Raw genomic sequence first — 268,407 nt, 5'->3', positions numbered from 1 at the left:
CGCAGAAGTGTGCAGGCACATGAAAGCTCATACCAATAACAAACAAACTTAGTCGGTCTCTAAGGTGCTACTGGAAGGATTTTTTAAATTTTGTTTCGATAGGCTAGGAATGTAATTTTCTTCTAGATTTATGGAAACGAGAAGTTAAAAAAGATTCCCATACGTACTGTATAAGATTCTTTATACTATACATGGGTGTAGCTAGGAACCTCAGTTTGCTATTTATTTTTATTGATTTGGCTACACCTACGGTATGTCTTTAGATCAGTGCTTTCATTTAAACTTACTCTCTATTAAGCCTCTTTCCTTTTTCTTTCTCTACTCACCATGGACCAAACATTAACTCCTCATCTCTATTTTTCTCTGCACTTCCATTTCTTAAGCTATGCCCTCTTTTGGAGACAGGTTTCCTTGCACTCCTCCTGAGCAGAAGCTTTGCAGGATGAGACCAAAGGTGGTAGACACACAATTTCTTCCAGAGCCTTGTGAGAACTGTAGTTTCCCACTCAGAGATCTACAATTCTCACCTCCCCATAACAAGCTACATTTCCTGGAAATCTTCAGGGGTGGGGGTGGGAATAATTTGCTTTAAAAGTATGGGGGTTGGTAGCCAACTGACTTTGCAATAATTCTCTCTCCGGTGATTATGCAGTGGCATAATACTGGCTTGGAATAAAATACTTTTTTTAATACCGGTAGATCTGACAGTTAACCTGGTAGGTTCTGCTAAGCTGCTTAACAGATCTATCCTCCATGGATTTGTCTACCCCACTTTGTAAACTAACTAGAGGTGGGCAACAAATTCAATTTAGTGCACATTTAAAGGTGAATCTAATAAATTTGCACTTTCCAGAACAGTATGCAAACTGAAACACAGCCATCCTTGGAAAGTTGCACTTATGAATTTTGCGGTGCAGGTTTCTAAGCAATGCTTGCAAAAATACACACAAGGGGAATGTGTGCATAAAAAGAAATGTATTTGTGAAAATAACAAATAAAGTGCGTTACATTAGAGAAATCTGCTTGCGTGAATGTGTGCATTGTTCAAAACTGTGTTAAGCTGTGTTTCATGAGGATCGTTTTTTTAAAGTGCACATGGCTGCAGAAATGTGGAAAACTGAATTTAAGACTGGGAACATAAGAAACGGAGAGAACCAAAAGTGACAGTTCCTTCCATTTCTAGCAGTGACCATCCCCACATCATGTGACAGTAAAGTCCTTTCATTAATTATGTGTTGTGTGCAAAGTAGTACTTCCTTTTGTCTGTCCTAAATCCTGATTATACTGCCAGTCAGGTGCAGTGTGGGACTGTGATTTCTAGTATTCTCTCTATCCACTTTTCCCACACCCATGGATCGTTTTATAAACTTCTATACGTCATCTTCATTATCATCATACCCCTCACAGCCCCTGTCACCCTTTTACCCTAAATAAAATGCTTTTGCCTTTTGTTATAAACCAAGGGTGCTCCCAAACCCTTCTTATTCTGCTTGCAGCTTTTCAGCAGCTTTTCTAATGCTGCCATATCCTTTTTGAGATTTAACAGCTAAAACCTACACCATCTTGCTGCATCACAATATTTGCAGTTTTAGTTGCAGTCCTTTCCCTAATAATTTCTAACATGGAATTTGCCTTATTCACTGCCCCAGCATAGCAAGCCAATGCTTTCAGTAAGTAAATTATGCAGTATCTACTTTAATTTCCATAGCCCAATCAGGTCCCATCTGTGAATGTGAAAACACTTTCCCATGAATCTCATTACTGTATGTCATTTTGTTATCCATTCACTCAGTTTGGGGAGTTACTTTTGGAGCTCTTCACCCTGATTGGAGTCTTTGTTCACCTTGATTCTTCCAGAGAAGGAAGGAATAAGTCCTTTGCCATCTCTTCCTCTGTGCATTTCCTCTTTTCTCTACACAGCAGGCCACAGTTACCCACTATTTTTCTTTCTGTCATTCTCTTTAGTGTTCTATTTGCTCCACCACCACACCTTACTTTATTTATCCTCCTATAGCAACTCACACTAAGGGAGTCAGAATTGTGGGAGGGGAACTTGTGCAATACAGCTGGTTGCAACAAGCTGGATAAATTGGCACCAACTTTATAGTATGCCTCTGACTACAGAGAGGAGGAGCAAGAGAGAACATACTGTTTGTGTGTTTGTTTTATTGTTATTGTTATTAACTTTTTTAAAGCATTCTTACCCCAGTTTTCAGTCAAAAAGGATTCCCAGAGTGCCTTACAGGTTTCCCAGGTTTACAATCTATAAGAGGGAAGAGGCACATGTTTTAAAATTCAAAGTTATTTATATAGCATCAGCAGTGTGCCAGGTGTTTTGTACAAGAGGACAGGTTCCTGTACAGAAAGTTTTCCAAGTTGCAACTTAACTCGCTTCCGTGTATTTCCCAGTCATCTCGATAGTGCTTCTTTACACCATTGATATATATACCAATGAATGCCTTATTTAGACCATTCTTACTATGGGCTTTGGTGACTAGAAATGTTCCAGTGCAGCCACCATCTTTTCCTTCAGGGCTTCGTTACATTGCTTCCATATTAGGTTGCGTCAAGGATAGCCAACATGATTTCCTTCAGAAGTGTTTGGCATCCAACTTAAGAGAAATGTCTCCAAATTAGTAGTAACTCCCACCATTTATTTCTATAGAAGAATATTGCTGAAACATTGAAGCAAGTGGAACACGGAAAATGCACGTGCGGAGCAGGGAGAACGAACCAAGAAGCACAGCAATGTCACTTTTAGGGGTGATTTTGCAATGTGTTTGGGGGACATGTGACATTCTTGTGAAACTGAAGAGATGGCTGTCTCTCTAGGCTTTTGCATAGGTTGATCAAGAAAAGAGATTGCTTAATGGGCACTGTTGGTCAAGTAAAGTTCCTGGAACAACATGGCACGCAAGTCGCACGCCTCCTGTTACGGTGACAGTTGAGACCTGCTTGCAAGTTGGGAAAAATCAAAGAGAGCTTCCTGGTCGTCTAGAGCAGGGCAGTTCAACATGCAGCCCTCAGGGCCCTTTTTGGCAACCCTCAGCAGCATTTGACGCCCCCACCTGCAGCCCTCACACTGCCTTCCCAAACCAAGGAAACCAAGGAGCTGGGCTTCTGGAAGTACCGTAGGTGGGAGGGCTGTGGCAGGGTCCTGGAATCCTCTCTAACCTCTTCCCAAAGCCTAGTTAGCACTTCCTCAGCTTTGGGGGAAAGGACCCTGACAGAACCCTGTGCCTCCATCCCAAAGCCCAACACCTCATTTCAGGGCCGTCTTAACCATATCTGGCGCCCTGGTGCCAAGATCCCTCCGGCGCCCCCCATGAGTGAGGCGGGCAGGAGGGGCATGCAGGGAGCTGAGAAGCGCAGAGGAGGCAGCCCCAGGCTCGCGCTCCCTGTGTGCCTCCAGAGAGCTGCCTGAAGCCGCTCAACAGCAGAGGCACGCGGAGGCAGACACCAGCGTTCGGCGCCCCTGATGGCCGGGCACCCTGGTGCCTTGCACCACCCAGCCCGGCCTAGGGACGGCCCTGCCTCATTTACCTGGCTTTGGGAAGGCAGCACGAGGGCCGGAGTGGGTGTGTCAAATTTTGGCCTGCTTCCATCTTCTTCAAACTCCCCCCCCCCAACATACACACAAGGCGGCAATGGGAAGCCTCGGGCTTCTGTGTCAAAGTATTTTTGCGGCCCACTTGGTAAGAAAAGTTGGACCGCCCTGGCCTAGAGCAATATGGGGAAACCACAAGGCTGCGGTGCTACTGTGTGGGAGGGAGCAGGTCGCACCGGTATTTTAAAAGCTACCAACCCCAACCTCATTTGTTCTATACCCCCCCATCCCCATTTTAAATAAATCAAGACTTTCCTACAGAAGCAGGGAGCATTTTTCAGCATCAGCACTGGACCGAAGGCCACCAGTGTGCAGGTCTGGAGTAAAAAATGGGCAGAGCAATTGATATGGCTAAATTCTAACCCCACAAGAGGTTTCTTGTCAAGAGGTTTTTACATACATACATACATACATACATACATACATACATACATACATACATCGCTCCCTCCGCCATCCAAACAAGAAAGACAATGTATAGCTAGGTGTTCAAGAACACATTCCAGAAATACAAAAGCACTTGAGGAAAACATGGAGCACAGACTGTGAGACCAGACAGAGAGGCCATGAGGGCTTAATGTACATCGCCTCGCAGCAGGGAAACATCCTTTGGAGGAGTGGAGAACATGAAACACTGATGTCCATGGTGGGATCTTGTTTCCTTGGACACAACTGTTAGTTTGCTTGAGCTAAGGTAAAGAAATAAGCAGCGCTCCTAGTAGAAATTGGACCCTTACCCCCAGCCCCTAAAAGATGAAAGAAAGCCTGCACAACATTGGACCATCATCCACAAATACACAACTGCAAGCAATCCATTTAGCATCCCATGGAGCTTGGTGTGAAGTGGAAGAGCATCTTGGAAAATAGGGGGTGGCTTTTAATTTAGAATGGGGAAGTAGGTTGAGTATTGTAAAGAGACTTTGGAACTTGATATGTGGCAACTCTACAAACTCGATCAGTACACCCATATGCAAGGGTTTCATTTACTCGGGTTTGAAGAAGTCAATTTCAGTTGATTCCTCATCTTATCCAGAAACAGCCATTGTGGCTGATTCTCCTGAATGGGAAACCAACTCTGCGGAGATCACATCTGGCATGCGCTCTTTGCCTCAGAACAAAATGAAAGCCATGTGCATAAAATGTTTCCATGTGGGTGTATAAATTTGTAGGGAAAACACTGTCACCAATACCATGGATGGTATTTAGTAGTACCTATCTTAATTGCAGTTTGCCATGATCCATTCTAGACCCCAGGTTTTATGTCTATATGTTCCATTTACACTTCGGCTCTGGGATAGCTCAGTCAGTAGAGCATGAGGCTCTTCTTCATCTCAGAATCATGGATTCAAGCCCCACGTTGGGGAAAAGATTCATGCATTGCAGGGGATTAGGCTAGATGACCCTCATGGTCCCTTCCAACAGGGGCGTGGCAATGGGGGGCGGGGTGCCTCCGGTTCCACTCTGGGGAGGGTGACACTCGCGCCCCCCCCATGAGCGAGCATCCAGTCACTGCCCGGTAAAACACCTCACTTGGCGGCTGGCTGCTCACTCACTTGCTCGGCCAGCGCGTGCTTTGCTTCTTCCTGCGAAGGGCAGAGGCGAAGGGCAGGCCAGGGCCTCCGCGGCTCCGCCCAGCAGGAAGCTTCGGCATATCTGCCAGGGGGGGGGGAAGCGCTGTGTGCTCATGCGGGTGCTGGAGCGGTTTGCCGGTGGAAGCCGCTCCAGCGCCATGCGGGGATGGTGCTGAAGTCCTGTGCTCACGGCTGCCACCGTGACCAGAGAGTCCCGCCATCATCCCCACGTGGCATTGGAGCGGTTTGCCGCTGCTGCTGCTGCGCAGTGCGCATGTGTGTAGCACACATGCGTGCGTGGTGACATCACTCGTGCATGCTGCGTGGCAACGCTCCGCCCCCGGGTGCACGCCCCGGGTGCCGCAGCAGCTTCCTCCGCCCCTGTCTTCCAATTCTATGATTCTATTCTATGAAAAGCAGCCACAGCTCTAAAGTGCTCTTTTACAATCAACAAATACCAGAGCTATTTCTTCTGTTTCAGTGTACAGTATCTGAAGAAGTGTGCATGCACATGAAAGCTCATACCTATGACAAACTTAGTTGGTCTCTAAGGTGCTACTGGAAGGATTTTTTATTTTTATTTTGACTGCGTCAGACCAACACGCCTACCTACCTGTAACTAGAGCTATTTCTACCGGTAACACTTTTGAAAGTAACTTAGAGGAAAGCATTTGCGTTGCAGCAATGAATAAGCAGATGTTTTGAAGTGATTACAGTGGTGACATAAGCAGGCTAAGTTGAGTAAGAAGTGTGGATAATTAGATATGAATTGCATTTTTCACGCCGGGTCTCTAGCCAGAAGAAGGAAGTAGAGAGGCCTGCTCCCTCTGCCCTCCCGATCTGTTGACTTTTACCGTCTTCGTTTAAAAAACTGGCAAAGGGCAACCCCAGTTTATGGCTAAGAAGGGTGAAAACAAAACACAGAATGAGTCACTTTGGGAACTGCTTCCAAAAAAATGCACACTCAAAAAAAGGTGGGGCTTTCTGCACTCCTCTGCCAAGGCACCCAGAGGAGCCTGTGTCTGATCTCATCATTTTCAGGCCCCAATTCAAGGTGCACATATTGCCACCTTCCCTACAGACCCTCGCTGGTGCTAAGGTCATCAGAGGTGGCCCTCTGGGTAGCTTCAGAACCCTCAGGGGACTTTTATTGTGATTGTCATTTGTTTTGGACTGCCACCCTGGAACCCTAAGGTGTTATCTGAACCTTGACTCATCCCCCTTTCTGCCTTGACACCATTTCCTTCCTCTTCATCCTATTGCTTTATTATTTCATAGCTGCCAAGTATCCCGTTTCCGCCGGGAAAACCCCTTTTTTCCTACCGTTTCCCGGCGGTCTCCTGTTTAGTTTTTTATCCCGATATTCTCCCTTAAAACTGCTTCTGCCGGCGGCCATTTTTCTGGTGCCGCTTTGCCCTTCTATGGGCACCAGAAAATGGCGCCGGTGGCGCCGGAAGTCGCTTCCACGCATGACCGGAAACGCGTAAAAGCGACTTCCGGTGGCGCTTTGCCCTTCTATGGGCATCAGAAAATGGCGGCGCCGGAAGTCACTTTTACGTGTTTCCGGTCATGCGTGGAAGCGACTTCCGGCGCTGGCGCCGCCATTTTCTGGTGCCCATAGAAGGGCAAAGCGCCACCGGAAGTTGCGTCTACACAACTTCCGGTGTCGCGGGCTGCCGATCCCGGATCTTTCCATCCAGGACTTGGCAGGTATGTATTATTTGTGTTGGTGCAAAGAGAGACAGAAAGGGGAGAATTCTTGGATGCCAAGAGCCAAGTTTTGGGGCTTTTAAACTCAAACGTATTTTGATCTGCATGAGAGAACCCCAGCAAAGATTTAAAATCACAAAACATGCAGCAAAGCATGGTAATATAGGCTAGTAGACCTTTAAAACATGTCTCTCCAAGTGAATTCCAAAATGTCCCCTTAAAAGCTTCCTTCCAAAGTTTCCCTCTTTCCCCAGCATAGGAAAAGACCACACATTTGGTAAATTAAAAACTAGTTTACTTACAAATTCTCCAAAGATCAGATTCATGAGCTTTTCCATACATCAGGCAGAAAAATTGCACAGGCAGTAAAACTTAGCTGAATTACAAAGTTGTGCAAGTTCCTGAATTTTTGACGTAGGAACCCAAGAATGGCTACTGAGAGCCATGTAGCTGAGCTCAAACCCTTTTCATGCTGAGCTTCATAGGTAGACTGGGGCGGGGATAATACAGTAACAGGCTTGATTACCTATTTCCTCCCAAGGTAAAGGAAGTGATATAGCTAAGCCTGGCAGGACAGCTTACTCTATAGTATTAACCCCTTCATGCATTAGTCTTAAGCATGTTGGTTATATGAGGCTGGTTATCCCTTACCTTGTACATTCATTATAACTGCAAATTAGATATGATGTGGAAAATTCATTGTCATAACTCCTGATATTATTAGCATTGAATAAGGGTTGGAGTTTTTTTCACCCATTCCCCATATTTTTTTCTTCAGTTTAAATCCGGCTCTGAAGCAAATGCTTCAGAATAAAAGTAAGATCGGGGAAATGACCCTCCTTCACTCCAAATCACCCCTTCTTTTGCTTTACTTTGTTTTTAAGAAAAAAAGGGGGCGATCTCTCTCTCTCCCCCCTCCCCTTTATGTCTTGTTTGTCCCTTTTCTCTAACAGGGATCTCAGAACAAATACAACATGCTGTTCCTTTCTTATTTAAAGTAAAACAAGATGGATGGAGTTACATCTGGAAACACACCAAGCCCAGTATTTCCTAATAAAAGAGCAGAGAGAAACATTTGGTTAATTTAATAAAAGAGCTCCAATTAGTATTCACTGAAAAAGTTTGTAAGTGGATGAACTACTTATTGCACTTTGTCTGTAATCCATATAGTTCTATGCCAGGGCACAGCAAGGCTGCATGAGAAATAAATTAATTGAATTAAAGTCTCCCGTGAGCCCAAAGTACTCACTTAACACATGACTGTTGAAGTGGACTGTACTGTACTCTACAGAAGCTTATGTCGTAATAAAACAGCGAGTCTTTGATGTGCCACAAGACTCTGAGAGGTTTTGTTGAAGGAGACTAACACAGCTGCCCCTCTGGAAAATGGAAACAAATTGCTTTGACCTTGCCCTTTGCAATAAGCCTCTAAAGAGAATGGATCCTTTGTTTGTCCCCGACTCAGAGATGTAGCGGAATTACTTGTGTTCAGCGAAGACTGCATATTACATCTCTGCAGAAGTTAGGAGCTTCCTGCAGCCAATCAGAAGCCGCAATTTGGTTTTCGAACGTTTTGGAAGTCGAACGGACTTCTGGAACAGATTCCGTTCGACTTCCAAGGTATGACTGTACACCTCTTTGTCTTGTCCAGGCTTCATCCCACTATGTGGTGGGTAGGCATTGTGATTGAGATGGCTATCTGTCTGACACTCTTGGGGCAGGATATCACCGGTCATGACTCCTTGCGAAGTCCCTGTGGATGTGATTGTACATCTCAGGGATTTTGGTGGGCTCACTCACCCCAACCCTTACACCTCATTTCCCTGGGTCCTAAACGCCATTGGAACTGAGAAGATCGATGTGATTTCTTATGAATTTCCTCAGGCTTAGAGAGGTGCCATCCAGGAACAAAGACCAGAGATAGCAGCATCAGTACCCTGGCAAAAGGTGAAACATTCAGCATCAGGCATGGAGGAGGAGGAGGAGGAGGAGGAGGAGGAGGAGGAGGAGGAGGAGGAGGAGGAGAAGAAGAAGAAGAAGAAGAAGAAGAAGAAGAAGAAGAAGAAGAAGAAGAAGAAGAAGAAGAAGAAGAAGAAGAAGAAGAGTAGTTTGGATTTGATACCCCACTTTATCACTACCCTAAGGAGTTTCAAAGCGGCTAACAATCTCCTTTCCCCTCCTCCCCCACAACAAACACTTTGTGAGGTGAGTGAAGCTGAGAGATTTCAGAGAAGTGTGCCTAGCCCAAGGTCACCCAGCAGCTGCATGTGGAGGAGCGGGGAATCAAACCTGGTTCACCAGATTACAAGTCCACTGCTCTTAACCACTACACCACACTGGCTCTCAATCAAAGGTGTGCTAAAGGAGAAAAGTCTATTGTTCATTGGAGAAGCTGAATTAACTCTCTACATCTGTCTTCATATCAGAAGATATAGTGCAGATGCTTGTGCCCGAAGTAAGGTGAGGCTATTCCATGAAGCTGAATGTTAGAAGATTCAAGGGAGACAAAAGAAAGGACTTCTTCACACAGTGTTAAACTGTTAGTTAGTTAGCAAAAGACAACCGAAGAATTGAGAGGGGAAGGTTGCCAGGGTCACAGGGGGTGTGATGTCACCACAGGAAGAAAAGTGTCCTTTTAAAAACTGAGGTTTGAGGGAACGCCATGTGACGCTGGCTGGAGGAAGCTGCACTGAGAGACTTGGGACCACGGCTGCCCACTGCTTTGGACCCAAGCTGGCTGAAGCTTTGAGAGGAACAATGAGAGACACTCTTGGGGGTGCAATACTCTGCACTCCCTCCATCAAAGCTCAGGTGTCAATCTGTGTAAAATAAACCATGTTTCTTAACTTGTCTCTGCTGTGCTTCATTCCCAAGCAACATAAACCCTGGTTAAAGTGCCAAGACCCCTTGAATCTTTTGCCACCACTCAGCAGAGATTGGTGTGTGTGTGTGTAACACTATAAAGTGAGGGAAGGGGGTCCGCTATTAATAACAAAGGCATGTACAGTACAGCTCAACGTCCCCTCACGTTGCCTCCTTGTTCTTACTCACACACTTTTGTCTCAGCTTAAGTTTGACACCAAAAGTAGATCAAAATGGGAAGAAAGGCAGAAGAACGAGGGGAGGCAAGTTTGGGAAGGTTCCCCTTCCCTTCACATTTTGGTGTGAAAATTGTGGGGCAGTCTCGCAAATAACAACCTCACAAACAGTCTCACAAATAACAACAACGGCAACCTTACTTTGGCCCTACACTGCCTCACACATTGATAATAGTGTAAAGCCTCTTTTTTGAGCCCTGTGGTTCCTGTCACTTTAATAGTTTTGCAGACACACCAATTTTGGCGAGGACAGCTTGTGATATCAAACCTGAATTTTTAAAAAGTAGCCATGGGGACGGGGAACCCTGCAGCTATTGGAAGTACAATGATCTTTATTGCATTTGCTAAACCTGTGTGCTCCTGTGTCACAAGACCACGAGATAACAATGTTTTCTTTACTTCTTTCCTTGCCAGGTTGGTTGCAAAAACAGACCTTAGGCTAATTTCCACGAAGCTGCTTTCACAAACACTGGGCATGATTTCTTTATATAGTTATAATTTTAAAGGGTATAGCAATTTATTAATTAAAATGCAATCAGATTTATATTGCAGTCCTTGATTTGGTAGAAAGGTGGGGTGCAAATTTAAATAAATATGTAATATATCAAATCCAATTTTAAAAGCAGAAAATTAAAAATGTACAGTAATGAGTGCATCCTGTTCCATTCGTTGTTTTGGCTATGGATGTGGAGGCCATAGTCATAATTAGAAAGCATGTTGCTGAACTACAACTCCTATCAGCCCCGGAAAGCATGGCCAGGGATGATGGGAATTGCAGTTCAGTGGCATCTGTAAGGCCAAAGATTAAACACAATTCATTGACTGTAGGGTTACTATTTTTAGAACTTCATTAACTTTTTTACATATCTGTTTATTGAAAAGTGGCATGTAAACTTGATAGTTAAGCATCAAGAAACACATTTGCTTTTTTAAATGTTCTGAAGCAACAAACAGAATACTGTACATGGATTTATATGGAATATTGGTTGGCATCCATCAGTCTAGGGAGACAGCGGAGAAGTGTGCCTTCGCGGTTGAAGACAAACCATTGGAGAGTTGCAGTGCCTGCTGGGGCTGTAGAGACTGATATGGGAGAGACATGTTTCGTTGCAGCTGAGTTAGATGAAGGTGTTTGGTTGTGCTGCTGCAGATGCACCATGGCATTTCTTCTCTCTGCACTCTTCCCAGCGGTCTTTCCTTCCTTTGCTCGCTGCTATGGTTGCCCAACCTGACTGATTGTCTCCCAGTTCTGCAGTTGTCTTCCAGGGATTCCCACACAGTGGGGCAGGGGCGTCACAATGGGGGGGGGCGATGGGGGCAGCCTGTCCCGGGTTCCATTCTGGGGGGGGTGCCACTTGGCGCCCCCACCTCCGCGATTCCCAAGCCGAGCCTCCTGGTAAAATGTCTGCTCGAGCGGACTTTTACCAGGAGGCTTGAGGCTCGGCTTGGGAGTCGCGGGGGTGGGGGCGCCAAGTGGCAACCCCCCCGACCGCCGCGCTGAGTGGGCTTTCTACCTGGAGTTTGTAGCTGGAGGCGTGCGGCTTGGGAGGCGCGGGGGCGGCGGCGATACCCCGCCATGTAACGGCGCATGCATCGTTACATAATAATAATAATATCTTTATTACAGTCATAGACCAGCAAAAAAGAAAAAGAAAACCAATAATACATAAAATAGATAGTTCTTGAGTATCATCTTTGAACAATACTGTTTCATAATCCTATTTTAAATTAAAATTGGGTTAAAATTTAATGAGGGATAGTTCCCTTTAACTATTATCCGCTGAGAATTAATAGGCGGCTTTATCATTGTTATTGACTGATGTCACGGCGTGTCTTAGTCTTGACGCGTAGTAACAGAATTTAGCTACATTCTTAGTGCACTCTGGATTACAATCCGCTAGTAGGTATCTAGTAAGCGTTTCTGTTGAGCGGCCTGGTAAGTTTTTTAACAAGGGATCAATTATCTCCTTCCTCATGTCTCGTGCATCGTTACATAACACGCATGCATCATTACGTAGCGATGCTGCACCCCCCCCCGGGTGCATGGCAATTTGCCGCCCCGGGTGTCGCGGCGGCTCGCTACGCCCCTGCAGTGGGGTTGATGTTGTCAGCCTTTGTGTCTCATTTGCCGACGTCTTTGTAACACAGAGTTGGTGTGCCAGCCAGTGACAAAATTTGGGCTCTCAATTTTGAGCGGCGCCCTGTTTGACGCTAACATTTGGTGCGCCCCACGCCTCTCATGCTGCGCAGTATTGCTGTGGCACCCCCTGTAGTGCGGTGCCCAATACACGCTACCCTAAAACCACCTCTGTGCCAACAGGCCTGGTGCCTGAAGCCAGTTCCCCGTAGAGCACATCCTTGGGAATACGTAAACACTAAGCCAAATGATGGCTAAGCAAAATATCGGAAGGGTAAAGCTGGAATACATGTTTCTCAATCTCTATAAAATGTTTTGTTTTGTTTGCTGTAAACTTCTGAGGAAGGGATTTCAGAAGGCAGAGCTGGATTAAAATATATTTATTTTACGAAATAAAGAATAAATCAAAATATGCGGCCAACACACATTTTATCGCTTCATCTTAGATTTGTACTTTAATATGGCCAGCTTTATTCTGCCAATTTTATTCTGTACATTAGCAGAAATTTAGGGACATTTCTGCTGATGAGCTCTGATGTAGTAGAATGTATCTGCAGCTGTTCTGTCAGCTGGCAGGCCATGCAAGAAGCACTTAGGCTGAGTGTTTGGTATTTGTAAGCAGTAACTCTTGTTGCCCTACCTTTGTGTCAAATATGATGGCAAGGCCTTTAAAGCTTCCCAGTTCCATTTTCAAATTGCCAAACGTTGTCACAACGGTCATTTCCATCATCTACAATCAATTACGCAACCCCCAAATCGGATTAAAAATAAGGAAAATATACAAAGAGCATTCAATTTTTAATCCAAATCGGATTAAAAATAAGGAAAATATACAAAGAGCATTCAATTCAGCGAGAAGGTGATCTGTATTGGCTTCTCATTGAGCCTGGGTACCACAAGAAGTATATTTAAGGAAATGGTATTTATTTAATGAGAATGGAAAAACTTGGCCATAGCCACAGAACCTGGGATTCAATCGTGATAGAAAGGTCTTGGGGCTCAGACACAACAATGGAGTTTAGCTAAAAACTTAGCTAAAAGCAGCAACACCAAGAGTTTTGAAAGCGGGTGCTGTAGTTGGTTCTTACAATGACAGGGCTATGCTTGGCTGGGCGTTGAACCATCTGTGGGGTGTAAGGGCATAAAACCTCAAAAATGAACAAAGAAAGTGTAGGGAATACTGGAAGCAGAGCGGCCAGGATGGACAGAATGAAGTGAAAGCGATCAATTAAGGAGAAATGGGTTGTGAATTCTGCAAACCCCTTTCTCTTACTTAGCCACATCTGGGCATTCCCTAGAGCAGGCATCCCCAACCTTTGGGCCCTCCAGATGTTTTGGACTACAATTCCCACCATCCCTGACCACTGGGTCCTGTTAGCTAGGGATCATGGGAGTTGTAGGCCAAAACATCTGGAGGGCTGCAGGTTGGGGATGCCTGCCCTAGAGTCTTTTTTAAAAAATCATGGCTAAGAAGGTCAATCACAAAAGGTAGAAGTTCTGTCCCACTGCCACCCTACAATGACAGGTCATATACCAAATGACAGGTCGTATTAACGTTACCAGATTTTTTTTTAATGAATCTGGGGACACTTTTCAACTACAGTGGTACCTCGTGTTACGTACCGTCCCCCTTACGAACGCTGCAGGTCACAAGCTCTGCTAACCCAAAAGTAGATGCCCCTTGTTGCGACCTTTGTGCCGGGATGCAAGCGGAAGTCGCGTTCCGGCGTTCCGGCAGCAGCGGGAGGCACCATTAGAGAAAGAGCAGTTTCCTGTTACGAATGGACCTCCAGAACGGATTAAGTACGTAACACGAGGTACCACTGTAAATAGATGGATTTTGTCAGGGGACAGATTTGTAAATCTGGGGACTGTCCCCGGGAAACGGGGACATCTGGTAACCTTAAGTCATATGCCAAATGATGCCCTTGTAGGTCCAAACACCACCCTAGACAACGCTTTCTATGTTCTGGAAGTGCCCCACCCGACCCTGTGAAATGTATACCTTCCATCATTTCACAGGTTAAGTTGAGATACCTTGCTTGTCATGCCAAGAACCACCACTGGAACTAAATTGCATGCCAACAAACTTACCTCTAAAAATAATAATGTATGTTAAATACAATGCTAAGGATAAAGGCAGGTGAATAATCTGTAGTGGAAACTGTCAGAACACATATTTGCCGCATTCAGAGTAGGGACGAGGAAGAGATTCAATTCAGTTCACAACTGAAACCGAATCTATAACAAATTTTCACTTTCTGAAAACACTGGAATTCTCACTTGCTTATTTGAATTTTGTGATTGGTATACTAGCGAAGATAACATACAAAATGCATTATGTTAGGAGAGATTGCAAAAATGTGTATGTCAGACAAAATGACATACAAAAAGATGTTTATTAGGAGAAATTATCATATTGTATCACAGTGTGGTACATTGGCTTGATAGCCATGGACAGAAAGTCTTTACAGAGGGTGGTGAACACAGCACATGATATCATGGGCTGTCCACTCAGCCTGCTAGATGACATCGCAAGGGATCGTTGCCTTAGGAGAGTGAGAAAAATTCTCAGGGACGATTCACACCCCAGCCAGCACCTCTTTAATCTTCTACCCTCGGGCCGGAAATATAGAAGTATAATCAGTTGTACCAACAGGCTAAAAAAAACCAGTTTCTACCCGTGGGCTGTTAGGCTGCTGAACGGAAAATAATATAGTGCAACTGACTTACGGGGTTGGTGTGTTGTGCGACAAGCACACAGAGTGCAATGAGATTGAATATTTTTTGGGGAGGCGGCTCGGTTAATTTCATTGTATACAGGTTGTACATTGACAATAAATGTATTATTATTATTATTATTATTATTAATTATTATTATTATTATCTCACAACGGGAACACAGCATCAATTCCTTCAAAAAACCATATTCCTATTTATCTGTTTCAGAAGCCACAATCCCTCACAAAATCAAGCATGCTTAGGGCCACTGAAATCAATGAACTTAAGTAAATTTACTTCTCTGTTATAGATTACAGCCAATCTCTTTAGGGCTCTGTCACCATCCATTGGGATTTGTACAAGATTCCTGGGAAGTTTAAAAATACAATTGTTGTTGTTGTTGTTGTTTTTAAAAAAATACTGTGCCAAACGATTGTTGACCGGATAAACTTACAAGGTGCTTAGGAGAAACTTGTTGAGTAGCATGAAAAGGGGCAGAGAGGAAGAGGAAGCCAGATTTGGATACAGAGGCAGGTATGTTTGTAAAAAGCAAAGGGGGGGGAGAGTGTGGAACAGAGCTTATTGTACAGAAGGGAGGGGGGGGAACCACTCTGCATCCTTTATATTATTTACAAGATCTCAACCAAACTGTTCCCTTTTAGAAGCCTTCAACATTGCTCACAACACTAAGAGAGAAGTTTTTTCTCCTCTTTCACGAGAGCCAGGGAGACTGAAGGTTGAAAGATTCAGGACAAAGGGAAGCAACTTCTTCAACACAGCACATTGTTTAAATTATGGAATTCGCACCAGAAGATGTAGTGATGGAGGATACCAATTTGTGGGCTCTGTCCACTGCTGGCATGCAGTCCCCAGAAGACTACCCCTGAGAGAATCCAGTCTTTGGCAGAATCATAGAATCGATGAGTTGGAAGGGACCGTGCGAGTCATCTACCTCAAATCCTTGCAATTCAGGAATCTTCTGTCCACCATGGGGCTCGAAGCCACGGCTCTGAGATCCCCCCCCTCACCAAACTTGGTATAAACCAACACAAAATGTGTAGATTTCATACCTTAAGATATCTTTCTCTGAATCTTACTAACTTCATGCCTTTTCTGCGAAAAATGGATTGTCAGAGCTCATACCATCCAAAACTACAGAGGCAAATTGCAGTGAGGAATGCTAGAGACTATCCTATGAAGAACTGATCAAAAGACCACCATGAAATAAATGGTGCAACAGGGTATCAGGAGATATTGCTCAAGTAATCATTCAGATATATACATATATAAAACCCTGTCAGAATCTCAAGAAGTATTGGAAGCAGTAGACTACTCATTTAAAAGAGTAGTTTTAAATCATTTTCTTCTGGCACAACCTTTTCTCCTATTTGTGCTACGATTTCTTAAACCAAGGCCAATTGGCCAGGGGTCTTTCTTGGCCAGGAAGTATGGAATAAATTGAAACTCTAAATTGAAGCAATGAGTAATAATCTGCAGATGGGGTGATCACATCATCAATTTGTATGCTGATGTTGTACCAGTGGTTTTTGAGCCATGCTCTGTTGAACCCTGGCGGCTCCTTGAGAGCTTCTGAGCAGCGCTGCAGTGAGACAAGCTTCATGGAAACAGAATTCAGCCACCAAGCTTGCCATGCAATGTGTTTGGGGGCACATTTTGTTCACGTGGGCAAATGCCAAGGTTAATCACCTGTGAGCTCAACATGTCTCGTGTGAATGGAGTGTGCTCATTCCTGAGTCCTCCTAGGGCTTAGTAGTATATATGTGAAATTCCTCAGCAAAGGAGTCCAAAGGTGGGAAGAAATGTGAAAATTGCTTGTTTACACTGAGCACTTTTGGTGCAATATTGTTCTTTCCATGGCTGCTGTTCACATTGGGAAACATTAAACACCTGCCATAACTAGGAGTCATTGGGAGAACGAGGAAGAGGACACCATCAAGTGCTCAGAAGCTGATAAAGACCACTTTGATGAAAAGCAAAGGAAGGATTGGAGATTAAAGCGCACAAAAATGAGGAGATGAGGTTGCCAAGCTGAAGGACACAAGAAGCTACCTTATATTGCACCAGAATCTCGAGTCCTGTGTTGACCATTCTGAGTGGCCCCTCTTCCTTTTTCACCTGTCTAAAACAAAACAAACAAAAACTGAAGTGTAGGTGGTTTCCCATTAGGCAAGACTACATACTGGGAAACAGAAGCAAAGAAACTGCTTATATACATTCCCGAAAGCCTGGGCCACTCCCACTCCCAACGTGATTGGCTGTCTAAACTTCCAAGCTGCGGATCACAACTCAGAGTTCAAGGGCCAATGGCAGAGGCCCGAATCCCAATACAGTGGAACCTCAGTTTATGAACACCCCGGTTTATGAATTTTCGGTTTACGAACGCCGCAGACCCATCTGGAACAGATTAATTCACTTTCCATTACTTTCAATGGGAAAGTTCGCTTCAGTTTATGAACGCTTCAGTTTATGAACAGACTTCCGGAACCAATTGTGTTCATAAACCAAGGTACCACTGTATGTTCTGTGGTTGGACATCATATATTGAATCAGAACACAGGAGCTCAGAATCCTTAGTCCAGACTCAAGCTCAGGCAAACACAGGTCACTGAATACATAACAAAAACCCCTGTGATTAAACCATTATACCACCTGAGACTGCAGAAAACCGTTTCAGAGCAAGAGAGCGAGAAAAGTAAGGTGAGGAAGCTAGCCTTCTCCTCAATATGCTAGCCTTCAGTCTGTGAAGGGTTTAAAAATAGAAATGGGGGGGGGGGGCTGGGGATGGGTAAGGGATATCTAGTTCTACATAAGTCCTGGAAGAAAAGCTGTGAGCCCAAACAAGTACTCAGAGTCCCAGAAACTTCTGTAGGAAAAAGTTTGTTTGCAAGCTTTCCTGCTATCATGCAGGAGACTTGTACAGTAGTTCTCAATATGGCTGCTCCAAGCTTGGCCAGTACTGTACTGTAATTGTGAGATGCCTGCCTCCCATCTCTCCTTAGCATGGTTGGGATGCTGCTTCTCCCACCTCCCGTTCTGCATTCCACCACCCTGCAGCCTCAATGGCTTTACTTTAGCCTTGTCTTTACTTTAGTGAATTACTTTAGCCTTGTCTAGCTCCCCATGTCCCCTTCTACTGGAATCTAATCTATGTGGTACAATTACTGCCTGGCTGACTATTTATGTGGGCCTTAAAGAGGTCAATTATTGCGTTACACAAAAGCAAAGCAGACTCTCAAGTAATTCTTCTGTTCACATTTCCTAGGCGACACCAAAAAGAGGAACTTGTGCATCTATCTCTCTTCCAGTGCTACATTTGCTTATTTCATACAATTCATATACTGTACTGCTTAATACTAAAGAAAAAACCCTCAGAGTGGTTTACAAAAAGAATGATACAATAAAATTGGCAGTGAAAACAGTTAAGAACAACTACTAAAATAATTTTAAAAAAGAAATTAAAATAAGTGATAAGCTAAAAACAAATTAAAACACAAGTCAACATATCTGAGCGGGATTGTCTAAACAAGAAAGTTTTTAGCAGGTGCTGAAAAAAGTAGTGAAGACATCTGCCTGGTGTCAATAGGCAGGGAGTTCCAAAGTCAAGATGCTGCCAAAAAAAAAAAGTTTCATATCTTACAAAGCCAGGACAAATATTATGTGGCCCCTGGAACAGTGCCAGTTTCACAGATCAAAGTGGCTGAGTGGGCATGTGTGGGTTAAGGTGATCTCGCAGGTAAACTGGTCCCCATGTTGTGTTGGGGCAACAAGAAAACATATTAGAAGGAAGCAGGCCTCTGAAACACAACACTCCTTTATAACTACACAACAACAAGAATAAACACACTCTGGAGCTCTGCAGCATGTAAACTACAGTACAGGAGATCAAGCGTTCCAAAAGGAATACACTAATAGCAGCATCTCAAACCTGGCCTGGTAGCAAATCAGGAATCAGTTCAGATCTCAGAGCACAGACGTTCTATGCGGGCAAATTCTCATTCTCGTTAGCAATCATGCTGCAGCATTTTGCACTAACTACAGCAGGGGTCCCCAAACTAAGGCCTGAGCCAATTGTGCGGCCCCAACAACCCCTGCCACCCACTCTTATCGGCACGCCACGGTGCGGTTGTCCATCTCCAGGTCGGCACGGTGCTAGAAATAGCTTGTGCGCACGCGTGGGCCGGAGGGTGGGGTAATGCGCTCCCATACACACATGCACAAGCTATGTCTGGTGCTGTGCCGACCCAGAAGTGCACCGGAAATGACGTCTGCACATGCACAGAAGCCATTTCCGGTGCCGCGCCGCGCCAGAAAAAGCAAGTGCATGCGTGTATGGGAGCGCGTTTCCCCGCCTTCCGGCCCGCTGCACAATCAGCGCTGGAGGAACCGTTTGGGGACCCCTGAACTACAGTTTCTGAATCAAGTGCAAGGAGCTGCTCATGCACTGTCTTGCTAAGATTTAAGTTCAGCTTCCTTTTCCTCATCCATCTCACCACTCCATCCAAGCACAGCTTTTCCCGAGTCTAATTTTATGGATAACTCCTAATGGCTGCTCTCAGCATAGATATTAATTAGCATTGGGGACAGGTAGCTGCCAGGGGGTCAAAAGGCATTCCCCCAATGCTACTCTCAGTCCCAAAGGTAAGATTGGAACCACTGTAATTCAGTACACACACACACCCCATTTCCATTTCCATTTCCCCAGCTGGTCCAGGAAGATACCATCGTCAATGACATCAAAAGCCGATGAAAGATCAAGAAGCGGAGGCCAGGCCACACTCCCCTTATCTTGCTTGAGGCAACAATGAGTGGCTCCGTCTCATGGCCAAGCCTGAACTAAGTTGGAATGGATCTAAATAATCTTGCAGCACAGCTAGCTTCTTCTGGAAACTAGGAGAGTAGACCTCCTAAACTCAGGTCCTGCAGGTTAGTTTTTATGTCTGCCCAAACTGGGTGAGTCCAGTTCCACGTATCTTTCTGTACACATCCTGTGTTACCTCCACCTCAGGGGTAGGAATGCGGGTGGCGCTGTGGTCTAAACCACTGAGCCTCTTGGGCTTGCCGATCAGAAGGTCGGCAGTTCAAATCTGTGCGATGGGGTGAGCTCCCGTTGCCAACCTAGTAGTTCAAAAGCACGCCAGTGCAAGTAGATAAATAGGTATCGCTGCAGCGGGAAGGTAAACGGCATTTCCGTGTGCTCTGGTTTCCATCCTGTTGCGCCAGAAGCACTCTAGTCCTGCTGGCCACATGACCCGGAAAGCTGTCTGTGGACAAATGCTGGCTCCCTTGGCCTGAAAGCAAGATGAGCGTCGCAACCCCATAGTCGCCTTTGACTGGACTTAACTGTCCAGGGGCCCTTTACCTTTTTACCTACCTCAGGAGTACAACACAGTGGCGAGGCTGCACAGCAAAGTTCTGTCCTGGCACTGGGGTCCCCTATTTTGGCTCCAGCTCAGAGCCGTGATATGCTATGGGGTCACCATGAATGATTGCCTGCATTGGGATGGCCACCGATCCTCTTCAGAAAAGGACAGTGGTGCGGCAGATACATCTCAAGCCTAAAAGTGAAGTTCCAGTTAAATGCCTAGATGATTGGCAGGGCTCCCTGTGAGCCAGAGATAGCAATTCATTTTAATTTGTGTAAATTACCTGGATGCATAATATCCAATTACGCTAAAAGCAACAAGTCAGCTGATATGGTGAAGTAATTAGCTAGATGAGGAAATGGTATTAAATAGAGCAAATGACTGGATTCGTTGTCTGCCAATCTGCGATTTATTGAATGCTGAGTAGTGCCGGACATGGGGGGGGGGGAGATACTTTGTTTTTAGCAAGCAGCCATCTCAGCAAGTCGAACAGGACGCCACTGCTCACAAGATGGGCCGGACGTGATACCAGGCCCAGCAAGGAATTATTGGCTCCGTTGTTAAAACACAGGGAACAAGGAAAGCTGGCTTCTCTTCCTGGAGGGAGAACTCCACGTTAGTCTTTTTGTCCTTCAGTTTCTGTGTCTGTACAATGGGTACAAGTGCTAACCACCCCCTTTCCACTCAAGGATTGCAGGGCTGAGTTTGTTAAGACCCGTAAAGAACAGGGAAACCTTCAAATGAAATAAAAAGTGCTGCAACATTTTGTAAAATAAGAGGAATATTAAATGTATTGTACACAAAATATCACAATATAACATGTACTAATACTCCAGTTGGTATGATCTTAAACAGTATATACATACCGAATATATAGTGTACAATCCTACAAATCACTATTCAATGTCTCCATTGAATAGTACAACTATATTGTACTGAAGTCCAGAGTGTAGATTCTCTGTGTTAAATCTTCTGGTTGAAAAACGTGGAAAATTCCGACATATGGGTAAAATCTCTGTTTCATCAGGTCGGTCCAAGTACATTGCTAAATGATACATGTCATGCTGTTAATGACTAATATAATACAATCCAATATGCAAAAAGCCACATATTCAAGTATTACACTTACATATACAGTCAAACCTTGGTTCCCAAACGATTCAGTTGCCGAACAAATCGGCTCCCATACACTGCAAACCCAGAAGTAAATGTTCCGGTTTGATAAAGTTTTCCGGAAGCCAAACGTCCGACGTGACTTCCTCTCGAGTACAGGAAGCTCCTCTAGCCAATCAGAAGCAGCCCCTTGGTTTTCGAATGGTTTCCCGCAACAGATTAAGTTCGAGAACCAAAGTTCCACTTTATAGGCAACTAAATGCTCAACAATTAGGTCAGCTCCTGCCTTGCGAGGGCACTCAGCTGCTGGTGAAATGCTGGCTCAGATACTAAATCTGTGCTGTAGGGGTGCCATCTTTCCCTCAGGATTGTGGGTGCCTGCTGCCACAATGCGGACATGCGATGTCACATGTACACACCTCCAGGCAGGTTTTCGTTGTGGCTCCTCCTCCTCCTCTCCGCAGCCAGAGAGGCACCCTTTTCTGTGGGGAGCGGCACGGACTCTCTGCCTCCACAACCAAGGTGCCCCTTCCCAGAAAAGGGTGCCTCGCTTGCTGCCTGAGAAGGGTGGGTTGGACTGCTCTCTCTTAGAGCAGCGCTGCTGCTGCCTGCTGGCTTTTCTCATTGACTTTGTGGGTGCCCAGCCCCCACGATTATATACAGTCGTACCTTGGAAGTCAAACGAAATCCGTTCCAGAAGTCTGTTCGACTTCCAAAACTTTCGGGGGGGGGGAGGAGCTCAGAAGCTCCTGCAGCCAATCAGAAGCTGTGTAAGCCGCATCAGACATTTGGGTTCCAAAGAACGTTCACAAATCAGAACGGTCACTTCCGGGTTTGCGGTGTTCAGGAGCCAAAACTTTCAGCTTGCAAGGCCTTCAGGATCCAATGTATGACTGTCCTCTTATTTTTCATATACAGAATTGTTTTTTATGAGGTTTTTCTCTCTGCATTCCTTTGTTGTTTGGTACACTTTGTAAAATGGCAGCTTTCTACAATATGTTGACTAGCCTTCTTGAACGCTAGAAAAGAGCACCTCAGTATACATTATGCCTTCCTTTAAAACTATCCTAAAGGTAAAGGTAAAGGTACCCCTGACCATTAGGTCCAGTCGTGACCGACTCTGGGGTTGTGGCGCTCATCTCACGTTATTGGCCGAGGGAGCCGGCGTACACCTTCCAGGTCATGTGGCCAGCATGACAAAGCAACTTCTGGCGAACCAGAACAGCACACGGAAACGCCGTTTACCTTCCCGCTGTAGCGGTTCCTATTTATCTACTTGCACTTTGACGTGCTTTCGAACTGCTAGGTTGGCAGGAGCTGGGACCGAGCAACGGGAGCTCACCCCGTCGCAGGGATTCGAACCGCTGACCTTCTGATCGGCAAGCCCTAGACTCTGTGGTTTAGACCACAGCGCCACCCGCATCCCTAAAACTATCCTACACACACACACACACAAAAAAAAACCCCAAACAAACACCAAAGTAAAAATTTCTTCTCCCAGATGGAGGAAAACAGGTCTACCATGATCCTATATAGTCACATGCCGTTTTAGATACAAGTAATGAAAAATGGAGGATCAGTGCCCTGGGAATATATATTATCTATATTAGACATTCTGTAATAAATCTTTAGAGCAAAGCTATTTTATGCCTGATTTGCTCTGAACGTGTTGTTCCCATTTAGCATCAGCTCTTCAAAGCAGATGCCAAAATGGGGGCACTGGCTGGAACAGGAGCTGTATTGAAAGAGTCCTTGCTTCTTCAACTACAGATTCACTCATGAGCCTGCTGATCAAGCAGTATATTGAGTCTTATATAAATGGGGGGGAAACTCTACTTCAGTAGATGGCAACTGGCACAGGATGCCATTCAAAGAAGTAACCCATTAAAAGGCAGGGCTGTCAAAACTTTCGATCTTCACTTCTGCAAGAGGCACAAAACTGCAGCAGGTGGAGCAATTGTACTTGACCCACCATGGCTGCTCTTAAGTTTGTGTGCAACTTGAGAGGCAAAAGCGTAAGTTAATGCTAAAGGACCGTTACAAGCAAGATAAAACATGGTAGCTCTGCATCTAAAGAAAGCGCATAGATTTTAGTACGTAACCAATGCACTAACAGAGGGCCCTTTGCCAATAAGAAGTTGCTGTTCTGCAATTGAAAGATAGGTTGAGCGATTGGTTTCAGTATGTGCAGATAAATGAAGCATTCAAGTTAGATAAAAAAATAGGATTCCAATCAGAAAAGTCGAAATTAGAAATAGAATTATTAGAGACAGATAGCAAGAATTTGTCCAGAATGTATAATTTGTTGCTAGAATGGCATTTGAAAGATGAACAAACAAAATCGGTTATGATTGAATGGGCCAAGGATTTGGGTCGTAATGTGATGATGTCGGATTGGGAAAAATTGTGGAAGAAGGGTATGAAGTTTACGGCATGTACTGTGTTAAAAGAGAATCTGATGAAAATGATGTACAGATGGTATTTGACGCCGGTTAAGTTAGCGAAAATGTACCACAAAAGTGACAACAAATGTTGGAAATGTAAAGAGGATGTTGGCTCATTCTACCATATGTGGTGGACATGCCCTAAAGTAAAAGGCTTCTGGGAAATGATTTATAATGAAATGAAAAAGATTTATAAAAATACATTTTTGAAGAAACCGGAAGCCTTTCTACTTGGAATAGTAGGGGAAGAAATTCCCAAAGACGATGTTACTTTGTTCATGTACGCCACCACAGCTGCTAGGATTTTAATAGCAAAATATTGGAAAAAAGAGGAATTGCCCTCGTTACAGGAATGGCAAATGAAAATGCTGGACTATATGGAACTGGCAGAATTGACAGGAAGACTCCGGGACCAAACGAGTGACAAAGTTGAAAAAGAATGGAGGAGGTTTAATATATATATAGGGAAAGTATTTGATAATTAGGATTCTGAATACCCAGGGAAATAAAGAAGTTAAGGCAATAGGGAGAAAATATGAGGTCAAAAGTAGTAAATTTTGGTGGATGGTAGAAAGTTGAAAATAAGAAGAGTTAAAGGGATTATACGATGGGTAAGAAAGATGAAATAGAAACTGCTACAGATGTATATAAAAAAAGGAAAATCAGTTAGTGGGGAATTGGGGAAGCCAAAAGACAATGAATATAAAAATGGATTGAAGATGATATGTTTTTGTTTTGTTCTGTTTGATGTATTTTGGTATTTTGGTATTTTTGTATTTCTATGTTTTTGTATTCTTATGTTTTTGAAAATTTGTGTTTTATAAAGCAATTAATAAAAATATATTTAAAAAAAAAGAAGAAGTTGCTGTTCTGAAAGAAAAGGAGTGGAGACAACCAATAAGGTAGAGACTCTAGTGGAGGAGAAAACACAGAAGAAACAAACAACTGGGGGAGTGGTTTTATAGGTACGGTACTCTGGGCCAATGTTTCCATTTCCCCCAGGAAAACCTGCTGTTTACCGCTGAATCAGAACAAATAGCAATGTCTGAAACAGTACAGGACAAAAGTCCTGAAACCATGTTGTCTTTTCCAAATTGACCTCAAATGTTTCTCTGCGGGGAAGAAGCGACAGAAGAAGAATGGAAAGATTTTAAGTTATATTAAAAAAAAAATGTAAAAGTAACATATTAAGATCAGAATTAGGTTAAAAAGAAACTGTGGAATGTATGAATATGTTAAGTGGAAAGGAGTAAAATAAGTATAGAAAAGGTGAATAAAATGGTTTAGAAATTGCTAAAAATTTAATTTTGCCAAAGAACCGCAGTGGACCCCCCCCAGGGGGTCCCCATATATAATGTGAAGGAAAAAGGAATAAGTAATTTGAATTTGTGTGTTTATTTTCTTTTTTATTGTTGTTATTGTAGTGTTTTCTTTTTGTGTCATTTTTTATTCTGAAAAAATTCTAATAAAATTTCTAATAAAAAAACCACAAATGTTTCTCTGCAAGGAGGGAGGAAATGGGGGAAAACCTCCCCATTGTCTCTTTGCTCACAAATCCTGCCTTAAGGGCACATTTAAGGTATGAATAGGGTGAGCCTGTGACCTGGGCGCAGGAATTAAGTATTTATCATCACAAAAGAATGGCCAGGCTTTCCAGGTAAACCCATTAACAGCTTTCCTGCCAGACAGGATTCTGCTGTAGACCGCTCCTTCTGTGATGTATGTATGATGTTTTGGGGATTGGTCTTGGGCTACAGGGTGGGCAATTTCAAAAGTCTATATAAGGCCATGCGCACTATTGTTCTGGGTTCCTCCTCCCTCCTGCGTGTGGTGAGTGAGGACCCTGTTGCAACAGCTTTAATAAAGATCAGGCTTACTAGCTGCTTTGCTTCTCAATATTCTCTGGTTGGCCTCTGTTATTTTCTCCTACCAATAGAGAACCTACATAAGGACTCTATACGGGTTCTTGGGTACCCCATAAGGGGAAAGGAGCAGTTTTTTTTTCTTATAACAAATACATAGCCTAGGTTCCACCCCTCCTGCATATATTGAGAGCCAATGCAGTAAGAACAAATTTTATGATTACCAGATCTTGGTCCTCCTCTGTTACAGCAATATGGTGTATTTTATGGTCCCATGATGTAACATTTGGCAGAAGCTGATACAAGTGCCCCTTATTAACATTCAGCTTCTTAAGCAAGCATGACTTGCCCTCCTTGAGTTAGAGTTCACTCTGTCCTATAGTGCTATTGTCCAATCATGCCTGTCAGAAATGATTTATCTATGTTACTTACACTTCTTTTTAAATTTGGAAAGAATTATAGTCACAGGGCTGGAACAGATACAAAGGTCAATTTCCGTAGATGATCCTTGACAAAAAATAATATTTTTTTTAAAGGGCCTATCAATAAAATTTATTTATGACATTTACGCGTAGCGTTTTTGACTTACCTGAAGTGCCTCTATGAGAAAGGGTGTTGGTTTTTTTTTAAAGCAGTAAACAACCCACACAAATAAAAACAGCTGAACAGTGCAGCCCAATATAAGTCACCAGCCCCCAGCAAAAAACATATTGGAGACCAAATATATTTTCAGCTGGAAATTATACAAGACCTATCAGACCTTCCTTGGCAGGAAGTTGCAAAGTGGGGGACATATAGCTGAAAATAATAATAATAATAATAATAATAATAATAATAATAATAATAATAATTTATTATTTATACCCCGCCCACCTGGCTGGGCTTCCCCAGCCACTCTGGGCAGCTTCCAACAGAAAAATAAAACACAGTAATCTATTAAACATTAAAAGCCTCCCTAAACAGGGCTGCCTTCAGATGTCTTCTAAAAGTCTGGTAGTTGTTTTTCTCTTTGACATCTGATGGGAGGGCGTTCCACAGGGCGGGTGCCACCACCGAGAAGGCCCTCTGCCTAGTTCCCTGTAACTTGCCTTCTCGTAATGAGGGAACCGCCAGAAGGCCCTCGGAGCTGGACCTCAGTGTCCGGGCAGAACGATGGGGGTGGAGACGCTCCTTCAGGTATACTGGACCGAGGCCGTTTAGGGCTTTAAAGGTCAGCACCAACACTTTGAATTGTGCTCGGAAACGTACTGGGAGCCAATGTAGGTCTTTCAGGACCGGTGTTATGTGGTCTCGGCGGCCGCTCCCAGTCACCAGTCTAGCTGCCGCATTCTGGATTAGTTGTAGTTTCCGGCCTAATTCTACCCCATTTGAATTCTTATCACCATTAAATAATAATAATATAGGTCACAGAACAAGGTCAATAACTTGGTGTCAATAACACAGAACTTGGTGTCAATAACACAGAACAAGGTCAATAACTTGGTGTCAATAACTTGTCAATAATTGAATGTAATCAGTCTCTCTCATTTAAGCTAGGAGGGAAAACCAGCTTCTGACAGTGTAAAACAAACAAGGACAACACATAATGGAGAATTGTGCTGATAAAATTATTGCAGGTAGCAGCAGGAATACGGCTCTCTTAGCCATTTAACATTAGTTCTTTCGAATAACCGGAGTGAAACAGAATTTCTGTGCTTCTGTAAAGGTTTCCAATGCTTTCTGCAAGCCAATGCCCAGTTATTATTTTGCTTTAGCACTTTGCTTGGGAATTAATATTTTCCCTATTATTAGTCAGGATGTAAATATTTTAAATCAAATAAAACAAATATGCAGATTAAAATTAGTGGATATCATTTAGGTGTCATTCACTATATGTTCGATTAGCCTGAAATCTGCTGCCATCTTGTGTATACAAATGTGTACTGCAGTTCTGTGGACGGTTTCTTATCTACCTACCTACCTACCTACATACCTACCTACTTATCACAAATTTTCATAAAAAACTACATTGAGAATCTCTCTTAATTGATTACTCAAGTAATCTATTTATACTAGAAATAGAAAGGACATTTTATTTTTCTTTGGCATTTTTAAAAAAGGAAGAAACGTTGCTGGTTTAATATCAGAGCTAAAGCTATTGGCTCAAGCTCTACAAACCTGGGAAATGTCTTGTGCCAACCCTTGCACTGCCTGCTGCTCTCAATAAAGATCTGACCTCATTTTATCCCATCACCATTATACAGTCTGCTTATTTTCCAGTTCTCCAGATCCTCCAAGTGTCCCTATTTTCCACGGACGTCCCTGATTTAGAGAAGCCGTCCCAGTTTCTGATTTGACCCAGGAATGTCCTGCTTTTCCTTAGGATGTCCCTATTTTCATTAGAAAAATGTTAGAGGGTATGGAGTTATCCAACTACCGAATCATCTGAAGGAAATCCTGTATAGGGAAGAGGTTTTTCTTTTAAAAAAATCTTTAATGTTTTATTATGTATTTGTATATGTTGGAAACCTCCCAGAGTGGCTGGAGCAACCAAGTAAGATGTGTGGGGTATAAATAGAAAATAGAATATTTATCAAATATTAGCACAGGGGTCACCAACTTCGTGACCACATTTGGAAATACAGTCATACCTCGGTTTAAGTACGCTTCGGTTTGAGTACTTTCAGTTTAAGTACTCCGCGGACCCGTCTGGAACGGATTAATCCACTTCCCATTACTTTCAATGGGAAAGTTTGCTTCACGTTAAGTACGGACTTCCAGAACCAATTACACCCATACATCGGGTTAAGTACGCTTCAGTTTAAGTACTCTGTGGACCGTCTGGAATGGATTAATCCACTTTCCATTACTTTCAATGGGAAAGTTCGCTTTGGGTTAAGTGCGCTTCAGGTTAAGTACAGATTTCCGGAACCAATTGTGTACTTAAACTGAGGTACCACTGTATGATAAACTTGTGGGTGCCACCACAAAACAGGTGAGTACAAGGCTGGGGCCATCTTTGAGGCCCTAATACCAAATCATAGCAACAGAACTAAAAAAACCTTGGGGAAAACTGGAAAGGAATTTGCATATATAACCAATACTTAAGGGTACAACTAAAAACCAACAATCTAACTAAAACATGCAGTTTACAATAAGCTTAGTTGCAAATGAAACACCTTTAAATTAAAATATCTTAGGATTTCTTATTTATGTGAAAACTTGGCAGACTTTAAGCACTTAGGCACACTGTTTACCACTTAATAAATGGTAGAGGTCACACAACCTGCATTGTGTGTGTTCTGTACATGATATAAAATTTTAAATTATTTCATGGTTTTTTTAAGAGCAAAGCCATTGATGATGTCAAATGATAAACTACAAAAATTATAAATTTTGATGTACATAAGGCTAGGCTGGGACACGGCTGGCGATGTGGTCTAATCCATTGAGCCACTTGGGCTTGCCGATCAGAAGGTTGGTGGTTCAAATCCCCACGACGGGGTGAGCTCCCGTTGCTCAGTCCCCACTCCTGCCCACCTAGCAGTTCGAAAGCACGTCAAAGTGCAATGAGGTAAATGGGAAGGTAAACGGCGTTTCCGTGTGCTGCTCTGGTTTCAGTCTTCCGTTGCGCCAGAAGTGGCTTAGTCATGCTGGTCACGTGACCCAGAAAAACTGTCTGTGGACAAACGTTGGCTCCCTCAGCCAGTAAAGTGAGATGAGCGCCGCAACCCCCGAGTCGTCTGCAACTGGACTTACGTAACTTTCAGGGGTCCCTTACCTTTACCTTTTAAAGGCTAGGCACAGACCTCTTCTTGCAACATTGTGGTCTGTAGTTCATTCTTGATCTTTTTAGCCATGAAAATGACTTTTCTCCTGAGCAGTTTGTTGCTATTAGATGCAAAAGGAGCTGCAATTTTGCTTCCACGTTAGGAAAAGCCAACTGAATCTTATCTTTGATGCAGTCTTGTTAACGTTCCTGGTGGCATAAATGTTTTTGATCTGACTAATTTTGTTTGATGTAAGCACAGAAATGCTGTATTTCCCCAATGAGGTTAACACCAACACTGTCAGGAAAGCCTTTCATCAGAAGCTTTAAACCTTCACACAACAATTTTTATAAGTAATCTGAATCAAGTAGAACGGGGAAAAATTGTGCAACATTTTCATATACTGTACGAGTGCTCTTTTTTCAAGTTGGTTTCAAGCACACCCACAATAGGAATAAAGGATTTCACTCAAAACGTGTCTCTTAGAGAAAGTCTTTCATTATTAGCTTTGGTGATCACTCGTAACCGAGTAAGATTGTCTTCCATAAACACGGTTTTAACAATGAGCCCGTAAGTGACTGTGGAGGCCAATTCTGGATCCACACGTCCTTCCACAGTGGGGACATTGGTTTCCACGTGGGAGTTGATCACGGTGTGGATTTGCCAAGCGTGCCTTCCTCTTAGCACATTTTCCCCTTGCGTCCTGAGTTCGAGTGTCTTCAAAGCCCATGACACCTTTGGACATCTGGTGCATCGCTATAATTTTTTCTTATTCATTTTCTTTTATCCACACACCTGTAGTCTACGTCAGGGCAGGTATTTTTTTGCACTGAGATAAAGGTTTTTCTGGTTTTTTCTCTTAAGAAGTGAGAGAGTGATGGGCAAAGCTCTACACATGTACCAAGGGCTTTCTGTGGATCATGTAGGCCTTTGCTGGTTTGGGGTAACTAAACTAACTAATTATATAGGAACATAGGGAAAACATGCTGGGTTAAGCCCATGGCACATCTATTCTTACATCCTGTTTTCATAGTGGCCAATCAGATGACCAGAGGAAACCTGCAAGGGGGATCCAGACATAAGAGCACTCTCCCCTCCTGAGGTTTCTGATCTAAGTACCGGTACAGTGGTACCTTGATTCTCAAACGCCTTGGTACTCAAACAACTTGGAACCCAAACACTGCAAACCTGGAAAGTAAGTGTTCCGGTTTGCAAACTTTTTTCGGAAGTTGGATTTGGATGTGCTCTGATTTGCATGCCACACTTTCGGTTTGAGTGTTTTACTTCTGATCTGAGTGCCACACTTCCGTTTTGAGTGTTAAGCTGAGGTCTGTCTGTTTTTGCTATTTATTTTGTGTTTTTGTTTTTGCGGCTCTTTTTTGTTTTGTTTTTGTGACTGTGTGGAACCCAGTTCAGCTACTGATTGATTGATTGTGTGACTGCAGTACATTGTTTACTGCTTTCATTTTACGGGTCAATGGTCTCGTTAGAGAGTAAAATTCATCTTAAATTGCTGTGTCAGGGGTTGTTTTTAAAAGTCTGGAATGGATTGATCCATTTTGCATTACCTTCAATGGGAAAGCGCACCTTGATTTTGGAGCACTTTGGTTTTGGAATGGACTAAGCTTGAGAACCAAAGTACCACTGTACTGCCAAGCAGTACTTTGTAGAGGCACAAAAGAACACACACACACACACACACACACACACACAAAACCCCTGCTTCTAGAGAGCCAGTGTGGTGTAGTGGTTAAGAGCGGTAGACTCGTAATCTGCGGAACCGGGTTCGCGTCTCCGCTCCTCCACATGCAGCTGCTGGGTGACCTTGGGCTAGTCACACTTCTCTGAAGTCTCTCAGCCTCACTCACCTCACAGAGTGTTTGTTGTGGGGGAGGAAGGGAAAGGAGATTGTTAGCTGCTTTGAGACTCCATCGGGTAGTGATAAAGCGGGATATCAAATCCAAACTCTTCTTAGGTAGCAGTCAACTGCAATGCAGCTCAGTGGTGTAGGGACAGTTGCCCTGGGCGCAAAATCCTTAGGTGCGCAAAATTTCAAAAAAGATAAAGAAAAGAAAGTAGTACTAATAAATAAATAAATTGCACACCCTCCCTCTCAAATATGGATTTGAATATCAAATCCAAACTCTTCTTCTTCTTCTTCTTGCACAGAAAACACAGTGTTCGTGTGGGAGGACTGGGGAGTGAATTTGGGCGAATCCCCCATCTCGTTTGTCTACTCAGAGGCAGATCTAGTGTAGCATGACTGGTCATGCTGGAAGTGGAGTCTTGGGGGTGCCACACCTATGAAATAAAATGGAAGGCGAGAGGTGGTGAAGGTGCCAAATTTTGGTGTCACTCAGGGTGCCAAAGCTTTCCATGGGAGTACAGTTGCCACCAACTGGTATTCAGTAGCACCCTGCCTTCAACAGTGGAGGTTGAACACAGCCAGCATGGCTAGTAGCCACTAGCCTGGTCATCCTTTATACTATTTGCCCCTTAAAAAGCAAGATAAAGGTAAAGGTACCCCTGACCATTAGGTCCAGTTGCGGACGACTCTGGGGTTGTGGCGCTCATCTCGCTCTATAAGTCGGGGGAGCCGGCGTTTGTCCGCAGACAGCTTCCGGGTCATGTGGCCAGCATGACAAAGCTGCTTCTGATATACCTGAAGGAGCGTCTCCACCCCCATCCTTCTGCCCGGACACTGAGGTCCAGTACCGAGGACCTTCTGGCGGTTCCCTCGTTGCGAGAAGCCAAGTTGCAGGGAACCAGGCAGAGGGCCTTCTCAGTGGTGGCACCCGCCTTGTGGAACGCCCTCCCATCAGATGTCAAAGAGAAAAACAGCTACCAGATCTTTAGAAGACATCTGAAGGCAGCTCTGTTTCGGGAGGCTTTTAAGGTTTAATAGATTATTTTATTTCATTTTTCTGTTGGAAGCCGCCCAGAGTGGCTGGGGAAACCCAGCCAGATGGGCGGGGTATAAATAATAAATTATTATTATTATTATTATTATTATTATTATTATTATTATTATTATATAACCAGAGCAGCGCATAGAAATGCCGTTCACTTGATGTGCTTTCAAACTGCTAGGTTGGCAGGAGCTGGGACCGACAACGGGAGCTCACCCCGTCACGGGGATTCGATCGGCAAGCCCTAGGCTCAGTGGTTTAGACCACAGCGCCACCTGCGTCCCAATAAAAAGCAAGATAAAATGCCCAAATAAGGGGGTCATCTAGTCCAACCTCCTGCAACGGAGGAAAATTTGGCCAACATGGGGCTCGAACCTGAGATCCAAAGTCTCATGCTCTGTTGACCGAGCTATCCCAGTTGTACGTTCTGCCTTTTTTGTTTTATTTACAAAAATAAAACAAAAGCAGCTTACATAAGCAACAAGCATTAAACACGCCAGTGAAAGCAGCAGAAAGCCAGCAGACGATTCTGCAAGCCTCATCCACAAAGGCTTCTGATTTATTTGACTATGCTCATGTCCTAAATGGCCTTGAGACCAAACCGGAAGCCAAGGGAGCCTTCCAAAGAAGGGAGTCACGGCTTGGGCAGCTATGCATCTTCATACCCCTGGCGAGGCCTGGCCTTATTATTTTCTGTATCTCTCCTATCCACCCAGCAAAGGTGTCTCACTGAACAGGAACTGCAGCCGTCAAGGCACAGCAAAGGCAAGCAAATGAAACTTGCACACCAGTCTCCCACAAGGTGGCACTGTGGGCCCAGGTCCTCAGAAAGGCTGCTTGGATACAGCAGAATATATTGTGCCAGGCAGGCAGAGGTGGGCGGGCGGGCAGTTTCGTGTTCATTCGCTCATTCACTTTTTTTTTTTTAAAAAAATATCCTTGTCTAATACAAAGCAGCTTTATCTTGTATAAAATTTATGGCACACAGAGCTCATGTTCGAAACGTCGCCATTCATTTTATTGATTTAGATGTGTTTTAATTATTGTTGTTGAAATATTATGGTGATCAAGTGCGGTCCATGAGAAAACAGCCATTTGGTTTCCATTTGGAATACAGAATGTTGCCCAAACCTTGGACGTGAGCTCTTGTTTACAGAGACTACGGGTATTTATTGCTGGCATTTATGGCTCCTGTGAGAGTTAGAAAGAGGCTGAGAGGGGCGAGAGAGAGAGAGAGAAGGCAAAGCCATAATTTTGATCACTATCACCAACTAAAAGCATATGTTGGAGTCGGGTTGCATTCAGACGTAGCCATGTGCACAGTAGACCCACTGGAATCACCATTTATTTCACCGAGTCTGCTTTGTGCAGTAAAATATCCAGCCTATAAACAAATAATCTACTGGCTGGAGAACAGGTGTTGATGCACACGGCATTATAAGTTATGTCATTATCCTGGAGATTTAAAGAGTACAACACTATAACACTACAACACTACAACACTAGAATAATAGAATCATAGAGTTGGAAGAGACCACAAGGGCCATCCAGTCCAACCCCCTGCCAAGCAGGAAACACCATCAAAGCATTCCTGACAGATGGCTGTCAAGCCTCTGCTTAAAGACCTCCAAAGAAGGAGACTCCACCACACTTCTTGGCAGCAAATTCCACTGTCGAACAGCTCTTACTGTCAGGAAGTTCTTCCTAATGTTTAGGTGGAATCTTCTTTCTTGTAGTTTGAATCCATTGCTCCGTGTCCGCTTCACTGGAGCAGCAGAAAACAACCTTTCACCCTCCTCTATGTGACATCCTTTTATATATTTGAACATGGCTATCATATCACCCCTTAACCTTCTCTTCTCCAGGCTAAACATACCCAGTTCCCTAAGCCATAAGGCATCGTTTCCAGGCCTTTGACCATTTTGGTTGCCCTCTTCTGGACACGTTCCAGCTTGTCAGTATCCTTCTTGAACAGTGGTGCCCAGAACTGGACACAGTACTCCAGGTGAGGTCTGACCAGAGCAGAATACAGTGGTACAATACAGTGTTGAGGCACTTCCTATTAAAAAATATACTATTGGAAGCTGAAAGTACACGATAGCATTCAGGGCTAAGGCTCGATGATGCCGTCTATCAGATCAGGAACAATTCCAGCAAGAGATTGTCTCTTTTTTCTGTAAAAAAAGAGAGAAAGTCTCAAACATCAATGAGAAAAGCCAAAGATTTGACTGGCCCAGGCCTCAAATTTCACACCTCCCATTCATCAAAATGCTTCTCAAAAGCAGGAATTAGGTGGCCATCGGCTTTCATCAGCTTGTATTTCCAGATGTAAGAAAGTTCCAGACTCCCTTAGCAGTGTTTAAGAAGCTTTCTATTTTTAAAAATTGCAGTAGCTTAATCTACATAACAAAGAAGCTCATGGCACCTTACTGCCATTTCAGATGCAATAGCTGAAGAAACAATGCACTATCTGGAGTCTGCAAAATAAAAAAAATTCCTTCAGTAGCACCTTAAAGACCAACTAAGTTTATATTTTGGTATGAGCTTTCGTGTGCATGCACACTTCTTCAGATACACTAGAAACAGAAGTGTCAGACCCTATATATATACAGAGGGTGGTGGGGGTGGGTGGGAATGGGTGATGGGCTGATGGGAGTGGTAAACCTGTAGATGGCTGTTAACGGCTGCTGATGTCTGCAATTAGTCCTGGGGGGGAAAAGCAACTTCTCTTTCCAGTCTGTTCAGCAACTTCTCTTTCCAGTCTGTTTCTGAAATTCAGGAACAGACTGGAAAGAGAAGTTGCTGAATTGGAACTCATTACCAAGCTTAAAACCATGGAGCCACCTGGGATGAATAGAGACATCGGATTCTTATCTCATTATGCATGATCAAGTTTTCTTTAGCACCTCAGCCCTTGCTTCCCCCCCCCCGGACTAATTGCAGAGCACAACATTATAACACCTTTTTGTATCTTATTTCCCCTAATACACACATTCCTGCACACACTTTACCCTGGCATATGCATTATTATTATTATTATTATTATTATTATTATTATTATTATTATTATTATTATACAGATTACACGGCTGGAGAAATGCACTGCAACATTCAGAGAAGTGCGTATTTTGAAGGATGGCTGTGTTTTGGTTCATGAATTGCTTCAGAAAGCGTGAATTAGAGAGGCTGGACTGTGAGCTGAATCAAGTCTCTTCCCCCTCCCTGCCTGGCAGGCAGGTAAATAAGTCACACCGTGTGAGTCAGTGTGCAATATTTACTGCTGCAAATTTTACAAACAACACAGACAATACACTAGTGTGTGAGATAAAGGAGCCTTAAAAGGTAAAGGGACCCCTGACCATTAGGTCCAGTCGTGACCGACTCTGGGGTTGCAGCGCTCATCTCGCATTATTGGCCGAGGGAGCCGACGTATAGCTTCCAGGTCATGTGGCCAGCATGACAAAGCCGCTTCTGGCAAACCAGAGCAGCACATGGAAACGCCGTTTACCTTCCCACTGTAGTGGTTCCTATTTATCTACTTGCATTTTGACGTGCTTTCGAACTCCTAGGTTGGCAGGAGCTGGGACTGAGTAACGGGAGCTCACCCCGTCACAGGGATTCGAACCACCGACCTTCTGATCAGCAAGCCCTAGGCTCAGTGGTTTAACCCACAGCGCCACCTGGGTCCCCAGTGTGTGAGATAAAGGAGCCTTAAAAGGTAAAGGGACCCCTGACCATTAGGTCCAGTCGTGACCGACTCTGAGGTTGCGGCGCTCATCTCACATTATGGCTGAGGGAGCCGGCGTACAGCTTCAAGGTCATAATAATAATAAGTAATAATAATAATTTTTTATTTGTACCCCGCCCATCTGGCTGAGTCTCCCCAGCCACTCTGGGCGGCTTCCAATCGAATATCAAAACAATACAGCAATAACACAATTACAAAAGTCACAAACAACACATAAACCACATCAAAAATACACAACCGAATGGAAAACAGTTTTGACATGAATCAAAATCTAAAACTAAGAATACATCCTTAATACAGTTTAAAATAACATAGGTAAAAATAACAGGAATTTAAAACAAAACAAAATGGAGCCCTCTCTGCCCAGCAGCAGCGGCGGCAACAGTCCTTTATAAAGCCCATCAGGCCCCACCCTGGGCCAGGTGGTGAGTGGCAGGACTGGGGCCTTCAGGCGCTGAGCAGGGGAGTCCTCCTCCCTGTCATGTGGCCAGCATGACTAAGCTGCTTCTGGCAAACCAGAGCAGCACACGGAAATGCCGTTTACCTTCCCGCTGGAGCAGTACCTATTTATCTACTTGCACTTTGATGTGCTTTCGAACTCCTAGGTTGGCAGGAGCTGGGACCAAGCAACGGGAGCTCACCCCATCACAGGGATTGAACCGCCGACCTTCTGATCAGCAAGCCCTAGGCTCTGTGGTTTAACCCACAGCGCCACTTACGGAGCCGTAAAACTGTGCCAGCAACATTATTAAATGGCTGCTGCTCTAAATTTCTACTCCTTACTTGGTGTTTTCACACAAATTCTCCCCTCTGTGCAGTCACTCGCAGAACACCTTGGCTCCTATTCTGAGCTGCCATCATTACACAATGTGTTACATCATTTCTGGAAGAGACACCTGGAATCAACGCCCACCACCACACTTAAAATGCAGAGACAGCTGCAGCACAGTTTTCGCCCTCTTCTACATGACATTCCCATGTGAATCAAGCAATAAAGGAAGAAGCCACACTCCAACAGTTCCCACAATACCAACATAATATACAGTAGTATAAGAAAGATGCCAGGGGCTGGCTAGGCCATACAATTCTGAATACAGTCATACCTCGGGTTATAGATGCTTCAGGTTGCGTCTTTTCAGTTTGCGTCCCACGCTGAACCCGGAAGTACCCAAACGGGTTACTTCTGGGTTTCGGCGCTTGCACATGCGCAGAAGCACTAAATGCGCTTTGCGCATGTGCAGAAGTGCTGAATTGCTACCCGCGCGTGCGCAGACGGGTTGCGAACGTGCCTCCCGCACGGATCACGTTCGCAACCCGAGTGTCCACTGTAATACTACAAGACATAACTTGGGCCCTTGGTATCTTCCTGTGACTGCTGTAGGATTGTATATTAAAATGCTGTTTAAATCAGTTTACTATTAGTATGTGTCGTTTGAACATATTAGTACTGACACAGCCCAAGCCTAACCATATTTTCTGGAAGGAAGAACCATTCTCCCAGTCTACTAGTTCCATCTGGTACGCAGGCTAAGACCCTACCTTCCCGCAATCTGTCTCGCCAGAGTGGTGCATGCTCTGGTTATCTCCCGCTTGGATTACTGCAATGCGCTCTACGTGGGGCTACCTTTGAGGGTGACCCGGAAACTGCAATAAATCCAGAACGCGGCAGCTAGACTGGTGACTGGGAGTGGCCACCAGGACCACATAACACCGGTCCTGAGAGATCTACATTGGCTTCCAGTATGTTTCCGAGCACAATTCAAAGTGTTGGTGTTGACCTTTCAAGCCCTAAACGGTCTCGGTCCTGTATACCTGAAGGAGCGTCTCCACCCCCATCGTTCAGCCCTGACACTGAGATCCAGCGCCAAGGGCCTTCTGGCGGTTCCCTCAATGCGAGAAGCCAAGTTGCAGCGAACCAGACAGAGGGCCTTCTCGGTAGTGGCACCTGCCCTGTGGAACTCCCTTCCAACAGATGTCAAGGAAATAAGCAGCTATCCTATTTTTAAAAGACATCTGAAGGCAGCCCTGTTTAGGGAAGTTTTTATATTTAATGCTGTACTGTTTTAATATTTGATTGGGAGCCGCCCAGAGTGGTTGGGGAGACTCAGCCAGATTTTTTTTGGGTGCAAATAATACATTATTATTATTATTATTATTCCTTTATTACAATAGGATTTATTTCCAATAAGTCTGCTGTCTCGTACAATCCCCCCTCCCCTCTCCTGTGCTAGTTTCCTCTGCCACGCTCTGTGGACTCAGCTACATTAGTAAAGAAACAGAGTTTTGAATGCGTTATAAACATGCAACACCAGATGGCGCTGGAGAGTAAAATAAATTTCAATGCGATTTTCCATAGCGTTTTGTTTTGTTATAATGATTTAATTTCTTGGTTATTTATAGTGGGGTTTCCCCCTCTATGTGTAGATCCACCCTGTATTTCTCTAACCACAGTTTTCTGTGACATCCAAAGTGGCAAACTGTGGTTGGCACCTTGCCGCCAAATGACAATTTCAGCCTGCAGTTTGAAATGGGTCTGCAAACTAGGGTTTGTTGACAAGGCACTAACCATTGTTTGCTAATTTGGACATTGTGGCAAACTATGGCTGGTGAAAAATAGGAGGAGGAAGCTCAAATTGTGTTTGACATTACATCTCAATTGTGCCAATAGGTACCAGGGATTCTTTTACCCACTGTGGATGATGACAATGGTGATAATCTGACGCATCAAGCTTTTCAAAGTGAAGAAAACTTTATATTCTACTTATCCCACCCACCCTCTCTGTTGGATTCGTAATTCTAGAAGAGCCGTCGTACTGCTATTACATTTACAATGTAAACATTTTCTTTCAAGGTCAACATTTCAAAGCACTCGACAGCCAGTGAAACTGCAGGAACCTAAGCAATTCCTCTGCTTTTCTTCCAAAAAGGAGAGGAAAAAACGAGTTTTCTCTGAAAACTGCAGGATACATTTGGAAAGAAAATATCTCCACATCCCCCCCCCCTTTTCATTGCCACTTGAATCCTCTTCTGGACAAAGGTGCCACTATTGCAAAACGGAAGGAGCAAAAGAAATCTGCTTAGAATCAACACTCTTGGATTCTTGCAATTTTGTTCAGTTTAACAGTGCTGGTGGTGAGCCATTCTTTTCATGAGTTGATTCTCAAGTACATTAGCATGCAGTCTGAAAAACCCAAAGGGACAGAATGCTAAAAATAAACCCACAGTATTGAGAACGCCAACTTGGTTCAATTCCGCCATGCTTCAGTGCTACTATCTCAATGTCATAGCTGAAAGCTGAATTGCTATAATTTCTATTCATGTATAGTATGAACGCAGTGCAAACATGGGACTCAGCTATACAGCTGCAAATATAATGTTTTAAGTGCGTTTTAAGTGCACTATACAAATGTTTCACTAGATGGCAATGGTGAGCTAATGGCAAATTCAATATATATTTCAAAACATTTTTAAAGCATTTTTAAATATATGTCTAGATTCAGCCATGTTCTTCCATCATTTATTATAACTTGGGGAGAAGACAAGTATGTCTGAATCTGTTTCAGGAGGGGTTTTTTTAGTATGGGGAAAGGTCATCCATTGAACCTGCTTTTCCATTTTATTGTCCACCATTTCATTTATTTATGCAGATCATTTATTAGTGTTAAAAGTACTTGTACTTGTATAGAACCCCACTTCTCTACATTATGAGAACTGCCTTCCTATTCCTATTCCCTATTTCTTGTTCTTTACACATTTATTAATACATAAAATGAAAAATTTCTAACTGCAGCTATGCTGTACAGATTATAATCCCATAAATGACTATACAAATTATAGCCCCATAACATTTAGACTCTAGTATGGATGGATGCCTGATCCCCATATCAGCAGTTCCAAATCACATTTTGAAAAAAATATATTAAGTAACATTTCATATTTGGAACTGCTTTTAGATTCAGGTTTTGAATTCGTGTAATAAAATTTGTAAGGGTGCTGTGAGTTATAGGGATTTTTTTTAAAAAATTAATGCAAATTTAAAAGGCTCTAGGTCTAAAAAATCTCAAATGTTACAATAAAATGGCGAAGAAAATGCCAAAGAATATATTAGGTGACAGGACTGTCTTATAGGAAGTCCAGATGAATTGCAAATCAAGACTATAATTCTCTGCAATTCAAGATTATGGAAGATTATTGTTGTACACCCACCATCTTGAAAATGAATCAAAAGCATTTTCTGTGATCCACCCCCGCCCGCCAGTGGGGCTTTTGTATGTATATACAGTGGACCCTCGGGTTACGCTACCTTTGGGTAACATAACTTTCAGGTTGCGAATGCGGCAAACCCGGAAGTGTCTATTTCTGGGTTTCTCCGCGCACGCATGCGCAGAAGTGCTCTATCATGCTGTGCACGTGCGCAGAAGCGGTGCCTAGAGAGGCAGACTTTTCGGGGTACGTACGGACCCCCAGAACAAATTAAGTCCACTATATTAGAAAGTTCTACTAGATTTCACACACACACACACACACGTTCCCAGTGGTGTCATGTGATTTTAGTAATATATCGATGCCTGTGAAATCTTGAGGCTCATAAAAAGGAACGGTAAAAATAAGGCATGCTGGAGCATTTTGCGGTATTCATGCTCAGTAGGCCATGGAAAACCCAGATGATTCCTCAAAGCGTACATGGCAATAAGAGTCCCCGGGGCATCTCTGAGAACTCTGTCCATGTGAACGCTTTAAGGATTGCAGTGAAACCTATTAAACTCAATAATGCCCCCAGAACGTGAAAGAAAAGAGTTCCTACAGGAAGGTAAAGGTAAAGGGACCCCTGACCATTAGGTCCAGTCGTGACCGACTCTGGGGTTGCACGCTCATCTCGCATTATTGGCCGAGGGAGCTGGCGTATAGTTTCCAGGTCATGTGGCCAGCATGACAAAGCCACTTATAGCGAACCAGAGCAGCACACCGAAACGCCGTTTGCCTTCCCACTGTAGCGGTTCCTATTTATTGATTGCATTTTGATGTGCTTTCGAACTGCTAGGTTGGCAGGAGCTGGGACCGAGCAACGGGAGCTCACCCCGTCGCAGGGATTTGAACCGCTGACCTTCTGATCAGTAAGCCCTAGGCTCAGTGGTTTAACCCACAGAGCCACCTGGGTCCCTGGAAGCTAGTACAGGAAGCTAGTGCGTAGTAAATCTTTCAACTTAATGGACCAGGTTTCTTAAGCGCTGTAAGGAAACTTTATTAAGTACTATATACAGGGGTGTACCCAGGATCAAAATTAGGGGGGGCAAGGGGTGGGGCCAAGGCACGGGAGGGGGAGGGGCACAGTGGGAATGTGGGTGGGGCTACATGGCCTGCGCCTTTCAGCTGTTCCGAGGAGGCGGCCCCAGGCTCTCGCTCCCCGTGCGAAGCTCCGGAGGCGCGCGGGGAGCGTAAGCCTGGGGCCGCCAACACTGCGCCCCTCAGCCTTTTGCTTCTGGGGGGGGGCAACTGCCCCCCTGCCTACGCCCATGACTATATAAACAGAAGAGATCTTTAGATATCATAAGCAGTGGTGCAAACGGATGAAGCACATCAAGTTTAGGGTGTTATCCATAGCTGCCAAGTTTTCCCTTTTCTCGCGAGGAAGCCTATTCAGCATAATGGAATATCCCTTTAAAAAAGGGATAACTTGGCAGCTATGGTGTTATCAGAAACGCAGGATTGTCCGGGAAAAGCCTGTCTTTACTTTCAGTTCTCTCCTCCATAATGTGCAATTCCATTTGCTGCCTATTTGCACAGAGTGTTTCTCTGTCTCTGCCCTGCTACATTGGCTATCCCTGAAATGGTGTGGTCAATTGAACTGTACAAAATGAATCGAAGTTGGGGAGGGCAAATTGTATGAAAGGCTACTATATGTGGTTGGCAATGTAAAGTTATCAAAAGGGCCTGGGAAATGACATATAAAGACTTGAAGATAATGTTGAAAATGATTTTTGTTAACAAAGCGGAAGCCATGATATTGGAAGGTACAGGATCTAATGGACTTACGGAGTGAAAGACTTTTTTCCTGCATCTGAGTATGGATCCCTACAGAAGGAAGAAGCTACCCTCAAAGAAGAGAAAGAAGATTGGAAAAACAAATTCATGAACTATGCAGGACATATTAGATCATTTGAAACCCAAGAAAGAAAGAAAGAAAGAAAGAAAGAAAGAAAGAAAGAAAGAAAGAAAGAAAGAAAGAAAGAGGACAATGATTTTTAAAAAGGGAAATGTTTAATGCATAATTTTTAAACTGTTGTGTATAGACTTCTACATTAGTAGAATTTTTAAAAGTCACTTGTATTAAGATGAACAAGGTTTTAAAATTGGATTGTTAGGAATATAAGGCTTTAATGGACATGCATGCATAAGCATAAAACAATGGGACCAAGAGGGGGAGTGGAGGGAAGACAATTGAGTTGAGATTTATGATTTGAATTTTTGTTTGTGATGGATTGTTTTTTGTCATTGTGTTGTTGTTGTTGTTTGTTGTTTAGTCGTTTAGTCATGTCCGACTCTTCGTGACCCCATGGACCATAGCACGCCAGGCACTCCTGTCTTGCACTGCCTCCCGCAGTTTGGTCAAACTCATGTTCGTAGCTTCGAGAACACTGTCCAACCATCTCGTCCTCTGTCGTCCCCTTCTCCCTTCTTTTGTCATTGTAAAATCAATAAATTAATAAATTGCATTGGAAAAAAAGAGGTAAGTTGGACTACACGTTACAGAAAGGGTGGAAGAACTCTACTTTTTTGATCGCAGCTCCATACTTACAATTAATTGACAGGAACCAATTTTCATGAGTAGCAGAAAATTTTGTCAGTGGGGCTGAGAGTAACAGTGAATGTGCTTATATTTTCCAACTCTGCTTTGTATACTTGACCGAGGATGACAAATAAAAATATTTAAAATTGTATTTTCTGTCAATAATGCATGGTGCTACTTTATGCCTGGTTCAGCTCTGCCTTAAAAGGATATCTACATTGAGTTCAGACAACTTTTTCTCCCCAAATTCAGTGATTCATCAACAAAACCCACAATCCTGTAACCAATTACCTGGGAATAAACCCCATTGAACTCAATGAGATTTACTTCTGAGTAGGCATGATTAGGATAGCACTGTGAGTTTGCAATCCTTATCCTAATTACTCCAAATGATCATAAATGCTGAGGAAACATGCTTGGGTTTCTACTGGAAAAACAAATAATTATCTGATTGTTATTGAAATATACATAAGGAACCCAGTAGCTTTCCATGACCAGAGGTAATCCTATTGAATACGTCCTATGTGATTTCTCTTGGCCTGGTTGCTACAGCCCCTTGAGAACCGAGCCTTGGCCCTGGCATTCCTTTCTTCTTCATCCTTTTATTTTCTTGTTATTTTTTCTTATTTTGTTACTGCAAGCTAACAAAATGAATTTCAATAAGGACAACTGTAAGGTTCTGCACTTAGGCAGGAAGAACCAGATGCACCCTTGGCTTACTAGCAGTGCATGTGAACAGAATCTACGGGTCTTGGTGGACCACAAGCTTAACATGAGTCAACAGTGTAATGCAGCAGCTAAAAAAACTAACACTGTTCTAGGCTGCATCAATAGAAGTATAGGGTCCAGATCAGGGGAAGTACAGTAATAGCACCACTCTAGTTCGCCTTAGTCAGACCACACCTGGAATAATGTGTCCAATTCTGGGCACCTCAATTTAAGAAGGATGTTGACAAGCTGGAACGTGTGTAGAGGTCGGCAACCAAGATGATCAAGGGTCTGGAAACCAAGCCTTATGAGGAATGGTTGAAGGAGCTGGGTATGTTTAGCCTGGAAAAGTGGAGACTGAGAGGAGATATGTGAGCCACCTTCAAATATCTGAAGGGCTGTCACGTGGAAGAGGGAGCATGCTTGTTTTCTCCTGCTCTGGAGGGTAGGACTCAAACCAATGGTTTCAAGTTACAAGAAAAGAGACTCCAACAAAACATTCGAAAAAACTTTCTGACAGCAAGAGCTGCATAGCTGCCAAGTACCCCGTTTTCCCCGGGAAACCCCCCGTTTTTACTTACCTTTCCCCGGTGGTCCCCTGTATCACTTCGTCTCCCGTTTTTCTCCATTATTTTTTTCTGCCGGCGGCCTTTTTTCCCCTTTCCGATTTGCCCTTCTATGGGCACCAAAAATGGCTGCCGCCAGCTTAAAAAGTCGCATCTACGCATGTCTGGAAGTGCATAGACGCGGCTTCCGGTGTTGGCGGCGGCCATTTTTGGTGCCCATAGATGGGCGGAGCGACACCGGATGTTGCGTCGGTGCACTTCCTGACATGCGTACAAGCGACATTCGAAGCCGGCTGCGGCCATTTTTGGTGCCCATAGAAGGGCAAAGCGACACCGGGAAGTTATGTCGATGCAACTTCCAGTGTCAAATGGCTGCCGGTCCCGGATTCTGCAGTCCGGAACTTGGAAGGTAAGAAGAGCTGTTTGGGAGTGGAACAGACTCCCACAAGAGGTGGTGGTCTGTCCTTAAGCAGAGGTTGAGTGGCCATCTTGTCACAGATGCTTTAGCTGAGATTCCGGGATTACAGGGCTAGATCAGTGTTTCTCAACCTTTTTTGGGCCACGGCACACTTGTTCCATGAAAAAAATCACGAGGCACACCAACTCTGTGCCGCCCTCCCCTATTCGGTGAGAAAACTGGGCCTGGAGTTCAATAGTACTGTAATCAATAATGATTGTGGTGGTGGCGATGCAATCGGATCGTCCCTGTGACGGGTAGGGGGCTGAAGGCTCTTACGCCCCCCTCCTTTTGAAGCGAATAATATTGGGGAGGGGGTCAACACCCCCAGCACCTCACACCGCCTGCCCCCCCTCGTCGATTACTATTATTCCTATTACCATGAATTTATTCGTCACCCGCCCCTCACCCTAAGGACCCAGGGCAGGGGTGGGAGGGGGCACTTACCGCCCGCAGGAGGAGGCGGTTGAGGAGGAGGAGGAGGAGGAGGCCTGCCGGGCCCCTCCGGTGGTCTCGAATAGAAGCGCGTCGCTGTCGCTGTGCCTCACAGGCGCTCCCCCCGTGGCGGTGCCGGGCCTCGCCGCTTGCTGCTGCTGCTGCCGCCGCCTCCCCTTCCTCCTCAGAGGGGGCTTCTCAGCCAGAGGGCCTCTCTCCATGCCGGGCGAGACCAGACTAGCCTCCGGTTAAGCCCGGGACGAGAATGGTTAATGGCGGTGGCTGAGGGAGGAGGGACGCCCGGCCGCCTCGGCAAAAAAAAAAAAAAACCATTTGAAAATGGCGGTGGGAGCCACGCCGGCCAATCAGCGCCGCCGCCGACCAGTTGCTAGGAGACGGCGCGGGGTGCGAGTGGGGAAGAGGCCTAGCTGCCAGGCCTGAGGTCTTCTTCGCTTTGGGGATTGCCCTTCTCCCCAAATCGCCCTTCTCGTCGCCGCACTCGCGGCACACCAGCCAGCGTCTCGCGGCACACTAGTGTGCCACGGAACGGCGGTTGAGAAACGCTGGACTAGATGACCCTTGGGGTCCCTTCCAACTCTATGATTCTTCATTTACTTGCACAGTGGTCCAGCAGGGCTGCCATCTTCGTTGCTCCAGAATGTCTCAGAGGCCGAGAGCACTGGGCTGGATGTCCCCAGTTCAGTATCCAAGTAATAATAAAAAATGTTCTGAAAAAGAAGGAAGAAAAATGAGTGCTACTCTGCAGCTGTCCACCGCCACCATTTGAAGCTGGAGAAAGCCCAGAGGGTGCCCTGAAAGCTGGCATACCTACGCTGATTCCCTTATGCTTTATCCTTCCCAAACTCCTGCAAGTGAGTGCAGGTTTAAGATTATTACCAACCTAGAATCTCATCCAGTTCCTTTTCTAAGCAATCCATTTTCTCAGCTTCTTTGAGTTTGACGCTACACGATAATCTCTACCTGGGTTTGCGCAAAGTGAGGAGTGGGCAGAGAGGGAGGGGTGGGGTCAACAGTGAAACTCTGAGTGACATTTTTTAGTGCTAAAACATCTTTTATTTACCTCTCTATGAATCAAGAAAACCTCTTATTCTTATCACTTTTGAAAAATTGCCAAGCTGTCGCTAAATTGTACACTGCCTGTTGCTGACAGTTCGTTCTCACCTTTGTGTCAGCCAAGGTAGAATTCATTGCTGTAATCAATGTAAATGCCTTGTTTGCTTACATTTCCTTCTGAGGATTTTTCAACCCTTCACATCAAGGTTCCTGTCCTCTGAGATGAAAAGAAAAATAGATAAGGAAGATCAGCTCTTTTCTTCAGTGTTTCAAAAACAGATTGTGGAAGGTGCGTGTAATCATCCGAGTGTTATACATGAAGAAAACATCCTCTTGGTTATTTAATTTATTTACAGCTAGACATGGTGTACTTCACCAAGGAGCTATGTAAGAACAGCTCTACAGAGAAATAATAATAATTTCAGGCCAGACAGAGAACATCTGAGTAGCGATCCTTTCATACATTAGCCTATGGGATGCTCTCCAGGCATTGCACATCTTCAAATCTTGCCTTATGACTGTTTCATCAGGGGATCAGGGCACACGAGAAATCGCCTGAAAGGGCAGGCATGGAAATCCCACTCCACTTGCATCTCCAAAGTAGACTGCTGTAATCCTCATTGGCACAGGCACCAGCGCGGTATTTGGGATGGTGCAGGGCGCTGAGCCAAAGGGATGCAAAATTGAGAAGATCCATAACTGAGAGGATCCATTTGGGCTCGCACAGGGCACCATATTACTAAAATCTGCCCCTGACTTGCTACACACTTGCCTCTGTGCTGATCTGATGGGGTGGATGGTAGTCCTCAGACATGGACCACTTATAAACACCGCCTCCAACCCCTTGAAAGATTCCATCAACGGCGTCTCTGAAAATTTTTCCACACCACTTGGGAAGAGAGGCGAATTAATGACAATGTACTGGAAGAAGCAAAGCTCACCAGTGTATGATTCTTCAACATCAACTTGCTTGGACTGGTCATGTTGTTTGGATGCCTGATGGTCGTCTTCCAAAGCAACTACTCTATTCTGAATTTAAAAATGGAAAGCATAATGCTGGTGGTCAACAACTGATGTTCAAAGACTCTCAAGGCAAATCTAAAAAATGTAGTATAAACACCGACAACTGGGAAACACTGGCCTGTGAGCCCTCCAGTTGGAGAACAGCCTTTACCAAAGGTGTCATGGGCTTTGAAGACGCTCAAACCCAGGACAAAAGGGAGAAGCGTGCTAAGAGGAAGGCACGCTTGGCAAACCCTCATCATGATGAACTCCTGTCCAGAAACCTATGTCCCCACTGTGGAAGGACGTGTGGATCCAGAATTGGTCTCCACAGTCAGTTACGGACTCATTGTTAAAACCGTGTTTATGGAGGACAATCTTACTCGGCTACGAGTGATCACCAAAGAAGAGAAGAAGACTCCTCAGATTGGGCTCTACGATAGCTATGATCTATGCTAATGCTTTCTTGTAATAAATCAGGCCTACTATTATCTGAGGGTTGTATGGGGAGGTCCCTCTGGTGGAGACACGTTGTGCTTCTTCAGGGGTAGTTTGTCCACCTTTGGTCCCCCATCCTAACTCAGCTCTCACCTGTGCCTCCTAGAAGGTGCTCCATCACATCTAGTTTGACTCTCAGAGTCTCCTCAGAATGAGGAATGAAACCCAACAATCCTATTTATTACAGGCCCAGGTCCATAGAATCCACCTGTACCTTAAAAAGCAGTCATTTTGCCATTGCTTGTACGTATGCATGTATTATTTACTTCATTGTGCTTTAAAAAGGGAACTTATTTCAATTAGCCTTCATGTGGACCACAAAAGCACATAGCTAAATATTTTATGTTCTATTCTAGATTAATCACTAAAGCAGAGTGTACAATTTCAGTGAATAATTTATTTGAGGAATATTATTGTCCTCCATTTTCCTGGAAGCATTTCTGAAGTTTCTTCAGTCCCTTTATTTGAAATTATACTCTAATTGATGCTTGTTCTCTAGACGTTTAACACTCCCATGACCTAATACTGTGTGCCTACATATGACCAGATTTAGAGAGACAGAGATTTGTCTGCAGGTTGAGTCTTATTTCCAAACGGCAAGCTAATAGAATATTTGTTTTATCTATCTCATCCTATTTGAGAGGCTCGGGGAAGCTTGCGGCCTGAAAACAAAAGCCAGGAGACTGAGGAAAAGATACAACACTAGTTCCAGAGGTTTACATTTGTATCAAGGCCAAAATTCCTCACAGAACTGTGCAGCACTAACTGTCACCTTTCCAAAATAAATGTTATTTATCTCAGTTTGATGGCAAGAGGCAACACAGAGCTCACCCCCACACCCAACCGCCTGATGCCCCAGCTTGTCCAACCTTCCTAGCTTCAGTTAAGCCTTTCCACGCCAACCTTACTTTGGAGGGACCTTGCTTGTTTTAGAGCATCCTGAGATGACGGGTTCTCCATTACAGAGAGCACGATTTGCGGTGGGGGCTGGCAAACCACGCATGGTGCAAAGGTGGGGGCATGAGTGGCCACTGTTGATTGGATAGGGGCTGTTGTTGGGCATATTTGTATGTAACGTTTTGTAAATCAAACCTAGGGGGTATATAAGTTGGAACGTTGGATTTTTTCTTACCCTGCTCTTTGGCTGCGTTTCTGATCCCCACCCTCCCTCCCTGTTTTTAGGCCTCTGTGTTGACATTGCTATGACTTTTCTTGGTCGCCTGTATTCAGGGGCCGGTAGGAATTTTTCCCATCTGGCTGATTGGCTGGTGCCATTTGGGTTTTCGCCTACTGCATAGCAAATAGTCACAACTTGTAAGGTTCGCGGTTAGGCATTGGTTATGTTGTTTGTATTAAGGGTCTTAAAGATTAGTTGGCCCCAAGTTTATGCCTGAGTGGTGGGGAAATCCTGGTCAGGAATACAGTGGCTCTATGCTGTGTCCGTAACCCCTAGGCAGGGGCCAGGACGGCATATTGAAGCCTCTGGGAACCTGAAGGGAGAGGGGAGAGTTCTGTACACCCGGTCCCCGTCTCTCCCTATGGGGATTTCCCCGTGTTGACAAGGCAAGTTTTTTATTCTATTATTAGTTCTGTCCTTAGGTGACAGTTGGGAACCAATGCCTACGCAACCACTCACATTGTTTTGGATTTAATAAAGTTGTGGCCAAATTCATGCCAAAAACCATTAAAACTTAATTCTGTGTTTGTTGTGATTTATTTAAGGGTGGTTTGGGGGACCTCCACACGCAAATGATGCAGGACACTCTTTTTGTCACACAGGGTGCTGGCTAAGCCTGCTGTGGCTCACCAGTGTGCCGTGGGAACCGAAAGTGCCAGAGGAACACACAAAACAATTATTATTATTATTATTATTATTATTATTATTGCTCTTAATCTCAGGGTTGTGTGTTTGAGGCCCATGTTGGGCAAAAGGATTCCTGCATTGGGCCCTCGTGGTTTCTTCCAACTCAACAGGTCTGTGATTCTATTATTCTATTTATTAAATGTGAACTTCATCCGTAGATCCCAGGGCAATTGTGCATGGGGGGGGGAGATATTGGTCGAGGTGAGCCAGAACAAGGAGCCCCAGCATCTGTTCAGGGCTGCCCCAAGGCGCCCAGTGCAACAAATTCATGTTGTAACACCTCTGTAACACCTCATTCTGCTCACAGCCCTTCTCAATAGGGGCCTGACTTCAGATTTGTACGACCTGAATGCAGCTCCTTAGCTCTCATTGGAGGCAGACTATAAATTGAAATGAAATGAGCTCCAATGAAACAGTTAGCCGAGACTGGATTTCTGAGATTCTTTGCAGAGGAACCATACAGAGGGCCTTCTTGGTAGTTCACAGCTGCCTACAATTTTGCCGATTTGAGAACTGCTGACTTGTTTAATATGTTTGAGTTTGTTATGAGCTGTATTGGATTTAGTCATAAAGAAAAGTAGGATAAAATGCTAAAATAAATATATTATTGCACACCACCCCAGTTTCCAAGGGGTTCAAGATTTCGAGGATTCCAGGTGCTTACCCAGGGCTAGGCTTTCCTCAGAATGAGTGACAGCGGAGACTGTGGTGTCTTTTGGATATATAGTTGATTTGCACATATATACAACCGGAGCCCTTGGTGGAGGGCTTCACAGGGTTAATACCTTTCTTCTCCCATAGCCACAGCTTTTGATCCCAGCACAAATGGGCCATCCCATTTGTAGTCTGGCACAGAGCCACTTCCTTTGTTACCTTAACATTGCCAAGAAACTTGCCTGGCTTTTTCAACAATTTGAATCCTTGTCTATATTTTAGCATTTGCTGGATCTAGGAACTAGAGGAGTCTCGGGCAGACAGCCTACAACCCCCCCCCCCCACTGTCCTGAAACCTATAGTAATATCTATCTGTCTGGCTCTCTGCCTCCTTCTGCTCCAAATAAACTCAAGTATAAAAAAATAAAGTTCTGTTTTGCATCAATGGGACTAAATTAATGAAAGCTTCACACACACACACACACACACACACACACAAGTCATAAGTTGATTTAATTTTTTTGATTACTATATTTCACTTTCACATTGCTGGTGTGGTTCAATAAATTTTCTTATTGACAGAAAAGCTATGTTCTAATCAGGCATGCTTCTCACATAGAAAGGACAGGAGAGTTAACATGCATATGGTGTTTGCAGAAGATGAGGTCAAGCATTTTTGAATCCTCAGTAATAAAACTTTCTGACTCGTGAGCCTACTATAAAATGTACAGTTTTTCTCCGGAGGTCCCAGTCAAATGCATCAAATCATTTGGAAAATATATCTTTGACATTTAGAGGAAGGTAATATGGAAATATTGTCTTCACTGCAGGAAAGGATTTCGGTTGGTATAATAAAGGAACACCCCTTTATGCAAGAGTTTGGCTCCAGGATCCATGCCAGGGTCGTCAAAATTAGGCTTTCTGTCACCCAGGGCAAGTCTCTCTCTCTCTCTCTCTCTCTCTCTCTCTCTCTCTCTCACACACACACACACACACACAGAGAGAGAGAGAGAGAGAGAGAGAGAGAGAGAGAGAGAGAGAGAGAGAGACTTGTTCATAAGGGGCATAAAAAATAGTTTGAAAGAGGCTGGAGAAGAGGTTGTCTTTCCAAATAGTAAAATTGATAGTGTATGTATCTGGCTTACATTCAGCTTTAAGTAGTTCTCCTCAGAGAGTAATAGATCATTTGAGGAATTCTAAGAAGTGTTATGATGGTATAATAATAATAATAATAATAATAATAATAATAATAATAATAGAAACTGTGATAATGATGAGGCACATACTAGAGAGTAAGTAAGCTGGAAGTCACATCTGCGCAGATGCAGATGCTGGACATTGCGAGTGTGTGCGCGCACTCACACACACGCCATACAACCCATGGATGAATCTCCGCTGGAGTGAGCTGGCCCAGGCAAGCTAAATCTTGCCAACCTCTGCTAAGCTACTGAAGGTAACGGGGCCCTTTATATGTCCAGCTGTCCTTTGTCAACAACAAATTGTCGCTGTTTTTTGTGTTGGATATATGCTATATGGTAATTTATGGACCTAATAGGTCCATTTGCACATAACAAAATATGTATTTTATCAAAGAAATTGATGAACTTATATTTTGGAAATGTGCATCCAGTTTTTTCCTTTAATTTTTTTTTGGGGGGGCCCCTAAGAGAGTGGGGCCATAAGCTATAGCTTGTTTAGCTTATACGTAAATCCGGCCCTGGCCCCGGTCCATGCACAAGGCAACATCTCACAAAAGCAGGGGTCATGAGTCGTAGGACTGCTTATCAGAGTCTGGGAAGACCTTCCAGAGGCCAGTAAGGAAGGGCAGCCATGCTCAATGGGCTTTGGGCAGTGCTCTGGCAACATCTCAGAGCCCTCACACTTCCTTCCAAAAGCCTGGCACCTCAGTTACCCGGCTTAGGGAAAGCAGTGTGAGGAAACCTCCTAGAATCCTTGCACCTCCTTCTCGAAGCCTGCTAAGTGGGGAGAACCTGCTGTGTGTGTGGATGGCGGCAGCTAGACTGGTGACTGGGAGCGGCTGCCGAGACCACATAACACCGGTCTTGAAAGACCTACATTGGCTCCCAGTATGTTTCCGGGCACAATTCAAACTGTAGGTGCTGACCTTTAAAGCCCTAAACTGCCTTGGTCCAGCATACCTGAAGGAGCGTCTCCACCCGCATCGTTCTGCCTGGACACTGAGGTCCAGCGCCGAGGGCCTTCTGGCAGTTCCCTCACTGTGAGAATCCAAGTTACAAGGAATCAGGCAGAGGGCCTTCTTGGTAGTGGCACCTGCCCTGTGGAACGCCCTCCCACCAGATGTCAAAGAGAAAAACAACTACCAGACTTTTAGAGGACATATGAAGGCAGCCCTGTTTAGGGAAGCTTTTAATGTTTGACGGACTATTGTATTTTAATATTTTGTTGGAAGCTGCCCAGAGTGGCTGGGGAAACCCAGCCAGATGGGCAGGGTATAAATAAATTATGATGATGATGATGATAGCAGGCAGGCCAACTATAGGGAGAAACCTACCCACGTGATACTGGGCACTTCGCACATACATTGTGTAAAAGGATTAAAGCTTCTTCCTCCATCTCGCCTTCTCCACTCTCTCCCCCAGTCCCACATCAAATATAACTGGTCTGTAGAAAGGACTTTATGATCTGAAAATAGTACAGTAATGATGTGCGTACTTTTGTAAGTCAAAAGTACTTTTGTACTTTCAACATCATCATCATCAATACTTGTCTAGATCAGGCTTCCTCAAACTCAGCCCTCCAGATGTTTTGGGACTACAATTCCCAGCATCCCTGACCACTGGTCCTGCTAGCTAGGAATCATGGGAGTTGTAGGCCAAAAACATCTGGAGGGCCGAGGTTGAGGAAGCCTGGTCTAGATGGACCAATGGTCTGATTCAATATGTCTGTGTACTGCTCCTCTGTTCTTCTCTCTTTTTGCATTAGCTGTGTAAGGGGAAGACAGTATAGAGAACCTCCCCCTTGCATCAGGAGTAGCTCCTCCCCAAGCAGCGATGGAAGTGCGGGCTCTGAAGAGGCTAGTCAGGAAGCGGAGGGAGAGTGCCCGGGCTCTGGCAGCATGGGAGAGCTCTGGCTACGCAGGAGGGAAGAGAGAGAGAGGTGGAAGGGGGGGGAGGGAAAGCACGGAGCGTAGACCCTTTCCCCCGGTTCTGGAATTACGGAGGAGGAAAAAGGGGAGGAGATTCACTGTCCCAAGACTCTTATGTTGGGGGAAGTCACGCAGGGGGGCAGTGCCGGATTCTGGATCGGAATGAGCAGACATGTTTCCAACACCCCGTTTCACTGTAAATAGAGTGCACCAATAAAGACCGTTAAAAGACAAGCCTGCGGAGAGTCGTTACTCTGGAGTAGTCGCAACAACCTCTGACAAGCTGTCACAACCAGGCCAGTTGAATAGTGTGAGAGAGACTTGGGATTGAGAGAGTGTGCTCTCCAGCTGAGGCTACCCAACATCAGTGGCAGGAGCTGGAAACGCCAGCCAGAAACGCATTCAGAATATAGGACCTGGCCTGGCCAATCCAGGGAATCCACACTGCCTGCCAATGGCAAGGTTCAGTGTTGCATACCCCAGCCTGCTTCCATTTCTGGGGGTGCTCCAAATCTTGAGCCCACCAATATCTTTTGCCAGGCTAGGTTCCAGCCTGAGACTGCCAGTTCCAGATCTGAGGACTGCACAAGCATTAATATGAATGGCAGTGGACTGTGATTTTTCTGAGAAAGGTGCCTGGCATTTACACGATGACTGTAGTTTATTGTTTTGCATGTTCCACGGCCGAGACCAAATATTGAAAACAGGTTTGGGGGCTCCCAAGTTAAATCAAGGGCTCACTAAAGGTAACTTCTGATTTATGTTGGTATAAATAAGTAAAGTGCTGTGTGAGGGTCTTCACAATCAATTGCAGATGGTGAACAGCTTTCCTTAAGTAGATCCCCTTCCCATTGATTAAATTCAGAGTTATATATGTTGAAGGGGGACAGGATCATAATAATTTAAAATGATACTTTGTTAGCCAGCACAGGGGAGAGAGGAACAGAACAGGAGGAGGTCAGTCCATTTCAACACACCCTGTGAGTGATGTCTATGGAAGTTCGGGGCTAACACAACTTCCAGCATTAAAGCCTAAATCTTTTCTTTTGGAGCCTAGGAAAGCTGGCACCCTGCCTAGTAACAGGATCATTATATCTTGTAGTGCAGATTCATGCATCTCAGCGAAAACATTCCCAAGAAGCTCCCTTGATCAGTTAAAGATGTGTTTCCTGAAGCTCCTTCGATTCAAAGCGAGGCTCCAGCGTTTTCTGTCTTTTACTGCCCGGTGCTTTCCAAACAATCAATGACAAATATGTGATTATTATTTTTATTTGGTCTGTGACATATATATATATATAATTCCTCCTGATGAAAATAAATGAGAAATCGATGCCATTTATTCACTTTTCACGAGTTTCAATACAACCCCGTCTGGAAAGTTGTGCATAGGCAAAATTGCCAGGAGAACTAGGACTAGAATCAGGGTGCCCCACAATGCTTTGCTGCCCTTTAAGGTTGCTCAATAAGGCTGAAACGCATCTTCCAGAATAGCTCCAGCTGTGATTCCCTGCTTTGCCTTGGACTGACCTGGCTAGAAGAGCTTCTGCAGAAGATCTGGATTTGTCAGTGTGACTAACCATGCAATGTGTTTTGCAGGCTGTGTTGCAGATATTAGTACAGTGGTGCCTCGCTAGACGAATTTAATTCCTTCCACGGGTCTTTTCTTATGATTTTTTTTTTGCCCATAGGAACGCATTAATTGAATTTCAATGCATTCCTATGGGAAACCGCGATCCGCAAGACAAATTTTTCATAAAACGAATTCGTCTAGCGAGGCAACCTCCGCTCGAAAAATCCTTTCGTTAAGCAGAAATTTCGTTAAGCAGGGCATTCGTTAAGCGAGGCACCACTGTATTGTGCAGTTTGAAGCGACTAGATGCATGCAAACTGACTCCTTTTAGAAATGAAGCATTGTCCAGACCCATGTAAATATTGTTCAAATTTTACTAGCAGAACTCTTCAAAATAAAACAGAATGCACCAAACGATACATCCAGAATATCCACACAATGTCTTGTGCCCCTCTCTCCTATTCTAGACTGCTTTAGCCTGCCCCAGGCAACTGCAGCCCTTGAGAGCCATTTCCGTACATTCTTCTCCTTGTGGTTCAGAGAGACTGAAATGGCCAACTCCCTTCAAAACGGAGATTTGCAACTCAGTACCTTCCTCACATGATCTAAGGTTACAACACTCACCAGAGAAACATCAATCAGTTAATCATTAATAATAATAATAATAATAATAATAATAATAATAATAATAATATTTTCCCAGCCACTCTGGGCGGCTTCCAACAGAAAAATAAAATACAATAATCTACTAAACATTAAAAACTTCCCTAAACATATACAGTATAGACCTATCAACACAACACTCTGTTTGTCATAACAATGGACATTTGGCTAACACAATATTTGTGATTACCAGTGCCGCTCCTCCCTTTTCTTTAGAAAAAAAGGTGCCAGTATTCACCATGGAGTTGTTACAGTAAGTGCCATACTTTTAACATTTGGGGGCGGGGGAAGGTGCCAGTACTGCGTACACTTGAGTATCCCCCAGAAAAACAGCACTGGTGAATACCTTCTTGTTATTACCTGTGGCCTTGCAGGACATCTTTGGGAGGAGAAAAGGCTAAGGAGTAAACCCTACACAAATCCTGAGTGGAGTCCCTAAGATGGTTGGAGAGTGTCTTGTAAGCCTCCTTCTGGCAACTCCTGCAGCCAAGCTGGTGCCAAATGTATTGCTCTGCTTTCCTTTGGACCACATCAGCAAGGCCTTGTCTGGGCAGTCTAGGACCTCCAGACACACTGCCTAGCCTTGAGCCCTAGAGAGGTCACTTTGGTGGTGGCTGCTGACACAACAAAAACAATGTGGGTGGCAGCAGCTACAAGTTACTGGTCTCTGCAGCCCATAGCTGCCAAGTTTTCCCTTTTCTTGTGAGGAAGCCTATTCAGCATAAGGGAAAATCCCTTTAAAAAAGGGATAACTTGGCAGCTATGCTGCAGCCGCTTTGGTTCTCCAGCAGTTTGACTTCACCCCTAGAGGTGCACTCCATTGTTTCTCCGGGCGACAACAACAATCTTGTTGCATTTCTCTAGCGAAGTTCAACTTGTATCAAGGAAAGGGCAAATAGATAATATGCCTTTTCTAGGGGGTTCCCATAGACCAAGGCTTAGCTGCATATGGAATCATTTCACACATTGCCATGATACAGCCTGGAAATTGCTATGCTGAAATCTAGTTACTGGCAACAGAGAGGCAGCCACTTTGCAGTACCAGGCAGTATTTTAAAGAGGAAAATGTAAAGTATGTGAGCCAAACAAAGTGCCCAGGGGAGGTGTAAACAGTCAGAATTTAATTATCCATCTTGGAATTTAGCCTGGACAGCAGAGCAGGGCTCACACACTTTCTCACATGGCATCAGAGCTTTAGTATTAAAAGAGGACATGGATTCTGTATCTGTACCAAAACAACAAAACTCTACCTGCTGATATGGGTCGGCAAACTAAGGCCCGCAGGCAGGATCAGGCCCAATTGCCTTCTAGATCCAGCCCACGGACGGTTCGGGAATCGCCGTGTGGATCGCCAGCGCACGTGCTTTCCCTCTCCCTCCTTCTCCCTCACACAGCGGCACCTCCTCCCTCCTCCTGGCTTCTGCCCACCCTGCCTAGAGGAGGAAGAGGGCTGGGCTTTTTGCTGCCAGCCCCTCTCCAGAGCCCTTTCACATGCCGCTCAACGTCCCGTCGCCAGCCCCTGCTGCTCACAAGACACAGGAGCTGCAGTTGGCTGAGCATCCCTCTCGAGCGACCGCCATTTAAAGCAGTTCCTCTCCGGAGCCCTTTCACGCACCGCTCATCTTCCCTCCGCTGCTGTTCATTCCCCCCCTTCAAAATATAGTCCGGCCCTCCACAAGGTCTGAGGGACAGTGGACCAGCCCCCTGCTGAAAAAGTTTGAGGACCCCTGGTATAGTCTGTAGAACTGGCAAAAATGGAAATTATTTCATTGGAGCAAATGGTTGGCTGGCAAAGAGTCTTGACTCCAGCAGGGGAAGATATCAAAACATTCCTAGAAACAAGGGATTCTTCAGATGTTCTATGTATGTCCCGGACACTGTAGAGCATATTCTCTTTCATTGTCCATTGTACAGCACGCTCCGTCAGTGTGTGTTGTCCCGTCTTTTGGGTGGTCTGGAACCCCAGCAAGGTGAAAGTGTGGGATTCTGCCTATCTGACGTTGACCAAAGGGGGGAGCCGAGTTTTTGGTAGCAGTCCTCCAAGGAGCAGGTTAACAGAGAAAATCCCAGATTCTACATATACATATATACAATCAGTCTATGTAGCCAACTGCTGCCTATATATATATATATATATATATATATATATATATATATATATATATTTCAAGGCTCTAATAATAATAATAATAATAATAATAATATTATTATTATTATTTATACCCCGCCCATCTCTGGGCGGCTTACAACAGAAAAATGAAATAAAACAATTAAACATTAAAAGCCTCCCTAAACAGGGCTGCCTTCAGATGTCTTCTAAAAATCTGGTAGCTGTTTTTCTCATTGACATCTAATGGGAGGGCGTTTCAGTAGGGCAGGCGCCGCCACCGAGAAGGCCCTCTGCCTGGTTCCCTGCAACTTGGCTTCTCGCAATGAGGGAACCGTCAGAAGGCCCTCGGTACTGGACCTCAGTGTCCGGGCAAAACGATGGGGGTGGAGGCGCTCCTTCAGGTATACTGGACCGAGGCCATTTAGGGCTTTAAAGGTCAGCACCAACACTTAGAACTGTGCTCGGAAACGTACTGGGAGCCAATGTGATTTTCTCTTTTATGGTTTTATTTGTAAAATGCCTAATAAAGGTTTGATAAGTAGTAGACTCCAGCAGCAAAGGGACAAGGCAACTAGCAACTTAGGTACCAGTGTGAGTTATGGAGAAAGGTGAGAAAATGGACAATAGACTTTTCTCCTTTAGCTTTTCTCTTTTAGAGAAACTGGAAACTGGCCAAGGAAGTGTTTGAATTTTTGGCTGACAAAGGAAGAAGAAGAAGAAGAGTTTGGATTTGATATCCCGCTTTATCACTACCCGAAGGAGTCTCAAAGCGGCTAACATTCTCCTTTCCCTTCCTCCCCCACAACAAACACTCTGTGAGGTGGGTGGGGCTGAGAGACTTCAGAGAAGTGTGACTAGCCCAAGGTCACCCAGCAGCTGCATGTGGAGGAGCGGAGACACGAACCTGGTTCACCAGATTATGAGTCTACCACTCTTAACCACTACACCACACTGGCTCTCAATCAAAGGTGTGCTAAAGGAGAAAAGTCTATTGTCCATCGGAGAAGCTGAATTAACTCTCTGCATCTGTCTTCATATCAGAAGATATAGTGCAGATGCTTGTGCCCGAAGTAAGTTGAGGCTATTCCGTGAAGCTGAATGTTAGAAGATTCAAGGCAGACCAAAGACTTCTTCACACAGTGTTAAACTACGGGCTAGAAAATGTACTAATGCCCATCAGCTTGAAGGGCTTTAAAGGGGCTTTAGAAAATTTCGTGGAGAATGGAGCTCTCAATGGCTAACAGCCATGAGGCTTGTGTTCTACCGCTAGCATTCACCCCTTCCAAAAGCACAGGGCAACCTGGACGTAAAAGTTGGCAGAGTAGTTACCTTCCCCTACGAGTGGTAGGCAGGTGTGCCAACTCTAGGGGGCTGAGGTGTTTTTGGCCCCCTTGAAATCTCTGGGAAAGGAGCTGGGCCCCCTCAAAGTTGAGAGGGCAGAGGAGGCTCCTGATGGTAGGCCTTTGTGACTGCTGACTCCTCCAGTTGTTCGTGTGACATGCATCCTGATGCTCTGCCAAAGGTCCAGCACTCTGGCGTGACCCTCAGACAACCCCAGAGAGCCGGTGCCCTGTGTGCATGATGGCACGTGTGTGCAACATCACGCACGTGCAACTGCCCCCCTCCAATGTTGGGCGCAACTCGGTGGCAGGCTAGTTTCTTTCCACACCATTATCTGTGTTCCATCCAGACACATACCTGCCACGTTGCTGTCAGAGAAATTTCAGCTAGGAACAGCTGGGAAAACATTGATTTCCCGGGGAAAATGGGAGACTTGGCAGCTATGTCCAGACAAGCCAGAGGCATGGTCAGAGTTCAAAGTCACATTCCATCCAGGCCAAAATACTCTGGCTCCAAAGAAGGGCCACTGGGTGGGTGTTGCCTTGGGAGATTTCCAAGGGGCGGCTAGAGAGGCTGAAGTTTCCACCCCAGGCCTACAGCCTCTGCTTTTCTGCTTTCAAAAAACGAAAGAACACCCTAAAGTTGCTATTTTGCAAGGACAGAACATTGGCGACCAAAGCAAAATTGTGGCTTGGATGCACGCTACTAGCAATTTATTAGGCGATGTTCCAGGCTGGTGAAATATAAGCTAACCGAGGAATGTGGGTGCATGATTGCTCGTTGATGGTGATTACTACTTGATGCATAATCAAGATATTTAATATGGCGATGAGGAGAAATTCAGTACCACCGAGGTGAAGAGAACATCAGAAGGAAATCCCCCACCTATTTGTAATCAAAATGTTTAATGCTAAACTATTATTTAATTATGCATGTCTTGGAAGGGCTTGGTAGATTCTTCTGCTCACTGCTGTCAGCCGGACAGTCTTTGATCGCCAGAGTTGGTTAAATGGCTGCCTTTGATCACCTAGAGAACAGCTCATAAAAAAAACCGTGCTTTTGTTCGGCTTTCCCCTAACTTCATGGGTAAATAAGAAGGTGGTTCTGAGCAGAGAAGGGAGTGGGCGGTTTTTAATAAACACTTTCTCTCTTTGAAGTAGACAGAGTCAAATTAGCATAGAGATGAGGGAAGTTGCTGTGTCAAGGCTTGGAGACAGGGACGAAGGAGGAGAATTCGCCAAAGAACTTAGTTAAGAGTAAATACAATATTTTGGCCATTTCCGAAAAGGGACCAGGCAAGCAAGCAGGCTTGTTTCAAAAGCATTGGTTGGCATTGGCATTTGTATATTTTGCCGATTACTCTCTCACTGTGCTTGTTGCTGTGACCCCTTAGAATTAGTATTTGAAAGCTACAATACACTGAAGCATATCAGGCTTTTGATTTAGAAAAAAACAACTAAGTAGGAACATGGAAGAGGTTTGCACAATTCAGAATAGTAGGGAGAGTTGATAGCAGGCAGAAATGCCCCCTTAACTCTCCCCTAAGTCAGAACACTAGAATTCAGAGGTACCCTATGAAAGAGATGGGCAGCAAAGACAGGTTGAAAGTATTCCTTCACACAACACTTGGGATTCACTGCCACATAATGTGGAATCACAGAATTGTAGAGTTGTAATGCAGGAAACTCAACTACATCATGCCTGACAGAGGCCACCCAACCTCTGCTGCATGGAGAGAGAGAGTCTGGTCCGCCCCCTCTTGTGGGTGTCTGTCCCTAAACATATTACAAAAAAATACCAGAGTTCGCCAGTACTTGGAAATTAAAGAAACTGAACCTTCAGTTCAGGCCAAAGTCTCTCCTCGGCACCCAAAATGAGATTCTGTACTGCAGTCTCTAACCCCCCACCCGAAACACATTCAGAGTCGCCACCACCTAGAACAGGCGTCCCCAAACTGCGACCCTCCAGATGTTTTGGCCTACAACTCCCATGATCCCTAGCTAAAAGGACCAGTGGTCAGGGATGATGGGAATTGTAGTCCAAAACATCTGGAGGGCCAAAGTTTGGGGGTGCCTGACCTAGAATGATGAAATGGGCTGGGAATTATAGCTTTCCTTGTCAAATTTTCAAAGCAGCCAAGGGATTGCAAAACAAAGGGGCGTTTTACAACTTGGCCCAGAGAATTTATGTTTGTGCTCACTCACCCATTCTGGAGTACTATCTTTCTTTGGGTCAAATGTAGCAGGTGCAATCATACACTTAAATTGCAAGCAGGAATTGTCCATTTGTAACCAAACCTGAAGCCACCATATTCCTGGAAATAACAACCAAATGGCTTGAAACTTGGGCAAGCGTTTATATGGAGTAATCTTGCCATAAAAATGAAGACTACAGTAAAGGACTTTGCCCAATGACTAATACTTGAGCTCCCTCGTGGGACATTTATATATTTTCTTCTACTTCAGTCAGAGTGCATGTTGGATAAGCCACAGCTGTGGCAATATGTATGATGGTGCAATGTGATATTGCAAACAAATGGTTCTGAGTTGGCACATCGCCACCAATGAGTTGATATAGCTGAAAAATATTGCCACCAGAGGTCCATAAAATGCAAGCGTGACCAAAATGTTACATGATTGTGTATACTCAAATGCTAGCCTAGACAAAGATAATGAAGCTCTGCTTGCAAGAAAAATGCTCTCGTGGTCAAAATATGAACTCTTTGCTTGAAATCCCTCAGTTATCCTTTGTATGTTGGCATGTGGGGGCAAAAGGGAAAGAAACCTTGCGTTAAAGAAGAGAAGTGCCATCAGGCAGCACAAAAGTATCACTGCAGGAAATATACAAAATAAACTCAGTAGGCTGTGTTCTTCTGCCTCTACGCTAGGAGGCAGCTTGCCTTGGAATTACCAAAAGTAAGGCCAACTTCCTTGCTGCACAAGGTTGCTCCCCACGTGTTTTAGACCCATATTTCCCCATGGTGCTAAGGAGCCTCTATGAGTACAGGAGCCCCCCCCCTTCACAACTTTGGAGGGGGTTACATGAATGGGATGTGGAGACAGCACGTTCACCCACACAACTCTGATACTCTGTGCCTGAGGAGGGCCTCCTACCTCCCTCCTTCCTAAATGCACAGCCCTCAACTGTTGGGACATCCCATTTTTTGTCCTCAAAGCACGGCACCAAAACATGTGTTTAGGGGTGCCACAATCTCACCCTGAAAGAGTGCTGGGGGCCCCCCCTGAAATCTTGCACGGCATCCCAAAGCATGGGTTCTAGGGCACCACTAGAGCATGCCCCCCAAATGTGTGTATTTGGGGCCACAATCTCGTGCACGTCATGTGACTCCTGTGAGCAGGGTATGCTAAAATGAGGGCTTGTACCAGCAGCTCCCTCTTCAGAATGCGGTTCATGCCATTCAGCTCTGCTTCTGATTGGTTCCACAGCAAGCCTCACGTGATCTGGACAACACCATTGATTCAGTCAAGCACTATTTACAATTTAACCTCAATTTCCCCCCTTCACAATAGAGGGTTTGAAGCTCAGGGTGGGCTCCCTAGACCAGAATGAGGCATTTCCTTTACCCCATCCATGAATAATATTGGAGAAAACTGGGTATTGAAACTTGTTTAACCTAAATCATATATCCCAGTTTTCAGCGGCCCTTTAAAGTACGCTTCACGCAGAGTATACACAGTCAGAAGTCGACCTGGCCAAGAAAGCACCACCAAGAGCGTAGGGAATTATCTCCCTTATATGAAACCCCTTACTAGCTGTACGCTTGTAAAAGTATACAGAAGAAAATACAAATGGTTGGGTTTCTTTAACTGAAAAGCAAACTGACTCAAAAGAGACTTTAAACTAAAGATAAATGCTTTCTCTCTTAGCAACTTTATCTACCCACATTCCAACCCTTCAATCCAATTCAAAACTCCCACAATACTCCCATTAAACTACCCAAGAATCAAACAGTAAACTAGCATTATAACTAAGCAACTCTCATACTAAGATTCAACTGGGAATCTCTTAAACTGAGAGTTAAATCACACTGAGAGATCGTTCTCCTAAGAGTGAGATCTACTGAGAGATCTAACCAAAAGATAAATCAAACTGAGAGATCTATCTAAGAGATGAATCAAACGGAAAGATACAGAAGGCTTTCTGGCAGAGCCTTATATACAAGAAGCAGAGCCCATGCCTGTGAGCAATTAACAGAAATCACCGGCACCTGTTTCTCTTAAACAGACAGTATTTACATTAGACCGGCCCTAAAGTAACTTGACTATTCAAAAAACCCAACAGCTCCCTCCTACTGCAGCAGTTCTGCAGGGTCTTTCTGAGTGTTAGCTGGGATCTTGTTAGCTGGAGATATTAAGAACTGAAACTGGAATCTTTTGCTCCCAATGCAGGTATTCTACGACTGGGCTATGCCACTCTGCTCCTGCATATTCCTCAGTCTGGTTCTTGACCTGCTGTGTCTGCGCAGAAGTTTAGAACAATGATTCGCAAGGGTGAGGTTGCTAATTCAGTTTCTACCCCCAAAGGGGGTTTGTCTCGGGCACCTAAATTTAAGTCGACATCTAAAGATGTCAGCCCCTAATCACTGATATATTAAGGAAGGATGGCAGAGTCTTTTTACAGGTTGATTAAAAGAGCACATTTCGAAAAGTTGTTATGTTTCCACCTTTTCAGCCTCACTGAAATGTAAGTGCAGTGGCAACATTGCATTTTAAATCTTTTTTAAAATTCAAAAGGTGTCGTCATTCATCATGATGCATAATAAAATACGGCTTCCTAAATGTGTGCACATGCAGATTATTAGCCTTTGAAAAGATTATAATAATTGTAACATTTTCATGGCTGCCCTCTTAATGGTGAGCCATTAATGGGCTTGGGCTGGGATTTAATAATTTATTGGGGTGGGGGTGGAGGTTAGAATAGCTGATAAAGTCATTTTCACTCTCCTCCCCCACCTATTACTGCCATTTAGCTCCATTCTTGTGAATGGGTTCAAATATATTTGTTTTATAAAAAAATGCTACACTGCACTTAATGTGGCCTACCGGACTTGAAGAAAATGCTTATTATTTATGGATTCAATTACAACAATTTCTACAACAAAAGTACTGAGTACAAAGTTCTTCTAGATTTCTACATGCAGATTTGTTTGTGATGGTGCTGTTTTTATTGTTGGGAAGAATTAAAAACAAAACAAAAAACACTTTCCACCTGAACTTTCAAGTGATGCAAATCCAGAATTCTCACATCTTTTCGACCCACTGCAATCTACTTAATGTGCAGCTTGTCTCTTAGAAATTAGATGAAAGCAAAGGGTGAGTTCACCTCTGGAACACTCAGAACAGAAATACATTGCAATTTGGTTTTGTTTAGAATCAAGACCTACCAAAATCTTGTCTCTGTCTCTAGAAAACACGTGGAATGTGGCAAACTCAACTTCCTGTGAATCTTAACTTGTCTTGATTGTTTTAAATCAATATTGTCACCGGCGATGGGTTGTGACTACTCTAGAGTAACGACTCTCCAGACCGTTGCCTTTTCATGCTTTTATTGTGTGCAGACTATTTACAGTGCTAGAGCTGTACAGGATACATGTTCTCAGTCTGACCCAGAACCCTGGAATGGCGCTTCCCACGTTTTCTTCCAACATAAGAGTCTGGGCACCCCAAATCTCCTCCCGCGTTTCCTCCTGCGTAATTCCGGAACCGGAGGGGAAAAGGGTCTCCTTTCCATGTTTTCCTTCTCCCCCTTTCCCCCCGTTCTCTCTTCCTCTCCCACGTGCAGCAGAGGCTCTGCTATCCTGCCAGAGCCCTGTCTCCTACTTCCTCCTTCCCCACTGGACTCTTCCCCCTCCCCGCTGGCTCCGCTGCTGGTGGAGGAACTACTCCTCAGGATGGGGGGGGGCTCTCTGTACTCTTTCCCCCTCACAAATATGCTATCTTTTGTGTTTGCAAAGAAGTTTGGAAATGTAGGGGCAACGTCTGATGAAAACTTAGAAGCCAGGTAAGAATCCCAGTAGGGCACAGCTTCAGAGCCTGCATAGTGCTTTAGACCCCTCAATGAGCAGGGCAAGTTTTACAAATGTAAGAGAGGATAAATATATAGATTTGCTTAACTTGCATTATTCATACTGTTCTCAGAAGATCTTTTTGTGCTACAAGACATGGAATTACTTTTGCGGAATTTTAACGTTTTGTTTTTTAAGCTCAGAGGATGCAAAGAAGTCATGGGGGCATGGCCAATGAGGTCACAGGGACCTGAACAGTTCTGGTTTTCTCCCTTGCAAAGATACCGTAGACACTTAAGCATTGCAGTTGCACAAAAATGTAGCACGTAACTAAACTGAAAAGTGAATTATAAGATTGCTTCAGCAGAAGTGTCTGCCGTCACACTTGCTTCTCTGCTGGGAGCAAAGTTTTGTGGTCTCCACCTGTTCTCATTGTCACGCTGTCTCCCCCCTTTGCAAAGAAACATTGGACACTTAAACATTCCATTTAACACCTAACTAAGCATCTTACCTTGGCTCAGAATTGCTGCCACAATTTCTAGTGTGGGTTCATGCCCCCAAAGCTACACATTACTCAGATGAAAGGCTCACTGGAGTCCACAGATATTGCTTCCAGGTAAGAATGTACAGAATTGCAGCCAGAAATGGTTAATCTTAAAGGTGACACACAGGATTCATAACAAGGGCCTCCATAAATGCCCAAACGTATATAGGAAAATATTATTCTCCTCCTGCAGCTTATTTACTTGTGCATCTTCTTTCCAGAACAGGGAATAAGGTGGAAGGTTGCTAAGTCAACTAGGACCTGTGATACCAGGGTTAAAGTCACCAGCCAGCCATGGAACCTCGAGAGACTCACCGTCTCTCAGCCCAGCCAACCTCACAAAGTTGTTGTGCAGATAACAAATGGAAAATGAGAATGGATGCAAACTCAATACTGCCACATTATGGATAGCCATTAATGCCTCTTTCCAGTCCCTGCTTTTGACCAGGGTGTGTGTGAGATTGCCCAAGCTTGGAATCAACCTAAAAGGTAAGCTAAAAATCGAAGGAAAAATAATCTGGGCTACAACCAGGATATACTGAGACCTATAAACATTGGACTTTACATGTAAGTCATTTGCAAATCCATTGTGTGGCTTCAATTCATGATCCTGTACAGTATTATATAAGCAAGGCCAGAAGGAGCCTGAGTTTCACTTTCTCTATCTCTTTTCCTTCGGGTGTGGTGTTCTGTACGTAGTATGCTTAGTGTTAAGGTTTAGACTTATTATAAGCTATTGTAAATTAAGTCTGCTGCAAATGGATTTCTTATGGATAGTGCCATTCTTGAACATATTGGATTTGTGACCATTACGCTCGTTTGCCTTCAGTAGCAGTAAAGCTTAGCTGGATTAAATACAATTGCATCTGGTCTGTTCTTTGGGAATCCTGCAACGTGTTTTAAGTTTTTACTCTGCTAACTATACATTGGAATCTGCTCTGGATCAATATTGAGAGTAGAATTCAAATGACAAATGCACGAGTTCTCATCTGAACTTGTGGCATCGGGCCAAATCTGACTACCCCTGACCTCTTAATCAAAGGCTAATAAAACTCCATCTTAATTGTAAAACTCCATTTTAGTGCAAAACTCCATTTGTCTGAGGCACATCTCAGGTCTTGTCTGTAAATGCAAATTTCCCGTTGCACACAAGCCAAACACCTGTTGTTTTTAACGGTTGGGAATTCCCCTTGACCAAACTGGCCGACCCGAAACTAGACGAGCTAAACTGAATGTCTAATTTAAGGGGTATATGCAAAGCGATGTCCCAGGTGCGTTTGAGTAGGTAACAGGTGCAATAATAGTTATACAGCACCACCTAGTGGAGTAGGCAAAGGGCTTTGCAGCTTGAAACTAAGAAGGCAGCTGATTGGTTAAAGAAATACTGCAAAGGGGCTGAGTTTTGCTGTTTGGGAAAATGTATTTATACTCTGCACATGCACATGTGGGCATGCAGATAGAGAAGCATTATTCTCCTGCATCATCATATTGCTCCTGTCTGACAGAAACAATAAAATTGTTCTTAGAACTTTGCAATTTTGGCTGCCTGAAGTTTTTCATCTGGTCTTAAACACAGTGCAACAAACTCTCCTCTCATTCTCTGCACCACCCTACTTTTTGTAATACTGTTATAAATTCACATTTTAATGGTTGATTCTCTTCCGTAAGTTCATAAAAGTCATTAGAAGAAACATGTGCTATTCAAAAACGAAAATGGGTGGCTCAAATATTTCACCCTGGTGAAATAACGTGTGTGTATTCTGTTGATAAGGAAGCACACAAAGCCCTTCTGTTAACACAGTTTATTGGCACACGTATTGGCAAAGCATACATAAAATACAGTTGTATCGTATAACACACTGACTCGCTGTATTTTTTCTTTTTACATGATGAATTGAACATATTAATATGTAAATGAAAATTTTTTAGTTTATTTTATAAAGTTTCACATAAATATACTGGAATCAAAAATTAGTTTGGAGGGCTTTACAAAAGTATTATACAAGAAATATCGCCTGAAAGAACAACAAAATAAACTTAAGATATAATAAAAACACAAAAAATAGTCTTTGTTTAAACAGCTCACAAAATTAATGGATTACATGGCTTTCAAAATTCAGTTCCACAGCAATTTTACAAAGCATAAACTCTCATAAAGAATGGGTGTCTTTCTCCACACAATTCCCACCCCCCTGCCCATCTTGGATGAAACAAAACTACATTTTTAGCTGTCTTGGTGCTTTTGTAATCAGTTGCAAATGTAAAGCGGTGGGCTTTAAAGATTGCTAGAATAAAAAACGGAGGGCAGCACCAACGAGGGGAAGAAACAAGGGCAGAGAGAGCCTCAATTTGTGCCAGGAAACAATTAAGAAGTTAATTCTTCAGGGACCACTAAAGTAGCACAGGCCCCAATCTGGGTAAGAGCAATACTCCGTTATATCCCTAGCTGCCTCCTCTTCACCATCCAGCAGCCAGATTTTCATGCACGTAGCCCATGACAGAAACCTAAAATCTCACCCATTATCTTTGTCTAAAGGATGCTGTTTGCCGAACAGCTCCTCCGTGGGATTTCAATTTTTGGGGGGTCAGAACCAATTCTGGATCAGCTTTCCATTTTCTTCTCATCAGTCAATATTGCTGGCCTTAAAAATTTTAATTTCACGAATTGTACTTTGTAACAAGCAATGTGTGGGCGATTGAATTTGTAACACCTGATACTCCAGGAAGCTCCTACAGTATTTGTACATTTTATGGGACGTATTTTTAAGAGGCAGAATCACTGTTCTCATGTATGTTATTGCAGCTTCCCCTGACAAAAGTCTTAGAACACAAAACCTATTAGGGTGCAGCTTTTCTTCATAATGAAATTTCCTCCCTTTAAAATGGCTAACCTGGGAAGGAAACTCCATGTGTTTGTGTACACACACACACACACACACACACACAGAGTCGTACCTTGGTTCTCGAACAGAATGTGTTCTGGGAATACGTTCGACTCCCGGAACCGTTCTATAACCAAGGTGCAGCTTCTGGTTGGCTGTGGGAGCATCCTTCAGCCAATCGGAAGCCGTGGCTTCTAAAAATTGTTTGAAAACCGGAACACTCACTTTTGGGTTTCGATCGTTTGGGACATAGCTGCCAAGTCTCCCATTTTCCCCGGGAAACCCCCATTTTTCCAGCTGTCCCCAGCTGAAAAAACGGATTTTTTTGGTTTTCCCCGGTTTATTCTGGCACAGCGGCCATTTTGGAACTGGGCAGAGCATGCTCAGAAGCGACTTTTGATGCTGATCTGCCCAGTTCCAAAATGGCTGCAGCGCGACTTCTGGTGCGGCAGCCATTTTGGAACTGGGCACAGCAGCATCAAAAGTCACCTCTGAGCATGCTCCGCCCAGTTCCAAAATGGCTGCCGCGCTACTTCTGGTATGCTAATTTCGGTCCGGTCCCTTATTTTTCAGAGAGGAACTTGGCAGGTATGGTTTGGGAGCCAATTTGTTTGAGAGCCAAGGCATTTGAGATCCAAGGTACGACTGTGTGTGTGTACACACACACCCCTCCTCAGGCACAAGTTGGAAAAGAGGATGTATTTTGTTCACCATGTTTTTAAAACGGCCAATAGATCCTGAGCACTAATGGTCTTCTGTTAGATAGGGCCTTTAAGGGATAAAGGGGGGTCGTCGTAGGGAAGAATCTTCCACTGAAATGTGAGTGTTAATCAATGTTCATGAGGTGCTACTTACATATTCAGTTCTTTTCATGGAGGTCAGTGTCAGTATCATGTCATGTGCAAGAGCTTATAAATTATTTTCCTAACTTAAAAAAGAGAGAGAGAGCTGTACACATTTAGAAAGAGGTTCTATATCTGTTGAAAACTGGGAGTTATTGTCGTCATAAAGGATGCTGCGATATAGTGATTGTGACTTGCTTCAGGCAACTTATTGGGAAGCCTGAGGTGTTGGGTTTTCAGGCTTGGTCTCTTGGTTTGCAGGAGGTTTACTGCTCCACGGGCTGTTGTTCCCCAGCGCAGGTGAATTGTTGAAGTCTTCATCATCGTCCATGCCATTTGCTGCATCATACTGCGTGTTCTCTAGCCTTGTGATGAGTCGCTCGTCTTCGTCGCCAAATTCTCCCCCCATTAGCGTTGGCTCCCCGACTACCATCACATCCTGTGAAAAGCACCCAACACTTGTTATATAAAAATGCCTGAAAAGAATCCCACACTATCAGTGACCCATTTCGTAGGAGAAGTATCCCTGAATGCAAGCCCCATTGATATTGTGCACTGATATAATAGCCAAGCTCAAAAACGGAACAAAGTGAAATAAAGGATTAAGATCAGAACTGTTGGAATTGGGTTAATCTAGATTATGGAAGCAGAAAGAAGTAAGAACTTTGTACCCTGAAAAGCACACGGAAAGCCACCCAAAATTATTTAATTTGATTGGAATAATTGGCTCTTTTGATTGTATTTTGATTTGGTATTGTGTTAATGTGGCTACTATTGGATTATTGCAATTAAAATGAATTAAAATTATTATACAAAAAAAATTGGAACAAAGTGTTCTTCCTATGCATGTAGAAACTTGTGGTAGGATTCTATTCTGTTGTTAACGCTCAGATCTCGTCTGTTGTTAACTCTCAGGTTCAAAATACAGACAATAACAGGTAACAGGTAGGGGAAATGTGCATTAAAAAAATCTTTCACTGAAAGGATTTAAACAGTTGCTTAAAATGATTTCAGTGACCCTTTTCAAATTCAGTAAATTATTTCTATTTCAGGTTTTGTGGTTTTCAAGCAACAAAGGAGTGAAGTGTCAACACTTATACGTTCAAATTAAAGGCACACTTTATCTGTAAGTTTCCCATACACAAAACACCCTCGAATGAAGAGGAGCCATTGCTGTCCTCATGTATACTTCCATTCATTTCAAGGGGGCTTGTGGAGGAGAACTTCCAGACAGATTATGCGAGAGGTTCTCTGCTTTATTTCTCTAGTCATTGACTACAGCAGTTAAAACGAAGCTCACAAATGCTACTTTGAATGCACCAGCCATTGGAACACAGAACTCAGCACCTCTTATCCCTAACCAACTCACTTGACACCTCACCACTTAATTATGGCAATTAATTTAGGTAGAGCTTTTTTTAAAAAAAATAAAAATAAAAACAATGTTCACACTAATTTGACAATTTGCATTACTAATTAAGTAATTAGCAAAAAGAAAAAAAGAAACCCTGATTGCCAACAAGCCCTGGATCTGCCATCTGCTATTTTGTGGTGCTTGTCACCTCTCTGTGTGTAGGCAATGCTGCTGCCAATCTGTGCGATAAGAGGACCAATCTGCCCAGCTGGTACCATGAAAAGGAAGACAGAACACAAATTATTATTACACCAATGAAGCTACCAGTTGTCAAAAGCCGGAAGGGGCAAGAAGAAAAGGATCTGTCCCATTGCTGCTGTGAGCGCAAACAGTCCTTTCACGGAGACATGCAAAGCACCACAAGTACAACTGCACAGCACATGGCTGGTTTTCTGCTGATCCTTAGCTAGCATGGGGTACTAAGAAAGAGTGCCGGACAGGAACCAGAGGGATTTCTGGAGCTCAATGCTTAAAGGAGATCCCCTAACCACAGCATTCGGTGGAAAGAGCTTATCTATGGGGCACATCTTTTGGCCCAGTGTCGCTGGCAAGGCTCCTTGTGATTCAGCCCGAAGTTCAGATTTGTACGCAGACATTTTAACAAGCCCTGCAAAGGACTGAATGGTGAAAATAATTCAGTTGTAAATGGCCTGTTAAAATCAAGGAAAAGTTTAATAGTGTTTGGACCTCCCTCCAATTCTGTCAGTCCCAACTGCCTCAGAACATCCTAGTACAACTCTACCTATTGTCCCCGCTTGCCCTTTTGTGTCCTGAACTCCCTCTCAGTCAGTACATCTTTGAGGTGCCCCCTCTATGCCTAAAACCCCACAGATATCTCCAGCTGAAAACCAGTCTAAGAAAGTTTCTCTCCGCTTGGAGATATTCCTTCTGCTTCCCTTGGCCAACCCTCCTGTTGGGCATTGTACATATTATTAAGATTTCATGTATCGAAAGGTGTCGAGATGTCGTACATTTGTTAATGAATTTTTGTAAACCACATACAGAGTCGTTCAGTCTGTGATTTATCTCTCTATTTTCCTTGGGCATGGTATTAATCCCCATTTGAAGGCACCTAGGCCCTTGAGCATCACCACCAGTTTAGTCCATGCAGAATACCCTGTGGAGGGAAGGACACCCAACTGCTCACTTATCAAGCAGAAATTGTTGCCACTCAGGTCTCATTTTGTGGGTTTCTGGGGGGTTGTGGGTACTGAGGCTGGAGAGCAGCTACAGCTATGCCCACTGAGGCAGCCCCTTTCAAGAACTTGTATCCACAGTGATACATGAAGACAGTGGTTTTCAAACTTTTGAACTTCCAGGAATCCTTTCTGCCTTGACTAGACGGCCCAGGAAGTTCTGAAGCACACACAGTTCATGTGCAGCCCTGGCAGTCTAACTAGGCCCCTCGCAAGCGACTGTGAGTGTGCCAGAGAGGTCATACCAACACTCTCCTGTGGTAACACATTGCAGGGGAAGATGGATGTGCAAGCTCTTTCAGAGACGCACTTCTGTCATCACTGCTTTTCTGGAGAAAACAGCTCAAAAACCACAGCATTTATGCACTGCCAAGGTCCATAATCGAAACAAAGGGAGCGGGTGGCGCTGTGGTCTAAACACGGAGCCTCATGGGCTTGCTGATCAGAAGGTTGGCAGTTCAAGTCCACGTGACGGGATGAGCTCCTGTTGCTCTGTCCCAGCTTCTGCCAACCTAGCAGTCCGAAAGAATGCCAGTGCAAGTAGATAAATAGGTACCGCTGTGGTGGGAAGGTAAACAGTGTTTCTGTGCACCCTGGAACTCGTCACGGTCCTCTCTGCACCAGTGGCGGTTAAGTCATGCTGGCCCCATGACCCAGAAAAGCTGTCTGTGGACAAACACCAGATCCCTTGACTTGAAAGCAGATATGAGAGCCACACGCCACAGTCAAATTAGACTGGACTTAACCATCCAGGGGTCCTTTACCTTTTTACCTTACAATCAAAAGTTTTGAGGGATGCTTGAATGGTAAAGGTAAAGGGACCCCTGACCGCTAGATCAAGTTGCGGACGACTCTGGGGTTGCGGCGCTCATCTCGCTTTACTGGCCAAGGGAGCCGGCGTACAGCTTCCGGGTCATGTGGCCAGCATGATAAGAAACCAGAGCAGCGCACGGAAACACTGTTTACCTTCCCACAGGAGAGGTACCTATTTATCTACTTGCACTTTGATGTGCTTTTGAACTGCTAGGTTGTCAGGAGCTGGGACCGAGCAACGGGAGCTCACCCTGTCACGAACCACCGACCTTCTGATCGTCAAGTCCTAGGCTCTGTGGTTTAACCCACAGCGCCACCCACTGATGTTCCAGTTGATTTCAGTGAAGCTTCGTCCATTTCTTTGGATTAGCCTCATTGCTTCTGCCCCACAGTGGGACCCTCTGCTCCTTGGAAAGCAACGCCAGAGACACCCGCCAATTAATTCCACACCAAGTCATCTCAACTCCCTAGTGCAATAGCCACCAACCTCTGAAGAGGACTGGAAGTGACTCCTTTTACAGCCCCTCAATGCTTCTCCTTAAATTGGCCAGTAGGGGTTACTGTTGTCGAATGACACAAGGTTCCATCCCTCCCAGGGTTGAGGCTGCAGCTCTGGAGTGCTCCTAGCTCCTGCTCATGGATTGAGAAGCAGAATCCAAGAATTAAACCCCAGGGCTTTCTTTTGCAGGGGACACACACACACACAGCGAAGGGCTAGTCACAGCAGCTTGCAAGTCAGCTACCTCCGCTCATTTCATGGTTACAAATAGCAATAGTCAGTGTACGAACAGGTGGGTCTATGCTTGCAAAATATGGAGTACAGCAAGGCCCCGACAGCCCATAATAGTTGACTTGAAGGCTGTGCTTGGGTTACTGTGACCAAAGGCAGCTGTACTGCTGGAGCTCTCGACGTTACCACACCTGTGGGGAAAAAATCTTTCTTTTTACCCTTAACCCCATGACAGCTTGTTGAGTTATTAAAAAAGCAGAATGTGCAGATCCATTGTAAATACGGCAGACAACCTCCTAGTAAGGTGAATGGATTCTTCATGAATATTATCAATATTATTATGTTTCCATTCTGTTCTACTTTTAAAATTGCTATCTGTGTACGGATGGTGAACTTGAAAATGTCCTGTTCCAAGTAATGTTGAGTGTTATCCCCCACCCAAAACAAACTGATTCAAAGAGCAGGCCCATCATCCCTGGAGCATGAAAAATAGACATATGGAAAAAAAATAGTTGCCAGCTTTTGATTACAAAGCAGTTGAGGATGTGGAGTTGATCAAGACTGGGGCAGCTGCTCAGACCAGTAATGGGGAATGCCAAAGCGCTTACACCAGGGCATCAAGGAACAAATGAAGGACAAACCAACCAAATGGGACAACAGGCAACAGTTCAAAATACCATCAGTTTCTATATGCGCTGTAATTTTAAAAAAGCTTTTTCATAAAGAGCAACACATTTCATGGAGTTGATCAACCACTGTGTGATGCGAACCTGACTTAAGAGTTTCCACAATATAATACCATAGAAGGTAAAACAAACAAAATCTTGGGAGAATCTTGGGAGAGGCTTAGATCATTTCAAAAGAACTAAAGCTTCATTCCCTGAAGCTCCTAGACGGGGGTTGGGAAGCCATTTTCGTCCATGATCAGATTATTTCCTAGATGTCTGAAATGTCCTCTTAGTCCAACAGGCTCCTCATGGGGATACCTGAAGGAGCGTCTCCATCCAAAACCGTTTAGCCCTGACCCTGGGAACTAGCTCTGAGGGCCTTCTGGCGGTTCCCTCACTACAAGAAGTGAGGTTACAGGGAACCAGGCAGAAGGCCTTCTCAGGAGTGGTGCCCACCCTGTGAAACGCCCTCCCATCAGATGTCAAGGAAACAAACAACTATCCGACTTTTAGACGACATCTGAAGGCAGCCCTGCTTTGGGAAGTTTTAAATGTTTGATGTTTTATCACATTATTATTATTATTATTATTATTATTATTATTATTATTACTATTATTATTATTATTAGAGCCACCCAGAGTGACTGGGGAAACCCAGCCAGATAGGCAGGGTATAAATAATAATAATAATAATAATAATAATAATAATAATAATAATAATAATAATTGCATACCTTTGCAGCTATCATTGGCAAGAAGGAGACTCTCTTCTCATAATTTGTCATGGGGGGGGTGTCATTGACTAATTGGAAAGAGAATGAGGGCTGATCAGTAATGCCAGGAGTCCAGATGTGTCTCAGTTCCAGGCAAGCGCAGGACATAGCTCTAGGCGCAGAAAATTACTTTCCTGGTAATCTTGACCTTCTTGTTTGCAAGTAAATTTTTAGTGATTATGGTTCCAAAGCTATGCTTAAAAGTACTTTTGGGTAATGCCTGGGGAAATTTCACAGACACCAGAGGCTGTTGCTGAATGTTCACAGGAACGCCTGTATATGGCGCATGCAAAAAACAGATTTCTCACAATACTCAGCCCTGGCTAGGATCAGGAGCTGACTTAGCCACTTTTCTAGCAAAGAGTGGTCATCTGGAGTCCATGGATTGCCTTTTCATTTATCAGCTTCACTTTCCTCATTTACAGAGAAGTGAATGGAAGCATTTCTGGGCTGAATAAATGCTGTTTAGAGAGGGGGACTAAAAAGTGCAGAAACACATGCAGAAACCACTTTATGGTTGCCTGGCTCTTGGCCTATGTGAAGTGTGTGTGTGTGTGTGTGTGTGTGCGTTATTTGTGGTTGTCATCTTATACGGAGGCCTAACAGGAAGGCGAGACTTACAGGTACCTGACTTGAAAGACTCAGGTTTGCAGCCGCCGCCGCCGCCGCCTTTTTCTTGCTGTTGGTGCTGTTGGCATTGTTCCCGGCACTGCTATTGGAAGTGCTGCTGGTTGAGTTTTTCCTTTTCCTCCGTTTGGTTGCTGGCTGCCTTGTAGGCTCTGCTACAGTAGACACACAAGAGAGAAAATGAGTGACAGGTCTCAGTGCGTGCAGGGAAATGAGAGTGACAAGCAACGGCATTCTCCTCCCCCCTGGTTTAAAATTCCTGCATGCTTACTGACATACCTGCCAAGTCTCCCGCAGAAAAACACGGGATCAGCACTAGCAGTGGCACCGGAAGTTGCACCGGAAGTTGTCCAGTGGCCATCTTGGGGGTGGCCGCATGACGGCGGCCATCTTAGGGGTGGCCATGCGGCCACCTCCAAGATGGCCGCCGGGCATGCGTAGAAGCTATTTCCGGCACCAGTGGCAGCCATTTTCTGGTGCCCATAGATGGGCAAACTGGCACCAGAAAAATGGCTGCCGGCAGGAGCGGATTTACGGGAGAGGAGCTCAAACAGGAGACCGCCAGGAAATGGTAAGGAAAAACGGGGGTTTCCTGGGGAATACGGGGTACTTGGCAGCTATGCTTACTGAGCTGAATGAATCTGCTAAACATTGGACACGTTAGCCTAGAATTGAAAGCAAATTTAAATTAAGGGGCATGATACCTATATACAATTCTAACCATTCATAGATCTCAAACCCAAATAGCTCCCTGAGGTGGTGTGGAGTTGTTCACCTCATAGCTCTTCTTCAGAGCAGATTCTCATCACAGACACCCATCAGTCACCCTCCATCTTCCACTGGGACAATGGCTGCTGCTGATTCTGCTGCCAAGGGGCACCTGATCCTGACACCATAAGCCAATTAATGACTACATCTGGCAATGCATAGTGTTAGCTGACCAAGTGATGGGTCGACATGGATCTGGCCAGAGCTGACATTTCTGTGGCGAGAACTCTCTCAAAGGTCTGTGGGAAATGTACAGCTGATGGCTCAGTCAGGTCCTGAGGAAAGGCTACCTTAGCACCCTTTGAAACGGGACTCTCCCCTTCTGAAGCTTCATACCTGGAGGTGCGACCATCCGCTGCCATTTCTGAAACAAGCATGTTTTCAGGCAGTCTCGAGGACTTAAATTATAGGTTTTATGCCTTGACATCAATTCTTGCATTGGCTCCAATATTACACACAACTGCAAAAAAAGAAAGGAGGCAGGAAAGCAAATTTAAAATGAATTGCATTTGCTGAAAAACATACATCTAGTCTGAATTGAAACTCAGCTTATCGCCCTAGTCTGTGGCTCCTATGCTTTCTGCTAAACAGAGGGTTATGTGATAAGCATTTCAAGCAGCGACGCTGTGGAATCTCACATTTCTGGGCTCAGGAATCTAGAATGCAGGTTTGCCGCAAATATGAGGTGAGCAGGACAACTCCATTTCTTCTCTGGCTTGAGTTGTATTCTGAGCAGATGAGGTTGGGGTAACAGCCAGCGCTTGTGCTTCCAAAAACAGGCAGTAGCCATTGCTTCTTTGTCCCAGAATTCTAGCTGTGTAAGCTGACACATGCAGCACATGGAGACTTCTCTAGTCTTCAGTTTTCATCTTGGAACTGAGGTCTAAAAACTGACACTATGGCCATAACTTTGTCCGCCCCGCCCCCCGCCTTCAAGCTTTGTGCAACATCTTAACAGATTAAGAGTTGTTGGAAACTCAAATGTTTGCTCCCTATTTTGTGACATTTTGGTTGGTTCTAATAAATTCATTGCCCAACTGTGGATTTGGGAGGTGTTTTTTCCCCCTGATGGACATGCATGGCAACCTTTCCTTTTTGTATCTCCTGGAGAATACTGTAACCTGTGTTAATTTGTTGTACAGGTGTATAAAGAATGGAAGGAAACATACAGAATACAACATTTTCATATCTCAAGGCTAACTTATTTCTCTTCGCCTACAATTTTCATTTTACTTTTTGTTACACACAGGCTTATGCATCTCTTTCTGTTTGCAACCTGTGCTTTCAGAAACCCTGCACTCCTCAATCTGTCGCCTTAGTCCTCTGTAATCTGCCCATTCATTCTGCTATGCGACTCCTTTCTCTGACCCTGAAGGACTCTTCTTTTTCCTATCCCTATTTCTATAACTTGTTTCCACCATCTTTTTACTCCTTGCCTCCGTCTTCCCAGTTCTCTTTCTTTCCATTTCTCTGATTGTCCCCTATTTACCGTCCTTCCCACTCTAACTTCACAGATGTAAAAAGGGTGAGCACACCAGAAGTGGGGTGAAGCGAGGAGCTGCTTGGCCTGCTCAGGGCTCACAGATACAAAGAGCATGGAGGTTCTAGGGAGTGAAGAGGGCTTCGTTTTTTCAACTAGCCATTCCAGCTATTCCTCACCAGCCTCAGATTTTAACTCACCCATTATGAGGAGGATTTCAGTCTAACAGAGCATCCCTGGGCGTACATGGGGGGGGGGGGTGTTCTGCTTTGAACCTTTCTGAAACATCTAGAAATCTACTTAATAACAAAAGGCAATTGTGTTTCTTTGCCCTGCCTGTTGCCAAATAAATATATATATATTAATGCTACATTTATGATTAGCAAACATATCACACGAGCAAAACTCAGATAAGGTTGTCCTAAAATAACCCAGATCTCCAAGTTCATATACTAACTGTTATTTACAGATATAAAGAAACATTTTGCCGCTATAATAAAAATGTCCTGCTCTGGAGTTATAATTAATACACAGATCAATCTTGCAATGTATTTTGTCTGCTAGTTTTTCTGTAGTCAGTTGGGATTTCATATAAGAATAGGTCACTTTTTGGAGTACACAACTAATATTTACACTCTCTGTTGGTTATATTCATTCATATTTTGGTTGTCTTCAATCATTCCTATATTTCCACCAGACACATTCTTTCCATGTCTTTACAAGCAAGACTTCCAAAGAAAGAGCTACTGTAATTCTACCAGTTCTAGGCACCAGGTGGCAGAACTAACTCAGCTAAGGAACCTAAAACCTCACTAGGGTTGTTATGGTGGAAGAGAAATGCAAATTACTTTCAAGTGAGCTAATTCATTTTGGTTGGCCTTTGCATTTTAAGCAAAGAATACAGTGTTTTTTGAAATAATATGGATGCCATATGGCAAGTATATTCATCGTATTTCTTGAAAGATTCCCCCCCCTTTAAAATCCTGAAAGTTGTTAAATTGAAAACCTAGAATGGAAACAGCCCTTAAATCCTAAAAAAGCATCAAAAAAAGAAAGACATAATTCTGTATATTGCTTAAACTAGATGCAGTCTACTGGCAGTGCATGAGCAGGATCATACCAATAGAGTGTATGGATTTTGTATCTATGAAGTTTTTGCTAATAAGGGATACAAACTACATTACATCAAGATTGCCCCAAGAAGGACTATTTTTCAGGCAGATACTGTATCTTCTTTATTGTCTTTGCAGAATCTGGAACAAAGATGGAGACCTTCATTCCAGTTGGTATCTGTGGACTTGAATTGCTTCAATGTTGTGCTGTTTACAATTGGTTATAGAAACCAATATGGTTGTTACATTGTTTTTATATGTGCAACTGTTTTAACTGTTTTTTTTTACTATATATATGTAACTGTTTTATAAATGTTTCTTGTTATATTGTAAATCACTATGGGATGTTTCATGGGAAAATTCATGAATAAAATACTGTAAAAGAAATACATGCGACATCAGATGGTTGAAGCCTCTAAACCAGAGTTCAGAGAAATATGTAAGATCACCGTCTCAGACAAAACCACTCTTTTTCATCATATGACTGGGAGACAGCCACTGCCATGAATCATTTGCTCTGGCAAGGTTTGCAGGACTCAAGTCATCAAATTAGTTGAACACATATTATGTTTGTTTTTGGAAAATTTGGAAAATTGTTCAGATAGGACAGAATGCAGCAGTGAGAATTCTGACTGAATCGGTTTTCTGCGTTTTTGTTGCAACAATGCTGGTTTCCAATTCCAGGCCCAATTCAAAGTGTTTGGCTACTATCTTTTAATTTGTGTGAGGTTGAGCTCTGAATACTTAAGTGTCGATCCACCCATATATTTCATCAGCAGAGGCCCTTTCTTTGCATTTCGCTGCCTTTTAAGGCTCAGTTTTAATGATAGCACACGAGCACTGGCGGAAGAAGAGTAAACTGGTAAAGGTAAAGGGACCCCTGACCATTAGGTCCAGTTGTGACCAACTCTGGGGTTGCGCGCTCATCTCGCTTTATTGGCCGAGGGAGCCGGCGTACAGCTTCCGGGTCAAGTGGCCAGCATGACTAAGCCGCTTCTGGCGAAACCAGAGCAGCGCACGGAAACTCCATTTACCTTCCCTCTGGAGCGGTACCTATTTATCTACTTGCACTTTGACATGCTTTTCGAACTGCGGGGGGAGCGCACCGCCCCAGCACCCGGTGGGGTGCCATCGTGGCTGCCCCCCCATGCTGGGTGCCATGCTCCCGCAGGTGGCGCACCATGCCACTAGGACATGCACCACACCCCTGCTGGCGCGCGTCCCGGGAGAGTGGGGTGAGGCGCCAGCCGTGCCCCTGCCTGCTCTCCGCCCCTGGTGCCAGAGTATGAAGCTTCAGCACTGCACACGAGGAGGTATTCTCCTTAGAAGAAGAAGAAGAGTTTGGATTTGATATCCCGCTTTAACACTACCCGAAGGAGTCTCAAAGCGGCTAACATTCTCCTTTCCCTTCCTCCCCCACAACAAACACTCTGTGAGGTGAGTGGGGCTGAGAGACTTCAGAGAAGTGTGACTAGCCCAAGGTCACCCAACAGCTGCATGTGGAGGAGCAGAGACGCGAACCCGGTTCCCCAGATTACGAGTCTACCGCTCTTAACCACTAAACCACACTGGCTCTCGAGTCTATAGAGCCTATAGTTTGAAACTCCTCATCCAGGAGGTTCTTTGGTTCTCATGCTGACCATCTTTAAACACCACTTGAAAGCTTTCCAATTTGACAAGCCCCAAGGCCTGGTTGCTGCCTGATTTGTTTTTATCCTTTCCTTTTTCTCTCTCCTTCTCTGTGCTGAAATGCTTGTTTAGCTATTGGAAAATCAAATGTGTATGGTTATATTTTAGTATTGTAGTTGTAAGCTGCACTGGACAACTTGTGGGAGTTGGAAAAGTGAGGTAAGAAAGTCTAAAATATACAAAATATAAAGAAACAAGACCATAACCAGCTACCCACTCTTTCATCCCTGTTCTGCATTTGCAGTTTCGGTATATAAATACTGACCTACCTTACACAGTAGTTAATATCATAACCAGATTAGATATGTATAATTGTATTACATGATATTATGGAGTTCTGGATTTTGCTTCATGGGATTGATGGTTGGAAATGATCTCTCTCTCTCTCTCTCTCTCTCTCTCTCTCTCTCTCTCTCTCTCTCTCACACACACACACACACACACACACACACACACACCTGCCTTGTGTGCTATATGTAGAAAGATGGGGTATAAATTGAAATAGATTGGGAGACAGATTAGACAGAGGGAAAGATTAGACAGACAGACAGACAGACAGACAGACAGACAGACAGAAAGTGTTTTGGGACATGGGAGTAACATATCATAAAGGCCTCTTCACATTATGTACTTTGATGTTGTACACGTAAGATTTGTAAGTGTACATGATCTGGAAATTTAAAGTTTGAACACGACACACAAGTGTTCTTCTGGCTGTGCATCACCTACAGTCCAATAGGCCCATGTCTTAGCTCTACCGCCTGACTTCCTTTTAACTACAGATATCTGGAGCTGAACCTCAGATCACTTGCATAGACAATAGGACTCTTTTGTGGAACTAAGCCCTAAATCTGAAACCTACTGTTGACTTGGCTGATATAAGCAATGTAAGTCTGACCAGAATGCAAAATTCAGAAGCTTATTTATTATAAATGGTCCCCAGATAAAAAATTATTTAAACTTGCCTTTGGTCCTGTAAATTTGCTACTTCGTGGACAACCAGTGCTTTCCGTTCTTATATAAAGCTGGTTTAAAGTAGCAGCATTCAGAAATGGCATCCTGATTACCTTTACAGATTAAAAAAGCTTTCTTCTACTCCCTTTCGGAAATGTTTTGTGACCTATCGGAGATTCCCGTGCAAACGGTATCTAAAGGAAACAGCACGGGAAAAAGGCTGGTTTCCCTGTGTGCTGTTTCCTGTCACATGGTGTCTGTGCATGACACTTCCTTCCTCTCAACTTCTCCAAAAGGCAAACAATCCGCTATTCAGCAGTTCTGACTCAAATCCCAACACCTGATGTTTCTGATATGCAAACTGCCAGCTTTTCCTATTTGTGCAACAATTAGACCTTTATCTGTTTGCAGCGTTCCACTTTGACTGTAAAAAACACTCCCAATGTCACTTTTGACGTGTGTCCTTGGCAGCCTGCTGAAGTGCGGAAGGACTGCAGAAAGGGGCTCGCCTTAGTCAGGTCATCACCAATCCAAAGCAAATGACAGTCATAAAAAATATATATAATAATAATTCAAGCACACTTCAAAGTGTCCAGGCAAAGTGAAATTTGGTAAATTTAAAACGTTTCAATGAAATGTGCTCGCTCTACAGGCACATGGGAGACAGGGGGTGCAACAGGTGTGCCCCAATTGCAACCTCTCCCTCAAGCCAACTGCAGCCCACAAAGCTATGGGTTTGATCTGAAGGATTATAGGAGGTCCAAATTACTCTCTTCAGATGAGCATCTGTAGCATGGAGGCAGGACCTGCATACACGCAGGGCTGGTGGGTCCATTTAGGCGAACTAGGCAGATGCCTAGAGCACGTAAATGGAGGGGGTGCAAAACCCCCGCGCCACCACCGCCCTCCCACGACGCACGCTTGCGCTCCTCCCACCTATGGAGGTCCTATGGAGCGCGACCCAAAAGGAGAGCTCAGCGCTCTCCCGCCTATGGAGGGGACGCTGTGAGCTCCTCAGTGGCTGCAACGCTGGGGGCGCTGCTGCTGCCGCCGTCGCTGAAGAGCTCACAGCATGCTCTCCATAGGCGGGAGGGCACTGAGCTCTCCTTTTGGCTTGCTCTCCTCCCGCCTATGGAGGTGACGCAGGGGCGCCAGGAGGTGATTTTGCCTAGGGTGCAAAAAGCCCTAGCACCAGCCCTGCATACACGACTGTACTTTAAAGGTGGAATGCACCCATTCGGCACCCACGTGGCATAAAAGATGCTTTACTGTTATTTCAGGTACTTGGTGATCTTTTTCATATGAATTCCCCAAATACCACGACAAAAAGCAAAAGCAATTAAGGGTACAATTAAGCCTCCCGAATCATCACATAAAACTTTCAGTCAATCTGCCTTTTAACTGTTTTATTCATCAAATAATGAATTACAAGATTTTGCCCCTGTTTCCTTCTCACCTTGGCTACTGCAGTCCAATGCGCTCTATGTGGGGAGAACAGAGCTTTCATTGGGTGCAGACTGCAGCTCTGTCCACGACCACGTTAACAGTAATGCACCAAAACAAAACAGTCTTTAACATTTATCATGAATGTGTCCTTAAATGATAGCCCTCTGGTGAAATTATGTGCTCAGCGGTTGAAACTGGGCCTTGTCAATTAATCAACTGAAGTTTAGTTGATTCATCCATCAGTTAAACTGATTAAAGCTTGCAACTTAAAGTATAATCTACATGCCTGCAATCATGTAAAAAAAGAAGAACTAACAATGTAAGGTGAAGCTCAACAATCTGCTTCTGTAACAAATCTTATTTTAGGTCCATACGAAATAATCTCATTTCTTCACTTCAGCTCAGGCACAAATGTCATGTAATTCACATAACCGGTTCTATTTTTAGACTGAATTGTAGGAAACTTGCTGCATTAAGAAATGGCAGAAAAGCACAGGACTACACTGGCTAGTAATGTGGTAGTGAAATGTAGCCCTGGCCTTTAACCAATAAAGTGCTGTTTGCCATCAAAGCCCTGCAGGTAAAAACAGATATTTGGAGAAAAAAATAAACATATTCCTATGCCCCACAAATAACACAGAGAAGCATTTTCAATAAAAGCACACATTCTACTCATGTAAAAACACGCTGATTCCCGGACCGTCCGTGGGCCGGATTTAGAAGGCGATTGGGCCGGATCCGGCCCCTGGGCCTTAGTTTGCCTACCCATGGTTTACATCAAAGAAGTCCTCACTCAGATAGAAAACAACATGAGAATGACATACGTCTCATAAAACAAAATGTGTTTTTTAATAGAAAGAAAGAAAGAGAAAGAAAGAAAGAAAGACACAAATGTTTAAAACCATGAATACACTAACACATAGAGTAACAAAATGGCTAACACAAGGTGTTCCAAGGACAGGGCTGAGCTTGCCTGGGATCCACTGGATTCCAAGTCAGACCCACTGCAATCACCCAAAGGCATCAGGTCTGGATGACATGGGTTCAAATCTTATCTCTGCCATGAGCTTTTTCTCTCTCACTCCTCCTAGAATTTGGCTTGGCTCTATAGTTAGAAGCAAACACAAACGCTCTTTGGTTTTTGTTTGGAAAAAAGGACGCAAGTTCAGAGTTTCTTAATCTCCTCTGCTTCATTACAAACCTCTAGATTCATGCCCTGTGGCCAGATGGATGTTTACATAAACACAGTTACACTGCCACAGAAGTCCATTTCGAGGTTACATAAAATAAAAGAGCAATTACTGGAAAATGGAACTTTTTAATTAAATGTATTCGAAAGAAGTAGGGATTAATGATTTTAAAGCAGGAGAGTATTTAATTCTTACAGCCATGAATCATCCCCACCAAAGCTGCAATCCTACTGTTTGTCAGTAGTGCTTTCCGGTACTGATATTCCTTGTACTGAATGACGCCTTAAACTCCAGGTCATAGTGAGAAACTCCTTTCATTGGATGGTGACTTCATGGTGGGCAGCAGGTGTGGGATCCACCTCAACTACCCCCCCATGGCCTGTTGGCCCATCCCGTGGCTCAGATGCTTCTCCTATGCAAGGACCATCTTTGCAAACTGGCAGTCAAGAGCACCCTTCTGGTGGTAACACCATTTGCTGATCCCTATCCTATATTATCTCCTTCATGGATCACTGCCTTGTTGTGGCGAAGGGGCTTGAATAACTATGAGTTATGCCGTGCAGCACCACCCAAGATGGACAGGTCACAGTGGAGAGTTTAGACTAAACGTGATCCACCCGGAGCAGGAACCGGCAAGCCACTCTCCAGTATCCCTGCCAAGAAAACTCCATGCACAAAATCCTATATTATGCTTACAACAATATTATCATTAACACAGTTCTTCAATCCAAAACTAAAAACCTCGTGGAATATTATTATTTGCATGCACATGACAATGAATGCAGTATGTGGCTTTCCCCAAGCATCAGATTGTTTATTTTACATTTCAGACTACTTGAAAGAAATTAACGTGTGATTTGTAGGTGCACATATCTCTGCAAAAAAACCCCTGCCCTATGAAAACTGAGAGCTGTGCATCTTAACGACCTGCTGTGACCTCATAACAAAGCCAGGGGGTATTTCATTTTTGCTTGTCTTGCACAATGTCAGTCTAAGAGGCCGGGTTCTGCATGCTTCTAAAAGACACCCCAATCTAGAAGAAAAAAATATTGGTTAATAGCCTGGAAGAGGATATTTCAACATGCAGGCCTTTCCTCAGCTACAGACATCCAAACAGAATGGGCATTTATTTTTCTGTTTAGAATTTCAGGCAGAGACTGAAGCTGCTATTGAATACTTTATTGGTCCACATATTCCTGTACAGCAGTCTAGGTGAACTCTGCACCCTCCCATCATTGCTAAATCCAGGGGGAACTGGCAGGCAAAAGAATTAGCTGAGAGAAAGGGGAGGATTCTAAGTGACCGTGGCACTCTCTCTCTCCCTCTCTCTCCTAATACCTTTCTCTTTCATTGAATCATATCAGATATATGGATACAGACTGCAGCTTGCCCCAATACAATACCTGCATATCTCCATGCCTAGCCAAAACTTTCTCAAGAAAAAGAAGAAGAACGATTTAGTGCAGGGGATCGGGTGGGAAGCCCAAGTAAAAATGTAGTACGAGGGTTGTTTATTAAAGATTCCCCCTGACCCACTTCCGGTTATCGTAGGAGGATGAAATTGCACATGTATAATGCTACCTCTCTCCACAGGTAACATGGTAATTTGTAGCTCTGAGCTCCTAACAGTTTCTCTGTTACTGGTGCTAACGTGGAGTAACGTCTGATAATGGAACCAGTTGAAGCAGAGCGGCCATCAGGTTCCTTTACTTGAAAGGGCGCACACCATGGGAGACGTTCAATGAGATGAAAGGGACTTATGGGGAAGACGCCCCATCGTATGACGTAGTCAAGCACTGGCTCCATCAGTTCAAATGTAGTCGGACTTCGGTGGAACGGCTCCCGTTCCTGGGCGACCACAGTCCGCCAATGATGAAGACACCATCCAGCAAGTGGAGGATCACTGCATAACCGTTCGCCAACTAGCTGCAGATGTCAAGATCAGTGTGGGCTCTGTAGAAAAAACCATCCATGACCATTTGCAGACAAGAAAGGTGTCTGCACCGTGGGTTCCCAGGCTTTTGACGCCTTTCCAGAAGCAGGAACGAGTCACATGCTCACGGGTTCTTTTGGCCATGTGTCATGAAAACCATGATGACTTCTTCGCCAGACTATTTACTCAGGAGGAAACATGGGTCCATCATTATGACCCAGAGACTAAATCCCGGTCCAAACAATGGAAGCACTCTGCCTCACCACCTCCAAAGAAGGCACGTGTCCAACCATCAGTGGGCAAGGTCATGTGCTCAGACGGAAGCACAGTGGCTATGAAATCCTTCCTCACCCCCCTTATTCTCCCAACTTCACAACATCAGACTTCTACCTCTTTCCGACCATGAAGTTATTTTTGAAGGGCAAGCGTTTCCAGACGATGAAATGCTGATTTCTGAGGTCAAGTCGTGGCTTCTGACACAACCTGTCAACTTCTGCAGATGAGGTCTCCACACAGGACCGGCTCTATGGCAAGCCTGGGTGGCGCAGGGCACCAGGGCGCTGGGCCGCCGGGGGGGGGGACGCCGCATGGGCACGCCTGCTGCAGCGGTGCTGCGCCCGCCCGCCATGGTGAGAAACGGGGCGGGGGCGCCGGAGCGACCATCGCACCACGGCGCCAGGGCGCCTGACATGCTTAAGACGGTCCTGTCTCCACAGCTGCATAAAGCGATGGGAGAAGTGTTTGACTCTTGCTGGTAGCTATGTAGAGAAGGACTAATAACTGTGCCCAGTTTCGTTTGTCTCAGTCCACGGGAAGTACGTCAGGGGAAATCTTTAATGAACGCCCCTTGTAGTGATGGGTTTGTGCTGTTAGGGAGAGCAAAGCCTGCTGTTCAATCTGGAATACAGCCTTGAGGTACTCCTAAACCCACTACAGCATCAGAGGCCCAGGAGCAGGTGTGACTATGGGTCCTTCTCATCCGATTCAGAGGTTCTGGTTTTTAACTCGGTACAGTGGAGTTTAATCACTCCCTCTGCTTCTGTTGTCTCTGCCTGGCAGCTGTGGCTGCTTAAGTAGGGGCGCTGTACTTTCCAGAGTGCTTTGGTCTAGCATCAGATCTTGCCAATGTATCCACCATTACAGCCCCTTCGTTCAATTCCAGAGGATGAATCTGGGTGGCGGTTAGGCATTGGAGTATTCGGTTGGAGGTGAGGTGAGGTGGTGGCCATCACCTACACCTCCTATTTCAAGGGTATTCTGTTAAAGGAATCTGGGGGGCGTGTCCTCTGTCTGAAGCCCAGACAGGGGACAGGGCCATAGCACAACCCCTATCGGTGACCCTGGGGGAATTCCTAGTTGATGTGCACCAACAGGGCTCCCTGTATCGGTGGTTAACCCTTACTAGACTCCCAGGAGGCGGGCAGGAGTCAGATATAGTCATTGGTTCCAATTCCTAAGCATTCTGTAATCAATAAAGTTGTGGCCTTTTTCAGTCCATTAACCTAAATTCTGGTGTCATGTGTCTTTATTTTACAATGGGGGAGGGTTCAGGACCTTGCCGCGCATACCACACCCATGCACATCAAATCACTATTATCACTCACCAGGAAGGCACACGTACAGTGGTGCCTCGCTTAACGAATGCCCTACTTAACGAAATTTCCGCCTAAAGAAAGGATTTTTCGAGCGGAGGTTGCCTCACTAGACGAATTCGTTTTATGAAAAATTCGCCTAGCGAATTGCAGTTTCCCATAGGAATGCATTGAAATTCAATTAATGCGTTCCTATGGGCAAAAAAATAAAAATAAAAATAAATCCAATGCATTCCTATGGGATTCGCTAGACGAATTTTTCGTTATAAGAAAAGACCCGTGGAACGAATTAAATTTGTCTAGCTAGCGAGGCACCACTGTAGTTAACTTCCTTCTCTTGTATGAATAAAAACACGAATGCATGGTTACATGATGTAGAGGATCAGGTTTGGTTCTTGCAGCATGGAAAAACAAGACCGTTTCCCCTTAAGTTAGCAGACTGCTCCCCCCCCCCCGTCCAGATATGTTAGTTTGATGAATGCTATGTTCTGACCCTGGGCAGAGAGCTAGCAAAGAGGATGGACAAATTCCCCGAAGTACTTGAAGATTGGTTGTTGAACCAGAAGAACATGCAAAGTCCAAGTCTGCAGGTGTAACTCGATTTATCTTCTCTGATATCCCCTTATAGGCTGGGGGGGGGGGGAGAACTTATCAGTGAAATACAGTGTGTGACAGAAGGAGGGGGGAGAATTCAGCAATAACTGATAGTCAGAAAGTGACAGAAGAGATTCATTTGTAAGTATGTACAAAGTGATGGCCACTGAAACAAAATGTGCATTTCACACATACACTACGATGAGAATCTGATCAGGAGGTAAATAAACAGGAAAGAGATCTTTAATATCAGGGATATTTAAAAACAAAAGAATGTTATAAATTGTGTGTCTTTGCTTCTCAATTTGCATTTTGTTATATTATTCCCTTTTTATTTTTATTTCTATTCTTTGTATATTGTATTGTTGTTTTATTGCTATGGCCGATGGCTGACACAAATATTCATTCATTCCCTGTAACTTGCTGTTATTTTTATTCATTACAGACTAGAAATTATTTATTGTAATCATTTGCTGATATTTAACCTTATCGTGTACTATTATATTCTAATGGGTTATTGAATATTGCCTTATTTGAAATTATTTGAAATAAGCTGTTTATTTAAAAGTTACGGATTTATTGTGACATTTTTGCAATGGAACAGGTTGTTATAATGTGTGTGATCTTTGCTGCTTCTTCAGCTTGTGAACCGCCATGTGTAAAGTAATATTGAAACGCGGTATATAAATTAAGGACAATGGTGACTTAAAATGACTGATGAGGGACCATGTGTCTTGCTTTTCTCAAAGCCAGATTCATACAAGTTGGTGGGCCAAACTATGGTTTACCAGGACTACAGCTCACAGCTGCTATGTGGTCCTTTTTACTCTTGTGGCATACTGAGCTAAGCTAAGTTTGGGCTTAGTGTGTTGTCCAAACGCAGAATTTGGGTTACGCTCTCTCCTCACTAACCATGAGCTGGAGCTGTTTCCCATAGGGAGTATGCTATATGTCTACGGGGGGGGGGGTGGTGTTGGTGGTGTTGGAGAACCACGAGGAGATGGAATGGTATGGAGGATCATGGAATAGTCCAAGGAGCACTCCGTGCTGCAACATTTTGATGCAGGTCACCCTTGCATAGCCCAAATAAATTAATGCATACATAAATAAACTAAAATGATGCCTAGGGTGATTGAAATGATAAGAAGAAGCTGGCTTGACATTTGTGGCTTCTTGGCTTCGAAAAGAGCTGAATTATGTGGAATGCAGTAGTGGGTCGTCATGTTAGACATCAGAAATGACACAAGAGCCTTACGTCAGCTTAGGTTGCCAATCTCTGAGATTTATGGGAGATGGAAAATGGAGAGAGGGGGTGTCTCCCCTAGCATACTGGGTGGAAACTAGAGACACTCGGTGGATACAGGGAATGGTAACTGATGGATCAGCAGCAGCGTAGCCTGGCTATAACTGGAAGCTGAAGAATGGATGCAGCAGGCACGGGAGAAGAGCTAACAGCAAAAACTCTCGCCAATTCTGGAGAACTTGCAAAGGCTAAAACCTGGACACATCAGGAGAAACTCCCAGACCTGGAAGACTTAGGTTTTACATGTCTGCTTGAGTGCTTTATTAAAGGATTTTGCAGACAACTACTGATCAGGACTAATCATCCCTTGTTTATAAGATACAATAAAATCAAAGTCTAAGATGGGATGACTTCAGGAGTTACTTAATGTCCCTCATACATATTTTATGTGAAACAGTCTGATTTGCAACAGAAAAAGAGGCTGTGGACCGTTAATTAAAGCAGCCTCCTATGCTCTCGTTCTGCTCTTAAATCTGTTTTCTTGGTCTAGATGAGTTACCCCCCCCCCCTGCCATAACAATTCTGTTTTCTTCTTCTCGGATCCTGAAAGCTCCTATTCATTGCTTTGGGCTCACCATTGAGCCAGAACCTATGACTAAATTGAAATAATGTTTACCTTGCTACAAAAAAATAAAGTAAAATGCATAATAAAAACAACTTTTCTTTTGCGTGCATGCGGTATGGCATTTCCACAGTGAGAAAATAGCTCAAGGGGGTGGTGAAATTAATTTCAAGAAATTGGATTTTTGTGGGTACAAAAGACTTCAGAGTGAATGACTAACTGTGGGGACATTGGGATAAGAGGAAATATTCTCCTTGACTTCAGCAGAAGCAGGGCTGAACTCTATTAATGAAATTTAACTTCAAATATTGCAATACAGAAACAGTCATAGCCCCAGAAAAAGAGGGAAATTGAAGAATTTCAGAGGGCCAGTTTCAAATATATAGTGGTACCTTGGTTCTCAAACACCTTGGTACTCAAACAACCTGGAACCCAAACACTGCAAACCAGGAAGCGAGTGTTCCAGTTTGCAAACTTTTTTCAGAAGCCAAACATGCTCTCTTTTGAGTGCCACGTTTCCGTTTTGAGTCTTACACTGATGTCTGTCTGTTTTTGCTATTTATTTTGTGTTTTTGTTTTTGCAGCTTTTTTGTTTTGTTTTTGTGATTGTGTGGAACCCAGTTCAGCCACTGATTGATTGATTGATTGTGTGACTGCAGTACATTGTTTATTGCTTTCATTTTATGGATCAATTGTCTCACTGGATAGTAAAATTCATGTTAAATTGCTGTTTTAGGGGTTGTCGTTTTTCAAAGTCTGGAACAGATGAATCCATTTTGCATTACTTTCTATGGGAAAGCGCACCTTGGTTTTGGAACACTTTGGTTTTGGAACGGACTTCTGGAACGGATTAAGTCTGAGAACCAAGGTATGGCTGTATTTCCAGTGCTTTGCGCCTAATGCTATTTGGACAACATTCTAGGTTGACCTACTCCACATGTGAGAGCCTGGTTCACATGTCTGCAGAACTGAGGATGCAATGAGTTGCTAAGAGCCCTGAGCTGCTAGAACAGAGTGTCCACGTTAGACTGTTGGTGAGTGATCATGGGATCTATAAGTAGAAAACCCGCACATCAGGGAGTATGGCGTGGGTGCAAGCACTCTTATTCATATGACAGATTTATTTATTTTCGTCAATGAGGGTTACCCCCCCAAAATGTAGTACAGTGGTACCTCTAGTTGTGGACATGATCCGTTCCAGGGTGCCGTTTGCACCCCCAAAAGACTGCAACTAGAGTGGCGCTTCTGCGCAAGCTCGGAGCGCAATAGAGTGCTTCTGCTCATGCGTGAAGCACGCAGGACGCTTCTGCGCAAACAGCGAAACCCGGAAGTATACACTTCTGGGTTTGCTGCATTCGCAAGCCGAAAAGAGCCACCATGAACCTAACGCAACACGAGGTATGACTGTAAAGAATTCAAAAGCTGCACCCCAACCAGCTGCTTGAAGAGTTGATGCCACTACTTTAGGATTCTACAATAGGATTCAGTCCCATGTTTTTGTCTAGCTTTAGTTTTTCAATTAATATGCTACTCTAGTTCGCACACCAGAAAAAACAACAACACCCAAATTCTTTGGTAAAATATATTTAAATCTTGATTGTTTCCATATTAAGTTTTGGATGCAACATTTAGCTATTCAGCACTTTTTACAAATTTTACATTGCAAGTGGAAATTTAAGCATGCAGTGCTCTTTGCCGCCTCCTCAGGATTCTGTGTGCCTCCTCATTTGGCGATACATCCTGCAGACAGAGTCTAGGCCCCTGCCAGTTGGGACGCTGGGGCAGGTAAATGTTTCACTGCTGCAGACGGTGGAAGCACGGCCTTGAATACCAAACTCCAAAATCAATTCAATTTGCATAAACCGCTAGCGATGTTCGCGTGGGAATTTCTCCAGCTGAGAGTGAAAGCAATCCCTTACATACGGCACAAGGGGACAAAACTGTTCTGGTTGTCTCTTGTGTGCTGACCCTCTCCCTATCTGTACTGGGGGGAAGGGGTTAATTCCCCCTTCTACTCCACTATAGTCCTAGCTCAGATAGCCCTCCCACCCCCCTTATTTTTTAAAGAAAAGAGACATGACCAGTTCTAATTATAATCTAATTACAGTAAATGAAAACACATTTAAAGTAATGTACAGTCATACCTCTAGTTGCGTTAGGTTCATGTTGCGGATTTTTGGGTTTAAAACGTGGCAGACCCAGAAGTATATACTTCCGGGTTTCGCCGTGCGTGCGCAGAAGTGCTCTGCGTGCTTCGCGCATGCACAGGTGCGCTCTATTGTGGCACGCGCAGAGGCAGCACACTTCTTACGGACTTTTCGGGGTGTGAACAGCACCCCGGAACGGATCGCGTCCATAAGTAGAGGTACCACTGTATAGAGGCAGAACTAGCGGGACTCAGACACCCATGATTTCAAAGTAATTTATCAAGATGCTTAAAAGGGGGTCTAATTCTCCAGTGGAATGCAAACTTGTGCCTGAAATGTACCTCTATAGGCTAAAGGTGGATGGATCATGGAGTGAGTGTGTTTGCTTGCTTGTGGAGGATGCTGTGCACAGCAATCATCATCTGTGGGGTATGGCTGATAGGGCTTAAAAAAAATAGTACCATAATTATACATAGATACATTCAGTCATGTTCATCTGTCCACTGCAGAACTGATTGAACTCCTCATTGAGAATAAGACACGGCATAACACAGGGGTTGCCAACACCAAGGTGGCAGCTTGAAAAAAAGTCTCAGTAAACATCCCATCAAAGCACACAATGCATTGCTGGTTCTTCCTGCTCAATTCCTGTTTGCACTGGAACAGTCTCTGCTACATAGACCCTAGATTTGAAACATGGGCTACCTAAAGGTAGCTAATGAGTTTGAGGCTGAAGTAAGATTTGAAGTAGGGGACTTCCTGGCTCAAACTTCACCACCCGAACCTTCCGGCTGGACTAAAACAGGCAGAAAAATCCACCAGAAAGTCCAAACTTCACCCGATTACCATAAACATGAAAATAAAATGAGGAATTATTTCAATCATACTGCCCCGAACCTAGAGAAATATATGGGATTTGTGCAAGTCCTAGAGAAACTGAGCCCTACACAAAATATTCTAACAGTACAATCCTATGAAGAAAGTTCCACCGAGGATTGAAACCTAAGTTTGTTGATTTATGCCCTTCTCTAAAATAAATTTGGTGCTATCTTAAACATGGATCCATGGTAACAGTAAAACAGACCTTTCTCACAATTTTGTTGCCTTTGATTTTTTTTTTTAAATGGTGGTGGTGGTGGAGAAATTGCACCTTCTTATTCTCTTGGTTGCTTCTACTGAATGCTTCAGAGATTCTTTTCATCTGTAGTTTCAGTGTCATCCTCTTTAATTTTGACCTCCAGAGTTCACCTATAATCAGCTTGGGTTCTCCTACACAATATACCTTGCCTTGGGGGCTAACTTAAACCAAGACCTCTGCACCCTTCACAATATCCTGCCTATCAAAGCCTGCCTCAGAAATGGCAATAGATTTCATTTCTGCTTGTGTTGTGTATCCTTAATGCTCTTAACAAACAGCTTTATTTCTGCGGTAGCAATTCTACCTCTCAGAATTTTATTACTTGCCAGCATAGCTTCCCAACTACACTGGTGTCAAAAAAGCAGGAAAGATCATTCGTGTAGTCATCATTGTAAAAAAAACCAAACTCAAATCCTATCAGTTTCCAAGCCCTTTCCATTGATTTGTTCCAAGCTATCTCATTCTCCCTCTAGCTCAGGTTCTCCATTAGAAATATATGTGGATCAACTTTCTTAAGATTTGGGCTCTGCATTTTTTGGGGGGTACCACCTACGACCTAGATAACCCATCTCAAATGGATCTGTTCAGTCACACCCAACCTAAGCAACAGACTGTCACAAGCTCCGACTGCACCTAACTAGATCAGACACTGGATGTAAACACAGCTGGGCTGCAAAAGCAGCCTGAGGAGGACAACTCAGCCCCCACCTGCAAGAAGGCAAGGGGTGGGGTGCTGGAGTAGAAACAATAAGCAGCAGCTGCAAACTCTAGAACAACGAAGAAGGGAGCTTTAGGAATAACATCAACATAACTTTAGAGGCGGGACCCAGGTGGCACTGTGGGTTAAACCACAGAGCCTAGGGCTTGCTGATCAGAAGGTCGGTGGTTCGAATCCCTGCAATGGGGTGAGCTCCTGTTGCTCGGTCCCAGCTCCTGCCCACCTAGCAGTTCGAAAGCACGTCAAAGTGCAAGTAGATAAATAGGAACCGCTACAGTGGGAAGGTAAATGGCGTTTCCGTGCGCTGCTCTGGTTAGCCAGAAGCAGCTTTGTCATGCTGGCCACATGACCCAGAAGCTGTCTGCGGACAAACACCGGCTCCCTCGGCCTATAGAGCGAGATGGGCGCCGCAACCCCAGAGTCGGACATGACTGGACCTGATGGTCAGGGGCCCCTTTACCTTTACCTTTAACTTCAGAGGCAGCAAAGAACACCAAGAGGCAGATTTAAAGTGGGGGCGGTTATAATATAGGACTGGGAGTAGAATAACCACATAGTTCTGGACATTGAAGAAACCCTGAGGAGATGGAACCTTCTCCAGAACACTTCGGATAGAGACAAAATCTGTATAACTAAGCTTCTCAGGAACCTTACAATGACAAGAACCTCAGACCTCCTTAACAAAGAAGAAACTTGAGAAGGCCATGGGGCTCTGAAGGAATGTTGCCAAAACCTTTAGGGGCTACAGACTAGGACCACTGCTTTCCCCATGTTCAAAGTGGTTGTAGGAGTGGGCTCAAACAGCCACCCCCAATTCACCCCCACTCATTGTGCAAATGGGAAAACGGGGTGGCTGGGGTTTTTTTTGTTAATGGGGGGGGGCTGGTGGTTCTGTTGACACCTGAAATGACTTTCAAAATGGTTTGAGGGGCTTAAAAATTTGCCCCCCCTTTCTGTAAATAATGCTTCTTCATTTATTTCTGCAGCCTATGATTAGGTGAATGGGGCTCCCAGTTAAAGGAATATGATGTCCATGGAGACCTCATATTTTAGAAATTATGCACAACTCCAAATAAAAATTTAAATGCTCCCAAATATAATTGTCTCAAATACAGTGTACACAACTGTATTGTAGATACAGAATGAAGGCTATAGTCTACACTTGCTTAACAGTTCCCTATGGCAACCAAAGTTTATCTCCTATTGCTTTTGCGGTTGGCTGCTTCTGCTCCTGCATAGTTAACTACTTTAGGCTTGGAGAATAAAAATGATTTGTTCTGGCCATCAGTGGAATTTTTCTTAAGGATTATGACCAACATTTGCAATATGCAGTGAAAGAAAATTTGATGCCTTTTATTTGCATAAATTTAAAAACCTATTTAAAAGCATATTAAACAATGTTAACAAGTCAAAAATATTTGACTAAAATAATGTGAAGTGCTGACTTTAAAAATTGCTTCTGTGCAGTATATAGCTTTGTGTATGTCAATTGAGGAGAATGTTTGCTTCCAAGTGCATAAAATGAAATAGCTGGCTTCCCTGCCCCAATATATATACAATCACCTTAAACCCAGTTCTCCAAATTCACTATCTGAATTCCCCTCCATGTTTATGTAACCCTGTATCAGGGAACCAGAGGCTCTCCAGCTGTTGCTGAACTAAGACTCCCATCATCCCTGATCAATGACCATGTTGGGTAGGTCTGATGGAAGTTGCTGGAAGCCCAGAAGTTGCCCACCCCTGCTGTTATATAAACAGTATTGCATTTATCTAAGTTTCTGATTACCCAGCATGTGAGGTCCTTGTGTGACACGGAGACTACTTCAACACTGAGGTCCATCATCTGCTTCTCTCCTAGATAGGTCATCCCCTAGATCAGGCATAGGCAAACTCAGCCCTCCAGAAGTTTTGGGATTAGGGTTGCCAGACTCAATAGAGGACAGGACTTCTGTGCCTTTAATTGTCCTCCTCTCTTTTGAGTCTGGAAACCTTAAAGAGAAACCCTTTGTTTAATTTCCAAGCCCCACAGCTTTCCTCACAAAAACATCTTTTAAATATTTCTGCATCGCAAGGGGTTGGATAATAATAATAATAATAATAATAATAATAATAATAATAATAATAATAATATATTATTTATACCCCGCCCATCTGGCTGGGTTTCCCCAGCCACTCTGGGCGGCTTCCAACAGAAAAATAAAACGCAATAATCTATTAAACATTAAAAGCCTCCCTGAACAGGGCTGCCTTCAGATGTCTTCTAAAAGTCTGGTAATTGTTTTCCTCTTTGACATCTGTTGGGAGGGCGTTCCACAGGGCAGGCGCCAGCACTGAGAAGGCCCTCTGCCTAGTTCCCTGCAACTTGGCTTCTCACAACGAGGGAACCGCCAGAAGGCCCTCGGTCCTGGACCTCAGTGTCCGGGCAGAATGATGGAGGTGGAGATGCTCCTTCAGGACTAGAGGACCCTCAGAGTCCCTTCCAATTCTATGACATCTATGGTGGCCATTTGTTGCTTATATGATAGGCCAGTCACAAGGAAGGCAAGTCCTGGTGAAACGCTCTCTACAATCCATGGAAAACGTTCCAGATCGACATTAAAGAGTGGGGAAAGCAGTGGGGCAAAGAAACATTACTCAGCTATGAACTGTGAAAGTGTGGACCCGTGTCTAGAAAGCATGGGGCAAAGCATGGATGAAGCCCCTCCCTTCTGAGATATAACTGGCATGGTCTCATGAATTTTCCACCATCTGAAGATTCAGGTCTTAGTGCCTGAGGCTGTTCACAATTGCTCTAACTATTGGTGGTGTGTTTTAATATTTCCTGCCTTGTTTTTAAGCCCTGTTGTTGCTAATTTGTGCAGAATTGCTTTGGGAAGCAAGGGCTGGCTTAAGATACCTTAATTTTTTATAACAAAAAAAAATCAGATGCACACAGTGCCGTTACTCACTGTTGTGGACAGGGGCTGTGGTTGACAAATGGCTTGCTGCACCTTGCGGATAGCATTGAGGGTAGCTAGCTTGCTAGCCAGCAGCAGCAGCAGCACACTGTCACAATGCTAACTGAAGCATCCCCTACCTCCACTGCTGTTTCCTGATGGATTTCAAGACCCAAGAAATTCTTGATGAATTTTCCTCCATCCACAACTGCACTGCCCTGCTGGCTGACAGTACTCATAGCAAACCGCTTCCCATACGTGGCTGATAAAATAATAGAGGGGCAGGAGGTCAAGGGCTGGTGTGTGGGTGGATGTGCTAAATATTGATCTGAAATCATCAGCCAGATGTTTAGCTGCAGGTCTCTCTAGACTTATGGTTTTGAAATACTGTTGTGTTCGCCAAACCTTCAAGGGACTGCCTTCTTTCTAGTTGCAGGTAGGTAGCCGTGTTGGTCTGAGTCGAAACAAAATATAAAAAAACAAAATAAAAAACAAAAAACAAAATAAAAACAAAAAAACAAAATAAAAAAATTCCTTCAGTAGCACCTTAAAGACCAACTAAGTTTTTATTTTGGTATCAGCTTTCGTGTGCATGCACACTTCGTGTATGCACACGAAAGCTCATACCAAAATAAAAACTTAGTTGGTCTTTAAGGTGCTACTGAAGGAATTTTTTTATTTTGCCTTCTTTCTGTTCACTTCTGTTCCATATTTACCTGGCTAGACATGACCCAAGAAGAGGAGCTGAGCAGAACAGATCCCGGGTTCCCCAGAAAACTGGTTTGAAAATGAAGGGGAATTATGGGGCAGGCCGCGACAAAACACACATGGTCTTTAGGCTACAGAAGAGCTTCTGAGGGCTGTGACAGTAACCTTTTCAAAAATGACTCATGGTGAGCTTACCCTGAGGTAGTTGAGGGTGAAGTTAGTGAGACCCATGCGGGTGATGTTTTTGGACAGCTGCTCCAGCACCTGAGGGTCTTGTGCCTGTAACGGAAAACAAAGAGACAGTCTCATATGCTCATGTGAGAAAGAAACACAACAGTAAAATTATAAGTCGAGGACATGCTTAAAAATTTGGCAATCCTATCTGAAAGCAAGCTGCCAATTTAGGAAAAGCATCCAAGATTTTATGCCGAACATGAGACACTAATTCACTGAGGGAAGGAGAGCGCAGTGCCCATTTCATTCCAAACACTGGGTTATTAGCAATGGTACTGCTCAGCTTTTTGAAAACCATACTTTAGACTAGTCGTTATATCAGGAAACCTTACTACAAGGTAAGGAAGACTAGCATTGTCGTTTCCACACTGAAGTAAAGGAGCTAAAAATGAGAGCAGTGTCTTGTTTTGAGGTCATCTAGTTATTTTATGGTATGGGCAAGGTTTGAACTAGGACTTTCTTGGATCACAGCTTACTCTGCTGCATGAGAGCAAGACTTTGAATTCCACTGGCGGAATAATTCCCATTCTCCTCAAGGGTTTCTTACACACATTACCTCACAGCAGCAAAGCAACTAAGTGTTAGTGAAACGAATCGGGAGGGGGGACCCTACCATAAAAGTAGTTTCAGCCTTACAAATTACCAATGGAAAAAAGAAGCTCCCTAATTAATACGCTCGAGAGCAAAAGCAAACATGCAGACGACATCCGGATGCTAGCTTGAATCTACCGGTGTAGTTTGGTATCACCAACAGAAAGCACGTGAAATCGGGTCCTCCCTTAAAGAGGCAACATGTTGCGGTGAGACCTGGCAACCAAACCCTTGTGTTGTGGGTGGGTACGATTGGTCAGCCACAACACCCTATTGGTAGGTCCCTTGATGCTGGGTTCATTCTAACCAATGGGGACGCTAGCCAAAATGGATCAAGGGACCTATATATGCCAATGCATGTGACCCTGAGCTTTCTCTCTTGGTCAGTGTATTGGAACACCCACCCACCTCTCCCTATATTTAGGGCTTGCGTGCTTGACCTTGCTATGCCGTCGTGTGTTGTCTGTTGTTGGGACAGGGGCATGGCAGGAATTTTCCCCACTTGGCTGATTGACTGGTGCCATTTGGGTTTCACCTGCCGTGTAGCAAATTGTCACAACTTGTAAGGTTGCAGATAGGCTCTGGTTCAGGTGATGGGGATGGCGGAAACGCTCTCGCCATCCCTATGCGAAGAGGTGTTCCGTTAAAGAAACCCAGGGACTCAATGGTTTGGTCAACCCTGAGAGGGGTTGTGCCCGTGTGTGCCTTAGTCCAGGGGGACATCTGGGTGGTGGACATAGCATGTCCCCGGCTTTCTGCCATTCCAGGTGTTCACCCTAGGCTGACCTATGATGGAGCTCTGGGTCAGCACTACCTGCAAGGGTGCAGGGAGCTAGTCGAACCAGAGCCTATGCAACCACTCACTTGCTGTAATCAATAAAGTTGTGGCCTAAATTCTGCCAAAAAATCAAACCAAAAATTGAGTCTCGTCTGAATTTATTTAAGGGGGAGGTTTAAAGGTCTTCACACGCAAATGCGCCGGAAGAGAAAGCAGGAACCATTCCCCTCACTTAGAAAGCAGGAGGCATACAAAGACTGATCCCATTTTTGTACAGAGGAGCAACCTGGGCCTGGATCAACAGTTGGGACAATGCTGGCGATACCCTATATGGGTGCTGCAGAGCTCAGAAGGATCCAATTAACCAACCCACTTCAAAACTGTTTCTGACATGTGCTCTTGTACCATTGGAGCGCAGCTGGGCAAAAGGTAACTCATGCAGAGATTGCCAACATCTGTGTGACAAGCAAGCAAGGTCCCATCTGCACAACACATTTATATCGTACCACTTTAAATAGCCGTGGCTTCCCCGAAGAATTCTGGGGGCTGTAGTCTGTTAACTATTCTCACAATGCTCAGAGTGGTTTGACAATCAATCCCCCTTTCCCAGGGAAATATGGGGGTTGTGGCTCTCTGGGGCAAATAGGGGTTGCCCTAAGAGTCTCAGCACCCTTAACAAACTACAGTACCCACGACTCTTTGAGGGAACTGTTTAAAGTGGTATACTTTAAAGGTAGGGTGCAGATGGAGCCCCAAAGAATGTAAAAAATAAAAAATAAAATAAAAATCCAAGGTGGCGTATTCTTACTCTTTAAAAATAACTTTTATGGATATAAGAATGAAATGTGCCTCTGAATTTAATTCAGAATGAAAGTGTGCATCAGCTTAAGTTGGGGAGACACTAGTCTGTCTACTTATTTGCATCCACAAATGCTTGTGACACACCAACATAACATCCTTGTTTGCAATGCGCATAACTCTAAGATAACTGGCTGTGACAGCAAATGGTGGGTGTCGATTGTTAGTCAAAATTTAATGGATTTTTTTAAAAAAGCAATTCTGGCCAATTACTTACATGCATGGCTAAAATACTGCGAGGGACTAACTCTCTGTATTGTCTAATTGTAAAGTGCCAGGTTTTTATTCTCATAAGGTCATCAAATGTAAATTCCAAGATAAGACGTCCTTCTGTGCACACCTAGGAGAAATAAAGAAAAAGGAAGGAAAATAAACAAACACACACGCACACACTTCTTTGGGAAGCCTCCATAAAACTAAAAGAAATCAAACAAAATACAGTTCTAAGCAGGCTAAATAAATTCCAATATACTTTGTTATTCAGCTTTATTGGGGGAAATTGTATCCCCTCTGGAAAAAAAAGAGGAATTAAGAACAAACAATTAAATAAGCAGTGGTTGATCAGGTTGTGGATTTTATAGCTCTGTGCCATCTAAATCCTATGTTTTGTTTCCCTCCCAAATGGCTGGTGCTGATTAATGGCGTAAAGGGCACAATTCTAACCCCCTGAGGTTGATGGTGGGTGGTTGTATAGCATGATGTGCAGGTTCCTCTCTTTTGGCGGAGAGGAGCATCATGGGGTATGGGGAAGGGGGGACTTCACCATGGCGGGTGGGAAGCCACTGGTGGTGGCGGCTAGCAGAAAGCCCCCAAATAGGCTGTTTCAGAGAATGGATTGCCCCATGGAGTTGGATTCTTCGGCCAATTGGCCGCAGCAAACCCATGTATGAAAAAGCCCCCCACCCCACCTTCTGCCTTGGCTGACCTGAGTGGCAAGGCTTCAGATGTGGCGGTAGATCTGCCCTCCACTGCTCCCAACCAGGGATCTCAGTTGCTCTGTTCACCTTTCACTCTGGATAACAGCTGCAATTGTGCAAATATAATATCTAGCTGCTGAACCAGAGGATCCTGTATTCTTTATGTAATATACATTAAGCAATCTTGTGCAATAGGCTGAGCTATAAAAGTTCTACATGTTCCAACTGGTTGTTAGGTTTACTCTGGCATGTGTCACATTTGGTAGTCATTCTTCAGAAAGTTATTTTCATCCTTTCCGTTATCTATTTTTTGCTTTCTGTTTTTATCTTTCAATCCCTTTTGTCATTTTGGGGTTCCTCCTCGTCTCCTCCTGGTGCCCCATGGCTTGTATCATGGATTGCACACCAATTGCTTCTCAATTTTGAAAAAGTTTTAGTCCCAATTTCCTTCACTGATACTTTTTGTTTAAACATTTCTGTCTGCCTGATTTGTATTCGCAGTTGCATTCAGAGCATCAGGAAACCACAATGCTTAATTCACATAAAAAGGAGTACTGTGGAGTCCCTGAATTCTTCTCCCACATAACAATCGGAGCCAGAGGAGAATTTATAGCATACCCAACAGATAATCCTTTTATAGGTCAGATGCCACATAGCGAGGGATATTGTAAGATGGGCAAACCGTGGAACTAATGAGGGGCGAAAGAAGAGTCTGGAGGGACTTGTGGATATAGGAAAGTAATGATGGCACATTTTCTCTCTGTGTCCTGTGCTGGCTTTTCAAAATGGCTCTAGGACAGAACCAGCGACTGATCAGGAACAGGAAGTGGGGAATTTCAGAGGAGGACATAACCAAAGGGAACATCTATTTACTTTGGAGCCCTGACAAATTCTGGAACCTGCTTTGGTAATTTAAGAATGGCATATCTTACAGAAGCACCCCTGTTGTTTATGGCAATATTTAAAAACATGTTCTTAATTAGTGTAAACCAGGGGTGTCCAACTTCCAAGAGACTGCAATCTACTCCCACTATAAATAAACTGGGAGTGATCTACCCATTGGATTGCCCAGTTGTTGAGCTTTTTTTAGCGGGAGAGAAAAGAGTTGTTGAGCTTTTATTGGGGGGAGAGACCAGGATTGACCAGGGACAGACCACAATCGACTGGTAGATCGCGATCGACCGCTTGGACAGGCCTGGTGTAAACTGGGGGGGGGGAGTTTTTGGGTTTTTTAAATAAAAAAACTGCATTAAAAGCTGTAGTAGTAATGATGTTGGTGAAGTTTCTGGGAGCGACTTCCCTAAAATCACAAAGCAGTAGGGCAGGCAGAAGGGTTTTTGGTTACTGTTGGCTGAGCTCCACAGCTACTCCCAAGGGTTATGCTGGTCAGCCTAAGGAAGGGGAGAAAAGCACCCTAGCCCTAGGTTAGGAGCCTGGGAAGACAACCAGGCAAGGGAAACTGCTTGACATAAGAAAGGAGTGAGCTAGGGATTGGAAGAGGCTGTGGTCCAGAGGGATACAGTATGTGTGAGACTAGTGAGAGCAGCATGAGAGGAGGAAACAAGTGGGCACAGAGAGAGCTACACAGGCCCAAGAGCTGCAGAGATGAGGTGAGATGAAATTTCACATACTTATTTGGGGAAAAACAAAGCCAGCCCCCCCCCCCCCAAGTCTTTGACTGCAGGCTTCTAGAACTAGGGCTGACGTCTGCTATGGCCTAGGCCAGGGGTCTCCAAACTAAGGCCGGGGGCTGGATGTGGCCCAATCACCTTCTCAATCCAGCCCCCAGATGGTCCAGGAATCAGCATGTTTTTACATGAGTAGAATGTGTCCTTTTATTTAAAATGCATCTCTGGGTTATTTGTGGGGCCTGCCTGGTGTTTTTACATGAATAGAATGTGTCTTTTTATTTAAAATGCATCTCTGGGTTATTTGTGGGGCCTGCCTGGTGTTTTTACATGAGTAGAATGTGTCCTTTTATTTAAAATGCAGCTCTGGGTTATTTGTGGGGCATAGGAATTCGATCATATTTTTTTCCATAATATAGTCCGGCCCCCCACAAGGTCTGAGGGACAGTGGACCGGCCCCCTGCTGAAAATGTTTGCTGACCCCTGGCCTAGGTCTTCCTTCTTGAAGTTACATGCCCTCTTTGAGAAAGAGAAGCAAGAGAACCACAAGAATAACAGTGTGAATGAGCTGCAACCCCAAGAAATTTGAACTGCTTTGTTTCATTTTGGTTCTTGTTTTTATGTTTTTATTGTGTATTTTAAAATAAAAACAGACGTGACTTTTATGCATGTTATAACAGGAAGGAATCTGTAGCTGCTGCTCATACAGCAAGTAGCTCTCTGTGCTGTACCCAAAAGCACAGGTCTGCTTATTATGGCTACCTTGGAAGAATAAAAGCGTTCTCTTTGGACAGGAGGCAGCGTTCTCCCACTGACAGATCCTGACAGCAAAACCAGGGCTCGCTTGGCTTCAAGTATTTCCGAGAGCTTTGATTTTTCCTGTTCCCAAAAGCAATTCTCCTCTACTGTTGTATACTAGTGCTGTTTTTATTTTAATTATTTAACAAATAAAACAATCCATCTGCAGAAGAGTCAGAATGCATACGACACCCCAAATTAAGATATGATTAAATACCAGCTTAAGCAGAATTATCTTAAATCCCATGTTCACTCTGTCTCCTGACCACCAGGATCCACTTTCTGACCCTTTAGTTTCCTGCCCCTTGAGTGTCCAGGGGAACTAGCAACTCTATATGTTGGCTAGCAGGAGCAGATGCTAAGGAGCACAGGGCTCTCATATATTTAAGAGTTGTCAAAGCAAGGAGATTTTGCTACCAAAGTTTTCCTAACAGGGCCCAGGGTGGGGAAACGTGCCACAATTGTTTGCAATTGTTTCTTGTGTATGTGTGTCTGTTTTTGTTCCCTTCCAATTCAGACCTCTCAGGATGAGGCCTGGGTAGGTTGCAGAGTGTGGGTGAAAGTTTGATGTTTCTCAAAAGCCACAGGGGGGAGAGTCTGTTGGCTCAGAGTGCGAGGGACAGAGGGGCAGGGGGAAGGCTACCATACATGAAACATGGAGAGGGAACTGTTGCCAAGACCATAGGTTGTTTAATCTGTTTGTTCATTTTGTGTTTGTTTGTTTTTACCTAGGTATTTGCTTTAATTGAAAAATTGATTCTTGTCATCATAGGTTTGCTTGCTTACCCTGTGACAGAATTGCCAATTTGTTATTTATTGGACCTGTTTATATGAGCTGGTAATTGTTGTATATTGTTATTTTTCTCCGTTTATTTATTTTTATTACTTTTCCCCCTGCCCCTGGGACTGGAAATATTCTATCAAGAGCAAGCTATGAATACTGTAAGTGAATACAGTAATAAAATGCATAAGAGCAGAGGGTATTTATAAATGAGTGGTGCACACTGGGCAAAAGATCTGAGCTTTTATAAACCTTCGCAGCTCAGGAACACACTACGGAACTGATTGGCAGTAGATTCAATAGACAAACTACTTCTTCATATTGTGCATAATTAACTTACAGAATTCACTGCCACAAGATCTGGTGGCTTTATATCGGAGGATAGGTCTATCAGCAGCTATATGGCATGGCAGCTGCACAGGATTTCCAGGTTTAGAGGCATAGCCTTTGAGTATACATTTCCTGGTGGGGAACCGAGTGGGATAGGGCTGTAGCCTTCATGAACATCATTCATGGGCTTACTGGCTGCCCACTGGGTGATATTGGACTAGATAAGTCAGCAGACCAAATGTACCTTACATAGTTTCACATCAAATATTTAGATGGAGAATTTACTCCCATCGTTTTTGCTCGTAATTCTGATAGATGTTAGTTGCTTAACAGTGACAATCATTGGACTTGATGTGAATTTTATTTATATCTACAAATATTATACAGGGCATGGCAGGAAATTCATTTCCCCGCCCCCTTCCCTGACCCCGGTGCCCCCCGACAGTTGAGGAGCCTCTGGAATTGTATAGGTCAGATTTTGCACAGAGAGCTGCAATAGGTAAGGAGAAATTGGCTTTGGCCCTGTGTAAGAAGCTGCACTTGCCTTTTGCACAAAGCCACTGTTAGACATGATCCGCAATTTCTCCATGGTATTTTTTTTTAATGGTGCATTTGTTTAGTGTCTAAAGTTTCAGTGCAATTGCTGATCTCTCTGTAGTTTGAATACCATTAACATACTCTTTAAAACCCAGAGCTCATGTGTTCAGGGACTTTCATTTAACGAGACATTATCTAGGAAAGTATAAAATGCAATTTTCTGAAAACGTTCTAAGCTTTTCCCTCTGTAGTTGTCACCTCGTATACCCTACAAGCCCGTTCAATGGGTTTCTCTTGCTGTATTGAGTAAGAAAATAAAATTCCAGGCTCATATAGTCACATGTCATTAACCTGCCAGAATTTGTTAAATGTGGTGGTGCCTGCTAGTTTAGGATGGTTTTCGAAAGGACCAGAAATTCATTAAAGATCGGTTCTGGTAAAGGCTGTTAGTCACAACAGTGAATGTGGATATTGGTTTTCTGGTTCTTCCTTTGTACCCACCCGGTGATGAGACCTAGTCCTGTCTCCTGTCCCAGCAGTTAAACTCACATATTTAAAAGAAATGCAAGTTCTGGGTTGTGGCAAACCTACATTAAAAATCAATGGATCATGCCCACATGTAGGATTTCAAGTATGACCATTTTTAAAGAGATCACATACACTCACAGATCGTATCATCGAACAAACATACTATGTGACGATATTTAACTTTCTAATTTTCTAATTCCATACCAAACTATTTCTCTCTCTAATCAATTAAGCCAAAATCTCAAGTGAAGCTGCCTTCCTTCCCTGCCCCCCCAAAGCTGCCTTTCCTATAAAACCCAAAATGAAAAGGTCTCCAATTAAGAAAACATTTTCTGTTGTGCTGCATTCATGTTACCGTGCTGTGAGCTCTGACATTTTGTTTCTGTGGTAACCAAAATCAGCTGATTAGTTGGCATGGCAACAGAAAAGATGTAATCCCGGCAGACACACTCTAATCAATGCCCCCAGCACAGATGGTCTCTGGAGGATCAACAAGAAAGAGGCTGGCAGGCATTCAGGAGATCACGTGGCAACTCCAGACTAGGCCAGGGGGGGAAAAGAAAGAAAACTAAAAAAGAACATTTCTCAAAACTAACCAGTAGCTTTTTAACCCCTTCTTTGTCTTGCTTAATTGTCAAAGATTCTGCAACTTGCACCACCAGGAGGGAGAATAGCATCACTTTAGCTTTATTATTATTATTATTATTATTATTATTATTATTATTATTATTATTATTATTATTATTATTGCACAAAATGTAAATTTTACAAAGTAATAAATTCTTCCTTGACCTTCAGTTTTTATTGCTTAGAGCTTCTTATATCTGCCCCAAATCCTTATTTGATATATGGTTTGTATAAATTCATAAAAGTAACGTGCTCCTTTCCTTTTTTATAAGGTAAAGGAACATAAATTGATCCTTGGTGTTATGTCCAAGGCTGAGACACAGACTGTTGATTCGAATGCGCAGAAGGGAAAAGTGTATTTCAGCTATGCACATGGGCTGTTATTACAATTTTAACAATGCTGATCATTTCCGCATTTATGTGGTGCTATAAGGAAGCACAAGCAATGCTAGCCTTAAATAAAAACCATTTCTACCACGCCATCAAAGTCAGATAGGGCTGGAAAGAGACAGTTGTTTTAAACATGAAGGCAGGCGTCACACTTCATGCTGTGGAAACTCGTCTTACCATTGATTCTAGTAAAAAGGCTACGCAGGGTTAAAAAAAAATCAGAAGCCTGTGAACCCTTTTGACCAAAAATGACAGCAAAACCAAAGAAGTGTCATATACATGGTGGAAAGCAATTAGAGGTGAATGGGAATGAGGGAATTCATTTTGAAAAAATGTATTTGCATAGGGTTGCCATATTTCAAGAAGTGAAAATCTGGACATGAAGTTGACGAGCTTCTTTTGGGGGGGGGGATGAAGCTATTTCCCCATAAATTCACCAAAAAAATCAATACAGTGGTACCTCTACTTACGAATAACTCTACTTACGAATATTTCTACTTACGAATGGAGCTCCGTCCGCCATCTTGGATGCGGTTTAGATAGGATTTTTCTACTTATGAATTTTTAGATAGGGTTGCTTCGACTTACGAATTTTTTCTCCCAATGCATTCCTATGGGATTCGACTTACAATTTTTTTCGACTTACGAATGTGTGTTCGGAACGCATTAAATTCGTAAGTAGAGGTACCACTGTACTTCCAATATGGGCTGCCATACGCCCAGGGTTTCCCTGGACATTTTAACTGGTTTCTGAAAATTCTGCCCCAGACACAGTTTTCGAAGGACGAATCCTGGCTATGTGTGGAAAATTCCGGACATATGGCAGCCCTATATTTGCAACCTTGGACTTACTCTTTATTTGGTAGATTCCACCCCCCCCCTGCCAGGGGCCTTGGCATGTAGTGCCATGACGCCATCACTAAACCGAAGACCTGCCACCAGTTTCTGGATATTTCTCCAGAAGGTGAGAATGGCTCCTATCCTTGCACAACTGTCGGTGTTTATGGACTCTTTCCAACTTTTAGTCAATTTGTAGTGGTTGGGGGCAGGGGCAGAGAAAGGAATCCTGCAGCCCGCCATATATTGAGAGGAGCATGGCAATAAGGTTTACATTATCTATTAGCTGGAATTACATAGCTAAGAAAAAAGGCATTAAAAAGACACCAAAGCAGCATTATTTGGGGGTTGCAAATCTTACACTCACTCAAAACTGAGAACTTAGGGGCAGGTTGGCTCAGTTAGTAGAGCAGGAGACTCTTATTCTTAGGGTCATGGGTTTGAGACCCATACAGTATTGGGCAAAAGATTCCTGCATTGCAAGGGGCTGGATGAAATGAACCTCCAACTCTACACTTCTATAATTCTATAATTAGTTTTGTTGCTGTTTGTGCAAACGGAAGGCAGTTTTCACCTTGAAAATGCTGGAACATGAAAATTCAGCACAGTTGCAGAAGTAATGCTTCTTCTCCAACCCACTTTCGTTTGGTTTGGTTTTTTTATACCCATTGCCTGTCTCCAGTGTAACTGCTAAGAATGTTGGACTTGGTGGTCCCTATTCATTCCAATGCTGCTGGAACAGGAGAACTTTCCCATAAATTTCACCTCCGTCTTTCATTACTGGGGCTGCTATAGGCTAAAGGGGAAATGCCAATAAATATGCAATTTTTCAGGTTGAAACGATATCGCTTCTATGAATGCTATGAAATCTAACATGATGCCCTTTTCTATGGGGAAAATTTTGCTACATTTTAGGTGCTGAGATAAACCAATGCAATTTTCTAAACACTTTGTTTCGGAAAGATTCTTTCCCCACCCAAGCAAAGTCCAATATAGTTTTGCTTCAATCTGCTGGGTAGTTATTTACTAAAGAGAAGACAACATGCTGACCTATGCAGCAGAAATTAATTATTATTGTTTTATCTTATTTTATTTTATTTGGTTCTTTTTCACTCCCACAGGGAACACGGAAATTAACATGCAAAACAAGAATGCTAAAAACTGCTGTCTGTATAGAAGCTTCATAGGTGCGTATAAACAAGAAAATAATCTAAGAAATTTTGGGTGGCACCATATCAGAAACAAAGAGGAATGTTTAAGAATGTGATGATGGTGAGTCTTTTCAGCTGGCAGAACATGGCTTGATAGGTCCGTCTCCCTGGAAAAAATGCTCTAAAGCAGAGGCCCTGCCAAAACTGGTCTCACATTGGTAAAAGGCGGCCCATAAAACAGGGTGTTATCTTCTGATCTCCTGGGACAGGGAAATCTATATGCTCCCCAAGAAGCATCAGAGCCTGGCCATTGAAGGATAATATCTATTCAACTATTCTATTAATCGAGGGTTAAACATTCCAGAGAACCAATTTCCTACGAAATATTGCATTAAGTCAACTGGGCCATAATCTTGAGGCTAGTGCTACTCAGTCTGGAGGCTAAACATGGAAGTAACAAGGATGATTCAAGAACCATGCCATAGGTGAGAGCTACATGGAGTGATTCAAAGGTATTCCACTGCTTAATCCTAAAACTCGATGGTTGCAATGGGAAGACTCTATGGCCAGAGGGCAATGTCCAACTGCTAACAGTGAATTACCAGCACTCAAACCAAATTCCAGAGTCCTGAGAAAAGACAACTACAGGTAACGTGCAACATGTGCATTTAACTTGTGCATTCAGCTTTATGCGCGTGACCAAAAATTTAAACATGTAAAAAGGGGCAGAAAGGGGGAGGGTGTCCAGAAAACAACACTTTGGCAATCCCACCTGCCACTGAACCCAATGTGTTTGGATTATACATCATTTTGGCTTTGGAACGTAAGATTGTATTGACTGCAACACCTGGAGCTATAGTACATCCTTACTTTGGAAGGAGGTGCAAGGGACATGCAGTGGATAATGCTGGTGGTATATGATGAGAGATGTTATAGCTTCCCCTCTCACACTGCCTGGGGGCAAAAACCTACCTGCGTTACTTTGCTGCTGTAGCAAAGGCCCTCCAAACTTTAAGCCACCATCCCTGACCAGTGGTCATGCTGGCTGGTGCTGATGGGAACTGAAATCCAGCATAAGAACAGCATGGCTGGATAAGGCCAAAGGCCCATTTAGTCCAGCATCCTGTTCTCACACTGGCAAACAACATGTCGGTGAAAAGTCTGCAAGGCAGTAATATGAACACATGCTATGTGTGGTGGCCCTATTAATGTGACTCGTCATGAAGTAGATCATGAAAATCTGGTGCCTGCATAAACAGGTCTCTGCTCACCTTTTGTATGTGAGTATTGGCTGTTCTTTCATACACAATTGGAGCACTGGCTTTCTTGCTATATATGAGTGAATTATGCCTAAATTTCAGTGTTGTGTTTCTTTTGCAATATAAAAAGTACTTGTGATTTCTCCCAGTTTGTGATTCATGACCAAGGATCTAGTCATGCAATAATAATAAAAAAATTGTTCAAAGATTGAATTCTACCTGAACTTAAGGACTCAGTACTATTTATTTATAACTGTCTGGATGGATATAAATATGAATTATATAACTGTATTAGATAATTGGTTGAGTTGGACTTTGCGATTTCATTCATTGGCTCGACAGCCAGGTTTTGGTTTTTACTGATTTGCACTTAATTAATTTTGTTTTATTTCTTATCTTAATAGCTATATAATTACAGGTAGGTAGCCGTGTTGGTCTGCCATAGTCAAAACAAAATAAAAAATTCCTTCCAGTAGCACCTTAGAGACCAACTAAGTTTGTCATTGGTATGAGCTTTCGTGTGCATGCACATGAAAGCTCATACCAATGACAAACTTAGTTAGTCTCTAAGGTGCTACTGGAAGGAATTTTTAAAATTTTGTTTTAACTATATAACGCCCATCTTTTCTTTATATGCCAATGACCTATGGCTATAAAGCAATAAATCAGAAATGAACTGAAGATTGAAGTTTGTGTACAATATTGTAAATTTTCACATAAGTTCTTTTTCTGGTATTATTTAACAGAACTTCTACTTCAATGGTGTTTTAGTTTTAGCAAATTAAAATTCAAGATATCGGGAATCACTTCTGCCATCCACAGGTAAAAAACCCCCACCAAACCACCAGTTATTAATCTCTAATGTAATCTGAAAAGGGATGCGGAAAACCCAATAACAATTGCATGTTTCATATTAATCTTTCCTATTACCTTTGTAAACATTGGCTTTCCATGTTGAGTGACCATGGTGCATTGATCACAGTCCACTGTGATGGAGGAGTTGTGGTATGATTCTTTTGAATGCTTTAGGATGTAATACAGGTCTGTCACACCTCCTTCAAAGACAGTGCTAAAATAACGAGGAATGAGGGTCCTTCCAATTGCTGTTGGGAAAATACAAAGCAAATGAGCAAAGGGCACTAGACAGAACACGTTTAAGTTGTTTTACTGCTGTTCATTTACTAGAACAATGGTAAAATCTGAACAAAACTTAATGCAGATTCCAATTAAACCAGTAAGAAATAGACTACACTGTTCCTTGTGGAGAGCAAGACCTGCAACAACAAAAAACTGGAGACCTTCACATATTGACATGTGGTCCAAAAAGGGTATTATGATGGAGGTCCAGAAGAGGTCCAGAAAAATGAGTAGGGTTGTCTCTGCCCATCCTTTCCCCAGCAGCATGGTGACCAAATCCAGAAGGGAAGCCAGGCTCCACCCCAGAATCTGCTTAGAGGTGATCAGCTTCAGCCCTAGATGCACCCCTAATCAGGGCCGGCTCTAGGTAGAGTCCTGGTGGCGTGGGGTGCCGGGCCGGTAGGCAGGGCGCCGCACAGCAAAGCCGCGCGGAAGCCATGCTGCGCCCTGCGAGGGCGGGGGCGCCGGAGCGATCCCCGCCCCTCAGCGCCAGGGCACGCGACCTGCTCGAGACTGCCCTGCCCCTAATTGCTGGATTTTGGCTCTGGCTCTGCTAAAAATTGTTCCTACACCTTCACCTTCCTTCCTTCCTTCCTAAATAAATGAATAAATAAATCCGTTTCAAGAATAGAAACAAGTAAAAACATTCCAAATGGAATAGAACAGTCTAGACTTTCACTGGCCCCCGAACAGGTATATCAGATTTTCAATTTTTCAAATATTGGCATGCCTAAAAGGCAGTCAAATACCTAGTAACAGCAGTAGCAATAGGTGAAGAAATAAATATAAGCTGTAGAAGGAGGGTTTGTGGGTCAGGCATCTATGTAGGGATCTATCCGGGTTTCCCAAAAATATGTCTTATTATTAAAATTAAGTGAGAAACATTACTAGTAAATGTAGTATTCTATAGATTGTCTACTTAATAGACAATCTATAGAATTTTAGAATTGAATAGTTTTTAGAATAATTAAGATTTTACTTATTGATATTAAGTATTTTGTTTAAAATACTCCTTTGGTCCTTATATATCTTTGAGAGTGAAATTGCAATTGACAATGCATTTTAGCATGAAAACAAATAATGTGGCTAAATAATTTAGGTAAAATTATAAAATTGCAGAGCTGGATTTTCTGGCCCTCATCGTTCAGTCTATATAGCAAAGCAGCATTAACCATTCCAGATGTGGTGACTGGTATGCATTGCCTGTCAGAGAAGTTTTTCCCCCAGGGCCACAAATGGGTTTATTCCGTCTGTTAGAGAATCACTTTATTTAGGCAAAAAACCACCATAGTTCGATACTACCTCAATGAGATTAATATTGGTGGAGGTTTTGCTATTGAATTAATTTTCCACCCACATTCTGCAATCCCTTATTGTCCCGTGTAAAATTACTGTCCTTATTGCCATCTGTGGACAGGCCCGTCCTAGCCATAGAGGCTAGTGGCGCGGAGTACCACGGCGCCGGGCGCTGGAAGGGCGCCAAGTGAGCGCAGGGTTCCAGCAATCTGGCCAGGACTGCGCTCCTTCTCCGAGGACTCCGCGCTGCGCCTCCTTCTCGTTTCCCCAGCGCTGGGTTCCGCTCAGTCGAGCTTTGTCACCAGCGCGCGCACAGCGCTCAAGCAGCTCTTGCTGGTCCCGCGGTGCGCACGCTGGTGGCGAAGCTTGACTGAGCGGAATCCAGCGCTGGGGAAACGAGAAGGAGGCGCAGTGCGGAGTCCTCGGAGGTGGCCTCCCGCTGCTGCCGCAGTCCGCTTGGTACTCCCGGGCCCTTGGAGAGGCTCTGGAGGGGGGTGCTGGAGAGACATAGCGCCAGGGCGCTGGACGGGCTTAAGACGGCCCTGTCTGTGGACACTTTTGTGATGAGTTGAGGACCTTCTGGAGCAGGTGGTGGTGGTGGGAGATGAGGAACCAGATGTCCTGCTCTGGAAGCAGATTTCCACTGCACAAGCAGGTGGACATAATCTAACATCATTGCATGCAGGGCTTGATGTAATATTTCACCTGACTTTCATCTATAGTAGAGACCTAAGTTATTTTTAAGTCCTACTACTGCTAGAGAGAGTGCACTTCTGTGCATGCCCAATAAGGTTCATGTCTGATGAAATGGCAAGAGCAGCAGCCCAGGTGAGGAAATCCACCTTTGAGGTATTCTAACACCTGGTATTCTAACGTCTGCCTCAGTCAGGGTTAAGACATGGAGTGCTGAGGAGATTCAGCAGCAGAACGGCAGCTGGAAAACGTGAGAATGGAGACGGGGGGGGGGAGAGGTTTGAATACACCAGGGATGGCCAAACTTGGCCCGCCAGCTGTTTTGGGACTACAACTCCCATCATCCCTAGCTAACAGGATCGGTGGTCAGGGATGATGGGAATTGTAGTCCCAAAACAGCTGGAGGGCCGAGTTTGGCCATCACTGGTATACACCTTTGCCCCAGCCCCAGTAAACCTTGTATGTGCTGCTGGAAGGCAGGACTTGCCGCAGTCTGTGTAAGGAAGCTTCGCTCAGTGAGAAACCCTGATTGTCCTTTTTTATAGTATTTTAAATATATTGTGATACACCTTGAGAACTTCAGTTAGTAAGAGGGGTGTAAATATTTCAAAGAAGCAAAAGCAGAAATAAATGTTTGCATACTACGCAGGCAAACTGAAGAACTTTGATACGGTTCGTTAAGCATTGTACATTTCAAACAAATACAGTTCCTTGCAATCCTCATTAAGACTTCTGTGTGTGCCCTCTATAGTGTATAATTTAATGAGGGGAAAGAAACTAGAAGTCCAGTGTACACGCATTTGTTTTTCAAAAGTGTTAAAAGATTCATACATTGCTTTTTTGTGATATACAACAAACATGAAATTAACCCATCAAGTTAATTCCTTCCTCCCCTAAGGCTAATCAGCACAAATTAAATTTCATGCTAATCATCTTGTACAGTTAACATGTGACAGAAAACCTTGAATTTGTTTTGATAGAATTAAATACATTTGCGTGGCTTATAAAAAAAGTATACCATTTATGATAGTTGATCTCAGGAGGTAAAAGAATACTGTCCCTCTTTCTCCTTACATCTATTAGAAACAATGCAGCATAAGAAATAATACTAGTTCTGTATTGGTGTTATTTTTTATTATTACCCTTGTTCTCCGAAAATAAGACGTAGCCATAAAATAAGCCATGGCAGGATTTTTAAGCATTCAAGGAATATAAGCCATACCCTGAAAATAAGCCATAGTGATAGGCAGTTTAACCGTGTAGGTTAAACTGTATCATACTTAATAAAAAAAAATTAGACATCCCCTGAAAATAAGCCATAGTGTGTTTTTTTGAGGAAAAATAAATATAAGACAGTGTCTTATTTTCGGAGAAACACAGTATTATAAAAGGCCCTGAAATATTGGCATCCCATTGCTATGGAGTACATTTTGCCTGCAAAGGTATAGAAAAAGAATCAGGTGCCATTTCCCTGAATTCACCTATAACCTGTAGGTAAAGGTAAAGGTAAAGGGACCCCTGACCATTAGGTCCAGCCGTGACCGACTCTGGGGTTGCGCGCTCATCTCGCATTATTGGCCGAGGGAGCCGGCGTATAGCTTCCAGGTCATGTGGCCAGCATGACAAAGCCACTTCTGGCAAAGCAGAGCAGCACACGGAAACGTCGTTTACCTTCCCGCTGTAGCGGTTCCTATTTATCTACTTGCATTTTACCCCCCCCCCCCCCCCAAGACTGAAAGAGATCATGGAGATGTTGCAATATAACGTACAGTGGTACCTTGGTTTGCAACCGTTTTGGATTACAACCACGTCAAACCCTGAAGTATGTGTCCGTTTTGGATTACAACCCATTTTGTTTGGATTACAACCAATTTTTTTATTTTTTTTGAGGCCCCATTGGCGAAAGTGTGCCTTGGGTTACAACCTGTTTTGGTTAACAACCAGACCTCCGGAAAGGATTATGGTTGTAAACCAAGGTATCAATGTATTTTCTAAAAGATATCACTGTATTTTCTAAAAAATAAAAATGCTACGGTAGCGGCGAAAGGAAAGGGGCGGAAGGGCTTTTTGGATGTTGGATGAGGAATGGCATCGCCTTTCCCCTCCCTTCTCAGCCGGAGGAAGAAATAGCGAATCTCTGGAACTTGTTGACTCGGTGCCAGTGGACGGAAGGGATCTGCTGTTGTCGATTTGGAATGGCTTGAGTATTATGAGAAGGAGCTGAGCCTGAGAAAGAAGAGGGTTTAACCTTGAAGTTGCAGCTCCGCCCCAACTAGGCTGGAATAAGGAGACAGCCCCAAATGCTGCAGGAAAAAGGAAAACATCAGAGAGACATACAAGGCCAAGAGACTAACAACTGACTTTTGGATGTGGCGCATGCAGGATGAAAAGGGAAAAGCTATTGTTCCTCGCTTGGAGCCTTTTTTTGGAAGTTAAATAGTATAATAACACAAATAGAAATCATTAAGAATAAGAGTGCAGCTGCTAATTATGTGACCATTTTGAAAAATGGAATGTAACAGAAATAAATAAGAATAAAGACCCATTAAGAACGGTGCGCGGGAAGCCTCTTTAACGAAATTGCATTAATTTGGAATTAATTTGGGTAATTGGGTTTATATTAGAAAATAATAAAAAAACAATTGGCAGATTTTATTTAGAAAAATGCATAAACTACTTTGTAAAAAACTCTAGGTGCTATACACGAAACGATATAAAATAATTATATCAATAACAGACGTAAAGGTAACCGTTAGGTCCAGTCGCAGACGACTCTGGGGTTGTGCGCTCATCTTGCTCTATTGGCTGAGGGAGCCAGCATTTGTCCGCAGACAGCTTCCAGGCCATGCGGCCAGCATGACTAAGCCGCTTCTGGCGAACCAGAGCAGCACATGGAAAGGCTGTTTACCTTTCCGCCGGAGAGGTACCTATTTATCTATTTGCACTTTGACGTGCTTTTGAACTGCTAGGTTGGCAGGAGCTGGGACCAAGCAACGGGAGCTCACCCCGTCACCGGGATTCGAACCGCCGACCTTCTGATCAGCAAGCCCTAGGCTCAGTGGTTTAACCACAGCGCCACCTGGGTCCCTAGAGACATCATCAAATTGCCTTGCATATCTCCCTACATTGGCAGTGAGAGATTTCACTTTCTTGGGCTCCTTGATCACTGCAGATAGTGACAGCAGTCACGAAATTAAAAGACGCCTGAAAAGCAATGACAAACCTAGACAGCATCTTAAAAAGCAGAGACACCACCTTGCCTACAAAGGTCCGTATAGTTAACGCTATGGTTTTCCCAGTAGTGATGTATGGAAGTGAGAGCTGGACCATAAAGAAGGCTGATCGCCGAAGAATTGATGCTTTTGAATTATGGTGCTGGAGGAGACTCTTGAGAGTCCCATGGACTGCAAGAAGATCAAACCTATCCATTATTAAGGAAATCAGCCCTGAGTGCTCACTGGGAGGACAGATCGTGAAGCTGAGGCTCCAATACTTTGGCCACCTCATGAGAAGAGAAGACTCCCTGGAAAAGACCCTGATGTTGGGAAAGATGGAGGGCACAAGGAGAAGGGGACGACAGAGGACGAGATGGTTGGACAGTGTTCTCGAAGCTACCAACATGAGTTTGACCAAACTGCGGGAGGCAGTGGAAGACAGGAGTGCCTGGCGTGCTATGGTCCATGGGGTCACGAAGAGTCAGAAAATTATTTTCCGCCCTGTCATTTGGTATCATTTGCTGACAACATCATAACACAGGGTACCAGATTTCTCAAGATGGGAGTCGCTGATAAGGTAGTGGAGGAAAACAGGAACACAAGTGGATTCTTCCCTGGATCGACCAGGTACTATATTTTGCCGTCACTAGGCTCCCTAATCTACCAAACTCCGCCCCCTGATCCACCGACTATCACTTTTTAGCTCATAGGCTCTGCCCCTGAGTGCCAGGAGAAAGCAACTCAAAATCTCACCTCCGTAAGTAAAGACCGGGCAAGTTTTGCCATCGCCACAACAGTGTCTGCAGGGAATGATTGATGACTCTTCACTTATAGGCTCTAAAGAACCAAAGCGGTAAAGTGGATAAGGATGATATGAATGTATAATATTAAATGGAAAATAAAGTGTGTGTGTGTGTGTGTGTGTGTGTGTGTGTGTGTGTGAAATCTTCACCTATAGAGGTGAAAGTTTAGGAATGTTATGAGAGGCTAAACCTGATCCCAGCCCAGAAGACAAAAACAGGATGGGAGGGCTGTACTGTTAGATCACAAGAATCTTTATTTGTATCAGCCACTAGCTATAGCAATAAAATAAAATGTACTGAAGATAGAGGTAAAAACTTAACTATACAAAACACATTTTGGAGGTTTACATCAATAATAAAACAATAGATTTTATTCTAATTACCCCCACTAAAAACCTTGCAGTTTTTGCTGTCATTTGATCATCTTGATCTGCTAGAAGAAAGGACCATAGCTGCCAAGTCTCTCGTATTCCCCGGGAAATCCCCGTTTTCCAGCTGTTCCTAGTTGAAAAAATGGATTTTTTTGTTTTTCCCCGGTTTATTCTGGCGCAGCGGCCATTTTGGAACTGGGCGGAGCATGCTCAGAAGCGACATTTTATGTTGCTCTGCCCAGTTCCAAAATGGCTGCAGTGCAACTTCTAGCGCGACGGCCATTTTGGAACTGGGCAAAGCAGCATCAAAAGTCACTTCTGAGCATACTCCGCCCAGTTCCAAAATGGCGGCAGCGCTACTTCCGGTCTGCTACTCCCGGCCCAGTCCCTTATTTCTCCGACAGCAACTTGGCAGGTATGGAAAGGACACAGTAGCAAAGGTTGAGCGACCTGGCATGGACAAGAGTAGAGGGGTAAGAACCTCAAATCTTTATAAAGAGTGCAAGCCAGAAGCACATAAGCCACATGGACATACAGTAACCGTTTTTCCAGCAGAATTATTTGAAACCATCCCCTATAAACCTCTCTGGGTATGGGAGGTGCTGGCGACCTGCAGCCGCCTCAATAGCTTGCCCCCACATGGATCAGCGAGGGGACAGGCAGAGGCACTGGGCGCTACGCAATTCACCTGATGTGAAACCCCCAAATCGCCATTGGATGCAGATGTTCTCCTAATAATGGGGTTCTAATTGCTATTAAGAATAGGCGTGCACCAGAGGAGATGAACATTAAAACATCAGAACATCAGCTGCATGGAACTGAGATTTGAAATTGGGAGAAGATTCTATTTTGTGTTGGAGGTGGATGGAGGGGGGGAATCTCTGCTATATTTTATGGAAGTTTTTACATTTATGATTCAGCAACCAGCAACCCTCTCCTAATACTGAATTTTAAGATCTACAAGGGAGGTTGGTTTGATGTACGATGTAACATTGAGATGTAAAAGAAGTTGTTAAGTTGTGTGTGGCTTGAAAGGAGTAAAGGGGGAGGAGAGCCTGGTTGCTTTGTTTGGAAATGTGTCACTGGAAAGTTAGAGTCTAACCACCACCCCCCCCCAAGACTGAAAGAGATCATGGAGATGTTGCAATATAACGTACAGTGGTACCTTGGTTTGCAACCGTTTTGGATTACAACCACGTCAAACCCTGAAGTATGTGTCCGTTTTGGATTACAACCCATTTTGTTTGGATTACAACCAATTTTTTTATTTTTTTTGAGGCCCCATTGGCGAAAGTGTGCCTTGGGTTACAACCTGTTTTGGTTAACAACCAGACCTCCGGAAAGGATTATGGTTGTAAACCAAGGTATCAATGTATTTTCTAAAAGATATCACTGTATTTTCTAAAAAATAAAAATGCTACGGTAGCGGCGAAAGGAAAGGGGCGGAAGGGCTTTTTGGATGTTGGATGAGGAATGGCATCGCCTTTCCCCTCCCTTCTCAGCCGGAGGAAGAAATAGCGAATCTCTGGAACTTGTTGACTCGGTGCCAGTGGACGGAAGGGATCTGCTGTTGTCGATTTGGAATGGCTTGAGTATTATGAGAAGGAGCTGAGCCTGAGAAAGAAGAGGGTTTAACCTTGAAGTTGCAGCTCCGCCCCAACTAGGCTGGAATAAGGAGACAGCCCCAAATGCTGCAGGAAAAAGGAAAACATCAGAGAGACATACAAGGCCAAGAGACTAACAACTGACTTTTGGATGTGGCGCATGCAGGATGAAAAGGGAAAAGCTATTGTTCCTCGCTTGGAGCCTTTTTTTGGAAGTTAAATAGTATAATAACACAAATAGAAATCATTAAGAATAAGAGTGCAGCTGCTAATTATGTGACCATTTTGAAAAATGGAATGTAACAGAAATAAATAAGAATAAAGACCCATTAAGAACGGTGCGCGGGAAGCCTCTTTAACGAAATTGCATTAATTTGGAATTAATTTGGGTAATTGGGTTTATATTAGAAAATAATAAAAAAACAATTGGCAGATTTTATTTAGAAAAATGCATAAACTACTTTGTAAAAAACTCTAGGTGCTATACACGAAACGATATAAAATAATTATATCAATAACAGACGTAAAGGTAACCGTTAGGTCCAGTCGCAGACGACTCTGGGGTTGTGCGCTCATCTTGCTCTATTGGCTGAGGGAGCCAGCATTTGTCCGCAGACAGCTTCCAGGCCATGCGGCCAGCATGACTAAGCCGCTTCTGGCGAACCAGAGCAGCACATGGAAAGGCTGTTTACCTTTCCGCCGGAGAGGTACCTATTTATCTATTTGCACTTTGACGTGCTTTTGAACTGCTAGGTTGGCAGGAGCTGGGACCAAGCAACGGGACCTCACCCCGTCGTGGGGATTCGAACCTCCGGCCTTCTGATCGGCAAGCCCTAGGCTCTGTGGTTTAACCCACAGCATCACCCGCGTCCCGCAACAGACGTAAAAGCATATACTAAATTAAATGTGGTATTCACCCACAAATCAAATCAGATCTGATTTGATTTGATTCAACTAAGTTTTACTCAGAGTAGATCTATTGACATTAATTGACCTAACATTCATTTCAATGGACTTAGTCTGGGTAAAACTTAGTTTAATACCACCACATATCTGGATAGCTTTGATTTAATTTTTTTTAAAAATTTTTTTAACAGGTGTCTAAAACTGCAACAGGAGTGCCTGCCTAAATGTTAATTGACTCCTAACAGAAATGGAGCAAACTTGATGTGGCACTTGTAAAAGATTGAAGAGCTTGAGTAGGCGCACATGGGACAAGGCAATCCTTCAAATAAACTAGTACAAAGCTGTTTTTATATGCTAATTGTAAAAGCATGAACTTGACCAGTAACAAACCAATGCAGTTCTTTAACCAAAGGTGTAACACCCTGGCAGGATTCCACTTCTATCAGCAATCGAACAGTAGCATTCCTGACTAACTGCTCTTTCCAGACAAGCCATGCTGTTGCACTCCCATCCCAAAGCGTAACAACAGTGGCTGTTACTTGGAGAGTAAGGAAGAGGTCATTATTCAGGCTAGTAATGGTACAGGCTCTGCATCAAACGCAGGGTCCGGAACTCATGCCTTCGAGGTGCGTGAACAAAGTGAGACATGCAGAACTGAAGAGAAGCAAGGCAGCTGTCCCAACAGGTGTCACGCCCCTCCCGCTCAGCTTTCAAAGTTGAAGCAGGGAGAGCTCATCCACGAGACTCTCCTGCCTGAAGAGATCGATGCACATGCAAACACAAGCTTTATTTGGGCTGCTGCAGGATAACCACTTGGTTTGTGGCAGCAACACTGTGTCCTGTCCCTCTGACTCCAGCCCCGCCGCCACCTCCTCCTGCTCAAACCCTCTCAGTAGCTGGTTGAAGCATCCCCTCCTATGAGGTGATCTGCCTTCTCTCAAACATCTAGTGTTGCAACAGGAGAACTGCCACCCTCCATTCCTGACTACCACCACCCCCTTCAAGCTGCCCCCTCCTGCTTCTGCTTCTTCTCTCTCCTGGCCACCAAACCGTGCCTGATTCTGACTGAATCAAGCAGCCCACGGCAGACATAGCATGCATTAGCAGTAATCCAGCAGTAATCCAGTCAAATCCCCCAGACAAGCGGGGCAGGGATCAAGAGGGCATTTGGTCAGGTATAGACCTACAAACACCTTGTCCACATCATCAGTTTGAATAAACTGAATAAAAGTGTGCAACAACACATCACAAACTGTAATGCTGGGCACTTCAACAGGAACTGCTGCAACTGTAAAATCAAGGTTTCTCGGAAGTTGAGCAAGTTTATCCTCAAAATGTACAGCTAGCTGGTTACAGCAAGTCCTTCCCCTCAGAAGTACCTGAAAGAACTCTGCTGGACAGCATTTTACCCATATAATTCTGGGTTACCTTACAGTATTTTTAAATAATATAATGAATGCAACCTGTTTTGATCATTCAAAAGTGCTACATGAATGCTAAGCGGTAGCAGCGTTATTGTGGTTAATTACTATAATAATTATTTTATGCAACTTCTGAGCATACAAAGCACTGCAGTTCTTATCTAATTTATTGTGGATGGGATTTTAAATAATGAAAAGGAAAATAGGATGAACATATTTCAATATGAATAAAAGGTATATCATTGGACCATATCATTGTGTCAATGTTTCATTTCACTGATAAGCCAGATTCTAAAATGAAATAGCAAGGTTTTGATAGTCCCTGAAGTGTTACTACATTTGTCATCATCTTCCTTTGAGAAATGTGAGAATGAATTTCAAAGTGCTGATGATGTTTCCTATAATGTCCTGTGGTGTGAAGCAAAATGGGTGCAATAATTCATCAGTCGGCAGTTAATTGTTTTCACTGATGTTGCAGAGATGGTTTTGCCTATGATGTGGAAAATCGAAACAGAAGGATTACAAACACACACACACACACACACACACACACACACACACACACACTGTTCCCACAGCCAAACACTGCAGTTTGCAAAGATTACTCAACTTTGATTTCAGCAAACAGTTTCTTACCCCCAGATAATATGCATTTGATTTTAATATGTCCGAATATATCCTTTGTGAACTTTATCCTGAACTGAGAATTGCTTGTTTCAATAAAGCTTTTAGAATATAAATATAGATGGTTAGAAACTGTTACCAAACTACAGAAACAAAACTGTAAACAAAAAAGGGCAAGTAATTGATGGGTAATTTTTCCCAGATCAGTTCTCATTCTCCGTTTCCTTTTCATACATCCTACTCTGCCAGTCTTTAAATTTATTCGAAATAATTTATCCAATTAATTTCAAAGCTGGCATGTGAGCAATTGGCCACAATTTTCTTGTTTTTCTGCTTCTTAACGTGTGCCAGAGCATGAGCACAGTGATTAAATCACAAAATAAAACTTTATTCAAACATATCAAAATTCACTTTTGCATTGCTATTTAATCAATGTTCATTTGCGCTGGTATGCATCAGTAACAAGTAAGAGAGAAAGAACACTTACTCTCAGGTAATGGCTTAAGGATCATAGCCTCAAGTGCAATCAGTCTGGTTTCGGTTTGTAATTGGTTTGGAATATCTTCTGATATTCTGGAGGAATAGTTTAATTTCCTGAGTCTATTTATGAATTAAAATGTGGGGGGGTCAGGCTTGCCCATCACTGGCTGAAGGTGATACCCAGAGTACATAGGGCATAAAATAAATGCAGCAGACACATGATTTGCATGTGGAAAATGAGAAAAGAAAACAAAAGAAAAGTATGCCATGTTAATACGAGGTGCAGTATAAATATCTCAGAAGTTTTTCCAAGAGCGAAAAGTAGTTGAACTGTAATGGAAAGAAAAATCAATAAAGTGCACTTAGCGTGGTTTAAATGTCATATTCAAACACTTCCAAGCTTCAGATTATTTCTATTTGAATACTGTTACATATTTAAAGGCTTGACATCTGAATAGCATATATCTTTCTTATAGTTTTGATTTTGGAGGAGGGGGGATGAAGGCACTGAAACCTGAAAAGGTGCACGCAATCAAAAACGCCACTTCCTGGGGATAGTCACCTTAAAAAAAAGAGTTAATTACAAGTTTGATTTTAGATCTGCTTAGAATTTTATCCATTCCAAAGGCTCAGTTTAACTTGTATTGTGTTTATTCATTGTGTTACTTATTAATTTTTACCAAAAAATTTAATGTCTTTCTAAAAGCGGAAAAATTCCCGCAGCATAATATAGTACGGTGCTGGAAAGTTTTCTATTCCATGTCATTATTTTGGACTGGTTTTCAACTGATTTGGATTATACATTTGGAACAGATTAACTTCTCCAACAGCTGGCAGAAAGCTGCTGGGTGTGTAACTTGTAGCTAGGTGGGGGATAGGGGCCAGAGTGTCTACATCAGGCATCCCCAAACTGAGGCCCTCCAGATGTTTTGGCCTACAACTCCCATGATCCCTAGCTAGCAGGACCAGTGGTCGGGGAAGATGGAAATTGTAGTCCAAAACATCTGGAGGGCTGAAGTTTGGGGGTGCCTGGTCTACATGCTCCAGCCACTGTGTTGGTGTAGGTTGGTCTTTACGCCTGTGCCTACTCCATCTCCTATCCCTTTTCAGTTATAATAATAATATAAAAATTATTATTTACACCCTGCCCATCTGGTTGGGTTTCCTCAGCAACTCTGGGCAGCTTACAGCACATAGAAATGGTAAAACATTAGACATTAAAAATTTCCTGAGTCAGAGTTGCCTTCAGATGACTTCTAAAAGTCAGATAGTGAACCTAGCTAGGTTCCCTTAAGGAGGGGCAGGATAAATTACAAGAGACACAAGATAAACATACAGAGGAATTTAAGGAATTAAAAGAGAAGATTGGCACTTTGAAACAAGACGTTCAACAGGTGAAGACTGAAGTGGCAGGAGTGGAAACTAGAGTGGCACATTTGGAAAACATAAGAGTGCAAGATTTGGAAAGTCAGCAATACCAAACGCAGGTGCAAATTGCGTTTTTACAGTTAAGGGAGAGGCAGATGAACTTGAGGATAAGGAATTTTCCGGAGATAGAAAAAGAGGATTTAAAAGCTACTCTAATTCAGGAATTTACGACGGCCTGGAATTTGACAAGAGAAGAATTAGAACCAACAATTGTAAAGGCATATAGATTTGGAGCAAAATCAAAGAAGAAAGATTCCCAATTCACTAGCGATTGTATGGTGGTGTTCCAGACAAAGGAGCAGAGAGACAAAATTTTGGGTCTACATTACCAGAGAAAGTTAAAGGTGAAAGGAAAACAGGTCATCTTTTTTAAGGATATTCCGAAATTCTTCCTGTCGCTCAGGGAGAAATATACTGATTTAACGAACCTTTTGACAAAGAAAGGCATTCTCTTTCGCTGGGAATTTCCGGAGGGAATTTTCTTTAAATTTCAACAGAAGAAAGTGTGGATTAAATCACTGGAAGACAAGTTAAGATTTTTAGAGCAAAACGCAAAAGACTTTGAGAGAGAAAAAGGGTTAGATACAGATCCACAGGTGAAACCACCACCCCTCTTCGATCCGAATCTGCTGGGAGGAGCTGGACCAGGAGCAGCGCCATTTTTACTACTTGCAAACTAAGCAGTCATGATGGCGTTGAGAATACTTACATGGAATGTTCACGGTTTTAATTCTAAGGTGAAAAGAAATCAAATCTGCCACGTGTTAAGAAAACAGAATTTAGATGTGATAAGAAGGGAAGAAGAGATTAGAGGAGTAGTGGTGGGGTCAAAGCAATACAAATTAAAAGCCTTTGCGGATGATTTAGTGCTTACTTTAGAGGACCCAGAAACCAGCGTAGTTAAAGCGCTGGAAATAATTCAGGAGTTTGGACGTGTTGCGGGGTTTAAATTGAACAAGACTAAAACGAAGGTTTTAGAGAAAAATTTGACGTTAGAGGAAAGAAATAAGATACAAGAGGCCACTGGCTTGAATTTTGTAAAAAAAGGTGAAGTACCTGGGGGTAAACATGAAAGCAAAGAATTTGACTTTGTATAAAGATAATTATGAGAAGATGTGGAATGAGATAAAAAGGGATCTTGAAACATGGTCTAGCTTAAAATTGTCACTGTTAGGTAGAATCTCAGTCATTAAGATGAATGTACTGCCAAGGATGTTGTTTTTATTCCAAGTCTTACCTATAATTGATAATGTGAAATGCTTCAAGGAATGGCAAAAGATGTTATCGAAATTTATCTGGCAAGGGAAAAAACCCAGAATTAAGTTTAAGATTTTAACAGACACTAAAGAAAGGGGGGGCTTCTCTTTGCCAGACTTGAAATTATATTTTGAAGCGGCGGCTTTATGCTGGATGAAGGAATGGTTCTTGCTAGAAAATACGGATGTATTAGACTTGGAAGGATTTGATAATGTTTACGGATGGCATGCATATTTATGGTATGACAAAGCAAAGGTGTATAAAGGTTTCAAGACCCATATAATCAGGAAATCATTGTTAAATGTCTGGTTGAGGTATAAGGATTTGTTAGAGAGTAAAACACCCAGGTGGGTCTCACCATTGGAGGCTAAAGCCTTTAAAAGGCGTAATATGGAAGCCAGATGGCCAAAATATAAGGATATTTTAGTACAGGAAGGTGAACAATACAAACTTAAACCATATGACCAGTTGAAAGATGTACTATCTGATTGGTTACAGTATCATCAAATCAATGAAGTGTTTAAAATGGACCAAAAGGTAGGTTTTCAAAAAGAAGAATCCAAGTTGGAAACATTGTTGTTAAATTCGAAAATTAAAAACTTATCTAAGATGTATAATTTATTGCTGGAGTGGCAAACGAAGGATGAACAAACAAAGTCAGTAATGATAGAGTGGGCCAAAGATGTTGGGCATAATATAATGATACAGGACTGGGAAAAAATGTGGAAAAAATCTATAAAATTCACAGCATGCAATGCTTTGAAAGAAAATATGTTGAAGATGATGTACAGATGGTATCTGACCCCAGTTAAGTTAGCAAAGATGTACCACACACATGATAATAAGTGTTGGAAATGCAAAGAAAGAGAAGGGACGTTTTATCATATGTGGTGGACTTGCCCCAAGGTAAAAGACTTCTGGGATAAGATTTATAACGAATTAAAGAAAATGTTTAAAAACACGTTCATTAAGAAACCAGAGGCCTTTTTGTTGGGGATTTTGGGGGGTGAGATACCAAAGAAAGAGGTTACTGTTTTCTTGTATGCCACAACAGCAGCGAGAATGCTGATAGCACAGAAGTGGAAGACGCAGGAGATACCTTCAGTGGAAGAATGGCAAATGAAAATGTTGGACTATATGGAACTGGCTGATCTGACCGGAAGACTCCGTGACCAGGGGGAGAAAGCGACAGAAGAAGAATGGTCAAGTTTTAAAAGTTATTTGAAGAAATATAGTATTGTAATTGATTAAGAAGATAGGGATTTTGAATGTTACTAGGAATTGTAGTGTAGTATGAAAGTAAAGTGAAGAAAGATAGAGGATGAATATAATTATAGAATATTAGAAAAGAGGAGTGAGATATAGTAATTTTAGAAATGGATAATGAGTTAGAATTGCTATTTGTGATTAATAGTGAATCGCAGTGAGTAGGGAGCAGAGGAAGTCGAAGTAAGAAGATTAGAATAAAGATTTAGAATTGTGATATTTTTTTTCTTTCTGTTTTGTATTTGTGTGTATATGTATTCTTTTATTTGTTTTTGTTATTGCACTGTTATTCTGTTAATGCTAAAAAGAATAAAAATTTTTGAAAAAAAAAGTCAGAGTTATTTATTTCCTTGACATCTGATAGGAGGGTGTTCCACAGGGCTGGTGCCACTACCGAGAAGGCCCTGTAACCTCACTTCTCGCAGTGAGGGAGACATGTACCGGTATGTCAGGGAATCTTTTTAAAACAAAACGAAACACTCTCTCCCCTCATTGCAGCCTGAAGTGGTCCTGTACAGAAGCAACTAGTGTTGGCAAGCTGGAGACAAGTCAGTGAACATGTAGCAGCCTGGATAGTTCAGCATGGTGCTGATAATGCCAAGGTTGCAGGTTCGATCCCCATATAGGACAGCTGCATTTTCCTGCATCTCAGGGGGTTGGACTAGATGATCCTCAGGGTCCCTTCCAACTCTATACTTCTATGATTCTAAGTGATCTGGTGTCAGCTAAAAAGGACCTCATCCCAGTTCCAATAACTTGCAAAAGAAGGCATGGGATTTTCACAGACTAAATAAGCTGCAAATAATTAAAATATATTAGAAACTAACGCCATGCAAACTGTACACACATTCTGTTAAACACCCCACTGTTAAGCCTGTAGACTTCCAACGGAGATGTTATTAAATATGGTAGATAGATTCTTTCCAGCTGTTCTGTTTACATCTAGGAGAGCCATTAAAAACAGCACCTCTGAGATTTCTTCCAAGCACTTTGGAAACTTGTATTTTGAAATAGCTGCTTGTGAGATAGAACACAGCCCGGTAGTGCATCTTTAAGTAATGGCAATGGATTATGAGGTTTTTCAGATTGCATTCAATGTATTATTCCCGCCCGCCCCCCATCTCCCACAATGGAAAAGTAGCAATGTTGAAATCAGACCACAAAATAATATGTAATGTAGCATGGAAGGGGAAACTCATACCAAAAATGTTCAAGGAGGCCTGAACAGTTTTGCTAAAGCTAATTGAGTTTTTCAAAGAGATTTTACATCACTCAGTTTCTGGTCAGATTTCACCTAAAGTGGAATTAATGAGAATTCTCAGAGTGGCTTAGTGATTAATCCTTCTTCCTAGGAAAATATGGGAATTGTGAGGCAAATATGAGGCCCCCACGCTCTTAACAAACTACCTGAGTGTTAAAGAGGGATGATACTTTTTTAAATGCATAATGCAGATGGGGACCTATGATGAAAACTCAATAAACAAATTGTCTGAAAGCACCCAAAGTCTGTAAATCCTCAATATTTTCCTATGGCAGCTGCCCCTGGAAAACCCTTTCACTTGAGTAAGTAGGGAACACAAAACCATGTACTGGCCAGAGAGATCTACTCATACTGGAAGTTGCGGCCATGCAATATCCAATACTGTAAAGATGACAGTTACAGGTAGGGAGCCGTGTTGGTCTGACGTCGTATCTGGAAAAGTTGGTATCTGAAGAAGTGTGCATGCACACGAAAGCTCATACCAATTGCAAACTTAGTTGGTCTCTAAGGTGCTACTGGAAGGATTTTTTTTATTATTTTGTAAAGATTGCAGTTACCTCTAAATGATAACTTTCTAGTTGCACCTTTCATTATGTACCACAGTTCATTATGTACCCCCACCACCCCCGGGGTCCCATTTTAGTTTTCAAAAAAAGCCTCTGTTTGCTTGGTGTGTTGAAAAGAACGCTCAGGAGACGCGATTAGCAGTCGCTTGTTTCAGTAAACATTGAACACAACATATGCCTCTCAAGTAATGTGTATCCAAACATACAATTTACAAATAATTAACATCATGTTAATTAGTCACATTAATTTATGCCACTTTGTGGAATTATTTCCTCGGAGTCTTTAGGAAGGCTGCCAGCAGTTCGAGCCAAGGAACTGTGAAAATTTGCTGTTGCGATTGGCTGCGACACACTGTTTGAGCAGCAGCTCCCAGGGGCCGCAATGACTGATTGAAGATGGCTGAGTCTTGGAGGCGGACTATTAGGGATGCTGCACATTGTGCACAAATAGCCCAACCTCCTTCCGCACCTGGACATACTGGGACAACTGTTTATTACGTTGCCTTATTACGTTGGCTGGCTTGCTAACAGAATGGAAAGCAGCAAGAAGGCATCACAATACAGTGGTACCTCTACTTACGAATAACTCTACTTACGAATGTTTCTACTTATGAATGGAGCTCTGTCCGCCATCTTGGATGTGGTTTAGATAGGATTTTTTCTACTTACGAATTTTTAGATAGGGTTGCTTCTACTTACGAATTTTTTCTCCCAATGCATTCCTATGGGATTCGACTTGCAATTTTTTTTGACTTACAAATGTGCGTTCGGAACGCATTAAATTTGTAAGTAGAGGTACCACTGTATATCAAGAAAAGAAAACCATGAACTTTATCTAACAAGAAGTCACTACTTGGATACATCTTTTACTCCTGTTGACGGTGATATTTGATTTAAGTAGGGTTTAAGAAAGCACCACAACCTGGGCTAAAGAAATCAAAGGGTGATGAAAGGTGACCATTTTAACCAGCCCCTGTATTAAAATTGTCCTTACCATTTGGAAGACAATGGACTACAGACAAAACAAACTGACCTCAATCCTGCAAGTGTTTCATTTGTATGGACAACTGGTGCTTTCAGTTAAGCAATATTTCAGAATCAGTGCTTTTCATGTGGTTATTAGATCTACCTACCTATATCTGTCATGTTTTTAATTCCACCCATGGTCCAAGCTGCTCAAGAGTAAATTGAGTTTTTCTTATTTTAGCTTCAGAAAAGTTCTGTAGAATAAGTTACGAGTTGAGACACAGCGGCTGCACCCCAACAATGTGCTAAGCCAAACCTTGGTTTAGTGAGATGTTGCAAATGTAAGGGCACCCTGTCCCTTTGGCTATTGTACTGCACTAAACTAAGTCAAGGTTTGCTTTAGTGTTTAGATTTAGTACAGCAGAAAAAAAGGACCAACTTCTCTTCTGGCTTAACATGCCAGTGACTGACTGAAGATCACCAATTAATTGAGCAGTTAGTGGAGATTGAAGAGATTCGACTGATTCAGGTATAACACTACACAGTTCATGACTTTTCATCCTAGAGAACTGGAGGTATATTTTGTCTGGATTTTCTGCAACCAGATAATTATGCTAACTATTCTTAAGCATAATTAGAATTATGGGCTTCTTTTCCACTAAGACCTTGTTAGAAGCTGCCAGAAGCTTGTGCATCTGCTACAGCCCCCAGAAGCCTAATACTTCCATATACCCACAGTTGCAACCTCCATAACATTGCACCCAAAACAGTATTATATCAAGCAGTATACTTTACCATGCCCACACATTTTATCTTCCTTTCCTTCCTAAGCTATCTTTGACAAATGTATAATTGTAGATCATTTTACACATACAAAAGTTGATGCATGCCTATCAAATTCTTGCAAACTGCCCTCTGTAGAAGGAAGAAGTGAAAGGAATAATGAAAGAGTATGACTTGGATTCAGATTAAGACAGTTGAACTTAATCTGCAAGGTATTGCAGCACTTGGTATTGGGCCTGGAAACAGGCAGGCAGCCAACAAGATTTCAGCAAGCCTTTGACAAGGTGCCCCATGATATTCTTGTAAAGAAGCTGGTAAAATGCAGGCTAGACAATGCTACCATTCAGTGGATTTGTAACTGGCTGACTGACCGAACCCAAAGGCTGCTCATCAATGGCTCCTCTTCATCCTGGAGAGAAGTGACTAGTGGGGTGCCACAGGGTTCTGTCTTGGGCCCAGTCTTGTTCAACATCTTTATCAATGACTTGGATGATGGGCTTGAGGGAATCCTGAGCAAGTTTGCAGATGACACCAAATTGGGAGGGGTGGCTAATACCCCAGAGGACAGGATCACACTTCAAAATGACCTTAACAGATTAGAGAACTGGGCCAAAGCAAACAAGATGAATTTTAACAAGGAGAAATGCAAAGTACTACACTTGGGCAAAAAAAAGAAAGGCAAAAATACAGGATGGGTGACACCTGGCTTGAGAGCAGTACATGTGAAAAGGATCTAGGAATCCCAGTAGACCACAAACTTGACATAAGTCAACAGTGTGATGCAGCAGCTAAAAAAGCCAATGCAATTCTGGGCTGCATCAATAGGAGTATAGCGTCTAGATCAAGGGAAGTAATAGTACCACTGTATTCTGCTCTGGTCAGACCTCACCTGGAGTACTGTGTCCAGTTCTGGGCACCACAGTTCAAGAAGGATACTGACAAGCTGGAACGTGTCCAGAAGAGGGCAACCAAAATGGTCAAAGGCCTGGAAATGATGCCTTATGAGGAACGGCTTAGGGAGCTGGGTATGTTTAGCCTGGAGAAGAGAAGGTTAAGGGGTGATATGATAGCCATGTTCAAATATATAAAAGGATGTCATATAGAGGAGGGTGAAAGGTTGTTTTCTGCTGCTCCAGAGAAGCGGACACGGAGCAATGGATTCAAACTACAAGAAAGAAGCTTCCACCTAAACATTGGAGAAACTTCCTGGCAGTAAGAGTTGTTCGACAGTGGAATTTGCTGCCAAGAAGTGTGGTGGAGTCTCCTTCTTTGGAGGTCTTTAAGCAGAGGCTTGACAGCCATATGTCAAGAAGGCTTTGATGGTGTTTCCTGCTTGGCAGGGGGTTGGACTGGATGGCCCTTGTGGTCTCTTCCAACTCTATGATTCTATGAAATCATGACTCGCCTTAAACCCAATTGATTTCTGTGGGAACTATGGGCAACAAGCTTAGCCTAAATCCAAAAGTATGTCTGCAGTCACTTATATGATGGAATCAATATTCCAACAAAGCTCTGGTAAGAATATGAAGTGAAAACATACCATATTTAGATTGCTTTAAGAGCCAAATAAGGTAAACCCTGTTTTCTTCCTCTCATCCATATCGTGGAGGGGTTGACTACCGCGTGTTATTGTATCTTCCTCCTATTCCGCATTACAAATTCTTCCACACATGCCATCTGCAGCTAAGGATGTGGCAAAGGGGTGGTACAGAAACAATGCAATGTTGCTATAATATAAGGTATACATTATTCTTTATATTACACAGGCGAGGAGGCAATTTGAACAAGGGATGCCAGATTCATCAGCAGCCCAGTATCCCGTGAAATATGGATGACCATGGACAAAATGATGTGATCTTAAAAGCACTCTTTAAATGTGATCTTAAAAGCACGCTTTAATGTGATCTTAAAAGCACAGCTTTCGACAACACTTGATAATCCCAATCAAATAATAAATAATAGATTTATTTACTCGTTCTAAAATATGCTGTTTGTAATCTCTATTCAGAAAAATTCTACAGGAAAATTAAGTACCCATGCTTTAAAAGTAGTAGATACAAACATTATATGTAATTTAGAAGGGAAACATTCCTCAGCTGAAAAAATGGGGTGACGATGATGATTTTTTAAAAAAAATAAAATAAAATTATTTGGACCATTTGTATACTGCTTGTAGTTAAGCAAAACTCTTAAGCCATTTACAACATAGGTTAAAACAACTTAAATAAACCGCAAATGCCAAAACAAAAAGGAGAGAATTTCTACGTTCTATATAACATAACTTATCAGCATCAAAACAAACATTGCCACATAAAAATTAGCTGCAAAAAATGCAAGGAAAATCCACAGGAAAGGACCAAATCCAAGCAGCAAAATAATTAAAAATGAAATTGAGGGGGTTGAGGGAGGTCGCAGCTCAGAGGCAGATGAGGGGGGAAGTTGGGAAATCATGGGAGAGAAAGAAGATACAGAGCAGGAACAGCTGGCTGACATGTTATCACTACAAAGCATTCCAGACCATCTCCCAGAACCCGGCAAGCCTTAAAAGCAGGAGAGCAAAGGGCTCAGAGACAGATTGTCCAAAGTAGCAGCTATGGGTGTGGTGGTACTGTTGGTGAATGAAGAAATGGAAGAGAAGGGGGTGGAGATTTACTCGGAACAACGCCATTATTCCAGGAGGCTGCATTCCTAAACCTCTCTCTGTAAATATTGAATAAAAGCAGATGGTAAGGACTTTTCCTTGTCTTATCCATTCCTGGCAACCTGCCATGGGGGTTGGTTCATCTACCGCCTGGTAGTTAATAATCAGAATAAAATAAAATAAAAATCCTTCCAGTAGCACCTTAGAGACCAACTAAGTTTGTGATTGGTATGAGCTTTCGTGTGCATGGCTACTGGAAGGAATTTTTTATTTTGTTTCGACTATGGCAGTCCAACACGGCTACCTACCTGTAACAATAATCAGAATGTTAGAGATGGTTCTCAACTCACCGCTTTCCTGTGGACAATTCTACCCATTCCATAAAGTCTCGGCAAGTTTCTCATTCTCTTACGTATCCATTGTAAACATTTTTTTAATGCCAACTTGTGCCTCCGTATCACAAATTGCAAACTAGAACATTATCTATAAGCGGCACAGTTAGGTAATTATAAACTCTGGGCTTAAAGATTTGAAGAAGGTCCCACTATTTAGATGATAATGCATATTGCTTCACTTCAAAATGTGGTGAGGTAGCTCATTCTTAAGAGTGGTCATATGTCCTAATTTACCGAGGACAACATCTCTGTATGGAAAAAAAAATCATCTGCTGATTGGCTGTCTGATCTGTTCAGTTTAAAGATGAAGATGAACCATAAGAAAGGAGAACAGGGGTGTTGTAACTGCCCATCAACAGTTACATCTAGACAGCTGACTGAGAAGCACACATGTCACTGGGTCAGAATCTCTCTCACTATGGCCAGATGTATTATATTCCTATTTAAATTACTGTACAGTAATTGCTTCTAAATTTGTCTACACTATTTTATATGTATAGCTGGAAATTTGATGGAAACCAATATCTTGGGGGGGTGGGAATGCATAAATACTCATCCTGTAGAGTGGGACTGTGATCCAGGGTCTTGTCCTAATGGCACAACTATTTAAATTTTAGGAAATAAAACGAATGGATGAATGAATGAATGAATATTAGCCTGTGTTGTGTGTTAAGTGATTGAGGATTAACTTCATGATAGAATAGAGTTTTGTTTTGTTTTTTTAAAAGAAAATGTAGGTACAAGATTTGACATTTCTCATTTCCAAACAGCCATCTCCTGATGCTGCTTTTCAGAAAGAAAGAAAGAAAGAAAGAAAGAAAGAAAGAAAGAAAGAAAGAAAGAAAGAAAGAAAGAAAGGTTTTGTTACACAAGCTTCCAGTTTTGGCATCCTTGCTTTGAAACTTTCTGCCCCCTTAAAGTTCACCTAGAACCCCTTTTTTATTTCCATTCGCCTTTCTGGTTTGCGTTTTCTGAACTGCTTTTATCTGGTGATGTTGCTTTTCTGCTTTGTAATGATTTGTCACTTAGTTCATTTAATCCGATTATGGTTGTTTTCAGTTTGTACTGGGAGCCATGCTGAGAATTTGTATTGAAAAGTGGGAGACTGAAACACAGAAACTAATTATAGGCATGCAGTTGGGCCTTAAGCGCATGCATGTGATTGTAGGAGATTTGGGTGGATCATCCCCAGAGTGGCGGGAGGGACCCGGCCAGATGGGCGGGGTATAAATAATAAATTATTATTATTATAGGGGGGGAAACTTCATTATTGTTTTTCACATACCTCATCTGAAGGCAACTATATAGTTTGCCAACAATCCCATGCATGAATGAATGAATTTATTAATATGGTTGCAGACCAGCATCAATCCCATGCATGCCTTTCCTTGATATCTCGTTCATTTTCTTGTTTTAAATGACCAAAAATTTAATGGCTGCATCGTGCAGTGTTAACTACCCAAATGGCTCCTGAAAGAGGTACAAAACACAGTCATGATGCTACAGTTTCAGGTCTTCAATAAGAAGGATTGTTCCTCTGTTATTATGTTGGTAGCTTATAAATAATTCCAAAACTCTGAATTATTCCAAAACACTGATTTTGCACTTCCTCTCTTCCTGTCCTGAAATACCAAAACATTCCTGTGCACATTGTACAGGAGCAGAGATGCCGGGACATACAAAGCAAGCTAAGGCAGAAGCACGCGTTTCATCCCGTCACAGGGCCCAGGAAAACCTTTGAGCGTGCAGTTTGTCTTGATCCCTAGAAATAATGAGAATACTCCCTTGTTTAGTGTCAGTCGGGTTGGCTTCACTGCAGACGATAGATCTATGGTGACTTAAACGGGCTGAGGATCTAATCTATTGTCTGCAACCCCATCTGCAATGCTGTAGGGAGCGACACATCACCTACCATGGCCTTCCTTTGAAAAAAGTACATCGCTAGCTTGGTCTACAAGTCTGAACTGGCCACAAGGGACTTGCGGCAAGAATGTCTGCTCCACTAAATAAACTACCTTTTGACAAACATATCCATAGCTGCCAAGTTATCCCTTTTTAAAAGGGATTTTCCCTTATGCTGAATAGGCTTCCTCGCAAGAAAAGGGAAAACTTGGCAGCTATGAACATATCCAAGCAGTACTGTCCTCGGAACTATCAAATTTCCTCTCCTTAAATAGTTGCGAGGAAGGTAGAATTTATTTCCCCATCAGCATTTTGTCTTAAGTGGTGCAGTAGCTGAAATTTAATATGGAGTGGGTGCAGCTTTTGGGAAGAGAAAATAATCTTTCCCTGCTTATTGTTGCAAGATTGGAGGACCCTCTGGAGGGGTGAAAAGGGGAGAGGATAAGAAGGGAAAGTCCCATTGCTCTAGCAAGAGTTAATTATGCTGGCTGTCAGCCACAACTGGACATCATCCTCTGAATATTACCGTTATCATCACTAACCACGGGCAAGCAAACAATATTTTTCTTTTAAAAAATGGTTACCTGAAAGCACCTTATATCTAAATATAGAAGAAACACACCCAAGAAAATATATATTTAAAATACTGGTCTTAAAAATCAGAGAGAAGAATTAGCTTCTGAGAATAGGGAAGTTATGGTGGAAGGGGGCAATCTCTCTGGATCAAGGCATACAGGTATGGTTTTGTTTTCCTTCCTCTTGAGTCTCTCTCTCTGTCTCTCTCTCCCATACACACAAGACAGCTGGCATTCTGGTCAGCCCAGTTGATTCATTCCAAAAGCCAGTATGCCGACTCCAATAACGGGTTCTGCGTAACGTGGCAAACAAAGTGCCAGAGTTGGACCAGGTTCAGATTTCCACTCAGCTATGAATCTCACATGTTGAACTGGGCCCAGACCTCCTTCCCAGATGAATCTATGTCACAGGTTTGGGGTGATGAAAAAATGGCCAAAACTGTGCCTGACGGTATAAATGAAGCTTATGCCCTGCAAGTTCCTGGCAAAATCATTTCAGTCCTACTGTCAACATCTTTATACTCATTTTATTTTAAGCAAGTAATCAACAGACCCACTTTATGCTCAAGTTGCCATGTGACAAACGTGGGCAGGTCAATAATCTCAAAAAACAAACCACAAACCTTTTATTTATTTTTTTGCAAAGTTGAACTGTTTTCTACCCATCTGAAGCCCAGGACCAAAATCTATTCAAAGCTCACAGCATGCTGGCTGAAGGAGGGGGAGGGGAAGAGGGGTGTGTGTGTGTGTGTGTGTGTGTGTGTGTGTGTGTAGAATAGCTTTGGGCTCTAATGTTAGCAATTAATCTGTTACTGAGGATTAAGGACAATGGATTATTCTGATGCCAGCACATCAACGGCCATATGTCCGCTTCTGGGAGAGAGGAAATACACACATTATGGTAGAAGTGAGGCACATACAGGTGTCAGTGTGCAACCTGTTCAAACTGCACAGCAGTTTTTAAAGGTTCCAGGTGAAGAATAAGAGTAGCAGCAGCAAAACATCCATCTGGCTTATGGAGTCATATTTTCAGGAGGAAAGCAGACGGCTGGGCTCTTTGAGCACTGCACAGAAGGCACTGCAAAGGTTTTTGCAGAAGTAGGCCCTTGAAGGGGAAACGCACAACAATGTTTTCAGTGATCACCGAGGAGAGACTATGTGGGTACCATGAAATTTCTATGCCATCCTTTCAAGAACAGGTCTACGGAAGCCAGCACAAACAGATAGGCCTCCAAAGATCAATGTTTTTCTTTCTTTTTTAAAAGGGGTAGTGGTACACCATTTTTCTGGCTATTTATTTATATTTTCAAATTAGTTAAAAGGCTATTTATTTATAACCTTTATGTCCTGCCTTTCCTTCAGGGAGCTCAGTGTGCCTGGGCTTCCCATCGCAGCACTGCAACACTTAAGGCTAATAATAATAATAATAATAATAATAATAATAATAATAATAATATGCAGCCCATCTGCCCAATATGCAGCTTAGGTTCAAAGGTTTCTGGCATCATGACCCTTCAGAACAGGTCAGGACTGAAATAATAAATTAGTAGGTTCATCAAGTGCCTGATTTGAGCCTATTCCTTTCAAACTCAGGAGGTGCTGCTGGTGGTGAGACAGAGAAGAAGTGGATGCCACCCCTGCTTGTCCATTTCAATTCTGCCTGGCAAGCAAGCAGGATGCTCTGCTTCCACAAGGGAGTAGAGCAGCACCACGGATAGCTCCACAGGAGCAGCAGATGCCAACAAGGGTTGGAAGTGATCTGAGGACTTTTGAACCTGCCTCCCCTCCACCTCTCCAATTTACACATCTCCATGAGGTGCAACCAAGATTTGCTCTTGGCTTACCACTTGTGGTTTGTCTAGGGGAAGCAAACCACGAGCCAAAATGGGACGGAACGCTACGCAAAAGCACATCTTAGCTTCTGGTCATGCAGAGAAGCACCAGGAGTGAAAAGAGAAGCAAAGTGGCTGTAATTTTTTGCCAGCATGTTGCATATTCATCTTTAAGCCATAGGTGAGCTTAACTGTGACTTAAAGTGATTGTGAACCAGGTCAAAAGACTTCAAAGAATGTAAGTAAAATGGGAAAACAGAGAGGCCAATGGATACAGGGACAATATAATGTCTGCTTTGTGACCCTTGTGTCATTGGAAGATTACAAAACCCGGTTATGGGGGGCAATCCTCACCACACCTCCCCCCCAAAAAACCCCTCTAGCTTTCTCCAAAATTCCTTATTTTGCCTGAACCAGAACATCCCTGAAAAGGTGGCTCAAGTTTGATAGTCGAAAGCCCTTTGTTTGCTAGTTTTAATGAAGCTCTTTTTAACTTCATAACACAGGCACGTGTGAAACAACAGCCTCACTTAAGAAATGTTACTAGCTAGCCCAGTCACAAGTTTTTAGTTTTCTATCAAACCTCCTGGGTGTTCTGCCTCAGCAGAAATCTTCAAAAACTTATTTTGACCAAAGATAGACAAACTGCCCTAGACGGAACGCTCCCCTAACACCTCACCCACCCACCCTAGGATGTCTATAGAACACAAATAACTTACAAGAATATGTATGGGCTATTAACTTTTGTAGGCTTGTGAGCTTGCACAGTATATCTAAAAATGGTCCTCTGACAACACACTACAGTGTGGCTAAGGGACTTAACTCTTTTTCAGAAACACCTGAATGCCAGAGGCAACTGTTGCTATCCATGTGACAAATTGTTGTTTATTCGTTTAGTCGTGTCCGACTCTTCATGACCCCATGGACCAGAGCATACCAGGCACTCCTGTCTTCCGCTGCATCCCGCAGTTTGGTCAGACTCATGTTGGTGGCTTCGAGAACACTACCCAACCACCTCGTCCTCTGTCATCGCCTTCTCCTTGTGCCCTCAATCTTTCCCAACATCAGGGTCTTTTCCAGGGAGTCTTTTCTTCTCATCAGGCGGCCAAAGTATTGGAGCCTCAGCTTCAGGATCTGTCCTTCCAGTGAGCACTCAGGGCTGATTTCCTTCAGAATGGATAGGTTTGATCTTCTTGCAGTCCATGAGACAAGTATCCAAGATCAATAAATATTTGCTGCTTTTTACCAGTGTGATAGGCTACTGTGGGAAAAAAAGCTTCATCCCTCATTCATGCAGATATACTGAAGTCCTGTTTGAACATTATTCTGCGGAGAAGTGAGAAGCCATTCCCTTCCCCTCACCTAACTCCCAAACAGGGCTTGAACAGATCCCAACCTTCTGCCATGGCTACTGCATACTTCCGAAAAGAAAATCCAGTTTAAAATGCAGTAGCTGAGATGTGGCAAGAAATGCAAACCTCTTGACAGCTGCTTCTTGCTTGCTGGAGGCGGGGGTGGGGTGGGGAAGGAGAAGGGAGAAATGTAGCAGAAAGGCTCCCAGCTCAAATGACTGAAAACCAAATTATAAAATTAAAATGGGTGGTAGTGGAGGAAGGCAAGTCAGCAAGGGGTTAAAACAATTTAATCTGTGCCCTTGTTTGCTGCCCCCCTTCTCTCTCTTTAATACTATACTACTGGGGAAATGAGCTGCAAGACTTGCTTTCTGCTTATTAAAAAAAAGGCAGAAACTGCTTAGGCAGCAGCTGCAGCAAGACTCTGTTGTTAGTAGATAGTAAAGACATATGGAGATGAGTTTCAAACAGTATCAGTGGAGACATTTACAGGGAAGGGAATCATTCTGCAAATGCCACATTTTCAGCTTGTAATTAAGCATTCATCTTTTAGGTGGATTAGGAGCAGGGAGAGCAGAATTAGCAAACAGGGAGGTGTTGGTCTAAGGAGCCACAAAAGGATTTGCTTTTAGGTGGCAATTTAGGGAGACTTTGAAATAAAGGATAGCTGGGACACGTAATAGAGATATCTTCACATCAGCTCTGAAAACAGTCTAAAATGTGGAAATCATGGAGGATTTAACTCAGAATTGTTATTTTATTATTTAAGATATTCACTTTTCAGGCAAAACTCACAAAGTAGTTAACATAAAATGTGTAGCAGTACTAGTTGTTTAATTTATATGCCACTCTTCCTTGTACAGAGCTGTGCACAAAATGATAAAATGCAATGCAGCAATAATCAGTTACAACAACCAACTTAGCAACGATGATACAATAAATTTAAAATATATAGTAAAACAACAGAGACAAACTATATGGTCTTCTGGCTTTGGGGGGGTTGTTGTTGTTTTAACCTAGATCTCTTCTCCTAAAAACAAGATGTTTTTTGAGTAGCCTTGGAGTGGGTAGTTAAGGGAAATTCCACCTCAATAGGAACATGTGGAACTGGATGATAGGTGACTCACAAGCCATTTTATTTTACTTTATTTTTAGAAATACTTGTATACCACCATTACACTGGGGGACACTTTTCTTGTTGCATTGACACCTGCAGTTGTTCTAACCTAATTTCAACGTGCTGATTTCATATCTGAAGTCGGTTTTGTTCTGTAAGCTCTAGGTTTTTTTTGCAATTCATGTTTTTCACTATTCACCTGAAGATCCGTTTTTCACAATGCAAGAATTAAATATTTTATTAAACACATAGCCAAAGTAGTACAATATCATTATAAATGTAAGTGACTTGTATAGCATTGAACTTGACATGTAAAGCATTGAAAATGAAATGTATATCTATGTACAATTGGTGGTATGCAAAAAAATGTATTCCCCCCTGGGATACTGTATATACAAGCTGTTGTTATCCAGGTGAGAGCGAGAGCCAGGTACTGAGACAATCTGCAGGTGAAGCCATTTATTCCCATCCATGGGAGGAATTTCAGAGAATGATTTAACTCCTATCATTCTCTTTTCCTATAGGGTAATTATTTTGGGCAGAAGCCTTCATGGGCCAAATTGACTTCATTAAATCCATGAAGGGGTCATTTCCAAGGACTGTTAGATATTCCCTGAATACAGAGAGATGAAAATGTGCTCTGCATTATACTATGAGGCCTAACCTCAAAAAACAAAGAGTATGCCTAGCCACTCTGGGAGTTTCATGCTGGAGGTGATGATTTTTGGTTACGCCTTGAATGGTTTGCCTCGCTAATGTGGCTGTGAGCTTTAAAATGATTTAGCAGCCCAGTACACTGGTCCCATCACCTCCTGGCCAATAGAAGGGGAAGAAATTGAGGCAGTGAGAGATTTTACTTTCTTGGGCTCCTTGATCACTGCAGATGGTGACAGCAGTCACGATATTAAAAGACGCCTGCTTCTTGGGAGAAAAGCAATGACAAACCTAGACAGCATCTTAAAAAGCAGAGACATCACCTTGCCGACAAAGGTCCGTATAGTTAAAGCTATGGGTTTCCCAGTAGTGATGTATGGAAGTGAGAGCTGGACCATAAAGAAGGCTAATTGCCGAAGAATTGATGCTTTTGAATTATGGTGCTGGAGGAGACTCTTGAGAGTCCCATGGACTGCAAGAAGATCAAACTACCCATTCTGAAGGAAATCAGCCCTGAGTGCTCACTGGAAGGACAGATCCTGAAGCTGAGGCTCCAATACTTTGGCCACCTCATGAGAAGAGAAGACTCCCTGGAAAAGACCCTGATGTTGGGAAAGATTGAGGGCACAAGGAGAAGGGGATGACAGAGGACGAGATGGTTGGACAGTGTTCTCGAAGCTACAAACATGAGTTTGACCAAACTGCGGGAGGCAGTGGAAGACAGAAGTGCCTGGCGTGCTATGGTCCATGGGGTCACAAAGAGTTGGACACGACTAAACAACTAAACAACAACAACAACAGTGGTACATTGGTTCTCAAACTTTATTCGTTCCGGAAGTCCGTTCCAAAACCAAAGCGTTCCAAAACCAAGGTGCGCTTTCCCATAGAAAGTAATGCAAAATGGATTAATCCATCCCAGACTTTTGAAATCAACCCCTAAAACAGCAATTTAATATGAATTTTACTACCTAACGAGACCATTGATTCATAAAATGAAAGCAATAAACAGTGTAGCGCAGTCACACAATCAATCAATCAATCAATCAATCAGTAGCTGAACTGGGTTCCACACAGTAACAAAAACAAAACAAAAAGCTGCAAAAACAAAAACGCAAAATAAAAAGCAAAAAACAGACAGACCTCGGAGCGGAGTTGTGGCACTCAGATTGGAGTTGTGGCACTCAGATCGGAAGCGTAACACTCAAAACGGAGCACAATAGGCTTCCAAAAAAAGTTCGCAGACTGGAATACTTACTTCCAGGTTTGCAGTGTTTGGGTTCCAAGTTGTTTGAGAACCAAGGCGTTTGAGAAACAAGGTACCACTGTAGAAGGAAACTAACCCATGAAGCGCAGCTCCAGTGACACTTGCTGTAACATTTTAAGCGCCCCCTCATGGGGAAGAGTTGTTTTCAGACTCTTGAACAGAGGTCAGCAAACTTTTTCAGCAGGGGGACGGTCCACTGTCCCTCAAACCTTGTGGGGAGCCGGACTATATTTTTTTGGGGGGGGGATGAACAAATTTCTGTGCCCCACAAATGACCCAGAAATGCATTTTAAATAAAAGGACACATTCTACTCATGTAAAAACACGCTGATTTCCGGACTGTCCATGGGCCGGATTTAGAAGGCGATTGGGCCGGATCCGGCCCCCGGGCCTTAGTTTGCTTACCCATGCTCTTGAAAGTGTCCTGGTTTTTCTACTGCTATCCATGTAAAACGGAACCATTTCCCCCAGGTTGCAGGATTTTGCAGGACTTTAAAAACCTGTCAAACTTCGCCAAGGATGAAGATGGGATTTAATAAATGAGTGTGTGCACCGCAGGAAACCAAGCTCCAGGAAAAATTAGGTCAAGCCCAGTACTTGTAGCAAGCCAAACAAAAGAAAGAAAGAAAATAAAATGGTTTACTAGCTGTAGTTGGCTTGTTTTCACTGCCATGGTCTCCACACAGGGAGTTGGCTACCAGGAAAGAAGAGCAAGAAGTTTATTCCAAAATGTAACTCTGAAATGTAGTTAGAAATGTTATCTCATTACGATTCTGGAAATACTAGCATGGGACTAGTGATATGGTAGTCTTTCAACAACATACGAAGCTCAGCTAAGACAAGTAGATTTTTTTTTAAAAAAAAACATAGGGCTCTGTAACAGGGGAAGAACAGATAGAGTGAAGCTTAATTAATATTTGTTGAAAGTTGCAAGATTCAGCAGCAAAAGAGGAATATTTAATACAGTGTACTTGTTTCCCCCTCATATGAATGAATGCATTTTTCAAAGAGGATATCCCTTAGTCCCAGCATGTGAATATTTATGTATACTTTGTGCCAAAATCCTGAGATGTACAAAAGGGTTAATTTAAAAATACCCTCAGAAACCAGAGAACTACAGGTACTCCTGGTACCCTGGCGCATGTAATATTTATGACATTCATACAACTTTAATTTTTTCGTTTTTGCCTTAGAAAGAAATAGTACAGTTTTCCCCCCAAGCACATCACTGCAGAAAGTGAAGCTCTTGTTAGTTTGGAATTTTCCTTTCCTTTCCTTATTTTTTTTTTTAACCTGAAAAGAGTCAGAGCTAGGAGGGTTTCGACAGCAGAAAGAATTTGCAGCCTTCCGCCTTTCACTTGCAAATACGAACTGTCCGTATGATTTTCAAGAGCTTAAGGCAAATGTAATATCCTAAACTAATCATTAAGCTCTAGATAGTAATTAGTGATGTTGTCAAACTTTCAAATGGTGAATTGAGTTGATCATTTACAGAATGCTTACAGAATTTATACACATTGCAGTAGCGGCTGCAAGAATTGCAATAGGAAGTGATGTCTATGCCACTGGTTTAAACAGGCTCAATAGTCTCTGCTTGTCCCCATGGAATCCTGGAATTTGTAGTTCCGTGAATGGGGTGTCTGTAATTCGTAACATTCTTACAAATTTTCAGGATTATTTGGGGGAAGCCATGACAGTTAATCTATTATAATAGCTATATTATAGAAAGTGTCCTTTCATACTGCATCACGGTGTGGTACGCTGGCTTGACATCAACGGATAGGAAGTGCCTACAGACTGTGGTGAATACAGCACAAGGTATTATGGGCTGTCCCATGAATCTACTGTATGACATCGTGGAAGACCATTGCCTCAGGGCAGTGAGGAAAATTATTAGGGATGTTTCACACCCTGGCTGACACTTCTTGATCTCCTGCCGTCGGGCAGAAGATATAGAAGCATGATTAGTCACACCAACAGGGTAAAGAACAGCTTCTATCCATGGACTGTTAGACTGTTGAATGAAAAGATAACAACAGGGCAACTGACTTGCAGCAGCTAAAGAAGCCAATGCAATTCTGGGCTGCATCAATAGGAGTATAGCGTCTAGATCAAGGGAAGTAATAGTACCACTGTATTCTGCTCTGGTCAGACCTCACCTGGAGTACTGTGTCCAGTTCTGGGCACCACAGTTCAAGAAGGATACTGACAAGCTGGAACGTGTCCAGAGGAGGGCAACCAAAATGGTCAAAAGCCTGGAAACAATGCCTTATTAGGAACGGCTTAGGGAGCTGGGTATGTTTAGCCTGGAGAAGAGAAGGTTAAGGGGTGATATGATAGTCATGTTCAAATATATAAAAGGATGTCATATAGAGGAGGGTGAAAGGTTGTTTTCTGCTGCTGCAGAGAAGCAGACACTGAGCAATGGATTCAAACTACAAGAAAGAAGATTCCACCTAAACATTAGGAAGAACTTCCTGACAGTAAGAGCTGTTCGACAGTGGAATTTGCTGCCCAGAAGTGTGGTGGAGTCTCCTCTTTGGAGGTCTTTAAGCAGAGGCTTGACAGCCATATGTCAAGAATGCTTTGATGGTGTTTCCTGCTTGGCAGGGGGTTGGACTGGATGGCCCTTGTGGTCTCTTCCAACTCTATGATTCTATGATTCTATGACTTTTGGGTTTGGTGGGTGTGCTCGTGTAATCTCACTGTATACAAGTTGTACAAGTGACAATAAAGTATTTCAATTGTACAATTTCAATTGTAAAATATAAACTTGTAATTCTAGCACATTAAAGAGATGGATTTAACACCCTCCTGGTGTTAGTTTTCTATATGCAGAAGGTCGTTTTTTAATGATATATTTCAAAAGCAGGGCTTTTTTTTAAAAGCTGAACTCAGTTCTGGCACCTCTCAGGTGGGCACCATTGCCATTATAAGAGAACGAGGGAGGTTTAATCTAGAAAAATAGCACCGTTCAAAAGTATAACATACTGTAAGTGCAACAGAAGAACAGAGCATGCAACATGGATATAGATGTAATCCACTGCTTAAATAAAAAGGTTTTATCCTTAAAATTTAAGACGTTTGCTCAGTCCTTTCAGAATAATTCAAAATAATCTTTAAAACTCTGTTTGATTGTGAAAGTAACACATTTACTTTATAATAATCAATACATGGCTTCTAGCTTTTTAAAAAGCTACCTTTTTTCTTTTGTTCTTATGGTCAATCTTACTACTAATGCAATCTCAGCATTTATCAGTTTATTCATTTGCTGCTAGTACCATTTGCATTCTCCACTTACTGGCATGTTCTGCTCTTTCTGCTAACAACATATATGAAATGTCTTTCTTATATTCAGTCCATATAAGAACTGTCCATATAAGAAAAAAACAATGGTTCTAACACAATCTCACATCCTATAGTTCTTCTGAACTTCTTGAACATTTTCCTGCCCCGCCCCTTTTAAACCAACTGACAGTCCAACCACATTATAATAATTTCCATTCTTTTCCTGACATTTCCAGCAATCACTAAAATATTTCATATTTATTCTATTTACTCACTGTGGTGTGTTAATATCAGCATGCTGATATTTTCTCTTACATTCACACAGAGAAACCCACAGGTTTTCCCTTAGCACCATGAGGATATAAATTCTTTCTCATGACTTGCCTCTTTAATCATGAATTCCTTCACCTGTTCAGGTTCAGTATTATACTTAAGCAGCTGCTTATATATCTTTGACAGCAAGCAATCCATCTTCTGCATTAGTATTTTCTCAAATACTGTTAGGTTTCTTGCCCGCTGATTAATTCTCAGATAATTATTTACAGGGGCTCTCATTTGAAAGTATTCATGATGATAGAATTCCCTTCTTTTAAACTTCCTTCATTTTTTGAACACACTAGACTCATTTGTTAAAATCACTTATCTTTTCTTATCTCTTTATCGTTAGTGGGGCTCAACAGCCTTTTGTATTCATCCCAAATTCTGAACCAGTTTGAAATCAATGAATTTTGTTTTATATGTTTCATTCTAACTTTGCTCTCATCCTGCAATACATTGTATGTAATGGGACCTTCACCAAATTTCTCTCAAATTTAGATAATGTGTGCACATCTGCCATACATTCTGAAAGCTAATTGATACAGTTAGCAGTGAAAATATCACCTTTCATGTAGAACTGATAAGCCCATCTTTCTCCCTTTTTCATCATAATTCTCTTTTTTATTTATCCAAATGAATTCCACCACTAATTGTTGCCATCCCAGTTTGTCAGATTTTAAAAATGTATTCCCCTTTCCTCTTGGTTTTTATGTACTTATGTGGGATATACTTTCTATTTGTTTGTTTGTTTGTCACTTTGGTTTGCCCAGGGCAAAACAAAGTGACTGATTGACTAAATAAATAAATAAATAGTTACATTGATATTCTAGTTGATAATCACAGAAAGTCTACCTTAGTTAATATTATCATTTTAACTGTCGAGATTCCTCCTAAAATGTACAAATATAAGTTTTCCCCATTGTGATATGAGTGATGTACATTATTTATGCAAATGAAGACTTGTGGTTGTTTTCGTCATTATTGTCTGATAGTTTAATCCAGGCATAGGCAAACTCGGCCCTCAAGATATTTTGGGAATACAACTTCCATCATCCCTAACTTAATAGGACCAGTGGTCAGGGATGATGGGAATTGTAGTCTCAAAACATCTGGAGGGCCGAGTTTGCCTATGCCTGGTAATCACCAAATTTTTAAATCAATCTTTTCTCCAATTAAATTTCTCCTTTAATTGTTTTTCTAGATTTCTCATAATTCTTTACTCCCAAAATCCTTTCCCCCTTTATTTAACATTTAATCCTGCAAAGAGACCTAAATTGTGTTATAATTGACTCGGTGGGTATTAGGGAGTTACTTTATGTAGGGTAGAGAGGTGATTTATATACCTGGGCTAGGAAGCTCTTCTGAGTTTAGATCAGCCCCCAGTTCTGAACATCAGAAGTCATGCATTAGTCCTACCTGACCACTATGAGATGAGTTCAAGCTCAAAAGCCTAGCTAGTCTAATGGCTTACCCACACTTACCTTTTGTATTGCTCTTTCCAGTCACAGCTCTGAGTTTTAATGCTCGAAGTCCAATTGTGTGGTTTTTTTGCCCCGAACTTTCACTGCAAAAAACCACTCTTTTGCGCTCAATCTGAGCAAACATCAATTCGGGTTTACCACAGATTGTCGTTTGCTCCAATTCAGCTTTAAAGAGCAGTGATTTTTTTTTTTCCCTGGGGGAAGCTCTGGAGCGAAAGAAAAAGAAAAAGAAAAAACCATGCCTGGAAAGAGTGGAGGACAGTTCACTGTGGTAGCCATAGCTGTCAACCCTCCCCCCCTTTTTTTGCGGGAAACTCCCTTATTCCAAGCCACAGCTGTCAACTTTCCATTTTTTAGCTGGAAATTCCAGCGCCATTTCCTGCTGCTATCCTGGATTGTGAGATATACCGTGTAGACTGTCCCTGGGACAATTGAGGCTGCTGATCCCTTATTTTCAAATCCAAAAGTTGACAGCTATGGTGGAAGCAGAGGGCCTTCTCGGTAGTAGCGCCTACCCTGTGGAATCCCTCCCATCAGATGTTAAAGAGATGAGTAATTATATAACATTTAGGAAACATCTGAAGGCAGCCCTGTATAGGGAAGGTTTGTAAAATTTTACAATGCTTTTATATATGCTGGAAGCCACCAAGAGTGGCTGGGGAAACCCAATCAGATGGGTGGGGTACAAATAATAAATAATTATATTATTATTATTATTATTATGAGCCCTAACTCAACTCACAACAGTGTTGTCTTGAGAATAAAACTGGGTTGCAAGCTCCCAGGTATACCATCCTGAAGGAAACATAGAAATGTAGTGAGTAACATTTTTTGGCTCACTTTGACAACGAACTATCCCAAGGTTGTGCGTTTGTGTGTAAGAGAGAGATGCAACAGCAATTAATTCACTTATGAATTATGATAGGGTTTCTATACAAATAGAAATATTGGTGTATATATATATCCACACACTCAAGTAAATAATATCTTAGATTAAGTATATACATAGACGTAATTATATACATATAATTTCCACTCTAAGCATTTAATCAATACTTTAATCACCAGCAATTAAACGAAATTTATGGGCCATATTATTTTCAGGAACAAGATGAACCCACTTTCCCAGTGATAATTTCTAGGGTTAATTGTTGCAGCTTATTCAATGCAATCTTCTCCACCGGCTTTATTTTATCTGCCAGAACCACCAATAGGCTGTGATTAGCATAAATTAAACCAAATGAATTCTGTGGGTTACTAAATTATTTCACTCTGATCTCTCTTATTTATTTATTTTAAACACTTCAAGATTAGTGATAGTTGAATAGCTCGATGGTGATTTCCCTTAAGCCCGGGGTTTCGGAGCTGCCTCAGCTCCCCTGGGTAGGGAGAAATAGGGTGGCTGAGCTCCTGGAAATGCCTGGGAGATGGGGGAAAAACTTTTTATCCTGAAAGTGCTGTGTAAAAAGCTGTAACTTGATCTTCCCCATCTCCAGCTGTTCTTGTAGGATTGTGCCATGAGGCAAGTAAAACCAAAGCACATCCTCTCTCACCTGCTGTTGATTCCAGGATTTTTGCACGCATCCTGGTAAGGCATCCTCAGTGAGATCCCTCAAATGGGACACGCAACTCCATTTTGTGCAACTCATGTTGCCTCAGCCCAGTATACCTGAAGGAGCGTCTCCACCCCCATCGTTCAGCCTGGACACTGAGATCTAGCTCCGAGGGCCTTCTGGCGGTTCCCTCCCTGTGAGAAGTGAGGTTACAAGGAACCCGGCAGAGGGCCTTCTCGGTAGTGGCGCCTGCACTGTGCAATGCCTTCCCATGAGATGTCAAGGAAATAAACAACTACCTCTAGCTCTAAATGGCCTTGGCCCAGTATACCTGAAGAAGCGTCTCCACCCCCATCGTTCTGCCAGGACACTGCGGTCTAACTCCAAGGGGCCTTCTGGCACTGCAAGAAATAAAGCTACAGGGAACCAGGAAGAAGGCCTTCTTGGTAGTGGCTCCCGCCCTGTGGGACACCCTCTCACCAGATGTCAAGGAAATAAACAACTACCTGACTCTTAGAAAACATCTGAAGGCAGCCCTGTTTAGGGAAGCTTTTAATGTTTGGTGTTTATTGTGTTTTTAATATTCTGTTGGGAGCCACCCAGAGTCGCTGGGGAGGCCTGGCCAGATGGACGGGGTAGAAATAAGTAAATAATAATTATTCCTTATTGCATGCTCCATGTGAAAGGCAAATGCTATGAGGCTTTAGCAAATGCCTAACCGCACCATTCTCCAGAGCTGGATTTGTTCTAAGCTGCCACAGATGAGGTAATAGGTTTGTAACAGCTCTACAACAACCACTGTCTACACACTGTACAAGGTACTGTGCACACTTTATCACAGCTGTTGCTTCATGCCCTTTCCACGTGCTTCTTTTGTTCTCCAAAGCTTACCTAGGCATGTGCAAAGGGTAGCAGAGAGGGTTCAAGGTAAGTACCATGCTGTAGCTTCTGTTGAGCTATAAATGTTGCTGCGAGCACGTTCAGCAGAATCCAGGATAGCCAGTGTTATGTATTGGTTTAATTTGTGTACATGAGTTTCTCTGCTAGTCCTGTAACTACCTTTCCCGCTCCTGGGCGATTCAAATGGGTGCGGTGACAGTTGCTATTGGTTAACTTGTTAGCACAATTTGGATCCTCACTCTGATAGGTTCCCGCCAAAATCTAAATGTATCCTTTCCCCAACCCCTGCTCCTGAGAGTATAAAAGGAGCTCACCCTTTCCCTCCAGTCAGTCAAGATTCTTACTGCAATAAAGAAGACTGTTCTTGTTATACTTGACTCATAGCAGTTCCTTGCTAGTATGCTAAATCACTATTCTGAGCTGACTTCATGAAGAGCTGAAATCACACTCACGACATAACAGCCAGGAACATGAAAGTAGTAGTTTCTGTGGCCGCTGATGTCCCTAGATGCACCTATGTAGTACACTTGCAAAAGTGTGCAGGGCTTAAAAGAAGCCCTACTGCAGCACTGACCACAAACTCTCCCACTGCTGCATCAAGGCAAAGTCTAAGAAATATAAGAGATTGTGTGCAGGCTTGATTTGCACCAGACTCAGCCTGCATGCAGCATGTTATACTTTGAAAGAAAATTGTATGAAAATGATGTATCGTTGGTATTTAACCCCTATCAAATTAGCCAAAATGTATACAGGTGAAACTCGGAAAATTAGAAAATCGTCGAAAAGTGCATTTATTTCAGTAACTTAAAAGGTGAAACCAATATATGAGATAGATGCATGACATGCAAAGCAAGATATGTCAAGCCTTCATTTGTTGTAATTGTAATTATTTGTCACTAGGTGGGTCAATTATAAATGGAATGTAATTAATGAAATGTAATAGTGATGTTTACTTTTGTATTATTGTAACTATTTGTTTTATTACTGCGGAATTTCCAAAAGAAAGCATTTGTAAAAATTAAAAGAAAATTTAAAAATAAGTTGCATTACTAAAATAAATGCACGTTTTGGCAATATTCTAATTTTCCGAGTTTCACCTGTAAGGTAAAGGTAAAGGGACCCCTCACTGTTGGATCCAGTCACGGACGACTCTGGGGTTGCGGCGCTCATCTTGCTTTACTGGCTGAGGGAGCCGGCATACAGCTTCCGGTTCATGTGGCCAGCATGACTAAGGTGCTTCTAGCAAACCAGAGCAGCGCACGGAAACGCCATTTACCTTCTACTTGCACTTTCACATGCAACTGCTAGGTTGGCAGGAGCAGGGACCAAGCAACAGGAGCTCACCCCGTCGTGGGGATTCGAACCACCGACCTTCCGGCAAGCCCTAGGCTCTGTGGTTTAGACCACACCACCACCTGTGTCCCTCAAAATGTATAAAACAAGGTCAAATACATGCTGGTAATGTAATAAAAAAGAAGAAGGCACTTTTTTCATATGTGGTGGACATATAAAGTAGTAAAAGAATTATGGGAGATGATATATATAATAAATTTTGGGGGGGAGAGTTTACAATATCTTTCTCTAAAAAACCCGAAGCTTTTCTTTTAGGAATTCTAGGTGCCCAAATTCCAATGGATCAGAAAAGACTATTTATGTACGCATGCTGCTTGGATGTTCCTAGCCCAAAGATGGAAAGAAGACAGAGTCTCTACCAGAGAAGAATGGCAGGTGAAGTTGATGGACTATGCGGAAATGGCAAAAATGACCGTGAGAATCAGAAATCAGAAAGTCCAAAATTTTAATAGGGAATGGGGAAAATATATAATTCACCTTAAAAAACATTGTAAACAATTAAAATTATTAGTAGGATTGGGAAAACACTTGTAGTTTAAAGTAGAATTTTGCTTATAATGGAGATTTAATAGTTTTGGATTAATAGACAAGATGCATGTTTCCTAAGGACCCACAAAGGCGAGAAGGGAAGTCCAGGAGATTCTTTGGGATTCTCTTTCTCTGTTGGTTGTCTGATAATTGTTTGTTAACTTCAAAATCTGAAACAACAGAAGAAGAAGAAGAAGAAGAAGAAGAAGAAGAAGAAGAAGAAGAAGAAGAAGAAGAAGAAGAAGAAGAAGAAGATTGCACTGAATTGCACCATACCCGGTTCATATTTCATTGTATGTTGCCAAACGCAAGCAGCAGTATTTAAACCATTTCTGAAGTGGATGCAAGGGAAGAGGTCTTGGGGGACTGTTTGAGAGCCTACTGAGATAGCTCATTTGGTAGAGCATGAGACTCTAGGATCACAGGTTCGAGCCCCATGTTGGGGAAAATATTCCTGCACCCTCATGGTGCCTCCAGACTCTACAATTCTATTATTCTATGAAAAATCATAGAACCCTGTGAGAAAAACCCACTCAACCGAAATAATAGAAGACAGTGGTACCTCGGGTTACAAACACTTCAGGTTACAGACTCTGCTAACCTGGAAGTAGTACCTCGGGCTAAGAACTTTGCCTCAGGATGAGAACAGAAATTACGTGGCGGCATCAGCAGTAGGCCCCATTAGCTAAAGTGGTATCTCAGGTTAAGAACAGTTTCAGGTTAAGAATGGACGTCCAGAGCGAATTAAGTTCTTAACCACTGTTATAGAATTGTAGAGTTGGAAGAGATGCTGAGATCACCCACCCCACCCCCTGCAATGGAGAAATATGCAGGAATGCAGGAATATGCAGCTCTCCTATATGGGGATCAAACCTGCAACCTTTGTGTTAAGACAGGCATGTCCAAAGTCCGATTCAGGGGCCTAATCCGGCCCTCCAGTCAGTTTAATCTGGCACCCTGTGGCAGTTTATTTCCTGGGGTAAAATCCTAAAAAAACATCAAAAGGTTAACAACTTTGGGTGGCCCTCACGGCCCCTCACTTCATCAAATCTGGCCCTCTTTGAAAAAAGTCTAGACACCACTGTGTTAAGAGCACCTCACTGTAACCAACTACAGTAATCTAATCAGGAGATAAATGGAAGCTGGGCAAATGACTTGAATTATATGGTGGGTGGTGTTTTTGGCCCTTCAGGTCTGGTTAAATTCAGAAGATGGGTGCTGTTAAAGCTTACCACCTTCTGTTTAAAGTTAAACTGCTGCTGACCAAAATATTAGAATTTTTTTTTTAAAAAAGGCAAAAACACTCCTCCCCGCCCTCATTCCATACATCGTTCTGTTTCTGTTTCCCTCCATCTTCTGCATTCACAGTAAAAACAATTTTTTAAAAAAAAACCACAACACTATTGAGTTGACAGTGTTAATAAAAAATAATGTCAAAAAATCATCTTCTCACTGTTTTCTAGAGTCTTGTCATCTCAATGATTTCACAAGATAGCTGTCTGAAGTGTTCCAACCCGAAATCAAGTGCGTATTGTCACAGCATTGACTGACAGTTTTTCCTCACAGATGCTCTTAACTGAACTGTGAAACAGTGGATAGAATTAAGAAGAGTATAATGTAAATAAACTGCTCTTTTTAACCCTCAAATAATATGTGCATAATTAGTTCATATTTGCAGGGGTGCTTTGTTCCTACAATATTTTAGACCGAATTATTTCAGCCCGTGCTACTATGGTAGAGATCATTTGAAAGGATAAATATTGTGTTAAAGGATTTAATAATAGCAAACACTCAACATGTTAACATCCACTAATAGGGTTGTGCATTAAAAATTAAGTGTCATTATAATTAAAACAAAAAAACACGCAGCATTGCAATTGTTGTATTTTTTATTTTAAACAGAGAAAGGGTGAACAGGATTTTAAAAGCAAGGTAGCAAAGAAAACAAGACAAGGCACATCCACACCACAGGTTGATATGCATTCAAATAGCCACTCCTTTATTGGGACGGCTGGGGGCTGTAGTTCTACTAAGACCCCTACATCCTTTTCGCACGTACTACTGGCGATCCAGGCATCTTCCATCTTATATTTGCACACCTGGTTATTGTTGTTGTTTAGTCGTTTAGTCGTGTCCGACTCTTTGTGACCCCATGGACCATAGCACACCAGGCACTCCTGTCTTCCACTGCCTCCCGCAGTTTGGTCAAACTCTTGTTCGTAGCTTCGAGAACACTGTCCAACCATCTTGTCCTCTGTCGTCCCCTTCTCCTTGTGCCCTCAATCTTTCCCAACATCAGGGTCTTTTCCAGGGAGTCTTCTCTTCTCATGAGGCAGCCAAAGTATTGGAGCCTCAGCTTCAGGATATGTCCTTCCAGTGAGCACTCAGGACTGATTTCCTTCAGAATGGATAGGTTTGATCTTCTTGCAGTCCATGGGACTCTCAAGAGTCTCCTCCAGCACCATAATTCAAAAGCATCAATTCTTCGGCGATCAGCCTTCTTTATGGTCCAGCTCTCACTTCCATACATCACTACTGGGGACTATACGGACCTTTGTCGGCAAGGTGATGTCTCTGCTTTTTAAGATGCTGTCTAGTTATTTGTCCCTACGGTAGTGATTTTCATTTTTGTTAGTTTGGCCCAATTCTTCCAATTTGTTAAAGTCATATTGAATCCTGATTCTGCCTTTTGCGGCATTGACTACCATACCTCTCCCATTTTGGCATCATCAGCAAATCTGATGAGCACCCACTCAATACCTTCACCCAAGTCATTTATCAATATGTTGAACAGCAACAGGCCCAGGACACAATCCTGCACACCCCACTTGTGTAACTTTTTCCCAGTATGACGAGGAATCATGAGTGAGCACTCTTTGGGTTCGGTCAGTTAACCAGCTACAAATCCACCTAACAGTTACCTCATCCAGCCCACATTTGCCAGCTTCTTTCAAAGTATATCAAGACCATTCAGGGTTAGGAGAACATGAGTGGGGATTTAGTATACTTTGGGAAATCAGTGTTTTATTTACATGAACCAGTGCTCATCTTCTTCAAGTGGTACAGTAGCTGGCACACCTTCACATGTCTCCGATCCAGATGATTGATTGTATGATGCATCTACACTATGATAATTCAGATGGCATATGAACGGATGCTGTCTGCTGGAAAATTCACAAGGGCTGTTATTTGTTGCCGTTTCTTTGTATTTTGTGACTTCTTTTGTATTTTGTTACCTGTGATTAGAACTGTGCTTTGATATTTTTATCTCATTTATTTTTGTGAGTCACTTTGGACCCATCTTGATGTGGAAAAGTGGATTACAGAAACCTAGAAGAGTAGAGTTGGAAGGGATCCCAAGGGTCATCTAGTCCAACCCTCTGAGATGCAGGAATCTCCGCTAAAGCATTCATGACAGGCAGCCTTCCAACCTCTGCTTAAAAACCTCCAAGGAAGGCTTTAGAATAGAATAGAATAGAATAGAACAGAATATGTGATTACACTTCAACTAGAGGCCACGTGGGCAGCTAAAAGGAATTCAGGCAGATGGTTACTTATGTAATTCCTGTACTCTAATCATGTTACACTGGCTTATGTCTAGGAGTTTCATGTCCACATCACCAAAGCATAAAGTAAAAAAAGGACACTGATTTGCATATGCTAATTTGCATGCCTGGATTGGTGTTGGCATCCATCTGTTTCAAGACACAATGGAATGCGCCTCCAGTCTTGTCTTTCATCGGATTTGTCTAGATACAAATATGGTTATAACATCTATAGTTTAAATAGAAATATACAACATCTCACAATAGTGAGGTCAACTGTGGACAGGTGACCTGACTGCCATCCAGGTTCTTGTGTCACAAGTAGCTGCGCTTTTAGAAATATTACCCTCATCATTTTTTTAAAGCTATTTGATGTTGTCCTTACATGGATGAGAGTATAGTTGCTGGATTTATTTGTGGTAAACTTAGAAACTGGCAACCAGAAAACGTACCATTGTAAGATGATATCTGTTTAAAGGAAGATGTACGACATCAGGACAACTGGATTAAACGGTAAAGCTTCAGGAAGCATATTCCAAATAAAAGATTTCTTTCAAAAATCTGTTACACAATATTTGCAATGGTGTCTGGTACAAAACATGCATTCCACGTCACTTGAGAAAGCACCCAGAGGAGCTGCCTTAATCTAGTCAAGTCTCAGATGCAAACATATTACCTCTCTTTGACCCGGTTTACAGATTATCTGGCCCTTTTTAACATTGTTACACACAATGCGCTCTGCCCTAGGTAAAATTCCATACAGGCCATTGGTTACCATAGCATCTACCCCGTATTTTAGCCCACATTTGCTGTGTAACAAAATCCACCAAGATGTGGGAAAATTGAAAGACTTTTTACACTAAATTCCAGTGAGGAAGTGCTAAAGAATTCTTAAAATGTGGGGAGGTTAGTTACCGTAAGTCACAAGCATTGCCGATAGCATTTTTGGAACATTTACACTCCTGCAATCCAGATGGAGCGCTCATAAGTACAAATGACACTATGGCTTAGGTGGGGGGGGGGAATTGACATTTTACAAATGAGTTACAAATGAGCAATTGTTGCATTAGACGTTATCTTGAAAGGTGATCGTTGAGACAAGCTAGCAATGAGGTGGTTCTTGAGATGCGGGAGGGCTTTACAACAGGACAAGGCTAACTTCCGTTTTAAATTCCCAGCCAGAGGACAGATCATCAGATATTAGTACTTGTCCTCATTCGCAGCAGAGAACCCCAACCCCCACCTCATGCGCTTTTCAGAATGGCACAATTGTTATATTCTGCCGAAGCACAAAGAGTTAAGGAAGGTAGCAGAGGCCAGCTTGCTAGTCCTGAAATACTTCTTATTTCTGAAGCTCAAAATTCTTATCTAGAATAGCAACGGAGGGGAGGGGCCGCCACAATGCAGCGCAGAGCGAAATTTAATGAATCTTTGCAAAACTAAAGCTGCATAATCTGCTGTATTTCAGTCAGTCTTTATCCTCAAAATCCCAGATCTTTGTTTAAGCTAGGAACAGACTATAGAAATCAGCTCACTGGTCTCTCCTTATTATCCCTGCACAAATCAAATGAAGCCTTTCCAACAGAGCTGATAAACATACACACTCCATTCGCGAGTGTGCACAAACACGAGGGCACGGCTGCAGCTAAAAAGAAGCTAAATGTGTCTAATGCCTTTCTCTGTCTCCGGGGAGCACCACCTTTTCAAGGATCACACAAAACCTCACAGCTGAGCACACACCCAAACTTACGCTTGTTTGTTTTGGGGATTTCCTAAAACAACAAAGAGCAAAGACCTCTGGCATCAGTTTTTATTTATAGCACCGCCTAGGGAGTTTGTAAGACAGTGAATCACCATGGCAAATATTTGGGTTCATCTCCATCTTGTCAGGAAAACTTGAGAGGGTCCAATACTGACACAGCATTAGAATGTTTTCTTCAGTCCTTTTATTGAAGATAGCAAACAACTTTTGAGTAAGCTGGGATGGAGACTCGAGGCAGGAGTCACATATGAAGAAGAATCTTTCATGACTCTGTATGGCTACTGAAACTCATAAGGTTCTGCTCCAGAAGTAATCCAGACATGAATCTCTCCCACTATCATATGTACAAAAGGGTGTTTATTCATCCTGTCCGATAGCCTTGGATGGAGGAAGCCTTAGCCTTGTGATCAATGAACTCGGCACCAGGCACCAGGAAACCTTCCTATCCTTTGTTACCCACTAGATATGGGGCAGGGAGCTTATTCCCACGTTCTGTGGGTGACTCTCTTTTTAAATAAAAATCAGCAGTAAGCCTCAGAAATGTACACACTGCGCAACACATGCAGGTACTAATTTTATGGTTCATTTTTATCTGGTTTTATATTTTGCAAACCTCAGTGTTTGCTGCTTGGAAACTACAGTTAAGGGGTGTATAAATGGTTGAAAGGAAGACATATTTTCATCCATGGGGCAGAAAACAGCTTCACGGGTACAATTCAAATCAATGCCGTGTTCGTGATCTTACGCCAGGCATGTGGCAGTTTATTTCCTGGGGTAAAATCCTAAACAAAGCTCAACAACATCAATCTTTAAAAAAAGGTCAACAACTTGGGTCGGCCCTCACGGCCCTTCACTTCATCAAATCTGGCCCTCTTTGAAAAAGGTTTGGAAACCATCCCCTTTGTGCCAGTGGAAAGAGCTTTTATAGCTGTGGTTCACCACCTTGGTCAGAGGGTTTTATCCCATTCCTGCTAACATCTGATACTGAAAATGGGCCCCACCTTCTACTGCAGCTTGAACTGCTGCTTCTGATTTGACTACAATTGCTTAAGGAGCGAGTTTTGCTACTTGCCACTTATCATCTTGGCCACGGGTGTTTGACTCTGGTCTAGCTAATACCTGGGACTTGATGACCAGCCTCATCTCCCTCCATGGCTCCTCCAAAGGGCTCGATTCACTGTTGTCAACTCCCAGCCAAATGGTTTTTCCGCTCTCTTCCAGTTAGTAATGAATACTTAATGAATTGTTTTGATCATTTGATATAATGGTAGTTTTATAGATCTTTAAATAGAGATGCAATCATTGATCTCCCACTGTCTCATCTAGTTTGGCCCTTTTAAATTTGCATTTATATCGCTGCTGCAAAACCCTGAGTGCAGCTTTATATTTTAAAGACTCAGTGCAGCTCACGGAAATATCTGTCTGCCTATCCATTTAACTACATACAGTTTTACATCTTCAGTTATTCTAGACTGTTTTTTCTGCAGGCCATCCAGCGTAGATGAAAAAATGTGAAACAAACATTTCACTCCTCCCAAGAAGATTCCACCTGCTGAAAGAGTTCAAAGTTATAATATAGATGGAAACATTTAAATTACAGCAGGGTGTGTGTGTGTGTGTGTGTGTGTGTGTGTGTGTGTGTGTGTGTGTAACTTAAACCATGGCAAGATTAAACACACAATTCCAAAATATTATTATCCACAGATGAATGGGGCCCTCTGTTATTTTTATGCAGTCACTTCAAATAAATGAATAACTAGGTAAAATAAAAGTGACATTGGCTTAATATGATGTGGTAACAGAGGTGAATTAGATTCAGTCTGTATCAGCCACTGCAAGGGGAAGACTGGCGTCTTGGCAAGGTAATTCACACTTGTTAGGTTAATTTCCAATAGACTTCTGTCTTCCAGAACATCTTGCATGACATGAAGAAAAGGATAATGGTACACAAGTCCAATTAGCCTGAATGACAAACTCGTCTTCTGCTTTCCTGGTATGAAGCTACACTTGACAGATTGGAATGCTTCTGTCTGGAAAGCATCGGAAAAAAGCACAGGTCCCATCGATGTACCATTTGAAATTCACATCCACCTGTATGTTACAGTACCTTAATTACCAGTAGAAAAGTTGATGCGAAGCTATATAAAAACTTAGTGTTCATTAAAAGGTAAAGGTACCCCTGACCGTTAGGTCCAGTCGTGGACAACTCTGGGGTTGCGCGCTCATCTCGCTCTACAGGCCGAGGGAGCTGGCGTTTGTCCGCAGACAGTTTTTCCAGGTCATGTGGCCAGCATGACTAAGCTGCTTCTGGCGAACCAGAGCAGCACACAGAAATGCCGTTTACCTTCCCGCTGGAGCGGTACCTATCTTTCTATTTGCACTTGACGTGCTTTCTAACTGCTAGGTTGGCAGGAGCTGGGACCAAACAACAGGAGCTCACCCCGTCATGGGGATTCGAACTGCCGACCTTCCGATCGGCAAGCCCAAGGCACAGTGGGTTACACCACAGTGCCACCCACGTCCCTTAGTGTTCATTAGTTTATGTCTTGCCCTACTTTTCAACTATATAAGCCACCCCTGATTTGAAACCCCAATTGCTGGGTCTGGATACCAAAATATATTGCTGATCTTTTGTTTGGAATTGTGTTGTTTTGTATAGCTGGCTCTTGCTGTAATAAAATCGACTGACTGACTGATACCAAAATGGCACCTGGGAGCTGACTTGGGACTCCCCAATTTAGCATGTCCTGCATGCTGAACCTAGCCCTTTAAAAGGTGCGTGTGCAAAAATAAAAATAAAACCAGCATGTGCAAAATTGCTTTATCATGGTGTATCCTGGTCGCTCCACTGCAAATCTCATGAAAGTGTGTGGGCTTAAGTCTGAAGCACTAAATAATAATAATGTTTTATTATTATTTGTACCCCGCCCATCTGACTGGGTTGTCCCAGCCCCTCAGCTCATATAATGCCTTAGATTTGATGATTGTTGCTTCCACCACAGAAGTGATTCTCATCCAGGTGTGTTTGTTAAACTGGCTCCTGCTCTATGAAAGGCGACATTATATTGGGCCAAAAAGAGAGATGTTTTACAAATAAGCTGTAATAAAACTGTTAGCTGCCCATTTAAATGTGTCCTTTACCTATCTGGTTTGAAAGGAGGGGCAGAGCAAGAGCAAATCTTGAAAAATTATTTCAAGGTAGAAATAATCGAAGTAAAATTCTTTCTTTAATCACTTTCAAGGAGCTCAAGGTGCTATACGTGGTTCTCCTCCTCCCCAGTTCATCCTTGTGACAACCCTGGGAAGTAGGTTAGGCTAAGAGATGGAGATAAAGAACTATATAACTTTTAGAAGACATCTGAAGGCAGCCCTGTATCAGGGAGTTTTTAATGTTTGATGTTTTACTATGTTTTATATATGCTTTTTAAGTAGCCCAGAGTGGCTGGAGAAACCCAGCCAAATGGGCGGGGTATAAATAATAAAATTATTATTATTATTATTATTACTGGCCCAAGTTCAGCCAATGAGCTTTATGACAAAGTGGGGATTTGAACCCTGGTCTCCTTGATCATAGTCCAACATCCCACACTGGCTTTCTATTCCTCCTTCTTTATATGTGTAATTCAGAACAGTGTCCCCCGCCACCCAGTGGAACAATCCCACAAGGATAATCATTTTAAATCAGGGCCTGATTAGATGTGATGCTAAATGTGTCACTTCAAGCTTGGTGAATCTTCTAAACCTCTAAGCAGCCAATGCAGCTAGAGAGAGGGAATAATTTCATACTCTTTCATGGACAGGCAAGAATCTATTATGCCTGGGAGAGAATCTTCCATTGGGACACCACCCCTTAAATTTCCAGCTAGAATACAGAGAAGGGTAGTGGGGTATTTATTCCAAAAAAATCGGTTCTAATTTTGCCCTATTAATCGGGAGAGATGACGAAAGGAGTCCAAGGCTGCATTCCTGTGCACAGGTAGCTGCAGTTGATTTCAAAGGCACTTTCTGGTCGAAAAGACCGCCCGCCCCAAGGTCACTCACAGATGTTTAGTTATTTATTTTTTTAATTGGTAAGGTGCTATTCCACATAAATGTGCCCAAAGCGCCTCACAACACGGCAGCAAAAATGAACATGAATGCATCGTTGCAACAGCAGTCCAACACTAAAAGGTAAAGGTAAAGGACCCTTGGCAGTTAAGTCCAGTCGCGAATGACTCTGGGGTTGCGGTGCTCATCTCACTTTACAGGCCGAGGGAGCCGGCGTTTGTCCACAGAGAGTTTTTCCAGGTCATGTGGCCAGCATGACTAAGCAGCTTCTGGTAAAACCAGAGCAGCACACAGAAACACTGTTTACCTTCCTGCCAGAGCAGTACCTATTTATCTACTTGCACTTTGACGTGCTTTTGAACTGCTAGGTTGGCAGGAGCTGGGACAGAACAACAGGAGCTCACCCCATCGCGGGGATTTGAACCGCCAACTTTCTGATCAGCAAGCCCAAGAGGCTCAGTGGTTTAGACCACAGCGCCACCCGTGTCCTCAGTCCCACGCTAGTTCATGTCAAAACAAAATGTGCCAAGTCAAATCAATAAATAATTTTGACAATGTGACCATTATAATGTTTAAAGTAGCCCAGATGCAACTTTTGCATACCTTAACAAAAATGTAAGACAGCAATATCAACAAAAATAATATCTCATTTCTCATATATATATATGACTGTAATATACCCTGTTTTTCATATTTTAAGACATACCCATAAAATAAGCCATAGCAGGATTTTTAAGCATTCAAGGAATATAAGCCATACCCCGAAAATAAGACATAGTGATAGGCGCAGCAGCAATGCCAGCCGCGGCAGGAGGAGGAGGAAAAAAATAAGACATCCCTTGAAAATAAGCCATAGTGTGTTTTTTTGAGGAAAAAATAAATATAAGACACGTCTTATAATATGAGAAACACGGTATATAGGGTATATTACAGTCATATATCGAACACAGAACATAAAAACAAGATTCCAAGGAATCTCTTGTACTTCCCTTTGTGGGTCCTATTATTAATCATCTGTTCCCACATCTTTTATGAGGATCCAAATCTTTTACATCTCCATTGTATCCTAAAGTTACCATTAAACTACAAGTGATATTCCAATCCTACTAACAATCTTAACTGATAACACTGGTTTTTAAGATAAGTTATAAATTTTTCCCCATTCCTTATTAAAATTCTGGTCTCCCTGATTTCTGATTTTAGCCATTTCGGCATAGTCCATCAACTTCATCTGCCATTCTTCTCTGCGTGGATGTTATTGGCTAAATAATATCTTTAAAACAAGAAACCAAGAACCAAAACTCACCCTTCCCCACTGCCTCAAAGCTAGAACCAATCCCTCTGAAATTTCAGAAAGAGACCGGTTTTAGGCAAATCACCAACGAGGCAGCTGCTCCTTAGTCGGCTCCCAAGTGTCTTAGTGGATGTGGGGGTGAAGCAGGTGGAAGAGCTTGATTCAAAGTACATGCATTATTTGTGCACAGGGGCTGTGGAGCTGCACACCAGTTGCTGGAAACCACAGGAGGGGAGAATGCTCTTGTGCTCATGTTCTGCTCGCTGGTTTCCCACAGGTTGTCCCTGTGAGAACAGGATGCTGGACTGGATTGGCCACTGGCCTGATCCAGCAGGCTATTATTATTTTTAGCTCTGTCCCCCAAAGTTATGTGGCTCCTTCAGCCCCTCAAATGTTGAGGGATAACTTCTGAAGGGATAACTCTGCCCATGTAGGCTCCCCTTGCAATGAGGAACCCTGATGTTCCACATCAGAGGCCAAGAGGAACTACGTGAACTTCTGGGCTGGGTTGAATTCATGGCGCTGGAACAGCTTTGCTCCAGTAACATGCGAAGAGGACTAGTCTCTCCCCTTAACAGAACCTACTTCAAAATAAATGTACATAGTATTGCATGGTGAAAGTACCTCTAATTTCAAGTTTATCAGCAAAGAGCAAGGCACCGCCTGCATAAAGGACAATTGTTGTTGTTGCTTAGTCATTTAGTCGTGTCTAACTCTTCGTGACCCCATGGACCATAGCACGCCAGACACTCCTGTCTTCCACTGCCTCCCACAGTTTGGCCAAACCCATGTTCGTAGCTTCGAGAACACTGTCCAACCATCTCGTCCTCTGTCGTCCCCTTCTCCTTGTGCCCTCCATCTTTCCCAACATCAGGGTCTTTTCCAAGGATTCTTCTCTTCTCATGAGGTAGCCAAAGTATTGGAGCCTCAGCTTCACGATCTGTCCTTCCAGTGAGCACTCAGGGGTGATTTCCTTAAGAATGGATAGGTTTGATCTTCTTGCAGTCCATGGGACTCTCAAGAGTCTCCTCCAGCACCATAATTCAAAAGCATCAATTCTTCGGCAATCAGCCTTCTCAAAAATCCGAACGAATCAGCTTACAGACAAAGCTTTCTGAAAACAGGATTTTACTAATGATGAATGAATTCCCCCAGTCCTACCTTATTATTAGTCCACAGTTCCATTATGCCTTGGGTTTCACTCTGTCCCCACCCCCCAAAGCGAGAAAAGAGAATTTTGGACTGCAGATAATGGATTTGCACATGTACCCTCACAATTGGCTTGCAGCACATTTTCTCCTTTTGAAGTTTCCTTTAATTTTTTCCCCTACACTACACCTGCAGTCCAGTATGTTTTTTTGAAAGAACAAAATAAAAAGCTTTTCCTTCCCTGATATACTGTGGCAGAAACTATTTTAAAAATAAAAATAAAAAAAATTATAGAATGTGTATTACATTCTGGGGAAGCAGGCCTTTTAAAATTAAATAATTAATATTGCATTACAATTTCCCCCTTACAGCCTTTTTTATAGAACTTCCTGGCAAACTAATACAGTACCTCCGTACCTATCTAGAAATAAACACACATACAAAAAAATATTTCTGCAAGTGTGCAGTGCAACATGGCTTCAACCCCAGAAAATATATCTGTTTTAAGACATTTGAAAATCCGTACTTCCGCAGAAGACAAACTCCAATCTTTGTGCTTTTTCCAATTTTGCATTTCTGCTCCAGTGCTCCAGAAAGCTTGCCCAGAGAACTTAGCTCAATGAAGTGACATCTTCCCATCCTGTATGAATCCACATATGACTACTTGTAGCACAAATTCTGTAAATACTGGCTAACAGAATCCCAATAAAAAAAAGATTTTATTAATCAATGCTGTCTAATTTTGTTCCTTTAGTGCAAAATAATATTTTCGTTCCTTTAGTGCAAAATAATAACAATCCTTTATGCGAGTGCTTAAATGTAAGGTTAGATGTCTGCAATCCTGCAAGTAGGTTTATGGAAGTGTTTCAACATTAATCTAAATTGGTTATTATGCCAATACAATTAACAATATTAAATTATGATTATTATTAATTTACACAGCAATCAAAACATTACTAGAAACAGCATTCATGAAGAAATTAGTGAGTAATTTTGTAATTCAGAATACCCTATTTAATTATGAATTTGCTTCTTTACAACCGCCAGCAAAATCTCACACTAAAAGTACCGTATATTCCGGCGTATAAGACGACTGGGCGTATAAGACGACTCCCAACTTTTCCAGTTAAAATATAGTGTTTGGGATATACTCACCGTATAAGAAATACGACCCGGTGTATAAGATGACCCCCGACTTTTGAGAAGATTTTCCTGGGTTAAAAAGTAGTCTTATATGCAGGAATATACAGTACTAATGCTTGAAGCACTTATTGAACACTTACTGTGGGCAATAACTTTAAAATCTCAGAGATTATTTCATCATCTTGTAACTGAAATAGATGCGCGTGTTTGTTTCCCTACTAAAACTGGGAAAGGGCCCATATGGTGCAATAAAAACTGTTCCTGGTGCTGCAACCTGTGAGAAATTGTAATCTGACACGCTGACAAAGTTTAGAACCAGCTTGTAAGGTTTATTACCTTTTGAATGGCCAAAGGTTATTGTACTCATGGAGGTGTGTTATGCATGTACCTCTGCAGGGCCAAGACATTTTGCACCTGAGGTGAACCCCATAATGGCGCACCCCTCCCTGCCAGGGAAGATGGGGTAGGTGAAGATCTACGTCAGGAACATGGGGTATCAAGATTAGGATCTGCTGCGCCTGGGCACTGTGTCGCCTGCTGGTGCCAGTAGGGATGCGGGTGGCGCTGTGGTCTAAACCACTGAGCCTCTTGGGCTTGTCGACCAGAAGGTCAGCGGTTCGGATCCCCGCGATGGGGTGAGCTCCTGTTGCTCTGTCCCAGCTCCTGCCAGCCTAGCAGTTCGAAAGCACGCCAGTGCAAGTAGATAAATAGGTACTACTGTGGCAGTAAACAGCATTTCCATGTGCTCTGGTTTCCATCACAGTGTTCCATTGCGCCAGAAGCGGATTAGTCCTGCTGGCCACATGACCCGGAAAACTGGCTGTGGACAAACACCGGCTCCCTCGGCCTGAACGCGAGATGAGCGCCACACCCCATAGGCACCTTTGACTGGACTTAACTGACCAGAGGTCCTTTGCCCTTTACAGCTGGTGCCAACACTGTTTTCATTTCAGAGCCAAATTAGAACATATTTATTTTCTCAGTCTTTTGAAGGTTACAAATTCAGTCAGCCTCATGCAGCAAGGAAAGAACCATCATGCATTTTAAAATATTTTTTATCCGTGTTGTTCTATTTTGATATTTCACCAGCTGTGTCATTCTGTGGACTGGATGTTATGGCTGCTGTTACTGGCAATTTTATGTGGTTCTAACCCATCCTAGGATTGATTACAATGAAGGGTAGGCTAGAAATAAAATAAAATAAATAAATGCACCACCACTGACCAATGGACATGGCCAATAGACACACTCATTTCAGATGGGCAGTCCAGATCACGCTTTCACTGAATGTGAGGCAACACACTGTGTAATCCCTTCTTTAAAAAAATTGGTGCTAGGACAACTGACTCACCTATAGGAGGCAAGAGTGAAATGTATGAGCGATATTATTCCGAAAGCCTCCATCACTCCATAAAAGCCTTCCTTAATAGTATCTGTCAAAGCAAAAGCAACTATTTGTAAATTTAAGAATATTTATTTAATGCCAGCCTTCTTCTGAGGACCTCAGGACATTCCCCCCACTTTATCCTCGCAGGCTGAAAGGCAGCAATTCGACCAAGGACACCCAGTAAGCTTCACTACTGTGTGCAGGGAATGGAATATGTCTACCCTCACTCCAGTCTCAAATCCAGCTCTATGCATTATACCAGGCATCCCCAAACTCGGCTCTCCAGATGTTTTAGGACTACAACTCCCATCATCCCTAGCTAACAGGTCAGGGATGATGGGAGCTGTAGTCCCAAAACATCTGGAGAGCCGAGTTTGGGGATGCCTGCATTATACCAAGAAGGCTCCCTTTTAATATTTCGTTTTCAGGTCAATAGAAAAGCCTTGAGCCTCCCACATTGGTGTGAAGAAGACCAGTAACCACAGACATTTAAACTTCTTTAAAAACTCCAGCACAAAAAAACTAATAGAAGCACTTGATGGTACCACCAAGGTTTCATGGATCGTTTCAAAGAGCAATTTGTGGAGGTGGATTGTTTCTTTTTGTTAGTATTGTATACAATTCTAATTCATTCATTTGGTACTTCGCAAAAAGAACATTTCAGAAGCACTTCTCAGAAAACCATCCTGGGTTTTTCCTAGTCTGCAATGACCTCTCTCCTTTATACATAACCCTATAGTTGATACTGCTCTTTCACACTACATAACATATAAGATTCCCCCCCCCTGCATTATTGACACATCATGCACTATTATTAGTTCATGGAGAAGCTGTTTCTTTCTTCCTTCCTTCCTTCCTTCCTTCCTTCCTTCCTTCCTTCCTTCCTTCCTTCCTTCCTTTCCTATTCTCAGTTTTGTTATTTTAGCTTTACATATCAAACGGTGTCATTTCCAAAATGCAACAATGCAAAACAACCAATGCTCAGAAATTATTTCTCAAATAGGTAGAAATACAAAAGAAAGAAAGATAGATATGTACTTTTGCTGAACATGTGATAAAAGGTAATGTTTTTTTGCTATACATGTTATATTATGTCCTGTTATTAGTGCACGAAAAACAGCCTTTCAAGAGACACCTTTTCCCACCCCAGACTTCTAACTCTTTTTCTTATATAACCTTAGAATGTATTGTTCAAAACTGCATGAAAGGAAAAATTTGACATAATTTGAATTGCTATGCTCTCCAAAACACAGTAATTCTCATTTACAATTTCATGCCTACACAATGCACTTCTTTATAAAATGCAATCTGGGGATCATGCCATGGTGTGAAGGGGAGGACATCACTTTAATACAAGATGATAAATGCTACATAATTACAATAACCTTTATTTCATAGAGAAGGTGATAAGGGTGAAATATATGTGAAACAGCCAGCTGAGATCCAGAACACACTTAAAGGCAGGCAGTCCTTTGAAGAAGTCAATGGAAGTAGCCACATGCAAGTGTTTCTGTTTAGAACTGTTACCACCAAGGTCAGTGAAATCTTCAACTCAGGATACTCTGATTATAACTAGAGATAAATAACGGTATGAACTTCCATTCCTAGTAATAGGATTCTTTTTGCATAGCTTTGTTTTACTACCAGTTACATCATGTACTAGAATGATATTTAATGCAATCAATCCATCTCTCCTACATAAACTCCTTCTGCTGTAATAAAGGAAAGGAAAGGCATTAAACTCTGTTGACATTCTGCCCCGCCACCCTGTTTGGCAACAGATTTATAGTGCAAGAGCACTTGTTTCCCCCCCCCATCATCTACTCCAGGCATCCCCAAATTGCGGCCCTCCAGATGTTTTGGCCTACAACTCCCATGATCCCTAGCTAACAGGACGAGTGGTCGGGGAAGATGGGAATTGTAGCCCAAAACATCTGGAGGGCCGAACTTTGGGGATGCCTGATCTACTCGCTTACACATCCATTCTCATCTTGCCCTGCTGATTGAAGGTCTAATGTGATTCCATCAGCATAACACTTTTGAGAATATGGCTAATCCTGGTTTTGTTTCACCAGCAAATTTTCCTTCCCTCCTGGTCTTGGTTTCCTTCACAGATGGTGCCATCTAGGACCAAATGAGACAACTGAGTGATTCTTTTCAATTGTCTTCTTTTAAGCACCTATTTCTTTCTATCCTTCCAAGGAAATGGAGCCGGTAACTATGGATTGGGGTGGGTAAAAACAAATGAAGAGCAAAATTTCCATATAGATGGATGCATGGTTGCATGGATGAAAAAATAGATCAGGGGTCGTCAACCTAAGGCCCGTGGGCCACCTAAGGCCCGTGGGTTGTTTTACCAGCCCACAAGCCCCCCCCCCCCGAACCGAGCTGCCCACTCAGTGAGTCCCTGCACGCTGCGCTAAACCGGCGCAGCAGTGTGGGGACTCGCTTCTGCGGTGCCAGAAATCACGTCTGTGCATGCGCAGACGCCGGAAATTGCGGGGGGGGGTGCACTCACAGAGCCCACAGAGGGGGCTCCGCAGCAGTGAACCGGCCCAGGCAAGGTAAGCCTTGCCGACCCTGAGATAGATCATTTATCAAAACATGAAGCTAACTTTTCCACTTGTTACACCAAACTCAGTCATTTCTGTTCTGATTAGAAGCAGCTCCCTTGGGTCTCAAACTGAGAAGGGACTTTCTCAGTTCAGTTATCTGAAATCCTTTAAGCTGGGAGATACTCTGGACTAAACATTGAACTTTTTACATACGGTGCTTGTGGTCTTTCATAGAGATATGACCCCTCCCCCCAAACCTATGGTTTGTATACCTGCCACACATCCCAGGAGTGAAACCGGAAAGGATTTGTGTGAGCTTTGCAGGGTGATCTGAGGAGCCATTAAGAGATTCAAGTCTGTGCATCAACACCTATCTCAAAATTATGGCACATCCTATCAATATTACTTTGCCTTTTTGTAAATTGTTTTTTCTGGAGTTATGGGTGCTCTGTGTTTCAGCTGGCCGCCTCGTTCATCTTGTCACAGCCACAAAAGCCCTGAAGAGGTCATCGAAAGGTGGTTTTGTCTTTGGAAATAGAAGATCAGCCTAACTAGTCATCTACCCTGACGAGCTAGAAGCATGCAAGGTCAGGAATCTGAAACTTCAGAATATTTTCATCTTATCAGAATCAGCATGATTGTGAAGATGTTTAATCATGGTGTGGCGTGATAAACCGGCAAAGGGCCCCCGGACGTTTCACGGTCTATTGACTCAGAGCCTCCCACACCTTTATACTCATTTGTTGCCACCAACCAGTAACTGTACTGGTACACATATATTGGATCCCAGTCAGGTGAAAGGTAAACCAAACAATTAAGTTTATTTAAGATGATCTCACAAGCAAATAAATTCTTCAGAGTTTCTCAGGTACATTTGCTTGAACTTATCCTTTCCTACTAGTTCCCCCAACGTCCTCCTGACTCTGAAATCCCCTTCTTAATTCTCTCTCAGACTCAGCACAATAGCTCACCTCTCTAGCTCTACAGTGGAACCTCGGTTTATGAATTTCGGTTTACGAACGCCGCGGACCCATCTGGAACGGATTAATTCACTTTCCATTACTTTCAATGGGAAAGTTCGCTTCAGTTTATGAACGCTTCAGTTTATGAACAGACTTCCGGAACCAATTACACCCATACTTCGGGTTAAGTACACTTCAGGTTGAGTACTCCGCAGACCCGTCTGGAAAGGATTAATCCACTTTCCATTACTTTCAATGGGAAAGTTCGCTTCAGTTTATGAACGCTTCAGTTTAAGTACTCCGCGGACCGTCTGGAACAGATTAATCCACTTTCCATTACTTTCAATGGGAAAGTTCGCTTCAGTTTATGAACGCTTCAGTTTATGAACAGACTTCCGGAACCAATTGTGTTCATAAACCGAGGTACCACTGTATTCTAACCCTCTCTCCCTCAACTCTCTGACTCTCTCCCTTATATCCTCCCTGCTTCTGCCTACTGAGCTCCTATTGGCTCGTCACTCTCCCTTACTAATTAACCCTTGCTGGTCCCCTAGAGGTAAAACACCACACATGGTACAAATAAATGCAGAAGGATGGGGAGTGGAATGAGTTTGCACTTCTAACCCTGACTTCCATGCATCCAAGGACCCCTGAATATACAGCTCAGAGCGCGTAGTAGGCCATGTCAGCAAAGATCTGTACCCAGCAAAACTGACGTGTTCAAGATCCGTATGCAGGGACTTTGTACAAGAGGCTGTACACACAAAGTGTCCTATGCACAGGTTGGGTGGGGTACACTAGCAGACATAACCTCATTTCCCTTGCATTCCCATTTTCAATGTCTGTCCGGGGCTTCTGTGTCTTTGCAGAATCCACATTGATGAGAAGAGCAATTAAGAAAGCCAATGAACAACATCCCCAACTGCAACCTGTAATGGGAGGCATTCCCTTTAAACATCCACAGCGCCACTTTGATATTCTTCAGAAAGCTCCCTCTTTACAACTTTGCTCTGCTGCAATGGCTATAAAAAACACTTCTAATAAGCACCTGATATATCCAAGTCCACGGCCTATTAAATAACTAGCACTGTTTGCTTTCTGTCCTCTGATAACTTCAGTCTCATCCTCCTGTTATTCTTGTAATATCTGTTTGTATTTTATCTGGTCTTGGGGACCTATTTTTTGTTGTTATTCATATAGCAGCTACACACCTTGGGTCTGCAGTAAAAATCAGCTGTCGTTCTTTAGGGAGTTTTACCTTTTGATGAGGTAAAAAATAATAATTGTATGGACACGTTGACGGAACATAAGAAGCCACACTTGTAAAACTGATGTATTTATTTTGTATTTGAAAGAGAAATACATCTAAAAAGAGGTATTTGAAATGTGAAAAAGTCACACATAGCCAAAATATTGATCTGTTTGTCAACTGCGTTAGATGTAAATAAATGAAACCCAAATGTGTGATGTATTGCAGTAACGCCCCGGGGCATCTGGTTGCAAGTGCAAATATAATTTGCTTTAAATGTGTGAGATTAAATAAACAGTTCTTTAGTGTTTCATTTTTCTTAAAAACCTTTATGAGCTACAACAGGCACCGACTACCTTTTTGTCTTTCCAGGCTTTCCCAACTGGATATATGAGTCTTTACCACGAGTGTCCACTTTTTACAGTTTCAGGATTGTTTTAAATTTATTTATTGTTTTGGTGTTTTTAAACTGTTTTTAATAACCTTATGTGTAAATCACCTTGAGGTGGTGGTTTAGAATGCAGTTAATAAATTAATTGTAACAACAGCAGCAGCAACAACAATTTATCGTTGGTAGTAAAGGTAAAGGGACCCCTGACCATTAGGCCCAGTTGTGACCGACTCTGGGGTTGCGCGCTCATCTCACATTATTGGCCGTGGGAGCCGGCGTATAGCTTCCAGGTCATGTATCCAGGTCATTGGTAGTACAGACCTTTATTTTCGCCAGTCAGGAGAGAATTTCAAGGTGTCCTGAAGCTCAGATCCTGACTAATAATAATAATAATAATAATAATAATAATTTATTTATACCTGCCCATCTGGCTGGGTTTCCCTAGCCACTCTGGGCGGCTTCCAACAAAAGATTAAAAATACATTAAACAGGGCTGCCTTCAGGTGTCTTCTAAACGTCATATAGTTGTTTATTTCTTTTACATCTTATGGGAGGGTGTTCCACACGGTGGGTGCCACCACTGAGAAGGCCCTCTGCCTGGTTCCTTGTAACTTCGCTTCTCGCAGTGAGGACCTGGGTGTTAAGCAAGTGTGCCTGAAAATCCAGGAGTATTAGAAAAGCCCTGCTCGATCAGAACAGAGGTTTATTTAATCCTGCATCTTCTTTCCCACAGATATCAACCACATGAATGAAAAGCTGGAACGTGTCCAGAGGAGGGCAACCAAAATGGTCAAAGGCCTGGAAACGATGCCTTATGAGGAACGGCTTAGGGAACTGGGTATGTTTAGCCTGGAGAAGAGAAGGTTAAGGGGTGATATGATAGCCATGTTCAAATATATGAAAGGATGTCATATGGAGGAGGGAGAAAGATTGTTTTCTGCTGCTCCAGAGAAGCAGACATGGAGCAATGGATTCAAACTACAAGAAAGAAGATTCCACCTAAACATTAGGAAGAACTTCCTGACAGTAAGAGCTGTTCGGCAGTGGAATTTGCTGCCAAGGAGTGTGGTGGAGTCTCCTTCTTTGGAGGCCTTTAAGCGGAGGCTTGATGGCCATATGTCAGGAATGCTTTGATGGTGTTTCCTCCTTGGCAGGGAGTTGGACTGGATGGCCCTTGTGGTCTCTTCCAACTCTATGATGCTATGAAAAGGTAGCCATAAGTTTCACTGAGGCGAAAAAGCCCCAGCTGAAAACGCTGGCAGCGGAAAGATAAACTCAACAGGGTAAATAATTTTTGATGGATGTAAAAGTGGGAAACGGATTTGAATGGTTATAGTAAAATATGCAGGAACGTAAGATACATAAAATGAACCCTGGAAAGGGAAGTCATTGGATATGTTAAAGTTTGTAAAACGTTTATTTTGAAATGTGAAATTGAAAACTTAATAAGAATTATTATAAAACAGCCCCACCCAACCAAGGGCCAATCAGGTTGAGGGGGGGGGATTCTTTCCAGCCCTGTCAACCAGTGACCCAGATCACTCACTGACAGCTCTAACCCAAGAGTGGGTGAGTGGGAAGCTTGCGGGGCAAAATGACCCCGAACTCTTGAAGGGGGAGCATTATAAAGACTTCTTCCCTCCTCTCCCTCCCATGAGGCACCACAGGAGCTGAGATGTGGGAGGAAAATTGCCCCAGTTGCTGCTTTGTGGGCCACACCAAATTTGCCCAGCATGGATTGTGCCTGGAAATTTTGGCCTCTGTTCTCTGCCAAAATCGGAGGAACACAGCTGACATGTTGATAGTGGACTGAGGCCCCTCGTGCTGTACCCTCCGTGAATATATTTGCCTGGCTGGAAAGTGTTCTTGAATGCCTCTCATTTGCTTGGACAGAGTTGTGGGCAGCGTTGAAACATGCGGCTGCAATGCGGCCTCTTGAAAAGGCAACAGCTACACCTGTTGCTTTGTCCAAATTGGTCTGTACCCTGCCCATCGCTGGCATTCAGACGGCAGAACACAAGGCAACATGTTCCTTGGGCTGAAAAATGTTCCCTGCCCCATGCCAGCTGAATTCCCCCTTTATTGGAAACTGAAACAGTTGTTTTCCCCCAAAGAACTAGAAAGCTCAACAAAGGATATCTGCTCAACGCAATGACAACCATCTTTTCGATGTGGAGAAAACTGTGTCGGGTGTTTTTTGTTTTTGTTTTATCATTAGGCTTGATTCAACCCTTTCTTTCGCCTTGAAATTTCAACTCTGAAATCAATCCAAGTACTAGAATCTTGATACTCGGTCACTGCAATGGCATACTGCAATATTATAAGGATGTGTGTGGTTGTGTAACTATAGTGAACCGAGTGAGGGAAAAGGTGTGTTGGAGAGAGAAACAAGTTGGTAATGTACCACCCTCCTCTCTTGAACAGTTTCAATAAATATTGCTTCCAAAAAACTGGAACACACATTATTTCCTTTACTAAAATAAATAAGGTGTGTTGGGAAAAGACCCTGATGTTGGGAAAGATTGAGGGCACTAGGAGAAGGGGACGGCAGAGGACAAGGTGGTTGGACAGTGTTCTCGAAGCTACGAACATGAGTTTGACCAAACTGCGGGAGGCAGTGCAAGACAGGAGTGCCTGGCGTGCTATGGTCCTTGGGGTCACAAAGAGTCGGACACGACTAAACGACTAAACAACAACAAAATAAATAAACAATCCATATGTATGTATGAGGGTGGATTGCTTTGTTTTGTTATTGTTGCTGTTGTTTATTTTGTGTTTTTATCTTGTATTTTTATGTTGTGAACTGCCCTAAGATCTACAGATGAAGGGCAATAGACAAATTCAATAAAGAATAATAATATGTATGTGTCACAGATGGGTGTTGGCTACTCCCGAGTAAGCACTCCACACATCCTCTGGATTTTTCAGAGTTTTATTGTGCATGCTATATACAGTGGTGAGATGTCTCAAATCATGTCTGCTCTGCATGGGGCAGAAGCCCACAATGGCGTCTCGTGGGCTCTGACCCCCCTTTTAAGACTGGGCATCCAAACGCCCCTCCTTGCTCTATGGGTCCTCTGTGGTCCCAAACCAGGCTCCTGAGGTGCCGTTCAACCTCCTCCCTCCTTTCCAGCCCCTGCTGAAGCTAGCTCCTCCCCTGCTTCCCTGCTCCCAGCCTGGAGCTGAGCCTCCAGGACTCTGCAGAGCCCTGGACCCTTCTTGACCACTTCCTGTTCCTGGTTTTCCCTCCCAGACTTGCTGCTCTCGCTGCTGCTCTCCCACCTGGTAGAAGTAAGCAGAGTGGGCTGCTCTCTGCAAGCCCTCTCTCTTACAGTATGTATGTATATTTTAGGATATTTTTGTGTGTGTGTACAACATTTGTGTATGTGTACACACACACACACACACACACACACAGAGAGAGAGAGAGAGAGAGTACACACACACACACACACACACACATGCATATGACCAGTGTAAGCCATAAGCTGCTCCTGTAAGAGGGAAGTGGGGACTTTTAATTTACCATTTTGCTCAAACTCCCTACACACAACTGATGACTATGAGCCCAGCTTCTTCAAGCCAATAAATGCCCAATTTTAGCTCCTTCAGTAGCAAGATTCCTTCCGTAGCCAGAAGGGACCAAGGGGGCTATTGCCCTGGGTATACAAAGCAGGCAGCTTGTTGCCAACTCCACCCCTCCCCACCCCAAGACATCAGTCCTTGCTGAGTCCTATTAGCATAATTTGATTGGGAAAGTGGCAGCCTAGCTACTTCGTGCATTAAGTTCATGGTCTTGCCCATCATTCAACAAATCCATTTGAACATGTGCACTCACAGCATACAGCAACTTAAGGCCAACTAATTCATGTATAACTTAGAGAATGCCTTAAGGGGGAGGCGTTGGGTAGGCACTGTGTAGCCATTCAAGGGCAAATGATGGGGTACACTGCCAGCTAGAAAACACGATACCGGGAGCCAATGTGGGAATCAGAACAGCTAGGCAATCACGCGTAATTCTTTTCTAATGCCCTGGCACACTTAGATTCTGTTGGTTGGAAGGAACTAGCAGTATGTTTCAAACAAATAAACACTATAGATGGATTTGTAATATGATTACTACAAGAGGCAACTGCTAAAACAGCAAGGGGTCAAGAAAACTCAGATTTTCTTTTTTTATGGCTTTCAAAGACTCCAGCTTTATGCATGCGCCGCATAACACAGACGGCACAGCAATTATCTCAAAACATGGCAAAAAGAAATGGGGGGTGAGGATAAGTAGGAACACAAAGAAAATAGCCTCAAAAAAGTAGAAAAGGAGGAATTATTCTGCCATGTAGTAATTATTGAGTGATGTTTAATTATTGGGACTTTGCTGAAATGAAAAGGAACAGGCACAAGCCTATCCCTGGAAACAGTAGCAATTTATTACTTCTGGCAAATGCAATTTTTGTCTAGAAAATTATGCAAGGAATGTCAGATAACAGTTTTGTCATATAACAGGGACAGAAAATGAGTGGCAGAGACTTGCAATGGTTTTGTCCAACAATGGAAGCAGGCGCAAAAAGCAAGGAAGTTGGCTGTTGGTATGTGATCTTTGGAAATCCCAGACTATACCTTGTCAGGGGAGTCCCAGTCTTTGCGCTGATGGCAACCAACTGCATTCCCCAGAATTAAGATGCATATATACATTAAGTAAAATTAGATTTGGATGTAGAGGAAGACCTGTAAGCGGGCAGTTTCAAACAGCAGCAAGGTGCCTGGTTGCAGTTGTGGAAGAGATTTGAGTTTAAGCACTACCGTGGGGAACAAACATGGGTGATAATTGTATGCAGTACCCCAATTAGTAGTTGATTCTTTGCTGCAATAGCTAAGCTGTAAGTGTCAGTGCCTTAAATAAGAAACCACTCACAATTAAGCTGTTTCCCCCCACAGCTGTTTTTATTTTATGTTTATTTGGAGGGGCGTATGTACATGGACCCAGTCGGCGTATGGATGCGTATGGACCTAGGTGGCGCTGTGGGTTAAACCACAGAGTCTAGGGCTTGCTGATCAGAAGGTTGGCGGTTCGAATCCCTGCAACGGGGTGAGCTCCCGTTGCTCGGTCCCAGCTCCTGCCCACCTAGCAGTTCGAAAGCACGTCAAAGTGCAAGTAGATAAATAGGGACCGCTCCGGCAGGAAGGTAAATGGTGTTTCCGTGCACTGCTCTGGTTCGCCAGAAGCAGCTTTGTCATGCTGGCCAGATGACCCGCAAACTGTCTGCGGACAAACGCCGGCTCCCTCGGCCTATAGAGCGAGATGAGCGCCGCAACCCCAGAGTCGGACACGACTGGACCTGATGGTCAGGGGCCCCTTTACCTTTACCTTTATACACAGTGGTGCCTCGCATAACGAATGCCCTGCTTAACGAAATTTCCGCTTAACGAAAGGAATTTTCGAGCGGAGCTTGCCTCGCTAGACTAATGCATTTCATGAAATATTCGTCTAGTGAATCGCGGTTTCCCATAGGAATGCATTGAAATTCAATTAATGCGTTCCTATGGGCAAAAAAAAAGTCGAAAAAAATTCAGTACCTTCCTATGGGATTCGCTAGACGAATTTTTCGCTATAAGAAAAGACCCGTGGAACGAATTAATTTCCTCTAGCGAGGCACCACTGTACAGGGATTTTTTGGGTGTGTGTGTGATAAAATAAGTGTCTTTCCATGAAATGGGAAGAATGGGCACTAATGATCATTTGAGAAACTGGGGGAAATCCCACCCAAATGGAAGTGTAAAATCTGCTTCTTCCAATACCTGGCCACTTTGTGATGATGCAGCCATTCGTCAAGGAAATAAAACGGGAGGTTTCACACATGCCTATGAAAACAAAAACTAATGAAAGGCACAATTTTGAAATGAATGGGAGCAATGCAAGGGCACAGTTGCTTCTCCCAGGCGATTATATGGGGCTTGTGTAGGGAAACTTCAAGATACCCTTCCCTTGGACACGACCACACTCGGCACATTCATGGCAGCAGAAAAGAGCAAGCGTGCTCTTTTGGTACTATTGAGAATGTGCTTTGAGACCCAAATACATTAAACTGTTCTTGTGTCTTGCCACACACACACACATCATCATCATCATCATACAAAGGATAAGACTGGAAAATATATTTCACTTGAATGCCCTGATTGACTTGTAGCTAAATGATTGGGTATACAGTGGTCCCTCGACTTATGAATTACTCGACATCCGATGTTTTCGACTTACGAATGGGACAAATGGCCGCACGCTTATGAATTTTTCTACATCCGAACAGAAACCGTTGGCGGTTTTAAATGCGGTTTCCTCAACTTACGAATTTTTCCAATTTTTTCCCCTATGGGAAACCACTTTTCGACTTACGAACTTTTAGACCTACGAATGTGCATTCGGAACGGATTAAGTTCGCAAGTCGAGGGACCACTGTACTATGCAAAGTATATTACACTCCCTCTTATCATGAAATTGACAGCTGTCCATTATAAAACAAAGCATTTGTTTCTGAAAATGTAACTATTCAAAATCTCGGTGAAATTCTTAGGGCGCGGGGATTCCCTGAATGGCTTGGGGAGGTGAACTTACCACAGCAGTTGTTTCCTCTGTCTCTTTTCCCCCACTTTAAACTGTGAAAAGAAAAGAAAAGTATTTTTACCGCTATTTATGGCGGTGGCTGCCCAGTGGCCCTTGGGCAGACTGCCCCTAGAATAACTCTACATCACATAGTGTCATCCCAGGGGCAATCTGAGGGCAGAAATAGCAGACGAGAAACACCCGGCTGCTGCCAAAGGCAGAACAGGCAGCAGCAAAAATACTTGATTTTCTTTCTTTTCTCCTAAAAGCAGCTTAAAGTGAAGAAAGAGAGAGGAAACTGCTGCCATGTGCTGCCGTGGGAAGCACGTCTCTCTGAAATCATCCTAGGAATTTCAACTCCATCCTGAAAACTGAGAAAATGTACTTTCCAATTAACTACCTGTGGATGGTGGGGTTAGATTTTTTTTGGGGGGGGGGATGTTGCTCTACAAATTTTCTAAGCACCAATGAAAATGTGACATGAAAAACATCGAGACTAGCATCTCTGTGCTTTAAGGAACATTACATTCTTAGTGGTCATGTGTGTGACACGTATCTGTGTAACAGGATTCTCACCTTTACAAGGAAATCACATCCAAATTTTGATTCCAATTACTGGCTAGTTTCAATTTCAAGCTTATGCGGCAGAAATCAGAAAGTGGATTAATAGCGCAGTCAAAATAATCACCAGAAATGTCTGAGCAATTGTTATGGAAATCATTGCTAGCAATTTATTAATCTTGTTTGTGTTTCACTGAGAGTGTTACATAACCTATAGCTCCTACAATAAAATATAAATCACAAAACACAACTGTGTGGGGAGGTGGGAGGAAATTCTATGCAAACTCTCAGTCTCGGCACTCGTGGGCATGTGTTCTGTTTTGCCAACTGGCTCTGAAAATGCTGCCTTCCCAGCTCTCCTTCTCTGCAGTGCTGCACAAACCCTGCAGATTATTCTTACTGAGCGTGCTTCATCTTTCCCCGTCTCCACAGTCTTGGGCTGTCAGTCACCTGTCAGCCTTCACCACATCAGCAAAATGAACACCAATACACTGTCAGCACAGGAGCTGATGAGACTCTGCTCAGGACTGTCAATCAAGCTTGCTTCTTTTATCTGTTCTGGAAATATTTTGTCTCCGAGAAACAAAGGGCCTGGTCAACAGTGGATCAGAGTCTAGCATTGTACAATGATTAGGAAACTCTTAACATGTTTTTCTCCCGTGAAAAGTGATGTTTTATTATTGGGACAAATGCAGATTTCTTCTCCATACCTTACCATCCGTCCATTTTTGCATACATAATTATTTCTTTTGAACCACCAGAGTGCAACAAATGAAGTAAAATTGCATTTAGGCAATGATTTAAAATTTAAGATCTATTGTTTAGGAAAATATTGCCTGCCCTAAGCCATGGGATAATTTCTCATTTATCCCAGCAATCCACTGAAATGGATCACTATTATTTCCATTTAACCAGGGAGAATCTGGAGTTGTTAAGGGAGTGCTTTGCCAAAAGCTAATATGGGTATCCAATCCTGAGGGGCTTTTGTTTCTAATATTTTTTTTTTTTGATAAATCCAGGCATTGAAATAGTCACTTTTCCAGTGGCTTGCAGTAAAAATTAACTCCAAGGGATCCGATGTAGACGGTGGTAAATTAGAAGATAATTTATTCCTCGCAGTCCTCTACAATGAGATACAAATGAGGCAACTTACAGAGTTCCACATGGGAAGGCAAGTCAGTAAAAGAATTGGTGAGATGGGTTTGGGCACAATCCGAACCATGCATGGAGATGGTGGGAGGGGGAAAGAGGCAACCCATTGTGCCAGACGGCAGTGGTCAGGCCAGGTTCTTGATGCCAGCTCAAAAATGGATTTGGCTTGCACCTTTAGTCAGCTATCTAAATGAATATATATGGCAGAGCAAAGTGCAACATTAAGTGCCCGAGATTTGAGTCTCCAAGTTTCAGATTTTCCTGGAGGCAGGCATCAGTTGGGTTGTCCTTGTAAAAAAAAAAATGGGGGGGGAGAGAGATGGCAGGCCCTCCCTTCACCTCTGGAGGAGCTTTACTGAAAGTTTTGTTTAAGTTGGCGCTGTGTGTGTGTGTGAGGGAGAGAGAGGGGGGGATATGTAATGATGATTACATTTGCAGAGGCATTCAAAAAAAAACACTATGTATTCTGCAGATCTCTGATAGTTGAAGGCCATAACATAACAACATAACATAACATAACATAACATAACATAACATAACATAACATAACATAACATAACATAACATAACATAACATAACATAAAACATAACATAACATACAAGATCTAGGCGCTGGTGATATAGAGAATGGAATCTCTTAGGTTCTAGTACCCATAGAAACCCCACAATGCTAAATACAATACAGTGGTACCTCGGTTTATGAACATAATTGGTTCCAGAAGTCTGTTCATAATAATAATAATAATAATTTATTATTTATACCCCGCCCATCTGGCTGGGTCTCCCCAGCCACTCTGGGCGGCTTCCAACAGAAGAATAAAGCACAATAATCTATTAAACATTAAAAGCCTCCCTGAACAGGGCTGCCTTCAGATGTCTTCTAAAAGTTTGGTAGTTGTTTTCCTTTTTGACATCTGTTGGGAGAGTGTTCCACAGGACAGGCGCCACCACCGAGAAGGCCCTCTGCCTAGTTCCCTGCAACTTGGCTTCTCGCAACGAGGGAACCGCCAGAAGGCCCTCGGTGCTGGACCTCAGTGTCCGGGCAGAATGATGGGGGTGGAGACACTCCTTCAGGTATACAGGACCGAGGCTGTTTAGGGCTTTAAAGGTCAGCACCAACACTTTGAATTGTGCTCGGAAACGTACTGGGAGCCAATGTAGATCTTTCAAGACCAGTGTCATAAACTGAAGCGTTCATAAACTGAAGCGAATTTTCCCACTGAAAGTAATTGAAAGTGGATTAATCTGTTCCAGACAGTCCGCAGAGTACTTAAACTGAAGCGTTCATAAACTGAAGTGAACTTTCCCATTGAAAGTAATGGAAAGTGGGTTAATCCATTCCAGATGGGTCCGCGGCGTTCGTAAACCGAAAATTCGTAAACCGAGGTGTTCATAAACTGAGGTTCCACTGTACTTGAGTTCTTGTAGCGTTTATAATGTTTAACCAAATAGCATGATATTTATCTCCACGGTTCCTTTTGAAACATGTACTATTTTTTCTTTTAAAAAAACACCTGATTTAAAGTGTAAAAATAAAAATGTTTTTATCCACCGAGAAGTTAAGATGCAGTCCTAATTCTGTCAAGGCAGTATCAGGCCTTAATGGGGGGTGGGAAACCCCCACCCCAATATTCTATCTGCAACCCTGCCATTCATATGCCCCAGGGCAGGAGGGCCCCCTGAAAACCTTGTCATTTTGCTACTCCAGTTCCCAGACTGGCACTGATAATAAGCCCAGATTGAGTCCCCACAACTTGTTGGGAGCAGGTCCAGCTTAGGATCCAGTCAGGGGCGGAGGAAGGGGGTGCGGTAGGGGTGGGCACCCCGGGTGTCACCACTGAGGGGGGTGACAAAATGCCGGGTGACACTCACTGTGGGGCCTGCAGCACGCCCGAGCGACGCGTCTCTCCTGGGAGTGACACAGTGGCTTGGGCGCCCGCAGGTTCCGCGCTGCCCCAAACGGTTTGCCTACCGCCTCCCCCTCAGCTGTAGGGCGGCTGAGTGGGAGGAGGCAGGCAGACTCCTCGGAGGCTCCGCGGAGCGTCCTGCCTTGGCTCACCCCACGGGCAGCTGGCCCCACCCCTGGGTGCAGGGCACGTGCGCTGCTCCAGGCACCCGATCAGCTTGCTGGATCTAGTGAAGCTCTCCCTCCTTTCCCCATATGAGAGATTTATGATAGCTACTACAAGTGGTCGCTTGTGCCTGCCTGCATCTAGGTGCATTAGGGGCTGAGCGCCTTCTGGGCAGCAGGTCTGGGCAACAGTGGCAGGGTCGCTCTGTTGGTATGACTTAAGTATTTCACTTATTCACATCATGAAACAAGGCAGATTAAAAATGTACAAAGCCATGCAGCAAATACTTTCCAACACATTCAGTCGGAACAATCCTCATTTCTTCACTCTCTCTCTCTCTCTCTCTCCCACCTGCAACACCTTCATGTTTTGAGTTCAACATCTTGGAAGATTCTTACATTTCTTGTATTGTCTGGCTGTCACTGCATCACCCACACACATTAAATTCACTTTATCAGTTATCTCTGGGTGTTTATTTGACAAGTGCTGCCTCTTTCCGGAGGAGCCAAAGGAAAAGCTACTTTGAACACCATTTAAAGGATTATTGTTGACAGAATTACTATTTCTAGTGTTTCAAAGCAAGTGATAACTGTACAGACCTTTGAATTACAGCCTCCAGCAAAACTGGTAGCGGCTGATCTGTCCCAATTAGGTTGAGTCAACTTGTCAGATATCAAATTTGCTAGTTGTATTATCAGTCTAAGAGGCAAAGATATATCAGTAAAAAAAGCAATTAATGTCCAGTTAGATTGGACAGGGCTGTGCTTCTTCCAAACAGGGCTACTACATACGAAAGAATTTGTCAAAGAGTAAAAGAGATTCCTGTCGCCACAACTAATTTCTAATGACTGTGCTGTCTGCGAAATGTGGAGAGTTCAAAACAGAGCATGCCTGTAAACCTAAGCCCTGATGGAAAGATGAAATAATTGCAAGACCCCCTTGAGAGTTGGTGATCTAAGAACAAATTGTTGTTGTGATTTGTACAGCTTTTGTTTTCTCCTTAACTGGGGAAGCTCAGTTCAGATGAGGACCGACAATGGCAATGGATGGTTCCATGTTCTTGTTCTTTTTTCTTTTTTAAAGAAATAATGTTTCACTTATGTTTGTGTGTGTCATATACAAATGTATAGTTAAGCAAATCGTATTTAATATGCCCATAATTCTGGCTCTGTTTGGTGATTCAAATGCAGCAAAGATGTTAACCAATTATTCCTTACAAGAGCTACTAATTGTATCCTTCCCTTCCATAACTACTTATATCAGTTACATTTATTCATTATTATCATATCCCATAATTCCCTCCTTTGAGGTCAATTATTCAGGCAACATCTGTTGACCAGAATTTAGAACAGGGGTAGCCAACAAGTTGCTCTTCTATTGCCCTCCATCCCCCATCATCTCCATCTAGCACAGTCAGTGGTCAAGGATGATGGGAGTCGTAGTCAAACAACATCCAAGGGGGTCACAGGTTCGCCACCCCTCACTCAGGGGTTCTACCTTCTTGTACCATCAATAACATATTTGCTTCTTCGCTGCCATTATATTGGGTCCTCCCATTTCTTCCATTTGTGTCAGAACTAGCAATGAACTAATTCTTTGTGTATAGCCTGCGGCAAGCTTTAACAAGTCCAAACATTCATTAGTCAGTCAAGCATTAGCCTAACAGGATTTGACCCCCAGAGCCCAACAGGCCCAGAGTCCTCTTCAGTTGTTCTCGCCTCCTCGCACAACTGCAACTGTGTCGTGTCTGCTGATCCTGCCCCACCATTGTGTGCTCATTCTATGGATGTTAGGGATAAATGCCCAAAGCAGGGTGCCTGCTGTGTGCCCACACAATTCAGAATTCACAAGCTGGCCACACAATTCAGAATCCTACGTAGTTGTGCAGGCTTTTAATTTGCACGGCGGTTCGAATCCCTGTGACGGGGTGAGCTCCCGTTGCTCGGTCCCAGCTCCTGCCAAACTAGCAGTTCGAAAGCACGTAGATAAAAAGGTACCACTACAGTGGGAAGGTAAACGCTGTTTCCGTGCACTGCTCTGGTTCATCAGAAGCGGTTTTGTCATGCTGGCCACATGACCTGGAAACTATATGCCGGCTCCCTCAGCCAATAATGCGAGATGAGCGCGCAACCCCAGAGTCGGTCACGACTGGACCTAATGGTCAGGGGTCCCTTTACCTTTATACACTGAAAGACATGACATGTGCCATGCTTCATCTGCCCTCTGAGACTGTATAAATACACAGAAGCAAAAGTGAATATTATAATACATTTGCCTCTTACTGTATCGCTTTGGTCCATCTTCCAAACAAAATGAAAGTGTTAAGGTTGCGTCATCTTCAAAAAACTCCGTTGCAAAGGCATCCCACCAGAGGTTGTCACTGTCCTAGGAGGGAAGAAATCATTCTTTTAACAGAAAGAAACCAGTTGTAATTTGCCTTCTTCTTTTTTTCAAGTGCACTTTATTTTTAAAATATTCTCAGCGAAGAAAAATTACGAAAAGCTGTTGTCAGTAATTCAGTACTATGGCTGGGTATTGAAAAGAAGGATCTCATTTGCAAACGTATAGAAATAAGCACCTTCCGTAAAACAGCGATTCTGCATTAAATCAAAACACAATTTAAGACACAAACTTCAAGGTTTGGCTTAATTTTTGGCTAAGCCTGGTCACATACCGGTAGTGTTTTGCCCAGGATTGTAAACACTGTCTGATAAGGCTGGACAGTTGTAGCCTTGGCTGCCATTTCCACAAAAATTACCTCACACCACCACTGCTACCATATCACTTTGTCCCCACGATCTGTTCCTGTGGTGCATAAGATCAGGTTTCTAAGTCATTTTTTTATATTAAAAAAAACTTTAAAAAATAAATAGTATAATTATTTTTATATAATATTTATTTTATGCTTATAAGTAATCTGCCACTAGGTAATGTAAAATCACACTAGAATAAACACTGCACTAACATAGTAATAACACTTTAAATGGTGTTATCAGCATCGTAAGTACTATTATTTATTTTTATTTATTAAATTTCTATAGTGCCCTTCATCCGAGGGTCACAGGGTGATTATACAATATAAAAACACAAAAATACATAACATAGTAACAAACAAAAACAATAACCCGCAGTTATTATTTATCACTACCAGTAAATAATTATTAATAATTGTTATTTATTGCTACCACTACCAACCACATATTTCTGCAATTATTGCATCCAAGACCTAACCACCCCACCGCCACTTAAAAACAATGTAAATTACAATGATAATCTCAAGATTAGAATCCCAAATTCAGTGATTTCCCCTAGTAATTGGTCCCCTTGAGAAAAGAATATTAATGACACACACACCCTTCAGAAGAAATTATTTCCAGACAAATATTTTCCTTTGTGAATTTCACTTCCATCTTAGAAGATAGCCACAGTGAAATAATTCCTGATCGGTTTAGGGCTGTGATACGTCGTGATCTTACTGGGATTTCAATTGACGTCTGACTAAAAAACGAAACGAAACAAAAAACTCAATAATTTTGGGCTGTCCTGGTTTTTACTTTTCGAAATATGGCAACCCTAGATAAGCTCCAAAGCATAAACTTTCTAAATCTGGACAGTGCACTGTCAGTCCAACTTTTGAGATACCAAAACACAAACAAACACACACACACACAACACAAAGTATATGGTTGATATCCAGCACTTTATTTTCTAAAAAAATATGTTTAGGATTTTTTTCCCTACTCATATTGAAATACTGCCCCTCTATGAGGCCAAACTTCGATTCACAAAATGTTTAGGGGTATGCGTACCCCTGTGCCCCCCCCAAAAAAGCAGTGATATCCAACGTTGCCTGGCAGAACAAACCGCCCACTCCGCCAAATCTGCTTCAGACGTTGTTGTTGTTGTTGTTGTTGTTGTTGTTGTTGTTGTTGTTGTTGTTGTTGTATTTATTTGCACCCCTTTTTCCATGATGGAACTCAAGGTGGCTTACACATAAAAAGTGAAAACATAAAAATAATTTTATGTATTTTTAATATAATTTTTATTGGGTTTTTCATCTTTAAAAAGATTACATCTTATTATAGTATAACCACAAAATAAATTCCCAGCCACCACCCCCCCACGACTTCCCCCAACTTCCCTTTCTGGTTTGTAACATATTAACTTGTCCTGGTTGTTATCTGTCCCTAAGTCTTTAAATCTTTAAATTAACCATTGTTAATTTTTCTTATCCTTTTAACCTCATATTTATATTTTCTACAATTGTTTTGTTGTAAATGTTTTTAGTCAAACCCTGCTAGTGAATGCTGAAATAGCAAAACTGGCTGGGAGACTCAGGAACCCAGAAGATACAGTGAGGACTTTTAAAAAGAATGGGGGGGGGAATTCTAATTTACTTAGGAGACCATTGTAAACAACAAAAACAAAAACAACATTAGATGGACTGTAAAAATAACTGGCAAAGAAACGAAAAATATGGACAAATTAGAGATATGGAAAATGTGGAGAATGTAATGAGATGTAGTTTCAGAAGAATTATTTGGAGGGCCCATGCAGGGGGCTGGAGGATTGGAAGTCGCGAGATTCAGAGAGTCTCGTATATGGATACAGTAAAAGCTTTTTTCTTTCTCTTATTTTGGATTTGTTTTTGTCAAAACCAATAAAAATATTTATTATAAAATAAAATAAAATAAAAAAGAGAACTGTTGGGCAGAGGTTAGCAAACTGTGATTGTGGAAGAGTCAAAAGTATATGTATTTGCTACTGCTCTTGATTTGTTTCCATACCATACCCACACACCCTCACAATTAAGATAAAAGTTCATTAGGACAAAGATCAAATTCATCAAAAAGCCTAAAAAGGCCCTGGCTTACAGCTCAGGATCTCTGTAATATGGCACAGGTTTGACTGATGCAAAGGGAAAATCAAAACAAAATAAAAAAATTCCTTCAGTAGCACCTTAAAGACCAACTAAGTTTTTATTTTGGTATGAGCTTTCGTGTGCATGCACACTTCATCAGATACACATTTTCGTCAGATACATATCTGAAGAAGTGTGCATGCACACAAAAGCTCATACCAAAATAAAAACTTAGTTGGTCTTTAAGGTGCTACTGAAGGAATTTTTTTATTTTGTTTCGATCGACTCAGACCAACACGGCTACCTACCTGTAAAGGGAAAATCAGGACGGACGGTATGTGGTCTGCTGAACCCCGCAGCAGCCTTCAAGTGATGGTGGGGGAGCAGATTTTGAGAACTTCTGCCCCAGGGGAAACAAAACTCACATGGCTTCTGGTCAAGTCATGTACAGTATTTCTTGCTTTCATTTATGTATAAATATAAAAATTCTAGTGGCTGGAAAGTGTAGTAATTCAATTATAAAGTTCTACATGGAAAAAGTATAAACATCCATTTTCTATTGCAATTTGAAAGCCATCCCAGATTTTTAATCAGATGTTTTTGGCATCCAGAAGAAGAAGAAGAAGAAGAAGAAGAAGAAGAAGAAGAAGAAGAAGAAGAAGAAGAAGAAGAAGAAGAAGAAGAAGAAGAAGAAGAAGAAGAAGAAGAAGAAGAAGAAGAAGAAGAAGACTGAAGCCAGTTGACTGCAAAAAGTTCGGTAGTGAAGGCCTATTCTCATATGTTCTGATATTTGCCAGGATGCCAAATGGCATTCGGAGCCAAATGGTGTAGGAAACCAAACCAGGGTGGGTGGGTGGGGAGTATAATTATAAGGAGGAAAGATGGTTTTTAAAATTCCACTTTTCCAAAAAAGAATCAAGCCTTCCCCCCCAGGCATCCTCAACTCAGGCACTGACAGGTTACCTGGGATTTTGGCAAAGTAATTATTTTCCATTTCAGCAATAATGAGATATTACCATGGCAACACTCCTTTCATATAGCACACTCCTGCTCTCAAACGTTGAAATAATGGACCAAAAAATTAATACTTTGAAAAGTAGTTTAAAAATGCATTTAAAGCAGAGGACAAAAGGAAAGAAAGATCAGAAGGAACTAGACAGAAGGGTCAGGAGAGTAGAAGTGACCAGTGACCTTTGACATCTACTACACGTCAGTTTTTCTTCCGTAAAAATTCCATTTAGTTAATTTTTTCCCTTTTTATTTCCTATCATGAATTTTCTTCAAATAAAAATAATTTAGAGGATTTTTAGAGAAATGCTGGCTTTCATTGTTACCGTATTTCGAAATGTCTGAATGCTGGATAATGCAGGAATACTCTGTACTGCTGAATTGGCCCACAGGTGCAATATAAAGTCTGACTGTTAAAACTGTTAAGTTACCCCCACACTTTTTTTCTTTTGCAATTTCAGCTTAATGTATAATATTGAGAAGTTGCCTCTTTAAGAGCTCTTTACTGCAATCATGCTCTCATTGTGAGTCATGGGTAACAACTGGGGACTTTAAATGTACAGTGTTACCTCGGGTTACGAACACGATCTGTTCTGTAACCCGAAATGCCATTTTGCGCATGCGCAAAGCACAATTTTCGCGATATGTTTCCAGTGTGCATCAGGCAGAAGGCTGTTCCCCCTTGGATGAGGCCAAGGCAAAAGGTCTTTAAGACAACATTAAGGTCACATTCGGTCATTTCTTGAGTAGACTACTATGTGAGGGGCAACGCTTGTTGGTGGTACAGTCGTACCTCGGAAGCCGAATGCCTTGGCTCCCGAACAAATCAGCTCCCGAACGATTGAAACCCGGAAGTGAGTGTTCCGGTTTTCTAACAATTTTCGGAGGCCAAACATCCAGCATGGCTTCCGATTGGTTGCAGGAGCATCCTGCAGCCAATCAGAAGCCGCATTTTGGTTTTCGAATGGTTCTAGGAGTCGAACAGACTCCTGGAACACATTCTGTTTGAGAACCAAGGTACCACTGTATCTGTACGATTTGCCCCACAAATAAATAATAATAATCCTGGGGAGAGAATGGCAATTTTTATCACAAAAATGACATGGGAAAACAATATTAAGTGCCTCTTGTCCTAGCACTGTGTATCAAAGTGCTCTTCTATTCTGTTTTAAAGGCAGGAGATATGATCATGGGTGTCCTTCATGGGTTGGATGTCCATCTGTCATGGATACTTAGCTGAGATTCTTGCATTGCAAGGAGTTGGACTAGATGACCCTTGGAGGTCTCTTCTAACTCTACAATTCCACGATTCTATGCTTCTGTTCCACTTAACTTGGCTCTTGCATTGTTGAAAACGGCCAGACTATTTCAAGAATTATCATTATGTTTTGTTAAGAATAGACACAAATTATTGATTTTAATAAGCACTGGGTTTGGGGGAGGTATACATATGTAAACTTTATTTCAGTGCCCGATGTGTAAGAAGAGCTAGTTTTGTGGTAAAATACGCATGCCAAAGGTCTCAATAACATTACTTTTAAAAAGGGTAACTGACTGACTTGTGTCAAGAGCAACGGTTCATAGAAGTATAGTATCTATATTTTAAAAAAGCAACTACAACAAATGCTCTAAAAAAATGTTTTTGCTTTAGTTTGGTTTTGGTTTTGCAATTCAATCTTGAGTACATCCAACAGCAAGCCTTTGAAACTTATCCTTTATCACACGTGAACTGAAAACTTTGGGGCCTATCCCAAAATTTGAGACAGCAGCCTGGACTATATTCCTGCCGATCATTGCTTCACATATCTCTTGATATGGCTTGGCTTGAGCGCCAGTGCTTGCTTCATATCATTTTGGAGAATGGCTAGATTCCACCTCTGGAACAATGTGTGTTTAAACAGGCAGCAAGATCTGAAGGCTTGGCGTGAGGAGCAATGTGTTTTCTATTTAATGATATTCATCCAGTTTCTTGCCAGAAAATCTACTTGATACTCAGAACACAACACCAGTTTTGTAAGTGCCTTATTAATTAGCTTACATTTTTGTTTAGGTTCCAACTTGGAATCCATCTGAGCTTTCTGCAAGAAAGATGGTTCCAGGTTTCATTTTAAAAAAACCAAAAACAAAATCCTGAATCGGCGCTATATGAAATCTCTCAAAGCACTCTGAAATATCGCCTGAAATTCTCTGTGCATGTAATTCTGTGCGCATGCTCACTAGTAAACTAAAATGACAGCTTGGGATCAACTGGTGAAATGGTACAGGCAGAAAAAACGAAGTACTTTTTCAACAATGAATACTTAAATTAATTCTCGCAAGATGCAATAGTGCCTAATCGATATGATTTTTAAAAAGAGGAATTGATTCCTTTTGAGGGATTAGGTTTATGAATGGCTATTCGCTGTGGTAACAAAACTGAACTTCCATGTTCAGAATAACTGTACGTGTGAATACCTGGTATGAAAACAGAGAATGGCTGTCCCTTCGTGCCCTATTTGTGTGCTTGCCCCAAAAAGGCAGATATAGCAAGGCAATTCCAAGGGGGATTTATGTTTCGGGAAATGTCAGTTTATACTGACATTCAGACAAATCAACCCATTAAAGACTTAACCTCCAGTATTGTGTGATCTTTTTTATTTTAAAAAAGAATAGCACTGAGAGAAATAATCAAGTGCTTGAAACAAGCTACCCTTTCAGGGAGTAAATAATCTTATTATACATGCAATCTGGCTTGTTGCATCACCATATTCTGGAAAAGGAAAGTACTGCAGCAATACTCTATAATGCAATGGGAAAAAATGTATCATATTTCCGGAACAGACACTCTGCACATTCAGAGACAGTAATACTTTTCGTCAACTGATGAACTGGCATGGTGAACATGCCATCAGGAAGTATCAAAAATGCACAAAATAGCCTTTTCTATTGGGTAAGTGGGTTTATTCCCACTTATGTTTGCTAAGTCTCTTTCAAACAGGAAATCTTCCAAATGGCAAAATCTAAAATGCAAGTGCAGGGCAGATGTAGTCCAGGGGTCAGCAAACATTTTCAGCAGGGAGCCAGTCCACTGCCCCTCAGACCTTGTTGGGGGCGGGCGGACTATATATATATTTTTGGGGAGGATGAATGAATTCCTATGCCCCACAAATAACGTAGAGATGCATTTTAAATAAAAGCATACACAGGGCCGTCTTAAGCATGTCGGACGCCCTGGCGCCGTGGTGCGGAGATCGCTCTGGCGCCCCCACCCCGTTTCTTGCCGCGACTGGTGGGCGGGCGCAGCACACGGCGCCCCCCTGGCAGCCCCGCGCCACCCAGCCTTCCCCTAGAGCCGGCCCTGAGCATACATTCTACTCATGTAAGAACACCAGGCATGCCCCACAAATAACCCAGAGATGCATTTTAAATAAAAGGACACATTCTACTCATGCAAAAACATGCTGATTTCCGGACTGTCCGCAGGGCGGATTTAGAAGGCAATTGGGCCGGATCTGGCCCCCGAGCCTTAGTTTGCCGACCCATGATGTAGCCCTGTTGTTTTGCTAGATCCACTAAGGTGAAATTGTCTATTGTAAGAACAAAAAGGGTTATTACTCAACCTGCATACCCCAAAGGGCACCTGTTAAGCTTGCAACATGTCATTATGCTGAGAATTAGGTTTTATCTGTTTTGATTTGCAGGGCCGTCTTAAGCATGCCTGGCGCCCTGGCGCGACAGATCCCTCTGGTGCCCCCCGCCTCATTTCCCGGCATGGCGGGCGGGTGCAGCATGGCTGCCGCCTGGAGGGCCGGCACCCTGCGCCATCCAGCCTGGCCGCCCCCTGTTGCGACGCGCATGCACGTGGCGGAGGCGGCCCCAGGCCCGCGCCCCTCCAGAGAGCGGACTGAACAGCTGAGAGATGCGCCTAGGGCTGCATCTAGGCCTCTCAGCGGGCGCAGCGGGTGCAGCGGCGCCCATGGTGGCCTGGCGCCCTGGTGCCACGCGCCACTGGACCTGGGCCTAGAGACAGCCCTGTTGATTTGTGAGAAACTCAGAACACTCAGGGGCACTGTTATACAGTGGTTCCGCTCCTTTCTCCGGGGACGTGTCCAGAAAGTGGTGTTGGGGGATGAGTGTTCAGACCCCTGGGCTCTCACTTGTGGGGTGCCTCAGGGCTCTGTCCTCTCCCCCATGCTTTTTAATATCTATATGAAGCCGTTGGGAGAGATCATCAGGGGGTTTGGGCTGGGTGTTCATCAGTATGCGGATGATACCCAGCTCTACCTCTCGTTTAAATCAGAACCAGTGAGGGCAGTGAAGGTCCTGTGTGAGTGCCTGGAGGCGGTTGGAGGATGGATGGCGGTTAACAGATTGAGGTTGAATCCTGACAAGACTGAAGTACTGTTTGTGGGGGACAGGGGGCGGGCGGGTGTGGGGGACTCCCTGGTCCTGAATGGGATAACTGTGCCCCTGAGGGACCAGGGTCGCAGCCTGGGAGTCATTTTGGACTCACAGCTGTCCATGGAGGCACAGGTTAATTCTGTGTCCAGGGCGGCTGTCTACCAGCTCCATCTGGTACACAGGCTGAGACCCTTCCTGCCCGCAGACTGTCTCACCAAAGGAGTGCATGCTCTGGTTATCTCCCGCTTGGACTACTGCAATGCGCTCTACGTGGGGCTACCTTTGAAGGTGACCCGGAAACTGCAATTAATCCAGAATGCAGCAGCCAGACTGGTGACTGGGAGCGGCCGCCGGGACCACATAACTACATTTCCGAGCACAATTCAAAGTGTTGGTGCTGACCTTTAAAGCCCTAAACGGCCTTGGTCCTGTATACCTGAAAGAGTGTCTCCACCCCCATCGTTCAGCCCGGACACTGAGATCCAGCGGCGAGGGCCTTCTGGCGGTTCCCTCACTGCGAGAAGCAAAGCTACAGGGAACCAGGCAGAGGGCCTTCTTGGTAGTGGCTCCCGCCCTGTGGAACACCCTCCCATCAGAGGTCAGAGAGATAACCAACTACCTGACATTTAGAAAATACCTAAAGCCAGCCCTGTTTAGGGAAGTTTTTAATCTGTGATATTTTAATGTGTGTTGGAAGCTGCCCAGAGTGGCAGGGGAGACCCGGCCAGATGGGAGGGGTATAAATAATAAATTGAAATTGAAATTGAAACATGATATGAGTAGGACTATGCAGGAGGAGGGACAACTCCACAGAAGCCCACTGTTCTTGGCAGCAAAAACTCTTATACCACAGAGTTCTGCCTTTATTTATTACGAAGCCATAGATCTAGATAGACATATGATGGGCAACACTGAAGAACGGTTGGTTTCCAATAGGCTTTGACTCCTTACAATTCAGGGCAGCAGACAGGCAAGAGGAGAATGAATTATCTGCTACTCGGAACCAACAATAACCTGAGTTGCTAAATGAAAGCATATGTCGCAGACCAAGCTATTTTGGATTTGGTGTGCCTTTTCCCCAGTGGACTGAAGGTGGTGTTTTTGTTTTTAAATCACATATGTGTAGAATAGAATAGAACAGGACTAGAAAGGAACTGGGGGAAGCTGTAATAAAAAATGACATCTCCCAAGATTACAAGACAGCATATAGTGAAGTCACTAAGGTTTATAAAGCTATTAGTTTATCTTCTACAGCAGGCATCCCCAAACTGCGGTCCTCCAGATGTTTTGGCCTACAACTCCCATGATCCCTAGCTAACAGGACCAGTGGTCGGGGAAGATGGGAATTGTAGTCCAAAACATCTGGAAGGCCGAAGTTTGGGGGTGCCTGTTCCACAGCATTTACAATGAAATCCCATAGATGCCTACCCAGAAGTAAGTCTCATTGGGGTTTACTCCCAGGTAAGTGGGCACTGTAGACTTACTCTGGTGCTTTGGAATAGAGTAAGCTTTTGCCTGCAATGATTTGGAGGCTGTCCAACTTGGCTCAGGGTCTATCCAGATTCAGAAAAAATGAAGCTTCATGCTAATCCCAGTCACTTTGGGAAAATAAAAATGGCCATATTTTCCCCGCATCTGACAGAAATGCATGAAATTTGCAGGCATATTAACCCCTCCTAAGTGAATAGTGTATGCCAAATTACAGACAAACAGGTCCAAGGGCTTTGGTGCCAGGTTGGTGGGAGTGTATGATTTTATTTATTATTTACTTGTTTATACTTTATTTACTTATTCCCTGACAGGGACTCAATGCAGCTTACAGATAAAATAAGAACAGCTAAAAACATAAGAGGGGGGAATCATTAAAAATGGATTTGCTCCCCCTCCATCTAGTTTTGCAGGCGGCAATTTTATTATTAAAATGGCGCATATCACAGAGGTGCAGCCAGAAAAATAAAACCTGCAAAATATCAGAAGGATGTAGAACTAGGGGCTTGGGGGTTATGATGAATGGGGGGAAAAGCAGCTTCGGGCTTGTGTTCTTCTCAACTGGCACTAAAAGCCAAATTCTATGCAATGTTCATTTGACAGAAGAGAATGTGTGGGCCCATGGCATCAAAGCAGAAGCACAATGTTTGGCATTTCTTCCTTTCCAGCAGAACTAGAAAAGAGAACCGAACAGACACGGTGGAGATGACAAGGTGACTTCAGCAAGAACTTTCCTTAATCATTCCCTCTGATTAAACCTAGAGCTCTCAGTTGCAAAAGTTGTCTACATCAGTGGTAGTGGTGGGGATGCCCATGGAATATGGCACAGAGCTTTTTCCTAGACAGCTTGCAGTTCTGTAGGTGCCATAGTGGATGCTACCTTATCTTGATTTGGTGTCTATTTACATGAGTTGCTATTTGAGAAAGTCATTGCTAAAGATCACAGCAAAAAAAGAAAAAGAAAAAAGGTTTCGAAGAAAATGCTATGAATTGCAGCCACCCTGCAAAAAAGAGGGGGGGGAGAATCAAGTTCTGTTTACAGTTCTCCCTCTTCCCCTGAGTGTGTGTGTGTGTGTGTGTGTGTGTGTGTGTGTATCAAAAAATCGAATGCTGCAAACATTTAGTGCTGCCCTGTTGTCAGGGAATACTATTGCATGGTTAGATTATTTGCTTGGAAATATCTCAAAGCACCAAAACATTAATTTGAGTATTTGTCACACACAAAAAATTCACCGTTACACTTTCATAAGTAAATTATTTCAAAAGAACCTCCCAGCACAAGTCATATCTTTCAAGTCTAGCCCATTAAAAAAACAAACTCCTAGCAACAACTTCTCCCTTTCCATAATGTGACCCCCCCCCCAGTGCACAGATCAAATGGGGGAAGCACAACCCAGCATTTGTGGTGAAGTAGTAATTTAGAGTTCAATTTGCACAGGTGTGACTCTGCTTTGTGTATCTATGAGCCAGTGTTATCCACTGAGTTTAGCATGCTGTTCTGAACACTTGCATGCTGAGAAGCATTAACAAACAGTTGTGAACATAAAAAACCTGCCACTTTAACTGACAAATTAACACAATGATAAGAGTTGGCATTTCACCACTTCCCATGACACACAGTGGGACACCTAAGCTGGGTCTAATCTGATTTTCCATCTTGCCTCAATTTCTGCAGGAAAACCCACAGCCCCATTTATAGCCTACATACTCCATGAAGTCAGCTCACACTAGAGAACAAAATCTTAGGATTCAATATGATTCAAGGAATAAAAATTAAATTGATGTGATGTGAGGCTTAATAACAGGTGTGAACCACACACCCTTTCCCTAAAATGCTGTAGCCTCCAAATTCGCTTTCCTATTATTGGGTGGCAACTAAAGGCAGCTTCATACACTATAACAAAAGAAGGGTATAGTTTTGGGTGTTGTCAAGATGCTGTCAGCGGCTCCCGGTTGGTTGGCCAGGAAAGTATAAAGACAAGGAAAAGTTTCTTACAGTCCTTTTTTATTTCAATATTTACAGAGAGAGGCTATAGAACCCAACCTCTTGGATAATGGCATTGTCCCAAGTGAATCTCCACCCCACCCCACCCCACCCCATTTCCTCATTCCTCATTCTCATCACCTCCTCTACGGGTGCTGCTAAGTGCCCTCTGTCTTTGAGCTCTTTGCTCTCCTACTTTTAAGGCTCACCGTGTTCGGGGAGATGAAGCATCTGGAATGCTTTCTAATGACAACATATCAGCCAGGTGTTGTTCTTGCTCTCCAATGATTTCCCAACATCTGCCTCTGAGCTGCGACTTCCCTTAAACCCCTGTTGTAAATCTATACTGTCTTCCTCTTCCTCCTCCCTGGAAGGGTCAGGATGGGGAGGCGGTCTCTCTCCACCATTCCTCCTCTGTCCGGTCCCTGACAGGTGTAGAATTCAGAATATAGTTAGGGGTATGGAATTCAACTTCCTGCAATGAGCCAAAGCTCAGTGGTAGAACATCCCTGGTGTTATCCCTGGCCTCCCTAGGAGGAGAGGCTCCTGTCTGAAACTCTAAGTGGACAAATACCCCGACTTGGTATAAGCCAGTTTCCTACATCAATTCTCAGCTTACATTGTGTTAAAAAATATATATATCCTTACTTTCTAGTCCCTATAGCTGTGAAAATATGCTCAAGAAGGAGTTAACCAGCATGGCTATGCCGGTTGAAATCTCAAAAGCCAGAAAGGTGGCTAAGTAAGATTATGACTAGCTGCTGTGGAGCTTTTGTTCCCCGAATAGCTTTACACTCTGCTTGATAAGGAAAACCAGAATGAATTATGCAAAGTAAGGCAAATGATTCAACGTGCTCGGTTTACATAGAACGTGAGGGCTGCAGGATTTTGTCTACTGGTTTTCTTCTTCTTCTTTGGCGATCACTCATAGCCGAGTAAGATTGTCTTCCATAAACACGGTTTTAACACTGAGTCCATAAGTGACCGTGGAGGCCAATTCTGGATCCACACATCCTTCCACAGTGGGGACATTGGCTTCCGGGTGGAAGTTGATCACGGTGTGGATTTGCCAAGCGAGCCTTCCTTTTAGCACATTTCTCCCTTGCGTCCTGAGATTGAGTTTCTTCAAAGCCCATGACACCTTTGGTAAAGGCTGTTCTCCAACTAGAGCACTCGCAGGCCAGGGTTTCCCAGTTGTCAGTGTTTATACTACATTTTTTTGGATTTGCCTTGAGACACTCTTTAAACCTCTTTTGTTGACCACCATTATGCTTTCCATTTTTAAGTTGGGAATAGAGTAGTTGCTTTGGAAGACAATCATCAGGCATCCGTACAATATGACCAGTCCAACGAAGTTGATGTTGAAGAATCATTGCTTCAACACTGGTGATCTTGGCTTCTTCCAGTACACTGATATTAGTTCGCCTGACTTCCCAAGGGATGTGTACAATTTTTTGAAGACACCGTTGATGGAATCTTTCAAGGAGTTGGAGATGGCGTTGATAAGTGGTCCATGTTTCACAAACATATAGTAAGGTTGGTAGTACAATAGCTTTGTAAACAAGCATTTTGGTTTCCCTGCAAATGTCCTGGTCCTCAAACACTCTGCACTTCAATCGGGAGAAAGCCGCACTCGCAGAGCTCAGGCGATGCTGGATTTCAGCATCAATGTTGGCCCTTGTGGAAAGGTAACTGCCTAGGTAGGAGAAGTGATCAACATTTTCCAACGTTACGCCACTGAGTTGGATTTGTGGCGCTGCAGAGGGGTTATTTTGTACTTTTTGGTGCAGCACTTTGGTTTTTGGGATGTTGAGTGATAGGCCAAGCTTTTCGTAAGCTTCTGCAAAGATATTGAGGATGGTTTGGAGGTCATCCTCTGAGCGTGCGCACACTACATTGTCATCAGCATATTGAAGCTCTATGATGGAAGTTGCGGTAACCTTACTTTTTGCTTTCAGCCTGCTCATATTGAAGAGCTTTCCATCTGTTCGATATATGATTTCTACTCCGGTGGGGAGTTTCCCGTTGACAAAGTGTATGATCATGGCAATGAAAATAATGAATAGAGTTGGGGCAATAACACAACCCTGTTTAACACCTGATCCCACTGTGAATGGTTCACTTTGAGAGCTATTGTTATCTGCGATTGTTGCTGTCATATTATCATGGAGGTGCCGAATGATGTTTACAAATTTATCTGGGCAGCCAATTTTCAGAAGGACAGTCCACAGGGCATTACGATTTACAGTGTCGAAAGCCTTAGTCAGGTCAATAAACGCCATATACAGGGGTTACAGTCATAGGGGCAGAGTACAGCCTGTAGGATTCTGCGGCTTTCCTCAGGTGTTATTAGGTGACAGCATTGTGAACTAGCAAGGTTAGAACAAAAGTTGACACAAGGGTTGTTGAAAATCTTGAAGAGGGAAGTGCCAAAATGCTTTCAAAAATCCATGAAGTTCCAGCTTGGCCATGTGTATAACAAAAGTCACTCACCATGAAAAGAAAAACAGGTTAATTAACTAAAAATATAGTCAATCCTAGGGAATAATCACACGTAGTCTGAAGCCAGGAAAGATGGAGGCAGCAGTCTCCCTGGTCCTCACTAAGTGGGGGCCTCAGCTCATTATATTGTCAGTTTCACAACATGGAGTCATAACAGTAAAGTTAAAGGCATCAGAGAGCCCTCCTTTCACAGGAGCCAATTGTTAAATATTATAACCCATTGCAAACTCCTGAAATTTCTATGAAGGTCCCTGGAGGGCAGACCCATTTAAGAAAACAAACATCAATATGGAGGGTGACACAAATCTGTTTGCTCTCACATTCCATCGGGTAGAGTTTGGCTGCCACTGAAGCAATTAGAGAAAACTATGATTTAATGAATAACTTAAAATTCTAGCCAAACACAGCTGTCTTTTAATAAGTGTCCACTTCAGCAGTTATCACCATCACTGAAATGCACAAAATCCTTCAGCTCTTTCCAGCGGCAGCCCAAGCAACTACTTCCTAAAAAGCTCAGTTACTCGCTGTTCCAGTGTGAGAAACCATGAAAAACGTTTAGGGCATTTTAACAAATGATACTAGGCCAAATATAAATCATTCGCCGGGAAATTTACTCAGAAAGGACATTTTTGCTACCAAATACTTACATAATTAAGATGTAGGATCACAAGAGTTCAGATTTTAGCAGGATATTTTTAAAATAGTAATTCTTTACATCATGTTTCAGGCTCTATTGGAACTTCACCCCGGGTCCATAAACATCACATGAAATTTTAAATGTCAGTTCACCACAGCTGTACTCTCCTACTGCCTCAAGGTGTGCCTAGATCTGTTAAAATCAGCAGGAAAGCTCAAATCACGTGAGATTTCTTTACATTTGATGAAATGTGTTTGGCCATTCCTCCTTGGTAAGGCTTTCCCTTTTACATTATTATTATTATTATTATTATTATTATTATTTAAAAAATAACCCACTGCTGAAGGATGTTAAGTATTAGGAGACAGGAACCCAAACAATAGAACTGCAAAGCATTGCCATTGTTCTTTGAATCATGATCTAGTATTGTACATTAGTTTCATCAAAGGATCAAAACAAGGTCTTCACAAATCCACTCCCTATACTTGCCACGATGATGATGATGATAATGATAGAATCACAGAATCACAGAATTGTAGACTTGGAAGGGACCCAAGGGTCATTTAGTCCATGGGTAGGCAACCTAAGGCCCGGGGCCCCACAGCACAGGAATCATGCTAGAAGGTTTTCAAAGAAGGAATTTACCATGAATTTAAAACCCCACATTTTTACTGAAATAAAATAGGATTACAACTTCCATTTCATGACACAGTACAAATAATATGACTGTGTGGGAGCTGCTCGATGCTACTTGACAATCTACAAATTGATTCTCCTCTAAAAGAAACACGTCCCACTTGTTGAAGATTCATTCCCTGTGTCTGCTGCCATGGGATTGTTGTCTATCACATGACTGTATATGTTTTTCATTCCACAGAGTGGGAAGTGACGAAGACAGGATGCTTGTGTTACTGTGCTTCCTGAAGTGGGACTATTGTCCTTTGTTCATTCTCTTTGCTGCCTGATGCTAGAGAGAGAGGGAGCCATGTGGCAGTCCTCCGTGTGTGTTTATATGTAAATAAAAGTAGATTAGCCAAATGCTGAGTTGCTGGGGTCTGTTACGCAGGTGCTGATGTCAGTTGGCATCAATTGCTGTGATGTTCGGGCTGGAAAAAGCTTGTGAAGCTCCCGAACAATCGACCAGGAGGGAGGGAACATGCCAGTCGGGCATGTGTCTCTACCAGGGTCCTACTCATGAGTAGGAGATCCTAACACCACATTCAGTGAATATTATGAACCTATTGCTTTTCACCCTTGACTAGCAAATCATTAGGAATCCTTTCTTCTCCCTATCTGCCCAGAAGGTTGGTAATCTTTACAAAGTGTCAAATGGTGTCAAATATCAAATACATTCTGCTTGTTTACTAAATCCCTTTACAGAATGCACGATTAGCAGTAATTGATAACACGGTGTTTTGTATCTTTCTTATTGCGTAATCTAAATGCCAGGTCGTCTTCTCTGGGTTGCAAAAGATGGAGAGAGATATAAAGAAGCGCAAGTGTAGGCATAAACAAACTCCAGCCCTCCAGGTGTTTGGGACTACAATTCCCATCATCCCTGACCACTGGTCCTGTTAGCTAGGGATGATGGGAATTGTAGTCCCAAACATCTGGAGGGCCAGGGTTTGCCTATGCCTGCGCAAGTGAAAAAGCTCAATGCCCTCAACCCTTTCTCTGCAACCAGCCGTCTCCAGAACATCTTCCCCCCTTGCTGAAACTATCCGAGTAGCAGCAGCCAAGTTGAGGTGTGTCGCCTTTAGTTTACCAGGGCTTCTCGCTCCTAGGAAAAAGCCCAGGGGCCACAGGAAATGGCAATCCTCGGGAATCTTGGTGCTCAAAATCATTTTCCAAGCTGCTGCTCTTGGCATCTGTCTGTCTCGAGAGACAATGGTGTGCGCCTCCAGGGATGAAGTGAAATTTCTGCATTAGCAGAACCAAAGTGGCCTCCCAGGGTGCAAGCCTGGGCAGTGTGTGTGGAGGGGCTGCCCAGATGGCAACCTCGTTGATGTGGTCCAAAGGAAAGCAGAGCAATATGTTTGGCAGAAGCCGCAGGAGGCAGAGGCTAAAGCCAGTCACCGAATGATGGGTGATGTGAACCGGAGATGTCCCGGGTCTTGCAACTTCTGCTCTTAGCCCTGCCCTATACCAGATGCTCATGTGATGTTGCTGAACTGCTTGCATTCTGAATTCTGACAACTTGAAATTCTCATTAGTGTTGTTGTTGTTGTTGTTGTTGTTGTTTGCTTGCACCACCCAAGGCAGTGGTTCTCAAAGGCTGTAGCTGGAGTGGATGGCAAGTGTGGTGGGAAGATTCAAGGACAATCAAAGAAGCATTTAAACATTTCAATGTAGTTCAGTATAGTATCAAATTAAGGGACCCAGGTGGCGCTGTGGGTTAAACCACAGACTCTAGGGCTTGCTGATCAGAAGGTCGGCGGTTCAAATCCCTGCAACGGGGTAAGCTCCCGTTGCTCGGTCCCAGCTCCTGCCCACCTAGCAGTTCGAAAGCACGTCAAAGTGCAAGTAGATAAATAGGGACCGCACCGGTGAGAAGGTAAACGGCGTTTCCGTGCGCTGCTCTGGTTCGCCAGAAGCAGCTTTGTCATGCTGGCCACATGACCCGGAAGCTGCCTGCGGGCAAACGCTGGCTCCCTCGGCCTATAGAGCGAGATGAGCGCCGCAACCCCAGAGTCGGACACGACTGGACCTGATGGTCAGGGGCCCCTTTACCTTTTTATAGTATCCAATTATTATTTATTTATTTACAGAACACAGGTAGATAAGATAACATTTCAAAATGAGAGCAGGAGCATCCTAGTTGCGATCCAGAACCCCCGTTCAAACAGATTGCTGGAGTAGGCTCGTTTATAATTATATTTTAGGAATGATTCGTGTTCTTATGTAAGCTGTTTTATCCTGGCTGCCCCATGATCATATTATAAAGCAGGGTGTTTTATGTTATAAATCAAGCACTGCTAGGAGTTGCTTCATTTTGATTTCCAATGCATTTGTTATCATTTTTTTTAAAAAAAATGGTGTGGCGCAAGCAAATTTTTATTCTGAAAGGGTGACCCAGAGAAATAAGTTTGAGAACCACTGTCCTATGTATTATAATCAAAATTAACACAGCTACAGACCAGTCTGTAGTACAGGCCACACAGTCTTCTTTTTAGTTTCAGTACACTGTCTGCTTTGTATTTGCAGCTGACTAAAACTTGGGTGCATGCATTATCAAATCATCTTTTTAATTCCTCTTGTTTTGTTACAAGCTATTACATAAACAGGAACAGCTGGTATTGATTTATAAACACCAGAGTCTACTTGAGATTTTAGATATTATTTTCCCAACACCCTGGCCTAATTATTTGCAGGCAGTTACTCAGCATGCTGGACGGCAGTTTGCCTGGAGTTTGAGGGGGGAATGCATCTCCTCACTAGAACAATATTTCTTTAACACCTTCTGCCACACTCTGCAGAAGTGTGGTATGAACTTTTTAAAATGCTTGCTGTCTTTAAGGCAAAACACAGCTTTGGCTCAGGAAGGCAATTAATCACATGCCCAAAATCTCAAGCACAAACTTGGATCAAATACTGGCTTCACATTTTCGCAATCTGTAAAACTTACCAAAAAGTTCTATTGACTATAATTTACGTTTTTTTAAAAAACAACAACAACACAGAATTGTAGAATCATAGAATTGTAAGGTTTGAAGGAACCTTAAGGGTCTTCTAGCCCAACCCCTGCCATGCAGGAATCTCAACTAATGCACACATAATAGATGGCCATCCAACCTCTGCTTAAAAATCTCAAACGAAGCACACAATTTCCTGAGGGAGTCCATTCGACTATCTAACACTGTCAGAAAGTTCTTTCTGCAGTTCAGTCGGAATCTCCTTTCTGGTAACTTGGAAGCCATTGATCCGGGTCCTTTAGATATTTGTAGATGACTGTTGTATATCCCCTCAGTCTCTTCTTTCCCAGGCTAAACTTACCCAACTCCCTCAACCATTCTTCATAAGGCTTGATTTGCAGACCCTTGAACATAGAATTACAGAGTTGGAAGAGACCACAAGGGCCACCCAGCCCAACCCCCTGCCAAGCAGGAAACACCATCAAAGCATTCCTGACAGATGGCTGTCAAGCCTCCGCTTAAAGACCTCCAAAGAAGGACACTCCACCACACTCCTTGGCAGCAAATTCCACTGTCGAACAGCTCTTACTGTCAGGAGGTTCTTCCTAATGTTTAGGTGGAATCTTCTTTCTTGTAGTTTGAATCCATTGCTCCATGTCCGCTTCTCTGGAGCAGCAGAAAACAACCTTTCACGCCCTTCTATATGACATCCTTGGCTGCCCTCCTCTGCACACATTCCATTCCAGTTTGTCAATACCCTTCTCAAACTGTGATGCCCAGAACTACACACAGGGGCGTAGGAAGAGGGGGGCGATAGGGCTGCTCCGCCCCGGGAAGCGTGATCCCGAGGGTGCCATCATGGCTGCCCCCCCTGCCCATGCTGGGTTCCCCCCCCCCACAGGCAGTGTGCCACGCCCCCAGAGCGAGTGCCAGATCTGCCCCCGCCTGCTCTCGGCTCCCAGTGCCGGAGCATGAAGCTCCGCCACTGACTACACACAGTATTCCAGTGTGGTCTGACCAAGGTACTATTACTTCCCTTGACCTGGACACTAAACTTCGGTTGATGCAGAACAGAATAACATGCCCTTCTGGGTCATGTGGCCAGCATGACTAAACTGCTTCTGGTGCAACGGGACACCGTGACAGAAGCCAGAGCGCATGGAAATGCCGTGTACCTTCCTATCACAGCAGTACCTATTTATCTACTTGCACTGGTATGCTTTTGAACTGCTAGGTTGGCAGAAGCTGGGACAGAGCAACGGGAACTCATCCCGTCACATGGATTTGAACAGCCAACCTTCAGATCGGCAAGCCCAAGAGGGTCAGTGGTTTAGACCGCAGCGCCACCGCGTTTAGACCACAGTGACACCGTTATATATATATATATAATCTCATAACAGGGATTAAGGGTGAGTAACACTTGTTATCTGCAAGGTGGATATTCTCTCACCGGTATCAAGTCAGAGAATAAAGATTTAGAAATGTTATTATGGAATAAACATTCACGGAAGCTCTAATCTTTCACAGTATTTGTCATAATAAGAGTTGTTGGTCTTTAAAGGGTGCCACAAGACTCTGGTTTTGTGTGTGTGTGTGTGTGTGTGTGTGTGGCAGAGATAATGTTTGCACTATAGACCTCTTGGTTCAAAGGTTAGCTTCTTAGTCACAAATGCTACATTATCTCAAGAAATCTAAGGTGAAAACATTCTACGTAAGTAAATAATCACTCAGAGGAAAGTAACAGTTCAGAACACAATTTTCTCATAGCCACCTTTTCTTCCATACCTTGATTCCTTCAGAGATTTCATCTTGATCTCTTATTTGAATCGGCTGAATCCTGACAAGACAGAAGTACTACTGTTTTTGGGGGACAGGAGGCGGACAGGTGTGGAGGACTCCCTGGTCCTGAATGGGGTAAATGTACCCCTGAAGGGCCAGGTGAGCAGCCTGGGAGTCATTTTGGACTCACAGCTGTCCATGGAGGCACAGATCAATTCTGTGTCCAGGTGTTTATCAGCTCCATCTGGTACACAGGCTGAGACCCTACCTGCCCGCAGACTGTCTCTCTAGAGTGGTGCATGCTCTAGTTATCTCTCGCTTGGATTACTGCAATGCGCTCTACATGGGGCTACCTTTGAAGGTGACCCGGAAACTACAACTAATCCAGAATGCGGCAGCTAGACTGGTGACTGGGAGTGGCCGCCGAGACCACATAACACCAGTCTTGAAAGATCTACCCTGGCTCCCAGTATGTTTCTGAGCACAATTCAAAGTGTTGGTGCTGACTTTTAAAGCCCTAAACAGCCTTGGTCCAGTATACCTGAAGCAGCGTCTCCACCCCCATCGTTCTGCCCAGACACTGAGGTCCAGCGCTGAGGGCCTTCTGGCGGTTCTCTCGTTGCGAGAAGCCAAGTTACAAGGAGCCAGGCAGAGGGCCTTCTCGGTAGTGGCACCTACCCTGTGGAATGCCCTCCCACCAGAGGTCAAAGAGGAAAACATCTACCAGACTTTTAGAAGACATCTGAAGGCAGCCCTGTTTAGGGAAGCTTTTAATGTTTAACAGACCATTGTATTTTAATATTTTGTTGGACGCCGCCCAGAGTGGCTGGGGAAACCCAGCCAGATGGGCAGGGCATAGATACTATGTTGTTGTTGTTGTTGTTGTTGTTGTTGTTGTTGTTGTTGTTGTTGTTGTTATACCACTTTTTCATCTAAGTGCCTCCAAATTCAAGGGCAGGACCTGAACACATGAGGCTTACTTTTGAGTAAGCATGCATACGATGGTGCAGTTAGTGGTTTAATGGCTGAGCTGCATTTTGAACCCAAGTCTCCCTAGAGTTTAATGTGGGGGTGCACTTCATAAGCTGTTGGAGTCCAACTTCTATCAGACTCCCAGCCATCATGGGATGATAGGGTTTGTAGATCAACAGCATCTGAAGGGTATTACTTTGGCAAACCCTGCTCTAACACTTTGTAGCGGGTTGGAGAAAGGAAAAGCTATGTATTTTCAAGGAAAATAAAATGTACCAAAAGACACATGTTCGCCAGTTCAATGCATACACCATGCAGTTTTTAGTAACAGGGACAATTAAGTAGCAGCTGAATTCTATGGTACTTTAACAATATATTTTATTTTTTTTATTTTGTAACATGTCATTAAACTGAAAAAGTGCTTGCCATCAGAGCTGAAAAGCAAAGCTTAATGAGTCCATCCACCTTGCTAATAGCTTGAAGCCAATAATAACCAGTGTTAGATTGTTTCCAAAAGCACAGGATCATAGTTGTTTGGAGTGCATTTCAATAGCAGAAGTTGGCTGCTTGAAGCCTACAACAGCAAGGAATTTCAAAATCAAGTTTGTCCTTCTCTCACCCATTGTGCATAGGTAAATGGAAATTACATGTTAGGCAAGATCACCTACTGCTCTAAGGACTCCTGAGATGAAGTGTATAATTGCAAGAAGAGGAATTAAAGACAGAATTACAAACTTGATCTTTTGAATTTTCTGGCTTTGCAGTGTTAACTAAAGCTTTAATGGGAGTTCAGTGCTGGTTTCCCTTCCTTTCCTTCTTTTTAAAAACATTAATCGTCTTTTAAAAGCTGGGGATAAAGTTCTGTTCTAGCTGGTAACTATCATGTTGTCAGCTTGCAAAATAGCTACTTGTTGAAAGGCCTCATTTCTGTTGAGCAGTACGGTATATTCTGTTGCCGAGTAAAAGGGATTAGCGCAGGCATCCCCAAACTTCGGCCCTCCAGATGTTTTGGCCTACAACTCCCATGATCCCTAGCTAACAGGACCAGTGGTCAGGGATGATGGGAATTGTAGTCCAAAACATCTGGAGGGCCGAAGTTTGGGGATGCCTGGATTAGCGTGTGTGTTTACTTTCTGTACCGCAAAGGAACTTCAATTGCATGGTGCCATGTGGACTTTTGTGAGAAATTGCAAAAACTTATCACATGCAATGCTGCCAAAGACAATCAACAGTCACATGTCTACTGGTTTTTCATTAAAACTAATATCTGAATTGGTGCATGCTTACTTAGCCACAGTTTTCAAATCATGTGTCATTTTTTCCCCTCTCTCTCTTACAGGTTACTGATGTGCAGCACTGCCTGTGTGCGCTGATTATACACTATGCAGAAAGGAACCCTGATGTGATCGCATACTCTCAGCAGGATACTTTTTTCCTGCCTTGATTCAATCAAAGCATAAACGTGCAGGCACATAAGTAACAGAAGTATGTGAACTGTGCACCGTAGCAAACTATGCCTCTACAATGGTCTGAACCGAGTCAACAAATCGGAAACAAAAGAACGACAGATTGCTGACACACCAGTGCCACCTTGCAAAGGAGATCGGGCAATTCAGAATCAAGGAGGGACTGACTGGAAGTTTTCTAAATTCCTAATTGAAACGCTTAAATTGACTTTCTCTAAAACAAGAGAAATAATTAATAGCAGAGCCTCCCAACTCTGAGCTTCCATTTTAAAATAAAGTGATTCTCTTGCCCTCCTAGGAAGAAAATTTGTACTGGCAAATTTCTAAAACCTCTCCTCCTTCCAGAGGGGAGGGGTTGTGAGCGGGAGCTGGTTCCCGCTTCGGCAGGGGGGTGTTTTTTGTGAGGTATTGATTACAAAGCTGTGATGTAGGAATGATGTATTGGGGGTGTTTCTTGGTGATGGGGAAACTGATAAAAGTGGAGGTTCTCTTTTGCTCTGGGCTCCTTCCTTGTTCTCCTGTGTGAGGGGAAGGACCCTGTTGCAACAGCAAAAATAAAGGCTTTGCTTCTCAAAATTCTCTATATTCTCCTCTGTTATATTCTCCGACCGATGGAAACCCCAATAAGAGCTCTTGTGTACCCCATAAGGGAATAAGGGCAGATTTTTGCTTATAACACTAGGGCAGGGCAAACAGCACCTCCCCATTCCCCAACCCACCAGGGATGCAAACACTCTTTTTCAGGTTTCACAATTACACAGAGGGCTGAAATCCAAGCATGTACAACTTCCCAGAGAGCTTCACTGCAACATGCAGAAGGCTGGGGACGGGATGGGCAAGGCAATAGGCAGAGGAATACTGTGGCAGGACTGGCGTGCATCCTCCTGCCCATCTCCACAGATTCAGCAGTCACATTTTCAAAGGAAATGCTTGAACCGGCCACATCTCTAGACCTCCAGCAGACACAGTGACTGGGCAAATGCACCACACTAGTGTGTTTTAATGGCATTGCCTTGACGACCACATACAAAGTCCTACGGATAACCACTCAACCCACATGCCAATTCATGTTGTGAATTTATGTTGGGATCTACGGGGGAAGGGCAGTGTGCACATTTAATAAATAATAAGAATAAATAATAGTCTACTTGTATGGCCTGACTCCAAAGACAGCCACATTGTCACTGCTGCAGCATACCAGTTTGACAAGCATTTGGACACGGGTGTAGCTCTGGTTAAAGTAACGAGAAAGGCTGAGCCTTGATATGATGGAGGAGCCACTAAAGGAGTTTGCCCTTCAGTTAGCAACCCTGTCAGAGACTGTCAGGATCAGAGCCAGCCTGTGTTATCTGTTGCTGAGAGCTACCTTGTTTTTCATTCAGAAATGGCTGTTCTTCGCTTGTTTGGGAGGGTTTCATTCCGGCTGCTTTTCCTTATCTCACTTCTCAGTTTGCAACCCCAAACACAAACGGAAGAATCTCTTATTGTGCGCTGAGAGACCCATGATAAACTATTGAGATAGAAGAAGACCATTACTTGGTGTCTGCATAGAAACGGGGAGGGGGGTTGGATTCCAAGAAGGGCTGCTATTTGGAAGGCAGTGTTAGCTGTTGTGAAGTAAATAGCTTTTTTTATTTAATAAAAGAAAACCCCAAACCCTTCTGTTAATTTAAATGAGGCAAAGCTTTAACCTTAGGAGCTAACAGATTATGAAACAGCATCTGCCTTGTGTTCATTAGCACTTTTAACACCTTTTTGTTTATACATGGTTTTTAAAATGCAGATTTCCAAATAGTATTTTTTTATATAAAAAATACAACCTTGGAGAACAATGCACTCCATCCAAAGCAACAGATTGATTAACTTTGTAGTAAAAAGAAAAGGGAAAAAAGTATACTACCTCACAAGGAGATGTTTTTCACAAAAAACCCTTTGCAAATTCGCAAATTCCCCGACAGCTTCCCTGACTTCCATTTGCAGAAGTCTCCCCTAGATAAAAGAGCTGTTCATGAATGGGACACTGCTGAATTCAACACATGACAAATACTCCATTTATTTATTTTTAATTGAATTCATATACCACCCTATACCTGGAGGTCTCAGGGCAGTTCATAGAACAAAATCAAAATATAAAACCACAACCCAATAATACACACACACACACACACACACACACACACACACACACACACACACACAATGTCCTTTGCCACCAGTTTGACACTAACAGCAAGAGAATAATAATAATAATAACAATAACAATAATAATAATAATAATAATATAAATAAAATTTTATTTGTATCCCACCCTCCCCACCCAAAGCCAGGTTCAGAGTGGCTAACAACAGGTAAAAATAGCACAGTGTGCATAAAGTTGCAGTCAATTAATTAAAATACATTCGAGAATCAATTCAGAATCAAATTAATGGCAACCATTGGGTTAGAGTTCTATGAGGATTACAGAAGGAGAGAGGGGGGTCAGACTGTGCCTTGGCCAAAGGCCTGGCGGAACAGCCCCGTCTTGCAGGCCCTGCGGAAAGATGTCAAGTCCCGCAGGGCCCTAGTCTCTTGTGACAGAGCGTTCCACCATATCGGGGCCACGGTCGAAAAAGCCCTGGCTCTGGTCGAGGTCAGTCTAACCTCCCTGTGACCTGGGATCTCAAAGATGTTTTTATTTGAAGACCTTAAGGTCCTCCATGGGACATACCAGGAGAGGCAGTCCCGTAGGTACGAGGGTCCTAGGCCGTATAGGGCTTTAAAGATTAAAACCAGCACCTTAAACCTGACCCTGTACTCCACCGGGAGCCAATGCAGCTGGTATAGCACTGGATGAATGGGGTCCCGCGGCAAAGACGCCGTAAGGAGTCTCGCTGCGGCAATCTGCACCTGCTGGAGTTTCTGGGTCAGCTTCAAGGGCAGCCCGACGTAGAGCAAGTTACAATAATCGAGCCTGGAAGTGACCGTTGCGTGGATCACAGTGGCTAGGTGAGGGCGAGAGAGGCAAGGAGCCGACTGCTTGGCTTGGCCTATTGAAAAAGTAACATTCCTCAAATAGAGGTCAGGATCTGAGAGCTCCTGGTCTACTAAAACCACCCTATCAAACGTGCCCAACCATAAATGTGTATGGAGTGAAGGCATGTAGGGTGCCGCTTGGCAGGGGAGCTTTAAAGGATTTATGGGAAATCTACAAGCTTCAATACACTTTGCGGTAAATAAACTTAACAAGTACAACCCCTATCGATTCTTGTTGTGCGGTCAATGGAATCTTTACTTCACTAATTGTCAGTATTGACAAACAGTTCATGGTCTAAATGAGCGGCTGCTGGGCTCGCTTTCCAAATGAAACTCTTCCAAATAGAGCTTTAACCAATCTCTCTCAGTAGAGAACCGTTGCCACTACTCACCTGCAATCAATTGAAAAGTCTCGTTTGAAGATTAGGAGCACTCTGCTAATGCACATGGCTGTGTGGCTTCCTAGTTAAATAGTTTCCCTGCATGTTTAAGGCCCTAGAAGCCCAAGCCACTTGCCCTTTCTTGCAAAAGTCCAGCTGCAAAACAGCTGACTATCTTATCAAACACAGGAGAACTAGGAAGAGAACCTACAACAGCCCAGCCATCTCCAGCCTTCTTCTTCTTTTATATTTATTTATACCCTTCCTTATTCCCAGACAGAGACTCAAGGCGGCTTGCAGATAAAGATAAGAACCACTAAAGACATAGAAAAAGCAATAATTTAAAAAACAAACTTTTATAGAGCTAAAACTATTGTGTGTGTGTGTGAAAACTATTAAACCCATACAAATAATTGCAATCAAAAGAGCATGGCACCAGCTATTCCTTTTGTCTACAGTACAGACTTGTCCGTATTTGAGCACCCTTTAGCTGTTAATCCACATTTTGCCCATTCAAATTGGATTGGAGTAGTCCATACCCTCACCCATCCGATTTTGAATACAGTCATACCTCGGGTTGTGAACGTGATCCGCAACCCGCAGCGCCATGTCTGCGTGTGACACGATTTTGCGCTTCTCCACATGCGTGTGACATCATTTTACGGTTCTGTGTGTGCGCGAGCTCTGAAACCCGGAAGTAACCCGTTCTGGTACTTCCGGGTTCAGCGCAGTCCGCAACATGAAAACGCGTAACCCGCAGCATTCGCAATCCAACGTATGACTGTCTGAGCAAATTTGGTATTTATTGTGTTCTCCTTGCCTTCTAATTTGTTGATTTTTAATGGGAGTTGGGTACTGACAGGACACGTGAATCTTCTGTTTTTTAAAACACACAATAGGGTAATTGTAAATAGGCTTTGCGGTTTTCTGGTTTAGTGCAATTGTTGTTTGTTGTTGGTGGTGTTGTTGTTGTTAAATTTCTATATCACCCTTCATCGGAAGATCATAGAATCATAGAATCATAGAGTTGGAAGAGACCACAAGGGTCATCCAGTCCAACCCCCTGCCAAGCAGGAAACACCATCAAAGCATTCCTGACAGATGGGTGTCAAGCCTCTGCTTAAAGACCTCCAAAGAAGGAGACTCCACCACACTCCTTGGCAGCAAATTCCACTGCCGAACAGCTCTTACTGTCAGGAAGTTCTTCCTAATGTTTAGGTGGAATTTTCTTTCTTGTAGTTTGAATCCGTTGCTCCGTGTCCGCTTCTCTGGAGCAGCAGAAAACAACCTTTCTCCCTCCTCTATATGACATCCTTTTATATATTTGAACATGGTTATCATATCACCCCTTAACCTTCTCTTCTCCAGGCTAATAGGGCACTTTACAATATAATAATAATAGAGCACTTTACAATATAAAAACACAAAAATACATATCATAATAAAAAACAAAAATATGTTTTATATATTCTATAAGCCACCCAGGGTGACTGGGGAAACCCAGCCTGATGGGCAGGATACAAAAAATATTATTATTATTATTATTATTATTATTATTATTATTATTATTATTATTATAGCACGCCCACCCACACATACAGTTTAAAATGCCATACAGGGATGTCCAACTCCCATGTTAACAAACATGGATACATATGCTATAATGTTATTGTTTTAGCTAAATAAATTGTTTAAATTGTTACAGTATTAAGGAAATGATTATTTTTCTCCTTCCAATAAAGTACAGCAGAAAAGTTTTCCAAATATAAAGTTAACTTATTAAACCTCATAATTATCTGTCAATGTATTTCTAATACTATAAACAAATCAGTAATTTTTTATATAACTGTAAAAACTACTCCTGAAAATTTATTATTCCAAAAATGAAACATTCCTCTGGTTATAAATATTAAGATTCTATGAACAAGAATGAGTCTTTCTGTAAAAAAAAAAAAAATTAAATCAAGTCTTACTGACTGTAACAAATCATGATTTAAATCGATTTGATTTAAATCAAATCCATCCTGGTCCAGACCACGTTACTCATGACTAAGTTTCACTGAAATTGCAATCCAAAACTCACTCACTCGCAAGATAAAAGACTTATGAGTAAACCTATACACGATAGCTCAGCTGGTTAGAGCAGGGGGTCAGCAAACTTTTTCAGCAGAGGGCCAGTCTACTGCCCCTCAGACCTTGTGGCGGCCGGACAATATTTTTTTTGGGGGGGGGGGAAATAATGAACGAATTCCTATGACCCACAAATAACCCAGAGATGCATTTTAAATAAAAGGACATGTTCTACTCATGTAAAAACAAGCTGATTCCCGGACCCTCCACGGGCCAGATTGAGAAGGCAATTGGGCCGCATCCGGTGCTCGGGCCTTAGTATGCCTACCCATGGGTTAGAGCAGGCATCCCCAAACTGCGGCTCTCCAGATGTTTTGGCCTACAATTCCCATGATCCCTAGGTAAGAGGACCAGTGGTCAGGGATGATGGGAATTGTAGTCCAAAACATCTGGAGGGCCGAAGTTTGGGGGTGCCTGGGTTAGAGCATGGTACTGGAAATGTTGCAAAAATCAACGTTTGAGGCTGAAGAAAATCACGAGGCGGTGAGAAAACAAAGGGTGTTTATTGCTAGCAATAATAGCTCGGTGGGATCACTCTCCAAAAGCTGAGCAAAACCCCAAATATTCATAGCTGTTATCTATTAAAGCAATACATATATGTATAAACTTCCTCCAATCTAAAGTTACAACACAATACTAATTATACCATGTATGGTATTTCCTTCATTACCTACTCATTGAGCATTATTTTACATACTGTGGCTTGCCATTGTATTAATTATACAGTCATACCTCGGGTTACAGCTGCTTCAGGTTGCGTCTTTTCGGGTTGCGCTCCACGCCGAACCCGGAAGTACCGGAACGGGTTACTTCTGGGTTTCGGCGCCCATGCATGCGCAGAAGCGCTAAATTGTGCTTTGCGCATGCGCAGAAGCGCCACATTGTGACATGTGCGTGCGCAGACGGGGTTGAGAACACTGCGGGTTGCGAACGTGCCTCCCACACGGATCACGTTCGCAACCCAAGCATCCACTGTAGTTTAGAAATTATTTATTTTAACTATTGTGTGTATTTCTGTTTAGCTTTTATATGTTGATATTATTATTTAAACTATTCTAATAATTGTTGAATGTTACTTTTTATGTGGGTTGCTTATTTTAAAGTTTTGCTTTATTATCACATTTTTGTATTGCATTAGATTGTTATAAGATGTACATTTTTTGTTTCTTCGGCTTGTAAAGTATTCAGGAGCTCCAGAATGCATTTGCCCAAGCTCGATTCCCATTTCCTTCCTGCAATGGCTTAATTGATAACATTTTTTTTATTTATTTAAACAAAAACCTTCCGGTATGATATGGGCTTGCAGAAGCATCTCGGCACTCGCTTCGTCAACATCGCACGGTTTTATTTATACAGAACCCCCTGCTGAGAGACAGTAGTTACAGTTCCAATTTCATAAAATGTGATCCAGTCACAAGCTAATTATTAATAACATACTGTAATACGTTCTCTCTCCTTTTTAAGGTTATGAGGTTGATTAATTACTCAGAATTTTTAATAGCAAAGCGCAATTAATGAGAAAATAGAATATTTGCACCCTAATCAGCTCTGTTCCATTCAATATTTAGCTTTCAAGTTAGCTGCACTTTAATACCGTTTTCTGGTGTTTTGTATTCTGCCTAATAGTACAATTAGAGATTCCCCTCATCCCTTTTGTGTTCAGCATTCTGTGTCCTCAAAGAAGGGGGGGAGTTGAGATTAAATCAAACAAGCAGCAAAATAAAACAGAGCTTTAGACCCTGAACTCCGAAACCAGACAAAGTGACACTTCTGTCAGGATGAAAGGACCACGGGATTTTATTTGGGGGTGTGTGTGTGTGTGCATTGGAAATCAAGGAGAAAGACTGGTTTTGTTGTTCACTGGCAGCTCCTCTGATTCGGCGTGAGTGTAAATGTTATTAAACGTTGACAGCAATTCAAAATGTTCACCAGAGACATATAATAGTCAGAGCCAACGTCGGAAATAAATTCATCAGAGTTGCTAGGAATGCAAAAAGGTTGGCTAGAGTACCAGCCAGGACATAGCAGTGGCACATTGATTGGGGGGGGGGGGAGAGAGATAAAACAAGGACAACCTGCTCTCCAGCCTATCCTCTGGTTTTCCTGGAACTTATTTTTAGTCATAGGCAATCAGACAAGTGGCTGCTTGCAAACCTATGCAAAATTACCTGCACTTGCAGCTTCCTTAGTGACAGAGTCAGATTCCCTTTTCATTATCTTCGGTTATTAAAAGCCCTGTACAGTGCAACTGCGTATCATGTCATTTTATAATTATATAATTCCATTCACATGTCCCCTGCACCCTGTATAGGTTTTATTGTCATGTGTTGTCCAGTATGTTTATGGAATAAAGGTAAGGTAAGGGGGCCCCTGACCATCAGGTCCAGTCGTGTCCGACTCTGGGGTTGCGGCACTCATCTCGCTCTATAGGCCAAGGGAGCCGGCGTTTGTCCACAGACAGCTTCCGGGTCATGTGGCCAGCATGACAAAGCCGCTTCTGGCGAACCAGAGCAGCGCACGGAAACGCCGTTTACCTTCCCGTCGGAGCGGTCCCTATTTATCTACTTGCACTTGACTTGCTTTCGAACTGCTAGATGGGAAGTCAATAAAGATTTGGCCTGAGTTTGTCCCAACACCCTGGTGTTCTGTAGGGCCATTTGCTGCTCTGCTGGGTCATAGAATGAGCCTTCCAGAGCAACAGGAATTTACCTATGAGAGAAAAATGTAGATAATTTTAAGCTCTTAAATTTCTTCGGAATACAGTCGTACCTTGGAAGTCGAATGGAATCCGTTCGACTTCCAAAACATTTGGAAACCAAAGTGTGACTTCTGATTGGCTACAGGAAGCTCCTGCAGCCAATCGGAAGATGCGGAAGCCCTGTCGGACGTTCGGCTTCCAAAAATAGTTCACAAACTGGAACACTCACTTCCAGGTTTGCCAGAAAGTTTGAGAACTAAGCTATTCGAAAACCAAGGTACGACTGTATTTTACTCTAGGTGTAGGGCTTCTTTATTTTTTATGACATTTCCTCCAAGGAGCTCAAGCCGGTGTAAATGGTTCCCCACCTCTCCATTTTATGCTCACAACAACCCTGTGAGGTAAGTTAGGCTGAGAGAAAGTGCCTGGCCCCAGGTCACCCAGTGAGCTTCAAGGCTAAGTGGGTATTTGAACCTTGGTTTCCCAGATCGTAGTCCAATGCTCCAACCAGTACAACCACATTGGCTTTGCAGGGTTGCTGTGTGCATGTGCATTTGAACTTGTAGCAAGAGTCTCCAGCTCTACAGAGACTGCATGAGGGAAGCATTTCAATTAGCCAAGTGAAATTATCGTGATGAGAAAGCATTAAAGCAGGCAAGCTCATCGCCACTGGTAGTTTAGTTTCACATTTTGCTGACAAAAGGAGGAAAGCCAGGCTTCCAAAACACAAAATGAAAGGTTACGATTTGGCACTCAGGTGTTCAAAGTTATATTTGAATGTTTTAATAAACTTTGCAGTCTGGCTTTATTTTATTTTTAGGACAAAAACAAAACCTGAAACAGATTTAAGAGAGGGAATAAAAAAGTCAAGCAGCACATCTAACAGAGAATTGCAGGGAGACGTAACACAATATCAAAACATTTTGAGTCATTAGAAATTAATTCAGAAATAGAAATTAATTATAGGTAATTTCTCCAAAGCTAGAGGACTAAAAGTATCCACAAACCAAACAAAAAATATCAAGGTTGTGATCATGAAAGACACAAAAGTCCCTGGAACTCCTTGAACAATTAAATTTCACAGAGATCTCCAGCCCCTCTATCGTAACAGGTTGATTGACATTAGGAACCAGAGTGGTTTTCCACTGTGATAAGTGCAGCGTGGAGAGCCTATTAATTGCATTGTTAGTAGAACTTGGGATTGGATGAGGAAAAAGCTGTGGTCCTGCTGCAGCCTCAAGTACAATGCTTTAGGCCAGTGATGGGCAACCTTTTGAGCCTGGTGTGTCAAAATTCGCCAAAAAACTGAGCATAACCCGGGTGGTGTGTCACTTCGAGAAAAAAACCATAATTTCGCGATATTTATAGTTTAGATAACAAAAATGTATAATTGTAATATATAACTGTATTTAATAAACCCCAAACTAATTATTTAACCTAACCAAACCAAAAAACCCTTATTTATAACAAAGTGCTCAGAGTTGTTGAGCTTTCTGGGGAGAGCTGCTAACCCTTGGAGGTTTTTGGGGGGGGTGCAAAAGTTGCTTTGCTTTTTGGGGGGGTGCCCCAAAACTGCTGCGTTTTTTTGGGGGGGGAGAGAACAGAAATAAATGACGAATAATACCTTCGCTGGAACTAACACGCAGCACAGACATAGTCTGCCAAAGCACCAAAAAAACAGCACAGAACGGGTTAAAAAACGAACGCTGTTATACCCAATCATCGTCTGCCAAAGCGCCAGGAAAAGCAGCACAGAAAAGGTTAAAAAACCAATCTCTGGCTACCAGCAACAACAACAAAAAAGGATCTGGGTTTTAACAGCGGAGACAAGCTGTAGCGTGAGGAGGAGTGGGAGAACAAATGGGGGGGAACCAACAACAACAGCGTGAATGGGCCGATGGGGCGCGTGCCAACAGTGAGGGCTCTGCGTGTCACGTCTGACACGCGTGTCATAGGTTCGCCATCACTGTTTAGACTGAGTGTCTACATGCAGAAGAATTAAATGCTAGTGTTCTACTGTGTTAGGGTGTGAATGGGCCACTTCCAGTTGAAGCCTTGTTCACATGCCACAGCAAAGCATAGGTAAGAAATAATATTTCCCCCTGAATGTGTCCATCTCAGCCACTTTGCTCCTCCCCACTCGTGCTGGAAGGGTACACACCTAGAGTTATGTCCAAACTAAGGACAGTGGGTTGTTTACCCCCCAACAAACCATGGTCTGTAACCAACGTTTCTTCTTCACTTCCTGGTATACTGGAGTGAAAAGCCACAGTTTGAGTATAACACTATGCCAGGGATCATAACCAGGGAAGAGATAAGCAATCAAGAAAGGCAGGTTTATAACAAAGCGTTAACTCTTGAGAGTCTTGAGAGTCCCATGGACTGCAAGAAGATCAAACCTATCCATTCTGAAGGAAATCACCCCTGAGTGCTCACTGGAAGGACAGATCATGAAGCTGAGGCTCCACTACTTTGGCCACCTCATGAGAAGAGAAGACTCCCTGGAAAAGACCCTGATGTTGGGAAAGATGGAGGGCACAAGGAGAAGGGGACGACAGAGGACGAGATGGTTGGACAGTGTTCTCGAAGCTACCAACATGAGTCTGACCAAACTGCGGGAGGCAGTGCAAGACAGGAGTGCCTGGCGTGCTATGGTCCATGGGGTCACAAAGAGTCGGACACGACTAAATGACTAAACAACAACAACAACTATGGTTTACTGTGACATGCAAACTGGCCAGAGAAAGGCAGCTGCCTCAGGCAGTAGAGGCTTGGGAGCACAGACCCTCCAAGTGTCCCTATTTTCCAGGGATTATTATTTATTAAACTAGCTTCCCCCCCCCCCCCATTTTTGCAGACAACAACACTTTTGAATGCTTCCCATGGTTTGTTTGTTTTTTAAAAGCACCCTCCCTGCAAGTAAATACTAGCTGGTTGTGGAGAAAGGCTCTAGTCCAGCCCTCTGCCTGCTTTATCCTCCTGCACGTGTAGACCTGCAAAGCACAACTCTACCACAGAGCTAGAATACAGAACACACCCTTTTGCTAGAAGACAGAAGCTGGCTTTTATATAAATAGGGGGCAATGAATACAAAGGTCGCAATCCTGTCCACATTTGGTTGGAAGGAAGCGCCAGTGGAACTTAATTCTGAGTAAGCACATGCATTGGATAGTGCTGCACGCACGGGGGGGGGGGGTGTCTATTCCCTGCCATTAAGTTCAAAGGAGCAATGCCACAATTTCTTCACAGAAACCACAAGGCTGCTCTAAAGTAGCTACATACACCCAGCATGCATTTGGAAGTTTGTAGCAGTGGTTACTCAGTGAGGACAACCCACAATCATCCACACCCATTAATGGACATGTATAAGAACAACACTGTCCACTGTCCAACCAGTGTTGTTCTAGTGTTCTCGAAGCTACGAACATGAGTTTGACCAAACTGCGGGAGGCAGTGCAAGACAGGAGTGCCTGGCGTGCTCTGGTCCATGGGGTCACGAAGAGTCGGACACGACTAAACGACTAAACAACAACAACAATAAGAACAACTTCAAAGCGTGTTTTTTCTGTGTTTTTTCTCATCCATTGGTTCATACACACCAACCTGGAAACTGCTTGTTATAAAACATCTTGTCTTGTCATTTGCAAAACAAAAAAACCCAAACAGGGTGCGTGTGATCGTAACTATAAAATTCTCAAACTATTCACAGGTTTCCTGTGTCCAGTCAAGACATCATGTGCTACAGTCTTTGCGCCAGCGCCAGCCTGCATTCTGCTTCCTTCAGCTTATGTGCTTTCCTTTACTGCTGGAATTCCCCCCCCCTTTCATCTCTCAAAGCCAGAGAACAATAATTTCTTCCTAAATGCACCGCAGCTTCCACCTCTTTCCTCCACTAAAAGAACCTCCCCTGCTAGGGATCCCATCTGCATGTTAGCCCGTCTTGTTCACCTTTTCTGTGGTTATGTAATCAGGCTTACAAATGCAGGGCTTTTGCCAGAAGAGGGGAAGAACTGCATTTGCATGTTTTCAACTTGTAGCTTTCTTCAGTGATGTAATTTAGCTGGCCTCTGCTAAGCCCTTAACTGGGAAACGCCAGAGGGTGGGTCTGTAGATCAGAGAAAGTGGCAGGCAACTGTATACATGCTCAGCAGCCAGACTAGTGCAACACGATTCCTTTTTCTCATCCGAGATAAAAGGAAAGAGGCGCGGTGCCTCTGGTAATCATCGTATTGGTTGATCCCTTAATGGCTGAAGTGATGCTAGCAATGAAGAAGAAAACCAGCTGAACAAAAGCCAAGTACCATTGCTTCAATCTTACACACACACACTTGTGTTTCTAGGAAGGAGTGACAGAACCATGTGCCCTAGAACAGCCTGCATAATGGAATAATGGGTCTCAAAGCATAGGCAGTTCTTAAAACTGTGTACCTTAGATTAACTAATGTTTTTCAGATTTGTATAATTAGGCATGCTTCCAAAATGGCACACGGAGAGCCAAATAGTAGCTTGCTCAGAGGTTTATGGGGAAGAGCAAGCCAGGCAGTGAGGATTTATTGCCACTTTTCACTCGCCATCAGCCTGCAACTTAACACAACCCTCCTAATTAGGCTGCAGCAACCAGCAGGATTTTTGCTGGGGGGTTTGATCCCACAGGGATCAGGTGTATAAGCTAGGTGCCAAAGTATAACCTCAAGCCAAAGTTACAGATGCCAAAATGGAATGTCTAGTTGTCATTTTTCCGCAAGACAGCTCTAAAGTCTTAAAGTCAAATGATGGACAAACTGTGATAGATTCTCAGTTTGTTCAGAGGACAACCGTGAATTAGGTTCAGAACTTTGAGAACTTAAAGAAGAAAAGGCACTCAATCCAGGGACAGTCCACATATATATTGTCCCATTTCTACCTATTTTTCTTAACGGTGACACAGACCATTCATAATGCAAGAATATTCTTCACAACTGTGAGCAAGGCGGTGGGGTGGGGAAAGTGAAGACAAGCTACAACAATTAACTATAACATTGTTCACCGCTGCTGGCCAGGCTGCACAGAAAAAGCGTTTTTGGTTCCTGAAATTCATTCTGATTGTGCAGATAAAATAAAACAGATAGAATTCTGCAGGATGTGGTCTTAGTGTGTGAAAACAGTCCAGATCCAATGATCCCTAGGTGGTAAAGATGTCAGGTGTCATCCTGGCACCCTGGCATCTTCCCCCGGTTGCAAGTGGTTGATAGCCAGGTGCAAAATACACCTGGTGCCTGGCTAATTTCGAACACTTGCCTTCACCTTTTGTAGCAGAGGAAAACAAACTTCCAGATCAATGCTTAGCCCATATTTGAGGTGAGCATGAGAAGTCCTTTTTCTGTGCCCAGTTATATGTGTCTCGGTGATATCATTTATCACTAGGTGGCCTCAGACAAGCTATTCTCTCTCAATCTCCCATCTGCAATATGAGAATAATGCATGGTTGCTGTAATGCAAGATAATGTATGTGAAGTACTTGGAACATTGGAAAGCACTGTATAAATGCAAGGTATTGCTGTCATTATTTTCTATGGCATCTCATGGGCTGGTCGGTGGCAGAGGATTTAGAGATGGTTCTATTCCTATCCAGCAGGCGTAACTGAAGAACAGGACTGTGATATTAGTTCATGATGCTAAGGGGTAATCAGGGAAAGAGAGAGAGAGAGACTTATCTACCCTGACAAAACGCTAGAGGGCTTGATGGCATCTCACACTGGAAGAGCCTTACTGTGCATTATGAATATTCAGCAGCAGCAATTGCAGGTAAATTGTTATGCAAGGGGTAATATCAATTGCATGCACTAAAATCCCTCTCTCTTGGTGCACAACATTTTCCTGCAGACAGCTTCATACAAATATACCTGGTTCTGCAAACACAGTTTAAAATTTAATCTCAGCTTTTCGGCAAGCAGTTTTAACTGGAGACTTTTGTTCTAAGCTATTCGAAATCTAGTTTGCCCAGCTATTTTGTTGCTGCTGTAAACAGTTAAACAAGCGGTTTCATTTAAACTTGTGCATTTTCTTTTCACCCCCTTTGACTTCAGAAAAAGCAAATTAAGTCACATGGACTGGAGGGAAGGAAATGGAACGTTGACGGGAAAATGCTGACATTTTGTCGCAATTTTGGATTGATTGAATATTGTATTAAACTAGATTGGATTTGTAGCTCAATCCAAACAGCCAGCGAGACATGGGAAGATTAGTGTAAGGATTTTACAGGTTTGGGGGGGAAACCCATAAAAGCAAACATAGCTGTACTTATCTAGCATATATAGGAACAGTCCTGTGCATGAAATGAAACAGTGGGGCAACAAGCAGAGTCTAGCAGTCCTGCATCCTGGGCTGGTAGACAATGATGGGACCATGGATGCTTTAGCTGAGATTCCTGCGTTGCATGGGGTTGGACTAGAGGACCCTCAGGGTCCCTTCCAACTCTACAATGGCATGATTCTGTGACTGAAAGCAATCACAACAGATTTTTCACTGGGGATGGGCCCTTTACACACTATTTAGCAACTCCCATCATGTCAGGCTTCAGGGAATTCGATCCCTCTCCCTCACAGCTGGAAATGGGAAAATAAGAAGTTCATACCATGATATTTTATTCAATATTCACAGAGAGAGACGGATGGTGGCGTCTCTCAGATAATGGCGTTGCTCTGAGTAAAGTCTCACCCCTTCAGTCTCTCCTATTCTACGTCATCCCTGCGCCGGCTGATCTGTGCTTTCTGCCTCTGAGCTTTCTGTTCGGCTACTCTCAATGCACGCCGGGTCCTGGAGAAGGGGGGTCTGAAATGCTTTCCAAAGACACTGAGTCTGTCAGCTATCTCTCTTCTTCCTGATGCTCTCCCAATATTCCCCAGCTTCTCCCCTCTGCAGCCTCTGAACTATGACCTTCTGCAAACCACTGTTGTGAATCTATTCTGTGCTCCTCTTCTCGGGAAGGTTCAGGAAGAGGGGGCTGTCCCCACCGTTCCTCCTCAGTCCTAACCCTGACACATCAACCCTAACCATGCTGCTGAGCCGATGGGAGTTGGAGTCCAACAAAATCTGAAGAACCACGAGTTCTCCACCCACAATCCAGACTATCCTTAGAGAGACACTGTGAAGCAGACTAGCCTGCAAGCTGCTTCACCAGTAAAGACCACAATTAAAAACCCAGAACTTATTTATGCCTGGCAAACAAGCCACTTATTAAATAGCCCACATTGCTTAGGTGGTAAACGTTTCTTGCCGCTGACTGCCTCTTGTGTACCATGAGGTGATATCTAATGCAAGCTTGCAAACAACTGCCCGCCTTGTCATGCGTTGTGAGTAGAAATTGCCTCCAAATGACCAGAAAGAGATTCTGTACAAAAGTTGGCTTTGTTTTCTCTTACAGTGCAAATATAATATAGTAGGTACAAGTATGCAAAGTATTACTTCGGAGGCAGTATCTGTTTGCAAGGTTAAGTCTACTGAGTGCGTACAAACCAGAAGCTGTTGTTCTTCGCTGCCATGAAGTCTTGCCATTCACTCCAATAACTTGAGATTGAATTACAGAATTACAGTAATGCATTAGAAATAGCGCTCTTCTGAATATTGTTTGGAAACTTCACTTTCATTTTGAATCATGCCCTAAACCAGGGGTGCCCAAACTTTTTTCAGAGAGGGCCAGAATTAATGAAGTGAACATGCATGAGGGCCAACCAAAGGATTGAAGTTTTAGTTGAGTTGAGCTTTTTTTAGAAGTTGTTTTTAGAAGTTGTTGAGTTTTTGTTTTGCTTTTTGCTTTTTTTTACAATTTCACCCCAAAGTTGTTGTTGAGCTTTCTTGGGGATTTTACCACAGGGGCCAGATTAAACTGACTGGCAAGCTGGATTAGGCCCCCCGAAACAGACTTTGTACATGCCTGCCCTAAACATAAGGGAAGCCAGGGAATTTTTTTTAAAAAAGGGGGGGGACCACTAGCACAATATGGTAAATTTAGCATGTTCCATTTGACACTAAATTCTGCAGTAACTGAAACGGGGAAAACATATGCTTGAGCATCTCCCTCATGCATAGAAATGTAAGTTTACTACTTTTCCCTCTTTACCCCCTCCGTTCTTCTTCCCTAACCTTATTCTGTATACAGAACTTATATCTCGCATCATATGTAACTTATATATAGAAAATACTTTACAACCTGAGAAAGGAGACAGTGCACGTACTTTTGTAAACCAATAAAATCTTTAATGAAAATTTATTTTTATTTATTTTTTAAAAAAGTACAAAGCTGTATTGCAGCATGATAGTTCCTGCAGCAGTCACCAGTGAATAATTCCAAAGGTACGTTATGTGACCCAACTGCTGAAGCTAAAGTGGATCACAGGTGCAAGTGGTTGGTGTTGGGTGGATCTGAGTAGTGCTTGGATGAGAGAGTGCCTGGAAGTCGTATCTATGTGCAGGGCCGTCTTACCCATAGGCGCTAGGGGTGTGGGCACCCAGGCGCTGGGATCTCAGGGGCACCAGGCCGTGAGTCCAGGGCCCAAGAGTTGAGTCTGGGGAAGAGCGCGTCCATCGGTCAGAGCACCGTGGTGGGTTCTTCTTCTGCGGGTGGCTCCACGTCGCGGGTTCGGGGGCGATCGAGCCAGCGAGATGTTGAGGCGGCCACCTGGCTCCGCCCTCCTGTGCACCTGGGACTGGGCAACCAGAGAGGGCGGATCTTTGTACCCCGATACCACATATGCTTAAGACAACCCTGTCTATGTGACTCTGAGTGCTAGAAGTACAGTCCCAAAGATTAATTGGGAAGAAATAATTTGCAATTTAAACCCATAGCATTTGTCTTTAGAGTCATTGTACATGTTAAGAAATGGAATGTGGTTCCACTGTCCTGGAATTGTATGGCAGTGCAGAGTTCAAGTGGGAAATTCCATGTTTGAATGCTCCCTTATGTAGAAAAAGAAAGAACGAAAAACCCTCCTGTAAGGGTCACATACCAGGGATAAAAGCTGGCCTAGGAACCTCCTTGATATGATAGCGTTTTATACTTAGTGTGTATGTGGGGTTTTTATGTCAGCATAATTGGGGTAGGTTCTGTTTTTGCTTGTTTATTGAGAGAGGTTGGGTGGGGGACCAGGGCAGGCATAGGCAAACTCTGGCCCTCCAAATGTTTTGGGACAACTCCCAGGATCCCTAGCTAGCAGGACCAGTGGTCAGGGATGATGGGAGTTGTAGTCCCAAAAGATCTGGAGGGCCGAGTTTGCCTATGCCTGGGCCAGGGCATGGTTGGTTGTATTTAGTTGGCTGCAGTGAGATTTGTTTGTGTGTGTTTGGGGGGGGGACTGTTGGAGCAAGTTAGCCAGATTGATTTGTATTCTGATAGTGTGCTTTTGTTGTTGTCTTGTTGGGCTGTGTGTTTGTGATAAAGTGAAGCCATGCAATACAGCTTTGTAATGGAATTTCTAGCTAACATTGTCCTCTCCACAAAGCTCATTCCACATAGTTTTCTCTCTTGTGGCTAGGATTTGGATTTCAGCAGAGGATTTATTGGCTGTCCAGTTGAGAAATCGTAATTGTGGGCACGCATTTACAGTGCTATTCTTTCCTTTAATACTTCTTATTTAAGCCAGTAATATTCGGCAAACTAAATATAGCAGCTGGAATTAGGCAGCCCTGTTCTCTTGTAGATGATGTTCGCAGCCTTACTTGTTCCTCTTCGGAGAGGGGAGAGGATAAGATAGGTAAGATGACAACATTTACAATATCATCTTCTGTTGGTAATAAAGTTTAAAGGCTCTAAGCTACGGGGATCTTTGGGAGCAAATGCCAAAAATGCATACATTAATTAATTAATTAATTGATTGATTTTTAAAAATGCATCTCTTAAAAGTCAAAAGGCTGAAAACCTGACTCAGACACTGGCCTCAACCATTTCGGCCTCTAGGCATCCAGGCTCATGGCAAATTTTTCGCAAAGACCTACTTATTTATTAAAAGTGTATATCATGTGGACATAAAAATGCATAAAACTGGTACATGATCAAGGACTAAACCAGAGTGGTGGGTAGAGTCTAATTTTTGCATTAAAATTGGGAGTGCAGGTGATGGAGACTTGAAGCCCTCCTTCTACACCTTCCTTGAAGCTCTGTCTCTTCAAACACTTTGCTGTCCAGTCCAGCTCATTCCCAGTTTCTGAGCCAGGATGGCAGAGAAAAAAATAATCCCTTTCTGGTGATCTTATCAAAGTGTGTATGTTTTTCCCTAGTTAAACACTTCTTTTTTTTATAATATTTTTTATTGAACATTTTTTCAACAAACATACAAAATACAAAATACAAAAACATATCAAAAACATCAAAATACAAAATACAAAAATATAACAGAAAAATATATCATTTCTCATCCATTATAATACTCATTGTCTTCAGGCTTCCCCAATTCCCTACTATCTGGTTTTCATTTTTTTAAAACTTCTATAGCAGTTTCTAAATCATCTTCTTTCCCATCATGCAATCCCTTTAAAACTTCTAAGTTAATTCATCTTCATATCATTTACCCTAATTTCAAACTTTAAATCTTCTATTGTTTCCCTAATGCCTTAACCTCTTTACTTTCCTGGATTTTCAAACTCTAATTATCGAATACATTCCCTATATACATTTTAAATTTCTTCCAGTCCTTTGAAACTTTGTCATTTGTCTGGTCCCGGAGTCTTCCTGTCAATTCTGCCAATTCCATATAGTCCATCATTTTCATTTGCCATTCCTGCTTCGAAGGCAATTCTTCTTTTTTCCAATATTTTGCTAATAAAATCCTAGCGGCTGTGGTGGCATACATAAACAGATTAACATCATCCTTGGGGTTTTCTTCCCCAATTATTCCAAGCAAAAAGGCTTCCGGTTTTTTCGAAAATGTGTTCTTAAACATCTTTTTCAATTCATTGTAAATCATTTCCCAGAAGCCTTTTATCTTAGGGCATGTCCACCACATATGGTAGAATGAGCCAACATCCTGTTTACATTTCCAACATTTATTGTCGCTTTTGTGGTACATTTTAGCTAGCTTGACCGGCGTCAGATACCATCTATACATCATTTTCATCAAATTTTCCTTCAACACCGTACAAGCCGTAAATTTCATACCTTTCTTCCACAATTTTTCCCACTCCGACATCATCACATTATGACCCAGATCCTTGGCCCATTCAATCATAACTGATTTTGTTTGCTCATCTTTCAAATGCCATTCTAACAACAAATTATACATTCTGGACAAATTCTTGTGATCTGTCTCTAATAACTCCGTCTCTAATTTCGATTTTTCTGATTGGAATCCTAATTTTTTGTCTAACTTAAATACCTCATTTATCTGCACATACTGAAACCAGTCACTCAACCTATCTTTCAATTGTTCGTATGGTCTTAACTTAAAGTGGTTTCCCACTTCCATCAAGATATCTTTGTACTTCAACCTATTCTCATCCATATTTGTCCTTTTAGGTTTCTTTGCCTCAAGAGGTGAGATCCACCTAGGAGTTCTCCTTTCCAACAAATCCTTATATCTCATCCAGACATTAAACAATGATTTCCTGATTATATGGTTTTTAAAACCTTTATGCAATTTCACTTTATCATACCATAAATATGCATGCCAACCAAATGCGTTATCATGACCCTCTAAATCCAACAAATCATCATTATCTAACAAAAACCAATCTTTCAACCAACAAAAGGCAGCAGCTTCAAAGTAAATCTTTAAGTCCGGCAGGGAAAATCCTCCTCTTTCTTTAACATCAGTCAAAAGTTTATATTTAATTCTTGGTTTCTTCCCCTGCCAGACAAATTTAGACAATATCTTCTGCCATTCTTGAAAGCATTTCATTTTATCAACTATCGGTAGGGCCTGAAATAAAAACAACATTCTCAGCAAAACATTCATTTTAACAGTTGCTATTCTACCCATTAAAGACAATTTTAACCTCGTCCATACTTCCAAATCTCTCTGGATTTCTTTCCATAATTTCTCATAATTGTCTTTATACAAATTCAAATTTTTTGACGTCATATTAACTCCTAGATATTTCACCTTTTTTTACACACTTCAGTCCTGTGCATTCCTCTATATTCTGTCTCTCTTGTAGTGTCAGATTTTTATCCAATACTTTAGTTTTCCCTTTATTCAGCTTAAAACCCGCCACACTGCCAAACTCTTGAATTATCTGCAGTGCTCTCACTGCACTCTGTTCGGGATTCCTAGTTAAACACTTCTGATTCATTTTTTAAATAATTAAAAAGTAAAATTAGAGAAGTACCGGGGAAACAAAAGTGTTATACCACAACTGTACTAATTTTAAAAGAGGGAAAAATCATTCTAATCACTGACATTGTAGCAACGCAGTACGTAGTATATTCTGGCGTATAAGACGACTGGGCGTATAAGACGACCCCCAAGTTTTCCAGTTAAAATATAGAGTTTGGGATATACTCGCCATATAAGAAATACGACCCGGCGTATAAGACGACCCCCGACTTTTGAGAAGATTTTCCTGGGTTAAAAAGTAGTCTTATACGCAGGAATATACAGTATTTTCCAAGTGAAATACTTTTTGTTTGCCTTTCTGATACGAAACAGGCATATTCATTATTCCCAAGCCACTATGTATTTGCCATCAATTGTGCAAGGCAAAAGGGAGGGAAGAGTTCCTTCCCGCATCTCACTGTTTATCCTCAGCAAATGCATATCAGCAGTATACCGGGGTTGGGAATTCTACCGGTATGCCTAATATCAGAGATGTGATCCCATTCTGAAGAAGCTGAAGACACCTGCTTTATCCCAATATGGAAGTTGTAAGCAAAGTAACAGTGACAGTGTGAGCAAAGTTTGGTGCTTTGTTACAAGATAGCTCAAAATAAACAAAAACAAAAACAAATCACGGAGGACATAAAATATATGTGGACATATGTACAAAGAGATAGGGCAAAGTTACGGTCCACCTCTTGGATCAGCTTTTAAAATTAGCAATCCCAAACCACTCACTTGTACTGATAGTAAGAAATTCATTTGTATAGAGGCAAATATTGTGACTAAACAATCCAAACTGCAGCTTGGGAGAAAGAAAAGTCTGTGTCATAAAGATGGTATGATTTACACCGACGGTTTTAAAAAAATCTTTGATTTGAAAATCTCTTTATAAAAGACACTGACGGTCATCAGGTGGATCTTTGTCAAAGAACATTTTCCAGATGTCTAAATAAAACAGGTTTACTTTGATGACTTCTATGCAGATAGCTGAAGGCAGGAGGCAGTTCTTGCTTCGATTGGAATCCCTTCACTTCAGTGGCACAGAACAAGCACCTGCTTTTCTGATGTTACCCGGCTACAACTCCCATCATCTTTTACCATTGGGCATCCTGGCTGAGGCTGCTGGGACCATATTGGCAGCCATGTCCCTGTGTTCTGCTTTCAGGCATCTGAATAAGCATAATTGGTTCAGGGCGTAAGGCTTCACACTTTCAGCCAAACTACATTCAAGAGTGGTAAGCACACTGCCTTTTTTGCACAGAAAAGGATGCTTCCCAAAGAGGTGGTTGGGAGTTGAGAGCAGAATTAAGCAACAGAGAGGAAAGGGGCACTTAACCCTTTCCCTACTCATTGTTGCCCTGCTCAGAGTTGCTCTCCCAAGAGCCTCTCCTCTCCTCACTTTAGCTTCAACTCATGTCTTCAAAGCATCATTTTGCAGCAGGTGCATAGTAGCTGGGCAGAAATCAAGCACTCTCCTCTCGTGTCTCCACACTCAACTTCCTCCTCTGGAAGTGTTTCTTCCAGTACAAAAATTGCCACCTAGCTACCATGACTCATGTCCTAGTGTAATGTATAGTTCCTATATAATGACCACTCACACTATACAGAGCTTATAGCCCACCTACTCTCAGCAGCCAGAAGTGTCATAGCCAGACACTGGAGAGACCTGCCAGGGGTGAACACGGACCAGTGGTACCAAATCATATGGGAAACAGCCTTACAAGGAAAGCTAAGCAATAAACTGAAACTGACACAGGGACAAATAGAAGAGGATGCCTTCACCCCAGTATGGCTCCCCTTTATCACATACACAGCCCAACAAGACAACAAGAAGAACCCACCAACAACATATGAATCAATCTGGCTTACATGACCCAACAAGCCGCGCCACAAACACACACAGCCCAATGCTAACAAACCCCATTGCAGCCAACCAGATAACCAACCATACCCTGGGCCCCCAACTGCTCTCACTACCAAGGAAACGTAACAGGCAAATAGAAAGAGAACCTATCTAATTGACGCTTTTTTTTAGGAAGGAAACCCTGTTTTTTTGGGGGGGGGTGCAGGCCAACACTGTTGAACTTTTTTTTAGGGGAGCCAAAGTTGTTGAGCTTGTTTGGGGAGAGCCAGTGATCTACCACAGACACCAAGTGATCTACCGGCAGATCGCAATCTACCTGTTGGACGTGCCTGTTATAGAACATCGAGATTAAATTGAGTTTTGAACAAGATAGCAAGCTCCATTCTCTCTACTACAAGGAAAGGGTCCGCAAGTAAAGTTATGTGTGTGGTTTTTTAAAAAAAGAAAATCTTGTGGCTACTGTATACTGTATTGAGTACTGTATAGAAAACCACAACTAAGGTCAATATAATTGATAGCCAAAGAAGAATCACACTTACATTCTGAAATTACACACATACTAAAAATAATATTGTCTGCCTGCTAGATACTACCAATGCAACAAGACAAAGCTTGAGCAGGTTTTCTGTTTAGAAAGCTTTTAGACACACGAAAGAAAGGTGCCTCTAAACATGCTAACAATTAAATAATTGTTGAGCTGGTCGTTCAGTTCCACTTCCATTTCTCCTAGTCTCTGGACGACTAGGGTTCCTTCAGCCTAACCTAGTGGTTGTGAGTTAAGACCTACCAGTGCCACTCTGTGTTAGAAAACATGTCAGATCTGGGATCCAGGACCCGATTCATAGAGTCATGGAAGATGCATTAAGCCAGAAGCCAGTACAAAGCGAGTCTCTGGACTGCTGTAGCCCAGAGAAAGGCCCAACACAAAAGGAGGTCTTTTGTAGCTTTTCCCGCCCATAATGGCGCCTTGATTGATGTGGCTATTCCAGAATGTGGGAATAAATGATGGCTCAAGGAGAGGCTCAAGGTAACTCATCACATGGGGCAACCATACACAAGGCTGACGTCTCCTAGTTCTAACTCGGTGAGACAGTAGGCCAGGACACCAAGAGTCTAAATATTTCTTAATGCTTTTGATGGGTGTTTTATTGTAGTTAGGGTACAATGCTATGCCCTCACAGCAAGCAGCGGCAGGCAACATGGGACTTACTTCTCAGTAAACATGCATAAGATCAGGCTGTTAGTTGTTGGGAGAGCTCCTTGCATGCTGAAAAATAGGGGAAATTTTTTCTTAAAAGAACACACCTATGGCATTCAGGATTTTAGTTGGAAGACAAAAATATAAAACAAAGGGAGTTGATAAGTTGGCCAACTGTGCTTTTCTTTGCCGGGCAAAGCAGAAAGGGAAGGGTGTTGCCAAAACGCGGTGTTGATCAGATGGAAATGTTATTTTTAAAAAACAATTTCCACTTGGCACTCAGTTCAGTTCAGGTCAAAGTATTATCAGTTATTCATATTGCCTGGAAGGAACTCTGGGTAAGTCACAGGAAAAAGGTGGGAGTATTGTTGGTGCTTCCTGATGGTCAGAAGACTAGCTCATTGTTTTCCTTTTGCTTTTTTTTGTTATCTTTTCATGAATTTGAGTGCACTATCACACCGTGTCATAATTATGCTCTTTCCATCAGAGACAGTTATGATAGCAGAGGCTACATACTACACTTTTCAACTTTATGTTTACTTTATTGCACTTCCATCTCACTCGCCTTCTCTCCATCCTTCTGCACCATACGTTTAAAAATATAATCCCTCGGGTATTTGATTTACCTTTTGATGCCAACAATGGCATCCTTCTGGAACAGCTGTCCATGCCCAAGGCCCTGCTAATAGTTAAAGGTAAAGGTAAAAGACCCCTGGACAATTAAGTCCAGTCAAAGGTGACTATGGGGTTGTGGCGCTGATCTCACTTTCAGGCCAAGGGAGCTGGTGTTTGTCTGTAGACAGCTTTCCAGGTCATGTGGCCAGCAGGACTAAACCACTTCTGGCTCAATAGAACACTGAGATGGAAACCAGAGTGCACGGAAACACCATTTACCTTCCTGCCACAGCAGTACCTATTTATCTACTTGCACCGGTGTACTTTCAAACTACTAGGTTGGCAGGAACTGGGACGGAGCAATGGGAGCTCACACCGTCGCGAGGATTCGAACCGCTGAGCTTCTGATCAGCGAGCCCAAGAGGCTCAGTGGTTTAGACCACAGCGCCACCAGAGTCCCTCACCTTGCTAATGCAGCCTGTGAGGCAGTGTAACATAATGTATACAGTGCATACATGAGACCAGGGAGATCTGCATTTAAATAACCATTCTGCCACGAAGTTTGGTAGCACCCACTTTTAGACCACTGCATCTCTCAGTTTGCTCCACATTACAGAATTTTTGTTACTAATTGTTGATTTTGTTACTAATTCTTGATTTTGAAATCAAGCCACCCAAACAATCTGGGATTGACAACTGAATACACTCAAGTGTGGTAAAATAAAAACCAGAACCTGCTATTGTGTATTAGCTATGTTAGGAGCTGCCGGGAGGTGGGAGGAGGGGGTCCCGCCATTGTCCCGGCCAGAGGTGTCGCGCTCCTCCTGCTGCTGCTGCTGCAGGAGGAGGAGGAAGAAGGAGCCCGGAGCTCGAGGCGGCCTCCCCGGCGGCCCCCTCAGCTCGACGCCCACCGCCTCAGCCCGGGCCACCCCCCTCAGCCGCCTACCCTACGGAGAGTAGGCCCGCCGGCCCCGGGATCCACCCACCGCCGCCTCCTTTCCGCCCCTTGGCTGCCTGAGCCCCGACACCTCTTCTTCTCCCAGCGGCGCCCATGGTGGCAGGCAACCAAGGGGTGGAAAGGAGGTGACGGTGGGTGGATCCCGGGGCCGGCGAGCCTACTCCCTGTAGGCCGGGCCAGGCTTGGCCGAGGAGGCGGCGCCGCTGCCCCGGCTTCTCCTATAGCCGAGCACCGGGGTTGCGATCCGGCATTGCTGCTGCCGCGACACGCGCTCTAGCACCCGTTATTTTAACAGGCTTCAAGATACTAGTCAAAACATTTTAGAGGGGGTTTTTTAGCACTGCTTTTTGAGCTGAACCAAATATCTCTTGACTTCATACTCTGCAGTGCCCTGAGACTAAAAACAAAAATGCACGAGAACTATATACAGTACACTGCTTCCAAGTCAGTCAAAAACCTCAAGCAGCAGCGATGGCATCAAGGGAAGGATACCCAATGCACAGAATGGCAACTTCCAAGGCTGCCGCTCTGCAAAGCAACTTACACACATGGGGCAGATGAATTGCAAGAGGTTTTTGTTTTGTTTTTTAGGTTTTCCATGCTTTATTAAGTTTCATACATAACAAAAACAAACTTCTATAAACAAAAAACAATCTTGTGTAAGTAATCTTATGTAAATATACAAATAAAAATTGATTCAATCTTATACAGTCTCTTTTGTTCAACGTTCTTACTAATGTGTGATAGACTTCCCATCAACTCCTAGTGCATTTAAAATTTCTAATATTGAATGTACATATGATTATTACCTTCATCTTTTCATTTTTTCTAATACAGTCATACCTCTAGTTACGTTCGCTGCGGGTTGCGTACATCACAGGTTATGAACTTGCCGAACCCGGAAGTGCCAGAACGGGTTACTTCTGGGTCCAGCGATTCACGCATGCACAGACGCACTGAATGACATCACACGCATGTGCAGAAGCGCCGAATTGTGCGACAAGCATGCACAGATTCGGCACTTCAGGTTCCATACTGCTCTGGATGGGAACGGGGCTCCGGAATGGATCCTGTTCGAATCCAGAGGTACCACTGTACATTCTTACAACGTATCGTACCAATTTTCCTTATTTCTTTGTTATTGTTTTTTACAGGGGTCATTCAAATGCAGCCATAGATGTCACACCACTGTTATATTTTTGTAAATATATCTTAAACAGGTCCCATTTTTGAATAAATGATTGTTTTGTATTACCTCTCAACCGATTAGTCAATTGTGCCATTTCTGCGTATTCTAGTAATTTATTCTGCCATTCCAATCTTGTTGGAACCCTTTCCCCTTTCCAGTTCATCACGATTAACATTCGGGCGGCCACTGTTGCATATAAAACTGATGATATGGCGACAAGATTGTACTGGCCTATTTACTTTGAATGTTTGTAAGTGATGCCAATAAAGGTTTTGATACTTTGATATAGAAAAAATTCTTTTACATTTTTTGGTAACTCTGCCAATGAAAGCAGCTGGTTTTTTTTTATGAATGTTAATTTTAAAATCTTTTTCATTTCATCATAGAGAAGATTCCAAAACCCTTTGATTTTCCTGCATGTCCACCACATGTGGTACATATTTCCTTCATTTTCCCCACATTGCCAGCATTTGTTCGAGACATTTTTATACATCTTTGAAAGCTTTGGTGGAGTGAGATACTAGAGTTTTAAATGCAGTAGCTTGCACAGCGAAACAGGCAAGCAGAGGTTCTGTTTCAAAATGAGTTGTCCATTCAGCTACATGAGCACCCACAGCAGAATCTTTGACGATGCTTCGGAATATAACTACACTTATTTCTCTTGCATGCATGTATATGGTCAGCCCTGATAGAGTGCTTCATCAAGCGTTCACAGTCCTTCACATATATTTTTTCAATAATCTTAACAACTCTGCAATGTCACTCAGAATTGTTTTTTCTGTATTAGAGATTGCTGGGTGAGGAAGGGAGTGGAAGGAGGGCACTGAAGAGGAGAGGCAGCAGACTCAAGAAAATTGCACATTATATGCATGTTTACTGAATCATGTTCCCGATCCAGCAAGCCTGTCCCTCAAATTTCCTCTTTCCCAAGGAAGTTCAAGAAAATGAAGGGGGAAACAACATACATTTAAACAAGAGACCAAATGGAACAGAACACACATTTATTTATCTACCCTCCCTTCCCTTCATTGCCAAACTTAAATAGCTGAAGAAAGCAAATGACGAAAATTCTGAATTTAGTCCCACATGATGTCGTCAAACGGAAAAGGAAAAGATACACAGAGCAGGAAGAGAAGAAGGAAAAGCTCTGAAAGTTCAATGGAGTTCAATGGAGGACTTATCAATCATCTGGCTGTGACTGTATGCATATCCTGCCTCTGCGGGTATCTGCTTCTGTGAACCAAGGCCATGGACATCTAAACAGGAATTATATACAATGAAGATACAATATGGGAATTCTTTTCACACAGAGAGAACTGCTTAAAGGTGAATAACGGGCATCTAAACCATAAATGAAGCAGGGAGAGTTGAGGATTTCTTTAGAAATCTTATCCAAGGACCAAATTCAGGCATGATGTTAAATGCATTAGAGAGCACATCAGGTGGATTATTTACAGGAGGAGGAGTGTAGAAAGTAATGAGAAGAAGAAGAAGAAGAAGAAGAAGAAGAAGAAGAAGAAGAAGAAGAAGAAGAAGAAGAAGAAGAAGAAGAAGAAAGTGCAGAAAGTGATTTACTCTTCGCCCTTGGAGGTTTTTAAGCAGAGGCTAGATGGCCATCTGTCATGGATGCTTTAGCTGCATTGCAGGGAACGGTTCAACTAGATGATACTTGCAGTCCCTTCCAACTCTACAATTCAATGGTTCTATTCTATGACTGGCCTCCCTTACAGGGCAGCTGTGGCAAAGTCAGACTTCACACCCACCTACTAACAAAAGCTGTCAAGTGGTTTACAATCTATTTAGAATGCACACAAAAAAGGCCAAGACTTGCTTGGAGTTATTAGGTATTCTAGCTGCCATTCTGATGGCCCTCTCAAACCAGGGCTTCATCCCTGGCCTGCTTCTCCATCTCTCTCAGCGGCTGGCTCTAGTGGCAGATGCAGGAGACACAAGGGTAACAAAGGTGTCCTCACACACAAACACACTCACATGGCACCCAATGGTTCAGCAGCCACTGAATAATAACCTTGTGTGAGGATTTTCACTAGGATTGTGGGTTTAAAGGCTGTATGGGAGAGAGGCCCATGACAACAGAGTCCTTAGCACTATCTAGCACAGGCATCCCCAAACTGCAGCCCTCCAGATGTTTTGGCCTACAACTCCCATGATCCCTAGCTAACAGGACCAGTGGTTGGGGAAGATGGGAATTGTAGTCCAAAACATCTGGAGGGCCAAAGTTTGGGAATGCCTGATCTAGCACCACTCCCTCGCACATCCATTTCTTCTGAAGGAAAGGAAAACACTCGGAAATTAACATACTGGGGGTTGTGCAACATCTGGCACAGTTTACCACATACAGCGAGAAGGCAAGTTCATATTTTGGCTTTGGAATGAAATACGTTATAAAATTAGCACAAGCACAGGTTTAATTGATCCCAACCCCAAGATGTTCCTCCTGGGTACGTTTCCAGGTTGGCCTGATTCCAAACGGATCTCACTGTATCACATTTTGCTATAGCTTGCATCAAAGTTGTGAATAACTTAGCAGCACCCAGAGATTCCTGTGCCACAGATCAGCTTTTGAGTAAAGAAGAGATAGTTTCAAAAACACCGATTCACTGTATTAGCACTAAGAGTGCTTCCAAAAGTATATACTGTAACAGCACATGTCAAAAATCTTTTTTTTTCTGGACGTAATCATATATAAAAAGATTCCTTGTTAAATATTTATAACAAGAGAGCCAGTGTGGTGTAGTGGTTAAGAGCAGTAGACTCGTAATCTGGGGAACCGGGTTCGTGTCTCCGCTCCTCCACATGCAGCTGCTGGGTGACCTTGGGCTAGTCACACTTCTCTGAAGTTTCTCAGCCACACTCACCTCACAGAGTGTTTGTTGTGGGGGAGGAAGGGAAAGAAGATTGTTAGCCGCTTTGAAACTTGTTAGGGTAGTGATAAAGCGGGATATCAAATCATAGAATCATAGAGTTGGAAGAGACCACAAGGGCCATCCAGTCCAACCCCCTGCCAAGCAGGAAACACCATCAAAGCATTCTTGACATATGCCTGTCAAGCCTCTGCTTAAAGACCTCCAAAGGAGACTCCACCACACTCCTTGGCAGCAAATTCCACTGTCGAACAGCTCTTACTGTCACGAAGTTCTTCCTAATGTTTAGGTGGAATCTTCTTTCTTGAAGTTTGAATCCATTGCTCCGTGTCCACCTCTCTGGAGCAGCAGAAAACAATCTTTCTCCCTCCTCCATATGACATCCTTTTATATATTTGAACATGGCTATCATATCACCCCTTAACCTTCTCTTCTCCAGGCTAAACATACCCAGCTCCCTAAGCCGTTCCTCATAAGGCATCGTTTCCAGGCCTTTGACCATTTTGGTTGCCCTCTTCTGGACACGTTCCAGCTTGTCAGTATCCTTCTTGAACTGTGGTGCCCAGAACCAAACTCCTCCTCTTCTTCTTTTTATGTGGTGTTTTACCACAGCAAGGAACTGTATGTATGCACCAGTGGAGGACTCTAGAAAAAGAATGTGGTAGCCTCCTCTTCCTAATCAGCACTGCTTTGAATCCACCATGATATATCCAGAGCCAGACAACTCTATTCTCCAGAATAGAGGCCACACATACACATGACTTGCAAGAATCGACAAGAAACTGTCCATATGAACACAAGTCCTTTTGCACTCTCTTATGCAAATTCATGAGAATCTAGACTTGATGAATGCAGCACTAAGTTCGATAGTGGTGCTTCTTTGGCACAGTAGCATTTCCTAGAACAACCAGTGAATCTTATGCAAAAGCATGTGCATGAGATGGGCAGAGCCATAGAATCCAGAATCGCTTCAGTGATTCAATCCACAACCAACCTCCTGCTGCATCTCAAAGGGGCAGAGGTATGGTGTTTGTGCACACACTTCCTAGCAATTAGCTCAGTGTATTTTCCGCATTTGTGCTGAATGTTTCAGAGATGTGGGGAGGGGAACCGCTATGAGTCACTAGTGAGTAATACAACTTCTGCCATCAGGAATGTGTTTAGCTTTTATCACATTTCCCCCCCCCTTAAGAATTAAGCAATTCAACAGATCGCTTAATAGCAGTATGCTCACAACCCAAATTTAAAGGTGCTTTAGATAAGAAAGATCTGATATGTGGGTGGCGCTGTGGTCTAAACGACTGAGCCTCTTTGGCTTGCTGATCAGAAGGTTGGCAGTTTGAATCCCCGCAACGGGGTGCGCTCCCGTTGCTCGGTCCCAGCTCCTGCCAACCTAGCAGTACAAAAGCACACCCAAAAGTGCAAGAAGATAAATAGGCAGGAAGGTAAATGGCGTTTCCATGCCCTGCTCTGTTTTTGCCAGAAGCAGCTTAGTCATGCTGGCCACATGACCCGGAAGCTGTCTGCTCCCTTGGCCTATAGAGCGTGCAACCCCAGAGTCATCCGCGAATGGACTTAACAGACTTTACCTTTACCTTTAGATAAGAAAGATCTGATATGTGATTTACTAAACAATGCTTAGCCATAGGCATTAATTCATGCACATTGCATGACTGACATTCTATGTACTCTGTAATGATATAAAAGGGAGGGAAATTTCAAGGAAGCACCTTGAAAGAAACATAGAAAGGGCTTTTTCCACATTGATATTGTAATGAAACATGCACAGACAGATATAAACATGTATGTATGTATGTATGTATGTATGTATGTATGTATGTATGTGTAAGGGTTTTTTGTATGAACAAAATCATTATAAGAGACCACCTATTGTATTTAGAGGTAAAGGGACCCCTGACCATTAGGTCCAGTTGTGACCGACTCTGGGGTTGCAGCGCTCATCTCGTGTTATTGGCCAAGGGAGCCGGCGTGCAGCTTCCAGGTCATGTGGCCAGCATGACAAAGCCGCTTCTGGCGAACCAGAGCAGCACACAGAAATGCCGTTTGCCTTCCCGCTGTAGTGGTACCTATTTATCTAATTGCACTTTGACGTGCTTTCAAACTGCTAGGTTGGCAGCAGCAGGGACCGAGCAATGGGAGCTCACCCCGTCGTAGGGATTCGAACCGCCGACCTTCTGATCGGCAAGCCCTAGGCTCTGTGATTTAACCCACGGCGCCACCCGCGTCCCTATTGTATTTATCACATCTATATTCCACTAATCTGGGCAGCAAACACCAGCTTCAAGATTTTGAAGCCTCCAACAAAAGATCATCAGTAAAAGTTTTTAACTTGGAATGTACTCTGTCCAGATAACCTGTGGAAGCTAGTCAAGTTATGTGCCAAGTTCAACAATGCAGTCCAAGCTTCACACCAATACAATACAGTTTTGGGTGTTTGAGTACCGTTTTGGCATCCATTTCTTTTCAAGTGTGGTCAGTAAAAATCTTAGTTAAGATTTCTTGGTTTATAGTCCAGCTTCTCAGGGCTCTTCCGCCTTGCTGATCTCAGGATCCTAAAAAGTCTCCCATCCTGTATTCCAGAGCCACCACAGCTGTGGGATCATCCTTTTATCTTAACAACCTTGTGAAGTAAACTAGCCTAGGAGATTCCCACCGCATGGTGTTTCCTAGCCCCAGCCCAGCCCTGTTCAAATAGTTAAGAATAGTAAAGTTAAGCAATGTTTATTTCATTTCATTGATCTATTGCAATATTTGTACTGTTCCTCTCCATTTAATGGCAACTAAATTAAAAACTAACAGTATCACAATTTTTAAAACAAGACATAAGAAAAATTGTAGCAAAAGTTACAATGTTTCAGAAATAAGTTATGAAGAGAGCACAAAAAAGGCACAAACATGTCACAAATACGTTTTACATTCATAAAACATACAGGTCAAGTTGTCATTTATATTACAATTTAAAAACACCAATCCATGTTGCCATTATCCTCAGCACATTGTATTTTGTTGTGTTACAAGTATCTTTCATAATATACACACTAGCATTTGCTGGAAGCATTCTAACCTTGTGCTCTTTCTGCACAGTGTACAATTGTTTAGAAGTGTTTCAATATCCATAAAAACACAGATTCTGTTCCTCAACACTCAGAGGCCAACAAGTAAGCGCCACTCATTAATACACAAATTCTCCTTTCCCCGATCTCAATGTCAAGTTTCCTTCGATTACACCGTATTTCTCACCGAGGACTGCTAATCTCCTACAAAACTATGTCATCTTCTTGTGCACATCCTCTCGTAAAATAAGCCTTCCTTCCCCAGTGTTTGTACAACATTAGAGCCTATGTGAAATTGCCTTGGTACAGACAACGGAGCTAGTATCAACCAGTCCATTTCTGACTTGGGTCAGTACTGTAATTTTCAAACAGTGTTCTTAAGAATCCTGGGCTCCTCGGTGAAGGAGGAACTACATTTTGCACATAGACATCTGGAAAGCAGCCTCTATGATGTTGTTTTAAATAATAATGATGATTATGACAAAGTAGCCCCAAGGCTTTGTGAACGGTAGCAGACGGATTACTTAACCCTTCCCCACAATCTGTTTCCCTACTCAAAACCTCCCAAACGGCTACCCCACTGCCTGGATTTCAGATGCTTACCGAGGTAAAAACTCACCTGGGACCTTGCAAGAGGAAAGTGGTTTTGGAAGGTTGATTTTGAATGGGAAAGCAGCTGGGGGGAAGGGGGCTGAACACCCTCTCCCTTCCAATTGCACCGCTGCTCAGAATAACAACCTCTTGAGGCTGCTTTTCATCAAAAATAGATAATGGATGGAAGTTTTGTTTGATGCATTTATGTGTAATCTTAAGATTGTGTTCAACATAAGATTGGTAATAGTACTTCCCTGTAACACATAGCCATAGCATGTTTAGGACGCTCTCTCTGTTTGTGCGCAACAGCAAGGTCCAGAAAGCTTGGTCAGCGCTTTATGGGAACTGAGACTATACTCTAAAACTGCCAATAATCCTTTGCAATATGCAGAGATTTTGTGGCTAAGGTACAACAACTACTTAGCAGGTAAAAGGATGTGAAAAGGGTACAATTAGTGTAAAAACTTTTCAAACCACCAGACTGAATCATGCCTGAAAATGAGAAATGTTCCCATTTCTCTTTTATAGGTTTGCCATACGTATCCCCTACCCTGTTGAGCCCCTCCAAGATGCACAAGTATAACTGCCATGCATTTTAGAGGTGCAATCATTAAAGGTCCCAATTAAAACAACTTACAGCTGGTTCAATGTCTACTTACTAGTAAGCCACAAAGGTTATGTCAGAACCTCATCAAGCAGTGTGGTCTCCAGGTAGCTGAACCACAGCTGTATGGCAACATTCAGGCTTGGTTATGATGGTGGCAATTCCATCTCAATGAGTATATTATCTTGGCAGAATGATAACTCGGTGCAAAGAAATCCAAGGCGTACTACCGTATTAGCAGAACTGCCACGTGACCATTTCTTTCAAGCTTATAACAGGCAGTCAATAGTTAATTTAATACATTTAAGGGAATTAATGTGAATGAATTAACACTGGCTGTCCGGCATACACATACACCCCTCTAGTAGAAGTAGCAACTCTTACATTTAGCTATGGTGTCTGACTTACGTATGCTACTAATTCACATATGGACATCAATTTCTTTAGTTCAACTCCTTTCTCTCTTATTAAGAGCAATGTGAAATGTGCCCATCAATGAACTAGCAATAGATTTGTAAGGTAAAAAAATGGATTGAAGTCAGAGCAATCTTCCAAAGTTTTAATGTAAAATCATCTGTATAAACGTAGAAGAATTTCCAAAACAATGACAAACATAGTTGGTCTCTAAGGTGCTGCTGGAAGGAATTTTTTTTATTTTGTTTCGACTACGTCAGACCAACACGGCTACCTACCTGTTCCAAAACAATGTTCATTAAAACAGCCCCAAATGTCATATATGTAAACGTATAGCATTATTTAATCAGTTGATTAGTTCTGTGATTAAAAGCAAGACAACTTTACACTTGGGTCATTTGATAGCTCGACAAAATTTATTTTAACAAAGACAGAAAGCTTTTTTCCACGAAACTGCTGTGTATATACTTCTCTTATAAATGGTGTTGCTTCTTCAATGTTTATGTTTTAATTAGATTTAATTATTTGCAAGCCACACTGAGACCTTGTGGAAGGAAGGGGGGCATTAGACCTAGCCCCCCCATAATTGTGAAAATGTAAAAGTCAACCATAAACTCCCTTTCAATAATACAGTGATACCTGGGGTTAAGAACTTAATTCATTCTGGAGGTCTGTTCTTAACCTGAAACTTTCTTAACCTGAGGTACCACTTTAGCTAATGGGGCCTCTCGCTCCTGCCGCGCCGCCACTGCACAATTTCTGTTCTTATCCTGAGGTAAAGTTCTTAACCCAAGGTACTATTTCTGGGTTAGCGGAGTCTGTAACCTGAAGCGTCTGTAACCTGAAGCGTCTGTAACCTGAGGTACCACTGTACATTCAAAACGGTTACTGCAACCATCAGCTTGTTTTTGTTTTTGTTTTGTTTTTTAGTTTCCATTTTCTTAGGTAAAGTCATACATACTCCTAGGACTCTATTTTCTAAAATCTATTTTTAACTTCAGAGAAAATTCCACAGTGTCTGTTGCCTGATATATTGCAGAGACTGTGGGTCTGCCAAGTCACCAGCAACAAGCCTTAGATATTACCAGTCAAAGTCTGAACCCCGGTCTAGGCAGCTAGGCATTTAATTGAATTTTGCCTTTTCCCTTAACAGCTAAGCACCAGGCTACTCTGGCTGATGCCTCAGAAATACGCTGAAAAATTTCTGAGTGCCTGGATGCTGTGCTGAGCGAACTGAGGGAGAAAGGCAGCAGGGGGAGGGGAGACTACTGGCAAAAATGATAATTTGCCAATGCAAAATCAGCAATGTAACCTTCCAAATCCCATTTGAACAAGCAAGCGCACAGGCAGAGCTAGATGGAAAAATCCAAAGGAGCATTTTGCCAATTCATTGATAGCACTATTCATATTTTCCTTTGGGCAATCTAAAGGAATGGGAAGAGCTCCTTAAATTTTCCAGCAATGCTGCATTTAATGCCTGTTAGTTAAAATTAAGTTCTCAGGAAGATGTTGATGAACAGAATTCATTTCCTTTTATGACAGGGATTCACATTATCCAAAAGTTGTTAAAGTGTCTAGGATAACATTTACTAAATTCCAAGAGAGTGTTTATTTTTACTCTCCTCTCTCCTGTCCTTTATCAGGTCTATTACCCTCCCTCCCCTCCCTAATCTCTAGCCAGGCACCCCTCCCCCTCCCACAGTTAACACAGCCAATTCTATTTACTGCTTTTCCACTTTACTAATTGCCCATGGCAAGGTACAAAGCACAGGGACACATGCAAATCAAAACAGCCAAGCCTTAAAAACAGAACCAAAGCTCAATTTAAGATCAGCACCTGCCACAAATTCGAAGTATTTCTGAAGGCTTAGCCAAACCGGCAGGTCTTTTTCACCATTTACCTAAAACTAGAGAAAGGTGGAGCAACGCAAGCATTTACAAGCATTCAAAAGTAGCAATGCCACAATGAAGAATGCACTACTACAGGCTGGCACCCTAATGCATGAAAGAGCCAAGCTGGATGACTTTGTCAGTTCCATATGTTTAGCCTACTTCCGTGTTTAAATGGTTCCTTTCACAAGGAACATGATTAGCAGCAGCGACATAGTACAATTCTTACCATGTTGGAAGGTGCTGCAAATGATGATGTTTCAATGCTGGAAACTTTCATCTACTGCCACGCAATATAAAAAAGATTGTGCGTAAAGGTAAAACTGTGTAACATGATGGTGGCCTCCAGGTAAGTGCCTAAAATCAGGTAAAGGTAAAGGGACCCCTGACCGTTAGGTCCAGTCATGGATGACTCTGGGGTTGTGGTGCTCATCTCGCTTTACTGGCCGAGGGAGCCAGCGTACAGCTTCCAAGTCATGTGGCCAGCATGACTAAGCCGCTTCTGGCGAACCAGAACAGCACACGGAAATGCTGTTTACCTTCCCACAGGAGCAGTACCTATTTATCTACTTGCACTTTGATGTGCTTTTGAACTGCTAGGTTGGCAAGAACAGGGACCAAGCCATGGGAGCTCACCCCGTCGCGGGGATTCGAACCGCCGACCTTCTGATCAGCAAACCCTAGGCTCTGTGGTTTAACCCACAGTACCACCCGTGTCCCAATTAAAGTCAGATGGCAATGACACCCCCATCGTTCTGCCCAGACACTGAGGTCCAGTGCTGAGAGCCTTCTGGGGGTTCCCTCAGTGTGAGAAGCAAAGCTACAGGGAACTAGACAGAGGGCCTTCTTGGTAGTGGCTCCCGCCCTGTGGAACGCCCTCCCATCAGATGTCAAAGAAATAAACAACTATCTGACATTTCGAAGACATCTGAAGGCAGCCCTGTTTAGGGAAGTTTTTAATGTGTGACATTTTAATGTATTTTTAATCTTTGTTGGAAGCTGCCCAGAGTGGCAGGGGAAACCCAGCCAGATGGGCGGGGTACAAATAATTTATTATTATTATTATTATTATTATTATTATTATTATTATTATTATCATCATTATCATTCCTCCCAACATACAACTGTCATCCACAACGTAGAGTTGCCACATTTCACTTTGAAAGCTCTGTGCAAAACTGAACATTCAAGGGCAACGGTTCTCAAACTCCTCATCTTCATATAACACTTTCTACAACGAACCCCTGAGCAACTGCTACAGAATCCCTGCACATTACAGAGAATTGCAAGGCAAATTCTAAAGTGCAAACCCTGTTGAAATGGGGCACCTCTACAACCTCACTTGTCACCTTCCACAAACTGTGTGTACACCTTAGGACATGCATATTGCAAGAGGGAATTAATAGGGGGAATTGTGCAAAATTTATATATTTATTTTAGCTTTCGAATATTTCAATAGTGCAACCTGTTGGCAAGCAAGTCAATAGTGCATGAGGCTTTTGCATGCAATTAAATGTTTGCTTTGGTCTGGAAGTAGGTCTAAGCAGGGGCTATTTAGCAACGCAGGTTTGTTGTATAAATTATTTTACCAGTTTCAACCCAACCTAATACTTCTGGGCAGCACAAGAGAGCCTGATCTGCAGCGGTCCCTGTGAACTCTCACAGCAGGGGTGCTATAAGTCTCTCTCTTCCAGCAGCTGCCCCTTCGGACCTGCAATTTGGGGACAATGAGCTGCGTTTGCCTTGAAATTTCCCTTAGCAAGGGCTTTCCTTTTAAAATGTTTCACACTATGTCCGAGTTAGTTTGCTCCTGCCTTTGGGGGATTGGAGGGAGGGAGGGGCCACATTCTTCATCAATATCTTTGGGCAGCTCTCTCTTTCAGTCCTGCGTTTAAAAATAGCTTCTCAATGTGGAAGAGATGAGCTGAAAATCTCAATCTTTCTCTCCGTCTCTCACAAGCTTCTCTCTCTCTCTCTCTCTTTGTATTGCAGGGTGGACTATTGCAATGCGCTCTACATGGGGCTGCCTTTGAAAGTAGACTCGGAAACTGCAACTAATACAGAATGTGGCTGCTAAACTGGTGACTGGGAGCAACTGACTGGGACCATATAGTCCTAAAGGATCTACACTGGCTCCAAGTACAATTCAAAGTGCTGGCACTGACCTTTAAAGCCCTAAACGGCCTCAGCCCAGTAGACCTGAAGGAGCGTCTCCACCCCCATCGTTCAGCCTGGACACTGAGGTCCAGCTCCGAGGGCCTTCTGGCAGTTCCCCCACTGCGAGAAGTGAAGATGCAGGGAACCAGGCAGAGGGCCTTCTCGGTAGTGGCGCCCACCCTGTGGAATGCCTTCCCATCAGATGTCAAGGAAATAAACAAACCATATAACTTTTAGTAGACATCTGAAGGCAGCCCTGAATCATGAGGGTTTTAATGTTTCATGTTTTGTTATGTTTTTATGTGTTGGAAGCCACCCAGAGTGGCTGGGGGAAGCTAGCCAGATGGGTGGGGTATTATTATTATTGTTATTGTTATTATTATCCAGCAACTCTGTTCTAGTCACCCTTCCTCCCTACCTGGTAGTCTTTTGCTCACTTGGCCAATGAACAGTCCATGCCACTGAATTATTATGAGGCAACTTTCGGGGGGTTTGCCACCTTAGAGTCTTTCCTTCCACTAAAGATTTGTGTGTTTGTTGATATTTGTCTATTGTGTGCAAGGGTGCAGTTTTGGCTTCCAAAGCTCTGCATGCTCAGGAAGAATCTCACTGGGATTAGCATATATGATCAATAAATTAACCAATTTGCTGGACATAAAAGGGGGAGGGAGAGAAAATATTCTATTCCCTAATCTACTCATTTAATGTCCTCTTGCTATGCTACTTAGCAATTATAAAACTACGCTGGGGGGAGGACAAACAAAAGCCCACTTGCTGGCTTGTGAGGTTCCAAGTACAGTATATTCAAGCAAAACCCTAATTCAGAATAATTAGCATACTTGATAGATTTCAATTCTTTCTTCTCACAGAACAGCCACTGATGGAGTCCTCCTGTGACTTTATGAATAATTCCCCTCCCCCACTGCTAGTCCTTGTTTAATCTCTCTATTTTTGCCAGTTGCCTGCTGTAAGATTTTTGATATCTTTTATTAGAAATGCAAGTAATGGTTAGCAGAATGTCAAACTTCAGGCTGAAACTGAAGTTCCTGAATTGTGGCATTCACTAAACTGGTGACCCTTTTGCTGTAAGTCTGATACTGATCAGACTTATAGTCCAAAACAGCGGAAAGAAACTGGTACCCTGTTTCTCATATTTTAAGACATACCCATAAAATAAGCCATAGCAGGATTTTAAGCATTCAAGGAATATAAGCCATACCCCGAAAATAAGACATAGTGATAGGCGCAGCAGCAATGCCAGCCGTGGCAGGAGGAGGAGGAAAAAAATAAGACATCCCTTGAAAATAAGCCATAGTGGGTTTTTTTGAGGAAAAAATAAATATAAGACATGTCTTATAATATGAGAAACACGGTAGTGAAGGTTGTCCTACTGGGTAAACACACTATAGGGTATCTGAAGAAGTGTGCATGCACACGAAAGCTCATACCAAAAAAAAAACTTAGTTGGTCTTTAAGGTGCTACTGAAGGAATTTTTTTATTTTACACTATAGTGTGTTGGGATAAATTCAGAAGACCAGCAACAATCTTGCAGCAGCAGCCGTACAAAAATGAGGGCCCACTTGCAGCAAAGAGGATTTCATGATACTGTTGAGATTCATGATTAATGCAAATGGAACTACTGTATTATCATTTCCTATGATGTTGCCTGACAGAGATCAGGGATTTCACAGAAGCATGTTGATAGTCTGAGATTACAGGAAATCTCTCTCCAGTCCTTGGAATCCAATACCTATCAGATTTAGCACAGCTAACTGGGGGTGGCAAAGTTTTGGTGCCAGTCTTCCATCGGGTGTGAGTTGGCAGAAGAATCATTGGGGTGTTGGTGGTCTTGCGGTAAGGTTAAAGCTTACTGGAAAATGATATATAATGAATTGAAAAAGGTGTTTCAAATAACATTTGTTAAAACAAAACAAAACAGAAGCTTTCCTTTTGGGAATTATAGGAATAGAACTACCCAAACTGTATAGAAATTTATTCATGTACTAGCTGGCCCGGCCATGCGTTGCTGTGGGGTTGTGTGTTAAATGGACCTTTTTCTGTTAAACGGGCCTTCAGAGTCTCCCTTTAGAGTCCCCTCACCTGCCCTGTCCCAACCCTGACACCCCTACTGAAAGTTTCAAAAATAAGACTCCCCCACCCACACATGTTCCTGAAAATGTCCCCACCCCCCACTGCTTTGGCTAACTCAGGGTCCCCCCCCCATGGCTATGTGTTTTCCCCCTCCCTTTGTTGTGCCTCATCCCTGTGAGCCTCCTCCCCCGTTGTTGTGCCTCATCCCTGTGATTCCCCCTCCCCATGAAAGGCCCATATTCTGTTTGTTTTTCCCTGTGGCCTGCTGGGCAATGTTGCGGCCTACTCAGTTTTCCCTGTCCCAACCCACCCCCACTGCTTTAGCTGCCTCAGGGTTATTCCTCCCTCCCCATGGCCATGTGTTTCCCCTCCCTCCCTTTGTTATGCCTCATCCAGATGACCCCCCCCCAACCCGGTTGTGAAAGGCCCTATTCTGTTTGTTTTTCCCTGCTGGGCAATGCTGTGGCCTACTCATTTTTCCCTGTCCCAACCCTCCCCCCACTGCTTTGGCTGACTCAGGGTCCCGTCCCCCCCCATGGCTATGTGTTTTCTCCCTCCCTTTGTTGTGCCTCATCCCTGTGTTCCCCCCCCCCATTGTGAAAGGCTGTATTCTATTTGTTTTTCCCTGCTTGGCAATGCTGCAGCCTATTGAAAAAGCTGGGCCTTGTTGCTGCAAAAGGACTGTTTTCAGTTGGTTGCTGTGGAATTTTGTGATGTCATCTGGCGGCGCAGCTGCTGGAGTCTTCAGAGCTTCTGGTGGTGATGTCTAATTTGGCTGCCACTTTTTTGTGTTTAATCATTATTTTAGGTGTGAAAGGTGTGGGTTTTTTGGGGGGGGGATTTACGCCAGATCCCTTCCTGGTGGGCATTGAACGTTGTGGCCAAATTTGTTACATTACGGTTCAGCAGTTACGGAGAAAGGCTGTGACCTCTGCGCGTGCAATGCCTACATTTTTATATATAGAGATGTGACTACAGCGACAAGAATGTTACTTGCCCAAATATTGGAAAGAAGAAGTGAAAGAAAAAAGGATACAAAGTTATGGAATATGCAGAAATGGCAAAACTTACTGGAAAAATAAGAAATCAAGATAACAAACTTTTTACAAAAGAATGGAGATGGTTTATTGAATACTGTATTTACAAATAAACTGTAAACAGATAAGAGCATTGTCAGGCTTATTGTAACAACCTGCAGTTTTATAAGAGTATATAATTAAAGTAGATGAAAGAATGAGTAAATTAAGTTCATTTGGAATATACAGAAAATATTTTTTTAAAAAAATTAAGGAAACGCAGAAAGAGGGCGGAGGAAGTCAAGTTTTGAAATGTTAAAATGATTGTAAAGTTATTGAAATGTATAAAACTGAAAATCATAAATTTTAAAAATGGATCCTTGGGGCGTCTTTGGGAGACTAAGGAAGGATCAGTGGCTGCACAGTTTGCCTAAGGGAGTATACTTGTCCTCTGTTTGTACATCTCTACTGAAAAAGAAAATATTAGAAATAAATGATAAGATCCCAACATGCTACCTTCCAAAGAAAATGAAAACATATAATACTCCACAATGTGAAATGGGAGGATTTACAGAAACCTATAGCATTGTTATCAATGCAATATAAACTCTGTTAAGCAAAAAGAAAAAATCTGCCTTTTGCCTGCACACCTTCCTTCCTTCCTTCCTTCCACTGGCCTTCATCCGCAGATCTCAGGGCAGTTCACAACATAACTCTTATTGAATCGTTCATAACAAAGGTGTCCCTCCACTGTGTAGAATCACTACAACTGGGCCAAAGAGGCTCGTCCTAGCCATAGAGGCTAGTGGCGCGGAGAACCACAGCGCAGGGCGCTGGAGGGCACTGGAAGGGCACCAAGTGAGCGCAGGGTTCCAGCGATCTGGCCAGGACTGATCTCCACGAGCTAAGAGGCTGTGCTGCGTCTCTCTCCTTCTCTGAGAACTCCGTGCTGCACCTCCTTCTCGTTTTCCCAGCGCTGGGTTCCGCTCAGTCGAGCTTTGCCACCAGGGCACACACAGCGCCCAAGCAGCTCTTGCTGGTCCCACGGTGCGTGCGCTGGTGGCGAAGCTTGACTGAGCGGAACCCAGCACTGGGGAAATGAGAAGGAGGTGCAGCACGGAGTCCTCGGAGGTCGCCTCCCACTGCTGCCGCGGTCCGCTTGGCACTCCCGGGTCCTTGGAGAGGCTCTGGAGCCAAGTCTGGCCGCTCAGGAGCTGGTTTGGCCAGCAAGGCGCGAGGGGGCTGCCTGTAGCCCACCAGCTCATAGAAGGGCGGCTGCCTCAGCATGATCGCTTTGGTGCTGCACTTTCAGAGGGGGGCGCTGGAGGGACCTTAGCGCCAGGGCGCTAGATGGGTTTAAGACGGCCCTGGGGCCAAACACAGGAGGAATAACCACATAATCTCATGTGACTAGCTTATCACTACCAAGTACATTTTTTGCTCTAAATAAATAAACTTGGCTTAGATATTAACACTTGCTGGATCCAGGGCATAGAGAGGTTTGGGACCCACAAAATCATAACAATATTGTGTATCTGGAGCTGCACTCAGAACCTAAACCCTCCACCTGTAGAGGATCCATTCTCTCCATTCCGTGTTCTACTATGTATTTTTGTCACATGTATATAGTCAGACTAAACCACTTACAGTATTACGTGAACAAGAATAAACAAATAGGTGATTGTGTTACCACAATCCATCCAACAAACACAGCACCAATGAATGACCACTCTAGAGAAAATATTGCACTTTTCTATGTAACAATTCAGTGGTACCTCGGTTTATGAACACAATTGGTTCCGGAAGTCTGTTCATAAACTGAAGCGTTCATAAACTGAAGTGAACTTTCCCATTGAAAGTAATGGAAAGTGAATTAATCCGTTCCAGATGGGTCTGCGGCGTTCGTAAACCGAAAATTCATAAACCGAGGTGTTCATAAACTGAGGTTCCACTGTACGCTATTCCAGTCTTAACCTTGTCATACATGCGGATACCTTGGTTTCACAATGACGGAATCAGAACACATAATAAATCTGTAGAATAAAAGGCAAACATACATTTGGGGTACTTTTCATCTTAAAAACTAAGCCGTAGCAGCTGGGTGTTTTTTTTTTAAAAAAAAACAACCTAATACCGCTACCACAGTTTAATTGTAATTTTAATTCATAAATTCCTTGCAATTTTGTAACATGTTCTAGCTCAGGGGTGTCAAACTCAAATTCATCGGGGGCCGCATCAGCAGTTTGGTCACCCTCAAAGGGCCGGTTGTATCTGTAGGACTATGTGTCCACTCTTTATTATCATAAATTATTGTCACTGCATTCAATTATTACTGTTTTTTGTAATAATGTAAGTAATAACTAGCTCTGAAAGCAGAAACATAGTCAAAATAATGGCAAGTAGATATTCAAATGTACAATTATTGTACAATTTATTGTAAAATGATTTTTGGTAACTGTACTGGGTGGTGGAGGCTCGCTAGGGTTTCATGCAGGACCTTTGCAGAGCTACTAGTACCTGGAGATGCTGGGGTCCTTCTGCATGCAGGACAGATGTTCTGCCAGTGAGCCACCACCCTTCACCAAAGGGACTGGCTGAGGTTGACTCACTGGAGCTGCTCTCCTGGTTCCAGGGTTTAAGGGCCAGAAGTATAAAGCAGCATCCTATGTTTCTGAGGAGAGGGAGGGAGGGAGGGAGGGAGGAAGGAAGAATAGAGGGAGTGGGAGGGAGAGAGGAAGGAAGGAAGGAAAGAGGGGAGAGAAAGAAGAGTAGGAAATAAGGAAGGGAATAAAGAAGGAAAGAAAAAGAAAGAGGGAGAAAAGACGGAAAGGGAGAAAGAAGGAAGGAAGTAGAGGGAAAGAAAGAATAAGAATGAGGGAGAGGAATAAAGATGGGAAGGAAGAAAGGAAGGAAGGAAGGAAGAAAAGAGGGAGCAGGAGGGAGAGAGGAAGGAAAGAGGTGAGAGAAAGAAGAGTAGGAAAGAAGGAATAAAGAAGGAAAGAAAAAGAAAGAGGGAGAGAAGACAGAGATAAAGAAGGAAGGAAGGAGAGGGAAAGAAAGAATAAGAACGAGAGAGAGGAAGAAAGAAAGGGAGGGGGGGTCGCCACCTTGATTCAGCGCCAGAAAAGAGCGCGAAGGGACCCCCCCCCCCGGCACCAGCTGTTTGTCGGCGCTTTGTCGGCGCGGCGCTTCAGCAGCAAGGTCCCGCTGCTGGGTCCCGCTGGTTGGGGCGCTCGGCGGGCCACATGACGAGGTCTGGCGGGCCGGATTTGGCCCCCGGGCCTTGTGTTTGACACCCATGTTCTAGCTGCTAATTTAGCAAACGGCACCATTAAGTAAAAGTATTGGATGTTCTCAAAGCCTGCTGTGACCCATCCCGGGATCTTTGGATGAAAGGTGCATACAAATTTAATTAAATGATTAATTATACTAATAATAATTCCCCTGTTCTGCTCTGTAGTGAGGCTACCTTTTGTGACATTCAGTCTGAATACTAACAAAGAGCAAATCTCTGCTGTTGCTTCAGCAACAGTAAGACTTAGACCAAGGACTCAAACTACATTGGTAGAGAAAAAGCACTTTACAGTATACGCATTATAACACTGTGAAGCCAGGTGGCGCTGGGGAATCCCATCTTTAGCCAACATGATTTCCCTTAATGAAGTTTAGAACGTGTTTTCCTGAAATGCTTTTTTTGATGGGTCTAGATCCAACCCAATCCCGATATAAGAGCAGCAGTTGTTTGTATTCCAACTGCAAGCTCTGCATTCACTGAAAAGTGCCAGCACACCACTCCAGCCATCGCTTAATCCTACATAGCAGGGAAGACTAGTCACACTGAAGCTTCTGAAATGGGTTCTTCTGAGTCCTAGGGTAGCAGTGTTCACACTATGGGGTATTCTGACAACAGTAAAATTCATTTTTACATCGGCAAGCAGGTTGTGTGCACAAACTGATCACACACATTTGCTGCACACACACAAAAAAACCCAACTGTGTGGAATAACTTGTAAAACCTCGGAAGAGAAGATCTGAGAAATCCCATTCCTAGAATCCGACTAGTGTTCGTTCAATGAGGTATAAGCCTAGGCAATTCAAAGATTGTGTGCTTTATCTTATACAAGGTACTACTGTCGGGAAAGGCAAACTCAAAGGGGAGGCAAGTTCAAAAAGTTGCAGAAATGCAAACATACTGCAATGAAACATACTGCAATTTGGAAAGGCAAGTGCGGTGTTATTACTGTTAGCTTCTAACTTACGCCAGAAACAAGCATGATTAGAATGTCGACTGTAGAAGTAAAAAAGAAGCGCCGGATTCCACTACCTTTCAGTCTATATAACATACTGGTACCGCTACGATTCATTTAAAAAATGAATCTCGGTAGTGGCTCCTGCCCTGTGGAACGCCCTCCCACCCGATGTCAAAGAGAAAAAACAACTACAGTACCAGACTTCCCTGTTTAGGGAAGCTTTTAATGTTTAATAGATTATTGTACTTTAACACTTCTGTTGGAAGCCGCCCAGAGTGGCTGGAGAAACCCAGCCAGATGGGTGGGGTATAAATAATAAATTATTATTTTTATTATTATTATTTAAAAAATCTGAATCTGGTAGGAAAGAATTTACGAACATTTCAAATTGCTCATTTTCAGTTTGGAGAGAAATCTTGATTCTTGTCAGAGTGGCCCAACTGAGATCTATAAACTCCCATTGATTAAGCGTATAAAATACAGTAATGTTGAAAATACAAGTACAGAATTCTAGGGAGGAAAGTCCTGAAGTCCTGAGCAAAATAAACAAAACAATGTCACCACCTTGACCAAATTAAGAATGTTTTGTTCACCACAGGCTTATTACTGCAGGTTATCCTATTGGAAAGAGACAGCTGTAAAAGATGCTGACCAAACAATGAGAAAGAAGGAAATATGGACTGCCAAGATTACGCTCACACACATACACAGCCCAGTCAGATTTTTCGTGAGCAGCAGCAAACTGGCCAGCCCTTCAAATGGGGACAAAGGGCAGGACCAATGGCATGGCTCAGTATAAGGGGCATTCCTAAATTAAAGCACTTGGGGGGGTTAGTGCAGGGGAAATGTTATTAATGGGTTTTTAAAAATTTGGAACAGTGGATAGCAAAAGATTTCCCCTCTATCCCAAACTTCAGCTATAGCAGGAGAAAATGTGTGAGCCTGTCTAGTATTTAACAGCTCATCTGGTAACTACTGACATGCAAGTGAAGAGGAGGAATCCTGTACCAGGTTGTAGAAGCTTTTTGTTTTTATCAGTGGCTACAGCCTGTGTTTCCATGTGACTGCTGGGGAGAGGCGGTTCTCTTCCTTCCAGTGTGGAAATGCAAGCTAGCAGGCTTTTAGGCAGCCTAGTAAAACAACTGAAGGCTGGTAGTTCTTGTGAGCTTATTCACAATACAAGAAGAATGAATCTTAGACATGCAAGACCGTATTTTTGCATTACATCCGATTGCCCATTGGTCTGATCCAGCAGAGTCTTCTTGTGCTTGCATAGTCTTAAGATGTGAGTGTGCCATTCCAAAAATCAGCCCTTAACACACACACACACACCCCTGAATTGGAGAATTAACATTCTCATTTGTTGACCTATTTTAGCCATTTATTTGCTACTCTTCCATATGAAATAATTCTTGGTATAACTTGAACATCAAATCTAATGAAAACAAAACGACGCGAAAACAAAATAGTGGGTTGAAGCCAGAGGATGCTGCTTCATGCCAGACCAGACCATCTAGGCCAGTATTGTGGCAGCAGATCTCCAATATTTCGGATGGGATTACTCCCAGCCTTACTTTGAGATGCAGGAGACTGAACCTTGGAATTTTTGAATGCAAAGCATGCGGTCTACCACTGAACCATGCCCTTTCCCCACAGGCTAGTCACATTCAGTGCCAAATGAGCAAGCCTGTGGAGAGCATTCCATAGATGTGGTGCTATCACATATAAGATGCTCCCCTGGTCGCCACCCACCTCCCTCCAGACGGCAAGGACGCCCAAAGGAGAGCTGCAAAGATTGCATTAGTGCACAAGTGGTCCCATAATTGGTAGCAAGTTCAGCATTTCCTCTATCAAGGTCCAACTTCCTGTTAGCACAACCTGCAAGTCTCCTGTGAAGGCTGGATAGAATACCATTGTAAAAATTCCTATACAGTGGTACCTTGGAAGCCGAAAGGAATCCGTTCCAGAAGTCCAAACATTCGGGAACCAATGTGTGGCTTCTGATTTGCTGCAGGAAGCCCCGTTGGACGTTTGGGTTCCAAAGAACGTTCGCAAACCGGAACACACACTTCCGAGTTTGTGGCGTTTAGGAGCCAAAACGTTCAAATCGCAAGGCATTCGTCAACGAAGGTACAACTTTATAGGTAAAATACTTACTCTTCTTCAATTTATATCAAGTACAGTGGTACCTCTGTTTATGACCTCAATTGGTTCCGGGGAGCCGGTCGCTCTCTGAGCAGGTCATAAACGGAGCGTCTCTTCTGCACATGCACAAAGTGCTGATAGAGCGCTTCTGTGCATGCGCGAGCTGTGCAGATCGCTTCTGCACATCCGCACGCCGTGGAAACCGGATGTAAGCACTTCCGGGTCCGCGGCAGTCACAAACTGATTGATCGCAAACCGCAGTGATCGTGAACCGAGGTATGACTGTACAGGCAAGTCCCAACTCGCATGTATTCGAGTCACGCACAATTGTGCACTCATGAGCCGTTTTCAGTGCCAAAAGGGGGCAAGGGGGCAACGGGCTGACACGCACGGCAGTTGGGAACAGAGTGTCTGCATAAACAGGGATTCCTCTGTACAGTATCCTTGAAACTTATGTGCATTTAACTTGCGCACATTCAGCTTTTGCGCACATTCAGCTTTACGTGCTTGGTAAAAAATAAATAAATTAAGGGGGCAGAAACGGTGTCTGGGGGGGGAAGAATTTGCCAAGCCTACCCACCACTGCACCCAATGTGTTTTGGCTATACATGATTTGGGCTTTAGGCATGATTCCCAGAAGAGAACCCTCGTGCAAGTTGTGGGCTTACTGCAATGTCAATGTCCAAATTATTTAGCTAAATGAATCACAAAGATTTAAACCCAAATACTTCTTTTGCTGTATTCTACCCCCACAGAAAAAAATACCCGCCAAAAAAACCTAAATCTAAAACAATGGCGGGGAAATGTAAACATTATCTCCTTTCTTAGTCCTTTGCCTGAAGCCAGTCCTGTTGATTCCAACTGACCTTATTTTCAGGTTGAAACAAAATATAAAAAATTCCTTCCAGTAGCACCTTAGAGACCAACTAAGTTTGTCATTGGTATGAGCTTTCGTGTGCATGCACACTTCTTCAGATACACTGAAACAGAAGTCAGGTGTTTGGGTCAGGGTCTACAAAACTTTGTAGGACCGGCTCCCAGAATTCTACACTCAAGATTACAAATGGTAGTCTTAGTGCTACAAAACACACTTTGGTGTGGAGGAATCCTTGAAGATAATGAAGAGCAGAGGCACTACTTGTCAGGGGACAAGGCATGAATAAATGGGCCCCAGTGAATTTCCCCCGCTTCTGCCACAAGAGTGCCATACTTAGCTAAAGCAGATTGCTAAAACTTCTTTCTTAATCACAATTCTGCAACGGCCTCCTTGGTGGCCAAATTTCTTTTTCTGGCCCTTAAGGTTAAAATTGACAGCATTGAAATGTGTCTAAATGTGCAGCCTACTTCTTATTGTAGGTTTAAGTTTTAAGTTCCTTTAGATGTTTAGATGTTTTAATTTTTGTATGGATAAATGTTTGTTTCTGACTGACGGTCAAATGAAATCTGATTGATTGATTGATCACAATTCTTTACTTCTATACAGTGTTCAAAGCACTTCACAAATGCCATGTTTTTCCTTGTAACAAACCTATAAAGCTTAGTTGCTTAGCTCAGTTGGGCGTGGTGCTGGTAAAGCCAAGGTTGCAGGTGTGATCCCCCTAAGGGACAGCTGCATATTCCTTCTAGTTGACTGGTTGATCCTCAGGGTCCCTTCCAACTCTATGGTTCTATGATTCTAATGACATCAGTTATTATCCACATGTAGCAGTAGAGCAGGTGGGATGGGAACATCAAGGCTGAGAGAATAATGGCCTGCTAAATATCATTTTGTAAGTACTTAGCAGAACCTGGGGGTTCTCCACTTCCACACCTCAGGCTCTTAGTGTAGGCATAAAGCTACACCAGCTCTTGACCCTGCAGTTAATATTTTGGAATTGCTCATCACCATGACAAACTGTTGCAGATGCTCTTCACATTTTTCATTTTTAGGAGTATACATTTTAAGAGCATGTACCGTATTTTTCTGTGTATAAGGCTAGGTTTTTCCCCTAAAAATAATGTCAAAAAATAGGGGGTGTCTTATATTACGGGTCCATCTCCCCCCATTTTCTTAAATCGGAGTCCCCAAAAATAGGGGGTGTCTTATACATGGGGGCATCTTATAGATGGAAAAATACAGTTGTGTGTGTGTAAATGTAAATATGAATATAAATATTCTTAGATACACCTAAATAATATTTCAGACAGAATGTCTTATTTTCCAGAAGTGAAATTGGCTACAGCTCACTCCTGAGTGATTATTTTGTGGCAAACCTGGGCTTGTTGCCCCTATCAAGAGAAGAGGTCATTACCTGAATGTGCAAGGCAGTCCAGAAGTTAGGAACAGGGTACATACCATGGGGAAGAAGCTGATGACCATTGTTTGGCGCATCAGTTAGGTGGCACGTCATGTTGGCACACACTTTAAGGAAAAGTATAAAGTATCATTGGCCAGATGATTATTTGCCAGTAGCGAAACCCAAAGTAAAAATACACAGGGATTCAGGTTTACCTAAAAGCTTTGTTTCCAGTCACAGAAGTATGCATGCTGGCCCTTGCTATCTGATATTTGATAAAGACCATTTATCATTATTTAACATAAAAAACAGCATTAAGAACATTTTCCAGGGTGGATGCTGAATTTCAGCCAGGGCTCTGTCAGTTGCTGAAATGACTTGTCTTTCAAAATGGGCTCATAGATTTCTGAGAAAATCGCCAAAGTTAAATCCCAGGGGAGAATTCCCATTATAAAATGAATGCGCAGGTACTCATTTTTAGAAGACAAACATTTATCTTACCATTCAAAATACAATGAGTTCTCTAACTGAATTTACTGCTGACATCAGATCAGATACTGATAAAAACTCCTTTAGCCTATTTTATTTACAAGGCACTGTATCCTGAATTCTTCAGCATGGAAGAAACAGCTGCTGCCATGTATCTTAAAGAGTCACTACTAGATTCAAAATTTAAATGACTCACCAGAATGTTTTCATTGCATCCACACGTTTAAAATAGGATTGCAATATAAAGTTGCTCCAACAGAACAGCCGTGAGTCCACGTCCACATGACCTGGGCATGGACCTCTCCTAGGTTCTTCAGTTTAACCAATATGATCTTGAATATACATTTATTGCGGGGGGGGTGTCATGTTGGGTTTTTTCTTTGTTTCTTTATAGTTTCATGCACATGGGAATAGATGTAGTGGTAAACCTCAAATCCCACAAAGAGGAAGGGCAAAGTTTAAGAAGTCTGTGAAAGTCAGAATAAACTATCATCATCCCCTAAATACGAAGTGGCACACCTGTTCACACAGCAAACAAATTAAGCCAGGCGCTGTCTTAGTTTGAGTCAGTTCTCATGAATCAAATTACGGGGAAATGTCTTCCTACAAGTCCTATTAAACAACAACAACATTCATCCAACATAAGAAAGGGTAGGTCAACTCAAGCAAACTTGCTACAGTCATGGAAAACTGCAGCAGCCAAACCTGATTTTAATTTCCACAAATCACAAACTATAGTTTAAAAACTCAAGAGGTGGAGCAGAGAATCTACTATCCTGTGTAGAACACCCCAGAGAAATTTCAAAACTACTTTTGCTCCCCTTGAAATTTGTCAGAGGGACTGTCTCAAAATCACATCAGAATTTAATTTCAGGCAAAATTGAGAGGCAATTTCATAAAAATTCAAAGAACACACTGACAAACAACATCCTAAAGCAAGTCAACCTTCTTAAAGCATTCATTCTTGCAAGCTTCCAGCAACCCAATAACTATTAACTAGACTGCAAGAGCAACAACCAGAGTCAAAACGGAAAACACAACCTCAGTTTAAAACATAAAGGGCAGGAGCAGGGTGATCCAAACAGTAATGTTATTAGTGCTTGGAACTCAATTGCTGCCCACCAATTCACCAATCATAAAGCAGGTCACATCTTGTTAACTGGATCCCATATATTCAGTCTATAGCTGCAGTGGACAATTGAAGAGTATGCTTCTTTTACAACCACCTTGGGATCCCTTGAAAAGTTATGCTATTATAACTACCAGCAGAACTCTCAAAATTATTCAGTAACATTGTCGACATTTTCACTTCCAAAAGTCTGAGTTCTCTGACGTGTTCTGTTCCCAGCTGAGCCCATTCAAAGAAACCACTTGAGGAAAACAAAAAAGTAACTGTGCATAGTTGAAGGCACACAGGGAAGAAATGAAGCCCTCCTGCTAGTTTTATCACCCCACACATCCTTCATGTAAGAACACCCCGGAATTATGGCTTCTTTGAATCATTTCATTAAGAGAAGCAGCTTTAGCTTTAGATGAAAGACAAACCTAATGTTTCTATTCTTCTTTTCAGTGAAGAGATTCTCTACTCAGCTATGCATCACTCTAGTCAAACACACATACACTCATGCTCATGTTGTGGTACAAAACCAGCAGATTCTACATTACAAAGCAAGACAAGCACTGGATACAGCTTCTCTTACCCTTTGCGGGGTTAAATGCCGGACTGTTTATTCTTCCCGTTAACAGAATAATAGAAACCTCATTCATTCATTGATACATACCCTCCAACATTTCTCCAATGAAAATAGGGATGTCCCATTCCCTAATGATAATTTTACTATTTGTACCCCACTCATCTTACTGGGTTGCCCCAGCCACTCTGGGCTGCTTCCAACACATATAAATACATAATAGAACATTAGACATTTTTTAAAAATCTTCCCTGTACAGGATTTCCTTCAGATGGCTCCATACCCTCCAACATTTCTCCAATGAAAACAGGGACATCCTAAGGAAAAGCAGGACATTCCTGGATCAAATCAGAAACCTTCTCTAAATCAGGGACGTCCCTGGAAAATAGGGACACTTGGTAGGGTCTGAGTGTATTTGCCATCAGCATAAGGCAATAAGTTTGTCCAACTCTAGCCCTCTTTTCTGCCTTCATAGGCTCAGTGCTGATAACCGGGGTGGGAGAAGTACAGGTAACATCCATCGCCGCTGAAACGTGGTTTGTTTGTTTGTTTTTAAACACGCGCACGCACACACACACATTCCTTCAATGCACACAGCACCTCGAGAACGCTGCGGTTGCAAATGCCAAAAAAGAGAAGAGAGGTCAGGTACCTGACCAAAACCTGCGCGCTTGCACAGGAGGGGCATTTGAAACCGAGCCGTCTCATGGGCTGCATTGCATCCCCCCCTCCCGGTGCAGCCTGCGGTGCCCCCCTTCGAGTGCCCGGGATGCTCCTTCCGTCGTCGGCAGCATCTGGCCGGTGCTGCCCCGCGGGAAACGGAGCCCCCCTCGAGCCGGAGAGCGGCGCGCCGAGTTCCCGAGCCGGAGGAGGAGGAGGACTCACCTCGGTGCGAGTCTGCAGCCTCTTGTTCATCTCATAGATCCGGTACTCGGGCTGCACCATGTACGGCGTGTGCCTCCGGTAGAAGGGGCCGAAGGGCGAAGAATAGAAGGGGTCGTGCGGCGCCGCGCTCGACATCTTGGTCGCCGCCGCTCGCCGGCGAGGCTCAGGGCGCGCGGGAGGCGGCAGCCGACAGCCGCGCCGAGCACATGGGCTGCGCGCGCGGGGCGGGCTACTGCTGCTGCTGCGGCTCCCCGCGCGGAGTCGGCGGCGGGGAGGGAGCGCGAGCGAGGCCGGCAGGCGGGCGGGGAGGGGAAGGCGAGGCGGGCAGCCCGGCGAGGCTCGGCGGCGGCGGGGAGCGAGGCTGGCGCGAGGCTGTGGCGGGGAGCTTGTTTTTCAAGGCGCCGTCGGAGAAGAAGGGGTCATTTCCTGTCCGCCTCCTGCGAAAACAACGCGGGGCTTCCCCCCCCTCTCTTTTTCTCCTCAGGGTGACACAAAAGGAGGTTTCCTGTGAGGAACTGGGCTGGGTGGGGGGCGCCAGGGTCGGCGCTTTCCCGGCTTCCCCACCCAGCCAAGTCGGCAACAACACCACACACACACACACACACACACACACACCCAGTACAATCGCCCCCAACCAGAAACGTGCCTCGAGAGATTCATCCCGCCCCTTCAAACTTTGTTGGCTTGTTTCATGATTTGCGCGCCCAGGCGCAGTCCCTGAGGTAGGAAAACACACGACGGCGTCTTCTATGGGATTAAAATGGACACAACTTGGTTAAATTTCACATGCAGGAAACCTATAGCTGTCAAGTTCTCCTCCCTCCTTTTAAGGGAAATTCCCTTATGCTGAATAGGCTTCCTCGTGAGAAAAGGGAAAACATGACAGCTAGGAGGAAACCTTTGGCGTAGGCACTACTGGGTGTGTAGACGGGGTCAGTCGGGAAGTGGACACTGCAAAACGTGCGTTTACACAGCTGGCCCCCTTTATCCACACAGCTGAGGGGAGGGCTATGACTCGCAACTGTGTGCTTGTGGCCAGAGACTCTCCTCCAGTGGCTAGCGAGGTCAGGTGGTACCCAGTGTGGGAAATTACTTGTCACACAAACACACACACACACACCCCACACACATTGAAATCTAGTTGGACTCCCAAGAGACTGTGATCTACTCACAGTATAAAAACACTGGCTATGATCTGCCCATTGTCATTGCTAGGAGTTGTTGAGCTTTTTTTAGGGAAGGACTGACCAAAATTGTTGCGCTTTGGGGGGTAGGAGGTGGGCGGGCCACGCGCTGAATGTCACCCCCCTAGGCGATGACACCCAGGGTGTGCCGCACCCACCTTGCTCCGCCCCTGCTCCCCTCAAGACCCCTTTGATGGGGAACCCTGATATCGCTGAAGGGGTGAGTCGCCACATTAGCCCCTCACTGAATATGGGGCAAAAGCAGGCACCCCCAAACTCTGGCCCTCCAGATGTTTTGGGACTACAGTTCATCCCTCATCCCTGACCACTGGTCCTGTTAGGTAGGGATGGTGGGAGTTGTAGTCCCAAAGCATCTGGAGGGCCAAGTTTGGGGGGTGCCTGGGCTAAAAGATTCCACCCAAGGCCTAAAACCGCCAAAGTTGTGACAATTGCTACAGGGAGGGCAAAACATGCAGAGTAGGAGAAATCCCTTCCTGGCTCCGAAAGACAGCAACCATCACCCATGAACCTAGAGTGGAAAAGGTGAGCCTAAAAGAAAAGATACAAGTACAGGGAGGGCTGGGGTGGTGATGCTCTGGGGCTGACTGCGCTGCTTGATTTCAGTGCAAGTCCCCTTTTATTCTTTAGGAGTGGACTGGAGTGAAGACTGCTCAATCCCAGTCCACTCCCTTTGCCCCGCCCCCTCAGGCCACCGCAGATAGGCCGGTTTTAAAAAGGGGTTTTGGCGGGAACCCAGACTGCAAACCCCGTCCACTGTCTGACCTGGTGAGTGGATATGATCTTCTCTAGCCCCCCAGGATTTGTGTGTGTGTGTGTGTGTGTGTGTGTGTGTGTGTGTGTGTGTGTGTGTGTTTAGGTGGCCAAAGCAGCAGATTAAGAATAGTGACAAGGACGGTTGCAAAGGGGGTTCATCCGTGGCTCAAATCCTGGTGGAAATATTAATTTGGTTAAATATCCTTCAAAGCTTGAAGAAGAAGAATGTAAACCGTTTGTTAAGGGAAATCAGCAAAGTAGGGGCTGGAATGGATTATGTAGGATATTCTCCTGTGGAATGAAGCCTGGATACCCTCCAAGGAATCTTATTGGTATAATAACCAGCAGCGTTAAAAACAGAAACAAAACGAAACACCCAACTAGCCAGAACTTTTGAGCACAAGTCCCCGTCCCCCCAAGTCTGGCATATGTTATGAAAGGGAAATGGTCCATTTGAAATAATGAACAGACTTAATCGTAATTTAGCATTTATGGAGAGCTTTCATTTGAACACCCTGAGTACTTCACATGCTTGATCCCGTTATGTCTGTAAGGTGTATCCATATTATCACCATCCCCATGTTCCAGATGGAGGGATGAAGGCATGGGAAGTTGCTGGTTCAAGGCTAATGCACAAATTCCTGGCATGTGTGAGATTTGGACGAAGTGCTTTCTAATTCGCAGCTGAGCACCTTAGCTACATAGAATATTTTGTTGAGTTGAGCGTAACCCACAGTGGCATTGCTAACTGGCTGGAATATATTCTGACTGCAATTCTTCCTTGCATAATTTCCCCCAAAGTTCTCAAACCTTTTTCATAAACGACTCCTGCAGGGAAAGTGTTGGTCCCTGAAAAGTGTTTGAGAAGAAATATTCGTATTCCCAGCTGCTGCACTGAAAAATAACCATTATATGGTTATCACGGTCCTTTGAAAGAGCAGACGATTGAATTAATCTATGTATAACATACTCAATTTTATTAACCCCCCCAGCACAGTCTGCAGAACATGAGACTCTTAATCTCAGGGGTTATGGGTTCGAGCTGCATGCTGGCAAAAATATTCCTGCAATGTAGGGGTTGGACTGGATGCAGGCGCAGAGGAAGGGGGGCAGTGGGGGTGGGCCACCCCGGGTGTCCCCACTAAGGGGGGGAATGCTGGGTGGCACTCACCGCAGGGCTTGCAGCACACCCAAGCCACATGTCTCTCCTGGGAGTGTTACGGTGGCTTGGGCGCGTGCAGGCTCCGTGATGCCCCAAACAGTCCACCCCGCCTTCCCCTCAGCTGTAGGGTGGCTGAGTGGGAGGAGGTAGGCAGATTCCTCTGAGGCCCCGCAGAGCTGGTCCCACCCCGTACGCAGCTGCCCCAGGCACTCCATCGGCTTGCTCCGCCACTGACTGGATGACCCTTATGATCCGTTCCAACTCTTCAATTCTATGATTCCTATATCAGGCGAGCCTGTGAGACCTCTATGGTAGAGAGGAAGGAAACATACAGTGGCCTCCATAACTCTGCTCCAATGACTTGTTCCAACGTCACTCAAGCACCAACACAGGGAACATGTTCCCATCAAAGCCCAAACATATCCAGTAGCAAAATTCAGGACGTAGTTGTCTTAATGTTCAAACAGCCTAACATCTTGGACCTAATAGTGATTTTATCTGGGCACCTTGAAGGACAGTTTGAATAAAGAAAACAAGAACTTAGTGGACATGTTAGTGGTAGCTGTTGTTGCCAAGAAATGGAGTGAGGTTACTTCTCCATTAAAAGATCTGGAAGAAAGTGTCAAAACTGACCAAATATATCTGCCTGCTGGCTACAATCCTATACATACATACTGGGTGTAAGTCACATTGAACACAGTCCACTTCTGCAATGTTGGATATCACCCATACAGTTTTAAACAAGTCTAAACTGAACAATTAAATTGAATGGGAATGAATGTGATTAAGGGTGACAGAAGTCTTGGGAGTTAAGGCTGTGAAGGATTGTAAAGGACTTACATTGCCCTGGTTTTTATTTTTATTTTTTTTAAAAAAAATGTAAGTGAATTGGCAAGAAAGAGAAGCTGACCAAAATAGGACTGAAAGAGAATTAAAACTGCACTGCTGGGTTATAACAATTTGTGGTGATTATCATTTAGTAGAAACTGTGCACTTAAAGTTGAAAGGAAAGTGAACTGGAAATAGAGATTGAAAATGTAGTTTGAAAAATAATGGAGTCTGCTGAAGTGAATTCTATAAAAAAGGAGGTACACATGAGGCAAGTCTATTAGAAACAGAATTGGACCCTGACAAAAATAAAGAGGTTGTGTGAGATTGTGATGAGAGTAAAAATATTTTTAAAATGCTAAGGAGAGCAAGACAGAATTTGAGACTTAGAAAATTAATGGGTAATCAATCTGTAAACATTATATAACTATAATAGGTAAAGGTAAAGGGACCCCTGACCATTAGGTCCAGTTGTGACCGACTGGGGTTGCGGCGCTCATCTCACATTATTGACCGAGGGAGCTGGCATACAACTTCCAGGTCATGTGGCCAGCATGACAAAGCCGCTTCTAGCAAACCAGAGCAGCACACGGAAATGCCATTTACCTTGCACTTTGATGTGCTTTTGAACTGCTAGGTTGGCAGGAGCTGGGACCAAGCAACGGAGCTCACCCCGTCATGGGAATTCGAACTGCCGACCTTCTGATTGGCAAGACCTAGGCTCTGTGGATTAACCCACAGCACCACCCACCTTCAATTTTCACTTAAATTTGAACAAATGACATTATCTGAAAAAACACTGATTAGTATATGGAACAAGACTGATAAATGTTATTTTAGTTTATCAGTTTTTAGACTTTCTGAATTGTTTTGAATATATAATAGGTTGCATTTACAAAAATAAGAAAGGATTTGAATACCTACTTAGAAACACAAAATGAAATATTAAGTATCTGTCCTATGCCCTGGAAACAAAAGAAAATTATTTTCTTTTGAAGTAATTATTTATATTAATTAGTTTTTCATGCGAAAAAAGTAAAAAGAAGCTCAGGAATAACTTGTATTATTCTGGCTTTTTTTTTAAAAAAAAAGAAATGTCAGGAACCATAGGTAAAAGGAACACTGGTAAGTAATATCAGGAAACAACATGAACAAAGCTGGAATGATCAAAAGACTTAGGAGATGTACACATTAGCAGCTTAAGATGCAGCAAGGTCATTTTATATTGCTGCATTTCAAGGCATGTTTGCACAGCGGAATATACGTCAGAGTAGGGATGGGAAAGTTTTTGGCAGATTTTTCTGAGCACTTGGGGTCAGAAGAATGTAATTTCAAACAACTGTTGTTGAGACGTTTCATTCCAAATCTGCTAGACAGAGCCAGACAGAGGACAACTGCCCCCCCCCCCAAACATAGATCCTGGCTACACCCAAGGGCATGAATTGCCCCTAACATCATGTGTTAGCAGTGGGAGCACAATGGGTATGAAGTAAGTGCTGGTGTGCATGCCCTGACTCACAGGAGCCAACCCCTAGGGCTGAGGTCCCTTCAGCCCCCCAGTAAAATACAGTGGTACCTTGGTTTAAGAACAGCTTAGTTTAGGAACAACTTGGATTAAGAACACTACAAACCCAGAAGCAGGTTTGTGAACTTTGCCTTGGAAGCAGAACATGTTTTGCTTCCTGTTGAGTGTGTTCCATTTTTAAATTGAGTCCCCCACTGCTATGGGAAAGCACACCTTGGTTTAAGAACTCTTTGGTTTAAGAACAGACTTCCGGGACAGATTAAGTAAACCAAGGTACCATTTGCATTTGAGCCCCTCCCCCCCAAAAAAGTTGATGGACATTGCCATTCCAATAATGTGCACATGCTGTGGTTGCTACCATGCTCCTCCAGTGGTCCCCACCTCTCACTCTGCTCCTTGACTGAAGAAGATGTTGACATCTCTTGATGCCATTGACATTTCCTGCAAAAGGAAAAAGTGAGCCCCTTTGAAAAATCTGTCAGTTTTGGAAAACCAATATTCTGGAATACAGTATGCGCTGCATTCTCGAATCAGATCATGTGCAAAACTGCATTGCAGATTTAGTCTAACTGTGAAAACTTTTTTTTTTAAGTATAGACTTATTTGGTAGGTAAAGGGGCCCCTGACCATCAGGTCCAGTCATGTCCGACTCTGGGGTTGTGGCGCTCATCTCGCTCTATAGGCCGAGGGAGCCGGAGTTTGTCCACAGACAGCTTCCGGGTCATGTGGCCAGCATGACAAAGCCGCTTCTGGCGAACCAGAGCAGCGCACGGTAACGCCGTTTACCTTCCTGCTGGAGCGGTCCCTATTTATCTACTTGCACTTTGATGTGCTTTCGAACCGCTAGGTGGGCAGGAGCTGGGACCGAGCAACGGGAGCTCACCCCGTTGCAGGGATTCGAACCGCCGACCTTCTGATCAGCAAGCCCTAGACTTTGTGGTTTAACCCACAGCGCCACCTGGGTCCACTTATTTGGTAGATATTTTCCTCCAAATACTTATCATGAAGGACATGGCTGGCAGTCAACATATAGAGTTGTTGGGCATTTCTCCCTCCCTCCCTCCCTCTGGCTCTCTACAATAGCAACTACTCACCCACAGTTGCATTACATTAATGTTCAAATAGAAGTTCAGGAGTTGCTAAGGGAAAATTGCAGGAAATCTGATTCAGCTGTGTTGTGTGGGAAGTAGCAATGTGGTATTCTATAGCTGAATGACATAGGGTTTACTCACACAAGCTAGATAAAGCAGGCCACTATGATTCAGGTCTTAATTTGAACTTAAGCGCAACTCACAAACATATTCAATAGTCCCAAAGTTCAATCTGAAAAGTTTTAATGCCATTTGCATTGCTGTTGCATCCTAAAGAAAACCAGTTTCCCATAACTCCAGCAGCACATTCCTGTTCTTAAGAAATGTGCTAAAATATGAAAAAGATTCTTACCCACATAACCCAGGGGAATTTCTGCAGTGCAGTGCTAGCAGAACCTGTCATGGCGGTAGTTTAAATGGTGGCAGGAAACAAAGCAAACTGTGAGTGCATGAAGCAGAGAGGTCTAGTCTAGTGAGCACCAGCAGAGAAGAGAACACAGGAAAACCTATGGCAGCAGCCATTTCAGAATCAGTATTTATGGTAGCATTTGCAGGGCATTGAGCAAAGCTGTTCAAACTTTCAGTCACCTGTAGCATGATTTTATAAGATATTTTAGAAGCAGTTGTTTCTGCTACTGGCTACATACGCTGAACTGGAAAGGGACCTGGAAAGCAGGTACGGTAGAAGGGCCCAGGGATGGAAATAATTGGCAGATCCACTCCGTGCTTTGAAAGAATAGCCATCAAACATTCAAAGCCCATGACTGCAGTTTGTTAAGGAGGCTGGGAATTGAGGGGAAACTAAATTTCCCAAGATTCTTCCAGGGAAGTTGTGTGCTTTCAATGTGCCTTGAATGTGCTTTAGATTAACAAGTCTTGTGGAAGCAAGGAAAGGAGTAAAGCAATCCTTTTATGTTAGGTGTGTCGGTCGCTTTCATAGCTAGGGCATCGGGGACATGACAAGTGCTTGACAGAAGCAAGTGGGGGCGGAGAGTGACCCAGGAGAGACGGGGGGGCAATTTATGTGGTTTGTTGCCACCTGCGAGGCAGGAGCCAGGCTGGGGGGGAGGGGCAGTTCTGAGCAGACAGAGGAGGGGGTGCAGACCATGTTGAATCCTTGCCACCCCCTGCCCTGCTGCCTCCTAGAACCAAGAGGGGCTTAAAGCATAGCTGCCAAGTTATCCCTTTTTTACAGGGATTTTCCCTTATGCTGAATAGGCTTCCTCGCGAGAAAAGGGAAAACTTGGCAGCTATGGCTTGAAGAGGGGCATGGTCCCACGGTTGCCTCAGCTGCTCTGCCAAGCACAAACCCGGAAAAGCTAACACCAATGACATGTGCACATGTGCAGCTTAGGAGCTGCCATAAGTCTGTGCTTTTGTCAATAAGGAATTAACTCTCGGCCATTTGTCTTTCTTGGCTGGGTGTGAGCAGGACACAGACCAACAAAGGAGGAAGCAGCTTCAGCCATTAATTGTTTTAGGGACCTGCCACTGTTTGGTTCCGGTATACAGTGGTAGCTTGGTTTAAGAACAGCTTAGTTTATGAACAACTTAAGAATTAAGAATGCTGGAAACCCTGAAGTAGGTATTTTGGTTTGTGAACTTTGTCTTGGAAGAAGAATATGTTTCGCTTCCTGTTGAGTGTAAATTGAGTCCCGTGCTGCTATGGGAAAGCACACCTTGGTTTAAGAACGGAGTTCTGGAATGGATTAAGTTCATAAACCAAGGTACCACTGTATTTCAGAAGATAGTGGCAAGTCCTTATTTGAAATCGCTCGAATTTATTTCTTTACTTCTGTCGTCTGGCTGACAAAAGCAGTGGCCCCTGATCATTTGCAGAATCCCTTTCGCTCTGTTTGGGATCACAACACAAACCCAGGTCTCTCGCCACAAGAGCCCTCCTGCCCTCCTTGTGGATTTTCCAGAGGTATCTGTTTGACCAAGGTAGGAAACAGGATGCTGCCCCAGTAAGACTTTTGCTCTTCCGTTTTTGTGCCTCGTGGACTGTTCTCTTAATTCTATAAAATTCCAGGTTTATCCACTAGGTGCCACAATGGAAAACAACAATTTCTACATTTATTCCAGCAGATATTCCAGTCCACAACCCCCAGATTTACACACAGATTTAAGAACAGGCAACCAGTTTGTTATGTAACTATTGCAACAACTAGGGTAGAATGCAACAGTAGCTAATCCTCATGTTTAGTACAAAAGGGTACAAATGTGTCCATTCTACCAACAGAAATTATGTATCTCTGTAACTCCAAAACACATGGGCCCCAAAACAAACAGAAAATGATTGGATTAAACCTGACCGAGAACTCCCAGAAGTGCAAGCTGGATTCCGAAGGGGCAGAGGAACCAGAGACCAAATTGCAAACATGCGCTGGATTATGGAGAAAGCTAGAGAGTTCCAGAAAAACATCTACTTCTGCTTTATTGACTACGCAAAAGCATTTGACTTTGTCGACCACAGCAAACTATGGCAAGTTCTTAAAGAATTGGGAATGCCTGCAAGGGCGTACCCACCACGGGGCGAGTTAGGGCAGCTGCCCTACTCTAGAAGCCAGCTGCCCCCCCCCCCAAGCTAAAAAGAAAGAAGAAATCTCAATGCAAAAAGCGGGGCGCGCGGCCCCAGCCAGAAAGAAACAGACCAGCCCTCCCCCCTTTCCCCTTTCCATAACCCATCACACTTTCTCCTCTCCCCCTCCCACTATCGAGCTGCAAAAGCGGTGGGGTGTAAACGTAAGAGACAGAGGGATCCTCACTTGTTCTCCCCACCCTACCCTGACCACCCCCACCAAGAAGTCACTTCTTTGTAGTTTTCTCCCCTGCAGCAGGAGAAACAGACACTCCCCCAATTCGAAATACAGTCAGTCAGCAGCAAACGCACACACGAGCACACACACACACAAGACCCTTCCAAGACCCTCCCTCCCCCCACTTTCTCCCCGGATCGAGGCACTCACACTCACTTTTCTGGCTGGGTGCCTTGATGTCTATGCAGAGCAGCTGCAGGGGCAGCTCAGCCAGGGACAGTGGCTGCGGAGCCAGCCCAGGAGGCACAGTGGGGAGCCGGGTGGGAAGCAGAGGAGGAGGAGGCTGAGCCGTCTGCGCTCAGGGCAGAAACAGCGCACCAGGGGGATGGGGCGAGCTGCCCAGAGGGGCGACCAGTGCCGTGGGCAGGGGGGCAGGAGGGGGCAATTGCCCCCCTAGAAGCAAAAGGCTAAGGGGCGCAGCGTGGCAGCCCCAGGCTCCGGCTCCCAGCGCAAAGCTCCAGAGGCGCGAGGGGAGCGTAAGCGGAGGAGCACT

General features: G+C 43.2%; 1 protein-coding gene across 6 annotated transcripts; it reads right to left on the bottom strand.

The window, feature by feature from the left end:
- Positions 1-64,696: 64,696 nt before the first annotated feature.
- Positions 64,697-258,887, bottom strand: LDB2 (LIM domain binding 2). Of its 6 annotated transcripts, none has more exons than XM_035112352.2 (8): positions 258,532-258,774; positions 183,315-183,417; positions 110,868-111,040; positions 100,372-100,494; positions 97,889-97,972; positions 76,528-76,651; positions 75,418-75,575; positions 64,697-69,641 (listed from the first exon to the last, which is right to left on the bottom strand). In XM_035112352.2, the coding sequence occupies exons 1-8, from the start codon at positions 258,664-258,666 to the stop codon at positions 69,411-69,413; spliced, it is 1,131 nt and encodes a 376-aa protein (XP_034968243.2). In that variant the 5' UTR covers positions 258,667-258,774; the 3' UTR covers positions 64,697-69,410. The 6 variants fall into 6 exon arrangements, with proteins under 6 accessions (XP_034968243.2, XP_034968245.2, XP_060134967.1 ...); XM_035112354.2 differs by having other exon boundaries at positions 75,424-75,575; XM_060278984.1 differs by lacking the exons at positions 183,315-183,417; positions 258,532-258,774 and adding exons at positions 177,259-177,299; positions 181,632-181,686 and having other exon boundaries at positions 68,817-69,641; positions 75,418-75,578.
- Between the last annotated feature and the right edge of the window lie 9,520 nt (positions 258,888-268,407).

The sequence above is a fragment of the Zootoca vivipara genome, chromosome 9, assembly GCF_963506605.1.
Source record: "Zootoca vivipara chromosome 9, rZooViv1.1, whole genome shotgun sequence".
NCBI lineage: Eukaryota > Metazoa > Chordata > Lepidosauria > Squamata > Lacertidae > Zootoca > Zootoca vivipara.
This window is presented reverse-complemented; position numbering and strand designations above follow the sequence as displayed.

Excerpts from the sequence above, each read along its gene's own strand:
- LDB2 (XM_035112350.2), bottom strand. The coding sequence starts at position 258,666 with ATGTCGAGCGCGGCGCCGCACGACCCCTTCTATTCTTCGCCCTTCGGC. Across the intron at positions 97,973-100,371 it reads GCAGTATTTTAGCCATGCAT|GCACAAGACCCTCAGGTGCT; the intron begins GTAAGTAATTGG and ends TTTCCGTTACAG. Across the intron at positions 76,652-97,888 it reads TCACCCTCAACTACCTCAGG|TTGTGTGTAATATTGGAGCC; the intron begins GTAAGCTCACCA and ends CTTTTTTTGCAG.